This window comes from Macrotis lagotis, chromosome 4, assembly GCF_037893015.1.
Source record: "Macrotis lagotis isolate mMagLag1 chromosome 4, bilby.v1.9.chrom.fasta, whole genome shotgun sequence".
Classification (NCBI taxonomy): domain Eukaryota; kingdom Metazoa; phylum Chordata; class Mammalia; order Peramelemorphia; family Peramelidae; genus Macrotis; species Macrotis lagotis.
In genome coordinates, this window is record NC_133661.1 from 124,498,098 (window position 1) to 124,740,602 (window position 242,505).

Consider the following 242,505-nt stretch of genomic DNA (forward strand, 5'->3'; position numbering starts at 1 on the left):
CAACTCTAAATCTATGATTCTAAAAGACCTCCAGAGGAGTGTCCTAATGATCCAGTCTCCTTTCAAAACCATTTGAGTTATCTGGATTGTTTCTGTCAAACATTTCATTTTTAGGTTTTTGCAAGGCAATGGGGTTAAGTGGCTTGCCCAAGGCCACACAGCTAGGTAATCATTAAGTGTCTGAGACCTGATTTGAACCCAGGTACTCCTGACTCCAGGGTCTGTGCTTTATCCACTGCCCCACCTAGCTGCCCCTAAGCATTTCATTTTTAAATAAAATTTCTGGACTGTGTATTAAATGAAAGTTTTCAGTGACCCCATGTACTTCTTCCTCTTCAGTTTTAGTAAATCCTTGATTTCATCTAATCTAGATTCAAGGATGAAGTTATTTCTTAGTATTTCCCTGTATTGGTCAGCTGACATGTGACAAATCTAAAAATACTAATGAAGAAAGCAGTAGGAATCCTTTACCTAAAACTGTTAAGATCAGTTCTATTTTTATGATATGGTACTGATGTTTAATGAATGCATTCATGATTTTGTAACCTTTCATATTTTCTTGTAGGACGACCATTTTTGTGGTCAGCACTAATGGCACTAAATCATTTCCACTGGCAGGTTATTGTTATTTCTGACTTGTTCTGCTTTATTTTGCCTGCTTGTAATGCTAAGAAAGATATCATAATAAAATGCTTCTTCCTCTCCTGTCCTCTGAGTCAAGTTCATCATCACTATGATTTTGAGTATGGCCCTCCTGAAATCTGAAACAGACTGACCAGTAAATAGTGGTACCACCAGAGCCTAATTAGCCAGCATTTCAAAATTATCATTATTTTAGTTTCTGCTTGAAATAATCTGTTGAAACGTTTAATAAACTTCATTAACGTTGCAGCACTATTCTAAAACCATGAAAAAAAAGGAGGAAATATTAACCTATTAAAATTTCTCTACAAGCATCTAGATAATGATTTTTTGCTCAAAATAGCATTTTGCTATTATATTCTATCTGCATTTAAATATGACAATATCAGTTTTTTCTTCACTTTTTATTAGGAACTTAAATTTTAAAAAAGGTGCAATTCCAAATATACAGAAGCACAAAAAATGGGGGTTGTATATAAAAAGTATTAATCTCCATGTCTTTGCTTCCTTCTGAACAATCTTACATTCTTTTCCTTTCTGTGTTTTTTTTGAAGAGTATCAATCACCCCCCCCCCTTTTCTTGCATCTCTATGTCTAAAATCTCCCTTTCTAAAGTCTTCCCTCAGGATGCCCATCAACTGGGGAATGGCTGAACAAATTGTATAATGGAATATTATGGCTCTGTGAGAAATGATGAGCAAGCAAATTTCAGGAAAAACCTGGACTTACATGAACTGAAGCTGAGTGAAGTGAGCAGAACCAAGTAAACACTGTACACAGTAACAACAACATTGTGTGATGATAAACTATTATAGATGTAGCTCTTCTCAGCACAATTCCAGATAATTCCAAAAGACTCAACAGAAGATATCATTCACATCCACATCCAGAGAAAGAATTATGAAATATAAATGTAGATCAAAGCATATTATATTCACTTTTTTCCTTCTGTGGTTTTCCACTTTTTGTTCTGATTCTTCTTTCACATCGTGACTAATATGGAAATATGTGTACCACCAATTGTACATGTATAACCTATATTAGATTGCTTGCTATCCTAAGGGGGGGGAAGAAAACTATAAATAAATAAAATATTTTTAAATGAATTGAAAATTATCTTTCTATACAATTGGGAGATGATTAATGCTTCCCTCAATTAAAAACTGAAAGGAAAAAACCCTCATAAGAATAAATATAAGCAAACAAAAGGACTGCTGGTTACACAAATAGCAAATATCAAGTAAAACTATCAAATCAAACAGCAAACATAAATTGGAGATGTTATAAAATAGAATATATCAAAAAATACAGAATAGTGAATGAACTCTCTTGTTGGTAATGAGTTATCTCGAACCAAGAAAAATACTAAATCTCACCCAAAGGAAATTTCCCAGTTCTTCAGGGGAGGGGACTGAAAATCAGGGACATTTTTTGAAAAGCCATATTCCCCCAATATACAGCTCTCTCTCTCTCTCTCTCTCTCTCTCTCTCTCTCTCTCTCTCTCTCTCTCTCTCTCTCTCTCTCTCTCTCTCCTCTCCAATACAAATTTTACCTCTCATCTCATACAAGTCTACTTCCCAGCATTAGCATTCTCTCAAATAGGACAATTTCATGCAAAATACTCCAACTTTTACTAGTTATGTATGTACTCAATAACATTGTAAATATGAACAATTTTGACTAATCATTGCAAAGACCAAATATAATTTTAGAGGACCAGTAATTAAATATGCTATCTATTTCCTGATAAAGATATAATGGAATCAAGTAGCAGAATGAGACATTTCCAGGCAAAATGTGGTGATATATTTTTATTATTAATTTTTGTTACAAACATTTTATTGTTCATCTTTCTCAATTTGGAAGAGGAGGAGGAAGTAGTGATTGAAGTGAAAGAGATAGAAGGAGGAAGGAAGGAAAGAAAGAAGGTAGGAGGTTAGGAGGGAGGGAAGAAATGAATCATTGAATCATGTTTTTTAAAAGTACAGAAATGAAGCCAGAGGAATCACAGATAAACAGGATATCTTTGAAAGTAACATTTCAGGGGCGGCTAGGTGGTGTAGTGGATAAAGTACTGGCCCTGGAGTCAGGAGTACCTGGGTTCAAATCTGGTCTCAGACACTTAATAATTACCTAGCTGTGTAGCCTTGGGCAAGCCACTTAACCCCATTTGCCTTGCAAAAACCTAAAAAAAAAAAAAAAAGTAACATTTCAGGGGCAACTAGGTGGCCCAGGGTACAAACCCTGGAGTCAGGAGGACCTGAATTCAAATCCAGATTCATACACTTAATAATTACCTAGCTATGTGACCTTGGACAAGTTGTTCAACCTGTCTTGAAACAAAAAAAAAGTAACATGTCAAATTTATTATATATTTAAAAAAGAAAAACTATACACAATAATTGCAATTTTATGTACAGCCCTCAATTCTCGTCTATACAGAAGTATTAATTTTATTTGCTATTTGTTTCACATTTTTAAAAAAGAAAAAAATAAATTCATGTTATACTTCCATTTTGACTTTTCTACTATAAAATGAATTACTTTCTTCTAATACATGCAGAGAATCAAAATATAAAACAAGATTTGTTTTGCTGATATCTAAATGTATATTTATGACAAGAAAAACAAATATCCTTTTTAGCATTTTTATATAACTACTTTACAGTAACAATTATTACTGTAGTTCTAAATAATTTACAAGTACTATTTGTAGACTGAACATTTGACTTTAATATTATTATCAGACTCAACACAGAAACACGAAGATAGACAAAAGACTAAAGTTTAAAATGACTGTTGTATTTGGGGCAGCTAGGTGGCATAGTGGATGGAGCACCATGTGTCCTCAGGCACATGATAATTGCCTAGCTGTGTGACCTTGGGCAAGTCACCTAACCTCATTGCCTTAAATTTTTAAAAAAATGTATTTTGTACTTTAGAAGCAAAATGTTGGGACAAGGTCAATGGAAAGCAATTATCCTTCTCTGAGGAAAGGATGGATTCAGCTGGTTGGGTGTTTTCCAAGCCCCAGGTGTACCAAATGTTGTACATAGCCTTTTTTTTATCTCATGAGGATTTGATAGTGGGTACTTCCTTTCCCCTAGGAAAGGGACTCTCAATGTATCACGTTTCTGAAAATCTCTAAGGTGCTTGTAAACATATCTCCCTATAGGTTTAGAGCTAGTTGCTATGGAGACCAAATCCTAACCCTTAGACCCAAAAGAACTCATTAATAAGAAAGTTGCTGAGGGTCTAAGTACAGTTTTGACTGATTTCAAACCAGAGCTACTATAATGAACCTTCATAATTATCTATGATTTGATTTGGGGCTAACAGGGTTGGAATCTTCTCTTTCCTCTCTTGTCTGGTGCCTGAATTAGACTTGAAGGATGCTGGTTTAAACTCCTTCTGCTCTCTTCTGTCACGTGGGCTATTTCTCCTGTCCTATGCCCCTGGGGCTAATCAGAGTGTCTGCTGCTACACAGAGAGGGTGATGTTGTCAGGCTGTATGCATCCTGTATTGGAATAAGACCTCAGAAACTGGTGGCTGTCCACAAGTCTTAAAAGTACATGGGCTTTCAATCTGGACCCCAAACCAGTGACTCAGAGGTAAGGGAAATCCAGAGACCTCCGATGAACTTATATACTTAGATCTTAGATTGGAATTCGAGGCTAACTATATGCTACAGCAGTTTCTGGAATAGATGAGTTCTATGGGGGGGCATTTAGAAGGTGAGATATCTATGGTTTCACAGAAGGGATAATGAAAGAACATTTAACTTAAATGTTTTAGTGCTAAAGTCTAGGAAGCTAAAGCGCTTTCCTGCAACTGAGGAAAAATACAGAGAGTGCTGTTGAGGTCCTTGGGAATTTTAGTGTCATGATGAGGGCTTCCAAGGATTCTCCCTTCAGTCTTGGGTCAGGTAGATACAGGGAAGTGTGGTGAAGGAATATAATCATATGATATGTAGGAGCATATACATTTTTAAGCTTCTATTTTTAAATTTATAAGCATTTATTTTTCTCCCTTTCACCTTTTCATATTTTTAATATTTAAAAAAATAACTTTGCATAGTCAAGCAAAACAAATTACGAGGAATTATATTTTTAGCATCTGATTTCACTGAAAGATACCTCAAAGAAGATTAATACCTCTCTCTTTACTTAAAAAGATTTTTAAGAGTTCTTATGAAAGCTCAGCACCTGATAACCAAGTCTTTTGGTAATAAGCCTCTTTGAATTTAGTTACTCTATTTCTCCAGTCAGCCTATCAGAATTTGTCCTTTTCTGGCTTAATGTTCCAAAAATCCAGGGTACCTCAAATGGCATGATGAAGCATTGGTGTAGGACTAAATAGGATGATTGTCTATTTTAAATATCAGTCAACTACCAGCTGATCTCTCAACTTCCATTTTATTCTACCTTCTCTTTCCCAAATATTATTCCTTTTAGTCTAAATAATTCTAGGTAATTTGAACCACAGCCACAAAATCTTCCAACTTCATGGTTACTAGGCAACCAATGTGGAGGAAAACACAGTTTTCTGTTCTAACTGGTGAGACCTAAAGACCTATAGTGCTTTAGGTCTTCTTTTGTTTTTAGACTTTCTGCCTGTGGGCCTGGCTAAAGGATCAAGAAAGAACAATGGCATGTCTAAAACTTGAGTTAACAATAAAACTGAATGTTTATGAGCTCTGAAACCATGAGGCTGATTTCTTCACTTCTGTCCACTGGGCTGATACTAAACAACTCCTGGGTGGGTCTGGCCTACAGGACCTCTTCCTCAGGTATAGTTTTTTTCCTTAACATCTTCCACCCTTATTAAACACTACCCTAAAGTTTTAAAGGAAAACAAGGTACCTATATTACATCCTTCCTGAGAATGCTTTTCTACAGATGGCTGTTTACCAGGAAGATGACACCAAACTTCTCTCATTCCCCACAGCTCTGATCAATTATCCACACCTGTGCCAGGCTTCCCGGGACAAGAGTGGACAGTATTATCCGGGTTTCTTCTGTCCCCGGCTCTCTGATGATCCTGAGGAAGGCTACTGCTGTTACCTACAAGCCTCTCAAGGTTCCTGTTGCACCCAGGCAGAGTTTGAGGCCCTGAATCAGGTCAACTTGTCATCATTGCCACCTCCCCCCATCCTAAGGTAAGCCACCCTACAGTCAGTCTGAGGAGCCAGCTTGCTAAGGTATTATCCATAGTCATAATCACTGAATTAACTTCTTAGGGCCCGTTTCCACCAGTTGGAAGGAACTTCATAGGTCATCTAGTCCAACCTATATCTGAATAAGGACCTTTTACAACATTGCCCACAAGTGATCCAGCCTCTGAAAACCTTTAGTGAGATAGACCCACAAGCTCTAGGACGGTCCATTCATTTTGGGAGAACTAATTGTTCTTACATAGAACCTAAATGTGTCTCTTAGCAGATATACACGTTGTTTTTAGTTTCTGCCCTTTGGAGGGTGGTGGGGGAAGGGAGGAGCAGAAAAAGAATGAATGCAAAAAGTAAAAAAAAAGAAAGGCAATCCTTGCTCCTGAGGAGCTCATATTCTTTACTGTGAGAAACAACACAAAACCAGACTGAAAAGCCTGCAAGTGGATGGGAAGATCAGGTCATCTGACAGGGTCTGGAGGGCATGGTGGCTGAAGGGCTGAGTGGGACCTGGTGGTCCTCCATCCCCAGTAAGCCAAGGGCAGGGGGCGGGATGGGAGCGGGGAGGACCAGCTGCCCAAGGTCACAAGGGTAACCAGAGCCGGACCCAAAACGCCCATTTCCAGACTTCGGACTCTTCCCACAGCTGCATTCACGTTTATTAGGATTCCAGAACCTGTTGTTCCTAGAGTCAGTTCTGGGCTGGGGTGCTAAATCCAGGGTCATTTCCCCCGGGTTAAGGTTTATTAGGGTCAAGCCCTTTGCGCTGATTACAATTCCCGGGGCTGGAGGAAGAGCTATTTGTTCCCTAAAAAAGCCCCAAACGGGTGCAGCTTCCACCGTGGCCCGGGAGGCGCGGCGGGTCTGCGGCGACTCCGAGCTTCGGAGGGGCCGGGCCGGGCCGGCCGCGGATGCCCTGCCGCAGCGGCTCCCGAGGGGGGCTGCGGGCAGCCAGGGTGCGCCGAGCCTCCTCGGGGTCCCGCAGGGCGCTTCGGGGCCGGCCCGGCGACTCCCCATCTCCCGGCTCCGCCTCCCGCAGGGGCCCGGGCCCGCTCGTGGCGCTGGGCTTGTACAGCCTGCTGCTGGCGGCGCTCATGACCACGGACCTGCTGCACTTCTGCTGGGACAAGGCCCGCGCCGGCCGGCCTCCAGGGCACAGGAGGGGGCGCGGCGCGCCGCGGCCCCGGCCCCGGCCCCGGCCTCAGCCGGGCCCAAGAGGGCGGCGTGCGCGCCGCGCGCCCTAGAGAAGAGGCGGAGCGCGGCTTCCGGCCAGCGCGGCCCCCCGAGCCGGAGCGAGAGGACGCTGCGCGCGCGCCCCCGCCTCGGAGCGCGGAGGGGCGGGGAGAATTACGTGCGCATCCCCGCCTGCGGAACGCGGAGGGCGGGCCGAGCTCTACGTGCGCGCCCCGCCTGCGGAACGCGGAGGGGCGGGCCGAGCTCTACGTGCGCGCCCCGCCTGCGGAGCGGGGGCCGAGCTCTACGTGCGCGCCCCGCCTGCGGAACGCGGAGGGGCGGGCCGAGCTCGACGTGCGCGCCCCGCCTGCGGAGCGCGGAGGGCGGGCCGAGCTCGACGTGCGCGCCCCCGCCTGCGGAGCGCGGAGGGGCGGGCCGAGCATTCCTGACAGGCTCGGGCGAGGACACCTTCGGCGCGATGGAAGGCAGCGAGGTGAGTGGGGGGCCCTCGGGGGCCCGGCTTGGCCCAGCACCCCCCGTCCCGGCCGTGCCCGCCCCGGCCCCCGCCCGCGGCTGCCCAGCCCGCTCTTCTCCCCCAGGTGAGCCCGGCGGCGCAGCTGCGGGAGGAAGGCAACGAGCTCTTCAAGGGCGGCGACTACGGGGGCGCCCTGGCCTCCTACACCGCGGCCCTCCGCCTCGCGGCCACCCCCCAGGAGCAGGCCGTGCTGCACCGCAACCGGGCCGCCTGCCACCTCAGGCTGGTGAGTGTGCCCGCCGCCCGGGCCCGCGCGGGTCGTCAGAGCTGCTGGTGGGAGGGCACACCCCGACCCTCGGGGTTCGCCCGGCCCCCGCGGGCCTGCTTGGGCCACGAAGGTCGGCGTTTGGGGGGGGGGCTGCCGCCTCGGCACCTCTAGAAAGAAAAACTGAGTTTGGGAGCGGAACCGGCAAAATCCTAGAGCCAGAAAGGATGAGGAAGCCAAGGCCGGGAAACATGGAAACAGTCTGAGCCAGCTCCCAAAGTGGAGCCCTCGGACCAAAACTCAACCACCATGCCAGACTTGTTCCCCTCCCCACGCTACTATGACTCTGGGTTTGAGGGTCTCACCCTCAGATTTTGTGAGGTTGCCTAGAGAGAACGCCCCTGTCAGGTCCTGTCAACTCTATTTCCCATTTGTAATCCAGAAATCGAGGCCCAGAAATTTATTCCTATTATACATCACACTATAAGGAGTCAGAGATGAAACAGAAAGTGACCTCTGGCTTTCCCTTCCATCATCCTTTTTGTTTTTTTAATAAATTGAAATGAAAAATCTCATTATTTTTCTCTCTCCTATAGGAAGATTATTCTAAAGCTGAAGCTGATGCATCCAAAGGTAGGGGAAATTGGTCTTTTTATCAGGTTGTGACATTTTTCTTAGGAAAGAGATTTGGGGCACGGCTCTGGACACAAGGTTTTCTCCTCTGCTAGGACCACACCTGTCTTCTCTCTTTCCCACTTCCTGGGGCATTTCCTTTTCTACAGCTGCCTCATCTTTTCTGATGCTGAAGTGCCAAGCCCTGGCATCAGTCCCCTCCTACTTCTGGCCCTTGAGATCTTTCCTTGATGCTCTTCTCTGAAGATGGTGGCCTCATGAGTGCTGACACAACTCCTATTTGTGCTCAGCCATTGCAACCGATGGTGGGGATGTGAAAGCCCTTTTTCGACGGAGCCAAGCACTAGAAAAACTGGGCCGCCTTGATCAGGCCATCCTTGACCTGCAGAGGTGTGTGAGCCTGGAACCCAAGAACAAAGTCTTCCAAGAGGCCCTGCGGAATCTAGGGGGCCACATTCAAGAGAAGGTATGTAAATAAATATAGCTGAGGAAAATGGCTAGACATGAAGCCTGGCAGGAAAAGATCTGAGGGGTCAGAATGAAGCAGAAACTGAACATGAGTCACCAAAGTGGTTTTGAATTTTTAAGGATGAAAAAATATTACATCAGAATTATTTCTACACTACTTTTATAGCTTCTGCTAAACTGCAAACTGCAGGAGAACAGAGACTGTCTCTTTTGTTTTAGGTTTTTGCAAGGCAAATGGAGTTAAGTGGTTTGCCCAAGGCCACACAGCTAGGTAATTATTAAGTGTCTGAGGTCGAATTTGAACACAGGTCCTCCTGACTCCAGGGCCCAACCTCTATCCACTGCCCCACCTAGCCACCCAGAGACTGTCTCTTATACATCTTTGTAGTCCTTGTGGAGCTAAATGCAATGTCTTCCATATTTGATGCTTCATAATTGTTCAGTGAATTTTTTATTTTTAGAGAGACAGATCAAAGAATTTTAGAGTAGGAAGGAATTCTAGCATCCATTTAGTCTAGCCATAGCTGAAGAGACTTCTATCCTTTTTCATATCACTAACAAATGGGCATCCAGCCTGTGCTTGAAGACCTTCAAGGAGAAAGATCCTATAACTTCTTTAGACAGCCTACTCCATTCTTGGATAGGTCTGGTTTTTTTGTGACAAATATAAATTTGTCTCTTTTTGCAATTTTTATCCATTGCTCCTCATTCTACTGTCAAAAGAAATCCAGTCCTTTTTCCATATGACACTTTCAAATAGATAGCTATCATGTCCATCCCACCCCACCCCAAATTTTCTCTTTAAGCTAAACATCCCCAGTTTCTTCCTATGGCAGAGACTGAAGGCCTTCCTTATTGTCCTCATCTAGGATTAATAATTTCTATTTTATCAGTATTTATTTTTAGGGGTTTTTTTTGTAAGGCAAATGAGGTTAAATGGCTTGCCCAAGGCCACACAGCTAGGTAATTATTAAGTGTCTGAGACCTGATTTGAACCCAGGTACTCCTGACTCCAAGGCCAGTGCTTTATCCACTACGCCACCTAGCCTCCCCAAGTATTTATTTTTAAATGTAGCACCTGTAGCTGAACACAATACTTCACATCCTTTTGTTTGATGAGTTCAGAGTCAGAGATTCTCAACCTCCTTTTTATGGGAAGCTATACCTCTCTTAATTTGCCCAAGATCACATTAAATTTGGAGGCTACCATTTCATATTGCTGACTCATTTTGAGCTTCTATTACATCAAATTCCTCTCCTCTATATTTTTAAAACAACTACTGTTTAAACATGCCTCCCCAAATTGTACTTGTGAAGTTGATTTTTAATTTAATTGTAACAATTTATATTCAGCTCCATTGAGTTACATCTTCTTAGATTCAGTCCAAGGCCTTCTAACAGACACAATAAGCTTTGTGTCATATATAAATTTGATAAACATACTATCTTTAGCCAAAATTGATAAAAACATTAACTAGAATGGGGTCACACACATAATCTCTGAAAGCTTCCTGTCAAGTTGACATTGCATCATTAAAGATAACTTTGAGTTCTGGAAAGGTAGGGATAGGAACTGGTTCTCTGATTTCACTGATATAAGGAACTCTGTCTATTAATACTGGTCACCACCTTAATTTGCTAGAGCAGAGAGATTGTAACTTGCCCAGGGTCTCACAGCCAGGATATATCAGAAGTTAGTCATGAACTTGAATTTTCCTGTTTTTGAGACTAGATCTTTATCCATTATGCCATACTACTACTCCTGCACTTCTTGATCTAGTTATATTAACATCTAAATCTGTTTTCCATTCTTCCCACAAGAATAGTATGGAATATTTATATACTTGCTAAGATCTAGGTAAGCTGTATCTGTAGTATCCTTTGATCTGCAAGTTTGGTAACCCTGTTAAAAGGAAATAAGTTTGGCCTAGTTTGTAATCACTGCCTTCTGTATTAGACATTCACTAGCCATCTTGTAAATGATCTGTCCCAAAATTTTCCCAGCATTAAATGTTGAGCTTACCAAACTTTTTATCTTTCCTTCTCAAGACTCATGATATTTCTCCCAAATTCCATGATCTTGTCAGATATTACTGAGAGTGACTTAGTTATTACATTTTTCCCTACCCAAGTGGGAGTTGTTCTAGGTCAAATGACTTGAATTCATCCAGGGGCAACTGGGTACTCTCTTATTATCTTCTGACTTAATCTCAATTATCATCTCCTTGTTGCTGTTTTTGTTCTTTCATTCCCAGTGCAAAGGACATGGCAGAAGGAAGACTATAAGGGAGTACCCTAGGACTAGAGGTACTCTCATAGATGCAAATAAGTAATAATTTTACTATTATTATTTAGACTTTGCCATACATGGGTGTGGTTGCCAGAGAGCTAAACAGTAATCTTCCTTCTTAATAACATCCTTCTTTAGCATCAATACAAGTTGCTACTGCTTTAGTTAGATGTATGACCTATAAGGAAAATGAGCCCCTATAATGTCTGAGAGTGTCTCTGTTAGGCAAACATTTTCTTGCTTTAAGAAAGAACTAGTTTAACCTGGCTGTCATTCCTAGGACTAGAGACGCTTAAGTAGGCAACCTGTGTTTACTGATCAAAGACAGAGATTGAAGGGTATTGGTTTGGGGAAAGAAGTAGGGGAAGGCTTTTGTTGCCTTCATTCAAGAACTCTGGAATCCTGATTTTTCTATGTGCCTTTTTGGTTTTTCCCAGGTTCGATACATGTCCTCAACAGATGCTAAAGTGGATCAGATGTTCCAGATTTTACTGGATCCAGAAGAGAAAGGCACTGAAAAAAAACAAAAGGTACAAAAACATTCCCAATGCCCTTTTCATACTAGAGTTTGCACGGGGTGTTTTTGACATCTGGATGTTACTTCTTAAGATATTTGTCACTATTTTTTTTTGTGGGGCAATGGGGTTAAGTGTATTGCCCAAAGGCAGCTAGGTGGCACAGTGGATAAAGCACTGCCCCTGGAGTCAGGAGTACCTGGGTTCAAATCCGGTCTCAGACACTTAATAATTACCTAGCTGTGTTGCCTTGGGCAAGCCACTTAACCCCATTTGCCTTGCAAAAACCTAAAAAAAACAAAAAACAAAAAAAGTGTATTGCCCAAGTTCACATAGCTAGTAAGTATCAAGTATCTGAGGTCAGATTTAAACTCCTGCCTCCAGGGCTGGTAATCTATACACTGAACCACCTAGCTGCCCCTTCTTAAGATATTTGGACAATTGGTAGCATTAGTTTTAGAAGAGATTTTATTTCAAGGGGTCTATATCCCTCTTCAGTGTCTGGTTCTGACTAAATTGGTTCACCACTGTATGTCTCTTTATGATCTGATTTATCACAATGATATTAAAGGCACAAAGATTATTAATGAGCTCTTGATTTGAGTATCCTTTGGATCTCTCCCAAAGGAGATAGTGGTTCCTTTTAGAATCTAAAATTGTACATTACAATTGTTTTTCTCTACAGCTTCTTTCACCTACTTGATGCAACCACAACAGGTAATTGTCAGGTATAGATAGATAGAGATAAAAGATCTATAGAGAACAAGAGTTGGAAAGGCTGTAGACTTCAGGAAGTCACTGAGGGGGCTACCAGGAAGGCATCTTTTGTTAATATCCTTGTCTTTGTTCTAGGGAGGATATGACCTCCTGGTTAGTCTGAAGAGTTTGATGTCAAGAGACTCTATCCCCTAGGTCTCCCAGCTCCTAGTTGAGTACTTTTTACACACAACACTGCTTCTGACCTGTGGTTATTTATAGGCAGTTGAATCCCTTGACTTCATTTTGAACATTGTTTTCTTTTTCCTTTGCCTGCAGGCTTCTCAGAATCTTGTTGTACTAGCACGAGAAGATGCTGGGGCTGAGAGGATCTTCCAGAGTAATGGGGTCCAGCTCTTACAACGCCTTCTGGACACAGGAGAGACAGATTTAATGTTGGCAGCTCTGCGCACATTGGTTGGAATATGCTCTGAGCACCAGTCACGAGTAAGTATGGAGAGGTCTTTGAAAACTGCAGGACTAAGTTAACTGCTTCACTTCATCTAACAGCTCTCCCGAGTGTTCAGGTAGCACTGAGAATAGAGATGGGACAAATGATTTAGACAAGCTTTAGCTCTGTTCCCCTATCTCCACTTCAAGTCCAGTCTAGGCTAGGAGGTACAAGAACTTGTCCTGCCGCTCACTTCAGCTTCTCTAAATCATTCTAGAATAAATAATCTGAAGGCTCATCATGGGACTAGAGAGACCTTCTCTGACTGACTTTTCTAAAACTATTTTGGAATTCTGTTGATTGAGATAAGAGGTGAGGTAGGAATTCTTAGACCTGGCATCATCTGAATAGTTGTTGTATAGCATTCCTGGGGAGAAATAAATTGAACCATTTGCTTGGAAGCCAGGGAAGCCTACCTGGAGTAGAGTAGCAGTGAACCATTATAGAACTGTCCTGGCCTGTTTTCTTTGAGAAGCTGTAGCTATAGGATCATCTGAATCTTAGTTTGGGAACATTGCCCTTGGACCAACTTTCCTACTTTGTTTTTCACTTAGATCTGACCTTTTTCAGAGTTTCTTGACCTATTATAACATCTCATAGAAGGGCTATTCACAGGGGTGATTCCCAAGGTGAAGTACTTGTTTCTTTTCCTATAGACAGTAGCAACCCTCAGCGTGCTGGGCACTCGTCGACTAGTAGCCATGCTTGGGGTCAAGGACCAGGCAGTGTCTCTTGCCACTTGCCACCTGCTGCAGGTCATGTTTGATGCTCTCAAGGAAGGAGTAAAGAAGGGTTTTCGAGGAAAAGAAGGTGCTATCATTGTGGGTGAGTCAGTCAATTTTTATTTGATCTTCCTTCCCATAGTGCTTCATTGTTATGGATCATATAAAGAATTCACTTAATAGTATAGATATACTTATGGATGTGTCCTAACCATAACACATTGTTTTGGAGTCCTAAGCAACAAGGGAACTTGAGATTTGAATAAGAGTGCTCTGGGAGGGACAAAACCCCCAACAGAAGTGGAGGTCTGTCCAGGTCTAAACAAATGTTCTACTCTATGAGTTCCCTTTTGCTATTCTTTTCTTCTTCTTCTTCTTAGCTCCATTAGATTGGTTGATAAATCTATCATTCACATTGGCTGCTAGACTGCCATGGAACTATTTTTGTCTTTGCAGATCCTTCTAGGGAACTGAAGATATTGATCAGTAACCTTTTGGAGTTGCTAACTGAAGTAGGTGTTTCTGCCCAAGGTCGAGATAATGCCCTAACTCTCCTAATTAAAGTAGTTCCTCGGAAGTCACTTCGAGACCCCAACAATAGTCTCACTCTTTGGGTCATTGATCAAGGTAAGAAATTCAAATTTAAAGGAAATTCTTTGAGAGTTAATATGGTATCTGTCCTTTTACTCAGTGGACATTCATAATTTGTGTCTACTTAGGAGTTGATTATTACTAGTAATAATTGTAACTTGAATTTATATAATGATAACTTTTTTTGAAAAAATAGTAACATATTTTGTTTTTACATTGCCTTTATTTTCAAACATGTGCCATTCTTATAATGAAGAATTTAAAAGGGGATGGGAGGTTAGACTGTAGTATTGTTCAATAAAATTAAGCAACTTTTAACAGCATTTGTGACATAACACACTCATAGCATCCATCTCTACAAAGGAAGGATCATTTTCTGTTCACTTTTTTAGGGCCAAATTTGGTCTTAAAATTACTTAGCTTTTCATTTCTTTTTTAAAATTCTTTCCATTTACATATGTATATTTATTTCCTGATTCTCCTCTCTGAATCATTTAAAATGTTTTATTATGCTTCTCTGAATTTTTCATATTCATTATTTCTTGTGGTACAATAATATCCATTCCATTTACATACCACAGTTTGTTTATTCATTCCCCAATTGATGGACATCTAATTTATTTCTAGTTCTTTGTTACTATGCAGTGACTACAACAAGGTAAATGGAATGAACATAGATCCTGGAATTGTAATTATAATATACATTTATATGTATAATTATATTATAGTAACCCAGCTGTTCAATGAAAAAGGGAAAGGAAAGGTCCCTCCCTCATTTCTTGGCAGAAATTAGAAGACAGTAGTGATTGTGGAACATGGCATGTGCTGTCAGATTTACTTGTAATGTCAGTTAGTTTGCTGAGTTGTATTTTTGTTTTTTTGTCCTTTGTAACAAGCAATAAATGCTACTATGAACATTTTGTACTTTATTTGGTCAGGCAGCAAGCATTTCTTATGAGTTTACCATATATCAGGCACTGTATTAAGGGCTAAGTATAAAGAAAAGCTAAAAACAGTCCCTTCTCTCAAGGAACTCAAATCTGGAGAGGGAGTGATTTAATAACTAAATGAAGGTCTGTATGAAATAAATGGAAAGTAATCTGAGTAGCTGGGGGGGGGGGCTGGGAAATGTTTCTTGCACAAAGTGGAATTACATTATGGAAAGGAAGGAAACCTGGGAAACTAGGAGGCAGAGATGAGGAAGGAGAGTATTCCTGGAATGGGGACCAGCCAGGTCCAAAGCCCAGACATAAGAGATGAGAGTTTTGTTCAAGGAGGCTAGCCTTGCTGGACCATAGAGTGTGAGGAGGGGAATATAGAATAAGAAAAGTAGGAAGGGGCCAGGTTATGGGAAACTTGAAATGTCATGTTCACCTGAATTAATGGAAATCCTATTGCTATCTTTTCACTGTGTTTCTGGCTTTGCCATATAACTTCTATGTTCCCTTTCTACGGATCTGTGTTTCCCCAGATCAGTGCAGCATTCCTTGCTGGATCAACATCTCTGCCTCTCCAGCTTGCAACATGAAAATCTCTTCCCCTTGACCTTATATGGTCAACAATTGTGTCTTAAGTAAAAATGTCTTTTCAGGTTTAAAAAAGATTCTTGAAGTGGGAGGTTCAGTTCAGGAACCTCCCGGAGACATTGCTGTTACAGAGAATAGCCGTATGAGTGCCTCCGTTCTCCTTAATAAGCTATTTGATGATCTGAAGTGTGATGCAGAGAGGGAAAATTTCCACCGACTCTGTGAAAGTTACATCAAGTAAGAAAACATCCACAAACTTTGATTTCCATTGTTGTGCAAAACAAATAAAAAGCCTAGTTCCCAGAGAAGGACCCATCAGGGAAGGGTTTTCAACTAGTAGCTTTGGAAAAGGATAGCAAGGTCTTGAAAATAACCCTAAGTTCATTTCCTCATCCCAGTTTAACTTCAGAAATTGATGTTTATCTTTTATGTCTGTTTTATGTCTAGAAATGAAGTCTAACTGACCTAGATTCTTAGGTGACTAAGCCATGGTAGTTAGAGCTAAAATGATACGATTCTTTCCCATTCCTATTTTCCTCTTACTTCTACTTCAAGTGTCCTATTCTCTAGGGAATCTTCATAATGAAGGAGTTACCTGGAAGATTAACCAGGGAGGAATAAAAAAAAATGGGAGCCCTAGGCTAGGCATAACCAATGGATCTGTTTTTCCCAGGAGCTGGTTCGAGGGCCAAGGGCTGGCTGGGAAGCTGCGGGCTATTCAGACAGTGTCCTGCCTCCTGCAGGGCCCTTGTGAAGCTGGCAACCGGGCCCTGGAACTGAGTGGTGTCATGGAGAGTGTGATTGCCCTGTGTGCCTCTGAAAATGAGGCAGAACAGCTGGTGGCTGTGGAGGCATTGATCTATGCAGCTGGAAAGGCCAAGCGTGCCTCATTTATTACTGCCAATGGTGTTTCCCTTCTTAAGGACCTCTATAAGCGAAGTGAAAAGGACAGCATTCGAATTCGGGCCCTAGTGGTGAGACTGGACCCTGGGCTGGGAATGGGAGGGATAGTCTTGATGAATCCTATTTTCACTTTCATCATCAAATATGTATTAACCACATATCAATTACTAGGGATATAATGAAGTTTGAGATGTGTTTATTGCCTTCAAAGGACTGACAATCTAATTAGGGAAACATACCCATAAAAAAGATAACACTACAATGTGCTAAGTGCTAAATTAAACCTTAAAGGTCATCTCCAACCCCCTCATTTCATATATATATAAGGAAATAGCCTCAGAAAGGTGAAGTGACTGCCCATGGCAACACCATTAGTATATGACAAAGCTGGAATTTGAACCCAGATTTTCCAATTTCATCTCGTTTTACTGCCCCATGCTGCCTCTAAGGCAGAGCAGTAAGTCCTACAGCAGCAAAAAAGGAGGGAGATGATCAGGGAAGGTTAGGATTAGCTAGGATTAGGATTAGAGGTGATAACTTTAATTGAGTCTTGGATAAATCTGATCTTCACCAGAGAAGATTTTGTGAAGGCAGAATTTTCTCTATTACTATTATCAGGGTATTTTTACTATAGAAAGGTAACGTTAGTGTTGAACAGGAGTTTTTAGGTTTGTTTTGTTTTTGTTTTGTTTTTTTGTAAGGCAAACAGGGTTAAGTGTCTTGCCCAAGGCCACACAGCTAGGTTATTATTAAGTGTCTGAGACTGGATTTGAACCCAGGTACTCCTGACTCCAGGATCAGGGCCTTATCCACTACGCCACCTAGCCACCCCGAACAGGAGTTTTTAAACTTTCTTGTGTGATGTGCCCCTTTGCAGTCTAGTTCTGCTTATGGACTACTTAGAATAATATTTTTAAGTACATAAAATAAAATAGGAAAATAAAAGGAAAATAATTTTATTGAAAAATAAAGGTATAATTTTTTCCCCACACAATTTCATATACCCCCCTGAAATCTCTCCATAGTTTTCTTAGGGATCCATGTATTTCAGTGTACTACCCCCCCTGGTACAATGGAAAGAGTTCTGGGCTAAAAATAATAAAGTCTGGATTCAGAACCTCATTCTTCCCATTAGTGGGATTTTAAATAAGTTATTTCGCCTCACAATGAGCCTCAGTTTTATTTGTAAAATGAGGAGAGCAAAAATTGTCTTGCTTATCTCAGTTATTGTTAGAAGTAAGATTGTATACATAAAAGTACTTTATAACTAAAAGCTATCTGTAACTATAAAGAAGTACTATAGAACCAATCAAACCATTTGTTTCCTAGGGGATTCAATATAGAACTTATTTGGAGTTTCTATCTCCACATATCTCTCAGAACCAAAACTAGCAGTTTCTGGTGAGTGTCTTGCAAACTAAAATTGAGTGCCATTTATCTCGTGAGTATGGGACCTACAGTGGCTGACAGTATGTTCATCTCCACTAGCTACTAGCTCACTTAACCACTTGAGTAATTTTTAGACTCCTGAATGAATATCTTACCCATTCACACCCAAATTAAATGATGCAAAGTGCTACTGCCTTCTTGGGATAGCTGAAGACCTCTTAGTTTTTAATAAAACCTCCTAGGCTTTTTGAGCTCCATGGATATGTAAAAAATAGAAGAACATCCCAGTAACTCAAAAGTTTCACAAGACTGGATTATAATAAGGGAAAAGCAGTTCCTTTCTACATTCCATAGAGCCCATCAAAACTTATGTTTTCCTTTTTCTTCCAGGGGCTCTGTAAGCTAGGATCAGCTGGAGGAACTGATTTTAGCATGAAACAATTTGCAGAAGGTTCCACCCTCAAACTAGCCAAGCAGTGTCGAAAGTGAGTTTGACATGATTATGGAATCACAAGTGTCATTGCCCACTCAGATCCGCTTATTTAACTAGATTGCTTGTGAAGAAACACTAGGGATATATGGTGGGAACCTTCTCTAATCATCTTTCTTGGTTGAAGAGTATGACTTGAATGTAGAAGGGAGAATCTTCTGTTTCAAAAAAAAAAAATTAACTTTTTTCAGCCTTCCATTCAACCTTTCTGTTCCATGTATTTAGAGTCTCTGCTTCAGGTGAATCCTCTTCTAGAGCATTAGTGTACATAATCAAATATGCTTGGGTTTTCCCCCATTTATCTTACTGATATTTTCCCCAGCACTCAGTTTAATGATGCTCTCTTTCCCTACTACCTCCAGATGGTTGTGTAATGATGGAATTAATGCAAGCACCCGGCGCTGGGCAGTGGAGGGTCTTGCCTACTTGACTTTTGATGCAGATGTAAAAGAAGAGTTTGTGGAAGATGAGGCAGCTCTGAAAGCCATGTTCCAGCTCAGTAAGGTAAAAAGGTTTCCAGCTTGGTAACTTTGAGGAGCTTCCATACCACAACTTGCTCATTCTATTCCTAGAATTACTCCAAACCCTCAGTCCTTCCCTTGACCGGACTGTAACTAATGGAAGGATTGTATTATATCTTTTCTAACAAGGCTAATATAGTAGCTTTGACTACTATTTGGAGCCCAACAAATAGAAGCCATTCTCCCCAGTCTTATAATAGTTCTACCCTGACCATTGAATAAGATGCATTTTTGCTCTCCATTGTTTGCAACTCGAAAAATTTTAGAAGTTGGACTACTGTTGATGAGAATGGTGCTCTACTGTTTACCTTTATAAAACTTGAGGCCATTTTGACCTTTGGAAATAATAAAATGATGCTGTATTTGGTTACCAAGGAACCTCTAGAAAAGGGTGGCTCAATCCTTCCTAGTTCAATCATAGATTCAGGAGTATATCTGGAGGAAAAAAATGAACCATTCAGATTTCTTAAGGGTTGAACCTTAAACATGACCTTTTGTAGTATTTCTACTATTATCTGAGAAATATCTTTTCTAAAACAATATTTAGTGTGGTCCACCCCTAGGGATTTTCTCCAAAGGCAGGGCCAGTTGAATCCTGTTTCTATTCTTTGCAGTTGGAAGACAGGTCAGTACTCTTTGCTGTGGCCTCAACATTAGTGAATTGTACCAATAGTTATGACCACAAGGAGCCTGACCCCCAAATGCTGGAGTTGGCCAAGTATGCCAAACAACATGTACCTGAACAACACCCTAAGGTAAGCAGGGGCAAGTGAGCAGCACAGATGGGCACTTCTTTAAATCTCAGGAGCATTGGGCTAGAAGGGACATAGTTCCTCTAACTCTGGGCAGTATTATTCCCTCAGAGTTTTAGAGTTGAAAAAGACCTTAATATAGTATCTAGTACAAAATTATCATCTTGCAGATAAGGTAACAGAGACTTTAAAAAGTTATTTTAAACAAATGAGCATTTGCTCTTTTTAAAAATTGGGAAAGATTTCTCTATTTTAGTAGTTTTTTTTTTAACATTTCATTCTCACTAAGTACCTACAAATGTCCTTAGTTCCTACTGACAGTATCAAAGTATACTGCATGTTACTTGTGGTTTTCTGTTGACTTTCATTTTTCCCCAGGATAAACCAAGCTTTGTTCGATCACGAGTGAAGAAGTTGCTTACAGCTGGTGTGGTATCAGCTCTCACATGCATGGTGAAGAATGAAAACCCAGTGCTCACTAATTCCTGCCGAGAGCTGCTCTCCAGGTGCACCCAGGGGGAGAGGACTTCTGTAGCAAAGGACAGATGATCCCTTCAGGACTAAGAGATGTTTTGGTGTTTAGCCAGCAAGTGCACAGCATTATTTGGGCTTCATTTCCTCACATGGGAAAGTCTTACTTGGGCCAAACCCTATAGAAACTGGTCATTTAGCTATTTGACTAGCACTGGAGCAAGTACGTAAGGGGCCAAGAGGGAACTTTGTTCCCTCAAACTCCTAGCTGTGACTAAATAAGTTTCTACCCACAGGGTCTTCCTAGCATTGGTAGAAGAAGCAGAAGACCGAGGGAGTGTTGTTGCTCAGGGAGGGGGCAAGGTAAGCTACCTCCAGTGGTTCCTTCTTCTGCTGAACTAAGACTATTAGCTGTAAAAGTGACCCTGTGTGCCAGAGGCAAAGGCTTACAAAACCAGGATTTTAGCAGTGATAAGGAATCTTCTTAGGCTTAATCATGTCCAATTCTTAATTAACAAATAAAAAAACTATAGAAACTGGTCATTTAGCTATATCTTAGTAATTTTGAATGTCAGGGCCAAATAGAATGAGTATTTCCATATACATTGCCCAAATTTGAATATGAACTATTGTTATTTTATAGAATATTTACATTAATTCATAAGAATAAAATATTGGAATTTTTTTTTATTCTTTTTGGATTTTAGTTCCTGATTTAAAGTTTTATATTTTGGTTGGGGTTTGGGTTTTTTTTTTTTGCCATATTGCTTTTCAGGCTTTACTGCCACTAGCTCTGGAGGGCACAGATATTGGGCAGACTAAAGCAGCACAGGCTCTTGCCAAGATCACTATCACCTCTAATCCTGAAATGACATTTCCTGGAGAACGGGTAGGCTTTTCCATACTCTCTCTGCCCTACATAGTACCTTCCTCCTTAATTTCTAGACAGTGATTTTCTCTGTACTGGTCTGTTTCTTAAAATGGGATTAAAATGGTGGTTTTGATGATCTGTAGAAGAGGAATAGCATGGGGGACAATGTTGGAATGAGTGAAATCCTTTTAATAGTTTAACCCTATGTCTCAGGAGGGAAGTTCTTTGAGTTTGAGAGATAAGGGGAAAGGTGGGTATTAACAGCTCTAATGTGCCAGTGTTTTTGTTTTAGGTCTATGAGGTTGTCCGCCCTCTCGTCTCCCTACTGCATCTCAACTGCTCAGGGCTTCAGAACTTTGAAGCACTAATGGCTTTAACCAACCTGGCAGGGATCAGTGAAAGACTCAGGTAAGATTAAAGCTTCTATGTCCCTTGAACTCAGAGCCAGCATAGTAAGTTCCTTCCTCTTTCAAGCAGTGGTTGCTATCTTTTATTCTTAACTCTGCCCTATTTAAATCCTGCCTGATCAATGAGCCAGAGCTGATAGGAAATTGAGCACTTGCTCTCTGGACTTTAGTGGGTGATGGCAAACTTCTGGCCTGTGAATACTAAGTTGAGTAGGGCAAGGGATGGATCTGTATGGTGGGATCTTCACATTGCTGGCTTCTGCTCCCACAGGCAGAAGATCCTGAAGGAAAAGGCAGTGCCAATGATTGAAGGCTACATGTTTGAGGACCATGAAATGATCCGTCGGGCAGCCACTGAGTGCATGTGTAACATGGCCATGAGCAAGGAGGTAAGTAACTAGGACAGAGGGGCATGAATGTATCCTCTTAATAAGAACTGAAATATATAGAGTTTAATGTTTGTATACCTTGTCTCTGAAGTAGCACTTCAGGTTATCATTCTTATTTTATAGCTAAAGAAACAGGTGATATGATTAGCTTAAGATAATAGGTTGTAGCTGTCAGGCAAGGTTTGAATTCTCTAATGTTTTCTGACTCCAGCTTGAGTACCCTTTCCTTCTGTCAAATGTGTAAATTGCATAGAAAAGCCGACTACTTTTTAAGAAGGAAAGCTCTTTTCACTAGATCCTTCTCTAAAGAACAGGTTATTTATTCTTCATTGATTTTTCCCATCTTAGGTGCAAGATTTGTTTTTGGCTGAAGGTAATGATCGACTCAAGTTACTGGTGCTGTACAGTGGAGAAGAAGATGAGTTACTTCGCCGGGCAGCATCAGGTGGACTTGCCATGCTGACCTCACTGCTGCCCCCACTTTGTATTCGAATTACCCAAGTGGTAAGTGTCAGTCTGGTTTGTGCTAAGAGTAATCTTCATTGTCTCAGTACTTTGCTTTTTTTCTTAACTGGGCTGAGGCAGCAAACTTATAAGAATTCAAATTGTCATTTGGGTATAATTAGAACAAGATCTACTGTGTGTAGGAGTGAGGAGAATCCATTTCCATGTGGGTGTTCACTTTTACAATTAAAGAATCTGGTACATTCTTTCTCAGAGAGTGAACCTGTGACCAAGTCTTTTTCTTCTTTCCTAGACAACACATTGGCTAGAGATCCTACAAGCACTGCTTTTGAGTCCTAATCTAGAGCTGCAGCACCGTGGTGCTGTGGTGGTTCTGAACATGGTGGAGGCTTCAAAGGAAATCGCAGTGAAGCTCATGGAGAGTGAGGTGTTAGAGATCCTCTCTGTGCTTGCCAAGGGTGAGGCTGGACCAGTCACAAGGGCAGCAACTGCTTGTCTTGCAAAGGCAGTGGAATATGGGCTTATCAAACCCAACAAGGAGAAGGAGTGAAGAATTTGTGCCCCGGAGTCCCTTCAGTCCCTGGTTCTTAACTTTTTGCATTGTGCTTAATGCACACAGTGCCTGTTGCTACACAAAGAACAAAAAAATAGAAGCAGTTGTGCTGGCTGGAAAGGCAGCTATATGAAATAGCAATTGGGAAAAGGGAGGAGGAGGCCTAGCATCCTCCCCCGTCACAAGGCAGCTTTTTGGCTATGGCTGCAGTAGTATTTTTCCCTCAGGGACCAATCAAATGTGGGCACCTGGGGAGGAGGGCAAGTGGACCATCACTACTAGTTCTATGGATTCTTAAATCCTAAAAGGGTTTCCAAGACTATTACTCCTCTGTGAATATCACCTGCTTTCAACACTATAATAAAATGTGTGAAATCTTTCACTTGTGGCTGGTTTAAAGAAAAGTTCTGGAGGGATGCATGAGGAGTAATTTACTCTATAAATGAAGAAATTTTTACATAAGAAAGTTAATAGAGATTTATAAAATTAGAGTAGTTCCTCATCTTTTTTTATATGTTCAGTTCATGAGTTAATTATCAGGGAACAGACCAGGAAGGGACCAACCAACAGCCCCAACTAAGCTACTAATTTTTCCCAAGTTCTTACCTTCTGCCCAAACTCCAATACTTATTTCGAAGTTATGGATATGGCATGATCTAGTAGCTCTCACTACCATTGCATCTATCCTGACTAAGATATGAAAAAATTCCTGTCCTCTTAATTCATCCAGGACAAGCTTAGTACTTTTTTAATTATTCCATTCATATTAGTTTTCAATCTCCTTTTCAATGAACCTCTTGAAGGTAGGGACTTTATATTTCCCCACAGTTTTAGCAGGAAGCATGTGATTAATCAGTTGGATTCAAATCTTGAATTCATCTATGCACTGTCTTCTATATCTCTAGTATTCTTTCTTCTGCTTCAATCAACCTAGTCAAAATATTCTCTAAAAGGTCACCAAATGGGGGCCAGCTAGGTGGTGCAGTGGATAGAGCACCAGGCCTGGAGTCAGGAGGACCTGACTTCAAATCTGGTCTCAGACACTTAATAATGGTCTAGTTGTGTGACCTTGGGCAAGTCACTTAACCCCATTGCTTAAATGAATTTTTTAAAAGGTCAAAGACATTTCTTCTTTTGCAGATACTACAAATTAAATACTTAATTTTATCTTCATGAATAGAAGAAAAGAACAGAGAACAGTTATACATTCAGATTTATTTTTTTATTTTAAAAATAAAGCATGTTAATTATATATATATATATATATTTACATAAATAACAGAGTATTAATCATTAGAGTTAAATTCCTAGGGCCATGAAGGCCTTCAAAGGGACCTTTAGATTGTCATTGATAGAAAATTTTTCTTGTCTAGTATTAACAAAAAGAATGTTTAAAAAAGCATTCAACAACAGACTTGTAGTGAAATCCAGGAGGTATGAAGAAGTAAAAGCTGGGGAGATATCACTTAACCAGTGAAGATATAAGAGTTGGAAGCCCCTGATGTTTTTGTTGTTAAAAAAAAAATAAAAAGCAGATGAGGGAAGAAGGGGAGTGGGAAGCACATGCCTAGAAAAGCCCAGAAATATAGCTGATGCAGGAAATGTTTATCCTTGCCCCACTCTTTCAACACAGCAGCCGCACTGGTCAATCCCTGGGTAGTCTCTAAGTGTCAAGAAGAACAAAGGATTATATTTTAGTTACCTATCCCAGCAAAAATGTCATAACAAGGTATATGACTTTATGTAGTAACAAAAAAGCTCAGATGCCCAAGTCATGCCCCAGGGCATGCTGAGCAGAGGTTATAAAAGGAAGGACTTCCTCATGTCCAGAAGGCCCTTGGAAGTGAAGAGTTAGTATCCAGGAGGACAATTAAGGGCTGAAAAACTGACAGGTCAAGCTCCATGTTTATCATTCTCCGAGGTTGAGAGTGCTGTAAGATTCTTATGCTGAAGTACATGGCAGGAAAGAACTTGGACACAAAGGTAAAGACCGTCAGAGGAAGATGTTAGCAATGTGTGACTAGGGCAAGTCACTTCAGCCTCAAGTTCCTTCAATTGTAAGATGGGGATAATAACAATACTTCCCGCCCAGGGTTATTTAAGGATCAAACAGGTACTATTTGAAAAGCACCTAGCAGAGGACCTAGTACACAGTAGGCACTTAACAGATACATTTCCTTACTTCTAAGTTTAATACAATTCTAGAAAAATCCTGTCTCCTTGCCTCAGTATACTCTAAGCTTGATGTAATTACACCAAGAGAAACAACTGTTGGCTAATTAATGGTGGTGGTTAGGTGGAGGGTCTATGAGATTATTAGCACACAGGCAGGGTTTCATCCCAGAGAGGACACAATGGTCAGGAAAACTGATGGCATTGGTCCAACCAACTTGGATTCAACTTTCTAAGGCAGCAAGCTGCCATTTTAGATATTATTCCTATTATTTTTTCCTTAATGATTGTTCTGTGACTAGGAGTCTGACTTTTTAACAAGGTAAAGTTTTGTTACCTTTTAGACTTTGCTTAATGTATTAGGCCCCAGTCCTTGCTTCTTGGAAGGTGTTTTGGATCTGCTGCAGCATAATATCTCTTCTCCTATTTGCTGCTTCTTCTTTAGTTGCTATAGGAATAAGAATCATCAGTGATAAACATACAAGCAAAATGGGCGGGGGAGGGGGATGCAGGGGCCCAAAATGAAAGGCAAGTGATGACCATGGACCCTATGCTCTCACCTTTCATACAACTTGACAGAAATAGAATACTCAACATAATTTTTTTCTTTCACTTTATTTTTCTTGAGGTTTCCCTTTTTTTGGGGGTGGTTATGTTTACTTTTACAATATGACTTTTGTAATTTTTTTCATGGCTACACTTTTTTTAATAAAAGAAAGATTTTATTTTGAATTTTATAATTTTCCCCCAATCTCACTTCCTTCCCCCCAACCCTCACAAAAGGCAATCTATTAGTCTTTACGTTGTTTCCATGGTAAACATTCATCTAAGCTGAATGTGATAAAAGAGAAATCATATCCTTAAGGAAGAAACAAAGTATAAGAGATAGCAAAATTACATAATAAGTTTTTTTTTTAATTAAAGGTCTTTGATCTTTGTTCAGACTCCACAATGCTTTCTCTGGAATGGCTACACATTTTTTAACTATACAACTTTCTTTCCCTTTTTTTTTTTTAAGGTTTTTACAAGGCAAATGGGGTTAAGTGGCTTGCCCAAGGCCACATAGCTAGGTAATTATTGTCTGAGACCAGATTTGAACCCAGGTACTCCTGACTCCAAGGCCAGTGCTTTATCCACTACACCACCTAGCCGCCCCACAACTTGCTTTCTCAATGAGGGTGAGTGGGGTGGAAGGAAGAAAATTTAAAATTCAAGGTTTTGGAAGTAAATATTATTTTTGCATGTAGCTGGGGGGAAATTTTTTTAAAATAAACTAAAATAAAATAATGGGGGAAAAAGAAATAGGATGCTTAAGATGCTCACAGCGTTTCAGTTTGTTTTTTTACTTACTCGCTCCTGCTTTTCTTGTTCTTTCTTCAGATGAAACATCTCCCACTGCTCCATCACATATTCTATGAATTTATGGCCTTTCACCACAAAAGTCTTGGAATGTTCCTTTTCCCATATTTCAATCTGTGCATTCAACTCCTCTTCCAACTGAGGTCATTAAAAAAAAAAGGAAAGCTTAATATCAGTAACTTGCTAACATCATCCCGTTATTCCTACTGTTCTCAAAAGGTGATTTCTTCTACTCAGAGGCTGATTGTGCTATTTCAGTATGTGACTCTTAAGAAAAACATGAGAGCAAGATAGAGAATGTGTGTTAAAATGGATCATCAGGAAACAAAACCCTGGCTTATTTAGAAAACACATGAAGGAGGAAAAAGAAATAAACCACAGACACTCCTCTTTGATGGCATTCAGCAAAACCCAGGTCTCAATGGCTAGAGGTCTTCATGAGACTCTTATGAGTGAGGAAGTTCTAATTCTGGTAAAGATGACCTTCCTTAGAGCTATCATATAGCATTCTACCTGCTCAGAACAATTTTAACATAGAAAGACTTTTTTCTTGGGCAGAAAACCTAAAGGATGGATTTTAAAAAGTATTTTACTGACATTTTCCTTTATCTTATTTTTGAGTAGTTAAGTGGGGCAATGGATAGAGCACCAGCCCTGGAGTCAGGAGGATCTGAGTTCAAATATGACCTCAGACACTTGAAACTAGCTTTGTGACCTTGGGCAAGTCACTTAACCCTGATTGCCTCACATCCAAGGACATCTCCAATCTCCAGATGGCTCTGGAAGAGAAAGTGAATCTGGTGCCTTAGCACAGCACCCCCTCATGTAAATCCAAATCAAGTGCTTGTCATGGCATCACCTCCCTGAAGGCATAGTATTCTTTGAGAATGAAGGACAAACATTATCATCGCCATTTTTTTAATCACCTTTATTCCTGAATGTATTTCTCCCATTCTTTCCTCCCCCATGAATCATCCCTTATAACAAAGAACAAAAGGGAGAAAGCAGTTCAGCAAAACTAACCACCCCATCAGCTGAGACTGAGAGTATTTGATATGTACTACACCTAAAGACCTAACCTCTACAAAGAAGAAAAGGATGTTAAGAGACATTTTCTGTAAAGTAGCATTCAACTTCAAAATTTTGTTCTCTCCATTTATGTTGTCATCAGTACACCTTATTTTCCTAGTTCTGCTTTTATCAAAGGTAGAGTTTGAAATGAAGGCCCTTGCAATGCAAAACATGAGGAGCACCCCAAAAAAAGTCTACCTTAGAGAGTGTTTTTTGGAGCTTGGCTCGTTGCTTTTCTTCTTTCAAGAGATTTCCACCACGGTTGATAAATCGACTTGGATCTGAAGCTTTTCTCTGTGGAGACAATATATTTTATTTTTAAATTTATTTTATTCTGAATTTAAGAAATAAAATAAGCATTTCCAAAACAGAATTGAAAAAAGCCGCATATGAAACAACAAAATTATTGTGTACAATTTGCTATTCCTTTTATATATTAGTTATCCTATAATTTTTTCTTCCCTTTCAGATATTTTTATATATAAAATCATTCTGTACATACTTCTATTTATCAGGGTTTTTTTTCTCAATTCACTTTCTAATTTTTGCAAGGCAATAGGGTTAAGTGACTTGCCTAAGGTCACATAGCTAGTAATTATTAAGTGTCTGAGGTCAAATTTGAACTCAGATCCTCCTGACTCCAGGGCTGGTGCTCTCTTCACTACTCCACCTAGCTGCCCTATCAGTTCTATATTTATAATAGTCAAAATGACTTGGTCTCTCCAATTTGTTCTTACAACAATATTGCTGTTGCCAGATACAATGTTCTGTTGATTCTGCTCATTTTTCTCTTCATTATTTCATACAAGTTTATCCATGATTTTCTAAGATCACTGAACTCATTTCTTATAGCACAATAGTATTTGCATCACTATCATTTACACCTTGTTCAGCTATTCCCCAACTGACAGACATCCCCTCAATTTTCAGTTCTTTTCCACTGACAGAGAGCTGCTATAAATACCTTAGAATTTATAGGTTCTTTTCCTTTTTCCCTAATCATTTTTGGAAATGAACCTAGTAATGGTATTGCTGGGTCAAAGGATATATAGGCAGTTTAATAATTCTTTGAGCATAATTCCAGATTGCTCTCCAAAACGTTTAGATCATTTCACAATTCCACTAACAATAAATTAGTGTCCTAATTTTTCCACATCTCCTCTAACATTTATCACTTTCCTGTTCAATCATTTTAGTTGTAAAATGATATCTCAAGGTTGTTTTAATTTTCATTTCTTTAATCAATAATTAAGAGAATTTTTTCAAGTGATTATAAATTATTTTGATCAGAAAACTGTCTAATGTTTATCCTTTGACCATTTATCAACTGAGGAATGATTTGAAATTTTATAGCTTTGACAAAGTTCTTTATATACTTGAGATGAGACCTTTACTGAGAAATTAGATAAAAATTACCCCAATTTTCTGCCTTCCTTCTGATCTTGGCTCTGTTTTATTTGTTAAAAACCTTTTTAATTTAATGTAATCAAAATTATCCATTTTATATCTCACACTGTTCTCTTTTGTTTATTCATATATTGTTCACTTCTCCATAAGTCTAATAAGTAATATATTACATGTTATTCAAATTTTCTTGTAATATTTTTTCCTTATATCTAGATCATATATCCATTTTTTCCTTATCTTGGTAAATTATTCAAGATAAAAGTCTATGTCCAATTTCTGCCAGACTGCTTTCCAGATTTTTCAAAATTTTTACCAAATAATGAATTCTTATCCTCAAAACTTAATTCTTTATACCTGTCAAACAGAAGTTTATTATAATCATTTGCTGCAATATATTGAGAAAATATATTTTAATTACAGCTACTATCTAACCAGAGTACAGAAGGATGATTTAGTTCCTGAAAGTCCTTAATTCTCTAAAACTTTATCCTTCAGGAGTCAGAAAGATATTCTTTTCCATGACTAACAACTAAGTTGACAGAAAAGGAATTCAAAGTATTCCAAACTAAAACTTATCTTCAAATAGTTTTATGAGAAGTCAGCAAGACCCAGCTTGTGGGAATGAGGACTCTTAGGCAAGGCCAGGTTTCAGAAATCTCACTGCACCAAGAAAATGGGATTTAAGCAATTCCCTTCCTCCCTACCTCAAATTCCAAGAAAAGACTCCAGTTCTTTTCCCACTTCTTAACACCTTCAAAGAGTTCTTTGTGCATTTCATAATATTGTTTCAAACTTGCAACTTCTGCATCATGTTGCTGGAGCAAGATCTCTGTGTAGTCCTCTGTGTGAGAGTAATAATGAAGTCAAATTTAAAAATTTTTCTAAACGTAAGTAGACTATTCTCAATAGTCTTTCCTGTTCACAATATAGGAAAATGTCTCAATTTTCAAAGTAAAATGAGTCACTTTACACTCTTTCTTATTACAACCTCTGGACTTGATCCATCCTACCCCATCTTTTCCATTGGATTGCCCCTCTCTCATCCCTCCTTTCTCACCAGTCTTTCATTTCTCCCTGCCTACTATGTGCTTCCTTGATGTCTACAAGCACACCCATGTCTCCTCCATCCTTAAATTCTGACTGTACTGTACCATCTATCCCTGCTGGCTATTGCCCTATATAGCACACCTCTCTTTTATGATTGATCTCCTTAAGGATACTGTCTACAATATATATCCTTTCATTGTCTTTCCTCTTTCTCTTAGCTTTTCCAGCCTGACCTCTGACCTTATCATTGAACTTTCTCTAAAGTTACCTATGATCTCTCTTTAATGTATTTGAATTTTAATATTTTATTTTTTCCCAATTACATGTAAAAACAATTTTTAACCTTTACTTTTTACAATTTTGGATTCAAAATTCTCTTTTACCCTTCCTTCACCACCCCCCTCCTTTACTAAGAAGACAAGTGATTTGATAAAAGCTACACATGTGTGATCATACAAAACATTTCCATATTAGTCATCTGAAAGAAAACATAGGAAAAAAAGAAAAAGAAACAAAGCAAAAAAAATTAGTATGCTTCAATCAGTATTGAGATTTCATCAGTTCTTCCTCTGGGGGTGGGTAGCATTTTTCATCATAGATCTTTTAGAACTGTCTTGGATCATTGTATTGCTGAGAATAGCTAAGTCATTCCTAGTTGATCATCATACAGTATTGCTGTTATGTTTTCTGGATTCTGTTCACTTAACTTTGTGTCAGTTCCTCTAAGTCTAGATTTTTCTGAAAGCCTCCTGTTCATCATTTCTCTGGCACAATAATATTCCATCACAATCCTATGACTTCTTAATTGCCATATCTAATGGTCTTTTCTCAGTCCTCATCCTTCTTGACCTCTCTGTAGTCTTTGACCCTGGCAATCCATTCTCCCCTCCTAGATACCTCCTTTTCTCTCTAACATTTTCATGACTTTGTTCTTTCTTGGTTCTCTTTCTTCAGTTCTTCTTATTGGATGGATCTTCTCCAGTTTATACCCATTACTAGTGAATATTCCCTAAAATCTCAATTCTTGGTCCTCTTCTCTGGCCATACTTTTTTGCTTGATGATTTCATGATCATCAATTAACATATCTATGCCAATGATTCTCAAATTTTTTGATCCAGTTTTAAGAACCTCATTCAGCTTCCAGTCTATATCTCCCCAACTACTTCTTGGTCAGCTTGAACTAGATGTCCCATAAACATGTTAAACTCAGCATGGCCAAAACTGAACTGAACTTTGCTCATTCCAGGGCATCACCATCCTCCCAGTTACTAGGTATGGGGTCCCTACCAGTGAAAGTCATAACAACAATAAGGGCATTTTGATTTCAATCCAAACAGTGCTGATACTACACTCAGGTGTATGGGACCTGAATCCAATGCTAAGCAGAGAAGCCAAAATATATCAGCCAATATGCAATAACATACTTTATAGCTCCTCCTTTTGTCTGATTTCTATAATTATCCTTGGGCTTTTTGGGGGTCTTTGTGGGTATCCATCCCATACTGGCCAATTTTGATTATTAAATCTGGAGTTTCTGGCCTCTTTCTTCATTATCAAGTTGGACCCCTGATTGGGGGAGCCTTGAATATTCCACTGCAGGGAGAATTCCAGGCAAGATACCAGATCATGATTCCTCATTCATCTTCTAATATTTCTTTTGTTGCCAAACCTTATCAATTATACCTTCACATCTATGCCCAAAGGGCAATAAAATTGATCAGACTAATTCCAATACTGGGCCTGTATCCAGAAGAATTCATAAAAATTGGGGAAACTATCCCATGTTAAAGGATACTTATAGCAGCTCTTTTTGTAGAGGTAAAGAATTGAAAGTTGATAGGATGACTATCAATTGGGGAATGGTTGAACAAGTTATAGTATATGAATATAATGAAGTACTATTGTTCTATAAGAAACTATGAGTGGTCAGAATTTAGAGAAGCATTAACCGATGCTAAGCGAAGGGAGCAGAACCAAGAGAACATTGTACACATTGACAACAACACTGAAAGATGATCAACTTTGATGGATGCAGCACCTCTCAGCAGTTCAGAGATCAAGGACAACTTGGGAGACCTATTATGGACAACGTCATCCACAACCAGAGGGAAAAAGAAATCCCACAGAATCTGAATATATAAATATTTTTTAAATTTTCTCTTAGGGTTTTCCTTCCTAATCTTATGGTTTTTTTTCCCCCTTCTTAGTCCTAATTCTTTTTATACAAAATGATTAACATGTAAATATGTTAAATACCAATGTACATGTACAACTTTTACCAGACTGTTCTCTGCCAAGGGGAGGGGGGGGAGGAGGAAAGGAAGGGAGGGTGGTAGAAAAATGTGTAAAATGAATTTGCAAATGGATGAATAGTGAAAAACTAAAAAAGAAAATAAATTTTTTAAAAACTATACCTTCCCAACATCTCTCATTTATACAATATGACAATGCCATTACCCTTCAGCAAGCCCTCATCACAGTCTGCCTAGATCACTGCAATAGTCTTCTGGTCTCCCAGTCTTAAGTCTCTTTCCCATTCCAGTCATCTACCACTCACCTATCCAAGTGATTTTCCTAAAAAGCATGGCTTTGCTTTGTTTTGTTTTTTGTTTTGTTTTTTTAGGTTTTTGCAAGGCAAAGGGGGTTAAGTGGCTTGCCCAAGGCCACATGGCTAGGTAATTATTAAGTGTCTGAGACCGTATTTGAACCCAGGTACTCCTGACTCCAAGGCCAGTGCTTTATCCACTACGCCACCTAGCTGCCCCATGGCTTTGCTTTGAAAACCCTTCATAACCTGGCCACTACCCACCTTTCATTTTATTTACCCTTATTCTCTTTCATGAAGACCATGGTGCAGTGACACTGGCCTTTTTTCCTGGCTCTCTCTCTCTCCATCTTCATATCTCTGCCTCTTGGTTTCCCTGGATGGTTTCAAGTCTCAACTAAAATTCCACCTTCTGCATTAAGTCTTTCTCCTTAATGCTAGTGCCTTCCTTCAGATGATCTCTAATTTTCCTTATACATAATTATTTGCATGTAATTACGTTTTTATGTTTCTTTGTATCTTCAGTGCTTAGCACAGGGTGCATGACAATCTCTCCCTAAACTAACCTTAATGACTCAAAAGCTTTTGATGATTTTCTACCATAAAATAACGTCCATACTCTTTCATTCATTCTTCTACAGCCTGTAGCCTGTAAACTTGTTTTTTAAAAAATACATACCTACATACTATATAAAACTAAATAGAATTTCTTTTGAATCCTTAAGTGTTTTATTTTATGCAGTTAAAAGCACTATTTTGATTAAGGGTCCATAGATTTCAGATTGCCAAAGGAGTATAGGATATAAAGGTCAAGAATGTATGTCACAGCCTTTCCTCTCTACTCTTCCCCTAAATAGATAATGCTATGTTCATTCTAACTTCCTTGCTTTTATTCATACTGTATCTATTCTTTCTGTCTAAATCTTATCTGTCCCTTAAAGGCTCAAGTCAAATGCTACTTCCTATTTCTGATTTTTTTTTTGGCCACTTCATTTTAGTTACTCTTTGTCCAGTATTTAATTGTACGATTACTTTTTCCTTCTTTTTTTGGGGGGGGGCAAGGCAATGGGGTTAAGTGACTTGCCCAAGGTCACACAGCTAGATAATTATTAAGTGTCTGAGATTGAATTTGAACTCAGGTCCTCCTGACTCCAGGGCCAATGCTCTATCCACTATGTTACCTAGCTGCCCCCCTGATTACTTTTTATATAACATTCATATACTCCCTTCTATTGTCTTTCTTTTCTTTTTTTTTCCTTCTCTTTCTTTTTTTGGCAAGGCAAACAGGGTTAAGTGACTTACCCAGGGTCACACAGCTAGTAAGTGTCAAGTATCTCTGGCTGGAATAAAGCTCAGGTCCTCTAGAATCCAGGGTCAGGTGCTCTAATTCACTATGCCACCTAGCTGCACCACATTGTACCTTCTATTGTCTATGATTATTTCTTGATATTTATCATGCTTGTATGTCAGCCATCTCTCTCCAATGAAAATAAAATCTCCTTGAGAGGGACTCCAGTTTTCTAACCTTCTTTTGCATCACCTGCCTCAGGATTAAGCATGGTAGGAATTCTGATACTTGATGAGCATAGATACTTGGGTGTATCCTAAAATAATCTCATCCCAGGGAGTCAGCTATATTAAGAGATTCAAGAGGGAAAAGTTTGCTATTCCTGACAGCTCTCTCTCATATCATTTCAAGAGGAAATGCTTCAAATCAGCAAAATGACAATTTCCACCATCTTATAAACTATCATCATACAAGAATACCAATTTCTTCTGTTAACCAGAAAAAATAATCTGACTTTAATTCCTTTTCAATGTTATTTTCTTCTTGTCAGGAGACCTGACTTATAGAAATACAGTATTCAGCAGGCAAGTCTATGTTGATATAGTCCCCAGACTAACCATCATAGTAAGGGGTAAAGGCTTCTCTTTGTTGCTGGCTATAAAAGCATTTTTCCCAATATAGTGCCAGTTCCACCCTAATTGCTTCAATGACTTTCTCCATGTTCTGAATCTTCAGCTTCTCCAACCGATCCACTTCTGATTGTAGCTACAAAGGGGAGAAGTATTAAAAAGTTGTCTCTCCTTTTGTTCTACAAGAGTCTTAACATTAGTTTTTTATGCCAAGCTTCTTCTGATTGCCAAGCCTCAATTTGGAGTTGGATTTCATTTAATCAATCTACCAAGTTTTCTGGGTTCCAATTAACATGCAAGAGTCTTGGCAACAAAAAGTTAGCTCATAATTCAAGATATTCAATGATTCAAAAATATGTTTCAAGATGGTTTCCAAAAATGACTCCATAAAAGAAGGTCATTAGTTTCCCTAAGTCTTCCACAAAGTAGAAGCTCTAAAACCACTTTCAGAGGATAGTAACTGAAACCCAGAAATCCATGGAGACAGAGTAATGTCTCCTAGTCAAAAGTGATGGAAAAATGTAGCATCATCTGGTTCAGAAGTTGAAAATCTGTGATTTACACACCAAAGACAATGTACCCCATGCCCATGATGCCAAAATACGTCTCACAGGTCAGAGGCTGGAGAGCAACCAGTAAGCCATTCTTTCTATCATGTCTGGCACACTAATGAAAGAATCAGAATTTGATGTGCCAGATAGAAAGGTTGCCCATCTCTAACCTATGACATTGTCTCACCACCGTTCTGATCTTGGTCTTGGACCCTGTCATGAACATGGCCAGGGCGGCTCTCTCCTGCCTTGATATTTGTAACCATTCCCAGAGATCCCTGATGCGAGAGCGCAGTCCTTCACACAGAGCTTCATGTTCAGCTTCCTCCACTTCCAACTGCAACAAAGAAAATGGGTTCTTAATCAAGAAAAGGACCCCCTTTTTAAGAGAAAACAGCCATGAGGCAGAGGACAGACTGTGTGTCTGAAATCTGATCAATCTAAAAAAGAGGGAACTCATCAAAAAAAGTTAAGGGCTTGCTCTTCACTAGGCCCTGTGCTAACCACCGGGCCTACAGATACCAGCAAGCTCTCAAGGATCTTAGGTTCTAATGGGGGGAGTTAGAAGGAAGAGAAAAATATATGACGAGTACCTTGGTTTAGAAATGGATGGGAGTACAATGCCTGATAACTCCTCATCCCCAGGTAAGCTATGGCAAAAGCTCACCTACCAAGGCCAGAATCCTAGGGACAGAAACCACCTTCTTTTGGAAAGGGGATGAGGAGGATGCCCATGTGCAGGCAAGTGGCCAGAAGTAGATTCCAATTTTTAAGTTCTGACAACAGCTCAATCCTGCTTCTGGGGCTTTGACAGAAATATTAACTAGGATCCAAGGCAATAGAACAAGATGGTGAAAAAAGCTGGGAAAACCACCAGTTACCATGAGTTAGTTAAAAGAACAAACAACCGGGCGGCTAGGTGGCATAGTAGATTAAGCACCAGCCTTGGAGTCAGGAGTACCTGGGTTCAAATCCTGTCTCAGACACTTAATAATTACCTAGCTGTGTGGCCTTGGGCAAGCCACTTAACCCCATTTGCATTGCAAAAACCTAAAAAACAAAAACAAAAAAAGAACAAACAACCAAGAATACCACTTTCCACATGTTTAAAGAACATGGGGAATTTTGTAATAACCTAGAGATAATGCATTATGTTTATCTGTCAGTTTCAAGTACATATACACAAAATGCTAGAGAAGAGAGTAAAAGGGCTAACAACACACTTCTCTCCAATTAATCAAAAAACATTAATAAATGTTTTCATTATTATCATTTGATATTATTACATGATTAAATATTGTATATAATAATGTGTTATTATGTAAAAATAAAATGAGCACTGACTGGATCAAGGAATAATTTAAAAACAAAGAATGAAATAATTCTAATTCTCAAGGAGCTTATAATGCAAGGTATAGGGAGAAAATGAAATGTTTCTGAAAAGAATGAAAAGAAATACTTTAAAAGAGAATAAAAATAGGAAGAGACATAAAGGAATCTTAACCTGTGTGGAGAGGCTGAAGGATGAAAAAAAATGAGACTTGGGCGGGGGGTGGGAAGAAAAGAAAGATTTCTTCACTTTGAACTATGTAATAAATACAATGCTCCATCCCAGAACAAGGAGCTGGACTCTATCATTTTCTTATGTTCTTCTCTGAAGGAAGATTGATGTGGAACTGGGACCAAGAGAAGGGTTCTTTAGACCTAGTCAGAAGAAATATAGAACGGTAGTTGATGACTTCCTGCTAAGGGGTATAACCACCCACAAATAAATCAGAGGTGTACTGAAAATATTACATAGAAACATTGTGGCAATGTCAAAAGTGTTAGAATTAGAAAGATTTGGGTTCAATTATACCTCAGACTACTTACTGGCTGTGTGACTCTGGGGAAGTCACTTACCCTCTGCTTAGTTCTTTGTGAGTTTTGTAAAATGCCCCGTAGATTTTAAGGAACTATATAAATATAATCTACTGTCATTACCACTGCCTTCTTTTAGCAATTCACAAAAGGACAAATCATATTGAGAAGAGTGGCAATGATTATGAAGCACTATACAAGTAAATAAAGACTTTAGGATATTTTCATCATTGCTACCAATTAAAGAAAAAGCTTTAGAAGAGAGGAGAATTTTGAAAGTAAACTGCTTAAAAAGTCTAAGAATAGAATTTGGATTTCTGGACCAAAGCTTAAATGAAAGGATAGGTGAGCACATGTCCAAAGATGCAGTACGCCTAACAAGAACAGTAAAATATATATTTGCCTGGGGTCAACATATATATAGTCTATACTGAGAGTAGAGAGGAAAGGAGAAAACTATTCATAGATATTTGCCATCCTAGATACCACAGAGAATAGCAGGTTCAACATAGAAAGATTAATATCAGCAGGATAGAGCAATTAATACATAGAAGGCATTCTCCAAGAAGAGTGTTTGAAATATGAACTGCAGCCTTAAATGCCAATACACAAATACATGAAATATGGATAATAAGATGAACTAGTTATCTTAAAGCAAAAGGGTAAATAGAATGGGATTCATAATTGAAACATGGCTACAACAGGTGACTCTACTCAATAAAGGAAACAGAAAAGATAATAGAGGTGGTGGGGTACTGTTGCATATGAAAAATTACTGATGAGGAGATTTGACCCTCTAGTTTGGGAATGATGGTGTGGAACATTTGGCTAAGGGTAAATGGAGGGAGAAACAGATCATTATTATCTCTACCTCACCTCACCTAGCCAGAAGCAATATATAGAATATATAATATTTGGGAAACAGAAACAGACCTGGCCTTCAAATATCTAGATATGCTAGGATTTTCTGCCAAATTCTCGACTTCTCAATGATAATTTTACTCCTCAAAATAAGAAACAAGGAAAAGTGCTATTTTGGGCTTGAATTCTGACTAAAATAAAGAACTGATTGATTTTTATTTATTTTATTTTTTGCTTTATTGCTTTTTATTTTAAATGGGTTCCCTGTAAGGAAGTGACTGCTATTTTAACATTTCTGATTGAAAAATGGGGAACTGAGCAGCCTGAAATATATTTTGGATTTTAGGAGGGCATTTGGATTTTCAGAAGATTCAAAGAAAGAATAAATACTATCCCATGGCCTAAAATTCTACAGAGAAAGCCAGGCCTAGAAGGATGAGAAGTTCTGAAAAATAAAACCCTGAAGGACCAAATACAAAATAATCTGATAAGAAAGAAAAAAGAGCTATTTAAAAAGATGGACAATTTGGAAAAAATAGTAATTTAGTGTTTTTTTAAATCTATATGCCTATAGATTAAAGAAAGGTAACAGCCAATAAATATAAAGAGTATTATGGTTTTAGGATAAGTAGAATCAGAAACTCAGAATGAGCTGAGGCTACTGATGAATCCTAAGAAAAAATGAAGGGATTTTTAAGTTTTTTTTTTGTTTTGTTTTTTTTAGCAGCAAATATAGGGGCAAGAAAAATAACAGAGATAGGACCACTTTTTTTGGGGGGGGATGGAATGGACAGTAATAAAGGATAAAAGAGAATAAAGAATTATGTAACTCTTCCTTTGCTTCTCTTTGCTTTAACAAGACGAATGATTTTCATCTTAGGAAGGATGAAACAAATGTGGTTGACAGGGAGTTAAAACTGAAGATAAGTGAGGTTGTGGTCTTCAATGAGTCAAAGTCACTAGGCTCAACTACACCACAATCTAAAATAACTGATGAAGATGACAGTTAAATCATCATTAGTGATCTCTGACAATCACTTAACAAGAGATATACTAAAAAAATTGTAAATATACAGATTTTTCCAGTTTGCCCTTCAAAAAAATAAACTTCAAAATATATATTAGTGAACCTGACCTTTGATGCATGGGAAAATTCTCGTTAATTTTCTTTTTTAATATGAACTTGACAAACATCAACAAACACGAATATTTACATATATAAGGAACAGGAAAAAGAATTTATGCTGGAAATTGTGTATCCCTCTCTATTGTATTTTTTCTAGTATATATCAAATTAACATGAAAGTACAAGATGGCCATGCTTGTCTGTATTTCCTATTGAACTTCTCCAACATCTGTTATTTTCCTTTTCTGTCAGCTTTACCAGTCTAATGGGTATGAGGTAAAACCTCAGAATTGCTTAAATTTGCATTTCTCTGATTAATAGTATAAGTCAGCACTATATGGATAGAGCACTGGACTGGGAATCAAGATTCATCTTAATGAGTTCAAATCTGACCTCTGATAGTTACTGGCTATGTGAACCTGGGCAAATCACTTAAACCCAGTTTGTCTTAGTTCCTCATCTATTAAAAAAATCTTGTGAAGGAAATGATAAACCACTCTATATCTTTGCTATGGGGTCATAAAGAGTTGGATGAAATGACTGAACAAAAACACCAACACGATTATTAGAGATTTGGAGCATTTTTTTCCATAGTTATATAGAAATAGCTTCAGTTTCTTCACTCTAGAACTCAATGTTCATATCCTTTAATCATTTGTCATCTTTTCTAATTTTAACTGCATTTTGTTACAATTCTATAGAATCAAAACTCCATTTCTATGGACCTTCTATGAGTCTTTTTAGTCCTCATCTGGTCTTGAACTTTTCACCTAGAGTTGTGAAAGTTATTTTCTCCATTTCTCCTCTAATTTGTTTATGATGTGACCTTGTATAACTAGTGTATACGTTTGGAGTTTGGTGAAGTATATGGTGTGAAATCTTGCTCTAAAATCTGTTTTCTGCTAGACTGTTTTCTATTTCCCTACCAAATAGTGAGAACTTATCCCAATAGTTGGGGTCAAATATCCCTCCTTCCAGCTTTTACCCAGAGAAACATTTCCTGTAACAAATAATAAAAATGAAAAGTGGAAAAAAGCATGTTTACAAAACTAAATGAAAAGACTTAGGGGCAGCTAGGTGGTGCAGTGGATAAAGCACCAGCCTGGGAGTTAGGAGGACCTGAGTTCAAATGTGATCTCAGACACTTAACAATTGTGTAGCTGTGTAACCTTGGGCAAGTCACTTAACCCCATTGCCTTAAATAAATAGAAAAAAAAATTTTAAAGAAAGAAAAGAAGGGTAGCTAGGTGGAGCAGTGGATAGAGCACTGGCCTTGGAGTCAGGAGTACCTGAGTTCAAATCCTGCCTCAGACACTTAATAATTGCCTAGCTGTGTGACCTTGGGCAAGCCATTTAACCCCATTGCCTTGCAAAAACTAAAAAAAAAGAAAAAAGAAAAGATATAGCAACTAGCATGTGAAATTTGAAGTGAGAGGCCTGAAATCCTAACTCTGCTACTTTCTGCCTATGTAACTGGATATGGGTCCACCCCAGTAAAATGGAGAGCTTGAACTAGATGGCCTTTCACCTCTAGAACTATAATACTATAATTCCATTAATAGTCTGACAGGATATGTAAAGCTCCATATCCATAGTCCCTTACCTCTACAAAGGTAGGAAAGTACATTTTCTCATCTCTTCTGTGAGAAAAAGCATTTAAGTGTGGTTTTTGTTCTTCCCACTTACACAATTGTAATCATTGTGTTACATTTTTCCTGGGTTTGCTTATTTTGCTCCACATTAAAACTTCAAGAATATCTTCCCATGATTCTTTAAATTCTTATTTTTTCTTCATATTTGTCATGTCTTACAATGCAGTAACATTCCATTATGTTTTTGTGTCACAATTTGTTTAAACCATTCTCCAAACAATGGCTACTTTATTTCTAGTTTCTTGACAAAAAGTTCTAACATGGCTAATATGGAAATATGTTTTATATAACTTTACATATATAATTGATATCATATTGCTTGTTTTCTCAATGGGTGGGAAGGCAGAGAATTTGGACTTCAAAACTTTGTTTAGGCAAGGCAATAGAGTTAAGTGACTTGCCCAAGGTCATATAGTAAGTATTAAGTGTCTGAGGTCACATTTAAACTCAGATCCTTCTGACTCCAGGGCTGGTGCTCTATCCACTGCACCATCTAGCTGCCGCATTAAAACTTTTTTTTCAATGAATATTAAAAATAAATGTTTTTTTAAATTTTAAAGTCCTACTATGTATAATTGGTAGATATGGGGCCTTTTTAAAACAATCTTTGACCTCCTTGGAATATATGCCCAGCAATAGGATCTCTGGATTAAATGGTAGGAGCATTTTAGTCATTTTTTCCCCAAATTGTTTTTCAAAATGGTTAGAACAATTTTATTATGCCCATCTTTCTACAGATCTTCTGACATTGACTATTCCCATATTTTGTCATCTCTGTCAATTTGCTAAGTGTTCACAGAGTTTTGGGGATCAAACTATAGCAATGAGAATCATTATTGTTACTACCTTGCTTATAAGCTTGATACTTTTCTGTAAGGCAGGAAAAGAAAAAAAATTATAGATTTCTAAACTTAATATGAAACTACTGGGCTATTTCTAGGAATAAAGCAAACATCAAAGCTCTAGGCACAGCCTCCTTCTAAAGTTCTCTAACTCAGGTTACTAATAGCTTGAGTTTGCAGCATCATACCTGTAAACGCAGATTTTTTAGAGCTGTTATGTTCTCCATTGACAAACAAAAGGTCTCTTCATCCTTATATATCACCTCTCTCTCAAAATTGGTTTCTGGGGTATGATCCAAATTTTCCATACAGAATAGGATCTGCTTCTTTGTGCTGACAAATTCCTCCAGTCGGCTTGCCTATAAAGGCAAAGTGGTTATATGGCACCCCAGAAGTGAGTAAAACACAGATAATAAGAGTGTCAAGAATCAATGGTACCTTTGTTTGCACCAGAGCTGTCAGGTGACTTCTGAACTGGTTCAGTTCCTCTTCGCTGAGGACTGAATCACTGTCAAAGTTGTATGGTAGTTCACAAAGAATCTCACACAACTTTTGGTCTTGTTCTTGAAGTAGTTTCTGTTGTTGTATCCTTTCTTCTTTCTGTCTTTTCAACTTTTCTACTTGTGTTCGAAGATCCTTTTCTAGCTTCAAAATGGTAGTCTCCTCTCCTTCCTGTGCCAAATAAAAATGAATCAGAGTAAAAACACTAAAAAAACTTTGTCAGAATTTACTCCTAACAAGTAAGGTCTAATGAGATAGATTGTTTTAGTAACATCTGCAATTCTTCTAGTTTTAACTGAAAGTGACTAAGAAGCATGGTTTTGGTTAGTTTTAGAATGGTTCATTTAGCTTACATAGGTATCTCCTTTAGGTATGAAAGCATTTAAAACCTCTGATTTTTCTGGCTTAGTTTTGCTTCATCCAAAAACTATTTTTAGTTTTGTCATATCCCTTTCTCCTATCTGATTGCTCCTCCCTTTCTACTTTTCTTTTTTTTTTTTTTGGGGGTGTGTGTGTGTGTGTGTGTGTGTGTGTGTGTGTGTGTGTAGGGGAGAACAGCCACACCCACTCCCCAGTTTTGCTCTACACCTGGAAGATTACAGGCTAAAACTACATGTTTCCCAATTTATTGGCACATTCCTACCTGTGATAACTGAAGTATGAAGCAATCAATAAATAATAATTTATCAAAAACTTACTATGTACCAGACATTATATATTAAACATGAGGTACAAAGGAAAAACAAAAACAGATTCTACTTTCAAGAAGCTTACATCTGAATGGGGAAGACAATATGTATATAATAGATAGATCAAAAGAAATAACAAATTCATGGAAAATAATCTTAGGAAAAATTAGAAAAGCTAGGTGGCCAGGGTTTTTCCTTATAAGGTATAGTAACTTTCTGTGATGCTTGGTTGACTTAGAAGACTTACAGTTCCATCACTTCCCAGGTACCCAGAGCTCCAGAAGCTACCTGACCAAGTTTCTTTTAGCTAAATCAAACTTGAGATGACCTCAATGCCTATCCTTATTGAGCATACTTCTCTTGATATGCTAAGTAAAATTCCTTTGGCAACCTGTAAAATGATGTATAAGTATTTCATTTTGTTCTAATACGGAACCTAAAATCATCAGAAGTCTAGCCTTAGGTAGACCAAGCCAGGAATAATTGGTGTAGTCATTCGGGATTGGAGCTTACTGAAATGAGAGAATGAGCAGTGAATGCAAAGTAAAGGTGAATGCACAGCATCAGTGTTTCTGGTGATACTTTTTTTGACAATGATAATAATAGTTAAGATTTATATAAAATGTTCTTAAGGCTTACAAAGCATAGAAAAACAGCAGGCCCACAGCAACCCTCTGCACAAGTCAAGCCTGCCCTAGGGGGAAGCAGTCAGGTCCAAACTGCAAAAACAATATTCCATCTTAGCATGGGATAGAAGAACTCAGACCCTCATCACCATTGCTGTCCTGCCCAGCACAAGAGCAAGGCAACTGACCCTGTATGAGTTGCATGTCCTGTCCCTGGCATCCTGATGGCACAAGAGTAGGTGCAGAGGATGCAGGCCCACTGGAGCCCACTGTTTACTATAATATAAAATTGATTTCATTGCTACAGAAAAATATCTAATGAGCATGTACAACTCCTCCCTACAGAGAACTTAAAGGATCAAAGAGGGATGTTGTTGCTTTCTGGTTAAAAAAAAAAAGGGAAAATGGCCAGCCCCCTTAAAAAGAAGAGTCATTTCTCAAAGAACTCTCATGGGTTGAAGACTTTGTGTCTTCCTCTTACCTCCCCAGTAGTGCTCCCAGAGATAGGGAAATTATTGCTGATAGGTCAAAGAACTCAAAGCGGTTGGTAGAACAGGGTAGTTCTTCTTTACCTGTGATGAAGCTCCATGACTATGTAGAGAGTCATCATCTTTGCTGTAGTACTAAAATCCTGGTTTTGGCTCTTGAATAGTCACCATTTTACATTGGTATCACCTACAACATGTACCAGATTGTTTAGTCCCTGGATTCTCCTGGGACACTCCCAAAATGAGTCACTCCTTCCAGTATTCAGATACATTGTTTGCTTAGTTTTTTTCCTTTTCCTTCTTTAGAATGATCTATTTTGAGCTTCTTGAAAAATCAAAGAACAGGGTTAACCGGTAATTACTCTGAAGTCTCACGGTCTTCAAGAAGATCTTTCCACCATGGAGTAGATTTGTGATAAGAGCAATGTCCCTCCAAACCCCTACCCCTTCTTTAAAAGGTATTGAGACTGTCCTCAAAACTTGGTTGGGTTAGGGACCTAAAGAGTTAGGCTATTAACATCACTGTCTGGTTAGTTGTTGTTCACTTCTGTCCAACTCTTTGTGACCCCAGATAGAGTTTTCTTGCCAAAGATACTAGAGTGAATGTCTTGAGGCCAGAATTGAACTCGGGCATTCTTGTCTGGGCCCAATCCTCTGTCCACTGAGCCTCCTAAGCTGCCTAGATTACTGATCACCTATGTACAAAGCACCTATCAGGAGATATGTACCATGAAAGACAACCCAAGCAAGAGAGCTTCTCTCAGACAAATCAAAATGAAGTATCCTCCATACCCATCCTTGCTGAATATTCTCCTCCTGCTACAGCTAAGTGAATCTTCCATTGTTAACTGTTGAATGATATACAATTGTCTCCTTTTGTAACAATATTAAACCTAAACTATTAAGAGACTTGCCAGAGATCCAGACCAAAACAATAAGGTGAATCTTGAAGGCAAAGGTGAAGAGAGAGAGCATTCCAGATAGGAGCAAAGGAGATGGGGTACATGTTATGAAAAGCAAGTAAATCAGTATGTCTAGACCAAAGGATGTGTTGAGGGAAGTAATATGTAAGACTTTAAAAGATAGAAAAGGGTCTGATTATGGAGAGCTTTAAATGCCCAACAGAGGAGTTTATATTTGATCCAGACCTAACAGAAAGCCACTGGATTTATTGAATAGGGGAGGGGTTTACACCTCCACTTTAGGAAAAGTGCTTTGGCAGCTGTGTGAAGGATGGGTTGGAATAGGGAAATTTAAGGAAAGAAGACCAACTAGAAGACTATTGCAGCTTTCTAGATTAAAAAAAAAAAAAGGAAAGTGACTGTGTGAGAGAAAAGGGGAACATGGGGTCATTCATAAGAGAAATTATGGAAATAGAAGTAATAAAATTTGGCAGCTGATTGAATATTGTAGGGTGAGTGAGAGTGAGGAGTCAAGGATGAAACCAAAGTTGTAAACCTGGGTACTGGGAGAATGTTGGTGCCCTGAGAGCAGTGGGGAAGTTTAGAAGATAGTTCAATTTGGAGAGAAAGATGATGAGTTCTGTTTTGGATGTGTTGAGTTTAAGAATAGACTACCTTTTGAGCCAGAAAGATTGGAGTTCAAGGGACGGCTAGGTGGCACAGTGGATAGAACACCGGCCCTGGAGTCAGAAGTACCTGAGTTCAAATCTGGTCTCAGACACTTAATAATTACCTAGCTGTGTGGCCTTGGGCAAGCCACTTAACCCCATTTGCCTTGCAAAAAAAAAAGTTATTAACAAAAGAATAGACAATATGATAAAATTAGACAATCAAATCTTAGAACTATCAGGTTAGTTCTTGAACCATTGGTAATTGAACCCATTGGAGCTTAAATGACCAAATAAGAGAATATAGAGAGAAAACCTACAAGAGTTTTGGACAAATTCTTTGGAGGATATACAATTATAGGTAGGACATGAATAAAGGTTCAGCAAAGTGAAAAGGAACGGCCAGAGAGGTCAGAGAAAAAACTGTTAGGAAAATCCAGAGAAGAGAGAATATCCAGGAAGTGATTGACAATATCAAAAAACTGCAGAGATGTCAAAAAGGATTAGCTATTATGAATTCGCTGATAACTTTAGACAAAGCAGTTTCAGTTGAATGATGAGGTCAAGAGTAAGAATGGGTAGGCTTAAAAAGGAATGAGAAGGAAGCAACAGGGACTGTACTCTGTAGTTGACTTTTTCAGGTTTAGTTGAGAAAGGGAAGAGTGCTACCGGATGACCAATGTCCACATAATCAGAGCCAGTCTTTTTCACAATCATACCATTTCCCAGGCTTAAGAAACAAGAGAAACAGGGGTCCAAGTCAATTATATCAATTAATTGTTTCTAGGTCAGGCAATAGTTCTCTGAATCTGGTGCTAACTTTCAGGTTAATCTCATTTAGACACCCTGACATTATTTAGAGTGCCTTCTAGAGGGGAGAGAGCATTTCAAATATATTTTCAGATTTCTTTCATCCCTATGTATTATTTAATATGTACTAGTTATTATTATAGCTTCACCTCATTTTAGTTTTATATTTGAATTCTAATTTGGAAAGACAGAATTGGACCTGAAGTCAGGAAAACCTGAGTTCAAATTCAATCTCAACAATATATGGCACTGGGCAAGTCACTTAACCTTTCTCTGCCTCAGTTTCTTCCACTGACAAATGTGGATAACAATAGCATCTACCTCTCACGGTTTTTCTGAGATCAAATGAGATTATTTATAAAGCACTTAATATAATGACTGGCTCATAGGAGTCACGAAATAAATGCTTATCTCCTTCCTCCCTAGTAGACATCCTAGGTGATGGACTTAAAAAGCCAAGAAAACTTGAGTTCAAATCCAATGACTATATGACCTGGGCAAGTTACTCCTTATGTTTTCAAAACAATATAGAACAACCATTCTATTGGTAGAGAGAATTTTGCCTCATCAATTTTTCTCCACGCCAATGAAATCACATGGCTAGAACCCACCAAAAAACAAAACTAGTTAACTTCTTTTCTACAGGTAATGGTTTTTGTTATTCTCTTCAGCCAACTGATACAGTTCCTTACCTTATTTGGCTTGTCTTAGAACTTGATACAGCAAACCCTTGAGTTCTAAACTTGAGATTTTGAATGCTGGTGGTTCCTAATGTCATCTAATTTATTTCTACTGTTTTAGTATTTAAATGTTTGTATTATCACAGTATTCATATTACATATAGTACAGTATCTTCATAGTATAAACATGTAACTGTCTTAATTCTTTGACAACTATACCTGTCCAACTTCATTCCCAATTGTATGTTTCAATATATCATGAACCATTAAAAAATCTTGATGAGGTAATCTTTTTTCTCCTACTATCCTGTCATATCAAAGAGAGGCATCACCCATCACTCTCAACAAGTCATGGAATCAACTTTCCAAGGAGCCCTTCTTACCCTGTCTTTTACACAAACACTTCAATCCTCTGTGCCAGGTTGCCCTAGAGGGATTCAAAGGTCTCTTTTACAACTTCTAATCAAGCAGGAAATGTAAGGCATGCTCATAAATAGCATTTATCACATTTTGTCTTAATTGCAAACTAAGCTCAAATCAAATGTTATAGAAACAGAGAGGGCAAAAATCAGGAAAAGTTTTTCAGAAGGTGGCATTTGAATGATTGGATTTCAAGGAGAGAAGGGGAAGGGAGACTGATAGGAGGACACTATGTATGGAAAAACAGCCAGAGCAAAGCCTGAGTTGGGAAAGAATAGAACCTATCCAAAGGCAAATAACCACTTTGACTGAAATAAAGGTGCATGAAGGGGAATGGTAAGATATAAGATTCGAAAGCTGAAAGCTTTGAATACCACACTAAGGAATTTGGACTAGAATATAAGTAATCATTGAAAAAGAATTTTTTTTAAACAGGGGAGTGATATGTTTTGATCTATGCTTTGGGAAGAGAACTAATAATGGTGTATAAGATTGATTAGAGGGGGAGCATTGGAAACAGAGAACTATGATAAGTCAAGATCCTGAACCAGTATGATGGAGGTAGGAAATAAAGAAGGGGGAAATTGAAGACTGCCTTGATTAGATGTGAAGAGCAAGAAAATAAACAGAGATATCCAAAGCTTTGAAACTGAAAATGGGAGAGGATGATGAACAGTAATAAGCTTAGGAGGGAAGAGTTCAGTTTTAGAAATACTGAATTTGAGGTAATGGCTAGATATATAAAATGGCTATGTCTAGCAAATAGATGGAAAAGTGATCCTGAAATTCAGAAAATAGGCAGAGTTACAGTTTAAGATTTAGGAATGACCTGGTCTTGATCCTTAGCATCAACCATTTGATAACTAAATCCTTAAAGACTGTATTTAATATAAAACTTACCAGAATTGGTTCCAGTTTTAACTCTTTTAACAGGGTATCCTGCTCTTCTCTATAAGCATTGATTCTTTTCAGGAGCTTTTCCTTCAGGCTTTCTTCTTCTATAATCATCATGTCCAAGAGGCTCTATAACAAAAGAGAATCAGTATAAAGAATACTAAAGAGTGGTTAGGGTTTAAAAAAAAAGGTGGGGGTGGAATCTCCACAGTATTTCAAGAATAAAGGATCCTTACTACAGACAAAGCTTATGATGTCTTAATGCTAACAACTTCACAAAAGTCAAATTGGCAGTGATCATACATTGTCAGCATATGTGAAGTCCCCTGAGACCACAAGGAGATCATAGCTTCACTTACCTGGACTTGTTCTCTGACAACTTCAAGCCTCTGAAGTCTTTGATCCTCTGTAATCCCAATAGAGTCCCAGATTTCTCGAAGTTGGTCCAAAGCTTTATAGAAATAAGTCATTGAGTCCTCCACCAAGACTTCACTAAGCAGAAAAAAGAAAAATAATGAACCTGTCAAATCAACCAGTCTAGACTGGAAGCAATATTTATAAAGTCAAAAAATAAAAATAAAAACCATCACACCAATGTAATTCTGATCACATGAATAATTTACCATAATTTAGTCTCCAGGATGTTCCCCCAATAATAATGATTTGATAAAAGAATTATCCAAAATAAGAATCAACATTGAGACTGAAGTTTACAAAGCATTTTATATGCAAATTTATCATGATTCTCACAATGATCCCATGGAGTAAAGTTATTTTATAAATATCTAAAACCAAATTATAGTCCTAAATAGATTAAATAGTTAATGGATATAACCAATAGTCTCCAAAGAAGCACATATATGAATGGTCATTTGAAAGATTGTTCCTGGGTGACTAGGTGGCATAGTGGATAAAGCACCGGCCTTGGAGTCAGGAGTACCTGGGTTCAAATCCGGTCTCAGACACTTAATAATTACCTAGCTGTGTGGCCTTGGGCAAGCCACTTAACTCAATTTGCCTTGCAAAAATCTAAAAAAAAAAAAAAGATTGTTCCAAATCACTAATAAAAGAAATACACATCAAGATATCTCTGGGGTTTCACTTTATGCCCAGCAAATTGGGCAAAGATGACAAAATCTGGAAATATGAAACAAAAGGTACTTTATTATACTGTTGGTATCTTTGTTTCTACTAGAGCTGTAATTTGGTTCAAAATTATGGAAACAATTTGGAATTATGCTTTTGAAACAATCAACTAAAATGTTCATACCCTTTGACCCAGAGAACCCATCACTAAACATTTATCTAAAGGAAGTCAAAGATAAATTAAGGTTCTATAAGCACCAAAATACTGATAGTAGCATTTTTTGGTGGTAATAATGAACTTGATATGAAGCAGACGTCCATCAATTGAGAAATGAATATCCAAACAAATTGTGATCACTGTAATGTATATTACTTTTTTAGAATTTACTTTCTTTGCAAGGCAACGGGGTTAAGTGGCTTGCCCAAGGTCACACAGCTAGGTAATTATTAAGTGTCTGAGGTCAAATTTGAACTCAGATCCTCCTGACTCCAGGGCTGGTACTCTATCAATCACACCACTTAGCTGCCCCCTTGTGATCACTGTACTGAATTATTATTGTTCAATAAGAACAAGAACTTAGAGAATCATGGGGAGACATATTAACTGAATCAGAATGAACTAAGCATCACCAGGAAAACAACATACATAATGACAATAATGTTAAACACAAAGAACAAAAAAAAGAATATTATGTAATTTTAATGATATAGCTTGGCTCCAGAAGAGACTTGAAGAAATGCACCATCTTTTTTTTTTTTTTTTTTTGCAGAAATAAAGGATTATCATTGTGGAAAAGTACAACTACTGTCAGACATTACTGATATATTGATTTTGTTAAACTTCTTTTCCTCTCTAAAAAAAAATAAAAAATAAAAATCATAGGTCCCTAGAGGTAATCTCCCTGGGCAATCCCTTTCCATTCAACAATAAATCAGAATGGTTTCTGAAGATAACTAAGCATTCTATAATCTTTTATATGACTTGTGTTGAATCATCTTTTGTATAGCTATCTATCGTGTTAGTAGATAAGTAAAAAATATTTGCAAAGTTAGAATGAAATAGAAAGATATATTGAGATAAAAACAGTTATATATATATATATATATATATATATATATATATGTATGTATCCCTAGTAATGAAAATAAGGTGGTTCTGGAAAACAATTGGCTATATCAGGAAGATCATAAAACTATCTATACTGTGACCTAGTGATACCATTAATGAACATCTACCCCCAAGGGATCAAAAACAAAGAGAGGGAAAGATCTTATCTATTTGTCTTCTATCAATCTATCTATATTGCTGTTAAAAATATTTGTGTGTATATTTATCACAACCTTTTTTGTGACAGGGAAAATACTGTAAACAAAGTGGATATCCATCAGTTGGAGAATGATTGAACAAACTGGTATAAGAATGGAACTGAATATAATTGTGCCAAAGGAAATATCTAAAGAATACATAAAGATGGGGTGGCTAGGTGGCACAGTGGATAAAGCACTGGCCCTAGAGTCGGGAGTACCTGGGTTCAAATCTGGTCTCAAACACTTAATAATTACTTAGCTGTGTGGCCTTGGGCAAGCCACTTAACCCCATTTGCCTTGCAAAAAAAAACCAAACCCCAAAAACCTAAAAAAAAAAAGAATACATAAAGACTTAAGAATGCTAAAGAAGACAACCACACTCACATGTATGTTACATACCTTAGTCTGCTACTTAGCTCATTCCCATATTTAATGACATCCTACAAATTCTAAAGAAATACAGGGACATGGTTTGATTTTCCTAATTACTAAAATTGCAACCCCATTTGTATCAATCAAGTTGCTCAAATCTAGTTTGTTACACTAAAAAAAGTAACTAGAAACTAGAGAAAGAAAATTAGAGTAGTAACATACTTAAGTATATTCTAAATGTCTTAATCTCCATGATTTAGCATAGTTAATACTAAAATCACTGAACACACACCTTATTACAAATTAAATAAAAATGAAAAAGAATTAGTATTTAAAATATTTTTGTTATCACAGCTATAGTCATCTCAAACAAATTACTTCTAGAAACATGTTTCTGAGAGAACATAAAGTAAATCTCAAAAGACTAATTACAAGGGACTCTATTGTCCAAGATTGTTATTAACACTTGGATAATTCAAAGAAAAGACTGGGGTAGAGCTGAGTAAGATGGGATTCTAAAAAGTAAAATGGTGTAGCAAAAGATAAAAGAAAAGGAATTATCTTATAAAATGAGAGGAAAACTACAGTGGAATTAGATGGGAAAGGAGGGTTGGTAGTTCTAGAAACCTACTCTCCTGGGGAAGGATTAAAGAGAGAAAAGTCTTTTAAATTCAGAAAGAAACAGGAGGGCATAGGGAGGAAACTGAATTAAAGGATACGATACAAGAATAGGATAAGAGAGTATATAGAAGGTGTGTAGATCTATGGGGAGTAGGGTATAGAAGAGAGTACAAGGGAAGGATGTTTGGAAAGGAAGTAGGATAAGGAATTGGAGGGCAAGGTAGCTAGTAGAAGTAGAGGAGTAAAGAGGGGTGACTGATTTCAGGAAATGTTATAAAAATGAAAGCTGCATACAAACTATATATATATATATATATATGACTATGCAAATGTCTATGTATCTGTGTATATATGTGAATGGATGTATATAAGCATGATATATATGGGTTTATATGTGTGTATGTGTGAGTATGTATATGTATGAGTATAGATTTTGTATATTAATATAATTGTAGCCTGGGGGGAGAAGAAAAGGGGGGAGAAAGGTAAACAGTTCATAGCAGAGAATAGAAGAAAACCTATAAAGAAAAGATGGACAATTTTGAACACAAAGTATAGTATTTATTATATAGGCTTTCTTGAAATGGAAATTTTTGTTTTGTATTATGAATCCTCTCAAGTTTTGCTGAGCACATAACAATTTTTTCTTATTTTATATGTAAATGTTAAAAAATAAAAATTGAAAAAAAACATTTTCATCATTCAGTTCATTCTAGATCTTGAAGTTTCTCAAGGATCTTCATATTTCTATTTAAGATTGATTTGATGTTTTATTCTTCATTTTCAAAGAAAACCATAAAATCAGTGAGGTGAAGCCATGACAAGCACATAAATTGGATTTGAATGAGGGAATTCTGTGCTAAGTTACCAGCCTCATCTTCTCTTTCAGAGTCAATTAGGTCCAGTGTCCAGATATGAATCAGGACAACTGGAGATGGCCCTGGATGAGAGGCAATCAGGGTTAAGTGATTTGCCCAAGCTCACACAGCTGGTGTCAAGTGTCTGAGAATGGATTCAAACTCCAGTCCTCCTGATTCCAAGACCAGTGCTCTATCCACTTCACCATGTAGCTGCCCCCTTCTTAAGATTAGAGTTAAATTCAGTCTTCCTTGGAACTAAGTTATGTTATTTTTTTTGCCTCTTTTCAGGCCTAACAGGAAATATTATTTATAGAATATACTATAAACAGTTAATTCCTTAGTCTCTTCACAGAATTCTATTTATCTTTCCTTAACATAACAGTTAAGGTAGTTCTGAAGAAAGTTTCTCATCTTTCTGTCTTCTCCAGTTTTTATCATAAATTAATGATGAAACATATTCTCTCCCTAGTTCAATCAGGAAGAAGCTCTAAAAGACAGTTGCAACTGTAACTTTCCATCTTAAACCACAAATTTGTCTTCTCTCACCTGTCACTATTCTATTTGGCCCTTAAAGGTACAGGATCTATTTATTCCTTTTATGGAAGAAATTAGTGAAAAGAAAATATACAGGATGAACTGATTCAAAGAGAGATGAGAACCAAAAAAAAAAAAAAACAACACTAAAATTATGCTAAAAATAGTGTAAAGGAAAACATCACCAAAAGACCTAAGAATTATAAATAATTTGATGTCCATTCTATTTTTATCTTAATAGTATTTTTTCAATTACATATAGAGATAGTTTTCAATATACTTTTTATATAATATAAATGTATTTGTTTATTTTTCCAACTACATGCAAGGATAGTTTTCAACATTGTTTTTTGTAAGATTTTGAGTTCCACATTTTTTTTCTCTCTCCTTACCCTTTCTCCCCTCTCCCAATAATCTGATAAAGGTTAAATATGTAAAACTATCAACATTCATTGTTTTTGTTTTTGTGGCCAGTGGGGTTAAGGGATTTGCTCAAGGTCACACAGCTAGTAAATATCAAGTGTCTGAGACCAGATTTGGACTCAGGTCCTCCTGACTCCAGGGCCAGTATTTTATTCTCTCTACCACCTAGCTGACTCCAGCATTCAATTTTGTAAAATTTTCTGCCTCTTTTCCTTCCTCCCTCCCCAAGAAAGCAAGCAATCTGATATTGGTTATATATGCACAGTCCTGATAAACATATTTCCATATTAGTTATGTTGTGAAGAATAAGAACAAAAGAAAAAAATCCATTAAAAAGAGAAAAACAAAAAAATTTTAAAAACTGGAAATAGTAGGCTTTGATCTGCAATCAGATGCTATAGTTCTTTCTCTGGATGTAGATGGCATTTTCCATCACAAGTCTTTTAGAATTTTCTTTGATCTCTGTATTGCTGAAAAAAGCTAAGTCTATCACAGTAGATGTTGCTGTGTACAAAGTTCTTTTGGTTCCCTTCACTTCACTTAGCATCAATTCATGCAAGTCTTTCCAAGTTTTTCTGAATTCTGTCTACTCATCATTTCTTAAAGCACAATTGTATTCTATTACATTCATGTACCACAACTTGTTCAGTCATTCCCCAGTTGATGTACTTTCCCTCAGTTTCCAATTCTTTACCATATGGTATCCATTGTCTAAATCTGATACTCTTTAATTCTATATTTCTGATAAAAAATTGGTCTCTTAGCCTCTAATAGTTATAAATCTGAATGTTATCTCAGTGTATAAAAATGACAGTCTGCTGTTTCAAGGTTTGTCTCCTACATCTAAAATGTTGAGTTGACCTGTGTCAATACAACTGGTCACTTCAGTGATATTATCAACAAATTCCTTGACCTGGATCAACAAACCACAAGATGAGACATCTCAGATGAAGAGAGCAATCCTATGGTTATTTGTAAACATTTCCTCTCCAATCAAAGTGGGATTCTTATAAATAGAAATTTTTTTTTTAGGTTTTTGCAAAGCAAATGGGGTTAAGTGGCTTGCCCAAGGCCACACAGCTAGGTAATGATTAAGTGTCTGAGACCCGATTTGAACCCAGGTACTCCTGACTCTAGGGCCAGTGCTTTATCCACTGGGCCACCTAGCCACCCCCATATAAATAGAAATTTAAAGCAACGATTATAAGTTACGAGAGGATCATATTGTAGAACTATGTCCGTTATGTAAAATCTCATTGGTTACTTGACTCAGTTTTATGATTCTTTGTCCTTTCTGTATAAAATGTCCCCAAAATTTTGTATCAGTTTTTGGCATTTGTAAGGATACCATCCACCCATGGGTTATTGGTATGCTCTTAGAGAATAAAACTTCATTTATAAAATTAATTTTATTATTTCATTCTTAGCTGAAGAAAATAATGGTTAACACCATTCTCAACCCCAGAAGATTTATAGTAAAACATGCCTCTCCTTCTCAGCAGAAAAGTAATGGATTATTAGTACAGAAACAATATATTACCAGACAATGATGGCTTATTTTGGTTAACTGTACTTCTCTATTATAATAGAGGTATCTGCTGGGTGGGGGTGCAAGATTTCCTAGGATAGTAATAACAATGTAAAGGGGAAAAACACTTCAAAACTCAAAGAAACTAAGAAATGTTATGCTAGACAGTGTGCTATTGAAAAATACATATATCCTAAATAAAAAAATACATATGTCCCAAAATTTAAAAATTATACATCATAAAAGGTAAATGTAGAATTTTATTCTCCTCTGATGGGCTTCTTGTTTGGGAAAGAGCATTTTCATCAATTTTTCCTCCTTTGGTGTAAAGCAGGGCTGTCCAATGTGACTTTTAAAAGTTTTTATTGAAACAATAGACAATACATTTTGAGTTGCCTTTTTAGTGAAAGTTCTGCAATAACTCGACTTTATTTCCTAAAGCATTTAGAGACACCACTAGGGTCTGCATAAAATCATACTGACAGCTGCAGCTGCATTTTGGATTTACCTGGTTTAGAGAATAGCTCAGAAGACACTTTTGCAGTTTCCCCAATCCCTCCCACCCCTGCTCTCTTACTTTTTCTGTGTAACCCAGAACTTCTTTATTTTTTTCCTCCCTAAGGAAGGACTCTAATGCACCTCAACAAGAAAAATTCCACCAAACTCTGGAAAAGTGCCCTATCTCATCTTTCCTGAAGAACTTTTGCTTTAAGTAGTAGGCTCAATTTCTGTCCTACTCCTGTTATTTCATTTTGTACTTATGAACATTGAACCTAATCATATCGCTTCTATCTTGTGTCTTTTTTTGCCTGACTATGGTATATATGTTTTATTATTAGGAATTGCTAAAACCAAGTTGCTAATGGAAAATAGTTAATTGGCTGAGCTAAATATTTTGATGAAAAAATGATATTTACATTTATTTATGAGCTAAAATTTCTACAATGTGATCAATACACATTTTAATTATATATGCTTAATATATTTCTATACCTGCTTTCATAGAAATATTTCTGATAATATCAGTCATTGCAATCTGCCAAGACACACAATTTCCAAATTTAAGAGGTATGTGCACAGTCGAAGCATGAAACCATGAGAAGAGTTTTGCGAATGACAACTTATGAGGGATTCAGTTTCCTCATCACCACAAGGTAGCTTTAAGGTTCTTCTAGCTCATCAAGCTGATTTCAGGCAACTTTGTCAGATGACAAATACTGGTCTATGGACCTATCTGAAGGCTAGTGGAAGGTGATGGGGTCTACTATATCAGACTTTACAGTCCTGGTAAAGTACTATGTTACTACTCTCTCTGGAGTTGACGTTTATCCATTTTGCTCTTAAATACTTACATATTTAAGTACATAGCAAGGTCATTCAACCTGAGTTGCTCAACAATCCTCCTCAGAACTTGTTAGTATCTTCCTATATTTTCTCTTCTATCTCTCCTGACTTGGAGAAGTGGCTTCTTCCTTCCACCTATACCTTTGATAATATCTACTTCCAATTCCCTTAATAAATACTCTGCTCAATTAGTCATAATTTTTCTTGCATCTTTAATCCCTCCCACCTATAATCACTCTCAGGTCTCCTTGGAATTAAAAAAAAAACTCATTTGCCACTATTTCAAAGTCCAATGATTTCTGAAGGTCTGAGAAAATGTACCTTTTTCCTTTGGAGACTATGGATATGTAATATTGCATACACCACTGTCAGACTTGGTTGGTTTTGCTGAACTTTTTTTCTTTTTTATTCTTTGCTACAGGGTATGGATTGGCTGGCTAGGGATGAAGATACTTTGGAAATAAAGGTGATATAATGAACACTCAAAAAAAAAAACCCCAATGGTCTTCTTTTAAGGACCTCATCCTTCTAACACAGTGGCATTATTGACATCTCCATTCTTCTTAATATTTTCTTCTACTTTCAGTTCCTTGACACCAAATTATCCCAATTCTTCACTTCCTCCTGTTCCCTCTTAGTAATGTAGATATTGATCAAGCCTAGGTGTGCAGCTTTCTATTTATTTTATATCCTCCATTCCTACTATAATCTTTCACTAAGCTCTTATCTCCAAACTCCAGATACACATTTCTTCAAAGAATTTTACTATTTTAGTAAGAAGGAATTTTCTTCTATGTGAAGGATTAATTCCAACTACAAAATTCTCAAGAGTTAGTTATGCTTGTGACAGATAATGAATATCTAAATTTGGTATTTCTTACCTACATATTACACAAGCATTTAAAACAATCAATACATCCAAAAACCTGACTAATCAACTTACTCCCAAATCTGGCTCTTTCTCCTGACTTTCTCACTCTCAGTCTCATACCATACTACAATATACAGGGTGTCCCAAAAGTCATAGTAGTTTTAAACTGACTGAAGCTTAAAATTGCACTAAAATTTTAGGGCTCTATATAAATTTCTACTCTCTTCCTTGCTCCCTACATCCAAGCAATCAACCACCATACCCTATTGATTTTAACTCTAAAATATTTCCTGTCTGTCCTTTTCATTCCAACAGTTAAGGTCCTCTTATTTGGAATATTACAAAGCTTTGTAACAAAACTCCCTGCCTCCAATCTATCTTACAAACTGTTACCAGATTAATCTGCAGAACAACAGAAGGATAGGACTGAGATGGGAATATGCTTAAAAAAAGAGAGAGAGAGAGAGAGAGAGAGAAAAACAACAAAAAAACCCCATTATCCAATGGTTAGAACATGATCTAGCAAGTTCATCAAATCATTATGCAATAAAAATTACATTCACTAATGGGCAATGAAAAACAGATTAAAAATTAATTAGAAACTAAATAATCTAATCCAAAAAATTAAATGGATCAAAGAACAAATCATAGAAATAAGCAATAATTTCATTTTAAAAAATGACAATGGAGGCAGCGAGGTGGTGCAGTCGATAAAGCACCAACCCTGGAGTCAGAAGGACCTGAGTTCAAATCCAGCCCCAGACATAATAATTACCTAGCTGTGTGATCTTGGGCAAGTTACTTAACCCCACTGCCTTGCAAAAAGACCAAAAAACCAAACAAATTACAATGAGACAACAAAACAAAAATTATAGGATGAAGTCAAAGTGGTACCTTGGGGAAATTTTACATCTCCAATTGCTTATATCAATAAAATAGAGAAAGAACAGATCATTGAATTGGTTTTGCATCTTATACTAGGAAAAAGAACAAACCAAAAATCCCCAATTAAACACCAAATTGGAACTCCTGAAAATCAAAGGAGAGATTAATAAAAATGAAAGTAAAGAGGAATATGATCCAGAAACATTAAATCCTGGAAACATTAAAAACCTCCTTTTCAATTTCTCTAAAATATTAAGAAATATTTCCAGATTTGTCTTTTTTTTTAGGTGCTTAAGATCAAGGAAAAATGGTCTTCCTTAAGGTCTATAATCTACTATTTCTGGTATGATGTAGCCTATTTATATATGCCATAGATCTTTCCATTGCCCTTATAGAGCAATGATAATAAATTTCAGTTCTTTAGAGACTAGGGTTCTATGACCAATAAAAACTCTGGAGAAAATTGATAAATATTAAAAAGAGAGGCCTTGGTTTCAAGGAGAATTTTGGGTCATTCAAATGACTTTGAAAGTTATAACAGGCATTCTAAACTATTCTTGGACTGTTTAATTTCTAGGCCCAACTTGGTGTCCATTGACCATTTTTGTCCAAGGTGTATAAATTGATAAACAGTTCTACTCTGATTTCATACTCTGGGCAATAAGCATTTTTCATCCTTTAGATTTTTTTCCCATGTTCATAATTAAGCCAGACTTATTCTGAGTTATCATGTATCTCAATTAGGAGGCTTTGCAAAGTTCAGAGGCTTTATAAAACCAACCCAACGTCATCAACCAACAGGAGCATCTGAACACAATCCTAGCTAGGAAATCCTCTTTTGAAGTGAAATCTGCAGTTGGATCACCTCCATGACAATCTTTAACACCTGTGGTAAGCCCCCATCTTCCTGACATTAACGATTAGAGAAAGTTATTGCACCTACTCTATAATATGCAGGGTTTGAGTTACTCTGCTTAATTTTTGTTGAATCAAACATCTGAAATACTTGACTTGCATTGAGAATTTCCTCTTTCAGAAAAAGAGAAGGAAATAAAGAGAACCAACCAAGTTTTAACATTACTGATAAAATTGGATCAGAAAAGGCAAGGGAAAAGTCTGATTTTTAAGAATATGACTCATATCAAAGCAAGTCAGATCTCCATACCACAAGCAGAAGCTCTTGAGAAACACTATTTCAGAAAAATATTCATTTAAACATTTAGGATAGTGTCTACAACTGTAAGTACTTAGAGAATGCTTGTTGACTTAACTCCTAATGAGCAGAAGGGAGAAAACCTGGGAGTTTGGGAGAGGTACAGTAGGTTCAAGAACAAGGAACGCAATAGAACCACAATATTTAATCAATAAAATTTATCAGTTGACTATTAAGAGGTAAAACATTGGTCAAGTCAGACTACAGGACTGACAGATGCATCTTAAGAAGGCCATTGCCTTTCTGGATGAATATGTATTAACTTATCAATCAAGAAGGTAAGGGGGCTCAAATCAGGGCCATATGAGGATTACTAAAAGAGCTGAAGATATTTGCCTAGAGAAGATTCATGGATCCTATGGTCATTATATTCAAATATCTTAAGGGCTGCCATATGGCAGAGAGATTAACTTTGATTTACTTAGTTACATAGACCAAAACTAAAGCTACAGATTTATCAAAAATGAAACGAGCTAGTTTAGGAGACAGCAATAAAAAGAGTTCTCTGCCAGTCGAGATCTTCAAGAAGAAGCTAAAGGATCCTTTTTTCAGGGATATGGTAAAGGAGCCTTGCTTTAGATAGACATCTCTGGCATCCCTTCCTGGCACAGGCCTAATTCAAATTTTTCTCTTCTCAGAAGCCATTCTTGGTACTCCTAAGTAATCACAGACCATTCCCATAGGGTTCCAATATAACCCTTGAAATAATACCCTGAGGAAACTAAATTCAGTCAACGAACACATATTAAGCACTATTTTTGTATCAAGCACTGTATGAAATTGTAGGGATACTAAGAAAGGCAAAGGACAATCCCTGCTCTCAAAGGGGTCATTATTCCCACAATTCCTGCACTGCCCTTTTCCTTTTAAATTCCCTATGATTGGGGTGGCTAGGTAGTGTAGTGGATAAAGCACCAGCCTTGGAATCAGGAGTACCTGGGTTCAAATCCGGTCTCAGACACTTATAATAATTACCTAGCTGTGTGGCCTTGGGCAAGCCACTTAATCCCATTTGCCTTGCAAAAACTTAAAAAAAAATTCCCTATGATTAGAAACCCCTTCTTCTTGCCTACTAAAAAGACCTGTCCATTCTTCAAAAGTAAAACTGTGTGATCTTGGGCAAGTCACTTAACCCTATTGCCTTGAATAAAAAAATAAAATAAAACAAAAAGAGGAAAAACAAAAAAGCCAAGGGACCCCTCTCCCATGAAGCTTTCATGGCAAACTCATGCTCACTGAGCCGCTGCCACCCCTCGCCTTTCCCCTCACAGAAGTCCAAGGGCAACGCTGATAGAATACAGAGAAGCAAGTCTCTTTCTTTCCACCTTTTAGCATTTATTAGGAGCTTACTAGGAGGCAGATAAATGGGGAGAGGGCTAATTTAGGGTCTCCCTCCAACCCGGGTACAGAATGCAGAGCAAGGTCCCATTCCGGGACCCTGCCGCCCAGGGCTCCCCTATGGACCGCACCTTCTCCTCATGGCAGCTGTTTAGGGCCAGGGTCTTTTCCAGGTGAGTTGAGTGCGTGTCCCAGGTTCCAATCCAATTCTGTCCAGCCTGGCCGTCTAGGTTCCTCGGGTCCCTCGAGGCCCGGCGCTAACTCTAACGTCCCGCAAAGTTTCCTAAAGCCCCTTTCTTTAGTCTAGTCCCTAATTCCCGGCAAACCTTCCACAAAAGTCCCTCCAGTCCCTGAACGAGCCTAAACTCCCAGTAAACCTTCCTGACAGTTGGTGCAGCCCTAGCAATGTTTCTACCTATTGACAAAATTTCCTGAAGGCCCACGGTCAAAGTGGGAGTGTCAGCATCATTAAGAGCCACGCTCCGGCCCCACGTTCAATGTTCCCAGGTGGGGAGGGGGTGGGGGGTGGACCCTCCTGAAATTGGCAGGCTCCTCCCCTTCTTCAGAGGGAGTAGTGGGAGGTCTCCAGCAATTTGGGGTGGATTCTGCCTGGAAAGACCCAGACCCGGAAAGCAGCAACTAAGATGAAGCATCACTTAGAGAAGACTGAGAATCTGTGCAAAAGGAAGATACTGTCCAGCTGAAGAAATAACCTATCCCAAGTAGTCAGGGAAGCAGGTCTAATAAAAGCAAAACGAAAGTGTTCTGACCGGATTCTTATTGGGATTCTGCTGATCTCTTCAGTGGAAACGGATTCAAATAGGACTTTAGCTTAGGGAGCTAGGGGAGGCTAGGGATGTGGAATGGTACATGAATGAATGGTAAATGAATAAATAAATAAGCCTTTATTAAGGCTTCCTGGGTTCTAAACTCTCTGGGATAAAAAAAAAGATCTATCTTCACAACATGACTTACATGGAAATATGTTTAACATAATAGTAATACATGTCTAATCCATATCAGATTATAGAATGTCAAGGGGTGGGGGGGAGAGAAGAGAGAGAGAGAGAGAAAATGTGAAATTCAAGATCTTACAAAAAATGAATGTTGAAAACTATATTTATATATTATATAGTTTTTATATTTATGTAAATAAACAAATTTATATTTTGAAAATAGATCTACTCAAAATCCCATAAGTAAAAAATGGCTTAGGTAGGTTTTCTGGTCAGGTTACCACTTTTTTTTTTGAGATTTTATTTATTTTTCCAAATACATGCAATGATAGTTTTCAACAATTTTTGCAAGGTTTTGAGATTCACATTTTTCTCCCTTCATTCCTCCCCCCCCTTGACCTCCCCCTGACAGAAAGGGAGCTAATATAGGTTATGCCTGTATAACTATGCTAAATGTAAATCTATATTAATCATGTTGTGAGAGAAGAATTAAGTTGAAACAGGGAAAAACTTTAGAGAGAAAAAAACACATAATACATAAGACAACTTTAAAAAAATAAGCTTTGCTCTTCATTTAAATTCCACAGTTCCTTCTCTGGATATGGATAGTGTTTTTTATCACAAGTGTTTTGGAATTGTCTTTGATTGATATTGATGTTTGTCCTTTTGTTCTCAAAGAAGACCATGACATCTGGGAGATGATGCTATGACAAGCACCTGAATTGGAGTGTATAAGGGGTGATGGGCTATGTCCATCCTCACTTTTTCCTCTAGAACCATCTGGATCCGGAGGCCAGGATGACTGAAGCTGGCTCTGGATGCAAGGCAATCAGAGTTAAGTGTTTTGCCCAAGGTCACACAGTAAGTGTCACTATCTGAAGCCAAATTCAAACTCCTGCCCTACTGACTCCAAGGCCAGTGCTCTATCCACCGCGCCATCTAGTGGCCTTCAAAGAACTAGTCGTCTGATTATTGTACTGCTGAAATAAATAAATTGATCATAGTTGATCATCATCCAATGTTACTGATAGTGTGTACAGTGTTCTTCTGGTTCTGATCATTTCACTCAGAATCAGTTCATGCAAGTCTTCCAGGCTTTTCTGAAGTCCCTTATGATTTCTTACAGAACAATAGTTTTCCATACCATTCATATACTATAATTTGTCCAGTCATTCTCCAATTGATGGGCATCACCTCAATTTCTAATTCTTTGCCACTATGAAAAGAACAACCTTAAATATTTTTAATATGTGAGGATTTTACCCTTTTATGTGATCTCTTTGATATAAATAGTACTGGTTTTGCTCAGGTTGCCACTTTTTAAGAAGAGCATTGATAAACTGAAAAGATATTCCAAATTCATAGTTTTCTGAGCCTCAAACTGAAGTCTCTCCTTTACTATATCTCTACATTTCATGGAATACTGACTTGGTCTCACCATTTTGGAAAGTAATAAATAGCAACAAATTCATGCTACAGGCAGAAAAATTTAAGAAAAATTAAAAAAACAACAACAAAATGCCCCTGACAAATTCAGGGGCAGGTTAACCATCTGTAAATAAGGGAAAGTTATAGAAACAAATACTCATTTACAATCAAATAGTCATAACATTTGCATTTATCAAAGGAAATTAAAACTGCATTTATGTTTTTAAAAAGAATAAACTGAATGGACAGTTACTGGTCTCCAAGGTCAAAGAAAAATCATAGACTCTCTCTTATGCCAAAACATTTCCCTCAAGATCCTTACCTTTTTTTATTATAAATGTCAGTTTTTTATTTTTTATATATTTTTAAAATTTTATTTATTTATTTTGAATTTTACAATTTCCCTCCAATCTCGCTTCCCTCCCCCCAAACCCTTCAGAAGACAGTCTGTTAATCTTTACATTGTTTCCATGGCATACGTTAATCTAAGTTGAATGTGATGAGAGAGAAATCAAATCAAGATTCTTATGTTGTAATAGCTTGGTAGCTATTGGTTGTAATAGCATAAGGATAGAATTTTGGGCCTCCAGCAAGGAAGATGAGTTCCAATAAGGTCTCAATCACTCAATCACTTAAGAGTTATGTGACCCTGACCAATCACTTTATCTCTGTCTGCCTCAGTTTCTTCCTGTGTAAAATGAGGATAATCATATTACCTATTTCCCAGGTATGGTTGTGAAGATGAAATGAGTTCATATTTATAAAACACTTTGTAATCTTCAAAGCACTATATAAATACTAGCTATTCACTCCCTCACCATATCTCCCCCAAAATAGTGCATCAACCCATTTTTGTCCTCCAACTCCCAAAACTTCAAAGCAGGAGAGAGTTTGGAAATGACTCTGGAAAGGTCTTTCATTTCAGACTGACTTCTCCTGACTTCTCAAATGATTCTCTCAGTCTTCCTTAATCTTAGCATCTTCCTTCTGAGATTATCTATAATTTATCTTTATAATATGTGTTGCATGCTTACAAGCATACATGTATATATACCTTCACATTTTGTTGTACTTAGTTGTGTTTGTAAATTGTCTTCTCCATTAGATTGTGAGTTAGTCCCCCCCTTTTCTTTCTATCCCCAGAGTTTAGCAGTGTCTAGCATAAAGCTGGTGATTTTTTTATCATTTTCTTTTTTAAGCATTCTTTTAAACTTTTGAATTTCATATTCCTTCCCTTCCTCTCAGCCTTTCTCAAAAGAGAAGGCAAATAATATATCAAATGTGAAATCAAAGGCAAAAACACATTAGCCATGTCAAAGAAGAAAGAAGGGAAGAAAGGAAGAAAAGAAGAAGCAAAGAAAGGAAATTATACTTCCTTTATCACTCAGAGTCCGAGCTCTCTCTCTCTATGGGTGGTTAGAATTTTTTAGTATGAGTCTTGAAATTTGTCTTCGATCATTGTATTGATCAGAGTAGCCAAGTCTTTCACAGATGATCATCATTACAACATTGTTGCTACTGTGCCCAATGATCTCCCATTTCTTCTTACCTTACTTTGTATCAGTTCATACAGGCCTTGCCATGTTTTTCTGAAACCCCCTTTTATCATTTCATATAGCGCAATCCATCACAATCATGTACTGTTCTACCATTCCCAAATTAATGATCATGCCCTCAATTTTCAATTCTTTGTCACTACAAAAATAACTGACATAAATAATTTTGCACAAATAGATATTTTTCCTTTTTCTTTGATCTCTGAGTTATCAACCTTGTAGAGAAATTGCTGGATCAAAGAATAAGCACAGTTTTACAGCCTTTGTATATAGCTCCAGGTGGTTTCAGTTCATTACTCCACCAATTCATTAATTTATCTATTTTCCCTCATCCCCTACTGTATTTGTCATTTCTGATAGGTTTGAGGAGATACCTCAGAAATGTTTTAATTAGCCTTTCTCTAATCAATAGTGTTTTAGAGCATTTTATCATATGACTAAAAATAACATTGATTTCTTCTGAAAACTTCCTGTTCATATCCTTTGAACATTTATCACTTGGCGAATGGCTCTTATTTTTATAAATTTTACTCAGTTCCCTATATATTTGAGAAATGAAGCCTGTATAAGAGAAATTTGCCCTTAAATTTTTTTATATACTTCATTGTCTATGATATCTTTTAGCAAAAATGTGCTTTCCCTGCTTATCTATTTTAATTAGGTATATTTTTGCTTTTGTTTTGTCTGAGATCATGATTGCTACCCTCTTTTATTTCAGCTGAAGCATAATAGATTCCGCTCCAGTGCTTTATTTTAACTCTGCATCTGTCTTTCTCTTTCAAGTGTGTCTCTTGTACTCAACTTATTGTTGAATTCTGGCTTTTAATTCATTCTTCTATTCACTTTCATTTTATGGTTGGACTCATCCTATTCACATTCACAATGATAATTACTGTGCATTTTCCTCTATCCTATTTTCTTCTGTTTAACCTTTTCTTTTGCTTTTAATCCTATCCCACTTTGAGTCTATTTTTCTTCTACTTTCTCTTAATCAACTCTCCCTTTTTGTCAGCCCCCCCACTTATTCACTTCTCCTAATACCCTAATAGATAAGACAGATTTCAAAATCCCACTGAATGTTGTCTAAGTCTGATACTCTTTAATTCTATATTTCTAATAAAAAGTTGTTCTATCGGTTTCTAATTGGGATTTGTAAATCTGAATATTAGCCTCTGACCTCCACAAATGTCTCTCCACTTATAAATCTGAACGCAGACTCTGTGTCTGTGTGAAAGTCTATTTTCCTCTAATTGCATCTACAAGTTGACTTTCACAGTTATGTATATAAAGACTATCCTGAAAAGGCAGGAAACTGGTCTGGTTATCTTTATTTTTTTTTAAAGGGACATTACTTTTATTTATTTATTTTTTTGCAAGGCAAATGGGGTTAAGTGGCTTGCCCAAGGCCACGCAGCTAGGCAATTATTAAGTGTCTGAGACCAGATTTGAACCCAGGTACTCCTGACTCCAGGGCCAGTGCTTTATCCACTGTGCCACCTAGCCACCCCTGAATTCTAATATTTAAGGAATAATTTTCTTCAATGAATTTTTTTCATTTTTTCATTTTAATTTCTTTTTTCATTTGACCAATCCTGTTATTAAAGAAGTCCTTTTCTTCAGTGAATTTTTGGGTCTCTTTTACTATTTGGTGAATTCTGTTTTTTTAATTCTTCCAGGAATTCTTGATGTCCTGGGTCCAATTAATATGTTTCTTTGAGGCTGTGTATAGAGCTGTTTTCACATTCCAGTGTGGATGGTGAAAATGATTTCTCTTAATGACTTGAGATTCCACTAAGGGGGCTGTAAAATATTTGAGCCTCAGCATATTTACTTTATTGCTATTTGTGAACTGAATTCTAGAGAACTCCCCCACCCAGGAGAATTTTGAATTTTATAATTTTCCCTCTAATCTTGCTTCCCTCCCCCCAACCCCCACAGAAGGCAGTCTGTTAGTCTTTTCATTGTTTCTATGGTATACATTGATCTACGGTGAATGTGATGAGAGAGAAATCATATCCTTAAGGGGAAAAAAATAAAGTATAAGAGGTAGTAAAATTACATAATAACATTTTTTTAAAAAAATTAAAGGTAATAGTCTTTGGTCTTTGTTCAAACTCCACAAATTCTTTCTCTGCATAAAGATGGTATTCTTCATTGCAGATACCCCTGAATTGTGCCTGATTGTTGCACTGATGAAATGAGCAACTCCATCAAGGTTGATCATTGCTCCCCATGTTGCTGTTAGGGTGTACAATGTTTTTCTGTTTCTGCTCATCTCACTCAGCATCAGTTCATACAAATCCCTCCAGGCTTCCGTGAATTCCCATCCCTCCTGGCTTCTAATAGAACAATAGTGTTCCATGACATACATATACCACAATTTATTCAGTCATTCCCCAATTGATGGACATTCACTTAATTTCCAATTCTTTGCCACCACAAACAGGGCTGCTATGTATATTTTTGTACAAGTGATGTTTTTACCCTTTTCCATGATCTCTTCAGGATATAGACCCAGTAGTGGTATTGCTGGTTCAAAGGGCATGCATATTTTTGTTGCCCTTTGGGCATAAATCCAAACTGCTGTCCAGAAAGACTGGATGAGTTCACCGCTCTACTAACAATGCATTAGTGTCCCAGATTTCCCACATCCCTTGCAACACTGATCATTGTCCTTTCTGGTCATATTGTTCAGTCTGAGAGGTGTGAAGTGGTACCTCAGAGATGCTTTAATTTGCATTTCTCTAGAGAACTTTTAATTAGGAGGTTTTATTCTGTTCAGATTCTGAAAGTTTTGTTACCTCTTGATATAGAAAGTAACAAGGGTACTTGCTTTCACATTTCAGACATTTATTAAGCACTTTTATTTTTGTCTGCAGACATAGGTAGCTTTTTCTATAATATACATATCTAAGTGACAATAGACCCCCTTATTTTTCAAATGTGGAAACTGGAGGTGGGGAGTGAGAAATGTCTGATGCATGAGTTAAATGTTTTATTTATAGAGCTCTACAAATTCAGTTTCCTGATTAGAAAATATATATTAAATTAATTCTAAGGTTCTTCCAGGTCTAAACTCTATTTTTATAATACCCTATGATATTAAGACTAAAAGTTCTTCTCTACCAGAAACCCTGATGTTTTGTGGTCCATTCTATTTCCTTTTTTCCAAGGGCAGATGTTCTTCATACCTGTTCCATCTTCATAAGAGAGGTACCAGTGGATTGACAATAAACATGTTGAAAGAATTTAAATTGTTGCTTGTCCAAGAGGACCATGAAATTAGGGGTTGATGCCGTGATGTGCAAGAGAACTGGATTTAAGTGAGAGTGACGTGCAAAGGCACCAGTGTTACTCGCTGCCCTAGAGCCATCTGGGTCCTGGGTTAGATGCGGATCAGGTACAACTGGAGACAGCCCTGGTTACAAAGGGAGATCTTGGCCTTTTTAAGCTAAGGTCTTTAACGGGTCTCAGTGTCACCGAAGCATCACCCATTCAGTGATTTAGGTTAGGTAAGAAAAAAAAATGAGGCATTTGACATAGTCAAAAAAAAAAAAAGTCGACCTAGGAGGAAAAGACCCTCAAGATGTCTGGCCAAGGGCGGCTAAGTGGCACAGTGGATAAAGCACCGGCCCTGGAGTCAGGAGGACCCGGGTTCAAATCCGGTCTCAGACACTTAATTACGTAGCCGTGTGGCCTTGGGCAAGCCACTTAACCCCACTGCCTTGAAAAAGAAGCTTAAAAAAAACAAAGACAGCATCGTGTCATTATTCATCGGCGATTTGGGCCGTGAGAGCTGGAGGCCCTCACTGGGCGGCGCGCGGACAGCGCGCACGCGCATGCGCCCTCGGGTCAGCCCGCGGCCCCGCCCCGGAGCGCCGCTTCCGGCCAGCAGGGGGCGCCGCGCGCGGAGGCCGCCGCCCGGCCCGTTGGCCCAGCATGGAGGGCCCGCGGCGGCCCGCCTGGTTCGGGTGCGGTTTCCGCGGCTTCGGGCAGGCCCTGGGCTCGGAGCGGGGGCCGCGGAGCAGCGTGCTCGGGCCCGAGCCGCTGGTGCTGGACGACAGCGGAGAGGGCGCCCCGGGCGTCCTGCGGGTGCGGCCGAGCTGGAGCTTCACCGGCTTCCTGACCAGTGAGCGCGGGCGGGGCCGGGCCGGGCCGGGCGGGGCGGGGGCGGGGCCGGGCGGGGGCGGGGGCGGGGCCTGGGCGGGGCGGGGCGGGGGCGGGGGCGGGCGGGGCCGGGCGGGGCGGGGCCGCCGCTGCCCGCCCCCTGCCCTCCTCTCTGGCCCCTCCCTTCTTTTCCTCCTCCTCTTTCCTCTTCCCCCATTCTCCTCCTCTTCCTCATTCCCCTCCCCCTCTTCCTCTCTCCCGCACCACTTCCCCTCTCCCTAATCCCCTTTTCCCTCCAGCTCCACTTTCCCCCTCTTCCTCCCATCCTCCTTGTTCTTTCTCCCTCCCCTCCCTCCACTTCTTTCTTTCACCTCCTCCTCCTCCTCCTGGCCTCTTCCTCCTCCTCCTCCTCCTGGCCTCTTCCTCCTCCTCCTCCTCCTGGTCTCTTTTACCCTCTCTTCCTCCCTCCACTTTCTCTTTTACCTCCTTCCTTCCTTGAGTCTTTTACCCCAAGAGCTTCCTCCCCATTCAGGTGCATAACTTCCCTGGTACAAATCCATCCCAGTGAAGCTCACCAACAGACCCTCCTTTTCTCACACACACACACACACACACACACACACACACACACACACACACCCCTAGTCTTATCACCTTATTGCTTCAGCCCATCAGCCCACAAGTACACAGCTCCATCATACACACACACACACACACACACACACCCTAGTCTTATCATCTTATTGCTTCAGCCCATCAGCCCACAAGTACACAGCTCCATCATACACACACACACACACACACACACACACCCTAGTCTTATCATCTTATTGCTTCAGCCCATCAGCCCACAAGTACACAGCTCCATCATACACACACACACACACACCCTAGTCTTATCATCTTATTGCTTCAGCCCATCAGCCCACAAGTACACAGCTCCATCATACACACACACACACACACACACACACCCTAGTCTTATCATCTTATTGCTTCAGCCCATCAGCCCACAAGTACACAGCTCCATCATACACACACACACACACACACACACACACACACACACCCTAGTCTTATCATCTTATTGCTTCAGCCCATCAGCCCACAAGTACACAGCTCCATCATACACACACACACACACACACACACACACACACACACACACACACCCCTAGTCTTATCACCTTATTGCTTCAGCCCATCAGCCCACAAGTACACAGCTCCATCATACACACACACACACACACACATAAAAACTTCGCTGGTTCCTCACCATTTGGGCAGATGGGAGATGGCCTGTAAGACTGCAAGATTTCTCTTTTACTTTCTCAGAAAGATTGGGTGGGAAATTATGTTCTTGTGAAAGATTAGTTTATGAGAAGCAAATCCTTGACTGAACTTGTATCATATTTGGTCCCAGAAATGTTCATGGAACGTGTTCCAAGTGTTCTTGTTAGGGATTTGATACAAAATGCAATATAGGAGTCTGGAAAACCATTGACTGTTCTCTGTGGGTTTTATCAGTTCATCTCACACATCCTAAAATGGTCATTTCTGAAGTTGTCTATGTGAATGGACAGGGTGAAGAGTAGAGGGAAGATGGGGTGCTGGCAGGGTCTAGCAGATTAAACCAGAGGAATGGTGGTGTTGCAGGGAGACCACCATAAGTGTGGCAGACAGATTATCAGGGATAGATGAGTCTGCGGGTGCCATAATTTTCTAGGGAAATCTCTGCCTTTATAGAGCTCTTTAATTTTCATTTGTCCAGCACACGTACATACAAACCCCATCTCAATGGACACCACTCTATGACCTAGAAGGCCCACTGAGCACAGAGGAGCCAGCTGCTAGCCCCAGGCACAGATATTTCTTCCTTTCCAGGAGACGGGCGCCTGGTGCTGTCAGGCTCTGTGAAGGGTCAGTTGTCCGGCTGCAAGGACTTGCTGGCCTCAGAGCAGCATCTGCTCATTCTGCGTACGGACGTGGAAGGAGCTCCAGTGGAGGTGCAGGCCTGGGCTGCAGACTCTGAGCTGCCAGAAAAGCCCCTGTGGACCCGACCGATTCTGCAGCAAGGAGGCTGGGAGGAGTCTGGGTCTGGGGATCATGGAGGAGGCCCCCTGGACTCTGCTTTGCTACCCTTAGTGCCTGACTCTGGGTGGTATGTGAGCCCCAGGAAGCCTTTCTTCCTGCCCCTGTCTCCTGAGCTGCAGGCCCGCCAGCTGGTGCTGGGGGCAGAGCATGTCCTGCTGCTGGGAGGAATGGGTCAGGTATACACCTGGGGCACAGGCAGGTAAGTGGAGGGATCTGGTCAGGGTGGGGGCAGCCCCATGCAGAGATCTCTGAATCTCTAGTTTCTGTCTCTCTTTGCTCAGACTTGGGCAGCTGGGCCACGGGGCCCTGGAGGCAGAGCCGGAGCCCCGGCAGGTGGAGGCGCTTCAGGGCCTGGTCATGGCCCAAGTCGCGGCTGGCGGGTGGCATTCCCTCTGTGTGAGCGGTAAGCTTCCTTGTCCTTGTTCCTTTGGTACCTTGAGCCCTTCTCTCGACCAGGTATAGATCTCCCACCCTGGAAAAGGGACAGTGTCCCAGTCTGTGACAAGTCTGTCATGGGGCTTTCTAGGGGGTACACCAAGAATGATAACCTTCTCCTCTCAAGGCCCTCCTCAGGACTCAGGGCTTATCAGTGGAGTTATACCCCTGCGTCTAGGAGGAAGCTTCTCCTTCCAACCTGCAGATTTCCACTGTCCTTCCTAACCAAAGAGATTCCTATTCTTCCTCATCTAGATCATTGTCCATGTCTTTGGCAACTCAGGGAGAGATGAGCCCAACTCCCGTGCCACAGGACATGTTCCCTGAATGAATTCAGGAATGCTGTGGAATGCATGAAATGCTACGTTATATAATATTATTTCCTTGTCAGTCTTAGGCAGCTAGGTGATATGCTGGGTAGAGCAGGGGAGGAAGATCTGAGTTCAGATTCAGCCTCAGATGCTTAAATAGTTGTGTGACCCTAGGTAAATCACTAACTGTTGTTGGCCTCAGTTTCCCAAGGCTGTTGTGAGAGTCACATGAGTGTTTTGATGTTTTGATGCATTTTAGTTCCCTCTTTCTTGCCTGTTCTTGACCCTGGGCTTGCTATAATTTGTTACATAATCTTGATGGGGACCTCACTACTGCAAGGTCAGCCTTTTAGGCCTCCCTGATGTATGATCTCACCCCCTCAATGATTGATCCAAACTGCCCTCCCTGTACAAGTTCCCAAAGCACCCACATTCTCTCACTCTTCTTTCCCTCTCAGCTCCCATCACTTAGACGTCTTCTCCAGTGGGGACCCGTGTCAACCCCATTCTCTCTCTAGTCTTGTCTCTCCCTGACAACCAACACCTTCCTTGTTGCCTAGAGAATGGCTCATATCTCTCCCATCAAAAAAAAAAAATTCTGAGGCGGCTAGGTGGCACAGTGGATAAAGCACTGGCCCTGGAGTCAGGAGTACCTGGGTTCAAATCCTGTCTCAGACACTTAATGATTACCTAGCTGTGTGGCCTTGGGCAAGCCACTTAACCCCATTTGCCTTGCAAAAAAAAAAACCCTAAAAAAAAAACCCCTTAAGCGATCCAAGTTGCTTTAACATCCTATTCCTCTTCTGTTCCCTCTTCTAAAATTCTCTGTAGTCTAGCCTCTAGCTTCATTATTCATCAGAAATTTTCCCTCCAAAAGTTGTCTTTAATGTTTTAATTGTGGAATCAAATGGTTTTTTTCTCAGTCTACATTCTCATTGATCTCTGCAGCCTCTGAGCCTGCCCATCACCCTCTTCTGAATTCTCTTTCCTCTCTAGGTTTCCTAGGTGATCCTACTCTCTGCTGCTCAGGTCATATTCACTAGCCAGGCAAGTCCCCTCAGTCTCTGTTCTGGACCCTCATCTTCTCTCTCAGTCCTGCCTCAGTTGTTGACTTCATTGACTCTCATAGATTTGAGATTCATCTTGGCAGAACCTTCTCAGGTCTCTGTGTCTAGCCCTTGCCTCTCTAGTCTCATGTTACTAGAAGCCACAGTGGCCTTCTGGACATCTCAAATTGGATGTCCTGTAGGCATTTTGATACTCAACATGTTCAATATAACTCATTATCTTTTCCCCAAATCCTCCCTTCTTCCTAATTTTCCTGTTGTTGAGGGTGCCACTATCCTAGTCATGGCTTGCAATCTTAGTGTAATCCTCAACTCACCTATACTCAGTACATTCATTTTATTTGTCTTTGTAGCACATGCACCATCTTCATTCACATAAGTTCCTTCCCTTCATCATCTCAAACCTATACTATTTTTTTGTATTTTTTTTCTAATCACATGTAAAGATAGATCCATACTTTTTCTCCCTTCCCCTCCCCAATACAGCAAATAATCTCATATAGGTTATAAAAGAACAATCTTGTTAAATATATTTCCATATTAGTCAGATTGTGAAAGAAAAATTAGAACAAAAGGGAAAAAATCATGAGGAGGAAAAAACAAAAATAAATTTTAAAAAGTGAAAATGGTATTCCTTGGTCTGCATAGTTCTTTCTTTGAATGTCTTTTCCATCACAGATGTTTTTGAGCTGTCTTTGAATATTGTATTGCTGAGAAAAGTTGTCTGTCATCACACAGTGTTGCTCTTTATGTGTACAGTGTTCTCTTGGTTCTGCTCACTTTACTCAGCATCAGTTCACTAAGTCCAAGTTTTACTGAAATCCAGTGACTCATGATTTCTTACAGGACAGTAGGACTCCATCACATCCACTTGTTCAGCCATTCCTCAGTTGATGGGCATCCCCTCAGTTTCCAATTTTTTGCCACCACAAAAATAGCTGCTATGAATCTTGTGCATGTGAGCCTTTCCCCCTTTTCTTTGATTTCTCTGGGCAGAGATCAAAACTAGTAGTGCTATTGCTGGGTCAGAGTATGCATTTTTTTTAGGCTTTTTTGCAAGGCAGTGGGGTTAAGTGGCTTGCCCAAGGCCACACAGCTGGGTAATTATTAAGTGTCTGAGGTCAGATTTGAACTCAGGTCCTCCTGACTCCAGGGGCAGTGCTCTATCCACTGTGCCACCTAGCCGCCCCCAGAGTATGCAGTTTTATAGCTCTTTGAGCACAGTTCTGGGTCAGTTCACAGCTCCTCCATCAGTGCATTAGTGCCCCAGTTTACCCACACACAACCTCTGCAACACTGATCATTTTCCTTTTTTGTCATATTGACCAATTTGACTTGGTATGAGCTGATACCTCAGAGTTGTTTTAATTTGCATTTTTGTAATCAAGAGACTTATCTATACTATTACAAAAGCTTTCTGCTTGTCTCCTTGCCTTAGGTCTCTGCCCCCTCAAGTCTAGCCTTCACTCAGCTGCCCCTGAGGTCCCTGGAGGATCCCCTCAGCTCCATTGACTTCCTCTTACCTCCAGAATTAAATATCAAGTGCTGTTTGACATGTAAACCCCTTGGCAACAGCGTGGCTCCTTCCTACCTTTCCAGGCTTCTTACCCAGCTACTGCAGCTTCCTGGCTATACTGCAGACAGAACACGCTGCCCTTCGGCGCTGTCACTGTTCTTTATTCCTGGCTGGCTCCCCTGACCTCCTTCCTCACCTCCACCAATGGCCTTTCTTGAGGAGGCCTCTCCTCTGATTCTGCCTTTTGTTTACACTGCCTAGGTCTGCTAGGTGCACAGCTGAGTTTCTTGAGGACAGGGTTAGTAATATTTAGCTTTAGGACATAAGGCTTAGCAAACATTTGACTCTTGGTGGAGGGACTGCAGCTAGAGTCCACTACCACCTTTCTATGAAGTATGAGCTCTAAAGAAATTTTTTTTCCCCAGAGGCTGGTGATCTCTATGTCTGGGGCTGGAATGAATCTGGGCAACTGGCACTGCCTTCCAGAGCCCTTGTGGAAAGAGAGAAGACAGTGGCGGGTGGTAAGAGGCTATATTTTATGATTGGCCCCTTTGCTTTGTTTCTTTCATTCCGGTCCCCCATGGTGCCCGTCACTGTGGCATCTCTAGTTGTCCTTGCACCACCACAAAATTCACCCATCCTCTTTATGAGTCCACAGCAGACACTGAGCATGCCTTTGCCATTGACTGACTCATTATACTGAGGATTGTCTGTTTGTCCCTGAGCTTCTGGGCTCTGCCCATGCAGTCCTGAAGGAAAGCTGCCAGCCAAGGATGGGGATGGAGACTCTGCTCAGTTCATATCAATCCAGCCTTTCCCCGCATTGCTGGATCTTCCCGGCAGCTCAGAGGTCAGCCAGGCCAGCTGTGGATCCCGCCACACTGCAGTGGTGACCCGTAAGTGAGACTGGCTCCGGGAGAGGTCAGTGACCGCAGCCTTAGCAGGCTTCATCAACCCCAGGCTGAGCTGGGAGGCCCTCTTATAGGTCCAAGCCCAGGCTTGGTCTGTTCACTGTTGACCAGTGAAAACTCCCCTCCTCCATAGCCTCTTGACATCTTGTCCATGTACATGATTCTTCAAAAGGGGACAAACTATTGGCTGACTGTTACATGCCTCTATAGGAGAGAGTGTGGTGACCACCTCACTTTTGGTGTTTGATTGTAGGAGATGGTGAACTCTACACTTGGGGCTGGGGTAAGTAAACCTCACCTGAGGAAAGCCAGGGAAGAAGTATTGAAAGAGTTCATGCCCATAATAACAAAGATGAAGGCCCTGAAGACCAGTGTTCATTACTAGGGAGGGGAGCCAGGAGGTCTGTAGCCAAGTTCTCTGCTCAAGACTGGTCAGTTCCCCAGGAGCACCAAAGACAAATGTCCAAGAAAAGGCAGGAACCTCAGAGCCAGGAGGCACTTCCATGTGGATCTGTTTTAAAGAGAACTAGAGGAACATCTTTGGCTTTTCCCAGGGGTTTTCAAGTACCTCTAACCACTGGGTGCTAGGCTTACGTATGGTTCTCAGGGTTATCAGTGGTAACTTGCACTAACTCCCTCTCCTGTTATGGGATTGGGGTGGGGAGGTGGCAACAGGGGCTCAGAGGCTAATGAGAGGGAGTGGCAGAGTGCTTCTGTTTTACTCCAGGTAAATATGGACAACTTGGTCACAAGAATACAGCCAGTTTGGATCGGCCCCAACGTGTGGACTATTTCACAGACAATCTGCTCCATGTGGAAGCTGTGATCTGTGGCCCGTGGAACACCTATGTGTATGCTGAAAAAGGGAAGACTTGACTTAGCCAACTGGACAAAACCACAGTGGAGCTGAAGAATCCGGGTCAATTATGTGTACCCATGTCTTCATAGGTGTAGAAAACAAATTAAGGGGAAAAGGGTGGAAAACCTTGCCCTTGTTTATATCTGTATTGATATTGGCAATCGCTAGCAAGCCAAGCAATCAACAGGTTCTTAAGATTCCTTAGAACTAGGGATGCCCTAAGCCAAGTTACCTCTAAGGCCAACCCTAAAATTTGTTTCATTAAAAATCTTGAAAATAAACTTTTAGGTCAAATAATTCAGGTCTCCCCAAATTACCTTCTAGATATGACAGTTTTAAAATGCTAATGACAGATATGTATACCTTTTAAATTTCACATTCAAAAGCTGTGAATAATTCTGTATAACTGGATAGTTTCAGGGGTTTTTATAACCTAAGCCTCTGGTGATGCATCCTCTCATAAACCAGTTTTCATAGCTGTGTAGAAGCTGTTGAAGCTTGCCTTCTTTTTGATCACCTCCCATGAGAGAGGGGTCTGTGCAAGAACAATGTCCCATTGTATAAGAAGTTTGCTTTTCCTTCTGAAATATTGGGAAAAGGGTAGAAAATATTCATGGGGCACAGCTGTTCAAATCTCAACTCAGACACTAAATAATTTAGCTAGGTGACCTTGGGCAAATCACTTTAACCCCATTACCTTGCAAAAGTATTCATGGAGAAAACCAAGTAAATTGAGGCAAGGGAAGACTTGACTCAACTCATTATTTTTAGTCAATTGTTTACTTGTTATGCATCAATACAGGCTTAATTTTCATCCTAAAAGTCAGATTATCAAACTCATGAAGACTCTGGGAGAAAAAGGGAGCGCACTCTTCAGGAAAACAAAAACCTTGATACTTCCCACTGTTTTAATTCCCCTAACCTAAAGAATCATTTTTTTAATGATTTAACTGAGGCATATTTTTTGTCAAGTTTAGGAAAAAAAGCAAGCATGGTGATCATCTTGTTTGGTAATGGTTTTCTTTAGATACCAAGAAAGCCACAAGGGTCCCAAAGAGATCAAAGTTCTTGTTCATTGAAATACAAAATGGAAAGTGTGACACTGCACCTTGGTCCTCCTGTGAGTCAGCTGAGCATTCTATCTCAATTCTCTTGGTCTTAATTTTTTCATCTTTAAAAGGAGATGGTAGCCATTAAGTCATGAGTAGCAGGCAAATCCCTTGGAAGTGGGATTTACCTTCGAGAGGGAGCTGAACTAGAGATTCTTCCTGGCTATATCTAGAATCCTATGCATATATATGATACACTAGTATGAATACTGAGTTGTAGAAGAGCTGGAGAATATATTGTTGGACTAGATAACATACAGAACAAATTCACACACCAACTTTTGGAGAACCATTTAATGTGATTGGAACATAGCAGCATGTGCTTTAGTTGTACAAACTTTAGAAAGCTCCAGTAAGAGTGCTTTGGGCAGAGCCAGAGTGATAAAGTACATAAGCATGATTCTTCAGTATTCAAAACAGTAATCAAGGCAGTTCCCTAGCACCAGAAAAATAAAAGAATTCCATATTTTTACTAAGAGGGAGGAGATGTAATCAACATAACCTAAAGACAACATAAATAGAGGAAAGAAGTGGGAGGGGGAGGAAAGGGAAGGACAAGGGCAAGTTCTCTTCCTTCCAGGGCTTCAGCCTAATCTTCCTAGTCAGTTCTTTGACTGTAGTTTGTGTTTTCCTTACACATACACTATATTAGAGTTGCAAATAAAGAAGCAGATTATGTATTGTACTTTTAGTAGGCTGTCCTAATGTGATATTGAATGGGATATTCCTTTGAGGGGAAAAAACAAAGCTAAAATAATGGGTTAATCCACAAAACAAAAACGTTTTAATCATAAGTCTAGGACCTAAAATTACACTGTGAAAAGATAGAACCTATACAAAGGAAGGATTCAACCAGCCATCTTTTCCACTAAAAAAGGGAAAAAATGACACCCTTAAACTCATTTAAGTAAGTTAAGTACAGGGTAAAATTATAGGTCTTTTGAAACATTCAAATTTACACTCTGAGCTATTTACAATTAAACTAGGTTTACTTTATTTAGAGTCAATGAGGAAGAATTACTGATTAAAACAAGTCCCTAGAACCAACTGGACCTATAAAAGGCTTATGCACTGTTGCTGTAACCTTTTATCAGTCCCTGAGCTTTGGATCCAGTCACTGGTTTAAACATCCCTTAAATGAGAATAAGACTGAAATAAATGATAATAAAAACATGTAGACATATATAAATATATACAGAAGCCACCCCAATGTCTTTAATGTCCAGTGTTGGCACAGGGAAACCACAGCGGGGAGGATGCCGAGGATCTTCTCAGGACTGGATGTTGGTAGAATTGAGGATTCGAGAAGGGAAGTCAGATCTGGAAGCCTTTGAAAGTTCTCGCTGTTGGAAGAGAAAAGTAGTCAGCGAGGCCAAGGTGGGGGAGACTGGGGATGGGGGTTTCAGCTCAATGAGGGGCTCCTCTTTTCCCCTCCCAGCACAGCAGCTCTGGGAAGTCCCAACAGCAGGAGACAGTCAAGCTTCTCATGATAGCAAGCAGAGAGCAGTGATGTTGCCTTAATTTGGACATGGGTCAGATTGTAGTCATCAGTCCCAAGGACATGACTTAGCTGGGGTGTCCGCATGTTCCCCCCAAGTCTCCCTAGGCCGAGAGAGCTAGTAGTACCCGAGAAGCCGGAGGTAGCACCCTAGCCTGGGAAGATCTACCAATCCCTGGGGCTGAAGGTCCTGCGACCTGCGGATGATTTGATCTCATGCTGGAGCACATGGTATGAGAAGGGAAAATAGGTTGAAATGAGTTACAGAAAGATGTTAGTGGAGGTTAGATTGAAAGAGGCAGGGCTAGAGCTGGGAAGACAAGCTGTGTGGGAGGCTCCCGGGGACCCCTTCCAGGGAAGGCCAAGGCTTTGGAGAAGTCAGGCAGAGAGAACCAGAGGGTGACCCTTCACATCACAGCCACAATGCTCATCGTTCTGTAACTGGAGCCACTATAGAATGGAATAGGATGGTGCTGGAGAAACCATCCAAGCCACCCCCTCCTCCACGATGCCCATGGTCATGACATCATGCAGGAGCTCTGCCCCCTGGTCACAGCAGCCTGAGCTGCTGTCTACTGAGCTGAGTCTACTGCTTCCCAGACTTTAACCTCTAGTCTCCACTGGGGCCTGGGAGCCTTTTAGCTGAACAGAAGGTGCTGAAGGAATGAGGATAGCAAATCACAACTGAAACTGGGCAGTACTCGCACATTTCCAAGGTGCTTTCCATGCCTGGTTCACTGTTAAAGGTGTTAATGGCTACCATTAGATATTAGAGAGGGAGGTGAATATCAAACCAAGACACCGGGTTCTCAAAGCGGGATGAGCTGTGACCGGCAGCTGAGTTAGGCTGAAGAATCTTGGCCCTTCACTGCCTCAAAATCTCCAAGCAGCTTCATGCAGCAGAGATAGGGAAAGCAGGCAAAGGAGCGTTAACTGGCTTAGAGTCAATGGGAATGAAACAGTCTAGAGTGACAGGGGTTAGTGAGGCATATACTCCATGAAACAACCAGCACACAGGCCCAAAGGAACGACATTCTGGAAGCACACAGTCAGGGTTGCATCCCTTCACTCCCCAAGTGGTGACTAGTCGGCTAGTGCTGTCTTTTATGGCAGGGGTTCACACCAGCGCAGGTGCACCAAGCATTCCAATTGTCAAGAGACCTGCCTGGGTTCTGGAGCTGGGAAGTTATGGCAAGTTTTCATAATGTGAAACCTGAGACTCCCAAGTTTAAAAGTCTATTCAGGAGGCTTTCCTCTTCCCTTACCAAAGGATTCTTTGGGAAATGTGGTTGAGCCCACGGGTTAGTACAAAAGCTTTTCTCAGGTAATGAAGCTGGTAGAGATTAGTTGGGTTTGGAGAAGAAGGGGCATGCAGGGACATACAAACCTGAGACCCAACAGATGAGCAGTCAGAGAGGAAAGGGTCCTTCTACAGAATAAAGAATTGAGACAATTACCAAGAACTCCACCAAGAGAATACTAAGATGGTCAATGCATGAATGATAGAGTTTAAGGGGAATGTCCTTCCGCAACTAAGGAATAGTTTGTCTCAGGCAGAAGGATTCAATTTAGATGTCCAATCAAGAGTCAACGTCCCTCCTGCACAGGACTTCCCATCAAAGCAAGAATGGCTTCATAGCCCCCAAAGCTGACCCTGTCCTTATCTAATATCCTATATGCCCCCTGGGAATTTCCCCATTCTACCCTGACTGTGTGCTCCTCAGGGATTGGTAGATTTTAGAAAAGGAAAATTACCACAAACTCAGAATAGGTGCTGGCAACAGAATTAACGGCGAGGTTACGCTGGAGAGAGTCCGAGTTGGGACACCCACCAGTCAGGATGCTGCCACTCAACTCAATGTTTTCTTTGTTGTGCCCCTGTCTGCCCAGAGGGGCTGTTCTTTGCCCCAAACGGTTGGGAGTCTTGGATGGCTGGCCAAAGAAAGAAAAAAAAAAAGGAAGTTAAGTGAAAAAACCATTAATGTTACCATGTCTAAAGTCATCAAAAAAAGTTCAAGGTGATTGTCATATATTCTAGATATTGTGTTCTTATACTAAAATATTTTGAGGATCTATGATTTCATTGGTGGGTTCTCCCACTGATACAGATTGCAGGCCTTCTATAACTTACTGGATGTCCTTTGAGAGTTAGGAAAAAAGCAAACAAAAAGCACATCTCTGTGGTCAACCTAGCGATGACCTAATTGGGATGTGGCTAGGCCGGACCTGAGATTAAAGACACAGACCATTCATGGAGCCTAACCAGTTTGCCAGATTTGCATTCCTTTAGCCCAAGGCCCCTGGAGCAGGATACTAGTCCTGGAATGTTCTGGAGAGTCATTTATTCAGATGGGGAGTGCTAACTATTTTACTGAATCTACTCTGCAGAGCATTCCACAAATGTCTGACAAGTTCTCCATCCCCACCCTTCTCCCCTTGAGAACTCAAAGCTGGGAATGAAAAGGACCCCTGGAACATCCCGAACAAGCTCTGCTCCCAGAATCCCAAGTTAGCATCCCCAAAAACCTTATCACCCTCATCACCCAGGCACGGCATCACCCTCCTGGGGTCACCACAGTAAGGGTCCAGTTCAGCCTGGCTACACTCTATCAGCATCTTGATTCAAAGTGAACAATCGTAGGAGTCACTGTTTTGACAACTGCAACATCAGGGAGTTAGGCTGGTGCATGGGTTCCTGCATTAACAGTGACTGACCTTGCCTCCAGCAGGGGGAGGGCGGGACCCTGGGGAGTGGTAGACAGTCCCAGCGAAGGCGGAGCGCATGGTGCTATTGGGGGTGGCGGTGGAGACTGCGGTGGAGTTAAGCTGAAGGGCAAGAGCAGGGAGGTTGGTTAGTGGCACATCTAGGGCAGCAATGCATTAACCCCCACCAACATCTCTGGACATCAGTCTCCTTTCTCCAGAGGAGCAGGTGAGGTCTAATGAAGGATTGTAGCTCAGGCACCTGGGAATTCTGCAAGGTCTAATGTTCGGCTAGTACTGAGCAACTGCAAGTTATGACCAAGTGAGGAAGAACAATTCTGAATCAAATCTGGGAAAGCAATTCACCTTTCAAGCAATTTAGGGAGTCTACCCCCACCCTCACAGAAAGCAGTCTCCTCTTACCTTGCGAACTTTGCCCGGCGTGTTGGAGCCCAGGACACGTCGCTTGCTGGGTGTCCTGGGAGTACTGCCATAGAGCATTTCAGTTTCTGTTTGTTGGGTTTTCTTGAGTTGCTGCATGAAAGTCATCAAAACAAGTGGTCAGCTCCACTGACCCCATGGGGTGGGCAGGCACAGGGAGGGGAACGGACAGATGGGCCACAGGTCAGTAGAAATCCCGCATCACAGAGGGCAGATAAGGGACAGCCACTAGCACTGCCCTCCTTCTTCACTTACTCTTTCCTGTTTTGCTTTCTCCTTCTCCAGACGATGCAGCTCCCACTGCTCCATCACATACTCCATGAAGTTTTGCCCATTCACCACAAAGGTCTTTGACTGCTCTTGTTCCCACAGTTCAATCCGGGCCTTCAGCTCTTCTTCCAGCTGGGACCAGAGACAAACCCCAGATTACTCTCCAGCCCCTCTCCCATAATGGAGACCCCAAGTGCGCAGTCTGGCTGTACAAGAGCCACATTGCAGTGGGTGTCAGCCCTGCCTTCCTGAGGGACCCAGAGCCCTCATCGCTTCATTTACATCTGAGGAAGAAGGGTTGGATCAACAAGATCCCCAGTCTCTTCCCTGGCTCCATTTGGGAGGTGAATGGTGATGCAAGTCAGCCTTGGTCAAGCAACCAAGGTCTGGGTTGGCGCTGCCCCAGGAACAACAGAACAGGCTGTCTCTGGCGAAGGAAGGGTTATTAGGCAAACTTTGTGCACTTGCAACCACTTAATTCCAGAGGAATAAAGCTAAACAAATTTTCCATTAGGTTGGACATGGTTCAGATTTATTAATGAATCCAACCATTAAAAAAAAAAAACTAGCATTTTACCAGCTCTCCCTAGGCGGGGCATTTGCATGAAGTGAGTTAATTCTTGGACAAAGAGCGTCCAGTGGCCAGTTTTCTGGCAGGAAGAATCTACTCTGAGGTTTTCGCTGAAGACCCAAGAAGCCTACGTACCTTAGGGAGAGTTTTTTGGAGCTTGGCTCTTTGCTTCTCTTCCTTCAGGAGATTTCCACCTCTGTTTGTAAACCGGCTTGGGTCTGAAGCTTTTCTCTGAGGACAAAAGACTTCTGTTAGAACCTGGGGTCAGTTACTAGCCAGCACAGCAAGAAGTCATTTCTCAGAAGCTCTTTGATCCTTCCAAACCATACTCTTCAGAAGACAGAAAAGAAGGGCCAATGAGGCTCTTTCCGCATACCAAAGTTACGCTGCAAGAAAAGAAATGTAAAGTATTCCCCATTCTGGCAGATCCCTTAGCCAGGCTGGTTCGGAAGCCCAGCAGGCCCCCAGGAGTGGGGAGACTCAGTTTGTAGGAAGCTCAATCTCCCTCCATCTGAAAAATTACCTCAAACTCTAAGAAAAGCTTCCAGCTCTCTTCCCACTTCTGAACGCCTTCAAACAGTTCTTTGTGGACCTCGTAGTAATGTTTCAGTCGCACAAGTTCAACGTCATGGAGTTGGAGAAGGGTCTCTGTATAATCCTCTGCCATTGGGAAAAAGGTCAAAGTAACCAAGTGCCATCTTTCTCTTTACCATTTCAATAGGATTACAATAAAGTCACCCTTTCTGAAAACAATTTATGCCTCTCCATTCATCCCATAATAAATAAAGCCCATTTCTTCCTTGACTCGCTGGTATTTGGCCTCCATCTACTAAAACAATCTAAAAGAATTCAATGGCTTCCATTCCTCACTTTAAATTCATCAATAAGCATTTACTAAGGGCTTCCTATGTGTGCTCAGGTTATGTGTCCCTATGTACTACAAATAATGTCAATCTATATTTGCATCAGATGAAAGAGACCCGGAGCAATGAGCATCAACAGAATAAACTCAAACTGAACCTGAGGGAGGGAGAGAGGCCCAGCAGCTGGGAAGGATCTGGACACCACGTCATCTGGAAGGAAGCTTGAGCTATGTCTCAAGGACTTGAGTCAAATACAAAAACCCCAAAGCTAGAAGACAGAGTGGAACGATTGAGGAAGAAAGGGGTCAGCATGACTGAGAGAAGTCAAGGGCAATGTGTCGAGATGACACACCCAGGAGAAGAGGACGCTTTTGACAAAAATAAGGAAGATGATGGGAAGGAAAAGATGAGTTATCTTGGATATGTTGAGATGGAGAGGCATCTGGAACATACACTTTAAATTGTCTGGCAGATAGCTGACAAAATAGGAGAGCCCCCTGGGGTTAGATATAGATTCCTTGAAAATTATAATTGGGCAAGTTATGAGACCAAGAAATGATAAAACAAAATATAAAGAAGAAAAAAAATAGAAGAAAATGTGAAACATCTCAAAAGAAAAGCAAGATCAAGAAGAGAAATCAAAAATAATTCAACTACCTGAAAACTATGATCAAGAAAAGAATACTGTTACAATAATACAGTAATAAAATTGTCCTGGATTATAACAAAAAAAAGTAGAAATAGAAAAAAATTCACCCATCATCACGAGAGATCCTAGGAGGAAAACTAACAGGAATGTCATAGTCAAATTCTAAAACCTCCAGTTTAAGGATAAAGTATTCAGAGTAACAAGAAAAAACAATTCACATATGGTAGAGTCACAATTAGAATTACAAGATCTATCAATGGCTACATTAAAAGACCATTAGTGGGGCGGCTAAGTGGCGTAGTGGATAAAGCACCGGCCTTGGAGTCAGGAGTACCTGGGTTCAAATCTGGTCTCAGACACTTAATAATTACCTAGCTGTGTGGCCTTGGGCAAGCCACTTAACCCCATTTGCCTTGCAAAAACCTTAAAAAAAAAAAGGGGGGGGGAAGACCATTAGTAGGGGGAAGCTAGGTGGCACAGTTGGATAGACCATAGCCCTGGAGTCAGAAGGACCTGACCTGAGTTCAAATCCACCCTCAGACACTTAATAATCACCTAGCTGTGTGATCTTGGGTAAGTAACTTAATCTCACTGCCTTGCAAACCTGTTTCCCCCAAAAAAGACTATTAGTCTTCGAATACTATGTGTTATAGAGCAAAAGAAATGGAGTTGCAGCCTATCATACCTAGCAAAGTTAAGAATAATCCTAAACAACAACAAAATGAACAGCCAGACTTTCAGAATTTTTTATTGCAAAAAGACCTATATCTACTTGATAGAAAATAAAGGATCCGAAAGAAAGATTAGGTAGACAATAAAAAATTAATGCCATGGCACTCAATAAAGACAAATCTACTTTTTATATTGGAAATGTAAGCCATATGTCCAAGTTATTATTAGTAATTAGTTAGTTCGAAGTTAAGACTGGGGTAAAGCTGAGTAGGATGAAATTCTAAAAAGTATAATGATGTGGGAAAAGAAAAAATTATCTTTTACAAATGAGGTAAAAAGAATAAGGAGTAAATAGATAGGGAAGTAGTGTTGGTAGTTTTAGAAACCTACTCTCATTGGGATTAGGTTAAAGAGGTAATTATAAACACATACACACACATCTATATAAAATCTAGAAGGGTATAATAGACTTTTTAAATTCAGAAAGAAATAAGAGGAGATAAGGGAAGGTACTGAATTAGAGAAGGAATTCTTGGAACGGTGGTCAATTAAGGAATAGGAGGGCAAGGTACCAAGAAGAAGTAAAGTAGGAGTGAGGTTGTTGCTTTCAAGAAATGTTATAAAAATTAGGGATATAGATCAAGTGTAAAATTATGTTAAAAAAGGGAATAGTAATTATGATAGCTTAGAAACTTAAAAAAGCTAACCAGAGTTAATCAAAAGAGAAAAATAGGAAAACTATACTATATATCAGCAATATCAATCATTGTTTTAGACTTTAAAATAATTACAAATATTGCTATGCTGGTAGATTTAGAAAAATGTGAAAATATTTTAACTTATGAAGGATGCTATCCAACTTCAGAGAAACTGAGAATTAAGTGGAAATAAACACAGTATGGTCTTTACATTTGTCTATAAATGTATAGGGGTATATATGTGTAGGGTTATAGATTTTATAATTTTATATATATATATAAAAACACACACACATACATGTATGTGTAATATGTAAGTATGTGTGCGTGCATATCTAACCTTAACTGTAGTCTTGATTAGCAGATCTGGCTGGGGGGGGGGGGGGGCTGCGGGATTTCAGGAAACAGTGTCCAGTGGAGAACAAAAGAAAACAAAGAAGCTAAGGATGGACAGTTTTGAACCAATGTTGTAGTATTAGATAGGCTTTCTTGAAATTTAAATCTATTGCTTTATATTTTGGATCATCTCATGTTTTGCTTGCATGACAACTTTTCTTACTTTGTATTTAAGTTTAAAAAGATAAAAATTGTACAAATAAATATAGCCAAGATAAGGAGGAAAACAGATGGTTTGAGATAAAGGTCTTACAACAAAAATACATAAAGAACTGAAATCTATTAGAATATAAGCCATTCCCATTTGATAGGTGGTCAAAAGATATAAACAAGTAATTTTCCAACTCAGAAATCAACACAATTTATATTCATATAAAAAAAGTTCTAAATCCTTAGAGAAAAAAATTCAAACAACCTCCAGATATTGTTTTACATCTTGGCTGAAATGATTGAATGGGAAAGTAATAAATGTTGGAGAGATTGTAGAAAAATTGGGACACTAATTCATTATGATGGAATTTTTTTTTTTGGTTTTTTGCAAGGCGAATGGGATTTAAGTGGCTTGCCCAAGGCCACACAGCTAGGTAATTATTAAGTGTCTGAGACCGGATTTATGATGGAATTTTTAACTGATCCAATCATTTTGGAGAGCGATTTGGAATTTTTCCCAAAGAGTTATTAAACTGCCTATATATACCCTCTGACCCAGCAATACCAATAATCTTTATGTTTTAAAATGTTTTTAGTAGCTCTCTCTTTTCTGGCAAAGAACTGGAAATTGCAGGAATAGCCATCAATTGGGGAATGATTGAATAAGTTGTACTACTGTGCTATAAAGAATGATGAGATCATTGTTCTTAGAAAAACAAGAAAAGTTGTGTATGAAATAATGAAGAGCAAATGAACAGAGAATCAAAAACACATTGTATAAAGTAAGAGCAATATTGTTTTAAGAACAACTTTGACTAAGTTATTTTAATTACTTATATAAACCCAAATTAACTATAAAGAACATATAAAGAAAGATTCTATCTGCAGAAAAAGAATTTTATATGCATACACACATATTTGTCAATTTCTAGGATAGGGGAGAAGACAGAAAAAAAATTACATAATTGTGTTTATGTTTGAAAGAAATAGCGAATTGTTGGTAGATCTGAAGATTCATACACAATCATCTTATTGTACTGTTATGGAAATGTTTTATTTAATAATTATGCATTAATTAAAAAAAGGAAAAATAATACAAAATATTTTTAAGAACTAGAAAATGTGGGCAATTTCCTTTTTCATTCCTCAGAAACTATGCTAATTTCATGCCTCTAATCATACCCCTTTCCTTTCCAGATGATGACTTGGTCATTTCACCAAGGAGATTCAGAACATCTGACAATCTTCAACACCATTTTTGCATCATCTTTCCTCCATTTCAAGGACAATAAGCCTTGCTCTTTGTTATGGGTAATCCTTCCAACTTTAGCCTTGATGCCAATGACTCCTACATCTTTCTTTAAGATCTTGCTCTTATCATTCCTTGTCTCTCATTCATCTTTAATCACTCCTTCACTATTTCTTTGGTATTGCCCTACAAATGCACCAAGGCCTCCCAAACCCTAAAAGATACTTTTATGTCTTTCCTTATCTGCTCACTCAGGGTACACTTCCCACCTCTCCTCTTATAAAGGTCTTAATCTTCCTTGACATCTCAGCGTTTACCAAATCTTTTGGGATTCTCTCTCTTCTCAGCTTGAGGAGTTTACCAGACATTTTAAATTGTTCTCTTGGTTCTTCTTTTCCCCCTCTCTAAATATTCATTCTCTGATGTCAGCTCCTCAATTTCTGAAGGGAAGTACCTTCCTTTATAGTCTTGCCTTTCACATGGATAGTTTCAGGAATCTCTTCCATACTGTAACTCCCTATTTTCAGCTCTACCTTCTCTTCAGTGGCCTACAGGAACATGTATACCTTCAACTTTAACTTACTTTCCCCTCCAAAACCTGCTCCTTTCTTTGGGTCCATCTTTTCTTAGTGATACCACCATTTGCCCCATCTCTCATGTTGGAATTGGGGCTAACAGGTTCTCACCTATCTAATTAGCAAAACCTACTGGAGAGTACCCTATCACATCTCTGTCATCTCTTCTCGCTATTCATCACTCTTGCTATCTCCTTAGTACAAATCCTCACTTAAAATATCTGAACTACAACAGCTTCCAAACAGGTTCAACAATTCAACAAATGTTTATCAAGCACCTACTATGTGCAAGAAACACGACCTCCTACTATAAGAGGCATGGAGACCCAGATTCAGAGGCAACAAGACCTGGATTCACAAGCCCTTCTTCAGACATAAACTGGATGTTGATCCAAGCAATTCTGACTAAGTAGCTAAAATATTGCAAGGGGGAGAAGGAAAATTTTCTAGTTCATGAAGCTCCCCCAAATGAATGAAATAACTCAGGACCTGCCTGATTTTCCACCCTTCTGCCAACCCTCAAATTTTGCCAACGTCCTGTGTGAACTCTGGGAACAAGTTGTTTGTTTTTGAAGTTATTCTGGGGATGGAAGAGAGGGAAGTATAAACAAAGAAATAACCATGAAGCTATTTCAAAAAGCCAGTGAAGATGTTAGGGAAGAGGTGGAACCTGCTCTGAGCTTTACAGGAAAGAGGATGAAGACATACATGTAGAGGCAGAGATGATGGAAGGTAGGATATAAGGAAAAGTAGCTGCTTAAAGTGACTGCAAAGATGGATGAGAAACAGATGGCCAAGTCTTCACACTGCTAACATTTCAAACTTCTTTAACCCAGATTTGGTTATTCCATCAATACTCTGCTCCAAACCCTTCACTTCAACTTTCTCCTGTCATCCTCTTAGGAGTTTGTTCTCCTTGGTCTGTGTTTAAAGGCTCTCTACAATGTGGTACCAACCACTCTATTCCAGTCTCATCTTTCTACTTTATGTTCCAGACAAAGTGGACTAGTATCCTAGCTCATTCCCTGTGTGTCTATCCTGGCTCATTCGCTATGCTTACAATTTCCCAGAAACTCACTGTAATAGTGGAAAAAAAAGTCCAATCAATTGCCACTTTTTTTAAAGAAAATCTTTCTTGATCTCTCTAATAGAGATATAATACTGTATAGTATTATCACATCTCAGACCTCACAAAGCACTCTGTACCATAATACACACAAATGTATATATTTATTATTTGTAAATATATTACATCTTCCCTACTAAACTAAGAGCAGGATATGCCTTATTTATGTCATATTTATTTGTGTCTTAATCTCTAATTGTAGGGACAGCTAGGTGGTACAGTGGATAGAGCATCTGCCCTGGAGTCAGGAGTACCTGAGTTCAAAGCTGGCCTCAGACACTTAACGATTACCTAGCTGTGGGGCCTTGGGCAAGTCACTTAACCCTACCGCCTTAAATAAAAAAAAAAGAAAAAGAAAAGAAAACCTTAAACTCTAATTGTATCTACTTTTGTCTTCAAGAATATTTTTTGAAACCCTTTCAAAAATGTTATTTGTTACATAGGCTGGCTCTCTGACAAGGAAAGACTGTAAAAAAACAAAAATACATCAAATAAAAACTTATTTTTGATTAATTTGAAATTTTTTTGGAGGCAATCAAGGTCAAGTGTTATGCCCAAGGCCACAGCCAGTAAATGTCTGAGGCTGGATTTGAATTTGGGTCCTCCTGACTCCAATGCCCCAACAAAACATTTTTTTAATACTTTTGTCACCTCCCAGCATTCTTCTGTAGAAGTGGTGGTGGACTGGTCTTACAGGTATAGAACCCTGAATAGAGTCAGATTATTTTTTTTAGAATGCATTGAACAGGGGCAGCTGGGTGGCACAATGGATAGAGCACTGGCCCTGGAGTTAGGAATACCTGAGTTCAAATCAGGCCTCAGACACTTAATAATTACCTAGCTGTGTGACCTTGGGCAAGCCACTTAACCCCATTTGCCTTGCAAAAACAACAACAACAACAAAAACCCTAAAAAAAAAAGAATGCATTGAACAATTTTGTACATTTTTTTCTTTTCTTCTTTTTTTTTTGTAAAAAAAGTTGTCATATGGGATGACTCTTTGGAAGAGGGAGATGGAAGAGGCAGTGTCAAAAAGTAGCAATTAAAAATACTGAGCACCCAAGTTTCTCATGCTTATCTACAAAATTATGTACCCCATACCAACCATCAAAATAAGGAGCAAAGGCTTTTCTTTGCTCCTGGCTATAGAAGCACTTTTCCCAATAGAGAGCCAGCTCCACGCGGATTGCTTCAACCACTTTTTTCACATTCTGCATCTTTAGCTCCTCCAATCGATCCACTTCTGATTGCAGCTGCAAAAGGAAGAAATACCAGAAAATGCTCACCTTAATTTGGAGCACAAGGGGACCCCTCCCCCACTCACCGAGAGCCCATTGCCCCCCAGCATCCAGCAATGCACCCAGCCGCCATCTCTAAGCATCCTTTGCCTTCCTATACACCCAAGATCCTGCCTGAACAGTAGCAGCTCACTGAGCAGAGGACAGCAGCCACACCACACCCAGGGAGGAGAGCCAGAATGCACAGCAGGCATTTCCACAGTGAAGGTATGAAGGATATTCCCTACATCTTGCAAATGCTATTAAGGAATTATAGACATGTCTAAAATAGCTTTAACAGTAATGGAGGATTCAAAACCTAGAAGTTAAACGTGACTTTGAAAATCCATAGCATACTCATGCGTACACCCACACCAACACTTGGAATGACCACTATTTTCTGAGAAAGCAGCTCAGCCCCACTATGTCACCCTCAGCACATCACTTTTAAGAGGTGTCAAACTCCCCCTTACCGCTTTCCTTATATTAGTCTTTGACCCGGTCATGAACATGGCTAGCGCTTCTCTCTCCTCAGGGGGTATCTGTAACCGGTCCCAGAGTTCTCTGATTCGAGATCGCAGGCCCTCACACAGGCCTTCATTCTGAGCTTTCCGCGTTTCCAACTAAAGCAGGAAAAAGTCAAAAATGATACAAAGCAAAGCCACCTAAGTCTTACACCTTCCCAAAGAAAAACAACTTATAATATTGTAGTTCAACTTGCAAATATATCTTATTAAGCTGATTGAGTCATATAGTCCCAAGTTTTTTTTTTTTAAGTTAAAGGTGCACAAAAGAAATAATGATCTACTGTTTGACAGATCCAAGATCATTAGCTTCTGGGACAAGAACTCACCATTGACAAAATTTGTTGGGAAAACGGAAAAATTAGGTATATATAGAAACCATCTCACAACACTTTACCAAAATAAGGTCAAAAGAGATACAGGATTTATATATATAAAAGGGAAATACCATAGATCTGATAGAGTATTTCTTGATTTGTTAATTGATCTATGGAAAGGGGAGAAATTTGAGTACAAGAAATAAGAGTATGTTATAAATTGCAAAATGGATGATTTTGCCTATATTAATCAAAAAAATTTGCATTAATAAAACCAATGATTTCAAGATTAGAAGAAAAACAAAGTGTCTCTGATAAAGATCTGTTTCTAAAATAGAGAAATGAATCAAATTTATAAGGTTACAAAGTCGTTCCCCACTTGATAAATAATCATAGATATGAACAGGTAGTTTTACATCAAAGGAATTAAAACTATATATAATCATATGAAAAAATGCTTCAAATCATTATTGCCTGGAAAAATGCAAATTAAAACATGAGATATACCACCTCACACCTAAGAGATTGGCTAAAATGACAAAAAAGGGAAAATGATCAATGTTGCAGAAGTTGTGGGAAGAATGCGACATTAATGCATTGTTGGTGGAGTTGTGAACTAATCCATTCTTTCTGGAGAGCAATATGGAACTGGGCCCAAAGAGCAATAAAACTGATCATGATCATATCCTTCGATCAAGCAATACCAATATTAGGCCAACATCCAGAAGAAATTATGAAAAATGGGAAAAGGACTACATGGTCCAAAAATATTTGTAGCAGCTCTTTTTGTAGTGGCAAAGAATTGGAAATGGAGGGGATGCCCATCAATTGGGAAATGACTGAACAAATAAATAATTGTACATGAATGTTATGGAGTGCTATTGTTCTATGAGAAGTATGGAAAGAATTCACCAACTGATATTGAGTGAAGGGAGCAGAACCAAGAGAACATTAACAACACTGTGAGCTGATCAACCTTGATAGATGCAGATCCTTCCTCTCAGCAGTTCAGAGAGCTAGGACAACCCTAGGAGACCTAGTATGGATAGCACTGTATATAGTGAAAGAAAAAAAACTACAGAATCTTTTTTTGAGATGTTATTTTTCTTCAATAATTACTAAGCTGTTAACTCACCTTTCATTATTTTCTTGATATCACTCATTTTCTCTTCCCAATTTTTACTCTACTTCCCTTTAAAATCTTTTTTGAACTATTCCACAGCCTGACACCAATTCATATTTTTCTTGGAGGCTTTGGTTATAGGAGCTTTGACTTTGTTATCTTTTGATCTTGTCACCACAGTAATTTTTTATGGTCTGATTGCTTTTTTCTGTTTGCTAATTTTTCCAGCCTATTACTTGACTGTCTCCAGGGTGGAAGGCCCATTGCCCCAAGCTTCAGGGAGTTTTGTGCCACTGTTTTCAGAAGTATTTCTAGGGATCTGCAAGTTTTCAGATCTTCCAAGGTGGTAGGATCTAAGGAGAGGTGCTAATTTCTTTATTGGCCAATGCTCTGGGCTGTGAGTGACCACAAGCACTCTGTTCTACTCTAAGTACGAGGAGAGTCCCCACTCCCCTTAGTCAAAAGTTTGCTATTGCTCCCCCCCCATCCCCACCTTGGGATTGCCACCCAGGACCACAGCCAAGATCTGAGAATGGGAAAAGCAATAGAGTCCTTTGCCTCAAAGCTAGCAAAGAGGACTCCCTCCCCCATAATCTCCTTCTGACCAGTTGTTTGAACCCCTCACTTTCTATGGGCTAAGAGCTTGGAAAGCTGCTGTTGCCGCGGATGATTCAGTAGCTCTCAAAGCTTGCTCTGGATTTGCTGATGCCTGTCTGCACTGGTTGAAGGCGAGACAGTTCTTTCCTGCTGACCTTCTAAATTGTCTCTGGATCTGTGTTCTAGATTAAGAGGTCACAGCTGCCTGATTCAATCACCCCATGGCTGCTCCTGCTCTGCAAAAGAGAGCCCTGTCAGGCTGGCAAGGCCTGTGCCACTCTCTCACCTGGCTGCAACAGCCTTTCTTGCAGACCTCTTTGTTGTCTTGTGTTTGGAAAATTGTTTCACTTGTCTTTTTTATGGGTTCTGCTCCTTTAGAATATTTTTTAGTCATTATTTAAAGGTATGGGGGGGATTTGGGGGGAGAGCTCAAACTTTACTTCATAAGCTTGGCTCCACCTCTTGAACTCCAACTTTCAATTCCATATTTGTATATTTACGTTTTAGTCAATTTTCGGAAAAGTGGAATATAAACGTTACTGATAATTTTGTTTACTCATTACCTTTTCCTTCTTCCACTGCCTACATATTTTCTTTTCTCCCTTAAACAAAAACATCAAAAAAGGGACAGTTTTCTGAAGTGTACAAGTTTATCAAGAACTTTCCAAGTCAGAGCTGAGAATCCTTATTCTAAAAATAAAAGTTTCAAAGCCAATGACCATAAACTCCTCCAGCACTTAAGTTATATATCAATTTGAAAGCAACTTGATGTAAATGAACAATGCCAATATACCATCTCCCACCCATAAAATTAGTAAAAATGGAAAGATGTAGTGTTGATGGGAATGAGGAAAAATAAACTTGTTGCTGAATCACTGAAGCTGTAAATTGATCCAATCATTACAGAAAGCAATTTGGAATCAGAGAGCAATGTCATAAAATTGTTCTGGCCTTTGCACTAGGACTCTATTGGGTGTGTGTCTCTCAGAGATTAATCACAATAAGAAAAGAACTACCACCTGCTCCAAAATATTCCTAGCTACTTGTGTAGGGAAAAAAAAAATCGAAACAAACTGTGTACCCATTGAGAAATAACTGAATACATTTTGATTATGAATACAGGGGACTAACAAAAGCAAATAATCCAAAGAATTCTAGAGACATAGATGAAATAATTCAGGAGAAAAGAACCAAAATTCTCCTTCTCTCTCCTGATAGATATAGCTAGGTAATTGAAACAGCTATGTAAATCAAGGTAACTTTAAATGGCAACAAAAGTCAGATAAAAATCTTGAATAATATTGGCAATAATGTAACCAATAATAAATATGACTTTTCTTAACAGACACAAAAAAACCTAGCATAATGTACACATTAAAATTCTGTTATTTCACTTGTTTTCTGGTATAGTAAATTGTGGAAGATTTGACTGGGATGGGGGGAAACCAAATACAATGCACAAAGGAGCTTATTTACCTGTCGGAGTAGGGTTTGGAGAGCAGCTATGTTCTCCAGTGACAGGCAGAATGCATCTTCCTCTTCACACACCACATCTCTCTCAAAGCTGGTGTCGGGGGTGTGGTCTAATTCTTCCATACAAAGTATGATTTGCCTCTTTGTGCTGATAAATTCCTCCCGTCTGCTTGCCTAGGAGAAAGTAAAGCAATAATGAGGCTGTGCACAGGTGAGCTGCCCAGCCAGATGGGGGGGGGGGGGGGGGAGGGTGTGGTACCTTGGTTTCAGCCAGAGCCTTCAGGTGCTGCCTGAACTGGTCCAGCTGCTCCAAGCTGGGGACACAAGTAGCATCAATGCTATAGGGTGTCATACAAAGAATCTCACAAAAGTCTTGGTCTCGTTCTTGAAGCAGCTTTAATTCTTGCATCCTCTCCTTCTTCTTCTTGAGCATGACTTCAACCCGAGTGCGCAAATCCTTTTCCAGCTGTAAGATGGTGCTCTCTTCTTTTTCCTGCATCAAAAAAGGTGTAAGGTTCCCCAATGACTTTCCTCAAAATCAAGCAAGATTTTGAGGAACACATAGTTTAGTCTGCCAGATGAGGGTCAACTTGGCTAAATTCAAAGATTCTATCACAAAACTGGCTGTAGGGTGAAGAACCATTCAGACACTCAAGTTAAAGAGGCATATTGATGGAAATTAAAGGTATGCCTTTTTTAATGAGATACTAAATCAAAACATTATACTACTGAAAATACTATAATAAAATCTAGTGATGTGCATGTTTTATCATTCAGCTATATCCACTCAGTCCAATGAGAGCTTCTCAAGGGGAACTACTGGTCTTTTTGTTGGCTTGAAGGGGTACTGGGTGAACTGTTTATTGGCAGGGGTCCCATGGGCAGGTTCCTAGATGGTCCAACACGCCTCCCACCCAGACCGTTACTGTTTTGTCCTTCATTCTACGAGCTGTGGCCACTTCTCAGAGCTGAGGCTCAACTTCTGACAAACAGATCTCTAGAACAAGCTCAGAAAACTTACTTCAAAGGCTTCCAGGCTCAATTCCCCACACAGAGTATCAAGCTCTTTTCGACAAAAGCTGATACTTTTTAAGAGCCTCTGCTTTAGACTCTCTTCTTCTGCAATCATCATGTCCAATAGACCCTAGAGCAAAAGAGTCACCCAAAGAAGGATTAGGGGAGCTGGCAGGTTCCCTACAATAGGTTCACCCAACCATTTATGAGAGGACAACAAATAACCAACAAGAACAACAAATAAAAACAAAGCTACACACCTTTATGTGCTTCTTGACAACCTCGGTCCTCTGGAGCCTCTGGTCCTCTGGAATTCCAATTAATTCCCAAATTTCTCTAAGATGGTTTAGGGCTTTTTGAAGACATGCTACTGATTCCTCTGCCAGCACTTCACTAAAGAAGAACATAAATCAATCAGTACTGGCCCTGGAATCAGGAGTACCTGAGTTCAAATGTGACCTCAGGCACTTAATCCCTGACTGTGTGACCTTGGGCAAGTCATTTAACCCCACTGCCTTGCAAGAAAAAGGACATAAATCTGAGAAACTCCAAGACTAAAAGTCATGTTTACATTTGTAAATTTGTATTTGTACCGCCAGTGTTTAGCCCAGTGCTTGACATACAGTAAAACATTTAATTTTTAACCCACTCACTTTTATTTTATTTTTATTTATTTATTTTCTAATTACATGTAAAGACAGTTTTCAATATTCACTTTTGTAAGATTTTTAAGCTCCTATACTATTGTTTTATAAGAAATCATGAGGGACAAGACTTCAGAGTAGCCTGGAAAGACTTTCAGGAACATCTGATGAGAGTGAAGGGAACAGAACCAGAAGAACATTGTACACATATCAGCATTGGGTGATGATGAACTATGATGGACTTGTACAATAATCAAAGATAATTTTAAAAGACTTGTGATAGAAAATACCATCCATATCCAGAGAAGGAACTGTGGAGTTTAAATGCAGACCAGAGCTTACTAATCTTCAATTTCTTAAGAGCTGTCTTAAGTATTATGAGATTTTTTTCCCCCCCTTCCCCCCCTCCCCATTTTGATTTGATTGGATAGACATTTAACATGGTTATATATTTATAGCCTATTAGACTGCTTTCTGTCAGGGGGAGGGAGAAAAATGTAAAACTCAAAACTAGCAAAAATATGATTATTGAAAGCTACTACATGTAGTTGGAATAAATAAATATGACTGCAAGGGGGTAGAGAAAAGATTTTAAGTTACAAATTTTTTTCCTTGTCCCCCTTCCCAAGTTGGCAAGCAATATGACATAGGTTATACATGTACAATCATGTTAAACATTATTTCCATAATCCTATTGTAAAAGAATTAGAACAAAAAGGTGAAATAAAACTAAAGTGAAATAGTATGCATCAATCTGTACTCAGATTGGCATTTTCGATTTACAAGTCTTTTAGAATTGACTGATCACTATATATTGCTGAGTAGAGCCAAGTCATCCATCATACAGTGTTGCTATTAACGTGGTATATGTTACCCTAGTTCTGCTCACTTCACTTAGCATCAGTTCATGCAAATCTTTTTATGTTTTTCTGAAATCTGTCCATTATTTCTAATAGAATACCATTCCATTATACCACAACTTGTTAAGCCATTTCCCAGTTTATGGGCATCCCTTCAGCTTATAGTTCTTTGCCACCACAAAAAGAGGTGCTGTTAATATTTTTTGTATATATCAGTCCTTTTCCATTTCTTTTCATCATCTCTTTGGGATACCAAACTAATCCACTTGTTTTATTTTTACCAACTTATAAAAATCTAATAAAATGAATATTCCAATTCTCAATCGTTTTTTAAAGAAACACATAATAGGGGGGCAGCTAGGTGGCACAGAGCACCAGCCCTGGAGTCAGGAGTACCTGAGTTCAAATCCAGCCTTAGACACTTAATTGTCTAGCTGTGTGGTCTTGGGCAAGCCACTTAACCCCATTGCCTTGCAAAACAAACAAAAAAAATGCATAATAGCCACTACCAACATATTTAAATTATCTCAACTTTTCATCATAGCTCTGTGAGGAAGGTAATACAAACATTATCCCCAATTTATAGATGGGACACCCAGAAGAGATTACAGGAATCCACAGTCATGTAGATAGGTACCTGTCGGAGTAACAGAATTCTATACTTTCAATTTCAAATTGGATCTTGGTAGACTGAGGTAAGAGAGGAATCAAGGAAATACCAGTAAAGCAAAGCCGTATCGATCCAGAATTCTGACGACTAGGGTACAAATAAGGTTTTTTCCCCTTCTCCATAATCCTATACAAGGCATTGACTGAGTCAAGAGACTCAGGAAAGAGAAGATCATGCAGTCTGAGCTTCCCTAAACTCTGCTCCTCAAAATTCGCCAATGTCTTCAAAATTTTCCTTCCCCAGCTTAGGATAAGAAATAACTTCTTAGATGCTCCCTCATATCCTTTTCTTCCTTTACCAGAGCCAAAAGCCCCTCTTACCAAAGCTACCCCCCTCTTACCTGCCTCAATGAATACTTTTGCTGAATACTCCAACTGCCCAGTCATCTTCACTCTCATAGCTTTTATTCTATTTTACTGGATCTTTTTCCCTTCCCTTCACAGATTCAGGTCTTCCTTTTGTTTAAGAGAACAATTTTTTGTTGGGTTTTTTTCCTTTTCACTCCCCCTTCTTATAGCCAAAGGTGATGAAAAATTAGTCAATCATTTCTATCTCCATTTCCTCATTACTCATAGCTTTCTTCTCCCCAAATTTCCAACTCCTACTATTGGACATTTTGACTTAGCTAGTCTACAAGCACCTCAATTTCAACATATCAAAACCCAAATTCATCTCCTAAACACAGTGCAAAGCCTATGTTAACTACTGGGTTACATACTATTAGGAGAAAAGGAAATGACAGATCCAAGCATATTTTAATTTTAATGTAATGATTGGTCTATCAATCCACATAGAAAAAAAGACGCATGGACAAACACAATTTCCAAATTGTGATTTCTTGTCAAACCAACAGCCCATTGAGTTAGTCTATAGGTACATCTATCTACATTAAGCAAACTTTATTGTTCAAAATCTTAATGAGGATGGGGACCATGTCTTCATTACTTTGTATCACCCAACCCCTACCTAGGCCTAGCATGTTTATTTAGCATGGGAATCATATCTAGAGTGGGAAAGAACCCTCATTTTTCCCATGAAAAAAATGGAGACCAAGAATTAAATGATTTGCCCAAGGTCATAAAGGTGATAATCAAAGGCAGGACTTGTACCCAAGCACTTTATTATTTAAATATTGACACATAAATTTATGTATTGTCCACTTTAAAAATTTCCATTTGATAGATCAGACAAAAATCATTTTTCTATCATGGAATTATGTCTTCAACCAGAAACATTCTAATTATGAACTAGTTGCATGTCAGCTCTTTTTATGCATATTTATTTAGAAATTTTTTCCAATTCCATGTTAAAGTTTTTCAACATTCATTTTCAACATTCATTCACTGCAGATTTATAAATTACATAATTTTCTTCCACTTTCCTTCCCCCTCCCCTCACTGGCTAAGAATCTAGAGAACACTGTACATGTAAAAACATAAGAGAATTTTTATAAAGTGAACCTAGTATTCAGATTTTGTAGTTTTGTTGTTTTTTTTTTCTTTGAGATATGGATGGATTTGTCCATAACTGATCTCCCAGGGTTGTCCTAGCTCTTTGATCTGCTAAGGAACAAATGTGAGCTCCTTTAAAACCGGGATGGTATATAATCTATCAAATTACAAAACTCTCCAAAAAAGGGAGCTTTACTGTTCTAAGATCATATTAAAAAGGTAGAATTCCTATCTTCTAGGACCTTATCTAAAATAGACCAAAGTGACACTGGTGAAAAGATAACCATTTTTCTGTTAAAGGCTACTGACCCATGAGAGAAATGAAGGATCAAAGATATCAGAATCATTGAAGCTAGAGTCAGAAGGCTATTATCCAACCTTTTACAAATGATTAAACTAGGCAGAAACATGTTCAGTATGAACTGAAAGTCAAAGCTAGTTAGTTAATGGAAGAATCTAACTCAGGTCTCCCAATTCCTAATTTAAGGTTTTCTACTCTAGAAAGATGCCTTTCTTTGAAGATCACCTAGGGAAAAAATTTAATTTTAGATTTATAACATATTATAGCATATAAAAAGGAAAAAATTGAGAAGGCTAGAAGAAAGAGAGCAAAACAATCTGCTGATGAAATAGAGACAACCCTCAAAAATGCCCCTTCAGACTTCCCCAAGTGTTACCACCAAGGTTGAAAACTGTATAGGTCTTTGGGTTTCTCTCTCTCTCCATTCCTATATTATTCAGTCATTCACTAAATACTACTCAATTAATTTCCCCTCTGAAATTTCCTCAAGTGTTTTAGTCACTCAGTTGCCTATTTTTCCCTACCACCCCCTGGTGACTTCAAGACCTGAGGTTCAAGTCTCACCTAAGATACTTACTAGGTAAATCACTTAAACCTAAGGCTCAATCTCCTCATCAGTAAAGTGGAATAATAGAGCTCACACAGGGTGGTTTTGAGGATCAAATGACATAAGACAGGTAATAGAGCTTTGTTATATAAGTGCCAGCTTTATTATTTTTATTATTACAATTGAATTGACAAGAACCTCCTCCTAGCTGTGTTTCTCTATTTCTTCTCCTAGTATCTCTACTTCCTATCTTTCAAACTAATTAAGACAAGATTAATCTTTATAAAGTACCACTTCACTGAGTCACTCCCCTGTAAAACAACTTACAAATTTCTCCCTGGGTATCTGTATCATTAAATCAAAGCCCTCTAAAACCTGAACCCATCCTACCCACAAGATCCCATTTTCTAGGACTCTCCCCATCATGTACTTAATTCCAATTATCAATCTCTTTACTATTCTTTGTACAAGTCCTTTTTATTCTTATCTACATGTTTTTGTATACATTCCCCACCCAAACCCTGCAGTAGAATGCCTTTACATTCCAGTCCAAATGGGATTTCTCACCTAAGGACTCTTATAATTATGTCCTAAGGATTACATTTGAGTAGTGAAAACTAAAAGGAAGAGAAAGGGAAAGTTTTCTGTAATCAGTGGCACCAGAACAGCACCCATATCAACAAGATATGGACAAAAAAAATTAATCAACAAATACCACATTGGTCAAAACAGACTATCCTCAATTACAGACCACACCTTGAAAAGAAAACATCAAACATGCATATATACATGCACCCCCCCCAGGTTATATGCAGATTTTACATAAGCCTGAGTTGAGAGGAAAAGCCCAACAGGTACTTAACTGTTTCTTGACAGATTGATATAACCAATAAAGTATTTCCTTTCATGCCTATTGCCTATAAACATGTTTGTGTCTTCTGCCATGCTCAAATAAATCTTCACTTGAGAAGGTCTCTGACAACAGGCATTTATTTCTATTTCTTCTTTCACTTTCTTGACTCGATACAGTATAGTTTCCACCTGGGACTGCTCCCTCCAAAGCAACTTTCTCAATCCTCATCCTTCTTGACACTGTCAAATCACTCTTCTTGATGTTCTCTTTTCTCTAGATAACAATGATATTAATACTAATCTCAGGTTATCTGGAGTCCCTCAACCTCCTTGGTGGGCTCTTCATCCAGGCCACACTTCTAATCCACAGGTGTCTCCCTATTAGTACATACTCCCTATTCTATTACACTTAATGGTCGTCACCAGGTCCAACTGATTCAAATCTATGCTGATGATTCTTGACTCTAACAACATTTGACTTCCAGTCTTACATCTCCAACTGTCTTTTAGACATCTCAAACTAGAGGACCCACAAACATCTTAAACTGTTGACAACATGTCCAAAACTGAACTCATTATTTCCCTCTCCCCATAAGACTCCCCTATTGTCAAGGGTATTACTAGCCTTCTAGTCATCCAGGCTCTCAACTCAAGTGTCATCCTTGATTCACTGTCCCTCACTCACCCCCCCCAAGGCCTGTCAATTTTTCCCCTTTTTCTCCTGTGTATCTCCCCTTCTCTTTTCTACTACTGGCATTAGCCTGGTAAAATTCCCTTTTCATATCACACCTAGTCTACTGCAATAACCTATTGGTTTCCTTGCCTGAAGACTCTCCCCAATCCAGCATCCTCCATTCAATTACCAAATGATTTTCCTAAAGAACAAGCCCAATCATGTCGCCATAATCAACTCCAGTGGCTCTCTATCACCCCCCAAGTTCAAATATAAAATGTTCTGTTTGGTGTTCAAAACCCTTCATTAGTAATTTCCAAGGAAAAAAATGTACATTAAGTTTATAAAATTTTTTTTAAATCTACATAATTTTTTGGTCCCCAGTAACTTAACGTAATACTTCAGTAAATTAATTTCATTGGTTATACATTCAGTTCACCAACAGAATACAAGTGGTTCCATGACCTTACAGGATGGATAAGATTAATGAGTTGGTATGGTCAAAACATATCCCACCTTCTAAATATTAGAATGCACATAACTCCAGTATACACCAGAGAGGCAAAGTGACAATAAGACTTGGGTTCAAATTCCACCCCTGACCTTAGTGTGAACCTAGGCAAATCATGCTATCAGGTCCCTAAAGTTAGAGGTTGCAGAAAAGGTGCTGATTGGTATTGTTAAAAGAGTTCCTCATCAGGGATTTCCGTAAACTGATGAGATCCCAGATGAGCCTTTCTCAACTCAGCCCAGTTGGTTCTTGGATAACACCAGTCTTTTGTTCAAAATTTTTCTAAGTGACTGGGATCTTAAAAGAGTTTTACTGCTTTTGAGTAGGATAACCAACAAGTTTTAAGGCTTACAATATGCTTTCCCCACAAAAACTGTGCAAGGCAGAGAATGCAAATAGTATTATCAAAATTTAACAGATGCATCAAAAACTAAACTAATGTGACCTTAGGTAAGTCACTCAACCCCATTGCCTTGCAAAAAAAAAAAAACAAACCAAAAAACAAAGCTAACTGATATCAGAATCAATATTGGAACCCATGGCTCCTGGTGAGATCCAGCACTCTTTCCACTATTACTTCACTGACTTGGTGAAAACCCTAGGAACCCCAAAATAGGGATGGAAAACAAGGTTTTACGGATTAACAGTTACAACTGGAAAAAGAAAATTCACTATCAAAACTAGGGAATTATAGGCTTTCCTGCATTTTAAACTGTACATTGATTGACTATATGTGGACATGATGCCTGAAGCCCAGATGGAAAGTGGAGGGGTTTGTCATGAGTGTGGCCACAGAGTGTGAGTTTTTTCTAGCCATGGCAACTTTCAAGAACATTTATAACAAAGCTATAGAGGGGCTGTAATCTAATCAGTCACTGCAGTTCAAAGGATCTGGGTGGAATCCTGGTTCTACTAGGTGACCTTGAGAGGATTAATCTCAGTAGGCTTTAGTAACCTCATGTCCATAAAGAGCTAGGTTTAATGGACCTCTGAAGTCCATAAATCCATGGACCCATGAGGTCCTACAGCAATAAAATCACAAGAACCTTCTAAACATCAGAATGCACATAACTCCAGTATACACCAGAGAGGCAATGTGGCATAAAAATAAAAATAAATGGTCTCAGTGACAGTAAGACTTAGATTCAAGTTCCACCCCTAACCTTAGTGTGACCCTAGGCAAATCATACTATCAGGTCCCTAAAGTTAGAAGTTGCAGAAAAGGTGCTGATTGGTATTGTTAAGAGTTCCTCATCAGGGATTTCCCTAAACTGATGAGATCCCAGATCCAATTCTCATGACTACCTATACCTTGCAATGAGGGCCCCATAAATAAAACTAAATTAAAATCCCCACTAATCTTTGAAAGAGAACTAGAAAACTCTTTTTACCATTCCCCAATTACACAAAGGAGAGAACTGAGAAGCCTAGAAAGGTTAGTTTACACAGATAATTAGTGACTAATAGCTGTATGACCTTGGGTAAGTCACTTAACACCATTGCCTCAGGGAAAAACAAAGTAATAAGACCCTAAAAAATCTACATGCAAAAGTCTTTTTACAATTTCAAGCATAATTACAAGCCTGGAAATGATCACAAGACATTGTCATGCTCCCCTTCCTGTAGGCAAGCTTTTAACTCATTTATTTGAACTATCAGTCCTGTTTTTAATATCTTTGGTTATTATCACTAGGTAATTGTTGACTTGGGGGGAATGCCCTCTGGACAATTAAGCCTTGAGATAGCTGTGCCCTATTTCAGATGGTCACAGTCAATATCAATATTAAGATGATTAATCTGAAACTTTGTTTCTTCCATACATCAAACTCTTGATTACCCTTGAGCTATCAGTTAAGGAATTCCATGTATGAGACAAAAGGGTCTCTAACTTAGGTGATATCACCTAGAGTTACCAGAAGCTCATAGATTAAGCGATTTGCTCATGGTCACAGAGCTAGAAAGTGTCAAGAGGTGAAATGTGAATCTGTCTTTCAAACTCTTATCTAATACTTTTCCCCATAATCCAGATAAAACCCAATTTTTTTTTTGTTTTGGCCACCTTTTTAATATACCACTATAGAAATTACTCTTGGGTTTGTTTGTTCTTTAGAAAGTCAATGGAATTAAGTGACTTGCCCAAGGGTCACACAGGTAGGCAATTCTTAAGTGCCTGAGGTCCTATTTGAACTCAGGTCCTCCTGATTCCCAGGCTGAGGCTCTATCCACTGTGCCACCTAGCTGCCCCTATAGTAAATACTCTTCCTAAAATTTACTTTATTCTGACTTTTCATGACAAGAATTTGGGAGAAGAATGCTAATGGGGAACAATGAGATAATATTAGAAAGCCAGTTTCATACCATATCCAGCAATATAACCACCAGTGATATATAACTCCAAAATCAAAGTTTATTCTGGAGTTATGAGATGACTTTGGAGTTGTCCATATGAAACACATCTTAGTGGGTGAAGGTTGGGTGAGTTTAGAGTCTTTGCTCCACTTATATGACCTGAGCTAGGCAGGGCTTTCACCATTTTGGACAGCTGCTCTAGATACCCTTCAGATTATCAAGGTCCTTCTCAAAATATAGTTGTGTAGAATTAAATAGAATTCCTAGATAAATTTTGATGAATACAAAAAAATTGTGGAACTTACAACTCTTTTCCTAAAAATTATGCCTTTTTAAAAAACAATTTTTTCAACTACATAATCTTTTTTTGAGTAAAGATTTTGAAATTTCCATTTCCCCCCCTCCCCTACACAGAGTAATCTAATAATATAACTATGGGAAACACATAGATTTGATATCCTATTCAATGGTTTCTATCTTTAAAAAATCTTTTAACATAGTAAAACTTGATTAATTTTACCTCCTCTCTTATAGGTTCACTTTTTTGGTAATAGGGATATGGTGAAAGCAGTAGAGGTAAAGAATCTGGACAAATTATAAACTGTAGATACATCCTAAATAACTGTTGTATGATTCATAAAGGCTGCACAGGTCATACCAAAATCCAACAATTGCTATGAAAAACAACTTTTTTATAACTAAACTTCCATTCAGATATGAAACTATTTTAACTATAAGCAACAGGAAGGATGCTTTGAATCGCTATTTCTAGTACAGATAACAACTTTGCCTCTTGCTTCGTTTGCCCAGTATTGTGCTGGCTGGCAGTCGCTTGAGCCGCTGACCTCATGACCACATATAACTAGGAATACACTTTAATACTGTAGGAACACAAAACCCTATTTCAAATTATGCTAAAATGAGACCAACTAATTCAGGCTGGGAGTCTGGGTAAGAAGTTTCCCATAACAGAGAACACTGTTTCTAGACACTGATTGGACAAGGAAATTTAAAGCGGGACCGCCCAATAGGCATACGTAAGCAATGCCACACCTTAAAAGTGGACAGAAGGAAATTCTTTATCTGACTATACCAAAAAGTGAACACTACAGCCTAAGTCTTGTATGAAGGCTTCCATATACATGTATGTGTGTAGATATACACATATATTCCTGCGTATAACATTTAAACATATAAATCTACATCCACATATACACAGTCAAAAGCATTTATTCAGCATCTAAGCTCTCTCAATTTCAGTTGGGAATTGACTGCCTGACACGAGAGACCCTGGCACGGATGGCCTGGATTCAAAATATTTTCTTCTATTTCTGCCTCGATTCAACTTATTTTCCTATTAAAATAAATTTAATGATGGGCTGAGGAATAATTTAAAGTTTCAAGAATTTGCGGGGAGAAGGAAAGCTCACTAAAAAGTCATCATAATCAAAAACCGACACCTGCGCATCGAACATAGAACCTTGTGGTTTAATTTAGAACATTATTCCAAAGCACTTTTAAAATTCTTGCTAAGATATTGAAATTCTCCAGGGCACCTTTGGGAGCAGAACCGGGAGAACACCGTACAAAGCAACGCCGACACTGTCGACTAGGACTGGCCTCGGCTCAAAGGAGCCCCGAGCAGTACAAGTCAAAGCCGGCCAGTGCCCGGACCCTCGGCCGCGGAGCATCCCGAGCTCCGATGGGTCGCTTCAGCCACAGTGGGCTACATTGTAACTCTTCTAACAGAGTGAGGTCACGTTGGTCCTCTGCCATAACGAACCGAGCGACAGCGTCTGGGGCCGACAGACAGAGGTCTGGGGTCCGAGGGGGCCAACACCGCCTGCCCACGTGGCCTCCCCGTGGCGATGACGTCATCTAGTCCCTTCCCTTCCTTTAGCCCCCGGAGGGCTCCCACGGGGCTCCACACCCACTAGGTAGAAGGCTCCGGTGGCCAGAAGTTCCTCCTTCCTCGAGGGGCGGGGCCGGGCCGCCTCCAGGTGCTCTGGGGCCTTAACAGGCTTCCCGAAACAAGAGCAAAACCTGGGCGCCCGCATTTGCTTCAGGATCTCCCTGGGGTCTCGGGAAGGGGTGAAGCAGGCGCGTCCCCCCACTTCCCAAGCATTTGTAAGCGCCTGCTGTACGCAAGTCACCGTGCTAAGCGCTGGGGGACACAGACAGGCCAGGAAGGTGGCCTGCCTCGTCCTCCCCCTGCACGGAGGGCTCCGGGCCCGGCGGCCACTCCCCACCCCCACCCCGGGGCCCAGGGGATCCGCCCCGGGCTAGGTCCCAGGCAGCGCCGGGCTTCTCGGGGTGCGGCCCCGAACGCACAGCCGCCCTCACCTTCTCCTCATGGCGGCCGCTTCCCGCCGCAGCCTGCCCCGGCTCCGCCTCAGTCCCGACGGCCTAGGCCGGCTCAGACGCTCCCGAGGCCACCCCGACGGGCTGCGGCAGACGGAGCTCAGGCGCCGACGCCCGGCACAAGCGACGAGAACCGTTTGTCCTGCGCAGGGATTTCAAACCGGCCCGCGGGGCGGGGCCGCGCCGCCATTGGCCCGGGCGGGACGCCCCGCTCGTTCCCTAGCGACGCAGCCCGCCCTGCGCAGTGGAGGCCCGGCCCCCGGGCCCCGGGAAAGCGCGGAGGGCGGCCCGGACGGGAGTCCTGCGCGGGAAGGCGGGCCTGGGCCCGGGGGAGGCGCCATCGAGCCTGGAGGGCGCAGGGGCTCCGGGGCCCCCAAGCGCACCGCGCTCACCGAGGCTGCGGGGAGGAGCCCCGGGCCGGGGCGCGCGCTCCCCGGGGGGACCCAGAGGGGCCTACGCGAGAACCGTCCAGCCGCGATGCTGTGCGGCCCGCGGCGCGGGGGCCCCGTTATCCCTGAAATGTTGGTCCTCTGCGGGAAAGAGTTCTGCTGCCAAACTTGGAATCCCGTCTGTTCCTGCCCGAGCCGACTTACTCTGATAAATGTGGAGCTGGGGGCGGCCCTGGAGTCAGGGGTTCAAATGCGACCTCAGACACCTAACTATGACCTAGCTGTGTGGCCTTGGGCAAGCCACTTAACCCCATTGCCTTGAAAAATCTTAAAAAAACACAACTTGTAGCTGTCCTGAGGGGCGGCTTCACATTGTTCTAGAGTGTGCGGAGAATGCAAACAACCTGTCAGATTGACACAAAAAGGGGACCACACTGATGCTCAGGCGGGAGCAGAACTAAGAACACTGCACACGCGGGCAAGGCCGCTGGGATGCATGCAGGCCTCCTCGCAGCTCAGAGAGCCAGGGCGACAGCTCTCTTCTGCATTCCACTGATCCAAGCCAGTCTCATGATGGAAAATGCTACCTACCTCCAAGTCTGACATGTAGAGCCAAAGCAATCTATTTTCACTTTATTTTTTTTCATGTTTCTCCCCCCTTTTGTTCTGTTTCTTCTTTCCCAACATAACGATATGAAAATGTTTTACGATTGCACCTATATAACCCATATCAAATTGCTTGCTGTCTTGGGAGGGGATGGGGAAGGAGACAGAGAGAGAAGAAAATTCGAAACTCAAAATTTTAATAATTCAATGTTAAGAATTGCCTTTATGTGTCATTGGAAAAAAGAAAATATGTTAAAAACTCACCTGAGTTCAAATCCAGCCTCAGACACAGCTGTGTGGCCTTAGGCAAGCCACTTAACCCCACTGCCATGCAAAAACTAAAAAAAGAACCCCCCCAAAATCTTTAATAGTATGTCATATTCTAAGTTAAATTTGGTATGTAGGTTGATTCTGATAAGAAAATGGTATATATAATATATAATGTTATGCTATATAACATATTATAATATCTGATATATTAAAATAATTATACCTAATTATATACTGTATAAAATATACATGAAAAATTCTAATCTAGTAATCTATTAATATATCATAATAAATTATATTTTGCATAAAGATCTAATGTTGTTTCCTTAGAAAAAGCTCTACCCACCAGTCATAAATAGAAGGGAATTCTATGGTTTTAATTGTACAAACAAGATGATAAAACTATTAAAAAATTGTTAAGTCCATGCCCATGTCTTCACTCTTTGAAAAAACATGTCATGCTTGTAATTATGTGATGCTTTTGAAAATTCTAGGACAGTAACATTTTGCAATCACTAAAAGTTTTGCTTTAAGGGAATCTGCAGCTCTAACACACCTACAAGAGGAGTTAACTTGATCTAATTGATTTAAATTGGTCCCTGATAGGATAAGTTTGCAAGCCTTGATGAAATTCAGCTGCTCCATAATTATTACATAGCTTCTTAGGAGATGGATGGAGTTAAGAAATTCTCTCCCCTGCCACAAAATTGTTCTATAGTTTTCATTTCACCCTGTTCACTTCAGTTTCCTCATCTGTAAAATAAGGTGGAAAAGAAAATGGCAAACCCCTCCAGTGTCTTGCCAAGAAAATCTCAAGTGGGATCATGATGAGTCAGATATAACTGAAAGATGACTAAACAACAGCAAATTATAGCCTAGTCCTGCGTAGCATATAATCTGGTGTTTGTACTGTCTCACAGCAAAACGATGGGGGGGGGGGGCAATTCCCTTTTCTTGATTCCCTGTGATCATAGGACTCAAATCAGGTTTTGCCTTTTGGAATAGTCCAATTTTATAGTGAGCTCATGAGCCTCCAGTCCAATTTTTTTAAAATTGATATTTTATTTTTCCAATTACATGTTAAGAAAGTTTTTCAACATTCATCCATTTGCATATTTGTTTCACAATTTTTTCCATCCTCCCTTTCTACCACCCTCCCCTCAGTGGCAAACAGTTTGTTGAATGTTGTACATGTACATTTGAATTTAATATGCTTGCTTATTAGTCATTTTGTGTATGAGGATTTAGGACTAAGTGAAAAGAATGAAAAATCATGGGAAGGAAAAACATAAGAGAAATTTTAAGAGTGAACATAGTGATTGTTCAGATTCTATGGGGTTTTCTGGGTTTTTTTTCTTTCCTCCTGAATGTGGATGACATTGTATATAAAAGGTCTCCCAAGGTTGTCCCAGCTCTCTGAATTGCTGACAGGAGGATCCATCATAGTTGATCAGCAACTGTTGTTGTTAATGTGTACAATCTTCTCTTGGTTCTGCTCCCTTGGCTGAGCATCAGTTAATGCAATTCTTTCCTTGTTTCTCTGGAGTCTTACCATTCATGGTTTCTTATTTATACACCATAACTTGTCTAGATGTTCCCCCAATTGATGGGCATCCCCTCAATTTCCAGTTCTTTGCCACTACAAAAAGAGTTGCTACAAATATTTTGAAATATGATGGACTTTCCCCATTTTTTATGATTTCTTCCGGGTATAGACCAGTATTGGTATTGCTGGGTCAAAGGATTTGATCAGTTTTATTGCTCTTTGGGCACAGTTCCATATTGCTCTCCAGAAGGGTTGGATTAGTTCACAACTTTGCCAACAGTATATTAATGTCCCAAGCCTCCCACAACCTTTCCAACATTGATCATTTTCCCTTTTTGTCATCTTAACCAATAGGTTTGAGGTGGTGGTACCTCATAGTTGTTTTAATATGCATTTCTCTAATCAATATTTGGACCATTTTTTCACATAATTATATATAACCTTAATTTGTTTGAAAACTACCTATTCATATCCTTTGACCAATTATCAATTGGTGGATGACTTGTAACCTCTTAAATTTGATTCAATTCTCTATATATTTTAGAAATGAGACCTTTATCAGCTGTGAAAATTGCTTCCCAGCCCAAAACAGTTTCTTTTTACCTACTAGCTGGTGCCTTTTTTCATTTCAAGGTTTGAAATAAAACATTTAAAAAACATGGTCGGGGCAGCTAGGTGGCGCAGTGGATAGAGCACCAGTCCTGGAGTCAGGAGGATCTGAGTTCAAATCCGACCTCAGACACTCAATGATTACCTAGCTGTGTGGCCTTGGACAAGTCACTTAATCCCATTGCCTTGCAAATAAAAATAAAAAACATGGTCAAAATAAAACACAACACAGAAACCCAAACATTTAAGAGTTGGCAAGAATCTCAGTGGCCATCTAAAACCAATTCATACCTAAAAAGAGTTCTACCCAATAATACACTCAACAAGTAGTCATTCATCTCCAATGAAAGGAAACCCACCACTTCTGGTGCCCACTTTTTGGGTAACTCTGATTGTTAAGAAATTTTCTCTAAAGTTCTTAACCACTTCATGGTGGCAAAGAGTTGAAAATTGAAGGGGTGCTTAAATGGGAAATGGCTACTTTAAAAGCAGAGGTCAGGGGCGGCTAGGTGGCACAGTGGATAGAGCACCAGTCCTGGAGTCAGGAGGATCTGAGTTCAAATCCTGCCTCAGACACTTAATAATGACCTAACTGTGTGGCCTTGGGCAAGCCACTTAACCCCATTGCCTTGCAAAAACCTTAAAAAAAAAAAGGCAGAACAATCCTTGTGGGTGCTCCACTTGGAAAATTGCCTGTTCACAATCTAGTAAAGCTGTAGAGGTTTCAAAGTCAGTGGAAAAGACTTTGCTGTAGTACATTAAGGACCACTGTTTTTTTTTTTATTATTGTTGAAACCACTTATATATGTTGTCTCCCACTGTTAGATTGTAAACTTCATGAGATCAGGAATTATCTTGTTTTCTACTTTTATCCTTAGGATTTGGTACAATGTTTTACCCATAGTAAGAACTTAGTAAATACTCATTTAATCATTCATTCATTCATATATGAGATGTCCCATAGATACTTGCTGATTAATCAATGATTATGTTGAAATGAGGAGACAGAGGGAAAAGATATGTCCAAGAATAGAAAGAGAAGGGGAGGTGATTATTTTTGTTTTCTTTTTTTTTAGGTTGTTTTTTTTTTGCAAGGCAAGTGGGGTTAAGTGGCTTGCCCAAGGCCACACAGCTAGGTCATTATTAAGTGTCTGAGGTCGAATTTGAACTCAGGTACTCCAGACTCCAGGGCTGGTGCTCTATCCACTGTGCCACCTAGCCGCCCTATTTTTGTTTTCAAAATAATTTTTGGAGGTTTTACGTCTCCAAATATGTGAAACATAATTTTTTGAGCAAGTCAAATTGCTTAACATACTTTTATGTTCTTGAGATCCAGAAAAATCCCGATTCATAAACAGTACAAAAATAAATGATACATATTTCCACTTTCTCCAAAAGCTTCAATCCTTCAATTTTTTTCCTCCAGTGGCATATTAGTGGAAATTTTACATTTCTAAATGCAGACACTAAGCATCATGGATCAGACTTCATAGAAAAGATAGGACTTTAGTTAGAGCTCAAAGGATAGGTAAGGTTTGCAGAGCTGGGAGGGTTAGGGAGAAGATATATCAAATTGTGGTGGGGGTAACAAAGGCTCAAAAAACTGAAATGGGCAACTTGTGAGAAGACGAGAAAACAATTCTAGCTAAGCTGAGAATATACTGGAGAGGAGTATATTAGAGGCTCTAAAATAATTCAGGCTTCACACAGTAATAGCTTGGACCAGGATGAGAACAGAAAGAACAAAAATCAGATACATTCTGAAAGAAAAATGAATTGAACGTGATGACATTGGTCATGGGAGAGGAAGAAATTAAACTTAACCCTAACATCTACCATATGAAAAAAAAATCCCAGAATCAAGACCGTTTTTTTTCCTTTTTATATCTTCAGATCCTATCTCCATCTCAAAATATGATAGATCCTTAAAAGAATGTAATCATCACAATAAACAAAGGTCAGAAGAAATCAGAGACAAGCAGAACAGTTTTGAATGTTAAATGATTGAATTTAGTATATACCTAGAAAAGCAAGTTCTACCTAAGAAATTGAGTTTCGGGGCAGCCATGTGGCGCAATGAATAAAGCACCAGCCCTGGAGTCAGGAGTGCCTGGGTTCAGATCCAGTCTCAGACACTTGATGGTTACGTAGTTGTCTGGCCTTGGGCGAGCCACTTAACCCCATTTGCCTTGCAAAAAACCTAAAAAAAAAAAAATCGAGTTTCATGTATGATCACTTTCCATTTTAAAACATATTTGAAAATGATTATTTTATACAGTTTGTCAAGTTCAGAATAACTAGTAGGAATTTTTAAGCAACAAATTCCTTGAGGACGTGAGCCTGGTTTTCTTTATATAGCCATTTGATTTGGCTAGTTTTGTAAACTATTATCTGTTAACCTAGTCTCTTCTATGCTGTCAAATTTAATTGAAGTTTCTCAGTCTGAGACATAGTCCAAATCTACAGAATACTTCCCAAAGGAACTGTTTCCTAGGGAACAGCTTAGCATCACATTAAGATCTGGTATAATGAAGGGAAATTGGGCAAAAAGAAAGTACCCTAGAAAGAGTCAAGAGCATTTGGGGGGAAGGCCAGAATCACAAATTGGACAATTTTGAAAGTTATAGGCTGAATTTATTACTTAATAGTCACAGTTTCTCCCTTCTGTTCTGCAATGTATATCGAAATGTTCATTTTCATGTCTGTGATGTTTGGAATAAAAAAAAATAAACTAAAAGATCTGGCTATGAGTCAAAAGTTCTGCCATTTACAAGTCATCTCACTACCTTGAGCCTGTTCTCTCATCCATTATGCAGGAAGATAAATTTATGTCAACAATGCTGTGTGTACCATCAAGTTCCACACACACATTGTCGGTATTGGTGCTCTGCTTTGCCCACATCAGAACTGGCCTTGATACACTTCCAGCTTTCTGTCTACACACTGCTGCCAATGTGATTTTCCTTAAATGCAGATCTATATTTTAAACTCTTTGGAATTCAAAGAAACCTGACCTTAACATCTTATTCCAGATCACTCTGGCCTTTTTTCTCATCTCCCACTTCTGTTCCTTTGCATTGGCTGTTTCCCATGACCATCCTCTCCACAGCCCAAGGACTGCTTTCAAGAAGCCTTTCTTGATTCCCTCAAGTGTGTGTGTGTGTGTGGGGGGGGGGGCGGGGGGAATCCTAAACTACCTACTTGCATCTGTTCTATTGATATCTATTCTTCGTATACTTATATATGTCTTCCTTTTAAGTAGAGATTGTTTCCATTTTTGGATTTGTGATCCTTGTGCCCATCTCAGTGCCTGGCCCAGAGTATGCACTTAATAAATGCTTGGTGAATGAGTGATTAAAAGCACAACATTTATTTGCAAGGACAGTGGTTTGCCAAATTACATCCCCCCCCACATAGATCTTGAGTACATTGGCATGTCCCACATAGTGGGAACATTCAGGGAAGAATTCAAAGAGCACCGCTGAGGTGAGACCCTGGGCTCCTGAGAAGACCCCAGCGAGCCCAAGAGCTGGGCTTCTCCTGGTCAGACTGGCTCATCTTCACCCTCCAGCACTTTCCAGTTCCGTTGTCCTCAGTGTGCTCCTTGGTGGTATCTCCAGTGCCAGCCTCCTAAGAGGAGGCTTCATGTCTTCACCTCACTCATGGCCTCCATGAGTCGAGCGCTGTTTGTCACAGCTGTTGTCAAGAAAATGAATCTATATCCTGAAAAGACAAAGCAAGGAAAGCATCCAGGTGGTGAGGCTGGGAGGCTGGCACAGATGCCATCTAGTTCCAGAAAAGTTCATTTGGGACAATTTGTTTTTCAACATGATTAATACAACCCCTTGCAGAGCGTCAAGAGGGTACAGCAATCTGTCTTTAATTACTTCTGCTCTCACTGACTAAGGGCGATGACCTTGCACTTCCTCACAGTTACTCTGTTTACAACTCCCTGCCTCCAATTGATAACATTTTACCCAGAGGTTAGTGGTAGGATTTGTTTGGTTTTTTTTAATAGAATGACTTCTCTCAACTCCCTATCAAGTTTGTTTTTATTTTTTATTTTTTTTTTTTTTTTAAGATTTTTGCAAGGCAATAGGGTCCCAGGCCACACAGCTAGGTAATTATTAAGTGTCTGAGGCCAGATTTGAACTCAGGTACTCCTGACTTCAGGGGCTGGTGCTCTACCACTGCGCCACCTAGCCACCCCAAGTTTGTTTTTATTTCAAGAGATTTCTTACCTCTCTCTCTGCCCAAGAATCGAAGGGCTGAGATCTCAGAGAAGGTGCATCCACCCAGAAAAATCACAAGGACAAGACGCAAGGAATCACTTGGGGCGTTTTCTTCAGGTACCATGTCTATAAGGAGGCAAAGCAGCTCGGTCTCAAATTTTGTATTATGTCCCAGGTCCCTATATTGCTCTCCTTTCTATTCAGTCTGCCCTCTAATTTTAAATTCTCCTTACCTGTGACTGCAAATTCATTGCCATTGAGTAATCGAACAACTTCCTCAAGGCCCAGCCAGCCCCTTCGCTCTAATACCTATGGAGGTTTGAGGTTGAATTTCAGTTAGTCACATCATGAAAGCTCACCCTCAATGCTGGTGTCTCTACTGCTAACCCATGATGAGTATCAGGCCTGAAGGAACCAACAGCAAGAGAGATGAGGAATGGTAAAAATCAGAACAGGGAAGGGTGGAAAGGCAGCCTGGTCTCACCTGTTCAATGATGCGGCAGCTGAGGGGTACATAGGCACCGCTGAAGACGTAGGCCATGTCCCGGGGCACCTTCAAGTCATACTCGCTGTCACCTCGTGGAATCTACACTGGGCAGGCATGCAGCATGGCATCAGGCCAGTAGCAGCTCAGCCAGCAGCCTGCCTAGCCCCATACCAGAAAAGAGGCGCTTAATCTACTCTGGAATTAATGTGAGGGCCACATGCCTAGCCAGAAAGCCATGGGCACTAATCTTAGGAAAACCTACCTTCCAGGGTTGGCCATTGTATGAAAGTTATTGCCCAGTCTTGGCACCACCTTACTCCATGGAAGCCAGTCCATTACTCCTGATCAGCCCCACCCCCACCCCAACCTTTTGTGATTTTCCCTCTTCACTAGTATGAATACTCCTCATAGAGTCTCATAGAAGGTTCTCAGAAGCAGCAGTTACTATAAGCTTGGAATGGCACAGCTGCGTGAGATGCCAGCTCTAAAGCCAGAAGGCCATCAAGTCCAAGCCCCTCATTTTACAGATGAGCAAATTGAGGCAGGAACTGTCAGAGGAGGGAGAGGAGCCCCGACCTGGCCTCCTGTACTGCCTTTAGGAGTGCCGGTGCTTGGTGGAAAGGGAACCAGGTCAAGGAATGCTTAAGAGATTCCTTGGCATAGTTCAATCTCCTGGGGAAACTGAGGCATCTATTCCCTAGGGGGCCTACGGAATACCAGATGGGTGCAACTACTCTTTAAAATATACTAGAACTTATCCAGCAGAGGAGATGAAATCAAGTATACATTATATGGTTCAGGGATTAAACAACAGACTAGAGGCTCAGGCATTAAAAATTCTTTTTTTTTTTTCTGGCTCTTTCACTCTCTTGCTCAATCATCTTGACTGAATCATTTATTTTTGTGTGTGTGCCTTATTATTTTATCCCTAAAGTTAAGCTAAAAAGAAGTTATCACACAGCAAAATATGATAATGAAATAGACTGAAAATACCTTATTAAAATTAAAATGCTCCAGAGCAGTGTTTCCTAATTGCTCTTCTAAGGCAATTTCTATCAGTCCACAAAGCTTTTTGTGACCAAATCATCTTACTTCATGAAACCTACAAATAACAGTTCTTCCTAACCTTCCCCTCTATTCCTGATTTATCTCCCTAAATAATCAAATCTGCTCCTTGTCCTTTCTGGCTTGCATCCCCACCTCAGCTCTCTCTCCTCAATGTAGAGGGCCAAGTATTTTATAATAAAGAATTTAGATTTTGTTAGAATGTAGATGAGGTAGAAACAAAGCTTTATAGGCTTATTCCTCCCAGTCACCCAAGGATCCAGACCCAATTAACATACCAAGCCCAATTTTTTGCTGATGCCACGAAAATTGCTTCTCTTGGCCAAAGAATTGAAAGCATCTGTAAGTTTTCCTGGAGAAGAAATAGAAGCTAGGTCCCACCACTGTGTTCCCAGGTTAGGAGCACTGCCATGATCATTCAAACTACAAGGATGTCCTGTTAAACTCAAAAAGCTGAAGCAACTGTCTCTCTCAAGAAAGCCTAACTGGCCCCTTCTTGACAGAGCCTCAGCAACCATCAAGCCCAGGCCTTCCCTGAGCAGGTCAAATCCCTCATATAGCACCCCTGACCTCCCTTCTAAGACTGCCCATTCTATTGGTAGGGATACTTCTAAGATCAAACCCCAATTTGACCTTGTGACTTCTCTACTAATAGTTGCCCTTTAGCCTTTTGGAACCATGAAGAACAATTTTTTTTTTTTTGCAAGGCAAACGGGGTTAAGTGGCTTGCCCAAGGCCACACAGCTAGGTAATTATTAAGTGTCTGAGACCGGATTTGAACCCAGGTACTCCTGACTCCAAGGCCGGTGCTTTATCCACTACGGCACCTAGCTGCCCCTTGTGAAGAACAATTCTAATCTCTCTTCAACCAGACAGTTCTCATGGGGCGCCTTCAAAGTCTCTTTTCCAAGCTAAACATCCAAAGTTCATTCAACAACATGACATGAACTGGGACCCTTTCTGGGCACTCTTCATTTTATCAATGTCTATACAAAAATGAGGTCCTTAGAACATACAAGACTCACAATGCTCTGACCAGGGCTGACAACAGGACTATTTCCTTCCTGGTTACCAGTCTTCCTTTCTACCCCTTTCCTCAACTATCTTTGTTGATATACAGTAGTGTCTTCCCACTAAACCATCTTCATGAGATGAACACTATCCCAAACCCCGGGTTGATAGGAAAATCTCAGGATTAGCTAAGGGTATGGTTACTCCATGAGTGACCATGGACCCAATACTATCATTTTTTTCTCCTCAATTTATTCTCCTAACAACACTCAAACTGGTCAGTCTATTCTCATATACTAAGGAAATGAATAAATTGAACAACTGGATAGCTGTGATCACCATTGCTCCTGTGCTCACCTGCAGCTTTATCAGTCACCAATTTGCTCATTTTATTCTCTACTGCAGTAAGAGTATCTCCTGGAACCTGCTCCGTTAGTAACCCTGCCCGACGAAGATTAGAGAAGGTCAGCAAGTGCTCAGGTCCATAGCTCTGGAAGAAATGAAATGCAACCAGTATTTAGTGAAAAAATTTATTTCTAGGCACCCAGAATAACTTCTCTGGGCTTTATGTTTTGTGCTCATATATACATTTTAGGCACTATTGAGAAAATAGTTTTTCAGAGATGTGATGAAAACAAAGAAGGATAGAGGATAAGAAGTAAGAAATTGAATATAACCAGGTGTCAAATGCATACATAAGAACTAAAAATGATGAAAAAGGAAGAAAAATAGAGTGGTCAAGAATTAGAATTACCACAGAAGTTTATGAGTACAGCAGGACTTGAAGGAAACTCCTATTACCACCACACTAAATACAGGGAGGGCTGGAGTCTCCCAAGAGTTAAGAATCTTTAATGGGTCAGCTAGAGTAGGCTCTCTCAGTGTTGGACACAAATCAAATGCTATGAACAGAATTGACTAATAAGATGAGTTTTGAGTCAATTAAAAGGCCATTGCTATAGATTCATTTCAGGTATGCTAAACAGTGAGACTTGGACCAGGAACATTATTAAATCTATTATAGAGGACAAGACTAAAGAGGAGAATGAGGGGGAGTCCCTTCAACCAACTCTCCTCAAAAGTTCTTACCAACACCTCCCTCCCCTGGTCTCTCAAAATTCTATTCTAATCTTCACCTGAAGGTACTGGGTTTTCAGAGAGCGGTAATCTTTGGACACCAAACCTGTGGATGAAGGAGATAGTGTAAATTAATTAAGCTGACTTTAACTGAAGTATCCTGCAGTACACAGAAAGTCTACTAACTGATCTTAAGAAAAAAAATACATTCAACATCAATATTGCATTGTAGTCATAAGTTTTAATTAATTTTCAAATCTAGGACTGCCTCACTAATCCTTTCTTCTGAAGGGTGAAGCATGGGATCTATAGGAACAATCAAAGCAGCCAGGAGGCAGAATACTAAATCATGAAGGAGCTGATCAAGGAACAGTAAAATCAATGATACTAGATGGCAGTGGATAGAGTGCCAGATGTGAAATCAGAAAGACTTGTGGGGTGGCTAGGTGGCGCAGTGGATAGAGCACTGGCCCTGGAGTCAGGAGTACCCGAGTTCAAATCCGGCCTCAGACACTTAATAATTACCTAGCTGTGTGACCTTGGGCAAGCCACTTAACCCCATTTGCCTTGCAAAAAACCTCAAAAAAAAATAATACTTGTGTTTGAATCCTGTTTCAGACTCCCCAGTCCTGAGACAGATCCTGGGCAAGTTATGGAAGCTCTCTGTACCTCAGCTTGCTCCATCTGAGGAAGTTTCTCAAGATAGACACTAAGAGGTCTTACAATTATTAGAGTAGGAATGAGGAGTGGGGAAGGGAAGAGAACTAGGAGAAGGGAAGCAGAATCTCTTTCTTTGAAATCTGAAAGAACAAGATTAATAACCACCTGTGTGACCTGATAAGACTCCAACTGACCTTCAAATAGCCATTCTAACCTTATGATTAATGACCGACTATATAAAAAAGTGACCTGAAAACAGTCAAGTGTTCTAAAAATGTAAGACTATGAATGAAGATCATTTGATTATTATCTTCAAGTGCCTAGTCTATAGAAGACACTGAGCAAATTATTATTTGTTGAATTATTAAAGTGTTTTCTTAATGATACAGCAATGATTATTTCCAGTTTATAGGGAGATAAGAGGAAATCAGATTCAAATGCAGGAAAAGTGACTTAGAATAAACATTCTAAGGTATTTACTGGCTGAGAGAATTAAGACATTGGAACAAATTAACATGAAAAGCTGTGGAATTTCCCCTATCAAAAGCCTTATGAAATGTGCTACTTTTCTCACTTTTTCCAGACATAGTTTTCTATAAAACCTTGCTAGAAGTGAAGGCATAGATGAGATGACCTCTTGAATTCCCATTTCAGACCTGCAGTTTTACTATTATCATCTTTCACTGGTTGAGATGTAGCACTCTCTGGTACAAAGGGACTGATTCAAGGATCCTAAAATTTCCATTCATTGGCAGGATTATGCACTGCTAAGTTAAGTGTAACTGCAATTATAGAATAATATTCTGTTTTTCCACACATCCACCATAAATCTAGGTATGAATGGGAAAAGAAGGGGGGAGAATCATGTCTGGAGAAAGGATAACAGATTCAAAGTTGGAGAGCTATTCCAGTATCTAGCTAATGATGTCTGGAGAAGGGATAACAGATTCAAAGTTGGAGAGCTATTCCAGTATCTAGCTAATGGTAAAAGACCTAGAGAAGTTTTCCAGCCGCAACTAGGATGGATCTCTTATGGAGAATTTATGGAAATACATGGGTAAGAGTTACTTAGAATGTGAAGGTATGGGCGGATATATTGAGATCAGTACTACTACAGTGGCCGACATAAGAGCCAGAGATCTTATATCATTAAGTTGTGGTTCTACTGTTCGATTGATGTTTTGGATTTTATTTGTTAGGGTATTTCTATCTTTCAAAAGTCTTCCTCTCTTGCCAACCTATTATTTTTTGACCCCTGGGACTACTCACCATTTTCAGTAATGGACAGAAGACACATGAGACGGAGGCTTTCAATAGGTGATACCTGCAAGGCAAAAAAAAACAATCAATGAGAACTTAAACCCTATAACTTAAATGCTTTCTTTATTTATTCCTTTCTGCCTCTGGCAGACCCCATTTCCGAAAGACAAGCTCATGCTGGCTTGCCTCCTGGACTCACCTGTCGATCTATATGCTCCTCAATATAGTTTGTGCTTTCACGGATGTTGAACCCTTCTAGTAGTGCTGGGAGGAATTGGAGAGTATTACTTTGTTAGGAAACTATACCTGTTGTACTTGAAGAGTTCCCTCTGTGACTGCTCAATGCTGAGAAGAGCCAACTCAGACAAAAATTTCAAAGGGTTGGTACCAAGGGCCAGTCCCAGCATCAGCTAGAAAAAGGGTTAACAGAAGAACCAGAGACTCCAGGGAGGATAGTAAGTTATGGGAAAGAGATATTATGAGAGCAGAAGAGGGAAAAGCAGACTGGCAAAAATGTTAGTCACCATGTTCAGTCTTGATCAGCTCCTGGAAGTCTTGTTTGGTTTTCTTTTTCATGATAGACTCACAGGCTCCAATGTCTAAAGATAGGACAAACTGGAAATGAGGTCATCCCTAAAATCAGAAGAGTATCTTTTTTTTTTCTATGAGACAACACCTAGGATCACTTTTCCCTTTGACCCAATCTCCTTCCCCTTACAGGTACCTGGTTCTATACAGCACCCCTTTCCATATGGAACCTACGTAAACTCAGCAGTCGGTGCTCCTGCTTCAGACCCTTGAGTTCCTGAGAGACAAAGTTCTTCATCTGCTTGATGTCCATGCCTCGTCGGCGCTGGAGAGAGGATCAAGTCAGTGACAAGCCTCCCACTCTCCTATACTTCTTTAAATTTCTTCTACTTTAGAATCACAAAATCACAAAATGTGAGAATTTGAAAGAATTTATTTAGTCCAATCACCTCATTAACAAATGAGAATGACCACCTACTGTCCCTTAGTAGCAGCACTAAGACTAGATTCTAGGCCTTTTAACTTCTAGGTCAGGAACCTTCCTATTACATTATAATGCTTGCAGTGAAGATGGGGGGAGTTGGGTGATAAAACCAGTAATAGAAAGTAATTGAAGTCGTTTCAGGGAGTGACTTTGGGGAGGGATTCAGAGTCTCACATCATACTGTGCCTGCAGATTCCGGGCCTTCTGGCTCAGGAAACCAAAGACATTGGAGAAATGCTCATTACGAATCTCATTAAACACCTGTGGAGAAGACAGAATTAGGTCAGGATCATAGAACCATATCTTGTATTTGGATCATCCTTTTTTGGGGGCAATTAAAAAAAAACTATTTTTTTTTTCCAATTACATGCAAAAAAGTTTTCAAAGTTCATCCTTCTACAAGCTTTTGAGTTCCACATTTTTCTACCACCCATAGCAGTGTAAAAAATATGCTATGTCCTTTGATTATCCTACCCAGTTTTATCAAAGGTTATGATGCCTCACCCCCCAGTTGTAAAACAATGTTCATCCAACAGAAAAAAGCAGTGAGTTCACATGGTATCTTATCAATCAACAGATATCTATTGAATATCTAAATAAGCGTTAGACGTTGTGGTATGCCTGTATGATATAGACATAGCCCACCATCTCAAATCTCTTGATTTCAGGTAGCATTCCAGTTTCCCAAGAATCATACTCTAACCTTATCCTGGGCATTAAGCAGCACCTTGAGGCTCTTGTCAGAGGATGTAATGTCTGGACCAAAATCAACACTCCCTATGGAAGTAAAAGGGAAGGTCACCAGCACTTTCAGACTTTAAAATCACCTTTTCTCAAAGGACCTACTTGTAACAAAGGTACTTATAGCAGCTTTTTTTGTGGTGATCAAGAATTGGAAATTAAAGGGTTGTCTATCAGTTGTGGATTGACTGAACAAGCTGTGGCATTATCATTTCAGTGGAATGCTATTGTGGTATGAGAAATGACAAGCATAATAATCTCAGAAAAACTTTGAAAGACTTAAATGAACTGAACAGAACTAGGAGAACACTATACACAGTAATAGCAATACTATGTAATGAGCAACTGTGAATGACTTCTATTCTCAGCAATACAATGATCTAAAGGACTCATGATGAGAAAAGCTATCCATTTCCAGACAAAGAACTGGATGGCGTCTGAATGCAAACGGAAGCATACTATTTTTCACTTTTTCTTTCTTTTTTTGGGGGGGTGAGGGGTTTAAGTTTTTTTTTCTGTGAAATGACTAATATGGAAATATATTTTATGTGACTGCAAATGTACAACCTATATAAGACTGTTTATCATCTCAGGGAGGGGGAGGGTAGAAAGGGAGAGAATCTGGAACTCAAAATTATAAAAATAGGGTTAAATTTTATCATTACATGTAATTAGGGAAAATGATTATTTTTTTAAAAAAAAATCATCTTTCCTTTCTAATTCCTAAATGAACAGGGAGGGACTGCCAGAGATGTTTCTGAGTACTGTTCTGAAATCTATTAGTACCTAAAACTATTCTAACGAATCCAAGGAAACTATGCAGAAATTCTTTTTTGTTTGTTTTTTGCAAGGCAATGGGATCAAGTGACATGGCCAAGTTCATACAGCTAATATGTATCAAGTGCCTGAGGCCGCATTTGAACTCAGGTCCTCCTGACTCCAGGGCCGGTACTCTATCTATTGTGTCACCTAGCTGCCCCTACCTGCCTCCAACTGCAGAAATTCCTACTAGATTGCCTCCCCATCCTCATTAGGAAGTAAAAGAGAACAGCACTTACCACATTTGATACGGAAGGTGTCATCCACTAGCCCCTCATATACCACTTGGGAGCAGAGTGCAGTCACAAAGTCCACATCTGAAAGCAAAGTCCATGGAGAAGAGAGGTTTCTCAGAACGTATTCTTCCACTTCTTCCTGAGGTCACTGTTTTAACACTAAATCAACACCAAGTACTCAGTATTTCTACCCAATTCTGAGATTCACACAGTTAACTCTGATTTTGCTATCCCTTCTTCCATGTTCTCACACTTTTCAAGGTTCAAAGGAGAGAGTGAACTGTATACCTACCTCTATCCAGAAGAAAAATGTGCCCAATTTCTGGTTTCCGGCCTTTTATCTCACCCTCTTCTTCCTCTTCGAGCTCTTTCCACATTTCATACACCATCTATTCAAAACCCAAGATTTCTTCAGTCTTTTGTTCCCACTACCAATACAAGGTAGTGACTAGCATCAGGATTCAAAAGATAATCACTCAGTCCCTTGTGGGGATCTTAAAACGCTGAGATTAAGAGCTCATACCATTAATCCATTCCATTTCCTTCACCATGCACCATGTATCATAGATGGAGGAGGAAAGAACAAAGAAAACCACAGACAGAAATGTGATCCAGGTGGTGTCTCAAGCTGCTATTGCCTGGCTTGGCATATCAGTCCTCATCTCTAAGGAAGTGCTCCAGAGCAGTAAGTGAAAAGAAGCACCCTCATACAGAAGATGTCATGAAGGTGCCTCAGTGGACACAAAAAAAAGGATAAAAAAAAAATCAAAGAATGAGGAAAGAGGAGCTTTGAGGGCTCTTACCTTGGCACATCGGCCAATTCCATAACAGTTTGCAAAAGGTCCATAGAGATTACTAAGAAGGTGCAGGGCTTGGGCTACAGTATTGATCCAACGCTGGTTTCCCTCCTACAAGGGACATAGGAGTCACAAGGGTAAATGAAGTGATGACTTCTTAGGCTCAGAACCTGGTTCTGTAACACAAAACTAACCTGAGAAACTATTAGCCGTGGTAGGTCCCTACACAACAAAGCAAAGCCTGGGAAAATCTTGAAACAAGGTAAATCCAAATGGTCCCTAGTTATGTCCTTTAAATAGCAATCTCTAGTGATCATCTTCAGTCACAGGTAACAGGCAAAAATTAGACAAAAACTTCACATCTTAGCTCTCTTGCCCTAGGTCTGCCCTATACCCAGGACATGCATTCACCAGGAAGTAGTCTCTGAAGAATTCAGGCAGTTCCATGCTGAGGAGATCCACATCAAGAGGCAGCAAGGAGAAGGCCCACTCATCACAGCTCACATCTATAGGTATGGATAATACCAGTCAGCTACAGGGGGACAACACTAGCCAATGGTTAGTTGTCTTCCCTTAACAACTCTCCACTCAGAGGGCTTAAAGTTCACAAAGCATTTCTGTCAGAATAACACTATGAAGCAGGCAGTAATAAATTATCATTCTCATGTAACAGATGAAGGAACTGAGGCACAGAGAGATGACTTCCCCAGAGTACATAATAAGGAATGTCAGAGCTGAGAATTGACCCGGTCTCCCAACACTGAATCCAGGGCTGTCTTTCTAATCACAGTCAAAATTCACAACTAGACTAATCCAAAACGTAGTCTCTTTGCCTATCACTCACAGGATTTAGAACTGGAAAGAACTGGAAATCATTAGTATAGAAGTTCTTAGGATCCCTTTACACTCTTAAATTTATTAAGAATCTCCAAGAATTTTCATTTTCATGGGTTATAGCAATATTTATCATATTAGAAAACTGAAAATTTTAAAAGACATTAATGTTTTAAAAGAACAATAAATTCATTAAATTTTTTTCCAAGCCAAAAAATAAAGTGTGGCACACTGTTTTGAAAATCTCTTTAATATTTGGCTTAAAAGACAGCTGGATTCTCATATTTGCTTCTGCAGTTCCTCTGTTGTGATTTGTTATTTTGTTTGAAATAGAGTGGAAAAAAAATCTAGTCTCACATAGATATATATACTTTAAAAAGGAAGTTCTAATAATTTTAGTATTCTTATGAAAATAGTTTTAATGTCCTTGAACCCTAGTGCCCATGGACCACACTCTGAGAAGGGCTGATCTGGTCCAACCCCCCCCCATTTTAAAGTTAAAGGAACTAAATCAAAAAAAAAAAATCAAGCTATTTCAAGCTACTAAGTAAGCCAGAATTTGAACTTATATCCTCTGAATGAAAAGCTAATATTATTTTGATGACTTCGTGCTTCCTCTCTACTATACAATGTTATCTCTGTGGACCCTACTGTGATTCTTTATCTTTATTATTACTCTTGGCACCAGAGCAGAAGAAGTCTTCATAAAAGACATGCGTGCCCAACAACTTCTTCTTATTTTCTATTGCTTTCCCAGTCACTTCTATCATCTCTCACCTCCATAAATTCCTTCTTCTTCAAGTACCATTTCACATGCATAGAACTGAAGAAGAAAGAAAGACTAGGTTAATTTCCTCACATTGTTTTCTATTTTCATTTTTCTCCATAAACTCATAGGCAGTTTCATGGCATCAACAATGGATTTAGAGTTAGGGAAGATTTAAGTTGGAATTGTACTTTTGACACTGATGAGCTGGATGACCATGGGAAGGCTAGAGTTTCAGTGTTTTCATCTGTAAAATGATAATAGGGAATATCTGTACTATCTCTGCCTCTCAGTGTAACAACAGTAAGAATCAAGGGAAATTCTATAAAGGGCATTACAAACTTTAAAGTAGTAGAAAAAACACTCAATTATCAAGATAAATTCTGATAAAGCATATTATTATACACCGTATCTCATGTACTTGGATCAAAAAAACAAGTAAGCCTGTTAGAACTAGAAGAGGCTTTAGAAGCCTCTTCCAATCTCTTCATTCTAAGATATGATGAAACTGAGGTCCATTGAGGTAATTTGTTGAAGGGTCACAAAGTTACTTAATTGCTGACAGAAGGCTAAGATCCAAGTTTCCTAACTCCCAACCTGTTATAACAAGATTTGTCCTTGTTATCATACTGACAATACACATATATGTTATATTATCAGAACAACTCCTGTTGGCCTAGCATCATCCTTCATTTCATTTTAATCTCATTTTGTCTCTATATAAAAGTGACAGGAGCAGATATTTATGTTTTGGTTTTTTTTTTTTTTTAGATTTTTCAAGGTAGTGGGGTTAAGTGGCTTGCCCAAGGCCACACAGCTAGGTAATTATTAAGTGTCTGAGGCCAGATTTGAACTCAGGTACTCCTGACTCCAAGGCTGGTGCTCTATCCACTGCACCACCTAGCCACCCCAGGAGCAGATATTTAAATGGTGCTTTATAATTACAAATCTTACAAAACAGAGCTCATTTGACTCTCCCAACAACTCAGTGAGATTGGTAAGGTAATTGATGTTATCCTCATTTTATGGGTGAAAGATTTGATTCTCAGTGAGATCAGGTAATGCAATGAGATACACAGGTTGTGAATGGAAGAGCTGACTTAAACTCAGATTCTTTGATTCCAAATACTCCTTTTCAAATGCAAAACATTACCCTTCTAATAACCATCTTATATCCTATTAACTTAGCACAGAGACTTTTTCTGTAACTTTCTTAATATTCCAAGATAAAGAGTAAATTAGAATCACTCTTTCCTCTATAACATAAGCAATCTCAAAAATAAACTATAGATGATTCATAAATGGCTATCATGAAAAACTATGGCCCAGTGTCCTTTTATTTTTAATTTCTCTCCTAAATACATACACATATTGTTTGGCGTTGCATTATAAGCCTACAATTTTCAGTGGCAAAACCTTATATATTCATTCCCTAAAATGAAGTTGATAGTAGGTGTCTATGGTGGCTATGGAGTGGGCTAAGTCACCAGAGTCAAACATAGTAAGACATTGTGAAGTTGAGGTGCCTAGATTATCATCAGTGTCAATGCTGAAGTTTTCTTTTTTTCCTTTTAGTTTTTTTTTTTTTGCAAGGCAAATGGGATTAAGTGGCTTGCCCAAGGCCACACAGCTAGGTAATTGTTAAGTGTCTGAGAGACCAGATTTGAACCCAGGTAACCCTGACTCCAAGGCTGGTGCTTTATCCACTACACCACCTAGCCATCCCAGAATGCTGAAGTTTTCTAGAATTGTAATGGAAGTAGGAGATTGTAGGCACAGAAGAAGGGCATCTTTTTAACAGTTATGTGTCTGAGTTCCTATCGTGTAAAATGAGGATGGCCTGGATGGTCTTTAATGTCCTGCTAACATTCTGTTGTTCTACACTGAAAAGGGGTATTCCATCATCCGCCCTAAAAGGATTCTCAAAAAAATATGATGGTGATATTGAATTCGTACCCTAGGAGCTTTATAGTCATAGTTCTTAGATAAGAAGGTAATTTACTTCTGTAGGAAGATAGCTGCTGTTTCCTTTCACTTTCTGACCCCCAAATCCACCTTTCCATACTTGATCTCTATACTGAATCTATACTTACCTTCTGTGGGCTAAAGATCACTTTGTACCTTCGAGTTCGACCAGCCATTTTATCAGTATTGACAAGGTCTGTAGAGAGAAGGGAGTCATTTTTTTTTAGTTTTTTGCAAGGCAATGGGGTTAAGTGGCTTGCCCAAGGCCACACAGCTAGGTAATTATTATTAAGTGTCTGAGGCCGGATTTGAACTCAGGTCCTCCTGACTCCAGGGCCAGTGCTCTATCCACTGCGCCACCTAGCCGCCCCTGGACTCATGTTCTTTATCAGTAGTCTATTTAGGTAATGTCTTCTACAGGACAAATGGCAGAGGCAAGGAAGTCAGCTGCCTTCTAGCTACTGTCAACTGAATCACATTTCTTCCCAACATGATCCCTCAGTACCACCCTCAGTTGCATTCTAACCATAGCACCACTTTCCACTCACTTGCAATGTATCGCATATTCTTGATTCGAGGCCGAACAAGGAAGCATAACCTGAGGAGAAACAAAGATATGAAAGAGAACCAATAACTGTGATCAAATCAAGAAATCTGTACTGCAGCTAAGAAAAAGAAAGGAACTGCCTTTACTCTTGAACCTTTTGCTCTATCTTATGCCAAAGGGCACTTTTCCAGATCTCATGCCTAGCAGAAGCCCCTGCTTCACTAAAAAAGAGATTTACTAGCCCCCAGGACATGCCTTGTACCATGTTCAGGACTCTAGATGAGACAAAGACATTCCTGACCTTAGGAGTCTAAAGCCTATGGAGGGAGACAAAATATAAAGTTTAATAACAATATAAGAATTCAAGAAATATCATGAGGCAACTTATAACTGAATGCTAAATGAGAAGCATGAGCAAATGCTATTGTTTTCATGGAAAGGAAAGACTACTGAATATTTGAGTTAGGCCTCAAAGAATAGATAGGATCTAGAGATGTAGAGAGGAATAAAAATGGCATTTCAGGCAATGGAAATCAGTAAGCATAGGCTGAGGCAGGGATAACATGTTATTTTTGGTGACAGTGAAAAATCTGATTGGAATGGAGAGGGTAGAGGGGAACAGAGGGGGAAAAATTGTAAAATTCAAAAATCTTACAAAAAATGATTGGTAGAGGGGAACAGAAGGTAAAACAGGATTGGAAAGGTAGGTATAGTTCAGATTAAGTTGGGCCTGAAATACTAGATTAAGTTTCTCAATTTTAATTGGTAAAATAACTGGGAGCAGATTGATGATAAAGTAAGTTTCAGAAAATATAGAAAACTGGAGTAATCAGAGTAAATAAATAAAAAGGCTATTTTAGGCATGAAATGATACAAGACTAGCCAGATAAAGAATCAGAACAGTATAGTACTTAAAAAGTAATTGTTACAGAGTAATAGATAAGATACTACTCTTGGTCAGTGCTGATTTCTAAATGAAGTAGATTTTCCCAAGGATTACCTCCAATTAAGATGGTCAATTATAAGTGAGACTCACTGGACAGTCAAACTTACTGTTCACTGGTACTAAAAACAGGTTTGTTCTCCACTTTGTATAGTTTGTCCACTTCATGTTGCTAAAGAAAGGATCAAATGAGAGAATATATATGAAAACACTGTGGAAAATAATGTCATAAAAATATAGGACCCTCTTGGGTACTAGTATCAAAAAATTTTGTGATTATCCTTCTAAACATTATACTGATCATTCACTAGCTATTAAATTCAGTTGTAGTGATATACTGTGGTGTAAATATACCAAGTAAAATAAAAGAAAGTGAAAAGGGTAAAGTGAAAGAACCTATGAAAGAAAATTCATACCTTGAGGATAGAAACATTAGCGATTCGATCCAATGGGCTCATCAAATCTGCCTCAATAAATAAGTCCTTCTTCCCAGGAAGCTGAAGAGTATACAAATAGTATAATGAGTCTCTCATGGGATCAGTGCGTTTTTTAAATGAAAAACACTTATTAAATACATATTTAATACATGGCACCGTCCTAGGCCCTAAAAATATGACAAATGTCCAATTGGTAGGGAATTTATATATATTCTTTTTTTTTTATTCTTTTTGCAAGGCAAATGGGGTTAAGTGACTTGCCCAAGGCCACATAGCTAGGTAATTAAGTGAGACCAGATTTGAACTCAGGTACTCCTGACTCCAGGGCTGGCGCTCTATCCACTGCACGACCTAGCCGCCCCAGGAGTATATATTCTATTGGGAGAAAGAATATGTGAGAGAATAAATAAATATAACTTTAAGGAAGAAGAGGGTACAACTAGGAGAGTCAGTAAAGACTTCTCAAGGATGATAAGAGGCAGAGGTAAAAAAATGAATGGATTATAGACATAAAGACAAGAAACAATGTCACACGTTAAAAAGTGGCTACTAAGACAATTTAGGTGGAATGTGGAATTTGTTTTTTAACTTTTACAAAGGGATATTTATTAAAAAGACTTGGGAAGCAGTACAAATGTTCCCCTTGAACTCTGAGCACAGGATTTTCATCCTGTCATCTCAGGTCTTAGGGATAGTAGCTCAAAAAATGAGTGCTGCAAATATTGTTTTGCCCAAGTTCATTTCTGAATGCAACATAAACAATAGAATAGTAATTTGCTTTCGTTTTTTTTTCTTTTTACAATTTTCCCCCCTAATCTTGGTTCCCTCCCCCACCCCCACAGGAGGCAGTCTGATGGTCTTTACATTGTTTCCATGCTATACAACGATCAAAATTGAATGTATTGAGAAAGAAATCATATCCTTAAGGAAAAAATAAAATATAAGAGATAGCAAAATGACATAATAAGATGATTTAAAGGTAATAGTTTTTGGTCTGTTTAAACTCCACAATTCTTTCTTTGAATACATGTGATATTCTCCATTGCAGATACCCTAAAATTGTCCCTGATTGTTGCACTGATGAAATGAGTAAGTCCATTAAGGTTGATCATCACTCCCATGTTGCTGTTAGGGTACACAATGTTCTTCTGATTCTGCTCATTTTGCTCAGCATCAGTTCATGCAAATCCTTCCAGGCTTTTCTGAATTTCCATCCTTCCTAGTTTCTAATAGAACAATAGTGTTCCATAACATACATTTACCACAATTTGTTCAGCCATTCCCGAATTAACATTCACTCAATTTGCAATTCTTTGCCACCACAAAGAGGGCTGCTATGAAGTGATGTTTTTACCCTTTTTCATGATTTTTTTCAGGGTACAGACCCAGTAGTGGTATTGCTAGATCAAAGGATATGCACATTTTTATTGCCCTTTGGGCACACTTCCAAATTGCTCTCCAAGAAAGGCTGGATAAGTTCACAGCCAGAATGTGGAATTTTTAAAAGAAGCAAATATAGAAATGTAGGTTGAAGACTGATTGAAAGGGGCTTTAAATAACTTCCTGTCCAGGAGCCAGTGGAAGCCTTTGCATAGAAACAAGGCCCACCTTTTCAATCCTAATATTCAGCCTACCTAGAGGGACTATTTAGGATCCCGTATTCCACCTCCATAGCTACTCTCAGCTTCCTCGGCCCTGGGGTTCCTTTCTCTTGGTCAGCTATCAGCACCCCTGGTCCGAAGCAATCCGGCCCCCTTTTGAAGCGGTTTCTCCTCACTTATGTTGCCCCCTGCACTGCATTCTCCGGTTGCACATTCCATTGCCTCTGCCCCCTCTGCCACAGGATGATGAAGGCCCAGGAAGCAGGCGCGGTTCCTACTGAGCCCGCTGTTCTCAACATCTGTGGGCATGGCCATGGCTTGTGGGCTGGGGGCGAGGGAGCGGGGGTCAGGAGGCCTGCGGCCCCCCGAGGGGCCCTGCCCTCGGGAATGGGCCCGCCTCGCGCACTGACCTGCTCCAGCAGGTAGATGAGCTGGTCCCGGGCCAGTCTCTTAAGCATGGAGAAGTCGGGCAGCTCGGGGGCATCGGGCCGATGTGGAAAAGCCATGGCAGGGGCGCTGCGGGGCCCAGGGCGGCGGCGCGCCCGGGGCAGATCCCCCCGCCCTGCAGGGACCCGGGGTGTTCGGCCGCAGCCGCGGGGTCTGCACGGGCTCGGCGTGGCAGCCCCCGGCCGCTGTCCGGAGGGCGACGGCGGCGCGGGCTGCACGACAGCCCCGGCTCAGGACCGATCGTGCCGGCGGAAGGGGCCCCGCAGCCCCACTTCCGGGACACACCGGAAGCTGCGGTCACCTAGCAACCCGCGCGGAGTCCGGAAGGGGAGCGCGCGGTGGTGACGTCGGAGGCGCGGGGGGGCCGGAGGGCCGTGCCTGGCCCCTAACTCGGGAGGAGCCGGCCTCGGGGCGTGGCTCCCTGGGCGGAGGGGCGGGGGAGGCCTGGGGCGCATCCGCGGGCCCCGGGACCGAGGGGCCTTCCCGAGCTGGGAGGGTCCTGTCACCCCCTCCTCTTAGGGCACCCCGGGGCAGCTGCAGTTTCTCCTGCGGAAACTAGCAGCTCCTGAACCCTGGGAGGGCGGACTTTTATAGATCCTGCCCTCTTCCCAGCGCCTCACTTAGACGGGATTGGCCCTTGGAGTGGTTCAAAGAAGAAACCAAAGTTTGGGAAAGGAGGAGGTTTTAGGTCAATAGCTTCAGGGCGCCAGCTGACAGTTAAGACTTTCTACTGAGCAGCCTGGCCTAGACCAGACTGAAATGCCAACCCTCCCAAGACTATCCAATTTGATCGGTTTCAAAAGACCAAGGGCTGGGAAGGGGTCTAGAGTTAATTTTGTCCAATCACCTTTTACAGATGAAAAAACTGAGACTAAAAGAGGCATGAAATGTCCTGCTTTTAAACTCAAAGAGAGTAAGCGCTACAGCTAAGGTTCAAGTAGAAGTATTCTGACTACAACCCGGGGCTCCTTCCTCTATTTCATAGTTCCTGTCAATAAAAAGGAAGGTCTGTGGGGAACAATGAAAGTGTTTCTTCAAGCCTTTTATTTTCATTGGATTTATAAAACAAAAACCAAGTGTTTTTATTCAGGATCATCCGTGAACCCAATTTTTAGAAAGAGGCTCGTAGACCCAGAGAAGAAATCTAGGTCACTGTGTATTACAAGGGTTACAGTAGGGATAAAAGGCATTCTTAAGTTCGAAAATCAGCGTTTCACTCAGCTAGCAGGAAGAAAACAAGAGTCTTCCTAGTTTGTAATCATCCGATAAAGGAACCCACATGTCTTGGGGACTTCAAGATCTTTACAAAAATGTATCAGAATTGATTTTTGAATCTTCTTAGGCTACACATCAGGCTGAAGTCTTGACAACATTTTTCGTTTCCCCCTGCTCTCCCAGAGACAATCCTCGTTCCTGGAACAGTTTCTGCAGGGCACCTTCCATTTGGGGGCTTGTGCCCTGAAGGCCCTTTACCACTTGTGCAGCCCACTCAAAGTACTCCTGAACCCTCTGCTCAGACCATCCTGTAGGGTGACAGAAGAGTTGTTTTCATGACCATAAGGAATCAAAGTTAACAGGTGGCTTTGCGCCAGGCCTTCCACTTTCCATGGAAGGGTTAGTGTAGTGCCTTGGCTTGAAATAATAAGGAAAAGGCTGTGACAGTCATCCCAAAATACCGATTCTTATTAAACAAGAAACATCTCCCCTTGGCACAACTTTTTTGGATAAAAGTCCAAAATAAATGATGAGGCCAAAAGGGACACAAAGATGTTGTGTTACATGGGAGCTTTACTTAAGAAGCCAAAGAAATGAACAAAATCACTTTTTCTTTGGCAAAGTGACCGGCCTGTGAAGGCACAGAAGGGGTGTCCCCCCTCCCTCTAACTCACAGCTCTGCTGATGGTGGAAAGGAAATATACCTTTTGGGGTGCGACGGTTCAGGTCCCGAAGGTTGTAAAGTTTATCTGCCAGTTTCACCAGCTTGGCACCCCGGCTGCTGTGCGGGGCGTTCTCCACCTGCAGCCGTTTCCGTTCCAGCCTGGGCAGCTCCTTGTCGTCCGTCACTTCATCCACGATGAGCCTCACTTCGGGCCCAAAGTGTTTCTCCAGCTCCTCCAGGGTGGTGTCGGTGTCTTCCACGGTGTCATGAAGCAAGGCGGCCTGCAGAGGCACGCGGCACCCGCGGCTGTGCCAGGCGCGCCCTCCGCGGGCCCGAGCCCACCCCTCCGCCACCCCGGCCCCGGGGCCCCGCTACCTGCAGCACCGCGACGTCGGTGACTCCCGCTTCGTGCGTTAGGATGCGGGCCACACCTGCGGGCAGAGCAGAGCAGAGCGCGCCGGGGTCAGGCGGGCGGCCCCCGGGCGCCGCGCCGCCGCCCCGCCGGGCACCCACCGATGGGGTGGTTGATGTAGGGCGTCTGCTCCGGGTCCTTCCGCCGCTGGTCGCGGTGTTTCCTGGCGGCGAAGTCGGCCGCCTCCACGAGCAGAGCCGCCTCCGAGCTCATGGCCGCCGCCTCGGAGCCGGCGCGGGGCGGCCGTGGCCGCGCACAGCGCCCCTGGCGCCCGGAGGCCGCCCCCAAGCCCACTGCTCCCGGCCCGGCCCGGCCCGGCCCGGGGAAGCGCGGCGGAGCCCGGCCCAGCCCAGCCCGGCCCGGCCCGGCCCGGCCCGGGGAAGCGCGGCGGAGCCCGGCCCAGCCCAGCCCAGCCCAGCCCGGCCCAGCCCGGGGAAGCGCGGCAGAGCCCGAGTGCCCGCAGGGACAGTGGGAGTGGGGGGCGGGAAGCGGGGCGAGTGAGCCGACGGGTCCCAAAGGGGCCAGCTCTGGCGGACCAGGTGTGTCAGCTCCCACCCTGGATGGGGGGGGGGGGGGGTAGAAAACACTCCCTTGAGTGGAAGTGTGGCCATGTTTTCTTCATAAACCCACTCAAAAGTGCCACGACTCCACTGCTTTTCTGGCCTTTCTGCCATTCCCACTCCTTCCCAGGGTCATCTTCCGCCTCCTGCTCTCGTAAAAGGGGCATCTTCCTGGGCAGGTCCTGGTCCTCCCTCTTCTCTGGCGGTCCTCTTCATTGCTGACATTCGTACAGACAAGCCGCCCCACAACATCGAATCTGGAGCCACCAATGAAGGGGCTCTGGGAGCCCCGGGTGTCACTGCTGTCCTCCTCCAGCTGTCCTGAGTGTCTGCGGAGTGAGGAATGCCTTCCTTGCATTCTCCAGGCCTCCTATTCTCCAGCTTCTCAGGACAAAGGGAAACTCCTCCAGGCCAGACTTTTTCCTTTTGTCTTTGCATCCCTTAGCACCTTTCTTGTAGTAGTTACTTTGCAAACGATTGTTGGGTGGGCTGGATTTCACCTGAGAATTGATTATCTTTATTAAAATTTCTATTTCCAGGGCAGCTAGGTGGCGCAGTGGATAGAGCACCGGCCCTGGAGTCAGGAGGACCTGAGTTCAAATCTGCTCTCATACACTTAATCATTACCTAGCTGTGTGGCCTTGGGCAAGTCACTTAACCCCATTTGCCTTGCAAAAACCTAAAAACAAAACAAAACAAAATTTCTATTTCCAAACATAATCCTCTGAATTCCAACTTTTCATCTGCCTATTGAAAATTTCCTTCTGGATATCCTGTTGGAATATCAAAAAAAAGCTGGTTATCTTTCTCCTCAAATCTGTTCTTCCAAACTTTTCTGTTGAGGGAACCATCATTCTAGTACTGTTTCAGATTGATAAACTTGAGTCACCATTGTTTCTTTTTTCTCAACCTCATTCTCCATATTCAAGAAGTTAATAAATTTTGTCAGTTTAACAATATCCCTATATCACCTTCTCTCCACTGACATGCATCACCCTAATTCATAATCATCTCTCATGAACCAGCATCTAAATTAGTTTTCCTACTTCCTGTATGAACTATTATTCTAATAACCAATATAACCCAAGAAGAGGTTGCCATGTCATCCTCATGCTCAAAAACTTTCAAAGGTTTCCCATTGCCTTGAGAAGGTAAAATTTCTCATTGTAGTAACTTGGGACTTTTCACAATCTGAAATCCTACCTACCTTTTCATCCTTATTTCATACTACTTCCTCATTTAGGATCTCTCTATTACAGCCAAATGCATTCTTAGCTGTTCCTTAGACTCAATTCTTTATCTTCCAATTTCACATCTTCATAGTCTAGCTCTCTTGAATAAAATGAACTTCCACCTCTCAGAATTCTTATCTTTTTTTTCAAAACTCAGATCAGGTAACTCTTCCATTGGAAATCTTTGTTGATCCCCTAGCTGCTAATGTATTTATTCGCTTGATTACTTGCTATACCACTATGCTAAGATTTGATTAAAGTGAATTGAATTCCAGGCAATGGCCCAGTTTGGCAAAACCAATACCTAATTTTATGTTGAGTTCAGCAAACCAGATGTTGAAATGGCACTTGTAATCAGAGTTCTAAGGTGGGTACCTAGTTGGTCTTTCAATTTGGAGATCACAAATTTACATTCTTTTTTTTTCTTTAGTTTTTTTTGCAAGGCAAACGGGGTTAAGTGACTTGCCCAAGGTCATACAGACAGGTAATTATTAAGTGTCTGAGACTGGATTTGAACCCAGCTACTCCTGACTCCAGGGCCAGTGCTTTATCCACTACACCACCTAGCCACCCCTACAAATTTACATTCTTTACTCTTGTCACATTCTTCTTGGCAACAGCATTTTTCTAAGTGTCCATAGTAATGTTCATTCTGTTTATGTGTGGGAAAAAACTGACAGAACTATGCTTGTAATACTTATACATTTCTTAAAACTCATTATACCTTTGATGAAATACTACATTTTAATTCCTTCATTTTTGTTACTTCAGTAAACAAATATATAATGTAAAGAGAAAAAGTGCCAAACAACCAGGGGATGACAACCTGTCATTTGTTTCCTCTTCTTCTTACACTCAAAATTCCTCTGAGATAGGAGTACACTGGTGCTCCCTCAACAGTGAAGCATTAGGAAAACTGGGACACAATGAACCAATATAAATATAAATTTCAAGGGTTATCTTACTGCCTATTTCAGAAGCCATGGAAGTAGGGGAAAAAGTGTAGGTAGAATGGGTTTTGGTTCTGCATAAGTTCTAACATTGGCTGCTGTAGTCACATGGCTGCTTTCTCCCCATAAGGATATGTTTGCTTACTGTTATATTACATAGTCTAGTTTTGTGTACCTCTTTTATTGTTCTTATTGGAGTATTAAATGCATGAAATATTAAACTACCTCTTGGTTTGTCTTTTTGTATACTTATAACAGTCATTAGGACAGAAAACTGGTTGTTAATTTATTTGAATCCCTGGAATACCAGGGCATTATTTTAAGTGCATGTATGGAAGATACTTCTAAGAAATATTTTCATCATTTAGACAACTTTGAACTGGGTACTGAAGATTCCAGATTAGTCAAATGCATTGAAAATAACAAAACATTAGAATAGATAGACCTAGCTCATTTATAATCTAGACATTCAGTTTTTAATAAATAGCCTACTCTCCTTACTTCTATCTTCACCTGAAAACAATCTTTATAAGTTTTGCTTTGAGATTTAAAATGGTTTATAGCATCATGAATCCAGTTAGATATTAATAACATTGCACTTTAATGGCAGAGGATGAAATTCTTAAGGCTAGTGTATAAAGTATGTGGTAGCTTGTAGAATGAAGATGAAGGGGCTCAGTATTATCAAATAGTATCAGTTATGATGAACTTGAAGTTCTTTATCACTTGCTAAGGCTTAAATAATACCACTTCAATTTCCCACGCAATAGTTTTGTTGATTTAGTACCTCAAAAATTTTCACTTCTTTTATTTTCATTATTTGTTGTCACTAGAGGACAAGTGTGATAGGCCAAAATAAGTTAATAAAGAATGAACAGAGGCAGAGAATGCTCTTTAATGATGGATATACTTTTTGTTCTACTTTCCCTAAGAATTCATTGATTTCTGTGGTTCAGCTGAAGTCTTATCAATTTTATATGTCAAAAGTTGCCATCCTTTTTTTCAGGTTTTATACCTCTTTGCTTTCCATAAATCTTTACCCCAAAACTCAATATGAAAAATAATTTCTAGAGCTTAATATGCATAAGTATGTACATAAATAAAATAAGATAAAAGTGTATTTGGGACATAAATTTTGGTATCATGAACTTGTTATATGTTAATTTATTTAGTCCACTTTTTTCTTTGCATCTTTTACAATATTTTAATAGGGTATCATAATTATTTGCTAAATGGACAAACTTTTTGCACCTCCAGGTGTACATGTATACAGATTGTGATATTTGTTTTAAAACAAATCAAATCCTTACCCTCTGGCTCCATTAAGCTATCTTTGCTGGAGTCCAGAAAGGTATAGCTTGACCCAAGGGGAAGACAAAAAAATATACCTTACCTTCTAACATTTTGTTCAGGTCAGGGGGCACTGTCATCTCAGAAGTTGGAGGTGAATGCCTAACTACATTTGCTATTCATTTTTACTAGAGATAAAAAGAAATATAGATATATCACTATTCAGGCTACTAGATATCAGGAGTTTGACAAGCCTCTCACATTAACATGAACTTAGTTGCATATTATTCATATGTTGGGCATCCATACAACAGCATTTTAAAATCCACATTCCATTAAGTCTTTTTTAAAAATATTTATTTATTCTCTTTTTGTACAAATGTTTTTTTATACATTAATAAAATATTCTTAAGAGTAAACAGAATACCCTCTCCCCCCACAAAATATAGACTCGCTTCGCTTGAGCAATAAAGTAAAAGGGAGAGAAAAAAATAAAAAAAAATAATAGTAATCATTGTAGGTATGGCCAGGTGGTGCAATGGATGGAGCCCCAGCCCTGGAGCCAGGAGCACCCAAGCTCATATCAGACCCCATACACCCAACAATCACCAGCTGTATGACATGCAAGCCACCCCAACCCCACTGCCCTGCAAAAACCAAAAAAAAAAGAAAAAAAAAGGCCCAAAATAAAATAAAGTAAAATAGTAACAATAGTAGGGGTGGCTGGGTGGCAGACAGAGCATTGGCTCTTGAGCCAGAAGTGAGCACCCGGGTCCAAATCTGGCCTCAGACACCCAACTATCACCCTGCTGTGTGACTCCAGGCAGGCCACCCAGCCTCATTTGCCCTGCACCCCCCCCAATAATAGTAATAAAAAATGTGCTTCAGTCTTTGTTCCAACACCAATAACTCTGTCATGGGTGGATCACATTCTTTATGATAACTCCATGGCAAAAGTTACTTCCATATTTTTCCACCGTTGTCACTGCTGATCGCAACTCCCTCCTTTCTTATTTCTCCACTACCATGTACTATATTTTCTCTCTCCTTTCACTCTGACTCTGCTGTAGGGTAGCTGAGTGGCACAGCAGACTGATCCCTGGTCCTGGGGCCAAGAGGCCCAGAGCCCCCCCCTACCACCCCTTAGGCCCAACATCCACCTGGCCCTATGGTCCCAGACAGGTCATCCAATCCCAGCCCCTTGCAAGAAGTAAAAAGGAAAATGTGTTATATCTGACCACTCTACCCCCATGGTCCATCCTCTCCTCCTTCATTCACATCCCCACCCCTTCCCCCTGTCCCCCCCTTTTCTTCTTATTCCAGATGCCTATACCCCATTGAGTATATATGCTGTTTCCTCTCCTAGCCACCTCTGATGAGAGCAAAGATTCCCTCATTCTCCCTTGCCTTCCCCCCTTCCATATCATTGCAATAGCTCATTGTAATAAAGAAAAAACTTATTATATGAAATATCTTGGCCTATTCCCCCTCTCCTTTTTCTTTCTCCCATTACATTTCCCTTTTTTTCTATACTGACTCCATTTTTACACCATATTTTATCTTCAAATTCAGCTTTCTCCTGTGCTTCAACTATAAAAGATCCCTCTACCTGTTCTATTAACTGAGAAGGTTCATATGAGTATTATCAGTGTCATTTTTCTATGCAGGAATACATGCAGTTCATCATCAAGTCCCTCATATTTTCCCCTTCTCCTCCACTCTCTATGCTTCACACCTGAGTCCTGTATCTGAAGATCAAACCTTCTGTTCAGCTCTGGCCATTCCAAAAGGAACATTTGAAATTCCCCTGGTTCATTGAAAGTCTATCTTTTTCCCTGGAAGAGGGCATTCAGCCTTGCTGGGTAGTTGATTCTCAGTTGCATTCTAAGCTCTTTTGCCTTCTGGTATATTATATTCCAAGCTCTACGAGCTTTTAATGTAGTTGCTGCTAAGTCCTGTGTGATCCTGACTGCAGCTCCACGATATTTGAACTGTGTCCTTCTGGCTGCTTGTAATATTTTCTGACTTGGGAGTTCTGGAATTTGGCTATAATATTCCTAGGGGTTGGTTTTTTGGGATCTCTTTCTCGGGCAGATCACTGGATTCTCTCCATTTCTATTTTGCCCTCTGCTTCTAGGATATCAAGGCAATTTTCCTGTAGTAATTCTTTGAAAATGATGTCAAGGCTCTTTTCTTGATCATGACTTTCAGGTATTCCAATAATTTTTAAATTCTTTTCTAAGTCTATTTTCCATATCAGTTGTTTTTTCAATGAGATGTTTCACATTTTCTTCTAATTTTTCATTTTTTTGGTTTTGAAGTAATGAATCCTGGGTTCTGGTAAATTGATCAATCTCCCTGAGTTCTATTCTTTGTCTGAAGGATTTGTTTTCCTCACAGTTTTCTTATCTCTTTTTCCATCTGGCCAATTTTGCTTTTCAATGCATTCTTCTCCTCAATAACTTTTTTGAGCTGTTTTATCCATTTAACCTAAGCTGGTTTTTAGCATGCTATTTTCTTCAGCATTTTTTTGGATTTCCTTGACTAGGCTGCTGACTTCATTTTCATGTTTTTCCTGCACCTCTCTCATTTCTTTTCCCAGTTTTTCTTCTAACTCCCTCATTTGATTTTCAAAGTCTTTTTTTTTTTTTTGAGCTCTGTCATAGCCTGAGCCTAATTTCTGTTTTTCTTGGGAGTCTTTAGATGCAGGAGCTTGTGCTTCCTCATCTTCAGACTGAGTATTTTGATCCTTCTTGGGCTCATATGCAAAATATTTCTCAATGGTCTTCCTCTTATTTCTCTGCTTGCTCATTTTCCCAGCCTGAGCCTGGTTTTGGGGTGCTTCCTGAGCTTTTGGGACACTCCCACAAGGGTCTCAAGTGTGTGAGGCTCTGTCCTCCCTCCTGGTCCATGAATGATCATAAGCGCCCCCCTCTGCCACCGGCTGAGGGATCTGGGCTGCCCTGCCGAAAGACCACATTGCTTGCTGTGTGCCCTGAGGGCTGGGCTTCACGTGCTTGCTCTGGCAGAGGTCCCCCACTGTTCCCCCAGTTTGTGCCCGGTGCTCCCCGGGGTGTAGCTCAGGAAACTCCCTTGCTGCTGCGAGCCACGGCTCCCAACACCCTGGGACTGCCTCTGGGAGGCTGAAGTTCTTTCACCCTGGTGGGCCATCCCTCTGGCAGCTGCCCCTCCAACATCAGGGAGCAGAACTTTTCTGCTCTTTTCCAGGTTTCCTTGAGTAGGAGCACTGCCTCACTGGGTCCCTCTGTGGGTTCTGTCTCTCAAAAGTTTAGTTGGAGTCCTTAGTTTCTAAGTTTTATGAGCGAGCTTTTGAGGTAGTCCTCTCTTGTCGCCATCTTGGCTCCGCCCCCCCATTAAGTCTTGACCTCAAATTACAGAGAAAGCACTAAATTTCAATTCTTTTCTGGGGTGCAGGGCAAGGCAGTGGGGTTAAGTGGCTTGCCCAAGGTCACACAGCTAGGTAATTATTAAGTGTCTGAGGTTGCATTTGGACTCAGATCTTCCTGACTCCCAGGCTGGTGCTCTATTCACTGTGCCACCTAGCTGCCCCCAGAAAGTAGTTCTTTAAAAGCTTCTAACACTATTTTATCCAATTGACTAATTTTTATAACAACCTCAACTTCCAAAAAATTACTATCAAAGTAGTATGGTCAACTATCCAAAGTACCTTTGCGTGCAGATAATATGCTAACTGCATTAAAGCCCATAGTATTATGGGACTCACCTCATCAATAAAATTCATAATTATTTAAAAGAATACAATTTACACTGAAAAACACCGGTGGATTCTTTGACTAAGAGATCCTACTCTGGATTAAACTCTAAGGAGTTTGATGACAGCAAGAAAAGAGTCATATGAAGAAAAATATTCATAAGCAGCACTATTTGTAGTAGGAAAACATGGAAATAAAATAAGTATTTAACAGTTGGTGAAGTGACTAAGCAAACTGTGAAATATGTATGTCATGGAATATTACTATACCATAAGGAAGAATGAATGAATATAAAGATTTCAGAGGAATGTAAGAATACTTGAAGGGATACAGAATGAGGAAAACAAAGTCAAAGGAAAAAATATACAGAATGACTATATTTCTTCTGCCAATGCAAATGTTGACAATTTAGTAGCCTCAGTAGTTGCCTGAGGCTAAAGAATATCTAATGTCTAGTATCTTTCAGCTAGTCAAGGTCAAAGATGAGATTTAAACTCAGGTCTTCTTGACTGCCAGCATAGACAAATGATGATGTTGGTAACAAATATTAAGAAATGAAACTTATATCCCTTGTTTGTGGATAAACTATGAAAATAGAAAGACATGCCCTTGTTTAACATTTTCTGGGGAATTTGCTTTTTAAGGAGTTTTTTTTTTTGGTTAGGTAGTAACTTTTGTGTCTTAACAAATATAGAGGGCATTGGGGTGGCACAGTGAATAGAGCACCAGCCCTGGAGTCAGGAGGACCTGATTTCAAATCAGCTCAGACACTTAATATTTACTTAGCTGTGTGACTGTGGGCAAATCACTTAACCCAATTGCCTTGCAAAAACTTAAAAAAAAAAACAACCTGTTTTGAGTCTCTCATACTCTCCCAATCCCTATGAGACATACTTTGGCACCATCATAGGCCATCCTTTTCTCTCCTAAAAGGCTACCTCCTGCTCACTTCTCCCAGATTCTCAATTCATGTGAAGTTTTTTGCTCTTTACACAGCAAGCAGAGGTTAAAAAAAACCCATTTCTTTTGAAGGAATGACTCAAATGACTCTTGTGAAGTTCAGTGATGATTATGCTTAATTTTGTGGGATGTTAACTTTGCTTTTTGGAATTTTTTCCAATAGCTTATCAGAAATGGTACTTAGATTATTTTTGATAGGTCTTTCTCTTGATTGACTACAATACTTAAAATTTAAATTTTTTTCATCACATTCCCCAATGATTTGTTTGAACCTTCTACCTGTTGATCTATAACTTTCATCAGCATCTTGCCATCTTTACTATTTCCAGACAGCTATTTTGTTATTCCCTATGATATGCAGTTTTCTGGAGACTTAAACCTTTTAATTATTTCTTCATCTCCTGTCTTAAGGGGCAGTTAATTTTTGTTTATAGAAAACATGTGTTCTGCTACTGTTGTCTTCAGTTTCTTCTGTTAGGTTTCAAGCTACTACTGTAAGGTTTCAGAGTCAACTTTTATTTTCAGAGATGCCCTGTCTTATGTCCAAAATTGTCTATTCTTATTTGTCTTATCATGTTCTCATCTGAGGGCTCTAATGTCCAACCTAAATTCATTAAATTTATTTTTCTTTTTGAGCCATTCCAGCTTCCTATTGTTGCATATCTGGGAGGGATTCCACACAAATATCTTGTCTTTTGACTGGGATTTTGGGTTTATTCTGCTTAAGTTATTCATTGATTTGTGTCATTTCATAGTTACTTTATTCTTGTTAAGTTTCATGAATTTATCCCCATTCTTTCTTTAGCCTTCTTGTCATTTGAATAAAGTGTTATATTAGACCTCTTGTTTGATCCTTCCTCATTTGTCACCTATTCTATTACCACCTATACAGACCACCAGAATCTTTACTAGATCCTTCCTTTGTGAAAATTCCATTGAGGACTGTGGCTATCCCCTAATTCTATGAAAATAGACCCTTCACTGCTTCCTGCAGAATGAAAATCTACTCTTTTCACTACCAGGTGTCAAATTTCTCTACAATTGCTGAGCCATCTCCCCACAGACCTAGGCAAGCTGGTTATTTGTAGGCTACTGATGAAGGAATTAAAAACTACCAGTCACAGCTCAAAATGCATCTGTTGACAGTGGTGTGAAGTTATAGGTAGTGAATCCCCTATCACCTTCTGCTCTTATTTCTGAAAGCATTGCATAGAATTATTTCCCATCTCTTCTTGCTTCAGTCTGTATTATTACAAATCTGGAGCTAGGTGATGGTAGATAGTGTGCTAGACTTGGGATCCTGTCTTTGACACTTATTAGGGAAGTTCTTACCTATAAACCTCAATTTTCTCATCTATAAAATAGGGATATCATCATCTACTTTGGAAACCTAAAAGGGCTAGATAATTATTGTCTTGGGCTTATGGGACTATGGCATGGTACCAAGGCACTTTGCTTGACCCTGTTTTCATCTTGGAAGGTTCTCTAAAATTGGACTGGCAATTTTGATGACTAACCTAGTTAAGTTTGGAGAGGCTTAACATCTAATAAGTCACAGGGAAATGAATTATTCATAGGTCATAGTGAGATAGGTATTGCTAAACAAAATACTCAAGCTATCTTGAAATACTGAAGTGAAGGGGTGGCTAAGTGGCGCAATAGATAGAGCACCAGCCCTGGAATCAGAAGTACCTGAGTTCAAATCCACCTCAGACACTTAATAATTACCTAGCCATGTGGCCTTGGGCAAGCCACTTAACCCCATTACCTTGCAAAACCCCTCTCCCCAAAAAAGAAATACTGAAATGAAAAGGAACACATATTTCAGATATATGCTATATTGACAAGGATTCTCTTAAAAGAAAAAAAATTCTCTGAAAGGCAGTAGAGCTAGGTATTCATTAATAGAAGGTATACTCTGCCCTAAAGCTTATACAGATGTTTATTAGTTCCCTAATCATTGAACTGTACAAAAATTGCTTTTATAATAACCCGCTGATGAATCTGCCCATCTTGAGCCTTTCCCCAATCCATTCTCCACTTTTCTAAAGCGCAGGTCCAACCATGTTATCCCCACTTAAATCAATGCCTAGACCTCTCCTCCCTGTTCAGCCTTGTCTTACTCCTTTGTAGTGTATTCATTGTTCCAGCGACTCTGACTTCCTACCTCTTCCACAAATAAGAACAGCATCTTTAAGCTAGGCAGTCCCCATATCTGGAATATCCTGACTCATCTTCACTTACTGATTTCTTCAGCTTTCTCTAAGTACAAGTGAAAGCCCATATTCTATAGGAAGCCTTGTCCTTTTCTTCCTAAATCTAGAACCTTTCTCTTTTCTATTTAAACTCTGTGTTTGTGCGACTCTTATGCTTTTCTGTATCAATGAACATTTAAAACATTGCCAAGGCACATTGTAAGTTCTTAATGAATGAATGGTCACTAAGTATTTTCTCATAAAGTAAGGCAATTCTTCATCAAAGCCAATGTTCTATAGTGTTATTTACTTTTTTTACCTTACTGGAATGTTGATACTCAAAATATTCAACTCTTCCCATAGGAAATCAGTGTAGTACAGTGGAAGGAGCCCTGCCAGGCATCAGTAGCTATGGCTTCTTCGACCTAAGGCAAGTAATAGACCTCTCTTTTCTGAAAGGCCTCTATTTGGGCCAGATTATCTCTTGATTTTATGATCTTTACTCTAAAATGTTAGATTACAGGATTGTCTTGAATTATTATTTAAATCTTTTACTTTTTGTGTGTGTATACACACACACACACACATACACATATCTGTATGTATCAATAATCTTGTCAAAAATGTTTAAGGGGGGCAACTAGGTAGCAAAGTAGATAGAACACCAGCCCTGGAGTCAGGAGGACCTGAGTTCAAGGTCCGACCTTAGACACTTAATAATTGCTTATCTGTGTGACCTTGGGCAAGTCATTTAACCCCATTGCCTTAAATAAATTTTAAAAAAATTTCTTAAAAAGAATGTTTAAGAAACATAAAGAATCCTAGATATCATGTAATCAAACTGTCACTGAACAGCTAAGAAAATTGAGTTTCAGAGAGGTTAAATGAGTTGCCCCATATAAGAGTTTAAATGGAAAAAACTAAAACCCATACTTTGGACTCCAAAGGCAAGGTTCTTTTTACCAGAAAGTACAATCTTGAAGGGCAAGAACTGTCTTTTAAATTTATCTGTATCTTCCATATTGACCAATATGGTGCCTTATATATTTCTGGGTTCTCAAAATATTTATTCTTTTGGGGGCGGCTAGGTGGCTCAGTGGATAGAGCACCAGCCTCAGGAGGACCTGAGTTCAAATTCAGCCTCAGACACTTAATCATTACCTAGCTGTGTGGCCTTGAGCAAGCCACTTAACCCCATTGCCTTGCAAAAACCTAAAAAAAAAAATTTATTCTTTTGTATTCTCCTATTCAAAGGATGAAGACCATAAGAAATATTCATTACAAAGCTATTCAATATCAACTTCATGATAATCCTGAACTTTCAAACATAGAATTTGACATATACTAAATTCATGCCCTGAATATTTCATGTGAGACTCAAAGTCAGTGGGTCACACTATTCTATGAAAATATGCAGTCAGTGTTTATTGTTGCCTACACCTAAAATGTCTTACATCCTCATCTCCACTTACTGAAATCCTACCCAACCATTAAGAACCTTAAAATTCCAATGTTATGATTACCTTGAAACTTTTTTTTTAGGTTTTTGCAAGGCAAATGGGGTTAAGTGGCTTGCCCAAGGCCACACAGCTAGATAATTAAGTGTCTGAGACTGGATTTGAACCCAGGTACTCCTGACTCCAGGGCAGGTGATCTATCCACTGCGCCACCTTGAAACTTTTACTAATGATTTCCTCCCTCTTCTGAATACTTTGTACTTTAATGCAATCATAACCTTCTACTTTTCATTTGCTCCCTTCCTATCAACACTTGATTTTTAATTTTTTTTTAATTTAAGGTAATTTAATTTTTTAATTTAATTTAGCTTTCCCTCACTATTTGATTTTAAGTCATGTTAGAGACAGTATCTTGGGGCATCTAGGTGGCTCAGTGGATAGAGCACTGGCCCTGGAGTCAGGAGGACCTGAGTTCAAATCCAGCCTCAGACACTTAATTACCTAGCTGTGTGACCTTGGGCAAGTCACTTAATCCCATTGCCTTGCAAAAACAAAACAAAACAAAGAGGCTCTATCTTTATTTTTCTATCAATTTCAGGATCTAGCAGTGTTTGCATATAGTAGAGGAACTTGAATCACTAACAAGCTATTCCTTTTTAGTTGAAGAAAACATCTGAAACTAGGAAAAAACACAACACTCTTGTGGTCTATACTTAAATTTTTCAGTGACAGATTATTCACAATGTAAGCATTCCTATTACTCTTGAATTGTTTCCCCACAAAGTTAAATCTTATGTAAGAATAAACAAAAATAAATAAATACTGATGGCTCTGAAGCTTCTGCCCTGACAGGATTACTTTTTTTCAGATCACCTTCCTTTCTTGTCAAAATTCTCTATTCTGGGTCCCTTTAAATTTCTTCACAGTCCTACTTCATAATAGAGTAAAAGCAAATTCTAGCCACAGAAAACATATTAACTTACCTTCACAGCTTTACTGTTAGTAAAATTCACTTGCAGAAAATGTGGCATGATTCTTCTTACTTTCAACAGATCTATGTGTCCAAGAGAGAAACTAACAATTGCATTCAAATGCTTTTGAAGAAGCTGGTGACTTTTCTTTGTCCTCCATTTTTTTTCTTTTTCTGCCTGGACACCACATAAGGATCTGTTTTTATGATCCCTCAGTAACACTTTGCTAGATTTTCCTAAGTCTTTAAATGTCATTTCATTTTTCACAAAAAACAGTATCAAAATATTCATACAGGGCGGCTAGGTGGCATAGTGGATAAAGCACCGGCCCTGGAGTCAGAAGTACCTGGGTTCAAATCCGGTATCAGACACTTAATAATTACCTAGCTGTGTGGCCTTGGGCAAGCCACTTAACCCCATTTGCCTTGCAAAAAAGCCTAAAAAAAAATATTCATACAAATTCACACAAAACATCCATCAAAAAACATTGTTTTCCAAAAAAGGAAACCAATGCTTGGTAAAATTCTAAACTGCCTGGTTTACCAAGCTGTGTTCCACCCCCCACCCCACCCCCCGCAATCAAACCAGTAGGCAACTTCCCACTATTCCTTAACTGCATCTCTCAGGACAACAGAACCTTAATATTGTTTATTGAGCCAAAACATAACCCCTCACAAACAAGAGTGACTTTACTGTCTGTATTATATGAAAAAGATAAGTTCCCTGGATCCCTGAACTTTGATTAAAACCCCCTGAGTAAAGATGAATGTGGTCCAGAAAAACTTCAATCGAAAATGTATGTTTGTGCTAATATCAACCAGGAATTACTGGTTAGTAATAACATTTATTTAGTACTTTGGGGTTTGCAAAGCACTTTACAAATATTATCTCATTTGATCCTCACAATAACCCAAGAATTATCCTCATTTTACAGTTGATGAAACTGAGAGTTAAATGAGTTGCCCAGGGTCATGTAAGTAGTGTCTTCAGGTGACATCTTAAGTCTTCCAAATTCAAGGTCCAATGCTCTGTCCACAGTACCACCTAGCTGTATATTGTCAAGAGGCCAAGAGGCAGAGGCAGAGACACCAACAGTTTTGTTCTATCACATAGTTGCTATACATAGCTTACCATTTTTGGTATATATATTGAAGTCCAGAATCTCAATAGATAATTGTTACTCCAAAAACTGCAGCACTTCTCAAACCAGAACAACTAAATAACATGTAACAATTTGGGACAATAATATATTCAAATACAAATAAAATATAAATTTCTTGGCACTGCTCTTCCTGCTTGACGATAGTCTCACAAATACAACAAAATACCTACTCAGATCCTATAAAGGAAATTTCCATTACTATCAAAGAACTCTCTCCCTTTCTGAATTACTTTGCAGCTGAACTCCTTGTCCTCTGTTTCTGGTGCCTTTACCAGCTCTTCTTTCTCCTTATTTAGCAGCCCATCAGCATGAGACCCATTTGGTTGCTTTTGCTTCTTGGGTGAAGGTAATATTCTTTGCTTTTTAAGACACAAGTCTGCATACACAGTGGTATGCTTCTCCCTCTCCAATTTCTGGCATACTTTGTCCCTAACATTCTGACTTTTTGGAGTTTTCCAAGCCTGAGGATTCTTCTCTTTTTCCTGTAAAGCTGAACCATAATTTTGACCCTTATGATGGCCCTGTGACAGGGCCTCACATCCTGATATTGGCAGAGATTCTGAGACTAGATGACCTATAGAGGGTGGCAGGAGTGGTGGTTCTTGTAAATCCGGTTGTGTCTGTGGATGATGGATGATCTTAGCTTTACTGAGGATCTTCTTATCTTGCCTTATTTCCTGCTTCAATGTGGGAACAAACTTACTCTTTAAAACTCTTCTGATCACATCAGTGTTGACTCCAAAGCCTTCAGCTAATCTGGTAACTGTCCAATCCTCAGAGAATTCCTTGTGTAAATACCTAGAGACAATGGATAAAATTCTAAGCTGTGATGAAGACTAATGACAGCAAAATTTGTGGTTAAAAATTATTTAGGCTTCTGAAAGCACAAAATAAGCTCTTTATATCTAGTCACACCAAACTGGCTCAGTGAGGAGAGAAATAGACTGGGTTCATTCTGTCCTTATGTGACTATGGTAGCACCTAAACAGCCTCAGGAGACAGAACCCAACTCTAAGCCTACCACAACACTGGAAGAGTAAGGGTAACTATACACTATAAGCCCTAAAAAGTTTCAGCTCTAGGGACAGCTAGGTGACACAGTGGATAAAGCACTGGCCCTGGAGTCAGGAGGACCTGGGTTCAAATCCAGTGTCAGACACTTAATAATTACCTAGCTGTGTGGACTTGGGCAAGCCACTTAACCCCATTTGCCTTGCAAAAACCTAAAAAAAAATAAATAAAATAAAAAGTTTCAGCTCTGTGGTCTCCCAGAATTATGCCCTATTCCAACTCTAGTCATGAGAAGCTTTAAGTTTCTCAGCAGGATTTTGGCTCTGGAGACATCAGAGATTACAAAAGACAATACAATTGATCTTACCTGATCTGCTCCATGGCACTCCTACTCAGGATCCTTTGTGGGGCACCTGAAGCTTCCATCTGTCTGCAGACTTTATAATATCGAATCTGTTTTTTTTGTCGTTTCAGATTTCTGGTAGAAAAGAACAAATGACAAAAGACATATTAGGCAGCATATTCTCAAAACAATGTACTGCCTTTAATTCTCTTCACATCTCAGGCCTGTTCACCTGTTCATTCTGATCACTGCATAGCTGTCTAGACATGCTAAGAAAACCTCTTCCTTTGTTGAATCTATTCCTCATACCAGAAATAACTCTACCTATTTCTGCCTACAGAATTCCTTCCTATTTGTTGAAATACAACTCAAATGCTATTTTTCCCATGAAATACCCCCCCCCCCGAGATTTCTTTCAGGTAGAAATAATGTGAATCTTATTTGAGCTCCAGCATCATCCTTGATGCCCCTTTTGTATATGTTTTCATATTCTATTGTGTCATCATTCATTCATTCGTAAACCTTTAGTTGTACACAGTATGTATTTAGGAAGAATATAAAGCTCAGGTTAAGACACAGTACTTGGCCTCCAAGAGCTCAGGGTATAGTAGGAGATTGTATTTAGCACTAGATTGAACTTTAGAGGTCATCTAGTTAAACCTTATTCTTCAGATGAAGGTTCTCAGGTCCAGAGATTTTAAGTGACATTCTTATAGTCACACAGGCAAATAAGTGGCAAAGCCAAGATTTAAACCTGACTCTAAATCTAGACCTCTATTTTGCTAATACATTAAAAGAGTTGTAAAATAAAGTGTCATTATGAGGCACAAGGTTCTCTGTGACAGAAGAAAAGGTTAATATAGTGACATGTGAATTGGATTTTATAGAACAATTCAAGGAACATATATTTATACAGCTGAAATAAGTCTTTAGTCCAACTACCTCATCTTATAGTTGGGGAAAACAGATTTGAAGAGATTGAGTGACTTGCTCAGGATTACATATTATAACATTTGAACAGAAGTCCTTTGACTACAAGTCAAGTCTTCTTTCCATGGGGGCAGAAAGTCAATAGATGAAGAAGGAAGACATTTTAGGGAAGGGAACAATGTAAGCAAAGACAGAGGTAGGAAAGCATAGTTGTTAGGGAGTTGGATAGTTGCTCAGTTTGATAGAACTGTAGGTATGCCAGCCATCAAGTAGTTCATTATGAGATGAACCTAGGAGAGATTGGCACTAGATTGTAGAGGGCCTTTTTAATTCAAAGCAAAAAAGTTTGAATTTTAGGCAAGAGGTACTGACAAATCATTTTATGTATTTTTTTTTTGCAAGGTGAGTGGGGTTAAGTGGCTTGCCCAAGGCCACACAGCTAGGTAATTATTAAGTGTCTAACACCAGATTTGAACCCAGATACTCCTGACTCCAGGGCTGGTGCTATACCCACTGCCCAACCTAGCCGCCCCTCTGACAAGTCATTTTAGATTTTTCAACAGAACAATGATATGACTTCATCTATAAATAAGATTATCCTAAAACTGATAAAGAGATGAACTGAAGAAGTGGCATTGGAAAATTTTTTTAAAAAGCAATTGCTCTTAAGACCAAAATATTCCTGTAAGCACTTTTTATAACAGTAAAAAACTGGAAAGAAAGCCAATTCTTTGGGGAATGGCTAAACAAATTGTAATATATGAATAGATTCTATTATATCCTTTAAGCTATAAGAAACTAAATATGAAGAATACTGGGAGATTCAGGAGAACTGAACTTAGATGTATCTAAATAGGAATAACAATTACTTTATGGTCAGAAGGAAGGATAATATGGTGATGATGCTGATAAATTATGAGGAATGAAGGCAGGCATCTGATACTGCCAATACTAAATGGCTTGAATTTTTTCTGTGAAGTCGAAAACTGTCACCCAATTTAAACATCAGAGGTGGGAGTATAATTAGGGGCAAAAGTCAATGAATATTCGATGGGGAAACTGACAGAGAAAGAACAGTTGTTGAATAGCAAGCAGTTAAGGTGAACTTCCATAAATATATAGCAATTAAAATCGATGCTCAATTTTGTAATTATCTTGTAAACACTAAGGAAGAATTATAAGACTGATACTAGTTTAAAAATCTGGGGGACAAAGGCTTCTAAGGATACTAATTTTTAAATATTGTAGTGTTAGGCAATGGTGAAGGCTCCCTAGAGGCATAAATGAAGTCAAAGTAGAAGAGATGAGCTGAGAATAGGGAAAGATAAAGGACTAGACCTGACAAAAAACCAAGCAGCTTTAGTGAATGAGAAAAGTGGCTCTAAGGAATGAAGTTTCGGAGATGGTAGATGATGGTGTCTAAGGTTCCATCGCCCTGAAAGTAAAACTCTACCGCAGAATATGGGGGGGAATGAAGAAAAAGACCCGTCCCCATGCAAGAAACCCATCACTTCTCGTCTGGGGGAAGTTTCCAGCATCACAAGGCCGGGGAGGAGGAGAAATCAAGAGATGGCAACACTTGTGCGGAGGCAAGGGGCGGGGAGGACGGAGAGCACGGAAGCCGGCGGGCACGGCCCGAGTCCTCGCCGCCGCCTCCCTCCCGGCCCTCGGCCGCTCCGAGGCGGCGCGTCGTGGCAGCCGGAGCCGGCAGCGGGATCCGCGGGCTCTCGGGGACCGGACGGGACCGGCGAGGGCCGCGCCCTCGGTACCTCTCCAGCTCCTGGAGCTCCCGCTCCGGCTCCCAGTCCGAGTCCAGGTCGCGCTCCAAGGCCCCGAGGTCAGGACCGGGCCTGGGCGGCCCCGCCACGCCGCGCACCAGGAGCCGAGCCCACGCTGGGGCGGCGCAGAGTCGCGAGACCACCGAGAAGCAGGAGGGAGCCGCCATGACGCCGACTGGAGCCGGCGCAGCGGCGGCGGAGGAGGAGGAAGCGGCCCGCGGCCCCGGGGCGGCTCAGCCTGGACCGGAAGCGGAAGGGGCGGGCTCAGCGCCGAGCCCCGCGGAAAGCCGCTTTCCCATACGCCACCAGGGGGGCGGCAGGGGGCGGGGCCTCGGAGGCGTGGAAGGGATTGGCCGGGCCTCGGTCTGCCCTTCGCCGCGGGTTTCGAGTGACGGGTGAGGGGGCCGGAGCTCGGGGCTGGGGTCCCCGAGCCCAGTCCCGGAAAGGCGAGGCGCGGGCAGAGGCACAGGCGGGAAGGGAAACGCTATAAAACTTTAATGAAATGACGAATACAGTGGCAATCAGCTCAGCCTGGGCCCAGCCGCGGCCCCCGCGGGCGCGCCGGCCGCACGTCGCAGCGCCGTCCTCGTGAGCGCCAGCAGCCCGGGGCCGGGGCCGGGAGCGCCGGGGGCCCGGGCGCGTGTGCGGCCGCCGGGCTGCGCGGGGGCGCGGGGCGCAGCCGGGGCAGGCTGGCTCCCGCTCTTTTCGGCCCAGATGTTCCCTCTGCTCTGCTTTGCAGGGCCCAGAAGCTCATTCTTCGGGCCCTGGGCTCAGGCCCATCACCTGGGGGACAGAGGGGGCCTGAGCCCGCAGGCCCGCAGCGGGCCGCCCTCCCCGGAGCCCGGCATTGCGCTTGGCCTGGGTCTTCTGCCCTCGGCGCTGTTATTAGACCAGCCTGATGGCCAGGGCGGGCCCCAGCCCCCCGGGGTGCAGCAGCCCCGCTTACCTGTGGTGGCTGAGGTGGAGGAGGCCCAGTGCGTTGGGGTGCCGGAGCAGGGGCGCCGAGGCAGGGCCCAGGGTCAGCTCTCGGGTCGAGGCCCTGGGCCTGGATTCCGCCATGGTGGGCAGGCCGCGGCCCGCCCGGGGGTCACGGGCCTCTCGCTCAGGGTGCAGCAGGAAGCCCTGCCTTGGCGTTAGGGAAGGTGGCACTGATCCTGCCAATGCCGGGCTCATGGCTTCTAGCCTTCTGTTTGTTTGAGCCTCTAAAATAAAAACACGGGGCCCTGAGCAGCTGCTGGGCCCGGGGCGGTTTAGCCAACCCGGAGCCATTAAAAATCTATTACCCGCCTTCCAGAAGCCACATTTACCAGATCTTTTTACTTTTTCCTGGAGACCCCAAGGCACTTTTCTGGCCCTGGCCTTTTTTAATACCCATTTACTCTTTGGCTTCTTAATTCCTGTAGCCTCTCCTGGGCCATTCCAGCCCACTTTTCAAAGTTGCAAGTGACTTTTTTAGTTTCTAAGAAACTTTTCCTCTCAAGCTCTTCTCAAAGCTCAGTGCTTATTATTTAGTTACAAACCCATTCCCCTAATGCCTAAGGACTTCCCATCCCCAGTCTTGTAAGTTGCTCTGTGATTTATTCTTTGGAGTTTTAGAGGAGGTACAAGAAGCCTAAAGAATTTATCCCAGGATGCTTAGTAGTACTTGATAAAGTAGGAGCAGCGAAATAAGTTGAGAAAAAAAATTATTGCAACCCTGGGAAAGAGTGGCCAAACCAGGTGTTGGAAAAGAGCTGCAAAGAGCCCTTTATTGAACATTTTTCAGGTGAGATATTTGGGTACTTACTGCTCTCATGCTTTCCTTGAGCACTTGTAAAATGACGACCTGCCTTCTTCATTGTAAGAGAGTAGGAACCACTGCCTGTAGTAGAGGACCCTAACCAGTTGAGGTTCTTGGGCTGCAGCTGGCACTGGGAGGGGTGGGGGATGGTTGATCTCGTGTTAGACAGTGGACCCAGGATATCTGGGATGAATGTGTGAATTCGAACTGGTTGTATGAAGTTAGGGTACAGTTCTGGGACAGACCTTTCTCTTAGAAGGGTCAAAGGTATGAGATTCACAGACTGCACTTCTTGATTGCCAAGTCCGTTCTGATGAAATCTAGCCTAGAAGAAGAACAAGATCTTACTATCTTTGTTGGGAGGAGGGACATTTGGGGAGAAATCGGTGGTCAAAACTTATAGAAGAACCACTATCCAACTTTTCCTTTTGACTTTGATAAAAGTAACCTATTTAGGCAGGTCCAACAAAGAAGGTTTGCTTTTTATCCTCCCATTTCTCTTTAGATTAGGTCCCTGAATCAAGATAAGGCAATTGTGTGCCCTTGACAAGAATTGAAAATTATACTTTCCTGCATTTGAAAATTGTGTTCATCAGAAGATTTGAGCCTGTACTGTAAATCAGAGGTTGCAAAACTTTCTGTTCTCTAGTGTGGCTCTAACCAGATTAAAATGTAATTGGAAAATGTTTAATAAAAACTACAATATAAGAGATGGTGTTAATTTGTGGTTTTCCAAGTCACTATGCAGCAGCAGGGATCCATTTCCATTTGAGTTTGACACCAATGTTGTAAGATCATTCAACCTGACTAATCACAAATATCAACATGCCATGAAAAGCCAACTTTTCTGCCATTATAAATACATTTATTTAAAAACAATGTTTAATATAGCCTTTGTTGCACCTTCCTTATCCTTATCCCTGGCCCAAAGTCATATGGCATTTTAGGTGGTTGCCACTTTTGTTTCAGTCCTGACTCTGTGCCCTGGCAATTCTGGGAAAAGAGCCACTCAGAAGCCACAGGGGGATATAAATGTTTAAGGCTTTGGCTTTGATTTCAGTGTGGAACAAGTATTTAGACCAATATTCCATACCTCTCCAAACATAAGAGTATATATAACGAACATCATCCTGACTGACTAGCTACTAGTTGTTTGGAGAGCTTTTTTCTGACTGCATGTAAGTGTCAAAGGACACGGAATCGATCAGGATGCATCAAGGACTCTAATCCTTCCTCCTCTCCAGACCCTAGCATGAAACTGCTTCAATGTGCACTGCTGGTTTTGTGTAACAACTGTGTCAAGCACCATTCTAACCAGCCCACTAGCATTACACCCTAACACATTTTGCAGTCCCATGTGGAATGCGGAAGGGCTCTCACCCGATTTGTAGAGAATTTATTCTGGGATCGTTGAATGGGGTGCAGCATACGGGTAAGCTGTTCTACAATACCCATACTACGAATAAGATTCTCCCTTTTGAGAAGGGACTTCATCCTCTCCAGCTCCTCCTCCTCCACAATTTCTTGAGGTTGCATGATGTCCACCTGTACTGCTGGAAGCTACAGAAAACACAAGTGATAAATGGAAGGCCCCATACTTGTTACCACTACAATGCTCTTCATTCTTCTATCCATTGCCCCCAACTTTATCCCCTCTTGTTATTTGGCTGACCACTCAACTTCTCTATTTTTCTCTTGGAAGTATCAAATACCATTCTACTCATACAATCCTAAATGTACCCATTATAAGAGTACGTTTAGGTAAGGTTTTTCAGATTTTAAATAACCCTTCTCTTTAATTGCTATCCCTAAACAAAATCTTTCTAGGTCAGGTTCAATTTACTGATTAAATTAGAAGTTTAAATCTAATTTTATATATAACAATATATTTTCTCTGGAATATTCCACAATTTCCCTGTGTTCCTGACTTCACTACTGAAAAGGGAGCCCAGTGGTAGAGGAAAGAAAAGCTCTAAGACCTGGGTTTCTTATCTAATTCTGCTACTTATTTGTTGTGACATTTGAGGATATCATTTAGCCTTTCTAGGCTCAGTTTCCTTATCTGTAAAATAAGGAATTTTGTCCATATGATCTCAAAAGTCCCTTCCAGCTCACAAAGTAAATGAATCTGTGATTTAGTTTAAGTCAATGACACCTGCTTTTCTTGGTTTCTGGACCTTAGATAGTTCAAACGAGTGGGCAGGCCCTTGGGCCCCACCCTGGACCTGTTCTTCTCTCCTGCTGATTCTCCCTGGTTGATATCCTTATTTTCTTTCCTCTTCTTGTTGTTGCCACCTGTGGCTTCAAGTTGTTCCTGCTTTAGACGGATCTCCTCCAGTTGTTGCCTGACAGGACAACAAAATGATCTTAGGCTCTTAAGTAATGTAAGAGGTAGGAGTGGGATTCCCAAAATTGATAAAAGGAAAAGAAAAAATAAGCCAGTGGGAACTTTGCTAATACAACCTTGATCCTGATTTAAATGAAGAATTAAGAACTTGAAAAACAGAATAATTCTATTCTTCACCCTTTCCCCTTAAGGGTCTAGCTTCCTTACATACCAATGAGTAGAGGTTAAGTCCCAAAAGCTGAATGTTTTCCTTGGGAAGCATGACCAAGTCTTTAGTCAAAACAAGCATTTAATAAATACTTGTATTCCAAATATTACGCTAAGTTCTGAGGATATAAAGAAAATCCCTGTGCTCAAAATGCTCACATTCTAATGAGGGATAACTACTAGGAACTGTGGGAGATATTCCCAAGAGGGGAAAGCTCTTGGACAGGGGTGGGGATCCTTTTTTCTGCCAAAGGCCATTTAGATATTTATAACATCATTCACAGGCTATATTTGATCAAAAATTTAATTCACCCCTAAAAAACCCTCACATTTATTGATTTTCCTGTCTTGCTTGTGGTTACCTTGGCAACAACAGACCAAAATGGCTGGAGGTTCCCTGACCCTGCTTTAGGGGGTGGAGGAAGGAATTTGTGAGGATCCCTCTTGAAGAAAGTTGCTTTTGACTTGAGTCTTAAGGGGAAACCAGGAGGTGGAGACAAGATGGTGAACATTCTAGGCATGTGGGACAGTCAGTAGAAAGGCATTAAAAATAAGAGAATGGATTGTTGTAAATAAGAACAGCAGGAAATACATGGAAGGGTATAAAGTCTAAGAGCCTAGAAACTAGAAAGAAGTCTGGTTTTTGACTGGTTTAAAAGTCAAAAAGCATTTTATGTTTGATTCTGATGTTAATAAGGAGCCACTGACATTTACTGAATAGAAGGATAATGAGATCTATACTTTGGCATCTAGGTGGAGAATGAATGGGACTATGAAGAAATGAGTCAAGTTGACTAAATTACTGTTAAGTAGTCCAGGAGAAGGTGATAAGAGGCCTACCTATACCAGAATTGTGGCTATGTCAAAGAGGAGATAGATGTATGATACATGTTGCAAAGACAGAAACAATAAAGACTTTGCAACAGAACTGAAATATATAGAATGAGAGAGAATGAAGAGTCAAAGATGACATTAAGGTTACAAAGCCAGAGGAAGAGGGGAGAATTTTGGGGGAAAGATAAGTTGTTTTGGACATGCTGAGTTTGATACACCTATGAGACATACAGGTTGAGAAGTCCAAAAGGTATAAAGGTATAAAATTGGAGATTAAGAAAAAATTTAGGGCTAGGTAAAAAAATTAGAGAATTATTTGCATAGAGAAGATAACTAAATTCATAAGAACTGACAAAATCACCAAGCAAAATAATATGGTGGTGGTGTTCAGTCATTTCAGTTGTATCTGATTCTTCATGACCTTATCTGAGGTTTTCCTTAGCAAAGGTATTGGAGTGGTTTGCCATTTTCTTCTCCAGCTCATTTGACACATGAAGAAACTGAGGCAAACAGGGTTAAGTGACTTATCCAGGGTCATATAACAAGTGTTTGAGGCCAAATTTGAACTCATTGAGTTGAATCTTCTTGACTTCAGGCCTGTAACTCTAATTTACCACCTAGCTGTCCCCCCCCCAAAAAAATATATATATAGGATGAAGGAGACAGCTCAAGACAGAGCTTTGAGGTGCAGTCATAATTAGTGGGCATGAGCTGAATAAAATAGAGAAGACTGAGGAGTGGATTCAAGCAGGTAGGAGGAGAGCAAGGTGAGAGCAATGTTCAAAAACCCATAGAGGACATAGTATCAAGGAGAAGGTGATGGATAGCAACAAATTTTATAGAGCAATCAAGGAGGATGAAAATGAGGTAAGGTCATTTGACTTGACAAACAAGATCATTAACTTTGGAGAGAATAATTTCAGTTGAATGAAGTTGAAAGTCAGAATTTAAAAAAGAGTGAATAGAAGAGGAATGGGCAGGTAACTAGGGTGGGATGGATGGATCAAATGCAGAGAGTTTGTTTTAAGAATGGAGGTGGCATGGATATGTTTGTAGGCAGTAGGGAAATATACAGGAGCCAGGGAGAGACTGTAGATTAGTGAGAGTGGAGATGATTGAGGGGGTAGTCTTCAGAAAAAGATGAGGTTTGGAATCAAGTGCATATAAAGATATTTATTTGGGCAAGGAGAAGAGACATCTTCATATGAGGAGGGGTATAGGAGAAGGCAGTAAAGGAACCCATTTAAGTGAGATGAAGAGAATGGAGGAAGGATTGTGCAGCAAATGGCCTCAATTTTTTCAAGGAAATATGAAAGAAGTTTGAGGGAGAAGGTGGGGGGAGAGGATGTAGTTGTTGCATTTTGAGGAGGAATTGAAAGGGTTTGAAAAGCTGTTGAGGTTGAGTGGGATAAGTGAATCAATTTTGTGGTTTTAGTTATTTTTCAGTCATGTCCAACTCTTCATAACCCCAATTGGGGTTTTCTTGGCAAAGATACTAAGGTAGTTTGCAATATTCTTCTCCGATTCATCTCATAGATGAGGAACCTAAGGCAACAGGGTTAAGTGACTTGTCCAGGGTCCCAACAAGTTAGTAAATGTCTGAGGGCAGATTTGTACTCAGGATGAGTCTTCCTTGACTCCAGCACTCTCTACCACCTACTTGCTCAATGAATCAGTTAAGGAAGTATAAAAGAATTACTTTGTTTCAGAGCGACAGCCCAGCTGAGAATACATAATATAAATTTGTAGTCATCAGTTTCTTGATTCTCTACAGTTCTACTTCGCAACACATGAGTAGAGGCGAAGGCAGTGAATGATGGAAGTAATCCAAAGTTGGGACTTGACAAGGCTTACTTAGTGACAGGATAAGGGGAAGAAAGGATTTGTGTAATGTGGAGCTAGTTAATCAAAAGTTTAAAGATAGGTTAAGTACTGTGTAGTCATTGACCCTGGAAAGTTTGGAGGTTATACTGAGGACAAAAGAACATGTTTAGCGGTTGTAAAGCTGAAGTAAAGATAAAATTAATAAATGATTATGTTCAGATAAAGTGATTTCAGAGTACCTGAACATAGAAGTGAACACTTGTTGGTGACAGCAAAATCAAAGGTAGGACCTTCTTTGTGTTTAACTGGAGTGTAGGAGCAGGGCATGGGGAAATTAGGTTGTTTGAAAGTATATCAATACGTATAAATCCTATAGTAGCAGGGCAGGGATGGAAGTTAAGGAAAGAAAGTGTGGAACCAGGCACTGAATTCATTGAGGGAAGAAAGAAAACTTCTTAGGGGGTTGGAATATAACAACTATCAGAATCTTTATTGTATACTAAATTATGGATTGAATGAACCTCAGAAATAGGAGGGTCTATTGAATGAATGTGATAGAGGAAAGCTGGAAGTGGTAATGAGGAGAGTAAGGAGTTTTCCTTCTCTGTAAGCATGACCAGCTTTGTGGGGATAAGGGGTTCAAGGTCAGGAAGAATAGGGGTGAGTACAACTGGAAATGGTAATCAGGGATGCTGTGTCATCAGGAGGAAACCAGATCTCAGTAAATACCAGACGATGGAAGTGAGAAAAGAAAAATTTTAAGGATTAAAGAAAGTTTGTTAAAGTATTGTACCTCGCACATTCTTCCCTTGCTTTGGAGGCAGCAGTCTCCTGGAAAAGGGAGCCATTGTGCTTGAAGAAGGGAGCATACTTTTCAGTGTCTGTGCCAGGGTAGATACGCCGGTAGCCACCTAGGTGGGTGTTCTCATACCTCTCCTGATCCAGCATTGCTGCATTTGATGACTCCATTTGTTCTCGCCTGTTGGAACCATGTTTAGCTCAGGGAAGAATGTTCATTTATGTGTCTTTGTGTGTTTGTGTGTGTGTGTGTGTGTTAGGGTAATAAGTCTGAAAAGTATGTCTCCCCACCTTCCTTCCTGCCACTTAGTCCAGAACCAATTCAAGGATAACTTAAGTCAACAAAATAAAATGTGCCTCCTAATAGAAAAAGCCTCTGTGACCTAAGCCTCGTTGTGAGATTAGAAATTCATCCATAGCAGTGCTACTGAACGTAATAATTGGGGCAGTGCCAATCTACTTGGTATTGAACAGGTTATTTTTTTTTCCAATACAGGAGGGTATACTAGAGAAAACATACTCTGCTACTTTGATGTTTCAGGGTAGCAGGATCATTCATGGCTTCCTTTTCTTTGTTACCTATCTTATCTTCAGAAATTAAATATTGTACAAGAAGTTAACCAAACTGAGTCCCTTCCTGCAAGGAGCTTTCATTCTTAGAAACAAAGGAGTAGGCAAATACACAGTTTAACCAACAAATAATTATATACATAATACATCAAAAATACCGAGATTCTCGTGGTTGCTGATGACACTGGAAAAGCCTCTCCTTAACTCTCCGCTTATCCTCTTCCAGCACCTTCCTCTTGTCACAGCCTTGTAGATTGATTAAGTTCATAGCATCACCAAGAAGTGCATCTTTCACTTCCCGGTCAAGGCATGAGTCTGTGGTGAAGCTTGGAGAGTGATTTACCTATGAGGAAGAGTCATTGTCCACCCCCTTGCCTGAGTCCTCCCAGAATGCTAAGGATCATTTGCAGCTGACAGGCTAGAGATAATGGACAGGTCATTACAGAGATATCCCTTTCAGTTGCTACAGATAAACAGACTAGACTTGGTTGGGGTTGTAATCCTCAGGTAGTGACAAAGTTCCCTTTCAATTTTATAAATTAGTAAGGGAAGACAAAGGGATTGTGACTATTAAAAGTGAGGCTCATATTGTAAACCAGTCAGTATCCCAAATCTGGTTTCACATGATGGGCCGAGAGAGTCATTTGCATAGGGTTGGGACCCATTAAATTTTGATTCCACGCATAGGCACAGATAGACAGGTAGGTGTATGTATATTTACAAATACACCATTTATCTTGTACTATTGCTTCCTTCACTTCTTTCTAAACCACTTAACTCCATGCCTATTTCTTGAACCAGGGCCTCACTGCTTTACAGGGACAGTGCTATTGATCTGACTGATCCCTTGATCTTGGTTTTCCAACTTCCTGGGGACTGTGCTCACCTCTAGCAGCCAGGGTTTCAGCTTGTGGTCCAGTAAGATATCAAAGCCAAGGATCTCAAAGCAGGCACAAGTGCCACTACCCAAATATTGTGGAAAGCAGGTTCGATAGTTGTGTCGAAGGACGGAATGAGCGGAGATTACAGTCTTGATGATGATGTCCTCAATGTCCCCCCACAGTTCTTTTGGCTCGAAGCTGTGGTCTCTCAGCCAAGTATTAAGTGTTGACAGCTTCCTGTGAGGCCCAGTACTCAGAGGATTCAGGAAACTCTCTAACACCCATACCCTTCTGATTTCAAAGGAAATCATTCTTAAGAGTGAGGTTTGGAATCAGAGTATGATTTCTGAGTTAGATTCAAAGACAGACAGGATTCATACCCAGGAAAAGGCTCCAGAGAGCCTGAGATATAGAAGAAACTGTTCCTGCGTATTCCAGAGAAACCAGCCTCCAAAGAGGTCACTCATTTGCTTGGGTTACTAAGACTTCCACCAGTACCTCTGCAGGGCTGGGTTGGGCTGGACTGGGCTGGGCTGTAAAAATACTGGGAATGGGGGGGGGGGGGAAGTACCTCTTGCTGCCTACAGTCTCATCTCGGACAAAATTCTCATTATGTTTGTTGATAGCATAGTTGGTCAGGTGCATGCAGACATCATCCTATGAAGGAACCAGTTGAATATTCTCAGGCTATGTATTTCCTTAATCCCATTCTGCATTCCTTTATTCCACTCCCTCCCCTGGAATTTTTGCTTGTGATCCATGGATTTCAAAATGACTTGAGTGCCTCCCATTGGGAAGAAAGGAAGCCTGGGCAAGATCATAGCATTAAAATTTTTTAAACTTATTCTTAATGTTTCCATCTCACTGTTCTTCTCAACAAAAAATTTGCCCATACTACTCTCAGAAAAAGGTTGTCAAGTCAGATTATGAGTTATCTCCCTCTGATTCTTTTCTTGTAAACAGGTAGAAATTTAAATTATTTTTTTCAGGTTTCTCCAACAATGTGGTTGTAAGGACTTGTTGACAAGCAGAAAGAGAAACACTAGAGCACTGATGTGGGCATACTTCTATTTCAGGGCTACCTTTGAGATCTTCATACCAGATTGCTGATGCTGGGTTCCATGTAAGGCATAGTAGCAAAGCGGGCTAAGCCTTCTTCATACATGAAGACACGAAGCGGGTCACAGGATGTGATCAGGACATAGATTCTCATATCAAACTTGAAGCCATCAATAAGGAAGGGCTGAGAGAGAGTGATCCCCGTGAGGAAAGCAAGCAGTAGGAACTAAAACTGAGGAGAGTGGATGGTAAAAGGTGCTGACACCAGTCCCCTCCCACATGATTCTAGGAAGATACAATAAAATTCAGCTTGTCAAAAAATATGATTCCACAGGTAATAAGAGGCCAGTGATAGATTCTAAATCAAACTCACTTTGGATATATACTGCTGACAGATCATATGTTCTCCTGGTTTGATCTCCCGAGGATTACGGGTGATGAAGATGCCACGTCCCTGGCAGCCACTGTCTGGTTTACAGATGTAAGTGCGAGTTTTCCACTGACGTCCATGGTTCTGAAAGTCCCCATAGCTGTTTGGCACAGTGGTAGAGTCAGAAAGCTTCTAGGTATCATGGTCACTGCTCACCCATAGGATATCTTCTGAGTCATTTCCTATTATTTACTGTTTGACTCTCTTGGAAGACCCATTTTCAGATTAGTTTTTCTTTGATCAGCTGAATTTCTCTAATTTTTATCCCTGTGAGCCATTCTGACATAATATAAGTCTGAAAGAGGTATAGAAAGCTACATTCTGCCATTAGTCTACCTCAGCATTCATCCAAATTTTACTCACTCTGCAGGAAGGCACCACGTCCGGGGGAAGATATTGTACTCAGAAGGATAGAGCTTATGCATGCGGTTGAGATTTCGGGCCAGCAGATCTTTACGACAGATTTCTGTCATTCCTGGAAAATGGTTGATTTTCTAAAACAGACAGAGCCAGCTAGTTTATCTAAACAAAGTGGGTTGTTAGCTCCTTAAGATTTAAAAATTGGTAGTAAAGGAAGCAGTAGCAAGTAAAGGAAAAGCAGTAAAGGAAAATGGAGAGGAGAGATAGAGAACATTGGGAAGGTAGTACCCCGAGAGAGGTACTTTAGGATAGGGGTCTCTTTGAGAAATAGAAAGATGACCAGGACATATGACAAGGCTAGGGAATGTCAGGTGAAGAGGACTAGATCCATTATAGTCCCTTTATATTCCTAACTCTAGTCCCTCTAGGCCCCTTCCATTTTGCTGGTCCTAAAAGGGACTGGTTCTGTCAGTATAATTGGTATATGGTTAGAAAACAAGGCAAACAAGAGTTCTTATGAATTCAAAAGGAAACAAACAAGAAAAAGAAAATGCAGCTGAAGGGATTATTAAGACCACCAATCTTCTAGGGATAAAATAGCATTCAGGGTTCCAAGAAGAACTCCAAACTTTGGGGGAGGGGGATAATTTGAGACATGCAAGCAAAGAAGCAAAAGAAGCAGCTCCTTGGATTTAAGAGGTAAAGATGGCTGTCATCATAAAAAGTGCTGGAATATAAATACCATTTTAAAATTCACAGAGAAGGGGCAGCTAGGTGGTGCAGTGGATAGAGCACCCGGTCCTGGAGTCAGGAGTACCTGAGTTCAAATCTGGTTTCAGACACTTAACAATTACCTAGCTGTGTGTGGCCTTGGACAAGCCACTTAACCCCATTGCCTTGCAAAAAAAAAAAAAAAAAGGATGAAAATTCACAGAGAGCTTTACTGATATCTCATGATTCCACCTCATTATGGTATATAGAATCCCTAGATGTATTCCCTATAAGTCTCTGGGAGTGGTCTTCCCTGAAACTCTATTTTTGAAGTACTGAATAAGAAAAAAAGTATATGCTTACTTGTTATGCATTCTACAGGGTTAGATGTTCTAACGGTATAGCCCCCTTTCCCTAGTGTCTCTTTTCAAGGAATACCTGAAACCTCTTCATGTCCATAACACGCTCCAGGGAGACAGAACAGTCAGTCCAGTACACTGTCCATTCCTCATCCTCCCCCACCTCCTTCAGGCCACAGAGCTGAGCTGCTCGTCGAACTGAAAAGGCAGAAACACTCTGGCACTGACCTTCAAGGTACATTCCATGTGGAACAGAAAGAAACTATGGCCATTCCTTAAATCAGTATGGTGAAGACTAAGAAAAATTGCTCTGGTTGGGGGGCAGATTCAACACTGTAGTTTAACAGGATTCTCCTATGTCTTATATCCTTCTTCCCAGGTGGGTCTACAGTAGAGAAACTAAAAACCTGCCTTTACCTTAGTCAGCTCTAGTTTACCCCAACCAATGAGTAAGACTTAATGTTTCAGAGTTGCCCCTTAAGTCTAGGACTTAATTCTTCAGAGCTGCCCCTTAAGTACAACAGCCTTTTCCCCAAACCCTGTGCTTTAAAGAACTCGAGAAAAATGTTCCTCTCACCTGGTACTAGGGATAAAAAGAGTCAATGGTTCTAAATCAAAAGACTTGAAACTCACACAATAATTGTTAAATTCATTATTAATATGGTAGTATTTGAGTATACACCTTCCTTATAGCCCCACTATTCTGTGTCTCCCCTTTTTAAATTCCTTTTTCCTTTCTAGGTTATTCATAATATTTTATTTTAATTTCATTTTAATCAAATAATGTGATACTAGTGGCAGGGATTTCTCCTAGGTCTATATCATCTGTCCCACCTCCCCCAACAAACCTGGCATGCCTATTTCCTAAATTCTAAAGTGGAAGCCCTGTGGTCCTAGGTTCCTCTTTTCCCTTGGTTCATATTAGAGTTCTAAATTGGCTCAGTATCACCAATGCATGAAAGAACCTTGATTGGGAAGGAATGTCATCTTGGTGATAACTTTTTTTTGTTAAAAAAATTTGGATTCTCAAGTTCATTTCTGGGTGGACCAATGCCAAGACTGAATTAGTATTTAGATCTTATTAGAGGGATTCATTTTCGTTTTAGAGTGAACTTGAAAATTTCTTCATATAAGTTGTATGGTACTGATTATTCCCCTTGCCTATCATATGAGCTGTCAAATGCTAACCTACAGCCAGTCTTCATTCATTATCATTGAATAAACATTGTTAGCATTCATAGCTTTAGAGCAATGAATGACCTTTAAAAGTCATCTCTGTTCTTCCCACTTAGCCTCCCTGACCCCCTCCATTTTACAAATGGGGATACTATGATCCAGAAGAGCCAGGATTTGGAACCACGTCCTTCTATTCAAATCCAACATTCTTTTCTCTACACTGCACTGCACTGCCTTATGTCTGATTCTATGCTTCCTGTCTCATCTGGGACTTTATCAAGCATCTCTTCACCATTGACTTCTTCCCTTACACCTCAAAACTTGCCCATTTCTCTTCTCCATCCTAAAAAACAGTTTCTCTGACCCCCCTATTCATTTCTGTCTGATATAATCTTATTTACTGAAGCTCGAGTAACATGCCAATCCTCAATATCTTCCATGACCACCTATGAACCTTGCTCCTTTTTAGTACTTCCTTATAGTATAATTACTTGTGTATCTCTCCTCCTGCACTGTATGCTTCTTAAAGATCCAAATACTAGCACAGTATTTTGTATTTAGTTATTAATTTGTGAAATAATTGGATGGATCTTGAAAGATTAAGGTTCTAAGCCAATACTGATGTTATCCAGGACAGTTTAACAGGTACCTTTCTGCTGAAACTTTGCTTCCATAGAAGGAAGCTACTGCTAACAGATCCTGCCTTTTGGAGGCTATGAGGGATATTTATAGTTAGCAACATGGACATTGGAGAAATCCTGTTTTAGAAACAGTTTAAAAGTTCTTACTGGAGGTAGCTAGGTAGGTGATGCCATGGATAAAGTGATAGGCCTGGAGTCAGGAAGACCTAGGTTCAAATCTGGCCTCAGATATTTACTAGTTGTGTGATTCTGGGAAAGTTATTTGACCTAGTTTGTCTCAGCTTTCTCATCTGTAAAATGAACTGGAGAAGGAAAGGGCAAGATACTCCAGAATCTTTGCCAAGAACCCCCCCCCCCCCCCGCCCCAAAGGAGTCAAGAAGAGTCAGACATGACCAGCAACAAAAAAGTTCTTACCACTTTCATACTTGCAATTGGTCAGGTTGATAGTCAAGAGCCTGCAATGGAGGGAGATGCAAGATCAAATGAAATTTAAAAGTAGAGGAGGGAAAACTGAACCCTGCAGAAGCTGAGTGGGTAGATCTGTGTCCCCAAAAAGGATACCTAAAGAGCTAAACCAAATTCTCTTTTCAGCTATGAAGACCATAGGAGAAAGATCAGAATACCAGAAATCTCAAAGGAAAATTCATATTTGACAACTTCTTATAATCAATTAGTTATATAAACCTGTTGATTCTACTATCACATCATCTATTACACTTTAGCAACCTTTCTTTACTCTCACTAATACTCCTCTAGAATAGGCCCTGCCATTACCACCCCATCCAGATTTTCCCACCCTTGGCAGACTCATCCAAATCATTCTTCATAAAACTGCCAGAATAATCTTTCTTATGCTCACGTCAGGTTCCCGTTACATATCTACTCAGAGATCCTTGGCAGTGTTTCTCATTTCCTACTAAATAAAAAACTTGGACTCTGCCTATCATTTAAAGTTTTCTTTAATCTGAGGGTCTTCTAATTTTGTTATCATTTTACTCCCCAAACTGTGACCTAGACAAAAGTGAGTTACTCTCACCACACAAAAGCACCACACTTAAAACGCCTAGAAATACTTTTCCTCCCACCCGCTCTCTTGGTCTTTTGAATTCCTCACATTTTAACTTAACTATCTCTCCATTGAACCTCCCCCACTACTTATAAAAGGGAATCTAATCATTGTGCGTTGTGTTGCGAAGCCCAATAATGAAAATAAAGGTCTGTGAAGTTCCTTCCTGTCTGCCCTCTATGCCTTCCCTGCGGGCCGGGCCGGGGCCAGGTCTGGATCCAGGGGCTAAGCCCGGCCGGTAGGTACAAGGCGCGGCCCCCCGTCTAACCTCCGTTTCCACTTTCTCTTTTTCCTCCCGACCTCGGGGTCCTGGGGCCCAGAGGGAGCCGGTTTCTCCTGAAGCTTGGCAGCGGGAGGGGGGGCCGGGGCCGCGTCCCCAAGAGCCTGGGCGATGGACGGCTGCGGGGCGTGAGGGGGGCCTGCGCTCCTCTGGACACTGTCCTCCTCCGACTCCTCTTCCTCCCCATAGTCTTCCTCTGACTCGGTGGATTTGCAAACAGTATTCTGCATGCTGCTAGGCTCTGCGGCAGAGGGGGGCCAGGGCCGGCTTGTGGGCGCTGCGCACACAGACACAGACACACACGCGCGCAGTCTCGGGTGGGCAGGCATGGAGCGTGGGGCCTGCGGGTGAACTCGGGGCTGGGCCACTTGCCATGAGCCGGCTTCTCCTCCCGCCCCTCGGGCCGCCCCCGGCCTGTGGGGGCCCCTTCCCGCCCCGGGCCCTCACCTAGCGCCGAGCCCCCGGCGGCGGCGGCTCCCCAGGCTGGCCGCGCCGCCGCCGCCGCCCCCGCCGCCCCCGCGGCCGTCGCCATGGCCACGCCTCGGCGCGGCGTTCCTGGGGGGCGGGGCCGCCCCTCCGCGGCCACACCCACCCCGGCCCCGCGCGCGGCCATCTTCCCGGGGCGGCGGGACGCCCTGCCCCCAGCCCGGGCCAGGCCCCCGGAACCCCGGCGCCGCTCCGAACGGCCTACAATGCGCGCTAGAACGCTCCAGAACGTGGCCGGGCCCCCGGGGGCGCCGGCCCAGCCTCTCCCGCCCACCCCGGAAGAACATCATTGGGAAGCGGCCGGGGCCGGGGCCGGGGCCGGGGCCGGGGCCGGGGCCGGGGCCGGGGCCGGGGCCGGGGCCGGGGCCGGGGCCGGGGCCGGGGCCGCGGCCGCGAGCTTTATTGGAGCCGCTCCTCCCGGGCCTGCGGCACCGGCCGGTCCATGTCCTCGGGCCCCGGAGGCCCACGGCCACGCGGCACGACGCGGGCTGGGCGCGGGCCGGGAGCTTCGCGGGGAGGCGGCAGCCGGGGCCCGGTCTGGCCAGCGCGAGGGAGGCCCGCGGGGAACGAACATGAAGTGGGTCCGGGAAAGCGCCTGGAAGCCAGGGCGGGAGGGGAGGGCCTCGAGTGCCAGGCCCGGGCCACACAGCCCATAGGGGCCCCGAAGGGTTTCTAAGCAGTCCGGACTCCGGGAGAGAAAGATCAATTAGACTACGGGCACCCCCGGGAGAACACCCACTGTGCTAGGCCAGGAGCGACACCAGCGCTTCTTGAAGGTGTAAAAACTGGGAGGGGGGCAGGAGAGAGCCCTGAATGAGCCTCCGAGCTGAAGCTTCTGTCAAGCTGTGGAAATCCTGGGATGTTTTAACAGGCAGGTGTCCCGCCAGCTCACAGAGCGCCACGTTGAAAGCCTCCCCTTCCTTAACCCCAAAGCTGGACCTCCGGGCCCACAGGATGACCCGGATACCGGCATGGGCCGACGAGGACGGTGGGTTTCCAGGCGGGGCCCCACGTGTCACAAATAAGTTATGTGCAATCTCCTGGTCAACAAGATAGTTGGTCACCTGGCAGACCCTGTCTACCAGTGCCTTCAACTTGGGACCCGGCTCATCCACATAAAATAGGAACCCAGGAGCTGGAAGTCCTTCTAGTAGGCTGATATGACCATGGCGATCTAGTGGCTGGCTTGGAGCTGTCTCTACCAGCAGTTTGTGGGCTAGGTAGTAACCATGCAGGTGTAAGTGGTTAACAGAAGCCAAGCCACCTAGGCTGTTGAAACCCACCCGGAAGCCAGGGTGGGTGCTGAGCATGACAGCCTCCACCCCCAACTGTAATGGGTCTGGCGTGAGGATCTGTGGAAGCCCTTGGGTGGGTTCCGGCACAAATAGCACATGTCCCCATTCCAAGGGACTGACATTGATAATTACCAGGACCTCAGGGCACTGGAGAGCTATTGGAAAACCTGGGTCTCTGCACAGGCGGAAGAGGATTTCTCCTGGATGGATCTTATTGAAATTGAACTGGTGAGGGTCAAATGCCTGCCTCACACTCTGGATGTTCTGAGGGCGTCTCCTCTGTACACCCCGTTCCACATTCAGCTGAGCCACAAAACCCAGAGGGCCAGGTAGGATTTGGGTTTGTAGTTCCCCAAGGCAGTAACGAAACAATCCTTGTTCCATCCGTTGCTTCCAAGATGACTGGAGGGCACAATCAAAACGAGATAGCAAAGGGGTACACAGGACACCAGATTCACTAGTCTGCCATTGTATCCCATTCACTCTCAGTTCCTCTGGGCAATACACAAAATCCTGTACCCCCACTCTAACAGGGAGTCTTGACTGTTCATCACAGCCATTGTTCTCTGGTGGTAAATTTGAAGTTTCATTTATATTCTCTGGTACAGCCATAGGAAAAAGTCAAAAATCTTGAGCTTCTACCAGGTATAGGTTCCTCAGGTAGCCTGAAACACAATAAGGGGTAAAGGTATGGTATCATTTCTAAGGGCTTTAAAAAAAATTTTGGTGGCAAGGTTGGGTCTGTTTTTTAGATCACTTTTAAAAATAACTTCTGGAAAAACATGGTTATAAGTCTATATAAAAACAGTTTTCTCTGATGCTTGGGTCTGAACATATAAATATGCACCACTTTTTGTATATGTATATACATATATGTATGTGTGTGAATATATTTATATTCTTATATACACATACAATTTCTCTCAATGAATGCAAGACTAAACCTATACGTAGGACAATTGATAACTTGATAAACATTAAAACGTGTCCCATAACATTTTCTTTTGCTGTTGTTACTCCCACCCCCAAATTCTCACTTGTAACTCCATTGTCTAACAGAATCCAGAAACAGAAAAAGGGATACAAAGTACCTGAATTTACATTTGTTTCCTGATAGAGCTCCCCTAATTATTTCTCATTAGTTCAAAAAACAGTTAACACTTTGGAAAGGAGGTATTCTTCCTGGACAAGTTACCAGGATGTATTCTTGCTGATCAAGTTACTAACAAGACCCGGGAAGTCTGAGAGGCAGTGGAGAAGACAAGCTCACAGTTCGGTGCCCAGTAATTAATTCATTAAATAGCTACTGATCACTCCTATGTAGAATACGGGAAATACCATGAAGTATTTGAAATGTTCCTTGCCTTTCAAAGAATGTAGTTTCATAGTAAAGCAGATGTAAAACAAGTACGGAAATTAACATTCACATATTTACAACATAGATGGTATATTAAAGTTTTTAAATAAAACACACATTTAAACATTTGCTCGATCTTCATAACAGCCTCATGAGGTAAACAGGGCAGGTGGTCCCACTTTACCAAAGAGGAACCAAAGCTTCAGTGACAACATACATACATATACATATGTATGTATATATGTCACAAAGTCAAGTTAGTGGAACCAGAAAGCAAACCCAGGGGTGGACAGGGGGGTGGGCTTGGGGTCGGGAAGTTGTTGCTTGTTTCCTACCCACCTCTTTTTCGTCTCCAAGTAATGTGCTCCTTTCACTTAACACCAGCTAAGTTTCGTTAGAGAAGTCGGGAAAAAAAGGGGGCGGGGGCCAGGAGTTCAGAAGATGGAGAAATCTATCGTGGGGGTCAAAGTGTCCAAGGAAGCCTTCCCGCATCCGCCCTCCCCGGGCAGCAGGGGGCTTCCACTCTTCCCAGACAGCTGACTCCACTTCTGTCCCTTCCCTTTCCTTCAGAGAGTGGGAGCACCGGCTCGCTCCCCTCTCCTCACCTTCGCTCTCCCCACCGGGCTAGGCTGGGGTGGGTTGTACAGGTGCCACTTCCAGGGTCTGGGAAGAGGAAACGGGCAGCCGACTTCCTGAAAGCTTCGGAGGTCATGAGTGCGCACGCGCGCTGTTTAACCGGCAGGCGCGGCTATGAGGTAGACAACTTCCGGCTTCTCGGAGAAGCTAGTGGGCGGGGCCCGGACAGCCCCTCCTCCCACCCACAGCCTCCGCCCTCTCCCGCTCGGCCAGGTTGGGGATCCCGGGATTCAGGACCGGAAGGGACCCTGCTGAGATCCATTTGTTCATTAGCCTCGTTTGATTCCGTTTCGATCCTCCTGAGAGGACGTCCAAGCTCCTGGCTCGAACCCTCGTCTCAGGCAGTCGCGCTCTTGCCGGGCCGTAGAAGACTCCGGCTCCAACATCTCCATACCAGCGACAGGAAGCAATGTGAATCTCGATTCTGACTCGAATCGCTAAATCTTTTCCGCAATCTCCTCTTCTTCCGGGGAATTTAAAGCAAAAGCCAGTCAGTTCCTGCCCTCTCCACGAATTCTCAGTCTCATAGAGGGGGGTTCAGAGGAGGAAGGCACTGAAATCGAGGGGGTCAGGGAGGGCCCCCACTAGAGGACGAGCTTTTTGGTGGGTTTAAAGGAAGCCAGCGAGTCCGGCGATCGGAGCAGGGGAAGGAGAGTGTTCTAGACGCGACCCCCAGCCGGAAAACTCCCCGGAGCCACGGGGAAAGGCAGCGAGGCCGGCCTGTGGCGGGGATTATAGAGTAAGAAGCTTGGAGAGGACGCGCTTTGGAACGCCTGGCAGAGCAGTTTGTATTGCTTCTGAAACAAACGGAGCCCCCGGGGTTGGGGGGACGTGACAAGGCCCCGCCACTTGGGAAGGGTAGCGAGAAAATCCACTTCACGAGTCAGGTGCAGCTGACCCTCACCCTTCTCTAACCATCTCGCTTTCCTGAAAAGCCGGAATTCCAAACCTCCCGCTTCACGGTGCAATCTCCGCCAATCAGGATCCTTCACCGGGGTCACGCGACTTTCAGCCGCGGGCGCAGAGCCCTCTGGGAGACTTAGTCCAGAAATTCCCCCAAGGAACGAAAGCCTCTCGTCCCTATGACTTGTGGGAAATGTAGTCCTGGCGAAGAGCCCCCCCCAGCCGCATTTCCCCGCGACGCCCCGCCGTTTCCCGTTGCCCCCGCGCGGAGATAAGGAAGTCCCGGCCTCCCCTCCCCTCCGCAGCTGACCTCGCCTGCTTTGGGGACCTTTGCCCTGGGAATGAGGCCCGGAGGCGGAGCCTTTAAGAAGAGGCGGAGCCTGGGGGCCCCGGCGGGGGTTGGAGTCCCCTCGGTTGCCGCGGGGACTGGGCGGGTGCGGCGGGAGGCGGCAGGGAGCGGGCGCGGAGCGGAGCGGGGCCATGGGCAGCTCGGCCAGCCGCCTCTCCAAGGAGCTGCTGACGGAGTACCAGGAGTTAACGTTCCTGACCAAGCAGGAGATTCTCCTGTGAGTACCGTCCGGCCCGCCCGGCCGCCAGGAGGAGCGGGGCTGCCGTCCCCCGCCAGCGCGGACGGCCGAGGCCCGAGCCCGGGCCGCCCCTCCCCGCCCGGACTAGGCCCATCCCGGCCCGGCGCTGCCCTCCGTGCCCGGGGGGTGGTGCTGTTGCCCGCGACCCGCTCCGCCCTGCCGAGGGAGAACCCCCAGCTGGCGCCCCGGCGGGATGGGGAGCCCCTCGGTGCGGGGCGACTGCGTTGGTTCCGAGGATGCCGGGCGAAACCCGGGGGATCCTGGCTGCAGGCGGGGAAATGGGCACAGACGTTGGACCCGTGGCTCCTGGAGAGCAGGCACTATTTGGGGCCTTCCTTTGTAGTCTTTATATTAGTACCTTGGCCCATAAATACTTGATGACAGACTGATGGGTTCCTGCCCCCCTCTATCCTCCCCCCGTCCCTCAAGTTGGCCGACTCTTTCCATGAAGGCAGCTTTGGAGACTCCAGCCCGCAGTTATCTCTTCTAACCTTAGAAATCTTAGAACTTCTTAAGTCACCTGATACTTTGCGACATCTTGCCTAGATTATTTTTAATTCATAGGATCCTCGGACTTTTTTGCGTATTTTTTGATCCATTCTCCAGCCAAACTACTAGACCCTTCTCCAACTAAACTACTAGAAGCTAACTCGCCACAGTCATATCAATTTAATATAACTGTTTAACATTAATTATAAATCTGAACATTGTTTATTTGGTCCGTCGATTGACTGCTTATGAACTGAATGAATGAGTGATTCTGGTTTTCTTCACAAGGGCCCACAAGAGATTTAGTGAGCTGCTTCCTCCAGAATCTCAGAATGTAGAAGATTCCCTGATAACCCGAATATCTACTGAGCGGATCTTAACACTTCCGGAGCTCAAGGTGGTACACTTCCCACAATGCTTTGCTCAATAGTTAAATTTCAGCCACCTGTTTTGGAATCTATGGGATATTTCTCAGTCTGATGACTAACTCTTATTCTGTGGTGAGTGGTGAGCAGTTTCCCTATAGTTCCTAATATAGGGATTTAGACACTGTCCATTCGTAATTAAAGTTTAGTGGTTGATTTCCTATCAGAAACTCAATTCCCTTCTGCTTACAAGAGCCTCTCTTGCTCTAGGCCAACCCCTTCAAGGAACGTATTTGCCGTGTGTTCTCCACAGCACCAGAAAAAGACAGCTTGAGCTTTGAAGACTTCTTGGACCTCTTCAGTGTCTTCAGCGATGCAGCTACCCCTGAAATTAAGTCCCACTATGCCTTCCGAATCTTCGGTAAGGCCTGAAGGAACTAAGGTAGATAATGAATGGAGTTAGGGGAAAGGTGGGAAGAGTATAGTCTTTTCAGCAGGGATGATTTTTTTTTTGTTATGTAATACTTTGTGACATCTTGCCTATATTATTTTTAATTCATAGGATCCTCTGACTTTTTGTGTATTTTTTGATCCTTCCTCCAACCAAACTACTAGAAGCTAATTCACCACAGTCATATAAATTTAATATAACTGTTTAACATTAATTATAAGTCTGAACATTGTTTATTTGGTCTTTCTTAACTAGATTTTGATGACGATGGGACCTTGAACAAAGAGGATCTAAAGCAGCTAGTGAACTGCCTTACTGGGGAAGGGCAGGACACTCGGCTCAGCAGTTCTGAGATGAAGCAGCTCATTGAGAATGTGAGCTTGGACAGTATGAGGAGGGAAGGGGAGAAGGAAAGGTATTGAGACTTTTGATTGAATTTCTGTGTCCTTCTCCTGGGCAGATCTTAGAAGAGTCCGACATTGACAGGGATGGTACCATCAACCTCTCAGAGTTCCAACATGTCATTTCCCGTTCACCGGACTTCACAAGGTATAATCAGGGCCACCTGGCACTTAGGTACCCAGGGATAAGGAGAGGGGAGAAATATTTTTGGATTAAGAGTGTCCCAAGTCAACCCCATTGTCCTTTGAGATTGAGTCAATTGCAGACAGGCTTTAAGGGAACCAACCTTCTGGAGAAATCAGCCTTTGTCTGAGTTTACTTGATCTAGGCTTCATTTTCTATCCTCTATTCATCATGCCTGTTCTATGGGTCAGTAACTCAGTCAACTTTTATCTCTTTCAGCTCCTTTAAGATTGTCCTGTGATGGGTACTTGCTATGTCTGGTCATACTAACCTGTCTTGAGAAATTCTCTTCTATGCACTGATCTCCCCTGCAGTGCCAACTCCTTGCAAATAAATGGTTGCCATGCGTGGGCTAGCCCTGGGATTTGTCCTGAGGAATCCAGCCCTATGGGCTCTCCTCTCCTCACTGCCATTGTGACAGCACTGTTCATGTTTATATTAATCAATAATAAATATTTGGAAGTTTTGCTCACTTGTGTTTTAGTGGGTATGTTGGATAAAGCTTGAGATGCAAAGCAGAGAGATTTCTTTTACGATTAATAAGAAGTATAATAATTACCTAGCTGTATGGCCTTGGGCAAGCCACTTAACCCCATTTGCCTTGCAAAAAAAAAACCCTAAAAAAAAAGATAAGAAGTCACCTCTCAGGGTTGTCATGAGGATCAAATAAGATATTTGTAAAAGTGCTTGGTGCAAAATAAGGTGCTATTCTGTCGCTCCTTATTCCCTATTTCTTCCCTTCCTTTGTTCACATAGTTGAGTACTCTATAGTTAGCAATTATTATTTTTTCTTTTTTTTTTTTAAGGTTTTTGCAAGGCAAATGGGGTTAAGTGGCTTGCCCAAGGCCACACAGCTAGGTAATTATTAAGTGTCTGAGACCAGATTTGAACCCAGGTACTCCTGATTCCAAGGCTGGTGCTTTATCCACTGCACCACCTAGCCACCCCTAGCAATTATTATTGTTGCTGTTGATTTATTTATTTTGGGCTTTTTTGCAAGACAATGGGGTTAAGTGACTTGCCCACAGTTAGGCAACTATTAAGTGTCTGAGGCTAGATTTGAACTCTGGTATTCCTGACTCCAGGGCCAGTGCTCTATTCACTTTGCCACCTGGCCACCTCTACTGCACCACCTAGCAGCCCCTTTAGTGTTGCTATTTAAATGATAACTATAATCAATCATTGTTATAATCAGGAATGATCAATACCAATTATGTAGTATGAATGACTAATATAGAAATATTTTACATAATTGTACCTGTAGAACCCATATTTAATTGTTTACCCAAGGCAGTTAAAGGGGGAGAGCTAGTGGGAATAGAAATTGGAATTCAAAACCAAATAAAAATGTTTTAAAATTTAATGTGTGTGTGTGTGTGTGTCTGTGTGTGTAAAGATTAATAAGAGGAAAGGACCTGAATTACAGCAGAGCTAGGGCAGAGATATCTCTATAAAGCAGGAATGTGAAGGATTCAAAATGAACTTCTTGTTCTGCACTTCAGGAATGTGGAGGATACAAAATGAACTTTTTGTTCTGCACTTAAGGGTAGATTATTCAGTACTCAGCACTTCCCTCCTATATTTAGCTGTCTTTGTCCAGTACATAGAGACTGAGTCCTAAATTCTTAAAGTTCAAACTGTTGGGGCAGCTAGGTAGAGTCAGAAGGACCTGAGTACAAACCCAACCCAAAACACTTACTGGCTGAATGACCCTGGGCAACTAACTTCACCCTGAGGCCTCCTAAAAATAAAATGTGCAAACTGCTAGTGATCTCCACTTAGCCTCATTCTTGTACCTTAGTTATAGAACAGACCAACTATTTAAATTCCTGTCATCCCAACTGAATATTGCTTAGCAAAGATAGTACATTGTTGACCATCATTTCCCCCAGAAGCAACTCTTTGCGATGAAACAGCTTATTGAAAGTGTGAAGAGAGGCAGGCTCAGCAGGAGGAAGAGAGGAAGATGTGTAATTGTGCTTTATTCCTGAAGTTTCCATGCCCAACACAGTCAGAACCAGTTTTTAATAATAGCAGTTAGTGTGAAAGACAAGTCACACTGCAATAGACAAAATTCAATTTCCAATTTTATTTAAAAAAACCAATAAAGTGCATTTAAAAAAATGATACAAAACCACAGATTGATGGTCCCTGGACTGGGCAGTGTCAATGTCTCTGAGCAGAAACAGGGTCAGATAATTATTAAGCTCTGGGGAGGTTAGTCATTTATGGAAAATGGGAGGAAGTCCAAAAAGGTCAAAGGACAAAGAAGGATGGGGACACAGTGGTTCTTTTAGGAAGGGAAGACAGTAAGTCTAGTCTTTGATGTTCAACATGAACTCCGTTAAAAAAAATGGACCATGCTTCTATCTCCTCCCTTGACACAGTCAGGACACCAACCTCACGCCAACTCTCTTGGGTCCCATGGAAGTACACAGAAACAACAACTAGTCCTGTGGCTTGGCAGGGTATGGCAGTGACATAACAATCCTCCTGTTGTCTGTAGCCTGATTGTTCTGTGGAGGTAGGGAGAAAAGTGTGCCCTGGGTTGGCTTTCTTAACTCAGGGGTCCTTGGCATGGCCCACCTTGGGGAACCTCTTGGAGGGCCCTAGGTCTCTACAATGACTGACTTTGGCAGCAGAACATGAGAAGAATTGAAAAGGAGGCACACTGAAGAAAAGAAAATGGTGTTTTTAAAATTCAGGCTCAGGCAATCCTTTTGTCCTATTATACCCAAAATGCCCCATGGAAAGCATAGGGAGGAAAGGCCATGGACTGAATCCCTTCCAGCACAGTTCAAAGGAAAACTTGATTGCCTCTCACCCCCTCACACTTGTTTCACATTTTCTTTATTTCCCTTAAAAATGTTTTCAAAAAAGCTCAGAAGAGCTAGTTTCAGAACCACCTCTAAGCAAGGACTGATAATGAATAAAAGTCCCTCAGAACAAGTGAGTTCCTCTAGGAGCCTTCTAGTTGTAATATGATCATTAGGGGTCCAAGGTGACCCCCCCCCCCCCACCAAAGGCCAGCAAATCTCTTTCCACTTCTGGCTCAAGGGTGGAGGCCTTAGAGGCACGCTGTCAGGCTGATGATCTTTCCTCTGGCTGGTCCATGTCCCCAGAGACTCCCATAGTAAGTAGCAGAGCTTCTTCATTGGGCTAGCTCTGGTCTTTGATTTATGGGTGCCATTTGATGAGGAAGAGGTAGGGCTGGTCATTCTATTGGAGTCATAGTCCCTAGGACTAAGTTTAGCTCTTAACCATCTCCTATACTCATACCACCGAATCACGGATCTCAGAGCCTAGTCGTACCCGGGGCCGAGGACATGGGGGAGACACCTCTACAAAGCTGTCCTGAATACTAAGAGGTCTCTTCTCTGATTCAGTGAAAGCTCGAAGTCCTGGAGAGCTGTCAGCAAGGGCCTGGTAACCTTTGTGGTCGGGTAGGGCACTGGGCGGGCCGCCTCCATTGAGGGACCGGTTTTCAGAAGGGAGCATCACTGGGCGAGTTCTAGGATGCACACTGGCACACTCTCCCTTTTTGAGGAAGACCTTCATGCCATCCCGGTGTCGATAAAGGAGGAAGAGGGTGAAGAGTACAATAGCAAGTCCAAAGAGACCACACATCAGCAGGAACTCGTTCCAATAGGTTTTGTAAGGAACCAAAGCAGCCTTGCCATTGACAGGTGAGCTTACCCGGGAGGTGTTGATAATGACTGGGACGATAGAACCTTCCTCCCCATCTGAAGCTCCCTCGGTAGTCTCCACACAGTAGTTGACCACCAGGTGCCTAAAGTTCTCCTCTTTTGACCAGCACTGGAAAGAGCCCAGCCTCTCTTGACTGCCCACTAGAAGCAAGTCTCCATTGGGCAGCACACGGTAAGAGGCAGAATTATTGATAGGGACACCATTATGGTACCAGTGTGGGGATGCCAGATTGGAGAGGAGTTGGCAGCTCAGTGTGTTGACAGTGTTGGGCAGGAAGTGTACTGGCTTGCATGGTGTCTCATCTACCAAAGAAATACACAGTAGGTTTCCAAAGGCTCATCAAACTTATTAGGGCCTAAGGTAGCTCTTCCCCTGAGAAACTTGGGGGATTGCCTTTGTTAAGGAAAAAAAATCAGCATCTGGCCAACCATCAGAGAGCCCCACCCCATAGAGATCTACCAGTTCCTTAACCCCCTTTGTTTGGGTGGGTGGTAGCTAAACCCTGCCAGGTGTAAGAGAGAGATCATCCCGGTATTCTGGGAATAAGTAGAGAGCAATGGAAGCAACAGTACAAATTGTCCCTTGAAAAGGCAAGGGTTCTAAACCTTTCATAGAGCTCTCTGCATCAGATTATGGCCTTAACCTCTTCCACCTATGCCTTCCTGAAGCAGACCTTACCTGATAATAGAGACCAGGAGTGGTTGCAGAGTAACTCAGTGTTGGCATCTTCAATATCCTGTACCCATGGCCTAAGAACAAGAGCAAAGTCAACAGCCACATTAGGAGATGGGCTTTCCAATGCTAAGAGTCCAGATAAGTCCCTCCAACTTTGGGAGAGAGAGAGAGAGAGATGATCAGCCCACATCCCAGTACTTGCAGATAAACAGGTGGTACAGTGGCATAGTGGATAGATAGTGGAATCAGGAAGACTTGAACTCAAATGCAGCCTCAGACTAACTAGCTGAATAATCCTGGGCAAGTTACAGCCCCTATTTGCCTGTTTTGTTCATTAAACCTCCCAGGGTTGTTTGGATCAAATGATTTAATAATTTAGCACATACACCAATAAGCTTTTTATTAACACCACCACCATCATCTTCATTATTTTAGTTAGTCATTAGTGGAATTATTTCACAGGATGATGCTTCCTACAGAGCAAAAGTAGGGAAAGAAGAGGCAAGGGGAACATGGGTCAGGATCCCCAGAGCATAGGGTTAGGGATATTGTCCATCTGTTTCTGTTTCACCCTCTTATGCCCCAATCTTAAGCACTGCTTGAAGGAAGAAAGAATTCAACAGGAGGAAAATGGATGCTGATGTGCCAGGGCAAAGGAGGGAGAAGTCACCAGTAATAGGATTCTTACTGTGAGGCCAGTTCAGGCTGGTAGTGCCTGACGTCTCTGCAGCTGATTCCACTCCATGCACAATAAGGGTCCCGGGACAGGATGCATTCCCCACAACTTGTATACAGGCTGCAGTTAGCCACAGACACCTGAACCACAGCGGAATAAGAGGAAGCATACAGAAGTCCCTGAAAAAGAGAAAAAGGGGATGAGAAGTTAGCAGGGACAACTTCCTGGCCAAGGACCTACTCTGCACCCCCAGAATCCACCCTGCCCTGGTCTGCAGGGGAAAAGGCTGGATCAGATGGGTGGTACCACATGGCAGTGCTGCCAACCTATGGGTTCCCTAGGTTCCCTTTTCTGGACACATCTGAATTCTATAGGGTCCAGGTTTGGTCCCAAGTTTTAAGTTTTCCAAAGAATAAGGGAGAAAAAAATAGACTGGATATGTGGCGGCACAGCAATAAGAAAATTTGGGACAAAAGTTAGAGCAATATTCTCCCTAATCCCAGAGCCTCATATCTCCTCCCTCCTCTTAACCATATTCTTGCTCACACTTTGGGCATCCAACAGTAAGTTCTGAACAGGGTGGTCAGATGGGAAGAGCTGGATCTCCTCGATAATATGCACCCTCTGCTTCGAGCTCACAGTTTTATGCAATCGGCCGTCACCTGCAAGATGAGAGAGAGAGGTCATCTTCCTTTGCGAGGGGAAGGATTCCCCCGCTACAAGCCCCACTCCTCAGTGAGGGTCATTCCTTTGACCCCAAAGACCAGGGAACTCACTTGTGCCCAGGAAGAGGACATCATAACTACGATGCAGGCCATTGACTCGATGTACAGAGAGGCGCTGGTAACGAGCCTTAGACTGCAGCAGCAGTGGGTTGCTACGGACCTGCTTATCCATCAAAAAGTGATCTTTGAGGAAGTTAAGCACACGGTCAGGAAGCTGCAAAGAGGAATTTATCCTATTTTCCCGAGCCTTATTAGTGATGCACTGGAGGAAAAACAAAGAAAAAGCAAAGAAGATAAATTTAAGCAAAGAAGAAAATTTTAAAGATTAACACTCAAAAGTACTCCTATGCAGGGAAATTCTCAACAATCAGAGACAGGATCAAGCACCAGTTCTTTAAAGGATGTATGATCTCTCAAAATCTCTTCTAGGCCTATTATTATGTGTACACACAGAGGCAACAGTAGCTGTAAGTATCCATGCATTGATCTAAATCCATAATGACAGATACATAAAAACTATAATATATATATATGTGTGTGTGTGTGTATAGGATGTAAGTATATATATATGTATATAATATACAATACATTGTATAACAACATACATTCATGCATATATAAAACTATATACACAACACACACAGATCCTATTTCTCTACTGAAGGCTATATGATATACATACAATCTCAAAACTTTCTCTGCCTCTTGCAGAAAGAGACAGGATGGGGCATTGTTCTGGATCTTTGACATTAGAGACAGAATGATTAGACTGAGGTTGGATAGCTGCTGCTTCCCTTACATGGGTCACACAGGGTCTATTTTGAGAATAAGGCAAAATGGTTTGAGGGGAATACAGACCGCTCCTGGCCGAGGTGTTGGTGAATCCGTCACTGTGTACCACTGTTGGGTTTCTCGATTTACTTCTTTATAGAGGCCACTGAAGGCACTCTCCACATCCTGCATGGTGAAGACACATATGGCTGAGCTTCCTGTAGCTCCCTGATGCCTGCAATGGAAACAGATAATGTCTGAATTGTCACTAGGGCCCCATCTGCATCGAAAGATGCCCTTGGAGCTCTCTAAACCAGGTCTGCTAAGAATCCAAGGGAAGGAAGTATCCGGAGGGAGGGTCTCCTCACATCCCACAGGCTTGGCCCCTGTAGTTTCTTACTAACTAAATAACAGCAGGTCTTTTTCTTCAGGCTAAGAACAAGACTCCTACTCCCACTGGGGACCTACCACTGTGAAGTGAAGACTCCATAGAAAAGGGTATCTTGCCAGTCCTTAGAGCTAGGGCTTAGCACAAAGACATCTTGGAGCACATTATAAGGGAAGCCATCGGACGGCCGGGAACAAAGCAACTGGGCTTTTAAGAAGGATGTCCAACGTCTCTGCAGTACTCTCTCCCCACCCAGGTCCCCCTGTCAGGAGAGAAAAATCAGATTGAATTTTGTGAAACACATGGGAAGGCAGCAACCCTGAGGAAGGGAGGGAGGGTCTCTGAAGAGAGGAGCAATCAAAGGGTTGATCAACCCTTCTCCCCGTTTGGAATTCCCAGGCCTGTTACCCAGAAACATTTCTACCTGTGAAGGACTAGATGAGGACACCCCCTCAAGATTTACTGATTATCCAATTTTCTCACAGAACCCCACCAAGCATTCCTGACCTTTCATTTCAGTCAATTAAATATTAAGCAGCAAATGGCATTGTATTAGATATTAGGGATAGAGATGAAAAATACAGTCCTTACTGCCCTCAAGGAGCTTATAATCTAAAAGGGGATATAGAATAGGTACACAAATAAATTTGACAATAGGTAAGAGATTGATAAGGGCAAATGAAAGATCCAGATTTAAGAAAACTGAAACTAAAGAAAGGTTGGAGTGGGGAGAACAGAGTACTTTTCCCCAAGAAGATGCTTCTTTTTTTTTGGTTAGTTCCCCAGCCCTCACCTTGCACACACGGGCAATTCGGGACACAATTGTGTTCTCAAAGAAGTCAAACTCCTTGCCAGACTCGCTGAAGAAGAAGTAGATTTTGTCATCATCCCCCCGTGGGTTGTCCAGGCTCTCAGGAATGTAAGCGGAGTTCACAAAGACTGGGTCTGTGTGGGGTTGGGAAAAGCTCAGAGTCAGCAGAGGAAGCAGAAGGGGAGCCCCATGGCATCAGTCCCATGAGGAGAAAGAATCAGCTTTGCCAGATTCGCACTGGTTGGGGAAAGTCCTCTGGCTCAACTCTCCTGAACTGGGCCCATTTCACCAGGCTCAGCTGTCACTCCCAAACTCAGCCTCCAGCTTTGTGCTCCCCTTTCATCCTGGTGTCAAACCATCCCTCACTGGGCAGTCTTTAAGTCCAGGCAGGCAGGGTGACCCCCTGAAGGCTACAGTTCAAGGATGAGTATTGAGGGAAGGGGGGAAATCTTCACCTTGAAGCCAATTGAGGGAGTTCTCAGTCTTGAGGGTGAGGCGATTCCCCTGGCTCTGGGAGATGGTTGGCTCATTCCCTTGGAAGTTGCTGACTGTTCCGGCATAAAGTTTACCATCTGCCAAGAGAAACATTCCCATGGGAACAGCCCCAGAGCAGCCCCCATTGCTGAGCCTCACCTCCTCCAAGCCTAGAGGCTCAGAATGTCTTTTTTAGAGTAAGGACTGGGAAAGGAGCTTGAGGGTTCATTTAATATTAGTGTTGGGGTTGCAGAGTACCCATTTGACCCAAATTAAAATTAGACTTAGGACTAGAATGGATCTCAAAGAAGTCAAACCCAGGGGACACAGCAACAACTTGAGAAAAATGTTTTATTGGCTCTTTTTTTTAAAACATCACCAACAATTCCCAATAACTCCCCTCCTCCAACTGTTGTTCCATCTGGCCAGTAGAACCTTTCCTTGTAACAAAGCAGTACAGTTAAGCAAAACTTTGATCATATCTAACCACATGCAATAACTCTCTAGCAAGTCCTATGGTTTCTACAGTCCAGAACAAAGAAGGATACATTAGAATTGGCAAAAATGGAACTAGAAGGAAGGAGGGGGAAGAGAGAGAAAGGAAATATGCCTAACCCCAGATCCTCAACCAGGTCCAGACTCTGTCTCATTCTGAATGTTCAGCAAGGTGGATTTTTTTCCCTCAGCAAAGTTTTCAGGGAACCCCATAGGTGCTGAGGAACCAAATGCCCCTACTCTAAAGCACTGGAGGAATACTCTGCACCCCCTCCCCCTCCCCCTCAGGAGAATACCAGACACTCACCAACCATGATGGCTGTAGACTTGTACTCAGGGTCAAATGGACAGCGGCCCTTCCCATCCTCTAGCAGGACGTTCCCCACTCCATCTCGCGCCAAACTAAAGTTCTGAATGTTCTAAAGTGAGGGCAAATGGGACGATTCAGAGCCCTAGAGCAGGACCATAGCAGCCAAAGGGGCATGGGTCAGGCAGGGGTTTGCAAACAAGCTGGATTTATATGGAAAAGTCATGAAAAGAGGCATCTGAATATAGTACTAGATATTGGACTTTGGAGCCAGGAATACTTGCGTTCGGGTCTCACAAGTGACAAAGATTGTGTGACCCTGAGAAAAATCATTGAATCTCTTAAATTCTATTATTTCCTCTATCCTCTCAATAGCTTGCTTGTATGTTGTCTCCCCCTCTTGATTGTGGGCTCCATGAGGACAGTCTTATGCCCTTTTAGAATCCCTATCACTTAGAATAGTTGGAGGTAGGAGTCAATCATTTTCAGAGCGTTTTCTTTTTTTTTTGGCATGGCAATGTGGTTAAGTGACTTGCCCAAGGTCACACAGTTAAGTATTAAGAGTCTGAAACTGGATTTGAATTCAGGTCCTCCTAACTCCAAAGTTGGTGCTCTATCCACAGCACCACCTAACTGCCCCCCATTAAGGGTTTTCTTGGCAAAGGTACTGGAGTGGTTTGCCATTTCTTTCTCCAGCATCATTTGACAGAGGAGGAAACTGAGGCAAACAGGGTTAAGTGACTTGCCCAGGATCACTTAGGTAGGAAGTGTCCAAGGCCAGATTTGTATTTAGGAAATGAGTCTTCCTGACTCCAGGTTTGGCACTCTATCCACTGTACTACTTAGTTACCTGGTACATAATAGGCAATTAATAAATGTTTATTAATTGATTGAATTATTGTGTCTCAAAGTGCCCTAAGCAATGAAGACTCTAGGTTACAGAACAGTTGCTGATCTACATTGGCAAAGGGAGTCTGCTCACCAGGGAACTCCTTAAATCAGTGAAATCACAAATTCATTCAAAAAAATAAGATTTTGTAAATTTCACATATACTTAAACTATTAGAAGTTTGTGGGTTCCTATATAATTCTTTATTTTGTTATTTGTATATTGAAAAAATGATGTTTATTGATATGTTCATAATAAAAGAAATTTAAGTATGAAAGAGATATATATTACACACACACACACACACACACACACATACATAGGCACATATACATATATATCTTCCTGCTCTAGTACCAGTATTTAAATATAGAGAACTATGAATGCATTTCATATGGGACAAGGAAGAGAGCGGTAGAATATATGTGTTATATAAAGAGGCAACTACAGCAGCAGCTAGGGACTGTGGATATAATGCTAGACTTGGGAGTCAGGAAGACCTGAATTCAAATCTTGCTTCAGACACTTTGTGTCCCTGAGTAAGTAACTTTCAACCTCAGTTTCATCATATGTAAAATAGGGATACTATCTACTTCACATATCAGAGAAGAATTTTTTTGTTTTGTTTCTATGTTTTACAATACTAAAAGATAAAATACATTGATGTTATATAATACTTTACATATATTTTATGCATTTCTGAGTTTCTAAACATTTTCTGTGATGTCTGCTGGCCTTTGCATGTTCACATTCATCTGGGGCTTCTGCAAAATTTCCCAAAACTTTACATTTAATTTCTTTGTTAAAAAAATTAATTTTTTCCATTCAATTTTTTTATGCCAAGCCTCAACACATCAAAACTACCATGGGAAAAGTCTCAATGTGGAAGGGATAACTGTTACCCAGGTCCAGTGTTCTTATGCACTATTCTACCATGCTGGGTTCAAATTCCTCCTAGATGTTTATATGTGACTTAATATAAGCATCTTATATAACTTAAGCCAGTGACTTAACCTCCCAAGTTCTGTAAAATAAGGCCATTGGAGTAGATGGATTCTGAGGTCATCTTTTCTAGCCCCATATTTGTGTTCCTGTGTTCCTCTCCCCAGTATTTTCAGTTAGAGCTGAAAAAACGACTTCCCTTCATGAAATCACCAAAGCTGGGGACATTTGGCAGCCTGTCCTCTGGCCGGTCAGAGACCTGAGGGAGTGGAGGAGTGAGGAACTAAGGCAGTCACTTACTATGTAGGCACATACTGGACTGAAGGCAGCTGTACCACAGGTGTACAAGTGGGTATTGTTGAAGGGTTGGAGAAGCTTGATGTAGTTGTGACAGTCTCTCTAGGAGGAAAAAACAAATATGACCCTCCTGCACCACTTCCCTCATTTTCTCTCTCATCATCATACACAAATGCTGCTGAATCCCATCATAAGAAATAGAGGTCAGGTCTAGGGACCTGGGAAAAGAGCTGCATGGGGGGCCTGAGGCTTTTTAGACTGAATTAGATGGCCCTGAAAAGTTTGAGATGGGAGATGGGCAGTATAGTCTATCCAAGACCAGGGAGCATCTTCTGAGACCTCTGGGGAGGGGAACATTATGCTCAAAGGAATTTCCAATATGGTCCCAATCCTACAATTTAGGGATTTGACCAAAAACAAAAGGGTCTCAGAAATGATATGAGTCAGTTGTTTGCTAGGATTGCTGCACATGGCTCCATGTCTCTCAGTAGCCCAGGATCAAGACCACCAGAGATAAGACCTACTCCCCTCCAGAAGGGAAGATTCCCTTGTGAGTTAGTTACTCATTCTTCCTCTCATTGCAGCTGTCTAGGCTAAAGATCAATGGATATTCAATTGCAACTGGATAAAGTCTCTTGATATCAAATTAGAAAAGGGATTAGTCAGACTGCTTTCCCAGGAGTACTCTATCTGGGGGACAGACCCTCACACAATCTGCTGCTCCTTCCCTGCCCCATCCCCTTTATTCACCTGTGAGTCCTTTCCTTTAAAGACACACTGGAACTTCTTCTCTGGATCTGCTCTCCACAGCAGCTAGAAGATTGCCCCCCCCAAAAAAAGAACAAAGTTAATACTAAGAAGGAGAAAAGATGGCATAAAGATTCTTATTTACTGGTTCTCCAGCCTTTGGGGGTTTGAGATGATGTCTAAGAGGTTTGTGCTAAAAATGCTTTAATGGTACCATAAGCAGTAAATTATTATAAAGAATATGAGTATATTAAATTACCCTGGGAGTTCACAACTTATTATTGTGTTGTGATTGAAAGAATTTAGCAGAACAATAACTGAAAAGGGCACTACTCTGTAGAATACAAATTAACATTTCTTTCCCCTTTCTCTATGTAATAAATTTTGTCCTTAAGGTTTAATCTGTCTTCCCACTTGTTCTTTTCTTTCACCCTCTCCCCCCTCTCCCAGATCCCTGACACTGACTTTCTCACCTTCTGATAGTGCCCCCCAGGCAGGAAACTGCTATTACTACTGAGAGCAAAGAGGGCTTCCCGGGCCCCTACAAACAGTGTTCTTCCATCTTTGCTCAACAATAATGCTGTATAGTTGGTGACACCCTCTTCTTCAAACCTCCGCACCGTCCGCTCCTCTGAACCTGAGGAAAGAGATGTTACTGTCACTAGAGGCTGGCCAAAATCTACTCATCCAGAATTGAGGAATAATTTTTGAAATGTCAGTCAGGGTTTCATATCATGCAGAATCCACAGTGAAATGATGGAGGGTTAGAGGGGAAGGAGAGGTTTATGATAGGGAGAAGAATAACTTAGTCACAGATATAATACATGAGAAATCAGACTGGGGTTTGTGTTCCTTGCAAATTGTATTTTTCTGGAAACATTGTGAACAATCTATGTAAAAAAAATAATTTGTGCAAAAAAGTCTGAAGCAAATTACTTGAAAAGAAAAGGAACTCAGAAGACTTGGTCTGACCAACCATGAACATAACCTGGCTATTGGGAAAATAGTAACACCATACAAAATGTTTAGGGAAGAAGAAGCAGATCTAACCTATATGCTGCTAAAATGCTGTTCTGACCTAGGAAGAGAAGCAAAATTGTGTGCATAATGTTCATAGTGATGGTAGCTGGCTTGATGTGCCTTCCTACCTAGAAGAAAGACTCCATTTTGATGCTTTCCTTTATTTTTTTTTTCAGATTTTTTTTTTGCAAGGCAAATGAGGTTAAGTGGCTTGCCCAAGGCCACACAGCTAGGTAATTATTAAGTGTCTGAGACTGTATTTGAACCCAGGTACTCCTGACTCCTGGGCCAGTGCTTTGATGCTTTCTTAACTGTGAGTTCTATATCCTTAAGAATTCATATTAAGACAGACACATCTTCAAGATAGCAACTTGTTACATCTGTAGTCTACACTTAGCTCTGGATACCACAGTTTAGGAAATCAAGGCAAGGCAAGTCAATAGGTACCTACTGAAGGACACAAAGAAAGACATAGAACTGTCCCAGATCTCAAGGAGTACATAGTCTAATGAAGGAGTCCACATGAAAACAACTCCATACAGCCAAGATAAATACTGGGGATAACCTTCAGAGGGGAAGGCACAAGTATTAAGCAGGTTTTGAAAAGCTTCTTAGACAAGGAGGAACTTGAAGCCAAGAGACAAAGATGAAGAGGGAGAAAATGTCAGACATTGGGAACAGTGAAAATCCTCAGAATCATGAGATGGAGTGTCTTGTCCTAAGAATATCAAGGTGGGGAGGCTAGGTGGTGCAGTGGATAGAGCACTAGCCCTGGGGTCAGGAGGACCTGAGTTCAAATCCAGTCTCAGACACTTAATAATTACCTGGCTGTGTGACCTTGGGCAAGTCATTTAACCCCACTGCCTTGCAAAAACAAAACAAAAGAATAGCAAGGAGACCTCAATATTGATAAGCTAGAGAATATCCATAAGAAGGAAACCAGAATGGTGAAGGATTTTGAGTCCATGCCCTCTGAAGATTATTTGAGGGGACTAGGGATGTTTAACTTAGAGAAATGGCAGGAAGAATGTGACAGCTACCCAAGGAAGTGGTAGATTTCCCTTCATTGAACAAAGGCTGGACGCCCAAGGAAAAGGTCAGACTAGAAGGCCACCAGAGTACCTTCCAGCTCTAAAATCTAGGATTCTATAATCCTAATTCTAATTTTGCACTACAAAGCTTTTGATGCCAACTTTGGATGGGAGGGATTAAGTGATTCTATAGCATTTATTGAACCTGAAGTGAAACCAGACTTTCCGGGAGATGTCATTTCTCAGAAATACTGCTCTGCTGGCTTTGTTGGGCCTCTGCATTTTTATTATTACTTCATAGTTCTTGAAGTCAGTGGTAATATTCCAGCACTAATTAACCTGTCTTCCAAGATTTAGCCATGATTTAGCCTATTTAACTTTGGAAAATTTTCCTAGATTTGATGTTTAATTACTTTTTTATAGATCAGCTGTTTATACTTTAACCATATGCTTATCAGTCTTTGGAATGAGTTTCTTGTCCCATTCTACCTTCAGTTTTCCTGGAAGAGATAAGGATAATATGAAGACTAGCTTCCCTAGGTTTGAAAATGGAAGGATATTCACTCCACCTTCAGTTCTCCAGGAAGGGCTGGTTAGAGATAAGGATGACATGAAATACAGCTACCCAACCAAAGGAAGGTATTCACTCCAGGAAGGGCTGGTTAGAGATAAGGATGATATGACCCAAGGTATACTAACGACCATGCCCTTTCCTCTGTTACTCTGACTCAATCTTCTTTTTTTTTTTTTTTTTAGGTTTTGGCAAAGCAATGGGGTTAAGTGACTTGCCCAAGGCCACCCAGCTAGGTAATTAAGTGTCTGAGGCTGGATTTGAACTCAGGTACTCCTGACTCCAGGGCCAGTGCTCTATCCACTGTGCTACCTAGCCACCCCTCAACCTCCATTTTAAAAGCGATAATCATGACTTTTATTTTTTTTCCTACTTTCCTTCTCCCCCAACAATTTTGCACATTGCAGGCCCTCAGGAAACACTGACTACATAGGAGTTTGATAATTTGTCCTTTTCTAAAGAGAAGAGAAAATTTAGAAGGAGCAGGGGTAACAGCTGGAACATTAGATTTGAAATAAGAAAAAAATCTATGTGATCCTGAGCAAATCATCTAGTGCCTCAAAGCCTGTTTCCTTATCAATACAATATTTCTTTACTTTTCTCAAGCATTGAGCAAACTTAAAATACTACTTTATAAATGTGAGATGTTATTTTCCCATGGTTTGGTTCCAAAAAAAAGGGTAAGACAAAGCTCACAGAAATCTTTAGTTATATCTCTAGAGTGTTATAAAAGAGAAACTGGGGGTGGGGTGGGGGGCAGTCATTGCCACACTGGAGAAACTAAGACCTGAGAGAGGAGAACAGAGAATAATAGCTCAGTGTCACTCAGGCAGCTAGCCAAGATAAGCCAGAGAGAGAACCCATATACCTGGGCTATCACTTCCTATACTAAGACAACTTTATCTTCCAAGTTAGCCTTCAACATTTGTATGTATGTATGCATTCATGCATGTATGTATGTGTATGTATATAAAATTGCTGCAGTATATTATCCACTTTAATTGCCCAAAAGAAGAGGGTAATGCTGAACCATATAGATATATATAGATATAGATATGTATGTATATACATATACTTATATATGTACGTACAAATGTATATACATTATACATATATAATAGGTATATATATTATTACTGCAGTATGTCAATTGTAATTTACTCAAAGGAAAAGGACACGAACCATATATGTATGTCTTTATGAATGTGTATGGATGCATATGCATACATGCAATTATTGCAGCAAATCAATTGTAATTTGCCCAAAGGAAAAGGACAGTGCTAAACCAAGACATCTCAACTTTACCACAAAGTTTCTAGGTGTCAAAAAGAGGATTCTTCTTCCTTTCCCCATCTCTGCCTATCTCCTCAATTCAGAGAGCCAGAGTCTTCCATAGTTCTCTCACTATTTTCCATTTGTTACCTATAGCAGAATTTTAGTAGCCAGAAGACCTCTCAATTCCATATATAGTTTTAATTTCAACAGTGTATGACTGCACTGGATTTTCCTAAGCCTAATGAGGAAGACTAGACTTTGTAAGAGTTCTGAAGGAATGTTAGTTTTACTCTATCTATGACAGAGTGTTCAGGATCATCAGAGACTCAGTTTCATAGACCACTGGATTCTGAGCTCATCAGTCAGAAGGTCCTGAGCTATAATTTCTTTTCCCTTTGCAGTAGTCTTACAAAGGAGGATTCCAATTCAAGAGAGACTAAGTCACTTGCCCAAAGCCAAAGGGGCTGGTTAATAGCAGCCTGGAACCTAAATGTCCCCACAAACCCAGTGTCTGGCCTAGAGGGAAAAGACTCAGGGGGCCATGATAATTGTTTCCATTTATTTTAAGGAATGTCAAGTAGAAGAGGGATTAAACTTGTTTTGTTTGGCCCCAGAGGAAAAGAACCCAGAATATCACATTGCCTGGGCCCGTGGAGATTGGGCATGAACTGAAACTAATGTGTCTAAGCCTCTTACATCACAAGGCAAGCCTAGGAAAGAAAGCTTATGTATATTATACAAACACAATCATAGACAAGGACATAATGTGTATGTAAACACATATACACGCACACATACACATATAAAATATGCATGGGTCAGGAGATTCATCATCTCATACAAATCTAGAGCTGTTAGGAATATTAGAATCCATTTAATACAATTTCTTCAATTAAAATATGAGGAACCTGAGGCTTAGAAGGTTAAATGATTTTCCAAGGTCATACAGACAAAAGTAAAATTCAAATGAAGGTACTCTGATTAGAAATCTAATGCTCTTTTCCTCAGTCTGAATGTTCACTTCTTTATGAACATATTTGCCCAAGACAGACAACAGGAACCCAATAAGTTTGCTCCTGTGTGACCATACTCATGTCTGTGCCCATGGTTAAATGTCTCTCTTTCTACCTGTTCTTGCATGTGAGTGTGCCTACGCCTTAGTACACGCCTGCACTTGTATGTGTTCTCATTTGAATACAGTATGTGCGGATGTGAATTTCTTTATTGGTTTTTGCACAGAGTTGTGTGTCTTTCCTTGCACACCCTTCCAAGTGTTCACAAGCTTGTGTTTTTATGCTTGTGTGAGCATACCTGTCCACCTCCTATTTCCTCAGGGATCATGAGAGTGTGTCTCTGCGCTTACCAGGGCTTGTAAACACAGAGAACTGAGAGTTTGACATCTCAGACAGACGGGTTTGTCCAGAATAGAGCTTGCCCCAGGCTGGGGCAAGTTTTCCCACTTAGGCTTGGGGAGGGGGGAGGAAGGAAGCAGCAAGACTTGAGAATCTTGTTCCCAACTGACCCAAAGACCAAAGTTTCCCCTTTCAGAAAAGCCCAAGCCCACCATCCTCCTTAGGTGAGTTCACCTTCCTCCTCTAGGAACTAAACAGAATAAATGGGGGGGGGGGGGGAGCAATGATTGGAGGAGCCTGAAGCCCCAGGGTCCTTTCTCTGTTACTTGATTAAGGAGTCACTTACTCTCATCTGTGAAATGGGGATAATAATACTATTATTATCCTATCTCACAGAGTAGCTGTGAGGATCAAATGAGATAATGAGGACAAAGAGGCTTTGTAAATTGTAAAGCACTAAACAACAGCTGTGACATTATCTCTAGCATCTAGGACAACTGCTGCCACATGGCAGGAACTTAATACAGGTTTTTTTGAATGATTGACTGAAATAATAACTGACTTTAAGGAAAGTGTATTATAAGGGCAGCTAGGTGGTGCAGTGGATAGAGCATGGGGCCTGGAGTTAGGAGGATCCAAGTTCAAATCTAGCCTTAGACACTTAATAATTGCCCAGCTATGTGGCCTTGGGCAAGTCACTTAACCCCATTGCCTTGCAAAAACTAAAAAAAAAAAAAAAAAAAAAGCAAAGTACCTTATAGCTGGAGAAACTAGATAGATTTGCAAAGTAGCTAGGTAGATAGATAGAAATAGATAAGTGATAGATATATAAATATGTACGTACATGTGCAGGTATATGTTTGTCTACATAGATGATGTCCCAAATGTATATATGATATCCTATAAGCACACATACATGAATACATACATCTATATCTATATATCTACATGTCCCAAAAGTCTTGGTGGGGTTTTAAAGTGACTGATTGAATTAAGACTTTTGGGATATTCTATAATAGCTCATTTGATCCTCACAGAAACCCTGTTAAGGGTTATTGAACTTATTATGCCCATTTTACAGATGAGGAAACTGAGGCTCAGCGAGGTTAAATGACTAGGCCAGAGACACACAGATAATGTCTGAGGTGGGTTTCAGACCAAGATCTTCCTGACTCCCAAGTTCTGTGCTCCATCTATCTACTAGGCCACCTCACTGTTGTGATCCAACTTAGTCCAGATCCAAAGCAAAATCAGTATCTCATTTTGAGAACACAGCCAAGCAGGAAGAGGCAAAGCCTGGTCCAGTTGGGCTTATATCCAAGAGAACCTAGATGTGGAGTTTCCCTAGAATTAAACTCCTAGTAGAAGATGACGTTAAAGGAGGTCTTTCTTGCTGCCCTAGAAACAAATGAGTTGGATCTTTCAGGATGGGAGAAGCTAACATAAAGAGGAAACAGGATCATATGGCTATCTCCTGCTCCCTCACCCTGGGGGGGGGGGCTTAGGTCTGTATCATCAGGAAATGATGCATTATTAACCCAGCTCCCAGCCTCACCTAAAGTTTCTCCCAATCCTAGTGACTCAGGTGAAAACATGGAGCTCTGGGAGGTAAGACAAGATCAGGGCTCAGCACTGTCCCCACCCTGAGCCCCGGAACAGTGACTCAGAGTCCTGCCCTCCTGGGTCATTCCCTCCTCTCCTCAACAGAAAGGCCAAAATCCACCCTCCCACACATCACACACTTCTTACATCAGCAAGAAACTTGGTTAAATATTAAAAAGCTATCTCCAAGAATGGTGAAGCAGGGAATGTCTTGGCACTTTCCTTAAACTACACCCTAGGGCAAAGGTTCTTTGTCTGAAGTAGAAAACTTGGTCCCTACACTTCAGTGTTTAGATAATTATATTTCAATACGACTAGTTTCCTTTGTAATCTGATTATTTTATTTTAAGCACTTTAAAACCATATTCTTGAGTAGGTAGAGGTCTATAGTCTTCCCCAGTTACCAAAAAGTCTGTGAAGTAAAGGAAGTTAAACCCCGCTGTGTGTCTAAGGAGCAGATGAGAGGGGGCTCTCCAAAATGTTAGCTCCAGAAGTCTCTGGAGCTGGGGTCTCAACCCCAATCCCTGACTCACTGAAGATGCTCTGGCTAGTCATCTTAAGCCCCTTTCCATCAGTAACTTTATTTCAACTATATCCCTGAGACAGGATGGTGAATGCTGACTCAGCAGTGATTTGGGACAAGTCCCTGTTCCGGATGCATTTCCTCTTGCCAGCACCACCCAAGTCTGCTGGGGCAGGGAAGGGCCTAGGGAAGCTGGATCTGAATGTACCTCTTCTCTCCAGGCTGGTGCAGAGCACCACCCTTGCCTCAAAACATCAAGTTGTCCCTTTGGGCAAGAGGCAATCATCAGTTAGGGTCAAGTCCTGATGAGTGGAATCTGCAGAGGTCATGCCCCCCAAACCCTCTTCTTGCTAAGTAGCTGAATAACCAAAAGGATGCTAAAAATCCAAAAGAATTGTCCCTCTTCCTCCAGACGCCTCCATAATGCCACAGTGATGGGGTCTGAAGGGGCCAGAGTGGACGAAAGCAAATGCTCCAGACAGGGGCCTGTGGTCAATATGCACTTCCTGGATGTCCAGGAGGTCAGCAGAAAATGCAGTCCTCATGTCAGCAGAAACCTCAATCATGAAAATGTGTTTCTATGAGACATTGCCCTCGTTTCTCAGAATCCATGGATTTCTAAACTCAGGGTCCTGGCACAAAAGCTTTGTTTATTGAATGTGGGTAGTAGGGAAAAGTAGGGACATGTAACGAATACATGAACAGATATTCAAGCTAATACAAAAGAAAACACAATAGCCTATTCTGCACTCTTCTGCCATAGCTTAATTCCACTATCTCTCCTATCTCTATAGAAAGAAGGCTGGATAGATATGGATTTATCTGTATTATCTTGGTTAATTCAACCTTCCTGAACTTTGGTTTCCTCATCTGTAAATTGAAGGGATTGTTGGACAAAAGGATCCCCATTATCTTTTCCAATTTTAAACAGTATTAATAATAATAATAGTACATACTAGAATTTATACAGAAAATAAATTTTTTATTTTATATTATTAACATATTATCTATTAGTTTATATTTATTCAATTAGTATATTATAATTAAATGTAAAATTTTTAGATTTGCCAAGTGTTTAGCTTCACAATACTGCTGGGAAGGAGTGCTGTTTTTTTTTTAAAAGTTCACTGACCTCTGATTTCGGAACACTTAAACTAGGAAAGTTAGGAAAATGACTCTTTAATCTATCTTTCCTCTCCCACTGCTTCATTTCCAAATACTTGACCAGAAAAACCTTTTTTATGAATGAAAGGGACTGATTCAATGCTACAGAGTTTGTCAAGTGTCCCCCCATCTCTGCCAGGTGATCCCAGGCTATTCCAAAGTGTGGTCACCAGGACTGCATTTCAATCTGTTTTTAGACTGTGAGCACCTTCAGGATGGAACTATCTTTTTTGTTTCCTATCCTGCAATAGTATTTAACACAAGACTGACCTTAACAAATGCAAATAACTGCAAATTATAAAATCTACAAGGTCTGAGTGAAATTATCTAAACTACTTCCTTCCTCTCTTCAGCCTTCTGTGGAAGTCTTTTTATCTATTTCTTTGTGAACAATATCCACAGAAAATGGGCAAAGACAAAGGGAAATGAGCTAGTTTCATCTCTTTCTAGGAGATAAAAGGTCCAATCAAAGAAAGCCTGGATTAAATGACCAAGAATAAAGTTTTAGGATTATCAGTTAAATTACCTAACTGGATGGGGCTGCTAGGTGGCACAATGGATAGAGCATTAGCCATGGAATGAGGAGGACCTGAATTCAAATGTGACCTCAGATACTAAATAACCTAGCTGTATGATCTTGGGCAAGTCAGTTAACTACATTGCCTTGCAAAAAAAAAAAAAAAGAAAAGAAAAAGTTAACTAACTGATGCAATAAATTGAAAACTGAATCCAGAAACAGGAAAATCTTAGTTCGAAACTGGCCTTGGACACTTACCAGCATGTTTAACCCTAGACAAGTCACTTTAATTTCTGTCTGCCTCAGTTTCCTCATCTATAAAATGAGGATATTAATAGGACCTACATCACAGAGTGGTTGTGAAGATGAAATAAAATAAGTTTGTAAACTCTTAACCTACATATACATATAAATGCTAGTTATTTATTTTAAAATTATTATATCATCATTTATTTCTATCATTATTATCTTTTTTTCCTGCTATTACAACTGTATTCTTTCCCCACAAATAATATCAATATCCTGCCTTCCTCAATTGCTATGCTTTCGGAGTTTACACACACACACACACACACACACACACACACACACACACTTTTCAGGAGTTTATATGAATACTGTCAAGATAGACCAAAGAGCCATTTCCTTAACTTCTCTCTTAGTCTAGGGGATCTGAAATCAATGCTCAGTGAACTTCTTAAAAAATTCAGTATTCGCTCCCCAGGGTTGTTGTGAGGATAAAGTAATAAAAACTCTTCCAAATTTTAGAGTGCTATATAAAAATCTAGCAATTCCTATTATTATTCTACTGTATTTCAATATTTCTTTTGAAATCCTATGTATTTCATTTCATGTATTTTAAAACATTATACTGAGAAAAGATCCTTTGGCTTCACCATGATAACAAAAAGGTTAAACATCCTTTTCCTAGATAATTGAACTATGAAAGAATATTTTCAAAGCACAAAGGATTTTCTTGAAGTGTACCAAATATAAAGCTTAAAAGTTCTGTTTTTGCCATAGGCCAATAATACTCATATGGGAGTATTCAGTGAATGCCCAAGAGAGAATTAAATATAAAGCTAAGAAATTTGGAAATATGAGCAATTTCAACAGTGAATTTTCTGGATTAAAACCCAGAGACAGGAAGATAATATTTCAGGAAAATCAATTAGACCCTACCAAGGGGTTAGGAAAGGAAGAACTAATGAGTTCTGAGAACAGCACAAACCAAAAACATCTTGTCCTTCTGTTCAGGACCTAAAAGCATTCCATCAAGGCGTGATTTTCTAAGATTCATCTCTGCTCCCCAGAGAAACAAAATATATGGAAAGAAATCAGGGGAAAAAAAAAAAAGGACCATGAATGAGAATAGAGATGCATGAGAATGATTTAGTGGTGCCAGTAAGCACTACATAGGAACAGAAGGCCTTTGAAAGACATTAAAAAAGCAAGAAATAAAAGTAGAAATTCCTTCTAACAGAATACTTTTCTGTTCTGACATCATCTTCTTCAAGGAAGAGGTTAAAAATCTCAGCTGGGGTGGCTAGGTGGCACAGTGGATAAAGCACCGGCCCTGGAGTCAGAAGTACCTGGGTTCAAATCTGGTCTCAGACACTTAATAATTACTTAGCTGTGTGGCCTTGGGCAAGCCACTTAACCCCATTTGCCTTGCAAAAACCTAAAAAAAAAAAAAAACCAAATCTCAGCTAAAAACAAAGTCTTTGAAAGTGCATTATCAGAGAAATCCATTAGTCCTGGCCCTGGGGAGAGGCTCTGACATAGAAAGGTTCCTCCCAGCCTTTAGTTGGGATGGGGTGACCTTAAGTCCTTTCTTGCCTCCTACTGAAATGATGATTCATTTCCATTGCCAGTTCTTACCAGTTTGGACTCTGATTTAATGCTGAAATGGCTTCATAATAGTAGCCATCATTTAAAAGCGCTTTAAATTTTCAAAGCTCTTGGTGTGCCTCATCTCATTATCCCCATTTTGTAGATGAGAAAACAGAGGTAGACAAAAGTGAAGTGAGTTGCCCAGGGTCACAGGCTAGTAAGAATGCTCGGGTCTCCCTGGCTCCTGGAAGGTGCTCCCTCCACTTCACCACCTAACAGCCCTGGCTTCAGCCAGAGCCAGACACAACCACAGTCAGTCTACCCGGCACCTGCTTCAGATGTGCCCAGGGCGTGTGTGGAAAGGTCACATTTTGCAAATTTAGCACAAGAGTCACTGTCATTCCAACATTGGGCAGAATATGGGTTGCAACTTGGACAAGATGGGAATGAGCAATAACAAGAGAGGTGAGGAGTAGAAGGTGAGGTGAGTTCAGTGAAAGTGAAAGCCTTCTGTTGGTTTGTTAACTTGTATTTGCTTTCTCTGGATTTCAGGCTTCTGAGAACAGGGTGAATAAGGCCTTTTCTAAGAATTTCCTTTTGATCTCGACATACTGTTGGAGCAAATTCTTATGAAAATAGAAGCACAAAAGGCAGGATATGTTACTAGAAGAAGGTGAGTTGGATTAAGACTAGCTAATGAAAGATGGGCATAATCATTGAACCAAAGGTGAAAAAGGGAAACTCATTTGAAGCAAAGACTTCTGGCAGACTCTGAAGTGAAGGGAGACACACACACACATACACACCACATGCAAATACATACAACACACGAATACATGTGGTTACATGTATGTGTGATCGATGTGTGTTATGTGAATGTGTGCACATACATGTGGATGTGTGTTTAAATATTATCTATATAATAAATTCCACCAACCAGAAGAGAAATATGAAGCCAGCATGGGAAGGACCAACAAGTCACACCCTAGTCTTTTCAGTCCCATCACTCAGTGACATGGGCATCAAGCTTCATCATGGGAAGCAGAGGGCATTGTGGCCAATTCTTCCTGCTAAATGTGTGGTGAAAGATTTCTATACTCCCAATATGCCCAATCATAATTTAGAGCTGGCAATTTCTGGGGCATCTGGAAATTAATAATTCACTTTAATTATGTAAACAAATAACCCTAATAAAACATGTGAAAGCTGAAGAAGCACTGTAGAGACTTGCTCTAACAGGATCCTGAGGTCCAACTGGTCGGTGGCACCCTTTTCAGTCAGCATCTTTCCTGGTCTTTAAGCTCTGGATACTAGTTTAGTTCCTGAAGCTAGAGGTTACAAGTGCAAGGAAAATTCTGTTTTCAATAAAAGAGAACTCAAAATGCCAAAGAAATCTTGGAAGCATTTCTATTCACCAAGGCAAATCATTTCACCAGCTGAGAGGCCCTTACTTGGCCAACCATGAGCTACAAGTCCCTACTGCGGTAGAGCCCCTCCCAAGCTGGGCTGTGGTCTTCCCTCCCCATTCACGGGTCACTGTGTGAGGAAACAAGGGGTAGACCATGAATGGGAACATAAACACCCACAGCCCTACTCTTCTGGAGCCAAGTATGAGGAGTTCCAAGCAGATGTGGGATTTGAAAGGGTCTTCATTAAAGAGGGCAGCAATCTCTCTCTTCACAGCACTGTGCTTTTGTTTGAGATCATGCATCATACACATTTGGACATCCTGAGATCCCAGATATGTGAAGAAGAGAGGGAAGACAGTAGTAGTATTTGAGCCATGCTCCATCTCTCCCTGTTTCTGTTCCTGTTCCATGAGGGAAAGACCAACTGAGCTAAGCAGTCCACTGTGACCATGGGCCCCAAGGGCAGATCCTCTGCCAGGAACATCTAACAAGCCCCCAAGGGAAAAAGCAGGAAACAACCTGAGGCAATGCTCCAGGGCTAAGACTATTCTGTCGCCTGGGCAGCCTCTCATGGGGACCTCCTCTTTCTATTAGAGGATGAATATATAAAAAGGAGAGATGAAAAGCAAAGTGACTAGACAGAAATAGTGGTGGCAAAGGAGGCTGTGCCAACATGGGGGTAAGGGCAACTTGAAAGAATGTGAATGCTCATGTAAGCACATAGGAGATTGTCGGTTGTAACAGAACTCACACAAGTCAGTTAAGTTAGATGAGGAAAAAAAAATACAACTTTATTTTCACTAAGGGAAATTTACCCTCTCTTTAAATAATTTAAAAATATTATTTTAGAAGTCCATCTATATAGGCTTCACCAGACTTCCAGAGGGTCCACAACCCTGTACTTAGAAATCATGAGACTTAGTTTCAATCCCAGCTCTCACATTTACTAGTTTGGGATCCAGAAGAGTGGTGGCTTTGGAGAAGAGGCACTGACATCCAAACCTGATTCTGTCATTTCTGAACTCTGTGACCTTGAGTAAATCAGCTGAATTCTCTGGACCTCCATCTTATGTTCTCTATCTATATAAAATGATGAGACTAGTCTAGAAAAACTCTGAGATCTCTTCTCTCTGAGGTGTCTATGTCTTTTTCTCCTTGTTGGTAAAAGAGATAACACACAAACCTCTCTCTCTTAGGGGTGTTGTGAGAAAAGTACTTTATAAGCCTTAAATTGCCATATAAATGGGAATTATAAGTATGAGGGCTTTTTTTCACACACACACATTCACCCAAAGAGTAAATATGTGTAGCAATGCCTGTGGGTAAATCTGTGCACCAAGGGCCTGGGAAGGTCTATACAATCGGTCATAAATGTGTTTATGAGCCACTTTGTGGAGGTGTGTTCTGTTGTGTATAAACATGTGCTCACAAGCAGCCTGTGGAGGTGGGGTTATGAAGAAGCCACCTATATAATAATAACAACGTTCTATATTCTACAGTTCCTTTCATCAGGGGCTCTCAAAGAGGTTCACAGACATCATCTCGTCCCACCCTTCTTCCCAACCCAGAGGCAAGCATGAAAACAGCAAATTTGTTTTGTCAGCGGAGAATTTAAATTATCCTATGGAAATTAGGACACAGAGGGTCTAGCATGATAATGTGCGGAGATGGGGTCAGATGGGAATAGTGAATACTTCTTAATGAAGATGAGAATGGAGGTGCTCACAGCCAGCTGTGACAGATCCACAAATGGGGCCCAAGGTTCTCTCCCATCTGCCATCTATTCATGCTCTTCCCATTCATCAAGCACCCCAAAGTGCTAACACAACATGTTAAAAGATACCGTCTCTGTTCTCACCAAGTGATAGTATTGCCCGTGAGTTGTATGTGGTTAAAAAACCACCCACATCCCGTGTGGGAGGAAAAGAGGGTGTGGATGCCTCTTCTTACCATGATAACAATAATAGTACCTTGCATTTTTTTTCTCCAAAGAGCTTTTACTTACATATCTAACCTGACCCTCCAACAACCCCGGGATGTTAGGTATGGATGGAATAATGTGTACCACTGCTTCATGGGGGAGGAAGGCAGAGGGAGGGAATCTGAAGTCCAGAGGGATGAAGCCGCGGTGGCTGGCCCGGCACCGTTACATTGCTGCAGGATGGCTGTATCAGCCTGGCGTCTGGAAGTGCCAACCTGTGGGTCTGCAGGTTTGGAGGGTCTGGAGGAGGGAGGGGGCATAGGGGAGGATGCCGGGACGGCCCGGGCTCCCCAAGCCCCCAGGGAGCTTCATTCTCCCCCTTGTGCCTGCCGCCCCAGTGTGGACAAAGTGCCCCTGAGGATGGGGCGCGGGCGGCCTGGGCAGTTCAGAGACAAGAGGCGCCCAGGGGCGGCGGGCAGCGCCCGGGCAGGGGAGGCCCGGCTCTGGGCTCTGCTGCAACTCGCCCGGAATACCAGGGCCGGCGTTGCCATGGCTCGGCCCGGCTGGGCCCCTTTCTCCCCACCCCCTGAGGCCGCGCAGGGCCGGCAGGGCCAGGGCTCTGGTCAGCATCAAAGGGAAGGGGAGGGGGAGGGGGCCGGGGGCGGGCAAGAGGGCTGCGGGGGACCCGGGGGGGCTCGGCCCCCACAGGAAAGAAGAGGAGGAACCCGCCTGGGTGGGGGTGGGCCGGGGGGGCTCCAGGGTGCCCCCGCTCCCCAGCAGCACTAAAGGGTCAGGCCTCGGGGGCGCATCCCCCCGGTCCCCCGCCCCCTTTGTCCGCGGGTCCCCTCCGCTCCTGCCTTTCTTCCCTCCTTTCCGCCGCCGCCTCCCTCCCCCCGCGCCCCCTGCCCCAGCACTCACCGTAAAGCAGACTGACGCGGGGCACCGCGGCTCCGGACGGGCGCTCGGGCCGCAGCAGCAGCAGCAGCAGCGGCAGCAGCAGCGGCGGGGCGCCCGGCCGCCTCCCGGGGCCCATCGCGGCGGCGGCGGGAGCGGGGCGCGGGGCGCAGCAGGCGGCGGGCTCGGGCTCCGGCTCCGGCTCGGCCCGGCTGCGAGACTCCGCGCTGCAGCCGCTGCTCCCGCCCCCAGCAGCCGCCCAGCCCGGCCCCCTCGGGAGCCAAGCCCTGCCCCGGACCTGCGTGGGGGAGAGGGGACAGGTGGTGGGCAGGGGCCCCGCGCCGCCGGGGCGCACGCACACACACACACACACACACACACACACACACACACACACACTACACACAATGTACACACCACCACACACAGCCATACACCCACCCACTGCACACATGTACACATCACACACCCATACACTACACAATGCACACACCACACAATGCACACACCACCACAAATGTACACACCACACATCCACACACTGCACACACACACATCCACACACACACACACACACAACTCTTTGATATGGTTGGGGAGGGACGCGACTGCAGACCATTGCCAAGAGCCACTCACTATTCCCCACACCCTATTCTCTGTCTGTCTCTGCCCTTGTCTCTCTTTGTCTCTCTCACAGGCTCACACAAATCAGGGTGCTGTGGGGAAGGTAGAAGGAGAAGGGAATAGGCTACCAACCCAGCTGCTACTCAGCTCCTAGACACAGCAGAAAACATCCTAATCTTCTCCCCCCAACCGGGAAAAATCTTCATTTTACCTCTGGGGAAGGAAGATTTCATACTCTGACAGAAAGAATTGAGACAGAGCCATTACAACAGCATGGATGGATCTAATGGATACTAAAATATTCATTGATGAGGATGTAAACAATGCCCAGTCACTCAATAGTCAGATCTGTTCCCCATTCCATTTCCCCAAACCCTATCCAGCTTCTCTCTCTCTCTCTCCTCAGAACCAGACTCGTTTTAGTAGAGATCATCAATCAGAAGTTTGGGGAACAGACATGGATTTAAAATGGGACAAGTTTTCCAATTCCTCTTCTGGTCCCATACTCTTCAGTAGCAGCTACAATCTTCCCCATCCCCAGAAATCTCCTAGTTCGGAAAGAACTAAGTTACTATGCCTTTTTTGGTGAGTGAGTCAAGGGAAGCAGGTCACACTCAAACTCTTGTCTCCGATCAAGCCACAGTCCAGTCAAACTGTCTCCTCTCAAGTGCTGAAGCAATCAATAAGGTCAAGATGTTTAGGGAGCATCTACCATGCATTCAGCACTGTTGCAAGATGCAGAAGTCTAAAATAGGTTGCCTCAACTTAATAACCTTACAATCTAGTCAGAGAGATAAATTAACAACACATGAAATAATAGCAAACAATTCAAGGCAGTATATAATTAAGTGCAAAACTGATATTACTGATTGCAAGTACTGCAGGAGTTCAGACAAAGAAGAATGAAGTCAGAGAAAGAGAATTTAGATTTTGATGGGACCCTTAAGGTCACCTTATGTAACTTCCTACCTATGTTGCAATTCTTTTTCCAGCATCCGTGACCTGATCATGCATCTTCTGCCTGAATGTTGCATTCCTTCACCAAAGAGTTTGTTCTAATGCTGGAGAACTATCTTTGGAAAATTTTTCCATAATTTTTTTCCAACTGAAATTTGCCATAATCACATCTAGCTCTTTCCTCTGAAGCATCTCAGAATAAGCATTCTCCTTCTTCTACAAGACAGCACATCAAATTTAATAAGTGATGCATTCAAGTTCTCCCTTTGGGCTCACAAAAAAATCAACTGCACAAATACAGGCTAGGGGAGGCACTGCTATTTAGGATGGAAAAGATCTGGGGGGGTTTTAGGAGGGTAAAAACTCCATGAATTCAGAATGTAACACAAGTTAGCCCCAGTCAGATGCTTGCACAATCTTGGGCCCTTATGAAGAGGGACATAATTTTCAGAAAGAGGGAGGTGATGGTTTCTGACTAGATCAGATCTGGCGCATCATAACCTGGGGCACTATTGCTTCAGACTGAGACTTCAGGCTCATGACCTTTTGAAAAGGGCACTGAAAACAGAGTCTATCCAGAGAAGAGTGACCAGAATGATTCCAAAACAGGATACCATGTCATATAAGGATCAATCGAAAAAACAGGGAATGTTTACCCTGGAAAAGAAGTCAAGCTATGACAGCTGTTTTCAAGTATTGTCATGTGTAATAAGGAATGGACTTGCTCCCCTTGGCTCCAGAGGACAATACTAGGGTGTGATCTGCTGAGAGATTTGACTTATGTATAAGGAAACATTTTTAAACTATCAGCACTGTTCAAACGTGGAATGACCTGCCTTGGAGAGTGGGCTTCTCATCACTGGTGGTTTTTCAGGAGAAGCTGGATGACCAATTTTCTGAGATGTTATATAGGGAATGAAGTGAATCAGGTGACCCTTGAGGTCCCTTACAAACCAAAGATTCTCTGTGAAATGTGTGAAGATAATTATTCTGTCTCCTCTTAGTCTTCTCAAAGATATTTCTAATCCTTAACCAAAATATGTCATGTTTTCCAAACTCTTCTGCTACTATAGTCTTCAATTTCTTCTTCTTTTGGATTAACTCTGACTAATCAGTCCCTCTCTTAAAGGGTCAATATTCCTGATGGGCTCTAACCATACAGTGGTATTGTTACTTTGATCCAAGTGCCATATTTTTAGTAATTTAGCTTATGTTTTTTTAAATAGCTATATCACATTGATGATTCAAATTGAGTCTAGTCATATGAACTGAACCCATCAAGACTCTTTTAGCCTGTGTTTAAAGCAATTTATTTTTTGAATCCATATATGGACCTTACATTTCTCCCTGTTAAATTTCATTTTATTTATTTCTGTATGGCATTCATTATAAATACCAAGTTCATTTTGAATCCTGATTCTGGAAACTAATATAACAGTTATCCTTCCCAGTTTTGCCATCTGCAAGTATGATAGCCTCCTGTCTTCATCTAAGTCACCAATAAAAATAGTGACTAAGGATCAAGAACATGTAGCATGTAGCATGCCACTAGAAACCTCTCTCCAAGTTTACAGCAATTCATTAATCAACTCTCTGAGCAGAGTTGTTCAACCAGTTCCAAATCTGCCTAACTGTAGTATCATACAACCTAGTCCATCAATAAACATTAGCTGCTTACTATATGTGCCACACTGTAACAAGGTTAGGGATACAAAGAAAGTGAAAATATAGTCCTACCCATCAAGAAGTTCACAATCTAGCAGGGAAGACAATAGGTGTCAACAAATATGTACAAACAGTGAATAAAAAAAGGAAATAATTAACAAAGGGAATGCACTAGAAATAAGTTTTGGGAAGCCTTCCTGTGGAAGGCAGGACTTTTAGTTGGGACTTCAAGGGAACTAGGAGGCAGAGATGAGGAAGGAGAACATAACAGGCAAGGGATACAGCACAAGAAAATGCATGGGATTGGGAAATGAAGTGTCTTGTTTGTGAAACAGCAAAGAAGCTAGTGTCACTAAGTCAAAGAATACATGAAGAGGTATAAGGGATAAGAAGACTGGAAAGGCTGGTGGGGAATAAGTTATGAAGGGGTTTAAATATCAACAAAAAAATTTCCATTTGATCCTAGGGGTAATAGGGAGCTATTGGAGTTTACTAATTCTGAGAATAGCACAGTTGCACCGACATTTTAGGAAAATCACTTTGATGGTTAATTGGAAAGTGATTGGAAGGGAGAGGCTTGCAGCAGGGTCTTAGACCCATCTGGTGCATTAATGCAGGCTTGAGGTGATGAGGGCAATGTCAGAGAAGGGGAAGTCTTCAAGAGATGACCTAGTCAAGCTTGGCAAAAGCTTGGCTATGAAGGAACTATAAATGATGAGGAATCCAGGTGAGTCTAAGGGACTGGGGGGAGGGGGGGAGGGTTTAGGGGAAAGATAAGTTCTGTTTTGGACATGTTGAGTTTAAGATGTCTGGACATATAGTCCTACATACAGTCCTTCACTACTGTCAAGGTATAGTAGGACTACATTATTCTTCTGCTTTACTATCCCATCACAAAAAGGATAGCAGACTCATCTGGGACGGCTGCTTCCAAAGGCACTGAGGCTGTTCTTTGGGATGCCTGCATTCTTTTCTGAGTGTTCTGATCCTTAAATGCTAATCCCTTTAGTGTTCATTTTGTTATTCTTTTGTTATTACTTAAATGACTTGAGGATTCACATAATTAGATTGAAAGAGTTTTAGTACAAGAACCACATTTAGCACTTTAAAAAAATCTCCCACAGTACTTAGCATGATACATACAACTAGCATTTATAAGGACTTTAAAGTTTACTTTAAAGCACTCGACATATATTCACACACACAAGAATTATCTATACATATATGTATGATGCATATATACTTATGTGTGTGTGTATATGTATTTTTATCTGTGGATGTTTTATCTGTTGATGACCCCTAATAACAATCCTATTGTATCAAAGATCACTGGGTATGCTGATATCCTGGAAGGGAGAGATTTACATTTGTGGAGGTCTTCACATACCTGATAAGACACAAAGATCATGAGTTTTGGAGGAGCCACCCTTCCTAGCATGTCCTCCTGGATAGGAGGTGTGTCTAATATCCTTAGGTGTGTCTAATATCCTTCACTACTGTCAAGGTATATTAGGACTACATTATTCTTCTTCTCCACTAAACCAGTAATACCATCGCAAAAAAGAAAGCAGATTCATCTGGGACAGCTTCTTTCTAAGGTACACATATGTATGTTAACCAAATTCTATTTTTTCTCTTTCCTGAAGTTAATATTTGTCCCTCCTTAGGACAAATTAACACATATTTCATCAAATTATGTTCAACCAGTTCCAAATCTGCCTAACTGTAGTATCATCCAGCCTAGTCTGTCAATAAACATTTATTAGCTGCTTACTATATGTGCCAGACACTGTGACAAGGTTAGGGATGCAAAGAAAGTGAAAATATAGTCCTACCCCTCAAGAAGTTCACAATCTAGCAGGGAAGACAATACATCAACAAATATGTACAAACAATGAATAAAAAGGAAATAATTAACAAAGGGAATGCACTAGAAATAAGAAGAAACTCACATCTGAAGCCCTTGGTTTTTTATCTATCTAAGGCAACTAGATGGTGTGATGGAAAGAACACTGACCCTAGTGTCAGAAAGATCTCAATTCAAATTCTTCCTCAGATTCTTACTGTGTCATCCTGGTCAAGAGTGCATCTATGTAACTGTGTGTACATACATAAATCCATACCCATACACATGTAGATACACATATATATATGAATATACATATATATACATAATATGTATTTTTGCAAATGCATACACATAGGAATTTATATATATATATATATATATATGTGCAAGTGTTCCTTTAACCCCCTTCCCCAGTTAAATGCATTATCATTTTTTACCTTTGTACAACTTAACATCTAAAACAGTAGCTTGCATATAGTAAAAACTTAATGTTTGCTGAATTATTGAATAGTAGGAGCCCGATGGAAAACTGTAGTATAAAGGAAAATGAAGTTTTTAAACTCAAATTTTAAATGAGATTATATGTGTACATTTATGTGCAATATATATTTTACATACACACATGCATGTGTATGTTTATATATATTTCAAAGGACCCCAGCATGGTACCATCATCTCTATAATCTGTATTGTTTTTATTTAGTATACTAATTTGTCCTTCCCACTGAAGTTTGTTTGAATCCCAGAGCTGGCTCATACTGTTCTCAAATGTATGTGGACTCCCCCACTCCTGTGAACCATGGATCCTTTCTACTCTTTCTCAACCACAACACTGTTTATAAAGACCTCAGGAAGTGGCAGGGGAGGGAGTTATAGAAGGGGGTGAACAAATTAGTGTTGCTGTAGCTTTTTCTCTATCTTTAAAGTAGACAGGATGGTGATGGAATGAGGCGGAAAAATTCCAGAGAGTAATGAAATAGAACCCCACTAAGGTCAAGCCCTGACCTCTCTCCCAACTTCACATATCATTCTCTCATATTCACAATAACTCTCACCACCATGAAGTCTCAGATGCAGCAATCTACAAATTTTCCCAACTAAACCCACTTATTTACACATGTATTGAAAAAAGAGGAAGAGAGAAAATAATAAGAGGTTTAAAAAAATGTGTGTTAGTGAGATAGGGATAGGGATAGAATAAAAGGGTTAAAGAAAAAGGACTCTAAGAACCATTAGTATTAGTGATCAGAAAAAAATATGAGGAAATATAGAATGAAAGAGAGAATGAAGAATAAGAAGAGGAAAGAATTAATGGCCAAAAATGAAAAGATGAGAAAACAAAGAGAATATGGAGAGAATGCAAAATTAGCATCAATCAAAGGAAAAAGAGAAAGGAGGGGGGTTATAGAAGCAAAGGGGTGAGGAGAATATCAATAAAGGTCACATTTATGGCAGGAGGCATCTTAGTAATAAATATTCATTAAACAGCCAAAGGGTAAATGGCACTTTTCTAGTTAATGTGGGAGGGGGATGTCCAAAGCCTGGAGAAACATGGTTATTCCCTTTGTGAACAAATATCTCATGGGGATCAGGATTCCTATGTCCAGTCCATACTCTACTACAGCCTGCTCCACAATTCTACACAAGGTATTGTTTCCTTTTTAGACCCTGTTCCCATCACTGCCAGAGACACTAAGGTGGGGGGGGGGGGAGGAAGAAAAGGCCTTTCCTTTCACTCTCTTCCTGCCTAACCATCCCACTAGGCCTAATGGGGTTTAAACACAACCTTCTCCACCCCTTCCTTCTGCCCCGGGGAGAGAGCCTGGCTCCTCCCCACTCTCTGGGCACTGGGCTGGCATCTTGCCTAGCTGAGCCTCACAGACATGAACAGGCATTATGCCAGCTCTTTCAGCTCCCCAGGCTCTGGCGCCCTGCCACCGCCCCACCCCCTCTTCCTTAATATATGCCAGTGTGCAGCTGTGGCCCTACACCACCTTCCAAGAGGCGCTTGCTTTGCCCTTGTGTCTCTTCCCTAGGGGCTAGGGCTGAAACTGAGCTACAGCATCAGTAGAATTCTGAAAGGAAGAAGGCCCAGCAAACACACCCACCTACTGTGTGCTTTTGAATCCACCAATGGTGGGCAGGACTAGGATACTGCCAGCTTCCTCCAGGCAGTGGGTGCCCTCTTGGCCAAGGGTATCCATTCAGAGCCGCAGAACTAATATTACCTAAAAACAAATCTGCTGGACAGCTTTTTTAAAAAGCACGAACCTGGAGGTATCTATAGTCTTATCTGAGTCCCCATAATTATAACTCTACTTTCTCTTGATTCCTTTCCCTTTCCCTTCTCCTCCAATCCTTAGACCTTCTAAAGTTATTGCCAGTATCAAATTTTTTTTTTAGTTTTCAACAGTAATTTTTAGTAAGATTTTGATTTCCACATTTTTCTCTTTCCCTCCTTCCCCTGGACAGCGAACAATCTGATATAGGTCATACATGTATAATTATGTTAAACATAAGAATTTCTTAAACTGCTTTTGGAATCACAAGACCTGGATTCAAATTTTGACTCTGCTACTTAGCATTTAACATTTAAAATCTTAAAAAAAAAATTTTTTTAAAGGTGACTTTGGCTAAGTCACTTTCCATCTCTGAACCTCAGTTTCCTCATTCATGGACTAGATGATTTCCAAAATCCCTTCCAGGTCTAAATCTAAGCTCCTCCAATAATAGATTTATTTATAAGTAGGTTGTTTGGTTTGACCCTAGCAATCCCCACTTATTATCCTCAGGCTGAATTCTTCTGGTTTTGCCCTCAGGATTAAACATCCTCAGGCTCCCTCCCAGCCAAGTCTCAGGGGTTTTCCCCCCATTTTTGAGTGCTATGGCCTAAGTTCTTTCAGAGAAAAGGAACCGGCCAGTCCAGCTCCAGCTCCGTGAAAGAAGCAACTGCCCGAGGTGCTGAGGGGAGCCATCGAGTCATCCTGCTCTGGGCCAGGACCTGTTCAGACCTGAGTGGCCACTCCCTGGGAGGAGAACCCCCACCCCCTACCCTGAAGGGCTTATGGTGCAACCTTCAAAGTGCGACCTGTCCCTGTGCCAACAAGAAGCAGCCACCCCAAAAGGGGTTGTGTGCCTGCCTGCCTGCCTGACGAGGGGATGGCGAGGGGGAGGAAACAATTAGCCTGGCTGGTGCCTGGCGCCTGCTGCCCCAGAGGGGTACCTGGGGTGCTCCACGGATGCTATGACCTCCTGCTGAACCAAAACCACCTCCCAGCAGATCAAGGAGGCAGCTGCTGCTAGTCTGAGAGAAGGGAGAGGGGGAGAAGGGGAGATGGTGGAGAGTTGGGGAGTGGTTCCCTGAATCCACTGCTCTGAGTGTCCACTATTTCTCAGTCATTAGTAAGTAGGGCTGGGATCTTTCTCTTTCTAGAAGTCTGGTTTCTTCCCCCTTAGGCCCTACTCCTGACCACAGACACCTGGTCATTGCATCATCAAAAGGGAAGGGATCCACCAGAGCACACACAGCCTTCCCACAGTTTGGAGAGCCAACCAGTGCTTTTCCTGATCCACCAGTTCCCTCCCATAGTCTCTTTGTCCCTTCCTACATCCCCACCTAGGCCAACACAGTCATCCTCAAAGGGGGTGGGGTTCTCTGACCCCTGAGTTTTCATAGTCACCTTAGGTCACCCAGGTTGTGCTTTCAGTTATCCCAAGATGAGACCTGTTCCTGGGTCACAAATAAATTTAGTAGTGAAAGCTCTACTCTCTCTGGAAGGCCTTGAAAGGACATTGGAAGTAGGGAAGGCTACCATTTATCTCCTCTTATTTCTGAAGGTTAGACAACAGCCCTGGACTCTCCATGGTGACCCCTACCTCAGAGCAGGAATGTCCCACTCACCACTCAGCATGGTGGCCTACTCTTTTGCTATCATCAAAATGGTGGCTACAATAGCAGAGGGAAAAGTGTTCTTCTATGGAGAAGACCTAACCAAAGCACTGAGTTGGGGGATTATCTGGTCAGCAATGCCTTACAAGGGCTGTCTGGAAATTACCTTTCTCCCTACTTAGAAGAATTTATGTACCTACCTCCTTGACTTCTCCACTACCTGCTGAGATCAGACAAAATTCTGCCAGCAAAGTGAGGACTGAACTTTCTCCTAAGAAAGCAAGGCTATCCATTCCATCACCATAAAGTATTAATATGTAAAAAGAATATGAAAACAGGTTGCTCTTTAACTTTCAGGGAATTCTTTCTCTGATGATCCAAATTATCATATACAAAGAGGTTTAGGCACAATCAGGATTATTTCCCAAATTGCATTTTTGTACCTCTGCTTGACAGATAGGAGAATGTTGGCTATGTAGATAGGCATGGCTCAATTGTTTTTCAATCATATCTGACTCTGTGACCCCTTTGGGGGTTTTCTCAGCAAAGAAACTAGAGTGGTTTGCCATTTCCTTCTCCAGCTTATTTTACAGATGAGGAACAGTGGCAAACAGGGTTAATTGACTTGTCCAAGGTCACACAGTGCTTATCTTCAGGTCAGACTGGACTCCAGGGCTGGCTCTCTCTCTATCCATTGCACCATCTAGCTTGGTAGACAGGACAACTGTTCAAACCCTGGTTCTATCCCTCTGTGTGTCCTCAGACAAATCCCTTAATCTCTCTAAATATCAATTTCCTCATCTCTAAAATGATCTCTTAGACACCTTCTAGCTCTAAAATTTATGATTTGAAGATGGATCTGTGATCTTTCCATTTTGGTTTTTGTTCTAAGCTCTCAGAGACCTGGATGTGTCATAGTAGCTCTTCTTTCCTGTGGAGTTCCAAGAAAAGAGCCTTTGTGGATTAACCTTAGTCAGATTTAATAACTAGGTTAGGATTGGGTAAGGAGGATGAAATTTAAAGACCTTTTTCCTATAGAGCTGCATCAGCACACATTCCCAAGATTCAAAACCAAAACAAGATAAAATACAATTCAAGTTTTAGCAGTGCTTTATGCCCATTTCCTGAGTTGTTTTGATTTCTGAGTCCCTTTTAGAATGGTCCATACAAATACTCCTTGCTTTCTCTGCTACAATTCTACTCTTGCTGCAGCTGCTTCTATCATCACCAACCCCAACAGTTCAACCTCTACGAGGAATAACTAAGGACTTACTTTGATACAGGGTTTTAAGGTTTACAAAAGCACTTTCCACAACACAGAAACTCCAAACCATACTGACAATGTGGGTATTGAAATTCAACTTCTCTGCTTCAGGGCAAGTGAGGAATTTTCCTGGCCTATACAAACGCAGCCTTTGGAAACCCCAGGCATTTTTGAGAAGTGCCAAATGATTGGCCTCTCTGGGGATTTATTAAGAGCCCTGTTGTGAAGCACAGCTCTCAAGCAAGAGTCCCTGGGCATGGGACCAACACACTAGGGAGATTGAGGAATGCCCCCTCTTTTTTCAGCCATCCCCAAAGGTGTCCCCTTGGAGTCTATAGATGTCAGGGCTGGTGGCAGGGTATTCAGGTACCTTCATCTCTCCCTAGGGGGATAGTCTGGCATCAATTTCGTGGATCAACTACAAGCAAGAAATATAAAAGAATTCCTAGAGCTCTCCATAATTAGAAAAAGAATGCTACTCCATTATGCTGATAGAGTCCTTTATACTAGTGAAAGGACTTCCCCCCCCCATCATCCCACAGCCCCAAAACTAGAGCAGATATTCTTCCCATTCGATAGAGGAGGAAACAAACTCAAGAGATTTGCCCAAAGTGAGCCAAGTGTCTGGATCCCTAGTCTAGATAACTCCACCAGCCTTGAAAGTCCCTGGTGTCTTTTGTTTCCTCATTTATAAAATGAGGGGGTTGGGCTGGATGACCTCTCCCGTCCTTATGAGCTTGAGATCTATGCTTCGGGAGTCAGCTCGCTATTCCCCAGATCCATCCCCACCTTCTGTACACACATCCAGACCCAAAGTTCACTTTTCCACCCAAGATCTCAAAGGCAGGAACTAGCTGAATCTTCACCATGACTGCCATTTTTAGGAACATGCATGAGCAAGTATATATGTATATATATATATATATATATATATGCACACCCACATATAAAATACACACATATATATATGTGTGTGTGTGATTATATATGGGCATGACTTAAAGTAAATATATATTGACAGGCGTGAGTAAAAGTAATAATTTAAACACACATATATGTGCATAAGTCTATATGCACACACCACACACAGAGACACACACACACACACACACACACACACACACACACACACACACGATTCTTCCCATCTGGATCCAGCCAGCCCTTCTAAACTCCATCCCTCCCAAGGGGCGCTCCCGCCGGGACAAAGCTCGGCCCTCCAGGATTAGGCGCCTGGCCCCCGGTTGCCATGGGAACGGGCCAGCCTCGGGCGCTGCTGAGCCACTGGGTCCCCGAGGGGCGCCGGCCGCCCCAGCAGCACTCTGCCCTTCACTGAGGCCCCGGGACGGGGGCTCTGGGCCGCCGGCCCCGCTGCATCAGCCCGTCCTCGGGGCCGGGGCCGGGGGACGGGAGGGAGCGGCGGACGGCCCCGGCGCTGGGGGCGAGGGAGGAGGGGGCTCAGGAGAAGGGCCCCGGGACTGGGCACCCCCTCCCCCAGAGGTCCGCGCCCCTCCCCCCGCCCCAGGGAGCCCCTACCTGGACAAAGAGGGCGCGGCTCCCGCCGGCGCCCCCGGCCCCTCTCCCCGGCCGCCCCGGCCCAGCTCTCTGCGTCGCGGCCCGCGCTCCGCGGCCCCGGAGAGGAGCTGCCTGCCGATCCGCCCGCCGCCGCGGCTCTGGGGCCCAGGAGCGCGGGCCCCGCGCCAGGCCCCGCCCCTTCTGTTTGCGGGCGTTCCGAGGTGGCGTCCGGCCCGGCCCGCTTCCTGGGCGCCTCGGCAGCACGCGGCCCGCGGCGCTACTACACCTGGCCCGTTGGGGGGGGCTTCGGCCAGCGCGGGGATCCCGCACGCCCCGGCTCGGGGCAAAGCCGGGCCAGGGCCAGGACGCGAGGCCCCCGCGTGGTCCCGTTCCTTCGGCCGCAGCCCGGCCCGGGGCTTCCTAAGCCGGGCCAGACGGGCCAGCTTCACCTGCCTTCCCCACGCCCAACCCCCTGCCCTGACCCGGGACGTGACAACAAAACGTCCACCAGATAGTCTTGGGGAAGACTCCAGTCCTCCAAACAAGGGCAGTTCAAGGTTCACATTCCAGTTTGATAAGAGTAGGAAAAGCCGGAGAGGATACTGGAGTCGAGGAAATCCCAGTCAGAACTGGCCTCGGCCACAGTCCAGCTGTGTGACCTTGGGCAAGTCCCTTATCCCCTATATTTGCCTTAATTCGCAGGAGAAGAAAATGGCTAAAACCACTCCAGTATCTGTACGCAGAAGAGTTATTGGAGTGCTTAAGTCCCCGGGTCAAGTCTGAACAACAAACCCTTTAAAGTCTTCCTTGAAGAGTCCAAACAGAAAGGAATCAGTTCTTGAACCTGGCGTCTAGAGGACTTCAGGTTCAAATACAAAGCCCAACACTTTTTTTACACGTGTTTGACCTTTGTAAACCTCAGTTTCTTCATCTGTAAAATAAGAATGACAAAATACCTGAAGTAGCTGTCTCCCAGAGCAATGGTGTAAGACTCAAATGAGATCATGCAAGGTATTTTGTAAACTTTAAAGTACAATATAATTTTCTTTTTTTTTTTAAGAAAAAAATGGTAAGGGGCGGCTATACTTTTTTTTAGGTTTTTTTTGCAAGACAATGGGATTAAATGACTTGCCCAGGCCACACAGCTAGGTAATTAAGTGTCTGAGGCTGGATTTGAACCCAGGTACTCCTGACTCCAGGGCCGGTGCTCTATCTACTGTGCCACCTAGCCACCCCTGCTAATTTTAATTTATGGAATAAAACAAAATTTCCATCACAGAGTTTAATTAAAAAAAAAAGACAAATTGCACTTGAAACTGCAAATCTGGTGTGTGGAAATTGCTTTTCCTTTTAATGTTATCACAGTTTTTTTTTGTTTTTTGTTTTTAGGTTTTTGCAAGGCAAATGGGGTTAAGTGGCTTGCCCAAGGCCACACAGTAGGTACTTATTAAGTGTCTGAGACTGGATTTGAACCCAGGTAGTCCTGACTCCAAGGCCGGTGCTTTATCCACTACACCACCTAGCCGCCCCAGTTATCACTTTTTATTTTCCATTTTCTGTGAACCTGTAATTTCTTTTTCTTTTTTGCAAGGCAAAGGGATTAAGTGACTTGCCCAAGGTCACACAGCTATCTGAGGTCATATTTGAACTCAGCTCCTCCTGACTCCATGATCAACACCCGATCCACTTCGACACTTAGCTGTCCCTGGTCCTGTAATTTCAAATTTTATTTCATGCAAAGGTACTTTTCAATTGGATCTGTGATTTCAAAGGACCAGGGAGGAAATTTCCTTTCCCAATGCAGACTGGCAATTTTGTGGCAGTTTGAGGGTTATAGAAAGTTGAGCAGACTCTAAGAAGCTAAGAGATTTGCTAGGGGTTCAACAGAATCAGTGTGTTTCTGAGGCAGGACTTGAACCCAGGACTTTTTCCACTGACATTGGTCAGCGGGAAAAGCACACAACTATATAAAAATATCAATTGATCTTAAGCTACTTTACTTCTCTGGGGTTGATGATCTTCAAGGTCCCTTCTTATTGATCCTAATGATTTTTAATCCTATCTCTTACAGATAATTTGCCCAATAACCTTGGATAAGATACTTGGGCTCGGTTGTTCCCTTATCTTCTGACTAAGGTAATAACATGCAGGGCAGTTCCTGTAACAACCAGTTTGAGATGTCAGTGGCTTGAACTGGCTGGCCAGTGGGACTGGCTGGAATTACAGCTGCTATTTTGCAGAGCTGGAGGCTAAGATTCCCAATCTTTTCCATTTCTAAAGCTAAATTGGGAAATATTTTGAACTTTTTCCCCCTGAGTAGGACAAGAGATTTAAGCAACTGGAGTCTGTTTTCTGATAATCTTAGTTCTTCATTTCAACATTGCAGGACCACTCTTGTTTGCAAAGGCTTGTAAGATCATGTGACCATTTATAGGCTCCTCCTTCTAACAATCCTAGGTAGTAGGTTAAGCCCAATTTTTAGCTGGAGAAATTAATGTCATGGTTAAACAATTTTCTCAAAGAATTCGGGTTGACCATGGCAGAGTCCATTTTAGCTCACTGATCTAGTGCTGAAAGGGGCCTTAATGGTTGGTCATTTAGTTCAACCCTCTTATTTTATAGCTGAGGCCCAGACCTCTGTGTTTGACCTCACACATAGGAACTTGTTCAGGATTTGAACTCACTTGAAAGGATCACAGATCTAAAAGTGTCCTTGGAGAGAATCTAGTGCAACTCCCTAATACAAATGAGGAAACCAAAGTCCCAGGAATTTAACTTATCTAAGGCTACCCAGGAAGTGTCTCAGGGATAGGATTTAAACCCAAGTCCTCAGAATTGAAGTGGGAAAGAGCTGGGTTTAGGTTTCATCAATGACATATTCAGTTGTAACCCTAAGCAGAGCAATTCTAGTTTGATTGAGTGAGGAAGAAGCTTTTTCATCAGGAGTTCCAGTCCAGACCAACAAAGGGACAGTTTAGTGTGGCACTGGAATGAGGAAGTGCTGAATTCAGATTCTACCTCACACTTCCTAGCTGTGAGACCTTGGTCAAGCCACCTAATCCTGTTTGCCTCAGTTTCCTCATCTATAAAATGAGTTGGAGAAGAAAATGGTAAACCACTCCAGTATCTCTACCAAGAAAATCCCAAATGGAGTCACGAAGAGTCTCTAAATGACTGAACAAAAACAGCTGCTTCTGCCCTGGAGAATGATATGCTTTCCTAGATTTAAATTAGTTTGCCAATCTATAAAATGGGAAATGGGAGAGGGGAATAGGACTAAATTGCTTCTAAAAACCCTTTGGGTTATAAATACTATAATTTTTCTTTACTTCCTTCCACAGTTTAACCAGACCACTTGGGAGTATCAAAAATGAGAATTTTCAACCTCAGTATATAAACTATAATATAAATCATTCCATCTCATGTTGCAGATTCATGGTTTTTAAACTGGACTAATTCAAGGGAGAATTTTGAAGAAGGAAAAATTTGACTCATACTGTTCTCTGTCTCTCTCTTTAGACATTCAGCACTATTAGGAGACAACGTGGAGTAGTAATATCTTCTAGCAATTATATTTCACTTTAAGATTTTAGAAAGCTCTTTATACACTTTATCTCATTTACTTCTCACTGCAACCCAGTGAAGTGGGTACTAATATCAAGGAAAGTCTAGTTGATACAGTGGATAGAGCAAAGGACCTGGAATAAGGATAGAGCTGAGTTCAAATTGAACCTCAAACACTTACTAACTGTGTGACCCTGGACAAATCACTTAACTTCAATTTCTTCTTCTATAAAATGATTATGATAATAAATATCATCTAATAGGCTTCTTATAAATGCTAGCTATTATTATTATCATCTTCCATTTTACAGGTTAGGAAACTGAAGTTCAGTTTTGATTTTTTGCCTATGGGCTATAGAGGACAATGAATCTAGGTTTTTCCTGATTCCAAATTTCATGTTCCTCCCATTATCCCAACTTACCTGGAATTGGAGAGGTAGGATAGATTATTTTTTTTTTTATATTTTTGCAAGGCAAATGGGGTTTAAGTGGCTTGCCCAAGGCCACACAGCGAGGTAATCATTAAGTGTCTGAGGTTGGATTTGAACTCAGGTACTCCTGATTCCAGGGCCGGTGGTCTATCCACTGGGCCACCTAGCCACCCAAGTAGGATAGATTCTGATATATATTGGTAGTATGGTGGTGGGCAATCACTTTTAGTTTTCACCTCTGTAAACTGGAGATAACAGGAGCAGGATGAAGACCCTTGAAGGATTATATGAGGAGCATATATGCTGATGTGTATAGAGTATAATATAAATAGTTATACTGTGGTGATGTTGCCTGGTTTCTCCTGAGATAAGAAAGGGATCTGAAAAAGGAGGTAACACAAAAGCATCACCCATAAAAGCAATTCTAAATCCCACCCCACTATCCTGTCTCTAACCAGAATAAAAACAAACAGGATAAAACTGCCCAACTCCTTGAAAATTGGCTGCATTGGAGTAGGCTTTTTCAAAATTATTTGTTGAAGGGGCAGCTAGGTGGCGCAGTGGATAGAGCACTGGCCCTGGAGTCAGGAGTACCTGAGTTCAAATCCAACCTCAGACACTTAATGATTACCTCGCTGTGTGGCCTTGGGCAAGTCACTTAACCCCATTTGTCTTGCAAAAACCTAAAAAAAAATATTTGTTGAAGAGGCACAAAGTATCCAGTATCCAAGTAAATATTTTGCTGGAGGACCTGAATCATATCCATCTAGACATTTTCACCCTAAACAAAACCAGAAGAAAGAAAAATGTTGCAGCTAACTGGAAGAATAGATCACAAGTACTCCCTAGAGAGGCAAAGAAAGTGGTTAACAGAGTTGATTTTATCATGTATTCTAAGACAAACATTATTTCCTGGGATACTTATGTGTCCACTAAAAGACCATCACAAAATTCTTTGCATCTTGTACCTCAATACCAATTGCTAAGAATGAACAATTTGACATTGAACTGGATAAGACCCTGAAAATTGAATCAATATATTCTCTGATAGTGACTTCAGTAGAAAGACAGGAAAAGAGAGGATGATGAGCAATTGATGGGAAAGCACAGCTCAAGAAGCATGAAAACTTCCTTTAAGAAAAGAAGTAAAAGATGTTTGACTTGGTGAGCACCAAATAACATCACCAAAAGGAAGTAGATTTTATTTTAACAGACAGGAAAAGACTTGTCATTGATCTAGGATTTATCACTGAATCAGCTGCCTCTGTACAGTCAGACCACCAACTTGTCAAGGCAAAGATCAGAATTTGTAAAATACAAGAAGTAAGAATAATTATGAGAAAAAGATATAGTATACAATCGAAACAACTCAGTCATGAACTATTTGAACATCTTATTAGCAATGGGGACAACAAAGATAAGCACCAACTTTAATAATTTTGTATAGAAATTTAACTTGCAAATCTATTGCTACAACAGAAAAATCAAAAGAAGTAAGAAAATGTTTTAGTCAGCAAACATTTGACTTGATTGCATAAATGGAGTGAGACAATTGCCAAAGGCAATACAGGTTTTCAGCATAAACTCATTTGTTAAATCTTACAAAGAAAAATGATGGACACTTATGGGCAGTATCATTTCATGACAGTAAAGTATAAAACTTTTTTTAAAGAAGGCTTTGAAAGAGATCCAACCAAGCAAAGTCATCTCAGGGACATTAAAAGACAAAAAAAGGAAAGAATAACCATTAGAAGAGAAATGAAAAAGATTTACAACCATTACTATAAACACACATTTTCGCCATATAGAAGACTAGAACAACCACATTTAAGTCCTAATTTTATAATCTTGGATGTGCTTGTAGGGGAGGTAAAAAAAAAAAGACACTAAGAACAGCTAGGAAAAGCAGCTAAATTGGGCCAAGAATAAAAAAGAAGATTCATGCTGGAAGAGACTTAATTGTAAAGTACCAAGGGATCAATAGGCAAGGTATCTAAAAAGGGGAAGTTACTAATAATGTATAAACAAATCTCAGATCTTGTTAATACTCCCTTCCCCCCCTAAAAAAGTGACCAAGAAAACTACTACCAACCTACATGCCTACTTTACCAATTATACAAAATATATTATTGATTTATACCTGAAATGAGGCCATCCTTGATTAAAGTTTAAGTAGAGGAAAAAGCAGGTCAGTTAAGCCATTGATTGGACTGAACACAGAGCCTGGAGTCAAGAAGATTTGAATTCAAATATGACATCAGATACTTACTAGTTGTGTGACTGTGGTCAAGTCAATTTACCCAATTTGTCTCAGTTACTCATTTGAAAAACGATCTGGAGAGGAAACAGCAAGCCCCTTTCATATCTTTGCCAAGAAAACCCTAAATGGGATCACAAAAAGTTGAATATGACTGAACTACAGAGAACAAGCAAATTTTTGTTTACACAATGGACCAAATCCTTAGCATTTCACAATTGACTGACTTAGAGAATATGAATACTCTTGTGCTAGTTGTTAGCTATTTTTAATTTTTTTTAATTTAATAGATCAAAAAGTCACATTACAGACCCCTTTTCCAACAAGGGTCTTCTCTCATCCATATGTCAGAATCGTTCAAGATACCCTTAATGATATACAAAAGAAATGTTCTTATTCACTGACTTTCTGTTAATAGACATCAGGGGAGGCATAAGACAGGCAAATGTGTGCTGGTCAAAGGCATCATTGCCTTTGTCTTTGTGATAGAGGAGCTTCTAAACAATGTCCAAATTGAAGATTGTAAATGAGGAGTTCCTTCACAAGTCCCTGTGGATAGATGACATGGAACTGATTACAGCAAAAGATAGAACTTTACAGAGCCTCCTGAAAGAAAACTAAAACCACTTGAGTTTTGTCAGACAATCACACAGGACAGAACAAGTGGATGAATGAACACCCACTCCCCAGATTATCACCTGCATTTGAATGGTCAATCTACTGAGTTTGCTCATCAGTGTATAACTGGGAAAAATAATTCAGAAGGACAAAGTTGAATAGGAGTTGGTGGGGTTGCTTTTAGGAATTTGTGTAATCCCTTTAATTACTCCAAGTTTTCAGTGAAAACAATGACCCATCTTTTTAATTCCAACATTCTCTCCATGTTGCTGTATGAAAGACATGAAATGCAAAAATCTCCAAAGAATTAAAAATTAGAATCATACAGAGGGTGATGCAGAGGTATACTGTAGGGGCAAGTGGGCAACATGTAAGGCACAAATGATTTTGAAGATGTCATCAAGGAAATACATGCTAGGAAGAGAAGATGGAGTAAAGGCAAGGGATGATAAATGTAGTTAGAATATTCCACTGATCAGGAGAAAGCAAGGTTCTTCATGATGAACTTCTGGAAAGTTGTGAACCAGAGTCCAACAGGATCTTCAGACATGGATGGGTTGGGACAATAAATGCACTGTTGGATATGAACTCCGAAATTGATGAGATTATGGATTCACTGGAGTATTTGAGGATTGAAGGAGCTAAATAGTATGTTATAATCTAGAAAAATTCTTCTCCCTGCCCACTCCCTCCAATGAAGAGACATAAGACAAGATATGAAGAGGAAGTTATTTATTGAATACCCAAGAGTCAGTCTTCCTTCAGAATGTGAAGCAAGGACTACTGTCCCTTTAAAAGGAAAACTGGCACCCTAACAATGCTCCCTCCTTCCTCCCTGGCAGTTCTTGTTCTGTTCTCTAGGCACCTGGCCAAACACCAGCTCTCGGAGCACCAGGACTCTCTCCTGTCACGCTCTTCTTACACAACAACTCAACACTGAACACTGTCTCACCTAGGTTCTCTGGACACAGACCCTGGCTCACTCAATACTACCTGAGCCCCACAACCCAAGCTGACCCAACCTGTCAAGGTCACCTCCTGACACCTGACAAAACTAACACTTCTACAGGGTAATTATGTTGACATGAGATCAGGTTTGTGGGTGCCACTTAATGTAGACCAATTCTTTTCACCTAGTCCAACCCTCTCATTTTCCAAATTCACAAATAATTTATGGAATAAAACAAGCATTTCCATAAGATAGTATAAATAAAAAAAAGATTGCAAATGAAACTGCCAATCTATATGTTCAATCTATGTATTTCAATTTTTGATGAATTTGATAACAAGTAACAACAAAATTTTTTCTAAAGACTGTATTTTAACCACTTTCTGCATAAATATTTTTATAAGACTTAATTAATAAAGAGGCAGCATGATGCAATATGGAAAGAATGCTAATTTGAAGATAAAGATATTGAGTTCAAATCCCAGATCTCTTCCTATCCTTTTAATTTGGGTAAGTCAACTTCTCTGGGCCCCAGAGAAGCACCTCCTCTGCAAAATGAGATGGTCTCTGAGAATTCTTCCAGTTCTGAATCTACGGTCCACTTATCAGTGCCTTGAAAATAAAATTTCCTTTCCTAATTATTCACTATCTCTATCAGAAAGAGAAGTCAGAAGTCTGGAGCCTAGGTACTAAAAGAAGCTCAGACACCCAGTAGCCTTGTAAACCTGAACCCAGCAGATGGGTGATGTGTTTGGTGGGGTAGGCCAAGGAAAGGAGAAAGTGGAGGCAGAAGGCTAGAAGCATAGGGAGATCATCTTTCCTCCCCAAAGAAACTTGTTTATAATAATATAATAATAAACAAGAATCCAAGTCACGTGGTTGGAAAGAGGGGTGTGTGTATTTGTGTGTGTGTGTGTGTGTGTGTGTGTGTGTGTGTGTGTGTGTGTGTAAAGAAATGATGAATGCTTTTCAATTTGGCTGTTGTTTTTTAAAACATGAAATAACTGATAGTAGTAATTAACTACTATCCTAGGGCCAAAAGTATACACACATCCCACCACTTGGAGTTGGATAAATAGGCACCTTCTCTCAAACACAAGATGTGTCTGTGTGTGTGTGTGTGCCTGCTACTGTCTATGTGTGAGAGGGCAATGATCCATGCCCGGACTGGGCAAGGCAACAACATTCATGCCTGCCCCCACCTAGGCAATGAACTGACTGTGACTCACAGCTCTAGTCAGAGAAGTTAACGGCCTGGAAACTCCAGAGTATGAATTAGTCCTGACTCACTGACGTTAGACTATAAACAACTCTCTTCAACTCTCCTTTTTCTTCTGTGAAATGCCCATTAGAATAAAATCCTACCTGAAATCTGAACCTTCTTCCCACTCTGGGAACCACCACAGGTGGCCACAGCTGATAGGTTGCTTAAGGACTGCTTAGTCATGGGATCAAAGATTTTCCGAGATAGAAAAGAATTTCATGGCCATTTGGTCCCAATCCTTATTTTACAGAGAGAGGAAGTAATTTCCCAAGGTCATGCAGGTAGAAAGGGCAAAGGCAAATCTAGAACCCAAGGACCTTTTTCCATTGTCCTACACAGGCCTCCACCAATCAATCCCCCTTAAACAGAGGAGAAAATTGATTGTACTCTCCCTTAGGGAGAATAGTGACTTGTCCAAGGCCCTACAGTTAGTTTTGTAAGAAGGATTAGAACACAGGTCTCTATACTCCATTATATCACACTTCTTCCTCTTGGTCAAAATATAAATCATTGTGATCTAAAAACAATTGAGGATCTATGCAGTGACTAAAAGTTTTGACTAGCACTCTAGGCCAAGGGTCTACAAACTTCTGGCAAAGTCAACATGACCAAGTACACACTTAAGAACCCAATACATGTCAGAATACATGATATATATAATAGAGAGAGTGCTGACCTTGGAGTTTAAAAGACCTGGATTCAAATTTTGCCATTGACATAAGGACATTAATATGTCATAGTCTCACTGAGCCTCAGTTTTTCATTCTATCAAAAGGGGATACAGAGATCATGAGATAATATCTATCAATTGCTTTTTTTTTTTGTATACGGCTAAGTAGTTATTAAGCATCTGAGGCCGAATTTGAAGTCAGGTCTTCCTGACTCCAGGACCAGCACTCTATTCAATGCCTCACCCAGTTGCCTAATCAACTCCTTTTCAAACTTTAAAGCATTATATAGGGGCAACTAAGTGACACTGTGGATAGAGCATCAGTTCAAATCTGGCCTTAGACACTTGATATTTACTAGCTGTGACCTTGGGCAAGTCACTTAACCCCATTGCCCCATAAATTTTTTTTAAAAAATACTTTATCCCTTAAAAAAAAGCATTATAAAAATGCCAACTATTCTGAGATGACCATTCTCTTTCTCTTGCTCTTTGATAGCAGAAGGACATAGCAAATGCTATAAAGCTTTAATAAATTCTTTTAAGACAACAACATTATTACAGGGATTTATGGTGTGAAGATTTTCATTTTCTGCCCAGCTGGAACTGGACTCCTGCCTAGCTTAGTAGTGTCTCCAGGGTCCTGAAGAAAGGCAGAGAACAGTCAGAGGTTTCCAAGTCTCTCCTGGGGTTAAAACTCCCATCATCCTCAATGAAGTGGCTCCTTGCAGAAATCTGTGTGTAATGTGACAGATAAACACTTACCGATGGTAATGGCCTTTGCCTCAAACCACCAGCATCCAGGGTCTCATATGTGGAGCATCATTTTAATGGGAATTGATCAAGCAGAAAACAGAGTCTTAAAACTTCTCTTATGGGATTTTGGAGGTTCCCCTCAGAGGAGCCCTAAGATTAAATACCAAATCTGTTCCTGGGGATAGCTTTTTATTCTTTTATAACTTAATGATAGGGAGGGAGGGGGAAGACACAAGAGAGTTTTTTGGGTAGTGATAATGTCTATTTTGGAAAAATAGACTTTGATATACTGAGTTTTCCATGATTGAAATATTCATTTGAATAATTCTTTATAGACATGATCCCTTTTGAGTCTTGAAAAAACCTTGTGAGGGAGGCATGATTGGTATTGTGTCCATTTTAAAGATCAATCAATCAATAAAGATTTAGAAAGCACTCTGTTATGTATGAGGTAGCAGCACTAAGCAATGGAAATACAAAAACATTACTGTTTGTCCTTCATTTTTGAAGACTACAATATCAGGGAGGTGTTGCCATGACAAGCATGTGAATTGGATTTGAGTGAGGGGGAGCTGTGCTAAGTCACAAGCATCATTTTCTTCTCCAGCACCATCTGGGTCCAGTGGCCAGATATGGATCAGGACAACTGGAAATGGCCCCTGGATGCCAGACAATGAGGGTTAAAGTGACTTGCCCAAGATCACACAGCCAGAAAGTGACAAGTATCTGAGGCTGGATTCCAACTCCTGTCCTCCTGAATCCAAGGCCAGTGCTCTATCCACCACCTAGCTGCCCCAGCAAAAGACAGTTCTTGCCCTCTAGAAACTTATAATCAACATGCAACATGCAAACTAGTATATACAAAGCCAGATCTATTAGGGAAGGCTCTAGAATTTAGAGGGGTTAGAGAAAGCTTCTTGTAAAAGATGAGATTTTTGTTGATACTTAAAGAAAGCCACGGAGGTCTGAAGTCAGAGATGAGAAAGGAGAACATTGCAGGTATCAAAGAAAATGCCTGGAGCTGAAATGTAGCCCCTTGTTCAGAGACCAGACAGAAGACCAGTGTCACAGGATCGAAGAATATGTGATAGGGAGCAAGATGTCAGAAGACTAGAAAGGAAGAAGTGGGCTTTGAACTCCAAATAGAGCATTTTGTATTTGATCCTAGAGATGATAAGGAATGCATGAATAGAAGAGTGAGATGGTCAGATCTGCACATTAGGAAAATCATTTTGATGACTGAATTGGATTGGAGCAGGGAGACTTGAAACTGAAGGTAATTAAGGTTCAGAGAGATGATATGATTTACCCATGGTCATCCACCTAGGGAGTAATATAGGCCAGATTGATATTCAGATCTTCCTTATTCCAGATCTACCTTCCTTACCTTCCTTATTCCAGATCTGCATTCGATCCACTATCCTATGGATGGAGCATTCTAGTTGACCCTGGACCTGAATTCTGACTTCAGACTGACTTCAGACACTATTAGTTATGTGACCTTGCATACAGGACCATCTCCAATCATCCTAATTCATATCTGGCCACTGGACCCAGATGGCTCTGGAAGAGAAATGAGGCTGTGACTTAGCACAGCACCCCGTCACTCAAATCCAATTCATGTCCACATCTTGGTATCACCTCCCTGATATCATGGTACTCTTCAAGAAAGGACAAACATAAATGGATAGTCAAAAAAGCCCTTCGTTTACTAATCAGCTTGGTCTTTTGACTTTATCAGAAGCTGAACATTCACATGTATTTTATACTTTCATCATGGATAACTTTATTATCTCCTCTAATAGGAGAGTAAAGGATGGGAATAATACCACAGGGGATACCATTTTCAGAAGTAATAATAAAACTATATGTGTGTGTATATACATGTGTATAGTGCACACATACACAAAACACACACATATTAGTTAGAATGTTGGGCCTGAAATCAGAAAGACTCATTTTTCTGAATTCAAATACAGCCTCAGACACTTACTAGCTATGTGGCTCTGGGTAAGTCACTTAACCCTCTTTGCCTCAATTTCTTCATGTGTAAAATGAGTTAAAGAAGAAAATGATAAATCATTCTAATGTCTTTGCCAAGCAAACCCCAAATGAGGTCATAAAAAGTTGGAATATAACTGAAAATACTTGAAAAACACTACTACTACCTCCCCACTACATGCACATACATCTATTATTTTAAACAAATTTTTTTCTAAAATGTCAAAAGCTTGAAAGGCTCTCCATGCTACTTGTCAAATCTGATTACCTTTTTCTTAATCCTAATCTTCCCTGACCTTTCTGCTTTATCTTCCCCTTTAGATAATTCTCTTGAATATTCTCTCCTTGGGTTTTTGTGACACTGTTCTGGATATTCTTCTGAATATTCTCTCCTTTCTAAGTTTTTGTGACACTGTTCTCTCCTAGTTCTTAGCTAACAGATCATTCTTTCTCAGTCTTTTTTGAAGGTTTCTTATCCATGTCATGCCTTCCTGCCATAAGTATCCCACAAAACTCTGTCCTGGCAGATAAATCAGGAAATATTACCCTTTAGGCGGGGAGGTAGCTCAGCAGATAGAATGTTGGACCCAGAGTTGGGAAGACCTGAGTTCCAATCTAACTTCATACACTTATTGATTGTGTAACTAAGCAAACCACTCAACTTCTGTTTGTTTAAGTTTCCTCAACTGTAAAATGAGGATAATAACAGCACCTACTTCCCAGGGTTGTTATGAGGATCAAATGAGATAATAATTGTAAAGTGCTTAGCACAATTCCTAACATGGAGGAGGCACTTAATAATGTTTATTTCCTTCTTTCATGGGCCCCCTTTGTTTTTCATTTTGTACTATCTTGTTTGCTAATCTCATCCACTCCCCATGAGTTCAACTATCATCTATGTGGATGATTCCAAGATTTAGATCTCTCTATCCCCAGCTGTAGTCACACATCTTCAACTGCCTCCCCAACATCTCAAAGTAGACAAACATGTTGAAAACAGAACTCAGTATTTTTCCTCCCTTCCACCTTCTGAATTTCCCTATTAGTGTTGAGGACATCAACATCCTTTTGGTCATGCAGAAAATGAAGAGGTAATTTGAAAGGGAAAAACACTGGCAATTGCAGAACCAGAATAGGCCTCCTTCAGAAGGTGGGATTTCAGTTGAGTTGAAGGAAGCCAGGGAAGCCAAAATATGGAGAAAAGGGAGCAGATACATCATGATTCTCACTCCATATTCAATCTGGTTGCCTAGTCTTCTAAATGTTTCCTTCTCCCCATTCATACAGGCTATTACATTCACCTTCAAATTAGTCTCCTAGTCTCAGGTTTCTCCTTACTATAATCCATTCTCCACTCCATTGTCTTGGTGATTTCTCTAAGGTATGGGCCTGATCATCTCACATTTCTGCTAAAGAAGCTCCAGTGACTACCTGTTGCTTCCAGGCTCAGATTTAAAGCCCTCTCTTTAATATTTAAGCTCTATAATCTTTCCAACCTTCTCTCACTTCACTCTCTTCAAATATTCACTATGGTCTAGCAACATTGCCCTACTTGCATTTCCTCAAAGAAGACATTCCATCTCTCAACACCATTCCCATGAACTGGCTATCTCCTGTACCAATATCTGCCCTGCTTTTATTCATCTCTTGGCTTCCCTAGTTTCCTTCAGGACTCAACCTTCTAAAGAAGACCTTTATGGTCCCACTGCTGCTAATGTTTTCTCCTTTTACATTACCTCCTTATCCTTCTGGTAGTGGGTAGGGCACCAGCCCTGGCATCAGGAGGACCTGAGTTCAAATCCAGTCTCAGGCATTTACTGTATGCAAGTCACTTAATCTTAATTGCCTCAAATCAGGTCTATCTCCTGTCATCCTGATTCATATTTGTTCACTGGATCCAATTGGTTCTAGAGGAGAAAATGAGCACAGCACCCCCTCACTCAAATTCAATTCACTTGCTTATCATGGCATCAACTACTGATGTCATGACCTTCTTCAAGAACAAAGGACAAGGGGCAGCTAGGTGGTGTAGTGGATAAAGCACCGGCCCTGGAGTCAGGAGTACCTGGGTTCAAATCTGGTCTCAGACACTTAATAATGACCTAGCTGTGTGGCCTTGGGCAAGCCACTTAACCTCAATTTGCCTTGCAAAAATCTTAAAAAAAAAAGGACAAACATCATCACTTTCTTATTCTTTATAAATCTCATACATATCTAGATATAAACATATCTCTTCTTCATTAAAATGTATACTTCTTAAGAACTAGGACTGAGTTTTGTTGGTTGTTGTGGTTTGCCCCCTTTTTTGTATTCCCCAGAATTTAACACAGTCCCTGACCCAGAGTAAATATTTAACAAATGTTTGCTGGCTGATTGAGATGAGTAAACTGAGGCCTAGAAAAGGTCAATAACTTACCCAAGGTAACAGAATTAGGGAAGGCAAAATTAAGAATAGATCCCAGGTATGATCTTTTATCTGCATCATGTTTTGTTCCCTTTCCACAACCAAAAAATCCCTGAGATAGAAGTAATGCAAGGATCATACTTTTTTTTTTTTTTTTTAACAAATGAAGATATTGAGACTGAGGGCAGTTAAATAACTTGCCTAAGGTCTCAAAGCTGGTGAGAATGGCAGAGCCAGGATATCTGGTGAGTGAGTAGAGTTATGACTAGGGAAGGTCCCAACCAGCCAAAGGGATGCAACAGAAAGAAAGACCCTAGAGAGAAGCCGGCTTCCCCAGCGTCTAGATGGTCACACAAAGCAGCAGATAAAACAAGTCTTTCTTCTAATTTTTGGAAAGTATTCTTGGGTTTCTTTCCTTCCCTTCCCCACCCTTCTGCACCCCAACCCCCAAGCGTCATATTTTTCTTTCTTGTAACCACTTGCCCAGGCCCATATTTACAGTTCTGGTTGAGTAGTTTGGTCAGACTGAAGGCTTGCTCCATCGGGACCTCCTGATCTAGTGGAAATCAGTCGGAACTCAGAGACAGAAGCCTTGGTTTTAGTCACAGCTCTATTACTCATGCAAACTGGATAACCTCAATTCAAGCAACTTCTCTTCTCTGGGCCTCAAGTTCCTTATCTACAAAATGAAGATTCTGAACTATAGATGACCTTTAAGTTGTTGCTGGGAACCCAGATGGTCTCTAGTCCTTGGTCCTTTCCCACCAGATGTCAAGCACTCTAAAAATAGCCCCCCACCTTCTCCAATATGCTGCTAAATCTATCCACTTTCACCTTGGAAACATCTGTATTCGCCTCTTCTCTTCTCTGACTCTGCCACCATCCTGACACAGACCCCTATCACTCCACACCTGGATAACTGAAACAGCCTTCTGGTCCATCTCTCTGTCTTAGCCACATCAGTTCATTTTCTACTCTACTGCCACTATGACTTTTCTAAATTGTATCCCTCTGCCCAGGGAATTTCAGTGGCTCCCTATTAACCCCAGGATCAAATCAAAGTTTATTGCCTAACATTCAAAACTTTTCACAACCCTGTCTGGTCATGACTATCAAGTTTCCAGGATGTTAATCAGGGTACCTGGGCATGTTTAGAACCCCATTCCTAGTTTCTGAGGGAAGTGGAATATTGTATCAGAAAAAATGTTCCATTTGGATTTAGGCTATATTCTAGGTGCACCACCTTAGTAAGGGTGACCTCTTTGACCTTGGCTAGTCACCTCTCTGGGTCTCTGTTTTGCCATCTGTACAATAAGGAAATTGAATTAGATGATATCTCTGAATCTCTGATCCTATGATTGGCAGTTAGCTGGTTCAGTAGGTAGAGTGCTGGGCCTGGAATCAGGAAGATCCAAATTCAAAACTGGTATCAGATATTTGCTAAATATGTGACCCTGAGAAACTCACTTTAAAAAAACAAATTCAAACTTTTTACCTCAGTTTCCTCATTTATAAAATAAGAATAATAATAGTATTTACCTCCTAGGGTTGTTGTGAGGGTCAAATATGATCATAATTATAAAGTGCTTAATACAATGACAAGTAGTAAACACTATATAAATGTTATCTATTAGAATTTAAGTTCAATACTCTTTCCATGATATCATGCAACCATTTGAGAGGTGCTTTTGCACAGTTTGAACATATATAAATATATAGAGAGAGAGAGAGAGAGAGAGAGAGAGACATACATATATTGATTCATTCATTTAGTTATTTTTATTTATTTGATTTAGTTTTAGGACTTGTGACTTGTGGCAAGAATGTGAGATTAGGTGATGTTTGTCAAATAAATTCGGCAGTGTTCCCACCAACTTAGAGCAAAACTTTCAATAGGCTATCACATGAGCTTGTTGAGTCTACAAAATCCCACATTGCCAAAGTCCCTTTTGTGAAATATACCAGAATACTACGAATTCTTGGGAAAGACAAACACATTTATGTCTTATGAATAAGCAGATTTCATGTATCCTGCAGAACAAACACAGCAAAAAACTCTGCATGGTCACATTTTGCGGTAGATCTGAAGAGGGGGAGCGTGCACTGTGGGGCTGAAGTGGGTAGAAATGTGTATCTGAGAGCAGCCAACTTGGGATGCTGTTTCTTCTTCCCCTTCTACAATCCAGTGGCTGGTATTGGAGTACCCTGTTAAAAGGACAAATACCCTCCAATCTGACTACACGAGGTCCTCACCTTTTTGGCTGGATGTCCACCACAACTCCCAGTGGAAAAAGACAGAGCTGAAACCTGGGAGGAGAGAGCCCAAAAGAGCCCAGGGATGAGGAAGGGAAATAAGAGGTCGGGGTGCTGCAGGAAAACTAAAGGAGGAGAGAAAGAAGCAGAGGGGGAGAGGAAATGGATGGGTGGAGGGTGGTAGAACTGGAAAAGATAAGGAGAGAGAAGACCTCTGGGTTTTTTTTAATTTTATTTTTTTCCCCAAATTCCAGGAACCTAGGTAGGCTGATAGCTTCATTCTCTCAGGGCTGAAAGGAAAACCCTTCCAAAAAAAAAAAAAGATGCCAGGTACAATGCCTCAAAATTTTTTGGGGGGTGGGGAGGAGGCTGACTTGGATTTGTGATTTCTCTAACTTTAGGAGCTCCAGGTAGGGAAACTCCCTAGACCTATGCAGATGTGAATTTTTCTATAACTTCTAGTCTTAGAGAATGACCTGAGGTATCTAACAGTTCAATGATTTGCCTGATACCCCCTGTTTGTATCAGATGAACTTGAATCCATCGACTACTCTGCTCTGCCCTTCAGTTTGTAAATAACATTTAATTAATAAGCACTTGTTGAATTTATTTGAGTTTACTCCTAGGCTTTGAGCTAGTCCTTTTTTGTGCTGTAGAGAATCTAGGGGTTCTGTTCCAAAAGTCTCAACAAGGGATGAGGTGTGATACCCCTACATACTGATTGGCAAAAGTCCCTAGGTCAAGATCCAACTAAGTAGTGGATTTACTAAGAGATACTGTCTTGTATGAAATGGGGAGAAACCAACTCTACACCCTCATGATTGCAGGGGGAGAGGTCAGCTAGGTTGTCAGGGCCAAGAGCAACCTGAGCCACCAGGAAATTGGGCCCCAAAGGTCTAGGGAGACAATGCCATCCAACCATGGCACCTGGAGCCTTTGTTCACACTTAGATTTTCCCAGGAGGTTGCAGCTGCACCCACATTGAACACCTGTGGGTAGAAGGGGCTCCCACGGGATCCTGTTCTCAGGAAAGAGGGCGTGATTCAAACTCCTGTCCCTTTGCCAGGCAAGGAAACAGGATTGTGTTTCCCCAACAAGATTGTATAAACTTCTATAAGACAGACCTCACTATGCTTACCACTATAAACTATGACACTGGGGGGTTTAACACTTAGGAAGATATAACTATATGTACAAATAAATAGATGGGGGGCAGCTAGGTGGCGCAGTGGATAAAGCACCGGCCCTGGAGTCAGCAGTACCTGGGTTCAAATCTGGTCTCAGACACTTAATAATTACCTAGCTGTGTGGCCTTGGGCAAGCCACTTAACCCCATTTGCCTTGCAAAAAACTAAAAAAAAAAAACCAAATAAATAGATGGGTGGCATAGTAGATAAGAGTATTGGACCTAGAGTCAAGAAAGAACTGAGCTCATATTCAGCCTGAGACACCTCATAGCTATGCAACCCTGGGCAAGTCCCTTAACCTCCTTAACCTCTGTTTGCCTCAGTTTCCTCATCTGTAAAATGGCAATAATAATAATTCCTACCTTCCAGGGTTATTGTAAGGATTTAACAAGATAATAATTGTAAAGTGCCTGCACCTTTAAATATCATATAAAGTTAGTGATTATTAACAAATATTATTTCTTCTTTCAAAGTAATCACCTTTCATTTACTCCAATTCTATTACCATTATTCAAAACCTGTTAGGAACTCCTATTTATGGAATTGTCTTCAGAGACAGCTTATCATGATAGCACATGAGAAAAATCATTATTATGTAAAAATGGTTTTCAACATTCATCTTTTTTGTATAATTTTTAGTTCCTTCTCTCCATCCTCCCCATGACAGCAAGTAATCTGATAGAGGTTATATATGTATAAACATGTTTAGCATATTTCCATATTAGACAATCATACTTCATTTTGTCTCAAAACATATTCAACTTTATCACTTATATTAAAGACCAGTTTGGCTTCACATACTTTCTGGAGAGTCCTTCCATTAATATAGGTCAGCACCATCTTGGCAATTTATAGCCAAGAGTGTGGCCATAGATTATCAGAAAGCAGTCTAGATCATTGAGAGGTCATGTGACTTGACTAGGGTCACTTGGGACACTATGTATAAGTGTCAGGACTAGAACCTGAATCTTCTCTATACTGAGGTTAATTCTATGTCCACTGCCTTTTATTCAGGCCTTTTTTGGATTATTGTGTTTGGTACTGTGCTCCATATTTTAAGGATCAAGTGGATACAACATTGGATTTGGAGCCAGGAAAACCTGAGATCACATCCAGCTTCAGATACTTCCTAGCTGTGTAAAGTTGGGCAAGTCACTTAACCTCTGTCAGCCTCAGTTTCCTCAACTGTAAAATGGGGATCATAACAACCCCTATTGGACAGTATTGTGAAAAATTAAATAAGATCTATTTGCAAAGTACTTTGCAAACCTAAGTCCCTAAATAAATGCTGGCTATTTTTTTATTATATTAGGGAGATCACTGATAAGTTGTACCCCTTTAGGAAATGGTGACTAAGAATGGGTAGGGAACTTGAAACCATCCAAATGAGAATCAGTTGCAAGAATTGGAGCTTGTACTCAGATAAGAGATATTGAAGGAAAGATGGATTCCCGCTTGGCTATGGGTTGAATTAGATGACCTCTGAGATCCTTTCCAGCTCTGGTGTTTTTTGTGATTTGGTTCCGGGAAGTCAAGTCCAGTGTTGAGTTGTATTGACGTATATGATGTCATAAATTTACAGCTGGAACTTATCTCAAGGTATTTATTTCATAGGCAGGAGATAATGAAAAATTAAATCACATAAAGAATGAAATAAAAACAATATAATTGAAAAATCATCCCTGGGAGAATTCCAGCTCCTTCCAGGCAGGAAATTTTTATATTTGTCATTTTAACCCAACCTAGTGATTAGTAGGATGCCTCCCCATAGTAGGCACTTAGTGAATATCAAGATGTTGAATAAAATGGTACATTCTTGGAGAGGGGAGTGATGCAGATAATAGAACACTGAATCAGGTTCAAATTTTGCCTGAGATATTTGCTAGCTATATATACCCTAGGACAAGTCACACAGACTCTCTTTCCTCAGTTTCTTCATCTATAAATTCTGGATTGTAATATGTCCTGAGTTCAGAAAAGGGAGAGGGTTTTTGAAGTCAATGATGTATTGGGTGACTAGGTTGCCCAGTGGATTAGAGCCCTAGACCTGGAGTCAGGAAGATGGTTTGAGTGCAAATATAACCTCAGATACCCACTAGCTGTGTGATCCAAGACAATTTACTTGACCCTGTTTGCCTTAGTTTCCTCATCTATTAAATCGAGTTGGAGAAGGAAATGGTAAATCACTCCAGTATTTTTGCCAAGAAAATCCAAAATGGGGTTTGGACTAATGGGAAATTGGGATGGGAATAGGAAAAACTCCATAAAAGTTAGAAAACACTAGGTATAATTTAGAAAATTAGGAATTTAGGAGCAGATGTTTATTTGGAGGAACATGGGGAGCTAATCTGAGACTAGACTGTAAAAGTCCATGAATGCTGAGGTAAGGGGTTTGAAATCTTCCCTTGACCCTAAAGTCTTGAGAGTTGAAGACAACATGTCTGGAAGTCCACGCGGCACAGTGACCCTGGGTCTTTGGGACAGATCCCAATAGGCAATACTGCCCTGGCAGTATCCAAACCCCAACCCTGTGTTGTGGTTGACACGTCCTGTGGTTTTCTTTCCCTGGTTCCACCCAGGGTTCCAGCCAACCCCACAGCTTCCTCCAAGGTCATGTCCCAAACATAACCCAACTCCAGCCACTCCCACAGTTTCCAAAATGAGCCAACACAACAACCCTGTGGTGTTGGGCAGGGCAGGACTTTGATGGACCTCTAATAATAGGTCCTAGAAGTTCCAGGTCAAAGGTTATCACATTTGGGTCAAGATGATGGGGAAACCTACTGGAGGAAAAATGGAGCTAAGAATTATTTTTCAGAGTTCCTGTTTCAGGCTGAACCCAGACCCAGCCAAACTTCTATACCTAGAAATGAGGAGAGATCTCCCCCTAGTGCCTAGTCATGATACAACACTGTGGACTTCTATCTTTATCCTCTTTAGGGATGGGAGCATGTCAACAAAGAACAGTCAATCTCTTGGTCAAAGGAAGGGGGATGGACATGTTAGGCACTTTCTTATCATAAATTCCAAACTTCTTTAAAGCATATTAATGAGCCTGTCTTTCCATAATCTCTCCAATATTGTCTTTTCCGATGGGGAAATTTTCATTTCATTTTAATAAAATTTAATTATTGATATCCAGAAAAATTGTATATACAGCTGAATTATTTTTTAAAATACCTGAAAGAAAAAAAGGAGCTAAATATGTCAGAGTTGTGGTTAATTCTTTAAAAGAATTTTTTATGACCTTTTTAACATTTGAAGAAAAAAAAGAATTTACATGATAAATTTATATATTGTGAACCCTAAAATTGTAAATCTTAAAATAGCAGAAAATATAGGTTATACATGAAATTTTATTCTCTGGAATTTGCTATTAACCTATGGGTGAAAACCATCTGTCCAAGATGATTACTCAGTACTAAGGGAGAAAGTCATATTTATTTAAAAACAAAGGATGGGGGAAATCATTAACCTCCTTGTTGGTCTGACAATGCAGATTACACAATATTAAGATGCCCAATTGCTTCTCAAAGTTTTATCATTCTTATTCAATACTATCTAATTAATTGTTATCTCTTGCAGGACTTTAAGTCTACTGAGGGCAAGAGGAGTCTTCCAGCATACTGATTATCCTGAGTTTGCAATGGACAAAGGGGAAGATAGTCATTGACTTTTTATCTAACTATATTTTCCCCAAAATAAGATCTAGCATGTTTTTTTTCAGGATGCCCATAATTATGAAGCCCTATCCCAAAAATAATCCCTAATTAAGATCATCAGTCAGATGGACACATTTAGTACATCCATTGTAACACAGGACAGATTCATTGAATTATAAAATAATAATATTAATATATAGTTAAATATAAATAAATAATATCTTTGACATTAATACTTGAAATAAATGATAATATAAATAAATGAATAAATGTAGATTATTGTATATGGGGGAAATAAAACATCCCCTGAAAATAAGTTCTAATGCATCTTTTGGAGCATAAATTAATATAAAACTTGGTCTTAATTTTGGGAAAATATGGAATGTAGATTGAAGGCTAAATACTTTTTCTAAAGAAATCAGTCTTTTTTTTTATTAGGAATACAGGTGTGAAAAAACTCATTATTATTATTATTTTTATTATTACACTTTGACAATATTTAAAAGGAATTATAAGGCAGCTAGGTGATGCAGTGGATAGAACACCAGCCCTGAAGTCAGGAGGACCTGAAATACTTAATAATTACCTAGCTATGTGACCTTGGGTAAGTTACTTAATGAAATAAATGAAATAAAATGAAATAAATGAAATAAAAGGAATTATAGCAAGTTGTATAGAATAGATTTGCAGCTTCAAGTATAAGCATCTTTTTTTTTTAATTATACTGTTATGGAAATACTTATTTTACTCCATAAATTTAAAATAAATTAATTAATAAAAAGTAAGTTTAAAAAAGTCTTATTGCTGTTTTTTAGTCTTTGCATCATAGTCATTTAAAGCAGACTTTTTTTTGAACCTTCTCTTGACAAAGGGATAGGGCAGAGAGTATGTGTGATTGCTTGTGGTAGGTGCTTAAGTTTCTTCTATGGGTCAGTCCTTTACAAATTATAATTATAATATAATAACAACAATAATAGCTAATACATGCTTACCATGTGTCAGTCCCTGAGCTAAGCACTTTACAATTACTATCTCATTTGATTCTCAAAACAACCCTGAGTTGTTTAAATAATATATTATTTAATAAACATTATTTAAATAATAAGTGTTATTATTATCTCCATTTTACAGACCAGGAAAACTGAGACAAAGATTAATGTTACTTGCCCAAAGTCACACAATAAGTATCTGAAGTTGGTTTGAAATTCATGTCTTCTTGATTCCAGACCTGGTGCTCTATCCACTGCATCACCTCATTGTCAATTAAGCAAAACCAGCCAATAAAGTGACTTTAACATTGTATACAATAATCCAAGTAAACCTTTCTACCAAGAGAAGAATGTTTCACTGTCTGTTCTCAGAACTCTTCATTGATATTCTACTTACTTGGATTTCCTTACTTTTTGGTGATACTTTCCTTGACTTTGTTGTTTTGGGATCCATTGTTCTCCGGGTTCCCTTTTTTTTTCATTCTGGATCAGTACATACAAATCTTCACATGTTTATCTGAATTCTTTATATTTGTTATTTTTCCCTGTACAATATTCCATTACATTCATAAGAAAAGGCAAGTGGTATGATAGGAAAGAATGTTTGTTTTGGAATCAAGAGGATCTGTGTTCAAATTCTGAGTCTACCCATTATTCTTTGCATGACCTTGGGCAAGTGATTAATTCCCTCATTTGAGAGAAGGTTCAAAGATTCCTTCCATTCCTAAATCCTAGAGATGTCGTTTCTAGTTCTTTGCTGTCACAAAAAAAGCACAGTGTTGAAAATTTCGGTATATATTGGATCTTTTTTTCTATCTTTGGCTCTCTTGGTATCTGTACCCAAAAGTGAGATCACTAGGTCAGAAGGTATGGACAGTTAAGTCCAGTATTTTTGCATAATTCTAAATTGATATCCAGAATGACCAAAATGAAGCATCAGTTGCCACTGATTTTTCCTGTCTTTTGTCATCTTTGCTAATTTACATGGACTGAGGTGATCTCTCAGAATTGTTTTCATTTTCATAATTTATAGCAATTCTTTTGAAAACTATTTAGGTCCATTGACTACTTATCTACTGGGGATTAGTCACAGTGGACTGGTCAGGGGGATGTGAATTTGAATCCAACCTCAGACACGTGATACTAGCTGTGTGACTTTGGGCAAGTCCCTTAACCCTGATTGCCTCACATTCGGGGCCATCTCCAGTTGTCCTGATTCATATCCGGCCATTGGACCCAGATGACTCTGGAGGAGAAAGTGAGACTTGTGACTTAGCACAGCATCTTCTCATTTAAATTCAATTCACTTGTTTGTCATGGTGTCATGGTTGTCTTTACCTCTTACTTTGCACTGTATTCTATGTACAAGCCTACTATTCCCACTGATAGTGTGTCTATGTGAGAGGTCACATCACAGATTTATACAGTCTTGTAACTTCTGTTTTACTATACCATCTCTATAAATGCTTCTGCTCTAAGCTAATTAAGTGTACCAGCTGAAGTTTACTGTTTTAGAAGTGAGAACCTACAAGGTACCTTGAACCTCTAGCAACCTCTACTTGCAGGACCTACCCTGCAACCTATGAGTACAGATTGGTGAAGGATGAAGTATTCTAGAAAGGGGTGCATATATCTAAATGGAATTTTTAAAATGACAGTAAACCTGTTAGACAGATTGTGCAATGAATAGGGAGCTGGGTCTGGAGTTAGGAAGACCTGAGTTTAAATTTGGTCTCAGATATCTACAATATGTGTGATCTTAGGCAAATTACTTAACCTCAGTTTGCTTCAGTTTCCTTATCTGTAAAATAAGGATAATAATAACAAAATAACAATAGCACCTAATTTCCAGAGTTAATGTGAGGATCAAATGAGATAATAATTGTGGTGTTTAGGGGGGGTGGCTAGGTGGTGCAGTGGATAAAGCACTGGCCTTGGAGTCAGGAGTACCTGGGTTCAAATCCGGTCTCAGACACTTAATAATTACCTAGCTGTGTGGCCTTGGGCAGCTACTTAACCCCATTTGCCTTGCAAAAACCTAAAAAAAAATAATAATAATTGTGGTGTTTAGTAAGCACCATATAAAAGTGAACTATTAATAAGATTTTAGTGAATAACTACTGAATTATGCATTTGTATCATATTTGCACATAAATAAACTGGTGCTTAGTCACAGGATGGATTCTGTGGAGGGATTCTGATCCACTTGCTCTTCCCCAAGTAATGATAGACAGATTCCTAGTCCCTTTATTCCTGTGATTCAGTCACCAGTTGAATTGAAAAATCTCTTCCTCCTGCTACTTTTGTCCATACTCTTATTTCTGTTCCTTTTGGCTCTAACCCTTCACAGTTTACAGCCTTTTACAGGAAAGTACACTTTCCTGTGTATTTTCAGGTTCTTTGGCATTCCTGTTTCATTGTTTAACTTCTCTTCATTCTAACTCTCTTCACCTTGCACTCTATGTTGCATCAATAATAGGAACCTAGGTGGGGCAGCTAGGTGGTGCAGTGGATAGAGCATTGGACCTGGAGTCAGGAGGATCTGAGTTCAAATCTAGTTTCAGATACATAAAAATTGTCTAGCTGTGTGACCTTGGGCAAGTCACTTAACCCCATTGCCTTGTAAAAACTAAAATAATAATAATAGGAACCTAGATTTCCCTAGAATACCACACTTTCCTGGTCTTTTCTCTAATACTTAGAGGTTCTTTTCTCATGCCCTTGACATTCTAGGTCAAAAATAGAAGTAGGCATACCTCCTTGTTTCTCATTGCTCCTTCTAAACTATACCTCTCCTATCATTTATTTAGCAATTTGTCTTCTTTTAAATATAGGGAGACTGGTTGGCCAAAAACAATTATATCTTTTACAACCATGATTTAGTGCAGATATACACACATACATATATATACATATGTAAATATATACATATACATGTAAATATACACAAATACATGTAAATATATATGTGTGTGTGTGTGTATGCTAGGTAGACTAAGAACAACAACTTTGCCTTCTTTGGTTGCTTGCCCTAGAATATCTCTTCTTACTTCAATCTATCCCTCACTCAGCTGTCAAACTGATTTTCCTAAAGTCATGGAATACCCCAATGCCCCATGTCACCTCCCCTACTCATAAAACTTCGGTGACTCTCTCTTGCCTTCAGGACTAAATAGAAAATTTTCAGTTTTGCATTTAAAGTCCTTGGGGCTTTCCTTCTTTCTGTCTTCTCTGTGTAGTTCAAGAATCAGCATCACCTGCTTTCTTGTTGTCCCTTGCCCAGAACATTCCATCTATAGACTCTCTCTTTGCCCCAGTTGTCCCCCATGCTTGGAACGATTTCCATCATCACCTCCTCCTATTCCTAATTTTCCTGGCTTCATTCAAAATCTAGCTCAGATTTCACCTTTTGCATAAGACCTTTCCTACTCTTCTGACTTTGAGTGGCTTCCCTCTGATATTACCTTCCATATTACTATTCTGTATATATCTAGATAGTTACATGTTTTCCCTATTAAAATGTATGCCCTGGGGCAGCTAGATGGTGTAATGGATAAAGCACCGGCCCTGAAGTCAGGAGTACCTGGGTTCAAATCCGGTCTCAGACACTTAATAATTACCTAGCTGTGTGGCCTTAGGCAAGCCACTTAACCCCACTTGCCTTGCAAAAAAAAAAAAAAGAGATTAAAAAAAATGTATGCCTTCTGAGGGCAGGAACTATTTTTTGTTTGTTTTTCTTTTTTCTTATATAACTAGCATTAGTACAGTGCCTATTGTTTTAGTTGTTTTTCAGTCATGTCTGACTATTCATAACTTCTTTGTGGGGGTGGGTGTGTGTTTTTTTTTGACAGAGATAATGAAATGATTTGTCATTTCCTTCTCCAGCTCATTTTGCAGTTGAGGAAACTAAGGAAAATAAGGTTAAGTGACTTGTCCAGGGTCACACAGCTAGTAAGTATCTGAAGCCAAATCAAACTCAGATCCTTTTGCCTTTATGGCCAGTGCTCTATTCCCCTGTGTCCCCTAGCTGCCCTAGCATAGTAGTGTCTGGCATAAAACAAATGTTTGTTGACTGAGTCCCACTCTCCACCGCCTTAGGCACTCACTTTTTTTTTAGGTTTTTTCCCTAAGGCAAACAGGGTTAAGTGGCTTGCTCAAGGCCACACAGCTAGGTAATTATTAAGTGTCTGAGACTGGATTTGAACCCAGGTACTCCTGACTCCAGGGCCGGTGCTTTATCCACTAGGCCACCTAGACGCCCCTAGACACTCACTTTTGCTTTCTCAGTCCAGGGATAACAATGTTTACTTTACTTATAAGGCACCTTCTCTGGGCTACTCTCTACCAGACCCCACTCACCCTGGCTGGCCAGGTTCCAGGCTCTGAGTCCCTGTTTACAGCTATTAGAGAATTATCTCTCCTTCTTTTGGGGAATCTCTAGCTCTCCAAATAATATTTATACTAGTCAAGGTTTTCTTTGATTTATTCATATCTCCAGCTCTAGGTCCTGAATTGAGACTTTGGTCCTGGGCCAAACTCCACAATCCTGCTGCACTTTTGGGAGGGATGGTTGTAGGGATGTGTTGGAGCCCAAAAGAACTGATTATTAAATTTTGCAGTGTGAGTATTTGCACCTGAGAAAAAAGGCAAAAGCTACAGATCTGGGCTTGGCTTATTATCTTCTTGTTTGTCTAGACTTAAGAAAGCAACGGAGGCAGCTAGGTGGCAAAGTGGGTAAAGCATGGCCCTGGAGTCAGGAGTACCTGGGTTCAAATCCCGTCTCAGACACTTAATAATTACCTAGCTGTGTGGCCTTGGGCAAGACACTTAACCCCATTTGCCTTGCAAAAAAAAAAGCAATGGAAAAAATACTAATGCTGTAGATAAAGCTTAAATGTGGATTCTGGATTTGAATAGCTAGATGTTAAATATTTGCTGGCATATCTGTGGGTGGTTGGTTGACTCTACCTGATTTTATCCTGAGACCTCTGGATTCTTGCACTGACCACCTCTTCGGGATTAGGCCCCCATGGATCTTTTGCTAGAGATGTTAGAGCCCTAGGACTTCCAAGGTGTTCACTCTGGAGTATTCCAATCACTCAGGTTTTCCAAGTTCTCCAGGTCATTCCTACTGCCCTTCCTCAAGTGATGTCTTGCAGGCAGTACACGTCTCTGCCTGGTTATACCAGGGAACTAGGCTTGTTTGCCTGTGCCAGTGCTGACTTGTCTGACCTTCCCCTTTCCTACTGTTCATGGGCATTTTGTGCAGTTCTGGGGTGGAAAAGTCATCTACTGTGATTCTCATTGGATTTCTCGATCATTATTCTGTCTGATATGAATTTCAGGTTTTTGCTAGAGAAAGTACATGGGAGCTGGGTAGCCTGCCTGCTTTTTGTCCAAAAGCCTTGGTTTTCTAGTCCTATTATTCATGAGCTTTCATTAAGTGTGCTCCCTCAATATTGAATAACCCATTGATATCTCCCCAATATCAATCACTTGATAACTCTTTTTTTGTCAAGGCAATGGGGTTGAGTGACTTGCCCAAGGTCACACGACTAGGCAATTATTAAGTGTCTGAGATCAAATTTGAACTCAGGTCCTCCTGACTCCAGGGCTAATGCTCTATTCACTGCGTCACCCAGCTGCCCCTCACTTGATAACTTTTACAAAAGATATTTATAGTATTCTTTTACATGTAAATATAATATAACAAAGATAGAAGTATAAAAATATTCTCCTATATGAGGAGGCATATTTTCCTTTTTGTACACACTTAGTCTAAGGGGAAAGTGGACTCAGTCTTAAAGTGGCTGGTTCAAAATATTCTAATTGAATGACTCTGGGGAAGATGGCAGGGTAAACACTAAATCACTGTAATTCTTCCAAATTCACCTCCAAACAATCAGAAAATAGTGCTCCCAAGCAAATCCTAAAACAGTAGAACTAGCAAAAAGATGGGGTGAAATAATCTTTTAGCCCCCAAAACTTGGAAGATTGGTAGGAAAGGTCTGTCTCACACAGGTTTAAGGGGAGAGCAGTCCAGAAAAAGAAGTGTCCCAATATGTTAACAGCAAGCACCACCTCAACAAAACACTGGGAGATCCTGAGCCCCAATGTGGAGGATCAGGCAAACATCTACACCAAGACCCAGCCCAACCCCCACTTACCTGAGCATAGCCAGGAAATGGGCAGACTTCTCAGAAGCAACAACACTTCAGTGTAACCCCTTGGGAACAGGCAGATGCCAATGCAGAAGCACCCTACCGATTGAAGCACATGCCAGACATAGGTCTCCAGCTTAGCACCAGGACCCTTATCATCTCTAACAGTGCCCACCACACTCCAACCCCTCAGCACAGCACTGGACACAGGGACTCCCATGGGCCTCAGGGAAACATCAGTGCATACCAGGGAACCAGTCAGAGCCTGAAGCCCCTGGCAAAGGAAGCCTGAGACAGTGCCCTTTTACCCAGAAGCAGAGCTCAAATTGAAAAGAAAGGAAAAAAGGGCAAACACATGAGCAAAAAATAGCAACAAAAGAATCTGACAATAGAAAGGTGTTTTTTTTTTTTTTGCAAGGCAAATGGGGTTAAATGGCTTGCCCAAGGCCACACAGCTAGGTAATTATTAAGTGTCTGAGACTGGATTTGAACATAGGTACTCCTGACTCCAAGGCCAGTGCTTTATCCACTACACCACCTAGCCACCCCCCCAATAGAAAGTTAATATGGTGGCAGAGAAGTTCAAGATAAAAACTCAGAAGAGGCCAAAGTGTTAAAATGTCTATGAGTTGAGTAAAGCCCCAAAGAAAAATGAGAAGTGATCTCAAACCCAGAAAGAATTCATAGAGGACCTCAAAAAGGGGCTTAAAAATCATATAAGGGAAGCAGAAGAAAAACTGGGAAAAGAAG

At 40.9% G+C, this 242,505-nt stretch overlaps 10 protein-coding genes across 25 annotated transcripts; 3 read left to right on the plus strand and 7 right to left on the minus strand.

Moving 5' to 3' along the window:
- Positions 1-7,382: 7,382 nt before the first annotated feature.
- Positions 7,383-23,269, plus strand: UNC45A (unc-45 myosin chaperone A). Of its 2 annotated transcripts, XM_074234051.1 has the most exons (20): positions 7,383-7,477; positions 7,584-7,745; positions 8,321-8,357; positions 8,648-8,823; positions 11,553-11,645; positions 12,666-12,833; positions 13,494-13,662; positions 14,016-14,186; positions 15,742-15,913; positions 16,350-16,650; positions 18,359-18,453; positions 18,821-18,962; positions 19,594-19,734; positions 20,110-20,237; positions 20,499-20,565; positions 20,978-21,091; positions 21,366-21,481; positions 21,752-21,869; positions 22,218-22,373; positions 22,627-23,269. In XM_074234051.1, exons 1-20 carry the CDS (start codon positions 7,463-7,465, stop codon positions 22,882-22,884), a joined length of 2,799 nt encoding a protein of 932 aa, XP_074090152.1. In that variant the 5' UTR covers positions 7,383-7,462; the 3' UTR covers positions 22,885-23,269. The 2 variants fall into 2 exon arrangements, with proteins under 2 accessions (XP_074090152.1, XP_074090153.1); XM_074234052.1 differs by lacking the exons at positions 7,383-7,477; positions 7,584-7,745; positions 8,321-8,357; positions 8,648-8,823 and adding an exon at positions 11,081-11,132.
- An 831-nt stretch (positions 23,270-24,100) lies between these two features.
- On the minus strand, positions 24,101-68,140 carry LOC141522719 (protein regulator of cytokinesis 1-like). Its single transcript, XM_074236210.1, has 12 exons — positions 68,055-68,140; positions 48,336-48,468; positions 47,983-48,105; positions 41,737-41,970; positions 41,487-41,657; positions 35,145-35,294; positions 34,395-34,542; positions 29,601-29,737; positions 27,688-27,783; positions 26,410-26,556; positions 25,397-25,507; positions 24,101-24,550 (listed from the first exon to the last, which is right to left on the minus strand). The coding sequence occupies exons 1-11, from the start codon at positions 68,138-68,140 to the stop codon at positions 25,400-25,402; spliced, it is 1,533 nt and encodes a 510-aa protein (XP_074092311.1). The 3' UTR covers positions 24,101-24,550; positions 25,397-25,399.
- A 27-nt stretch (positions 68,141-68,167) lies between these two features.
- RCCD1 (RCC1 domain containing 1) lies at positions 68,168-75,896 on the plus strand. 4 transcript variants are annotated; one of them, XM_074234058.1, is made up of 7 exons: positions 68,168-68,428; positions 70,291-70,699; positions 70,782-70,903; positions 74,255-74,350; positions 74,555-74,725; positions 74,994-75,023; positions 75,468-75,896. In XM_074234058.1, exons 1-7 carry the CDS (start codon positions 68,239-68,241, stop codon positions 75,614-75,616), a joined length of 1,167 nt encoding a protein of 388 aa, XP_074090159.1. In that variant the 5' UTR covers positions 68,168-68,238; the 3' UTR covers positions 75,617-75,896. The 4 variants fall into 4 exon arrangements, with proteins under 4 accessions (XP_074090159.1, XP_074090161.1, XP_074090160.1 ...); XM_074234060.1 differs by having other exon boundaries at positions 74,577-74,725; positions 75,468-75,526; XM_074234059.1 differs by lacking the exon at positions 74,994-75,023.
- A 1,091-nt stretch (positions 75,897-76,987) lies between these two features.
- On the minus strand, positions 76,988-106,317 carry PRC1 (protein regulator of cytokinesis 1). Of its 5 annotated transcripts, XM_074234054.1 has the most exons (16): positions 106,096-106,317; positions 95,155-95,287; positions 94,902-95,024; positions 94,140-94,373; positions 93,884-94,054; positions 90,320-90,469; positions 89,675-89,822; positions 82,715-82,851; positions 82,327-82,422; positions 81,606-81,752; positions 81,333-81,443; positions 80,922-81,032; positions 79,962-80,138; positions 79,594-79,635; positions 79,001-79,096; positions 76,988-78,051 (listed from the first exon to the last, which is right to left on the minus strand). In XM_074234054.1, the coding sequence occupies exons 1-15, from the start codon at positions 106,104-106,106 to the stop codon at positions 79,049-79,051; spliced, it is 1,839 nt and encodes a 612-aa protein (XP_074090155.1). In that variant the 5' UTR covers positions 106,107-106,317; the 3' UTR covers positions 76,988-78,051; positions 79,001-79,048. The 5 variants fall into 5 exon arrangements, with proteins under 5 accessions (XP_074090155.1, XP_074090154.1, XP_074090157.1 ...); XM_074234053.1 differs by lacking the exon at positions 79,001-79,096 and having other exon boundaries at positions 106,096-106,316; XM_074234056.1 differs by lacking the exons at positions 79,001-79,096; positions 80,922-81,032.
- A 6,530-nt stretch (positions 106,318-112,847) lies between these two features.
- Positions 112,848-146,494, minus strand: VPS33B (VPS33B late endosome and lysosome associated). Of its 3 annotated transcripts, none has more exons than XM_074234067.1 (23): positions 130,434-130,728; positions 128,402-128,482; positions 128,096-128,157; positions 127,044-127,093; positions 126,624-126,691; positions 124,542-124,587; positions 123,342-123,436; positions 122,937-123,041; positions 122,426-122,522; positions 122,137-122,214; positions 121,041-121,114; positions 120,512-120,598; positions 120,088-120,178; positions 119,850-119,924; positions 119,525-119,589; positions 119,335-119,389; positions 117,465-117,511; positions 116,686-116,818; positions 115,596-115,669; positions 114,250-114,351; positions 113,999-114,074; positions 113,775-113,891; positions 112,848-113,256 (listed from the first exon to the last, which is right to left on the minus strand). In XM_074234067.1, the coding sequence occupies exons 1-23, from the start codon at positions 130,527-130,529 to the stop codon at positions 113,177-113,179; spliced, it is 1,854 nt and encodes a 617-aa protein (XP_074090168.1). In that variant the 5' UTR covers positions 130,530-130,728; the 3' UTR covers positions 112,848-113,176. The 3 variants fall into 3 exon arrangements, with proteins under 3 accessions (XP_074090168.1, XP_074090167.1, XP_074090169.1); XM_074234066.1 differs by lacking the exon at positions 130,434-130,728 and adding an exon at positions 146,123-146,494 and having other exon boundaries at positions 112,850-113,256; XM_074234068.1 differs by lacking the exon at positions 130,434-130,728 and adding an exon at positions 130,057-130,373 and having other exon boundaries at positions 112,850-113,256.
- On the minus strand, positions 131,497-133,065 carry HDDC3 (HD domain containing 3). The gene is made up of 4 exons (XM_074234073.1): positions 132,863-133,065; positions 132,725-132,780; positions 132,390-132,630; positions 131,497-131,993 (listed from the first exon to the last, which is right to left on the minus strand). The coding sequence occupies exons 1-4, from the start codon at positions 132,972-132,974 to the stop codon at positions 131,821-131,823; spliced, it is 582 nt and encodes a 193-aa protein (XP_074090174.1). The 5' UTR covers positions 132,975-133,065; the 3' UTR covers positions 131,497-131,820.
- Positions 146,495-146,773: 279 nt separating the features above from the next.
- On the minus strand, positions 146,774-167,304 carry LOC141521466 (tubulin polyglutamylase TTLL13-like). Of its 4 annotated transcripts, XM_074234062.1 has the most exons (17): positions 167,106-167,304; positions 166,647-166,899; positions 165,727-165,767; positions 163,574-163,692; positions 162,428-162,558; positions 162,008-162,164; positions 161,675-161,818; positions 161,147-161,232; positions 160,581-160,812; positions 159,853-160,037; positions 159,120-159,305; positions 155,270-155,459; positions 154,495-154,674; positions 153,121-153,439; positions 152,281-152,536; positions 148,651-148,761; positions 146,776-148,070 (listed from the first exon to the last, which is right to left on the minus strand). In XM_074234062.1, the coding sequence occupies exons 1-17, from the start codon at positions 167,269-167,271 to the stop codon at positions 147,443-147,445; spliced, it is 3,384 nt and encodes a 1,127-aa protein (XP_074090163.1). In that variant the 5' UTR covers positions 167,272-167,304; the 3' UTR covers positions 146,776-147,442. The 4 variants fall into 4 exon arrangements, with proteins under 4 accessions (XP_074090164.1, XP_074090165.1, XP_074090163.1 ...); XM_074234063.1 differs by lacking the exon at positions 167,106-167,304 and having other exon boundaries at positions 146,774-148,070; positions 160,581-160,866; positions 166,647-167,099; XM_074234064.1 differs by lacking the exons at positions 166,647-166,899; positions 167,106-167,304 and having other exon boundaries at positions 146,775-148,070; positions 160,581-160,866; positions 163,574-163,711; positions 165,727-165,750.
- Positions 166,812-170,557, minus strand: GDPGP1 (GDP-D-glucose phosphorylase 1). 2 transcript variants are annotated; one of them, XM_074234069.1, is made up of 3 exons: positions 170,136-170,556; positions 167,884-169,104; positions 166,812-166,899 (listed from the first exon to the last, which is right to left on the minus strand). In XM_074234069.1, exon 2 carries the CDS (start codon positions 169,049-169,051, stop codon positions 167,888-167,890), a length of 1,164 nt encoding a protein of 387 aa, XP_074090170.1. In that variant the 5' UTR covers positions 169,052-169,104; positions 170,136-170,556; the 3' UTR covers positions 166,812-166,899; positions 167,884-167,887. The 2 variants fall into 2 exon arrangements, with proteins under 2 accessions (XP_074090170.1, XP_074090171.1); XM_074234070.1 differs by lacking the exon at positions 166,812-166,899 and having other exon boundaries at positions 167,520-169,104; positions 170,402-170,557.
- A 49-nt stretch (positions 170,558-170,606) lies between these two features.
- CIB1 (calcium and integrin binding 1) lies at positions 170,607-175,766 on the plus strand. 2 transcript variants are annotated; one of them, XM_074234072.1, is made up of 6 exons: positions 171,777-171,901; positions 172,700-172,808; positions 173,047-173,197; positions 173,483-173,601; positions 173,688-173,776; positions 174,032-175,184. In XM_074234072.1, exons 1-6 carry the CDS (start codon positions 171,816-171,818, stop codon positions 174,051-174,053), a joined length of 576 nt encoding a protein of 191 aa, XP_074090173.1. In that variant the 5' UTR covers positions 171,777-171,815; the 3' UTR covers positions 174,054-175,184. The 2 variants fall into 2 exon arrangements, with proteins under 2 accessions (XP_074090172.1, XP_074090173.1); XM_074234071.1 differs by lacking the exon at positions 172,700-172,808 and having other exon boundaries at positions 170,607-171,901; positions 174,032-175,766.
- Positions 175,746-241,975, minus strand: SEMA4B (semaphorin 4B). Its single transcript, XM_074236211.1, has 16 exons — positions 241,859-241,975; positions 212,614-213,012; positions 200,854-201,127; positions 186,191-186,354; positions 185,721-185,783; positions 184,974-185,072; positions 182,843-182,954; positions 182,022-182,138; positions 181,549-181,700; positions 180,836-181,017; positions 180,455-180,602; positions 179,648-179,858; positions 179,418-179,533; positions 178,884-179,050; positions 178,199-178,269; positions 175,746-177,822 (listed from the first exon to the last, which is right to left on the minus strand). Exons 1-16 carry the CDS (start codon positions 241,973-241,975, stop codon positions 177,086-177,088), a joined length of 3,129 nt encoding a protein of 1,042 aa, XP_074092312.1. The 3' UTR covers positions 175,746-177,085.
- Between the last annotated feature and the right edge of the window lie 530 nt (positions 241,976-242,505).

Bases quoted from the DNA above. Each gene is read 5' to 3' on its own strand.
- UNC45A (XM_074234051.1), top strand. The intron at 7,746-8,320 runs GTGAGTGTGCCC...TCTCTCCTATAG, and splicing joins CCGCCTGCCACCTCAGGCTG to GAAGATTATTCTAAAGCTGA. The intron at 18,454-18,820 runs GTGAGTTTGACA...TACTACCTCCAG, and splicing joins CTAGCCAAGCAGTGTCGAAA to ATGGTTGTGTAATGATGGAA.
- LOC141522719 (XM_074236210.1), bottom strand. From the start codon at position 68,140: ATGCGCGTGCGCGCTGTCCGCGCGCCGCCCAGTGAGGGCCTCCAGCTC. The intron at 27,784-29,600 runs GTAGGGAGGAAG...TTGTCTCCACAG, and splicing joins GTCTTTTCTTGGAATTTGAG to AGAAAAGCTTCAGATCCAAG. The intron at 26,557-27,687 runs GTAGACTTTTTT...TAATGACCTCAG, and splicing joins TCCAAAAAACACTCTCTAAG to TTGGAAGAGGAGTTGAATGC.
- RCCD1 (XM_074234058.1), top strand. From the start codon at position 68,239: ATGGAGGGCCCGCGGCGGCCCGCCTGGTTCGGGTGCGGTTTCCGCGGC. The intron at 68,429-70,290 runs GTGAGCGCGGGC...CTTCCTTTCCAG, and splicing joins CTTCACCGGCTTCCTGACCA to GAGACGGGCGCCTGGTGCTG. The intron at 70,904-74,254 runs GTAAGCTTCCTT...TTTTTTCCCCAG, and splicing joins GCATTCCCTCTGTGTGAGCG to AGGCTGGTGATCTCTATGTC.
- PRC1 (XM_074234053.1), bottom strand. The intron at 90,470-93,883 runs GTAAATAAGCTC...TTCCTGCTTTAG, and splicing joins TCCAAACCCTACTCCGACAG to TTGGAAACGCGGAAAGCTCA. The intron at 89,823-90,319 runs GTAAGGGGGAGT...TTCCTTTTGCAG, and splicing joins AGACTAATATAAGGAAAGCG to CTGCAATCAGAAGTGGATCG.
- HDDC3 (XM_074234073.1), bottom strand. From the start codon at position 132,974: ATGAGCTCGGAGGCGGCTCTGCTCGTGGAGGCGGCCGACTTCGCCGCC. The intron at 132,781-132,862 runs GTGGGTGCCCGG...CTCTGCCCGCAG, and splicing joins CTACATCAACCACCCCATCG to GTGTGGCCCGCATCCTAACG. The intron at 131,994-132,389 runs GTATATTTCCTT...GTCACCCTACAG, and splicing joins GAACCGTCGCACCCCAAAAG to GATGGTCTGAGCAGAGGGTT.
- VPS33B (XM_074234066.1), bottom strand. From the start codon at position 146,401: ATGAATATTTTGATACTGTTTTTTGTGAAAAATGAAATGACATTTAAA. The intron at 122,523-122,936 runs GTAAGAGCCCTC...GGTTTTGAATAG, and splicing joins GAATTGGCCGATGTGCCAAG to ATGGTGTATGAAATGTGGAA. The intron at 116,819-117,464 runs GTGAAGATTAGA...CATTTCTTCCAG, and splicing joins TGAAAACCCAGTACCTTCAG to AGCTATGGACCTGAGCACTT.
- LOC141521466 (XM_074234062.1), bottom strand. From the start codon at position 167,271: ATGGCCGCGCGCGGGGCCGGGGTGGGTGTGGCCGCGGAGGGGCGGCCC. The intron at 163,693-165,726 runs GTAAGAACTTTT...CTGCCTTTTCAG, and splicing joins CAATTGCAAGTATGAAAGTG to TTCGACGAGCAGCTCAGCTC. The intron at 162,559-163,573 runs GTATTCCTTGAA...TGTCTGTTTTAG, and splicing joins TGGACATGAAGAGGTTTCAG to AAAATCAACCATTTTCCAGG.
- GDPGP1 (XM_074234069.1), bottom strand. From the start codon at position 169,051: ATGGCTGTACCAGAGAATATAAATGAAACTTCAAATTTACCACCAGAG.
- CIB1 (XM_074234071.1), top strand. From the start codon at position 171,677: ATGAGGCCCGGAGGCGGAGCCTTTAAGAAGAGGCGGAGCCTGGGGGCC. The intron at 173,602-173,687 runs GTGAGCTTGGAC...TCTCCTGGGCAG, and splicing joins TGAAGCAGCTCATTGAGAAT to ATCTTAGAAGAGTCCGACAT. The intron at 173,777-174,031 runs GTATAATCAGGG...TATCTCTTTCAG, and splicing joins CGTTCACCGGACTTCACAAG to CTCCTTTAAGATTGTCCTGT.
- SEMA4B (XM_074236211.1), bottom strand. From the start codon at position 241,975: ATGGGAGTCCCTGTGTCCAGTGCTGTGCTGAGGGGTTGGAGTGTGGTG. The intron at 213,013-241,858 runs GTAGGGTGCTTC...GGCCCGGCTTAG, and splicing joins TCTGGCATGTGCTTCAATCG to GAAGCCCCGGGCCGGGCTGC. The intron at 178,270-178,883 runs GTAAGAATCCTA...TCTTGTTCTTAG, and splicing joins CAGCCTGAACTGGCCTCACA to GCCATGGGTACAGGATATTG.